At 29.1% G+C, this 268,245-nt stretch overlaps 1 protein-coding gene across 2 annotated transcripts; it reads left to right on the top strand.

The window, feature by feature from the left end:
- The first annotated feature begins 43,354 nt into the window (after positions 1-43,354).
- On the top strand, positions 43,355-248,490 carry LOC121128035 (uncharacterized). 2 transcript variants are annotated; one of them, XM_071892814.1, is made up of 7 exons: positions 43,355-43,627; positions 121,567-121,681; positions 201,301-201,612; positions 214,493-215,335; positions 216,971-217,554; positions 234,181-234,486; positions 247,447-248,490. In XM_071892814.1, exons 2-7 carry the CDS (start codon positions 121,588-121,590, stop codon positions 248,122-248,124), a joined length of 2,817 nt encoding a protein of 938 aa, XP_071748915.1. In that variant the 5' UTR covers positions 43,355-43,627; positions 121,567-121,587; the 3' UTR covers positions 248,125-248,490. The 2 variants fall into 2 exon arrangements, with proteins under 2 accessions (XP_071748915.1, XP_040579541.1); XM_040723607.2 differs by lacking the exon at positions 43,355-43,627 and adding an exon at positions 109,700-109,809.
- The last annotated feature ends 19,755 nt before the right edge of the window (positions 248,491-268,245 follow it).

The following is a 268,245-nucleotide window of genomic DNA, read 5'->3' as shown; positions in this document are numbered from 1 at the left end:
TATATTCAAATTGAAACCAACAGTAGGATTGAAAGGTATTTCAAATTGCTCACTAAAGCAAATGTAATTTTAGATTCTTTAAAACTAATTCATGGATCTGTATATTTTGAAATATTATCGAATATGAAGTTTTATAGTTAAATATGTGGCAATTTTGCATACTGGCCTTGTGAGGTTTGAAAATGTTTAGTTGGTTATACTTTTTTTAAAGTCAAATTAAATGTTTAAAGTTATAATAATGGTTTAACATTGTAAAAGGCACATATTGATGTATAGTTTTGTTATTTTATTATTATTGGAAGTTGTATATATACATAATATATATTTATACACATATACTTTAAAGTTATTTTTTTTTTTAAATTATTGTTTTTCGATACAAAACTATTGAGAGATAGATTGAACATAGGGAAATATCTCCTCTCCTTACATTAGAGGGTACTGAAATGACAACATTCCAAAATTGGGTACTACAGAATATTTTTTATTTTATTTTTATAAACAACAAAATATCTTTCAATCCTGCTTTTATTTAAAAAATCTGTAAATTAAATCGAAAAATATCCTTGCTATTTCTTTAAAATTATCAAGTTAATCGAGATACAGGATTTTTATAAAATTTAATATTGTAGAATATAAATATATATTTGAACAATATTTTTATAACATTTATTCAATTTAGTATGAGTATTTTTATTTTAAAGATGTTGCAAGTAAATAAATATTCTCTTTTGGTACCGCGTATTACATGCATATATTTTGATTTATTTCTTTATTTTAAACCACTCAAATCTCGTTTTTTTATACCAAGTGTCTAATATCTTGTTAGCCAATATACTTCAAATCAATAACACTGAGAATTTTTTGAGGAGTTATCTTCTATATTATTAAAACAAAGTTTTCTGTTGGTCGACTCCCAATTACTCCGAATACTAAAAGTAGTTAAAAATATAACATGCATCTATTTGAAATAAATTACATAGTTCTTAATATTTTCTTCTTTTGCATTTAGAAATGCATTTAATCACTTTTTTTATGTATAAAAACATCGAAAATTCACATGGTAATCCAAACAATTTGAAGAATGTTCAGGAGGAGAGAAGCTTAGATGGCATGACTTTTCATTTGATTAGGGTCAAATACCTATGATGAGAAAAAAATAAAACAAATCCAACTCCATATCTAGTAAGAACATAGACTGAATTTACTCTGATGTCGATGCTCAATTCTACACCTTTAACTACACAAAAAATCCTTAGTCTCTTGATCATTTACAGCGATGAAAATCCTGTGTACTTTTTAGCTGGACCGTTTTTTAGGAGTCGGTAGTCTGAAGAATGAATTTTCTTTTCCTTACCAGCTGTCATTATTATTCAATTCCTGAGCAGTGAACATCCTTTCCTAAATAGATTCAAATATTTTCAAAACCTGATTGAACATTCACGTGTGCTCATAAATGACGGGGAGTAGTTCCGAGGAAATTGTTGCAGAGTTATAATTATAAGTAATTTTTAGAATGAGAGTAGAATTGGGATCGACATCGGAGAAAATTCTAGAAAATGTCCTTGTATATATACTTTTCTCCTTCTTTCCTTGTCACAATTGGTTATAGCGGATCTAATGAAACGTCATCAGCATTATTTTTTCTCTCCTCCAAAATATTTTTCAAATTGTCAGGGCTACCATATTGATTTTCTATTTCTTTTTTTTTTTAACATGTCCATTCTACACTGGATTTTCATCATTAGTCATTCATGAGCACTCCCGCATAATATTTAAATATCCTCTTCTCGAAAATAAAATAATTGGCATATTAGCCAACAAGATCCTTCCCTGGCTTCAAGATACATCTTCAACCAAGTGTACAAGATTGGTGAAAAACAAATTTCAAGGCCTTTTGGGAAAAGTAATATGTGGCCTCCTAGCAACACTGACTAGAATTCTTTGATTTTTCTATGTGCTCCATCCTTCAGGCCAGGCCTTGTACCTAGCAACCACCACAAAAGACACTCTGAAGTATGTTCTCTTTTCAGGAACGTGCCAATATCTACTAAGAACTGTCCGTGCTGTCTTTTTCCAAGTGCCTCTTTGTCTCCGCCAAAAGGGTGGCTATTTCAAACATATATTTTTTAAAATTAATTTATATTACAATTTGATAGTTTTCACAAAAATTTATGCTAATTAATAAATTTATTTTAAATTTGTAAGCTAAAACAAATCTTCCTGAACTTATTCCTTATCCTATACAATGTACTTTGTAAAAAAAAAAAATTCGATTACAAAAAAAAATCAACCAATAGGTTATATTGCACTTTTCTTTTTTTTTTTTTATTCAAAAAGCAATTATCAAAAGATCATTATAATATTTCAATATTTTGGTACTTTGTGTTCGAAGGGTACAGAAAAATAAAATTGATCTTGTTATTTTTTATACTTTCAAATTATGATCTTCCATCACCATTGTAATAAACTTTCTCATATAATATAGGGTCATTTGGTAATTCTGATCAATTTGTAATTTAGCTATAATTTCTGCTTTATTAGAATAGGAATATCATGAATAATATTATATTTGAGGGAGAAACTTAGGAGCATAATTTAAAGTCTCACATACATACAAATGGGACAGTTAGAAACTCAATTTACTCATTAATCATCCCAATTATTGCATAGCTCATTAAAAAAAAAAAAAAAAAAAAAAAAAAAAAAAAAAAACATATGGGCGAGAAATAATACACATTGGACGAATTTTTGTGGCACATTCTCTTCTCTAAAATAGTTTAAATGGATAAGTCCATGGGGGTCAAGTCTAGGGTGGAGGAGAACCACATTTTTTTGGCCAAAACTTCACCAAATTGTCATGGCACCATTTTTGTGTCACATTTGAGGTGTGAGTATTGCCCTGCATAACGATGTGCCCATGCTCTCTGTTAAGCCAAGGTAAGATTTTCCCTACATTCTCCGTATTCAGCCCTTGAATGGACTTTTACCCCAGCCGTTATCACGACCAAAAGGGGCATTTTGTCACAATCCAAGACCCCACCAAAAAACATGTCGATTAAAGGCTCTCCGGAGACAACTAGAGACGTACGGTCATTTTGTATGTTGTAGGCTGTCTCCACGGTAAATTTTCTTGTCCATCCATATTACTAAGGGTCGTGTGCCAGAGCACACAATTTTCTTTTTTTCCGAATTTTGTCTGTCATTACGCAATTAATAGTCTTAGAGACTTGAAATTTTCGCTATACACGTGGGAATGTTTACAAAATCAACTAATATAAACAAAAAATGGGTAGTTACACTTTATAAGAGTTACCCTGTAGAACATTTTTGACCCATATCAGTGCCTATTATTTTTTACTTGAATTGATGTAATCAATCAAAAGAAAGAAGTACCAATTCAATGGAAATATGATTCAAAAAATACATTTTGAAGTCAGTTATTTGATCTTTAAAATACTCCATTTACCTTTTCATCATTATAGAGATGGAAAACTAACATATTGGGATAACAGTTAATCATTTTCTTCCCGTAGCATGGTTTTTTATGGCTTATATGATATATGAACAAATGTAAACGTTTGGTGTTTATTATAACATTTACGAGTAATTTAAGTAAACATTGTACATACAATCTACATCTAACCCTAACTATTTTTCATATATGTGTGATTCCATGTGTATGATAGGACGATAACGTGACGCTTTGAAAAGCAAAGAGAACAACTCATTTTTATCACTTCATCAATGTATTTTGTTATAATAATGCTGCTTTTTTATAAGATTAAGATAAGAGTCATAGTTGAACTCATTCAAAACTTAAGAAATAATATGTATTGAGTATGTTTGTGCATATCTAAACCTCCTTTTCTAGAGTAAAAACTTTAAGGTAAATGTCATAAACCTTATGTTCTACCTATATTCATAAATCAAAGTTTTTTTGGATGGAGGAATTGGTAGCGTAAAGTCATTTTTGAAGAGATAACAATGTTGCATAGAGCGGGTACGTCATATTAAAAAAAAGAAAAGCGGAGTAAATAAAAAAAATATTAAATATGACGAGTGTTTGTAGCTAAAGCTCACCCAGTGAGCTTTATGGTTTTAAATGTTAAGCATTTTTGTGTTGTTGGGAACCTGAATTTTTTTTATTTTTTAATTTTCTCAACCTGCTATTATAATTCTTTCATTCTTGGGGAGAGAATGTCTAATTATTGAGTAATTACGTGTGACTGTGTTTATGAAAACTGTAGTGTCACACTAAGGATTTCTTGAGGAGTTATCTTCTACGAGGGTCATTTGAAAAGTCCTTGCAAAGTACGAGAGATGGCACTACTGGTGCGCATTCACATTATTTTTAGTTTGTAACTATTTAGAAATAGACTGATCTGGCTGAAAGTTGTTCTGTGTTCTTCCAAGAGATGCTACTAACTACACATAGCCTCGCTTCGCGCTAGTAGTGACATTTCTCAGACTTAGCACGGACTTTTCAAACGACCCTCGTATATTAATAATTGTAAATGTATGTTATTAAAGCAAAGTTAAGAACATTTTGAAATTAAAAAAAAAAAACAAAAACAGTTGACAAATAAATAAGTATCTATATTGCAACGTTTTTTTATCGGCCTTTATTAGGATACATTACTTATGTAATTAAAAATTATCAAAAAATATTAAAAACAAAAACAAGGAAATCACATCAAATTGTATATCATAATGAAACACATCAGGTAGAAAGTTAAAATCAATATTAAATTAAAATTTCAAATTAAATGAAATTTAAAGTACTCGAGTACAAAGTTAAAATAGGAATTATTCAGTTTAAATCATTTTCTTTTATATTCCTTAGCTTATATAAAATATACTGTGCTTTGGTGATCATGGCGTCAATTTTAGTGTTTTTACTGGTTGTCAAAAGTCGATCCCTTTGTTAAATCGTCGACGTAGCATAAACTCTTTCAGTTGGAACTGATTCAAATTGAAACCTTAGATCTATATGGTAAAGTTCATTATTAAATGTCAATTTATCTGTTTACCTTCCTTCTTACTAAAAACATTAATATTAACGTCTTAAATTGTATTTTTTGAACTTCAATTATATTTTGCTTATCTTTGATTAAACCAGAGTACCCTAAGAGAGACACATTTATTTCATATTTATATAAAGATACCCACTAGTGTGTTGTTTACAGTAAAGTGTAACTTTGCGTTATAATACATACTCATGTGTCAGTCCAAAAAGTAGTCTATCATTGATGAGAGAATCAATAGTTTTTTTTTGTTCATCAAGGTAAATAAAAAAAATATTATTTAATTTAATTTCAATTAATTCTTTAATCCACATTTTTAGTCTTTGGTTTTGTATATGGTAGGAGCAAAATATTTTTTTAGCAATGGTTTATTTTTTAACATTTTTCAATTTTATACATTTAGGTGCTTGCCTATATGTGCTTGCCAACAATATCAAACTAAAATGTCGCACTTCACATAATTTTTGTTTGAGTGATAGAATGAGGAGCTAACCCATCTGGGTAGATGGGCTAGCTAAAAAATGTGAAGACGTCACATATAATTATTTTAATTACCTCCACCAACGAAGTTGAAGGGAGCTTATGTTTTTGCCCTTGTTTTATTTTTGTTTGTTAGTCACCAGGATTACGAGTTACAAATCGATTTTGATCCGACTTGATATGATCACAGTAACAAGCCATTAAATTTTGAGGGATCAAGTTAACATGAAACGTAAAAAATCATAATCGACCATATTTTGAAAGAAATTGAGATATATAACTCAATTTGATTTTGGGCAAAGTTTTTTTTTCTAGTTCATACTTAGTTTTAAGATTGACAATTTCAAAACTCAGACATGAAAGAAATGATGTCATTGAAAGGGTATTTTTTTTATGAAGTAATGACTCTATAAGTACCACTCCAATATCCATTTAGTATCGCACCTTATTAATGGCGTCTGTTCCTCTCTACCAGAGGAGCACTGGTATAGTGAAGCACACTCACAGGTACATTTAAATCAACATTGGGATAGTCTAAAAGAAATGCGATTTATGTTCTGTTGCATTAATTAGCGTTGTGTCGATCCTTATTTATTCAGTCCGATCCAGTCTTAGGACTATCGGTCTTTAGGACCAGTTCATAAGACTGTCATTCCTAGGGAACGGTCCTTAACTTTCGGTCTTTTGATTTTTTTTTTATAAATGTAGGTGGTTTATTATGCAAAATAATATATATGATATATAAATTAAAAGCATTGAAAATATTTTGCAAAAAATATTCATATTTTGATTTTAATCAATATAATACGAACATATCATATTTTTACTTAGTCATATAATTTATTCAATTATATAAAAGAATGATTAAATAAAGGAAAACACTCTCAATGACGTGACAAGGGATCGATTTTACCTTTTTAAGGACCAACAATAGGAACAGACCACGGTCCTTAATAAGGTCCCATTTAACACTACATAAAACTATAAGATTAATGAAATGGTTAGGAAATTTACTTTTCAAATATTTATAAAATAAGTTTTATGAATTCATAAAAGTGTCCGCTCATAAAGTAGAGTACCCCTTACGACCGGTCTTTTTTTAACCGATTGAAAATTTTGCAACCATTATCAAACTTATTTTGATTGATTCCACTGAATATTGGTATCTTCATTCACCCAACCTCTTATAAAATAACGCTTGTGTTGAATACATATTTTTTTTTTCGGAGTATATGAAAGAGACAAAAGAGTAAATAAATTGACTAACTATTTCACCATTGGATATATCTCTGTTTGTATATAGTGACCGCAGAACACAGTTCATTTACTCATAAAATAATAAAAGATAATTCCTTAAGCACACAATATTAAAACAAATAAATAATGAGACATGTGATTATGATTAGTTCATTGCATTGCACATGGTGCAAATGCATTCTTTGTTGGTTGTAGATATATTTATATAGAGTGTATGCACACTATATATGTCATTAATTTTGGTCAATGAATTGATTATATTGATGTTGTCTATTTTTATAGCCCTACAGACTACAATTGAGTCGTATAAAGCTATAAACGAAGTGGCAAAAGAAGACCCACTGGATCAATATTTCTCCAAATATAGTTGGTTACGCGATAACTTTTTTGTTGTGAGCGGCGTCGATTACACTATGCAATAACAATTATTTTTTATTGCGTATTTATTAAATATTCTACATACTAAGTGCCTTCAAAAAGGAATATGACTTTTTAAATTTGCAGGATAGGTACATTTGGTACGTTCAAGTTTTTGATCTGAGTACACTCGCCACGAACATATAGTTACTATTTCAGCTATATAATAGGTTTAGTGTGTATGAGAAAGGATAACAGTATTTGGCGTGTTTGTCGATTTTTTGCTATTGAAAAAACATGGATCAAAGAATTTGCATCAATTTTTTTGTAAAAAATGAAATTAAGTGCTCCAAAGCACTTAAAATGTTGACAATGGCATACGATGAATCTGTTCTGAGTAAAAAAAAAAATGTTTACAAGTGATACAAAATCTTCCAAGATGCCTCAGAAGATGCCAATGACAATCCTAGCTCTGGACGCTCAAGCTCGTCAATAACAGATGAAAACTTTGAAGTAGTGAATAAAATTGTTTTTGAAAACCGTTGAATCACTATCAGAAAAGTTTATGCGTGTTATAATTTTTTTTCGAATGTTTTGGATGTGAGACAAGTGTCAGCAAAGTTTGTTCCGGAACATTTGATTTTGACTAAAATAATTTTTGCATTTTTTGGACAAAAACAACACCAAAATTATGCATTAACCACCATATTCACCGGATTTGTTCCCTTATGACTTTTTCTTGTTCCGAAAACTGAAGAAACCTATGAAAAGACGGAGATTCACAACAATTGAGGAAATAAAGACTGCATCGCTGGAAGAGCTCAAGGCTATACCGAAAAGTGATTGTGATAATTGTTACGAGGATGGGGAAAAACGTTGGCACAAGTGTATCTGAGGAGATTACTTGAAAGGGAAAACTTAAACTGAACAAATAAATATTTTCAATAAAAAAAAATACCGAGTCCATTAATTTTTCAAGACACTTTGTATAAGAAAATTACAAGTTATACTGAAAAAATAAATCAAAATTTGCCTTTTTGAGTTGTAGTATAAAGTTTATTTAGTTTTAGATTTTATAAAATATAATTGAAAAAAATATTAGATTCTAAATAAGATGGTATGATCAAACACATTTTAGGAATTGTAATCAAGGTAACATTATAAATTATTAATATTTCATATGTTTTAATCTTTTTATCAATTGATTTTATGTTTTAAGCTTACTTCTCATCTATATAGTTCTTTCACATTTCAACTTTGTCTCTGAATTGAAATTATACATACTCTAAAAACGCTCTCAAAAAGAATATTTTAAAGGGTAAACCCATCCCGTTTTAATTTTTTATGGTCATTTTTGTATTGTACGGTATAAATTACAATAATAAATGTGGGTTATAGCCAGTGAGCGTTCCAATGTCTGAATTTTGCTGCATAGCGTTATAAATCATAATTGAATATTACTCTAATGGGTGGCTCATTCAAACACACGCAAGCTGTGTTTTAAAACTAATTAAAACGCTGCTGTGACTGGTACCTACTACTGATGTAGTCCTCTATCAGGGCGTCCCAGTGGTGACTGACAATGGCTTTGAGAGACTCGTTGTTTGAATGCCAGACACTGCAAGGCTTCCAATCGACGTGCACTCAAAAGGTTTTGTCGAGGGGGCTGACTTCAGGGGTACAAGGGGGCGAAAGTATCACAAAATAGTTCAGAAGATCTCAAAAAACTCCTTCCAAAAGAGATTTGCTACGGAAGAGATGGGTTTATCTCATTGCTGATGTCCCAATTTTCCTCTTCACTCTCAAAAGGCTCTTTTCACCCACGTTTTTGATGGCTCTCTGGATAGTCACGTGTGAAAATCCTATATCTCATACATGGGCTCTCATAGACTTGAGGAGATTGGCCTGGTTTTGTTTTACTCATCCGGGTCAGTTTGGCCTTTTTGACAGAGCCATTATTCTTATCCAACGTTTTGGACTTGTTGATGGTGTAGATAGTGGTCCTAAACACACTCCGAAATATTCATTAATTTAAATAACTCAACTTTAATTATTTATTTTATTAGCAACTGGGCTGATTTCAATGGACCATCTGGTATACTCGTACAGTAAAAAGAGTAATCTCCACGTTTGTCTTTATAAAATTTACTGCCAACTTTGTCACTACTGGATAATTTACGATAGCTAAACCATTTTTCTTATAAAGTTACAAGTGCCCTTCTTCCTCTACAACGTTTTGGAATTGCTTGTAGTGTAGACAGTGGTCCTATAGACACCCAACTGCTTGGAATACGTGAATGGAAATTCGTTGCTCACGTTCAAGTGTCATTTTCTCGACTTGTACGTAAGGTAGAGCGCTTAGGTTTGTTTCATTTTGTAATTAATTGCTTATTCTTTAATATATCGAAATATCAATAAACTTTAATCACTCGACCTTTATTAATTGTTGAAATAGTAAGTGTTCAGATTTCAATGCACCACCCAGTACTTGATAATATAGATTTAATTCGAGTTCCATTGATGAATGATCAATATACTAATAAGAATTGATAATATTGTGATGAAACCATCCCCCCCCCAAAAAAAAGTTATACATTTTTGTAATTACTAAACTTTGACTACTTAAATCCGTACGATAACAATTAAATTTGCTTAATGTTTTAAGCTAGATATTTGACCTTTAAACTTTTGACATGCTAAATAAATAATAAATAAAAATAGTTGAATATTTAGTCCAACTTTATTTCTTTATAATGTGTCTTCATAACTTTCATAAAAAATAGAAAGAAAAAAACAAAGGCAATTTTTTTTGAAAATGGGACAATTTTTCATTTCATAGCTGCTAGTTGTTTACTGCTTAATAACAGTTAATTCATTTTTAACTAATCAATGTTCAGTACAGTGGGGGAGTGGCATTAGTTTAACGGGGAAAGCTATACATAAATTGTACCCTCTCTATGCTACAGACTTACATAAGCTTATGGTATTTTTTTCGAGAGTTTTAGATCTTGTATTTAAAAAAGAAAAATAAATTTCTAGTCACCTTTCCACTAAACGGCTCTTAAAGGCTTCCATTCAGAAGGTATATTGTATGGCCCGTGGTGATCGATTATCTTTCATTTTTTTTTCAATCTAAGAAAATTAAATATTCAATATTTTTGTTTGCAAAAAAAAAAAAAAAAAAAAAAACAAAAAAAAAAAAAAAAAAAAAAAAAAACTTTTATCATTGCTGAATTATTTGATATTAATATATAAGCAATGACGATATTGCATCTGAATCACACAAATCTAACATTTTTTCTGACACTTTGAAACTTTGCAACGTTTTAACTGGAAGATATACCGGATAACGTGGAGGCTTTGTCGCCTCTTAAGCTTTTGCTAGCTCTTCTTCTAAAAATAGATGGAGAGTAGGTCTTGGTCTAAGTGTTTCAAGCTTGATAAGGCTCTAATGTGTAGTATTTTAGTAGAATTATAAATAATGCAAAAATACATTTTTTCAGCTTGCATAAGCTTGAACAGCAGAATCACTACTGACCTGTTAAATATGTAAAGGATTTAAAGTTCAAATATTTACGGATTATATTCGAGATTAATAATAAGAAAAAGGAGAGGTGATCAAATTGGAGACATTGTCGACTTTGGTGCCCAAGTCAAATTTAAAATTATGATCCTTTTTTCCCAGGATTTTAAAAGGACCCAAGAAGATTGAAGAAAGAAATTTTCTGATTGGCTTATTTGCAAAAAACGTTGTCAGCCTTGCTCAGACGATTGTCAAACGTTTCTCTCTGAGTTACTCGTGGGGGAACGTGATCCACCTTCTCCATCGTCTCGAAGAAGCACCCCACATGGGCATCTGTCATTCCTAAAAATCTCTGTAAACCGTCTTTCGATTTTGCAGATGAAATTCTTGCAATAGCTTCAACTTTCAATTTAAGAAGTTTAAAACCTTCCGGTGAAATAGAATATCCAAGGAACTCAACAGAGTCCCTGAAAAACTGGCATTTTTCAAGATCCCTTGTCTGAGAAGCAATGACTATATCATCAAGATACACAAGGACATTTTTAATTCCCCTCAAAACAGAATCGATGAGTCGTTGGAATGTCTGGACAGCGTTTTTAAGCCCAAACGACATTCTGAAGTACTCATACAACCCAAATGGCGTAATGATAGCTGTTTTACTAATGGAGTCTTCACTCATGGGTATTTGATTGTAAGCTCTGTTCAAGTACATTTTACTAAAAAATTTAATCCCTCTTAGGTTGGCCGCGAAATCCCATAAATTTGGATGAGGATATCGATCTAGATACGCCATGTTATTTGATTGACGATAGTCACCACACATTTGCCAGCCTCCTTTGGCTTTCGGTACTACATGAATCGCTGATGAAAAGTTTGAAGAAGATGGACGAATTATTCCCTTCTCCAGAAGAGCATCCATTTCTTTTTTAACAAAATTGAGTTTCACACCATCAACCTTGTAGGATTGTGCAAAACCGGCAGGGCCATTAGTTCTGATGTGATGTTCAACTCCATGAGCTGGGTAAGATTAACTGAATTTTGTAGTCTCGAAAACTTCAAGGTATTGAGATTGAACCCGCTGTGCTCCTAATAATTCTGAAATGACGGATGGCTCATTAAAATATATTTTCTTGTTGAATAGGTCAATATTAATCTTGTAGAAATGAAGAAAATCTGCCACTAAAATAGGGCGGCCTCTGGATACCATGATACATTTCCATTGGAAAGTTCCTAGATTTTCTATTTGTACCCTTAGAGTTTTAGTACCGAGAACTTCTACTGGATTCCCTCCATAACCAAAGATAGGTTGTATTTTCACAAGAATGTAGTCTTTACAATTCGTCGGGGATATAACGGATACCTGGGCATCCGTATCTTCAAGAAAATTAATTGAATGTCTATTGTCTTACAATAATAAGAAATTTGAAGGTTTATTTATTGCCTCGGTCCCATGCAACCTAGGACCATTTAATTTTTTCCAATCAATGAATTAAAATGATAATGAGGAAAAGAGCACACATTTGCATTCAATCCAAATTTTGAATGATGATTAAAGATTTTTTTAAAGTTTTGCAGATGTTAGGGACTTCGAAAAAGCTCCTCTAGTTCTCTTCTTAATCAAAGGTGCGACAGTGTGAGAAGAAGATGGATTCTCGACAGTAGAAATCGAAGTGTTTCTTACTTCCTTACCAGCTGTACACATATTTGCTAAATTCTTAGATGTAAGTGTTGATGGTGCTCTCAAATATCCCTGTTGTTCCTTTGGTACATTCCTTATTAGTGCCTCTTTAATCAAACTTTCACATAAATACTTTAGTTATTCCTAATCCAAAATAAGTTCAACCTCATCTTTGACCTCCATGCTCGAGAGCCCGGAAGTATCAACCATCATATCGACTATTCTTTTTATCCTTGCAGAAGATGATAGCCCATATCGGACTAATATAGATTTCTTCGCTCCCTTATAAGTGAGATTCTCCTCAGTAATAGGAATAATATTGAAAACCTCACCCAGTAATGCTGACGCCATAAGATTGTATTTAACTTTAGTATGATAAATCTCCCTCAATGCAAAATCAAGTTCAATTCTCTGGAACCAGTTCTCAACATCCGAAGAACAGAACCTAGGAAGGCGGAGTTCCGCAAATGGCATTGCTAAATTCACCTCTGCTGTTTTAATCGACCATGATTGTTGTGGGGAGACATAGGTGGTGAAGTAGGCTTTTGGGGAATTTTTCGAATCACGTTGTGGTCACCAATGTTCAAATATCTACTGATTATATTCTAGATTGATAATAATAAGAAAAAGAAGAAGTGATTAACTTGATCAAATCAAACTTTAAGAAATATAAACTACCGCCATTTCCTTTATCTAATTGTCCGTACACCGATATATGTTATTGTACCCAAGTGTTCAACTCCTTCTATGCCCTTGTTATACTTAGAAACGCAATCAGGAACTGTCAGGTTCACATATTCCTTTTCAAATCTTTTCTACCCACTTGCCTTAGAAAATTGAATATCTTTTAAACTGTCACCCTCTTAGTAATAAAACCTAATATTTTTCAACACACTATTTTAAAACATTTTTATTGCATGGAGTATATAGAAAAACTAAAATGTGTTATTTTAAGATTCTGTTTTCATAATTGAGTTTTAATATTTTTCATTGAGTTGATCTAAAATTTATTTGACCTTAAGATATTTCATATGAAGATAATATATCTATATTTTCTAATAAAACAATATGGCAACCCTACAGGCAAGAGGTTAACCTAATTAAAAAATGAAAGGAAATGATTAAAAATTGATCTTGAGGAACATCAAGGATAAAATTAATTCTAATTGAAATTTAACCTGTGTACTATATACTTTATACGATACTCGCCTTTTCCCGCAAGTCATAATTCTGAATTGAATAACACTCTCGTTTCAATTAACAAAGCGCCACAATTTTATAATATTAAGTAAATTACCTTGGACGACAGATTTAGAGAAATTTATTGATAAAATATTCAATGTAGATTGAAAAATTTACCTATCACTTGTGATTGGTTAATTTGGTGACCCCTCTAGCATATTTGGAGCCCAGACTTCAAATATTAATGAAAGGGGAGGGCAAGGACTCCCAAGCATCTGTCATTGATTTAGAATACTAATGAAGAGACACTGAGTAAAAAAATCGATAGCTGATAAAATATTCATAGTAAATTCTTATATCAGGATAGTCTGAAAACTATCCGCCCACAACGTGAAGATGGGAGCATTCATAAATAAAAGCTAGTCAAATCTATTTAGCATCTGTTGACAATTACTCAACAAAGTTTCAGCCATTTTGGAGTGTAGCCTTTAATACATAGATTCAAACAATAGCAGACATAGACGCGTCAAATTTTAACACAGCAAGTCTTTATATTTCTGCTATTGTTTGAATCTATTTAAAAGTGTTATATTTATAGATGTGAATATCTTTTATTTAAAAACTCGGATTAATTGAGTCAAAAACAATAAGCGTCTTACGAACAATTATTTTTCATAAAATCATAACCAAGTACTATTTGGATGAGTCACAAAGATAGTGTGTAGTGTTACAAGGAGACCATGTTAGAAAACAAAACAACAGAAAAAATGTCCTGTATCTTTGTTTGGTAGCAAACTTTTCAGATCACCATGGTTTAACTGGAATTACGCCGTGTAAAATAATTTCTATTGAGTTCGGGCGGGTTAAACCTTTACTAAGAGTAAAAAGTAGGGAATGAAATATTTAAGTAAGTATGTACAATGGTCATAAATGTATTTGTATTTCGAAACATAAACAGCTCGAGAGATTCTTCTAATGATAAATTACAAGACTGTTGTAGTCAAGTATGTTTTTATACAATAGTCATCAATTGTAATGATAAAGGGTAGCATAATTTTACATTCTGTAAATGATGATCCACCTAAGAAAAAATTACTGTTGAATTCTTAAGACATTTTATTTCATAATGTAGTACATTAATTATACATCACAATGATTCTTATAAAAAGTTTTTAGTACTCTTAAGAAATAGAGGTTTGAATATGTTAACAATGGATATTTGCTGTTTTGATATCTAATGTTGTAATGTTTTAGTATATTATATAGAATGAGAACGTTAAACAATGAACATTATCATTTAATGAAGATGAATTCCCCGGCCTAATATCCTATTATAACTAAATACATAATTTTTAAGGATCAAGGTTATTTTTAACTTATTATTTGAATTTCACCTTAAAAAAAGAGGTTTTGTGATTCAAAAATTATTTAATTATAGAAAAAAAATGATAACAAAAATTTATTACCATACTGTGTAATACTTGTACACATATCAGTGTAAAAAATGGTTACAGGAAAGTTCACCTCCCTTTTTTCACCCCGAGGAAAGGGATCCCAAGACAAGTTCATCCCGAAGCAAGTTCAAATAAGAATAACATAAGCGAATTTGCTGCGATCGGTGGATAAGGGGAAAATAAAGTTTTTCGTTAAGGTTAGAAAATTTATGTTTTTATTTCACTTAAGAACTTCTTTACTAAAATAATGATTATATTACTGAACTAATGAATTTTTGTATTAAAGGTAGAATAAAATACTACATCGTTGCTGATTTTTTCATTAAGATATATTCCAAATATATATATGAATTTTCCTCCGGATGAACTTGTTTTGAGATGAACTTTCCTCCCAATGAATTTGCCTTGCAATGAACTTGGTTCGGGATTAACTTTCCTTGCAATGAACTTGTCTTGGGGGAACAGAGGAAGATTAACTTTCTGGGGGTGAAAAAAGCGTGGTGAAATTTCTATAGACGCTAAAAAAAACCTTAAATTTATTGCGAAAACGACTACTCTTCGAATAATTACTTATTGGTAGATAAAATTTTAAAAAAAGTACTTGGATTTTTATTAATTAGCTACTACCCGTTTTTACCTGAGTATCTGTAAACCAGAGTGTAACAGTAAAATCTGGAACTTCACATTTGTGGATTTTTCTGGGAAATATGCTAAATTGCGCAAAGTTATTTTTGTTGTAGAATATACATATAAACATTGAGCATAGTTGACAAACACCACTATGGAGTCAATAACTGAAGATTTTGAGAGGCAAAACGTATGTACAATGTTGGGACGATTTTGGTGAACAACGATATATAAAATAGAAATGCCAAAGTCTCAAAGATAACATGAATCGCCTGGAGAAGGATTGTGGATTTAAGGAGTTGGGGAAGAGTCTGGTGGAGATTAAAGAACCCAGGGGAGTTCCTCGAGTAGTGATACAAATGGGTGTCCAAAGATATTTTACCCCTAGTTATCCTTAACCTGAATCTGATGGATTGTGTCAAAGGTCAACAGAGGTCATTACACCATATAAAAGTCCCTGATCGACTCTATCGTCCTGGAATGCGATAATTAGTTTCTCGTCCCTGCACGTGGTTTAAAACCCGAATCGACGCCATTATTGAAGCCAACCGAGAGTACATTGAGTGATATATTTATTCCCAATGATTTTATCTGATGGTCATTTTTTTTTTGAGTACATCTTAAAAAATGACCATTTCATGTTTATTTAAAGTAGACAGATCAAAAGTGCTGGAGTTAGTTTTTATAATCTCAATATATATATATTATCAGGTAATGTAGAGTCTTTCCTTTTTGTTTGAGTACCAATATACAAATAATGATAGAGTAAACAAAGCAGTTCATAGTTTTTGTGACGTCAGCATTGTTTTTAAAAACTCTGCAATACATTTTTTCGATTAAGTCTCATGTAATTATAAATTATTTCTTTCTTCTGCTTTCACTCATCACTGGGCGTTGTGGAACCAATTTAAAATTAAGTGGGATCAGTCTCATGAAAATGACGTCATATATTGATGTCAACTTCAATTCCGATACCCATGCTTATCACTCACCAGTAACATAGGTGCATTACTGCTTTATTATGTACATATCAAGGTTTTTGTAATTAAGGCTACAAATTTAAAAAAAAATTATTATAAATATATTAAAATATCCAGGCAAACAAACTGTTCTACCCAAGTCCCAAGCTCAATTATCCGTGTCTACCTTCATTCCTATGTATAAAAATACATTGTGTCCTTCTATTAACAAGAAACTTTTTTTCCACATAATCTTCAAAGAAGAATTTTTTTTGGGTTGTATTGTCCCAGATCTTAATACATATTCGGTATTGTTCCAAGTTATTAAGCGTCGATAAACTTAACTTTGATAATATGACTTTCGGAGCTTCGGCTACATATACTCGTTCTTCAGCATAATTTACAGCCTTTTTTTTTGCCAGTTGGTGTAACTTTATTCAGAAACAAAATATTTTCTACAAAACCAACAGCCTAACACATCACATAAAAACAGATTTGTATTTCTAAGAAACAAGCAAAAAAATTCTTATAAAAATATAAAACTTTTCAGGTTAAAAACAATGGTACACATATTAAAAAAATCCAAACTAAAAATAAAGATAAAAACAATCAAAGAAAAAATAAAACTTACATAACATTAGCAGCATAGTCTTTAATTAACAGAAGAAACTACATTTTTTCTTTAATAACTTTGATATATAAATTAATAATGAGGATGATGTCTGTGTGGTTTAAAACTTTTTTAGTTCTTTTTGCATTGACTATTTGATGACCTTGCCTTCCCTTTTCACACAATAATGTCTTAAAAATTCATTTCTGTCAGTTATTTATCAAAAAATCTCGAGCAGTTCGTATGAGATCTTGAAACAAAGTTTTTCTTAAAAGACTGCACCTCAAAAGAGATAATTAGTAGTCTCACTCGCTTCATTGCAAAAAGGCCAATATTTGAACATCTCACAGACTATGTCAAGTATTTATTCTTTATCACTTGGATGCTGTTATATACTCCTTTGTTGATGTTTCTCCTTCTCAAAAAATCACGAAAAGAAACCACATTGGATTTTTTAAAACACCTCCTGATTTCTATTGTAGAAGCCATCGAGGCTTTCATCCTTCCATCTAAAGTAATATTATTAAAAAAAAAATAACAATGTTTTTTTTTGTTTTTTTATGACCTGCTGAGTTTAACTTAACATGCTCCTTGTTAAAAATCCGTTCTCTTGAGACAATTAATCAAACCTATTTTGTTGCATGAAATCTTATTTAATCGCACCAATTATTTAAATTGTCAACTATTGTCACTGTTATTGGTCTGTGCAAAAAGTCCAAAAAGTTGAAAGACTCCACAAAGCATCATTTTTACTAATATTATTGTAAAGTATCTCAGTTTACCAATTGAACTAGTTCAATAACACTTAGAGTATTTTTCATCCATAATAATAGCGACATAATTTAGATCTAATCAAAGTAAAGCAGAACCCATTTAAGTCATATCTTATATCACAACAAAAATATATCCGTTGGTTATGCAATCCGGCTAATCGAAATAATAATGTGTTTTCTTATAACTAATTTGGGACTTTCATAAAGTGCACTATAAACGATTATCTATATTTAGAGTTGACACCTTTACTGGATTCAGCTGTATTTATTCTTCTTACAAAAATTGGCGAATATTGTAAGAATGATGAGTTCATTCTGTGATATCTATAATAACATTATTAAGTAAAGTTTGTTCTATGGGACGGTCTTTGCATTTGATTCTGACACTTTCTAAAAATTTAGGAAAAAGTAGACGGGACGTAAAAGTTTTGAGAGGAATACATTCTTAAAGTTAGATTATATATTTATTCTAATATCTTTTAATAGGTATATATGCGAGTTCATAGAATTACTATTGATCAATCAATCAATTAATGAAGACATCCATCATAATATAGAAAGATATTAATGGAGTGTCCATTTTCGAAGAGGTTTCATTTGCATCCTCTTCAATCAGGTTATTAATAAGTAAGACTGCATTCATTGTTTCCTCTCTAATAAACATAATCAAATAGTACCCATGTAGGCATATTAACTTGTTAAATATATTCATGCTTATAATCCCTGAGAAATGCACTAAGGTACCTTTTTTTATATTCCCTCTTCATAATGAATACTCCCTTTAATTAATTAAAATATGATAATGAGTTTATATGTAGGTATATATATATATGAATATAAAAAATTGTATATAGCTATATACTTATAAAAAAGTTGCTTCAACTTTTTGCCATAAAATTTTTTTATTTCCTCATTTTCGCCCTCCCCCCCCAAATACCTTTTTCTTCTTCTTAAAACAAATCTACAAAATAGTTTATATGATACTTATATGTATATATCATCCATTATACCAAAGGATTTCCTTTCTCAAAGAAGATTCCAACTAAAGAAAAAATTTAATGATTATAACAATGAAAATATACCCATTAAATCAGATGGGTTTTGGTAGGAAGAGCGGTCCTTTTTTAATGTGCAGCTATATTCTGGTGAACATTTGTAGTCCACGAATACATTATATTTCTATAAATAATGCAGTATATTTGTGCTATTTCATCTTTTATTATCGATTAAAATCTTTCGCAAACTTCATAATTGTTTGAATTGAATTAACGAATACATCTGGATTTTAAAGGGCAAAACTAGATGCTTGAATTTACTGCCTCCTTTTTTAAATAAAAGAAAAATTTATTAATGGACAATGCATTTTAATGAATACATTTCAAGAGTACAATTTTGACAAATGTGACCTTAAAAATCATATTTTTTTTTTTTTGGGGAAACGTACTTAATAGCAGCAAAATCAACCTGAATTTGAAATTTTATTTGGAAGTGGAAGTATCCAGCATTGTTTGTAGTTATTAGGCTCGTCGAACAGATAAACTTTCTTTAGAAAGTATAGAAGATAACTACTCAAGAAATCCTCTGTGTTAGTCACCGTTTTCTTAAGCACACTCAGACGTAGTTATTCAATGCATAAATGATAGATGTTCTCTCCTCGAGAATGAAAGAAGAATAATAATAATAGCTTGAAAAAAAAATCATATGACGTAATGACTGATGAGCCAGTGATTACTTTTGTCTCTATAGCGCTACGTGGCTACACGTACTCGACACTAAATGCAAAAATCCTACGAGATTTCATTGGTATGAGTACATTACTATTTCTTAAATCAAAAATATGTGTACGAATATGATATATTTTCAAACATTAATACATCATCTTGTAATTGGTAGATGGCTCTTAAGTTGAAGCAATGCTACTTTTTAACAACTTTTTGCGACAATTATAATGATATTTTTCACAAAAAGATATGTTTTGCTTAATTCAATCAAATTGTATCAAATCACTCGATACTCAAATTGTATCTCAATTTCACAAAATGAAATTCCTAATTCCCTTAATTGAACATTTGTTTTTTTTAGATAGAAGGGAGCAAGAGGTGATGTTATTATAAATACACTGTTGTGAAATATTGATTATGTTAATTTGATTTATAAAATACAGTCTTTTTGAAGTAGCTCTGAGCATAATCAAAAAATGTATGATCAATTTAGGGAAAAAGATTACAAGAAGAAGAAAGTTAAGGTGATTAAGTCACAGAGGTAGTCTTTAAACTTTGATCCCCTTGAAGGTATGTTTATGGATGTAAAAATATATTTGAGATTATTTGAAAGACGATATTAACATTATGGGGTTTGATCTATGCGAAAGAGTGGACCAAAAGTTCTGAAGAAGTGTATAAAATTAATAAGAAAGTCTAAACTGTTGGAATTTTTGCTACTGAGCGATGCACCTTTATCATTTACCACCTTCATTGTGAAGAACTTTTTGTTTTATTTAATAGCATATTGATTTTAAATATAACCTCAATGAGACTCAATTATTGCTTCAATTCCATAAACGGCCACAGATGAGCGATTTTACAGTCAAATTATGGTTTTCACTTTAGCAAATCTTTTATACATACGCAGTTTTAAATAAAAAAAAACCTTTTATTATCTGGCCATGCTTTCAATTTTTCTCCATGTTGTAGTTTTTCAAGGAATATACACTTTATGAAAAAAATTCATAATCTCAAAACTTACCCGATATGAACCAACTGCACCAATTTAAAATTTTTGAATGACAAAAGATCAGACAATTAAAGTATTCCCACATAATTGATTCTAGAGTTATTCGTGTTCAATTTTTTTTTTTTAATTTCAAATTCGAAAAACAATATTTGAGGAGTTATCGTATTTCCCCATATTAACAACTGACTAAAAATGAAACAAACGGAAAACAATATTTGAGGAGTTATCGTATTTCCCCATATTAACAACTGACTAAAAATGAAACAAACGGAAACTTATTTTGTTAGTCACCTGAAACTTTGCATGAACAGAAAAACTCACCACTATTCACTCTTACGGGATCTGGTTGAGGTCAAAGTTTGTTACAATTGTAGAGTACAACCCTGTGCAATATTTAGTTACATTTTCTTTACTTAAAAAATACTTTAAACTTACACAATAACTTAAAATTACGGAAAACATTAAAAATACAAATGATCCAAAACTTGATTTGACACGAACAAATTAATTCTATTTATAATCGTAATTACCGTGTAAAATACTATTAGAATAAATTATAAGTATTCTTTATACCATTGCACGGATAATGGACTTCTTCAGAGCCTCCACAGACAAATGCTACTTGGTACAGACCTCACGCCTGACCCTCCCTAGATATATAAGCAAATGGGTTCAGGTCCGGGTGGTTTGCAGGTCCAACCTCCGTTGCTCAAAAGTGGAGACAATTTGTGACAAGACATCCTACACTTTTTTAGCCTATCGGGTCGGTGCATTGTGTTGTTGGAACGTGTAATTTCTTCCTTGGGCTACTCCATTCATCCCGGTAATGTAAATTAAAAGGGGGAAAACAGAACCAGTACATTGGCGAGCTGGATCTGCACGAGGTCGCCCAGGCATACCAAAGCTTCCTGTACTATGTGGGTGTGGTTATCAAGAAAGGCAGATATCATTATAAATAATTGAATGCCATTAAATCTAGTTTTCAAATAATATAATAAATATGATTTTAGCCCATCTATTTCGTACGTTATAAGCCTTCAAAGATTTTCCCAATTTATCTGGACCAGCCTGTACATAGTAAGTGTACAATTTTTAAGCCTTTCAAAATAATATTCTGTCTCTCATTGTAAAAATTTACTATCACAAATTTATAGGTTATTTGCAACTTTGCAAATGAGGAAACTTACAAAATATTTAATGAGAGTTTATACACTTGCACGGACACTTTGTCAGAAACCTTTTCGCCATAAAATACTTTGCCAAATGGAAAAGGTTACTGAATTACCACTTTGACGCAGAAAATAATAAATATACCAATCATGTAATTATGATTCCTATTCATGTTACTCTAATTTTAAATCATACTCATTCTGGTATCAATATTAAAATCCAAAGTAAGTGCTAAATGACAAGTTTATACGTATATTTCACGACAAAGAAAAAAATATTACTTTATTACTTTTCGATACTTTTTCGAATAAAAATGTCGTTAAGGTTAACTTACAAGGAGTAATTTTTGGTTTGGGGGTAGAGGAGCTGTTTGAGTGATTGATGGTGTTGTCTTATATATAAGACAAGTTTCATTCTTGCTTTTTTGTACACAGGACTATTTTGTTTGGGAGGAGCTCATATATTTGGGTCATACATTACCGGCAGACCATTTAAAAAAAAGTCCTCTCCCAACGAATGTATTCCATTACTATTTTAAATACATGAGATACCCAGATTCTCCAAAGTTCGGGAATACCGATCAGCACTAAAAAGGAGTCATATCTAAATTCGTAATGCTACTGAAAAATATAGGATTGGAAAAATGTATTCGAACTTGCAATGAAGGAAACATTAATGATCTAACAGAAGAACCCAAACAATAACAACAAAATCTGTTCAATTACACTAGTAATGTAACATATAACAAGTTTGTCATACACAACACTTGTTAGTTAGTGTCTATATAAATAAGTATGTAGATACATACTATAACAAGGTATTAATTCTCTAATTGAGATTGAATTAAATGTTTTAAATGTGTTTTATGTACAATGAAGGTACGTACAAAGATACAAAAATATGATTTATTCTCTGTTACTTTTTACTGCATTGGATTAGTTGCACCTGTGCTTCTCATTTACACTTTGAATAGAGTGTTGATTATATTGATTGAAGTTGTTTGGATGGATGTTTGTTATTGATGATCAAGATTTCCTCTTTTGGAGGGATAATTTGAGTAGGGGATGAGGAAGGAGGGATTAAGAGGATTAATACTATTTGGTTAGGGCATAAAATAATTATATAAAATACTGATGTTCCAGAGAAAAAAATGCATACTCATGATACGTTGATGTATCCTACATGAGACGGCCCTAATACAAACGGTGATAAGATTTTAGGGTGCACCCCATCCACATCGCAGAAATTCCTTAAGATTTTTGCTTTTTGGTCGTAGATTGTTAGCTTATACATTTAAATACTTCTTTTAAATATATAGGCATTACATAGTAAGTTGCTATTTTTTCTCATCTCTAATTATGGCGCCTCTAAATGTATATTTTGGCATGTTAAAAAGAAGAAACAAAAATCAACATGGTAAACCTGACAATTTGAATAATTTTTTGGAGGAGAGCAGATTAGCTGTCATAACGTTTCATTATATTAACTACAATTAGTTTTGACGAGGGAAGAGGGAAACAAACAAAGGCATTCGCACAAATTACTCCAATGTTGTTCCTCAATGTGACTGAGTCCAAAAGTACTTACAATCCGTCTTTTACCAGCATGCACAAATCTTCAATCAGGTTTCAAAAATAATTGTAGTAGAATAGGAAGTTTACTACTCTATAATTAAATTATAATAAAAATAGCTCAGAATAAAAAAAATTATTTTTCTGTTTGCAAGCTCCAAAAAACGGAAGAGCTAAAAAAAAACCCAATTTTCCTTACTAAATATGTCTATACAGCCTAGGCTACATAATTTTGTCTTTATTTTCAGTAGGATATATAAATTAATAAAGATCACTAAAAGAGATCTAAGAAAAGGCTATTTCATCTCACTTTTTTTTCTGTATTGCGTTCCATTTTTTTGGAACTATTCTAGGTACATAGCATTAAGGAGTCTTTATATTTTGTTGTCAAAAACATGTTTTTCTTTTCAAAAGCGAACAAAAGTCAGAAAATTATTCAAATTTAATCCTTTTCTACAATAAGAGACAGAAAAAGCATAAACCAACGACTTTGTCATAAAAGTGTATTGACAATTTATTATTTAGTAGTAACGATAGGATCACGTTTTAGGATGATATCGTTAGATTGGGAAAATCAACCTCCAGAAGCCTAATAAGAACCAAAAGTTGACAAAACATACATATAGGTTATTGATGTTGTGAGGAATACAATTGCATTATGCATTCACGAATTTACTAATTCCATTAGTAAATATGTTTTTCAAAAAACAATTAATTTGAATATTTTTTTTTCTTAAGACTTTATTAATTCAGAGAAGTTACATATAATATATAAATATTCTAGTTTAAAGTTAATTCCCTAAACCTATGTCAGATGTGTTGAAAAATTACTATATATGACGTTAGTAATCAATTTATTTTCAACAATACGTTCCTTCTATAAAATTGGACAATAAACAATGTATAAAACAAAGCCACAAAATAGCTACAAATTTCATAAAAAAGAATGAGTAGAATTTTTAATCCTCTTCTCCCATGTTTTAGGTAGATTCAAACAATCTAAATGTCCATCGCAGATTTTATCCGTCTGTTCTTCAGACTTGGAGGGGAAATTCATTCATAAGTGCCACGGAAATTTAGTGAGATGGATGATTGTTGCTCTTTTCAGTGGGAAGAAAAACTTTCCCCTATTGAAGAAATAATTATGTTCAAGATTACCATGATTATATTTTTGGGTAACGCTGTCCATACCAACTTTTTTGGGTCTATAAGGTTTTAAAGAAAAACTTGTTATTACTATTCTGACACACAATGCCAATAGTAGAAGTGATAAAAAGACTGGTACCCCTTTCCAAATGATCCTCTGGACAGCGGGCCAAAGATGACAAAATTCCTCAATTTTGTCATTAATAAAATCATTTCCTGGCATTAACCAATTTTAGGCAGGATGGGGTGAAATAGATGCACCCCACTCAGTTTCTTGAAAGGTCAATTATAATCTTTCGATAAATTTTCTGAATAATTATAGAGAACAAAGACAAACCTCCTCCTAACTGACTTTTGGGTCTTTTTAAAAAACCTATGTAGCTTCAATGAAAAAGCTCATTGAGCCAGCAGTTTGTTCGTCAATGACCTTATTGGCTAACCATGGAATAGACGTTGTCTTATAAAGAGTAGCAGAAAAAATTTGGTAATTAAAAAGGTCAATTCTTTTTTGAAGATTAAATTTCTCCCATTTGTGAATCGAAGAATTAATAAAAAAGTTTAGACAGTCCAGTTTGTATACGAGGCTCCTTTACTTTCCCACTTAATTCCTAATATATAGCCACTTGTTTTATAGAGCAATCAGCTATTCTAAGTCCTCCTTCAAAGGGATCTCATTTGCCCAAAGGAAGAATAACTGTCTTTTTCTTGTTAATCTTCAAACCAGACCTTTTTTCAGTTTTTTTGATGTAGTTCATTAAAACTTCAATCCTCTTTGTTAATTGGATTTCTGACTTTGCCTACAATATTAAAGTGATATCATCAGCATATATATTAATAATATGTTTTGACGTTCCAAAATTCACTCCAAAACCCCCAAACTTCTTTCTTATGGTATCCCCAAGATCTTTAATCCCTGCAGTGAAAAGTAGCGGAGCTGAAGAATACCCTTGATAAAAACATTTTTTTAAACTATTGAGTCACTTTCCAAATCACCTTATGCAATAACCAACGTACCATTGAATAGAAGAGCTCTAATTACGTTGAAAAATCTTCTAGGAAAGAGTTTATTTATTGCTCTCAAAATATGTCCATGTAAAATGGTATCAAAGGCCGTACAGAAGTCAATTGCAATAATTGCACCGTATCTCCCCTTATTTTGTATACTCTCAATTCCAGTTTGAATATTTCTTGATATATCAGAAATCCTCTTCCCCTTCAGGAATCCTTTCTCTTCCAGACCGAGCTTATTATTTAAAATTGGCTCCTTTTTTGCTGCAAGAATAGCAGAAAGGATTCTATAGCTTTCATTAAGAACAGTAATTGGTCTCCAGTTATTGACATCCGTAGGCGAACCTTTCTTGGGAATCAAGGCTATCCTGCCCTTCGTCAACGACTTTGTAAGATGCCCATGTGATCCCATAACATATTAATTAATATAGGAACCAATAATATTTAAATTAAATAACTACTCAATTTACAACCTTTATTTTGTAATGTAAAGTTTATTTTCTTTATGGTCATAGTTATACGTAACTATGTATTATACCATTGAAAAATAAATTGGTTTTCTTTAATATATCGACATTTCCAAGGGGTTTGAATAAAGAATTCAACATATATACGAGTATATTTAGGTACTTTTGTATTATTATTTTCTAAGGTAATCATTAGGGATGTGAAAACTGTTGAAACCCTCCTGAGCATACATTTAAAAATAACTTCCATATCCTTAGTAATTATACAATGGTTCTCAAGATTGAAATTAACTGAAGCAAATGACAAATATAGAGCGACATAGTTTACTGGACAAGGCACTCTGTATAAACTATTATCTTGAACTCAATGTTACCCGGCGTTGCTCAGACCAAGGAGAAAACGGGAAATCACATTGACAATGTTCAATATTATTTATTTTTAATGCTTAGACAGGGGAAAATTATAATATATGTTTGCGTCAAAAAAAGTGTCTAGATGAGAGGTTCATCTTTTATTTTTGTAAAAAAATAGCCCAATTGAAATTCACGAATACTGTATGTCCAAAATGTATCGTTTTGGGGCATTTCTTTTTAAAAATTGAAAGTTGACGATTGATAAAAGAAAAAAGAAAAGTAGAAAAATATGAAAAATTGCATAACAGCAATATTCACTCATTTATTTTTTTCCAGAACTTTTGTAATTTTGAATTAATTTAGAAAATTTTACCATTCGTAAAATTGTATAAATTATGAGACGCCAGTCACTTAATTGTTTATAATCCCTTATCTAGTCTCCTTGAGCTCAAAATTTTTGTTTTGTTTTTTAGTATAGAATAAGCCCCCTTATATTACCCCCCCAAAAAATTGGCACACCTGTTTTAGTAGAACCAGATTCAAAAGAGGCTCTCATCCAAAATTTCAGCCTCTTAAATTCAACGGCGTGGACACACACACCCACGAACGTTATTTTGTATATATACATTGATTATCATGCTATTATATAGATCAAAATAATATGAAATGGCAGTATAATAAAAAAAGAAACCGAAAATTAACATGGTCACCTTGACAATTTGAAGTATGTTTGGGAGGAGAGCAGCTTAGCTGTCATGACGTTGTATTATATATCTGAGAGCAGTTATCAGTTGAAATAAATAAACACAAATTTTACGTATGATACTGGATGTAGGCGGGAATTACAACGATGTCAATTCTCCATTGATCTCCGAGTCCAACCAGGACTTACACTTATAACTCCTCAACAAATCCTCATAGTTATTCTTCATCTCTCACAAACTAGTGATTACTTCATACATATTGTTCCTTCTTCAAGAATGAAAGAATAGTGATTACCGCATTGGCGGAAAAATTATCGTCAGATTGCAATAAAAAAAGAGCCTGATCTTCAATTTCATATTTTTTTAACTTATATATATTTATAAATATATACATAAAAGAAAACTTCGAGGTCCCATACGTTAATTTTTATACTATAATGGGCATTATACTTAATCAGTGCATTCCATATGATCAATGAAAGGCAATTTTACACATTACTCAAGTCAAGTTGTTCAATTACATTATAATAATATGTAATGGTAAATTTCCTCAAATATCCATATTAATATTTGATGTAAATACAATGTATGTATGTACATACAAATAAAAAATAATTGATGATTCAATTATATTTTTCAATTACAGAAAAAGACTTATAAAGGAAGTATATTAAACTCTTAACGAAGGATATTTATGCCAAGTATCTGAGCATAGAAGAGAAATTGATCCATCTTCCAAATCGGTTACAATGTACTTTTTTAAGATGTAATTGGCATGTACTAATATGGTAGGCATATGTGTACATAACTATATGAAAAATGTTATAAAAATACGAAAGCCACTTACGTAACATTACTTTTCCTAAAAATAAAATTTTATTATCTTTTTTTCTAAGTTAATGACATCATACTTTGTAACGAAATACATAAATACATGATGATATCAAAATAATAATATTTAGAAAAAAAAAAAAATATTTTCTCAAACCAATAACCTCTATTCGACTAAGTAGTTGTGAGAACTTTCTGACTTTTTGAAATATTTTTTTTTTTTTTGAAAATCAACCATGATCAAAATTTAATGATATTTTTTTATATCAAGCAATTTTGAATTCTTGGTAAGAAATTGATATTTAAAAAGACTAAATTACTGAAAGATTATTTTTGTAGATACTTATGAAAAAATGAATTTTGCTCTCCATAATCGATTTCTAAATTCAAATGTGTAATTCTTCAAAAACATCGTAGAATACGTTTGTAATACTGGACTATCATACCTAAGTAATTTAAACTTTTGTTTCGTAAATCATCCATTGATTACACAAGTCAAACAAATTCTATTTAAAAAAGTCTTATTAATTCCTTTCTAATTCATGTATTACTTGACATGCAAATAACGAATTTGTAATTACTTGTCATAAGTTTTTCATAACTGTAAAAAGGTATAAAAATACTCAAATTATCAAAAATCATATTTGATAAAAAACAAAACCAATTACATATTCATAATTAGTGCGTCAAGTACTACTGGAGTTAGATAAAAAAATATTTTTTGTTGATCTGTGATATAATTTTCAACAGAAATGTTTATTTATACAGGGAGCTACAAAAATTATTTTATTATAATGGGTGGCAACGACACTGTAGAAAAAATAGCGGGGTGTACGTGTTTTCATTTTAGTGACAAGATTCTCAAGTGTTTTTTTTTTTTTTCTTAAATACAGTCAATTACTTTTATGCGTTAGAGTAGTGAAGAACGTAGGTTTGCCGTCGAAAATAAATATTGCCAAAAAAATGGTTTGACATAATATTTTTCGAAATCAAATTAATTTCAATTTAGCTTTTGAACTTTTATTTGTACGATACCTGAAAATCAATTAATTTTTGCAATACCTAATTTACAATACACCATTTTTTCAATTCATTCTCAGAATTTGAAATTTGCAAGTTATTTAAACAGTAATAAGTCCACAGTGTTACACAATTCTAAATTAGTATGCTATGTTCAAATTTGGTAATTGGACCAACAGTTTTTAGACATTCGTTGAATTAACAACTAATAATTACATAATCCACAAATCATCCATAACTAAGTATAAAAGAAGATATGTTGCAAATTAAATTTCTATTTTTTTATAAAATAACTACTCTTTTCAAATTTATTATTGAAAATTTATGAAAATATAAACAAAAAAAAAAAAAAAAACACAGTGTATTAATATACTAAAGTTTGTTTTATTAAGCAATTATTAAGTGCATCAAGTATTCATATGATTTTTAAAATTTTAACTTTAAAACTTTTCTTATTTATACTTTCCTATTTTGTTGCTTCTTGGAAAAAAGAAGTTATGTTGTCGCACCTTGTATATTTTTGATTTCCCCAAGAAGTCTTGTATCCAAAAAAAAAAAACAACGAAAATAAGATAGTCTGGTGTATTGAAATCTGGAAACTTACTAATTCAATAATTGATTAAGTTTCAGTGATTGAAATTAATTTATATTCCGATATGTTAAAGCATAAGCAATTAGTTATAAAAATACAAAACAAATAGGAGCTTTCTAGTTTACGTACAAGTTGAGAAAGTTACACTTGAATGTGATTGATGAATTTCCATTCACGCACTCCAAGCAGTTGGGCATCTTCACGACCACCGTCTACGCCATCAGCAAGTCCGAAACGTTGGAGAGGAAAAAGGGCTAATCCAAAAATGTCAAACTGGATCTAGAGGAGTTAAAGAAAACAGCCCAGGCCTATCCCCCTCAAGCCCATGAGGGCCCATGTAAGAGATCTGGGGATTTCACACCAGACTGTTCAAAGAACCATAAAAAAAGTGGGCGGAAAGAGCCTTGTGATAGCAAAAAGGCTACCAGCAATGAAAGAAACCTATATCTTTCATTGCGCAAGACTTTTTTAAATGTGCCTCTTTTAGGTCATTTTGAACTCTTTTTAAATTAAGTGTTTGCCTCTAGTTTTCAGGGGCAGTCTTTTAACAAATTTATATACATCTTTTGAGCACTTCAAATTTGTAACACCATTACCCAAATATATTTATATGCTAATCAAATTTATAAACACAAGATTGATCAAAAACATACTTAGGAGTTGAAATGAACCAGAGATATGTTAAAACTTTCTCAATTACATTTAACAGAAACAAAATTATATGTACAATTTATGTAAAAGAAGGAGTTCCCATTTTTAATATTGTTTAAGACATTTCAACATAGATATGTTAAGCTATCTGTTAAGCACCTAAAAGCAGATTGAGTGATAAGAAAAAAATTATGGAATATATATTTCAACGGGACAACAGGCAAGTTATAAGAACTCTGGTTTTGATGAATTTTAAATTTTAGACTCTTTTTAAATTCGATATATTTAATTACTTTTAGAGCGTAGGCTTAATGGAAAAACAAACTGCATAGAACATGACTTATATTTATATTTGGCTCCTATATTAAAAATTGATAGAAGGATTAACTAATTAAATTAATTCGTCAATAAATTTAATATATTATATGTACATATTACAGTTTTTAATATAATTTAATGTAATTAAAACGAGTTTTTTAATTCTTCGTCAGGTCTGCGAGAATTATAGATTATATTTTTTGAGGAGGATGCCAAATTGAACATGAATATTTCATTAATCCTTAGTTATTTTCCTTGCAAGCTTTAACGTGAATAGTTTCCTGGGGTTACTAAACACACAAACACAAATTATTTTAGTGAAAAAAAATGTGATAGAGCCTATTCCATATCCATTTATGTATATTGCTGAACAATTTCAGTATTTCTATTTTTATCTCATCTATTTTTTGAGTTAAAATGTTTCTTATAATACCCAACAAGTATTAAGTATTAAATTTCAACATTAACATTCAATGCCAATTTCAATTTAATGCTTACATTTTTTAGATAAAATATCGATCCGAAAGAGGTAGAGCTATAAATGGTTGATAATAACTATAGAATAATGATCATTAATTTTTGTTGAAGGAGGATCAAAAAAGTTTGGTAGAAAGGAAATACACATGTTTTCAAACACTCCAGTAAAATAACAAAAGGAATAAATACACTTTAAAGTACTCGAATCTCGTTTAGTTTTCCTTTTAAATTTGAATTTAAACTATGCATACATACATTTGAAGGAATGAGTCAATCCTTTAAAAAAAAACGCCAAAAATATGATTATTTAATCCTTTAGGGATAAATAAATTCCCTTTTTTTTTTAGTTTAATATGGGTTCACTCAATGAAATAAATAATTATTCGATTTAAAATAAATATTCCTTTTTTAGATAATCTAATTCAGTAGCCATATTGGTTGATTCTGAGGATTTGAAAATGTAAAAACCTCGATCTTATCTTCGTGACATATAATTTCTTTAAAGAGATTTAAAGAATTCACCCCGTTAATTCAATCTAAAGACTAACTTATGGAAGTTATGGAGTTATGTTCTTGCCTAATATTTGTACATGGATTACACAAGAAAATATATCTTTCTTCATGCTATACATTAGTCGTCATAAGATTTTTTATTTTCTATTTTACTGCATAGATACTTACTATCTTGAATGTACAATGAACATACCATGAACATATTAGATAATAATATACAATTTTTATGTTTTATATCATTCTTGAAATTTGTGAAAATTTAGATTTTAATTCTTATAAGAATGCTAGATCGTTGTATTGTCCCTGTATGTAAAACTGGTTATCTGGGTTATTCACAACTGAAAATTTATTATTTTCATATACAAAGAGATATAAATAGATAAAAACCATCAAATAAGTTAATTCCGATTAGACTTATCCTTCATGTACTAAGAAACCTCTAATGCAGAATTCGTTAAAACATGTAATATGGGTGGCCTTTCTATATAATCAGAAATGTTGTATATAGTTAGTAGCATTATTTGAATTTAATTTCCATAAAGTCATAGGAAAAAAATATCATCCAAAAATTAACTATAAATTCAGGAAGCAATCAATCTATTTGCTTCTACTATTATTCAGTAAATGGAGATGAAATTCTTTACAAATATACTGAATGGTACATTAAAATGTGACCACATTTAATTTTAAATTTCAACAAGATTTAATTTATTAACAATGTAACAAAATTGATGTTATAAATAGATATGTGTCTGATCTCACTTTATCATTCCTGTAGCCGTCCTTAAGAGCAATGATGGCTTCCAGGCGGCGGTGAATAGCTTGCCACCCACTATGGATGTAGTCCTCTTTCTTGGCGTTCCTTAGCTAGCTAACAGTGGCTTTGAGGGCCTCGTTTTTTTGGATGACGGACTCTGTAGGAGGGGAGGGGGCAAAAGTGGCAAAAAATAGTTCAAAAGGCACATTCAAAAGAGTTTTGCAACGGAGGAAATGGGCTTCTTTCATTATTGGTGTTAAAAGTGGCGTCAGACCCTCATCCCGCTCTTTCCACCACTTTTTGATAGCTCTCTGGACAGTTAGGTATGAAACCCCGAGATCTCTTGCATGGTCTCTCATGGACTTGAGGGGATTGGTCTGGGCTGTTTTTTTTAACTCTTCTGGTTTCAGTTTGGCCTTTTTGACATAGTGCTTCTTCCTCTCCCACGTTTCCGACTTGCTGACAGCATAGACTTGGAGTCCAGGAATGGAAATTTGTCAATCACATTTAAATGTCATTTTCTCGACATTTATGTAAGCTAGAAAGATTAGGTTTGTCTTGTTTTGTAAATAATTTTTTTATAATTTAATATATCGAAATATTAATTAATATCAATCATGATCACCATCATTAATATTATTGAATTAGTAAGTGCTCAGATTTCAATGGATCACCCAGAAATATCATATTTGGTAATAGTTTACGTATCAAAGCAAATATCATTGCTGGTAAAAAGTTCTCTAGCTACCTAGCTAGGAATATAACTGTAGGAGAACTCGTGGTTGTAGATAAATTTGTGCTATTTTAATTTTGGCAGTGGTAAGATATGGAGCATTCGAGTTGAAAATCCCTAGGGTTATCGAAAGTGCTTGGGACTGGACCTCTGATATCATACATCAAACGCATCAAGACATTTTTGGACTTTGTAGAAGATACTCAAACTTTTTAGAAACAGGAAAGAAAAAAAAAAAAACGATCTAGTGGTTGGTTTAAAAGCAAATTTGCTATTAAAACTATATTTGTATTTTATTGATTTTAGATGGCAATGTTTTTAATTTAGATATATGAATATTTTATGTGTGTAGGCCTTAATCCAGTGAAGAAATTTTAAAGTATAGTGTTTAGTTATATTTTTGTAAATGCATCTTCAGCAGAAATGTTTAGAGTATCCTAATTTTTATAAACTATTTGCTCTGTAAATAAAGGTTTAAAAAAATAAATATTGATGTAATGAAATAATTATTGTTAATATTTTCCCAGTTTTCTTCATTCATTTATATTTGTTACAAATAATTATCGACCTTATTATTGATCTTACTGTTCCAAAAATTTTCAAAATGTTTTAGTTATGACAGCTAATGTATATGTTTTATTTTTCTGTTCCGTCTCTTTTTAGTGAATCCTGTTGGATTGTGATAATAAAAAAATATATTGCTAGAAGAATTGTTTTTACTGAAACTAACTTTAAGCAACTAAAACAAAAGAGTTATTATATATACATACGCCCCGCAGGTAGCAACACGAGATTTAAAATACGGTAAGATAAATATAAGGAAAAGTGGATAAATAAACTCTAACCATATATACACAGATCCGAATGGACATAATCATAATAATACTAACATATCCCATAGACTTTAAACGTCTCTAAAAGACAAAAAAGTATCTCTTACCCACCTTAATTTCGTAAGAATGATTATGTTGTCATCGTTTCGGCACTTGATTTATATCATAGGAAATATATAAATATGATTTTACTTTTTAAACTCCTTGAATCATATAATGCCATATACTAACAACTGACCAAGTCGAAATAATTAAACAAAATTTATCCTTTGATACTTGATAATCTTAAGTGTATTTTTTCTCAAACTTTGGGGTGTTTGTGTTTCCCTCATACAGCATTTGAACATATTTGCCAAACATTCCTTCATTCTTAAGAAAAGAACATTTTTGAATCCTGTTTCTTATTAACGATAACTAATTATTATTGTTTCTAAATTTTTTATTTATATAAAACATTATGAATCTTGTCTTTTTTTTTAATAATAATAATTATAAATCATTTGGATTTTTAAAATAAGGAATGTTTGATCTTGCTTATAGTAAAGGAATATATTTTTTGCGATGGAGTTGTTTCTCGTTTCTCCTATGGGAGATTTTTCTAAGTTTTGAGAAGTATACTTTAAGAAATTCTATTATGAAATTCGTTAAAATATCTTCCATTCCAAGTTTTCAAGTCAATTTCTAATCATCTTTTAAATATTATGGAAGTATTTGCATATTTATAAAAAACAATAAAAGTGATTTCAACCCACCTATTTCATAATAAATTCACTAATTTCAACTGTCAAATAAAACTAAATCAAATGTTTATGTATAAAATCATAGTTCTCCTCCACTTTTTCGTATTTTGTTATATTAATGGTCCTGGAATACTTTTATTTGTTTAAATATTTCATTAGCATAATTTTGTAATATCAAGACTTAATTATATTAATTAGCATAATTTAGAAAATAAACACAAATGTAAAAAAGTTAAAATTCCCTTGAAAAGACTCCAAAACAAACAAACAATTATTTTTTCATTTTTCTGGTGCCTTTATATTTATAATAATGATTCTCACTTTTGTCATTTCTCCTTTATTTTAACCTACTAATGAATCATAAACCTTCCTCCAAAAAATGCTAATATTTTCATAGATAAATCAGATTTCCTCAAGTAATTTTTGTAAATGCATCTATTCAATTTGAATTGTACCAATACTCCGGAATTTATATTTCAGTGTTAAGATTCAAATTTGCTCTTCTCCATTAAACAATAATAAAGGATATTAAAATTATATCCTTTCCAGACAAATATCAAATAATGTATGTAGATATCACCAAAATATGCAAATTCATTATTTTTAATGGGACAAACTTCACTACAATACAAATGAATATATAGATTTGATTCATAACAACAATTTTTTGTACAGAATAATTAATGTATCTATTTTATTCAATCCTTTTTTTTTGGTTGGGTTTTTTTATTGAAACAGGATACATCAACATAAACTAGATATAGACCAATTCTTCTGTCCTTTTATAATGTCTTCTCTATTAAAAGTTCTATAAAATGATAGAATTGCAAGAAAAAATCTATAAATAATTTACAAAAACATTAAAAATTTAAAAGTTATATTTACAAAAATATTAATATTTTTGTAAAAATTATATAACAAATATATCAGACATAGTAAAACCACAGGGATGTATGTAACTTTTTGACTCTAAGGAAGACAGGTAGGACTCTGTTCCACATTTACAAACTTAATAACAAATAGTACATACGCAATCATCAATTATATTCCTATGTATGTACATATACATACTTTGATTTCCTGAATGACAAACTCTCTGGCTTGAGGAGCCAACTCTAAAGAAAGAAACCATGAGGTATTGACTAGTGAGAACGTCTTTGTTATCAATAAAGTAATGGCATGAACATCATGATGATGATGATAGTGTATGTAGAGCCATAGTTGGAGCAATAACCATTTATCATTTATTTCCCATGAAATTGCCGATTTGTTTCCAAATCCGTGAGAATTTTATTTTTCAATATGTAATTGTATAAAGTTGTGTTCCATGAAGGTTGAGCAAAGTTCTTTACGATGTGAATAGCCATGAATTAATTATAGATCGATGTTATATGCATGTTTATTTGAATAGTACTTATAAATAAGTAAATACTAAGATCTAATAAACAGGGATATGATCATAGATTTATAAATGAGATTGCGAGAAGTGATAACCCCAAGATATTTTTGTTTGTATATAAAAAAAGTATGCTATTACAATCAAGTTCTTAATTTTTTATCCATTTCGTCATTAAATATAATTGTAAATATCAGTAGTTTTGTGTCAGTTATTTATTAGTGCTTTTAATATTGATTGGTTAAACTCGAATCAATGTTAATTTTGTGCATTTTGACAAGACGTAATGTATTTGTCAGCGAATGTTTGTTGCAGGATAATTACGATACGAAGATTAAATGAAACAATTGTTTGAATGTTTTGTTTAATTAAAGAAATCTTTTATTTTTCTTGACGAAATAAAAGCAAAATTTTATGTGACAAAAACAGATAGGAGATCCTATGTTACGAAATACAACGAAACGATGCAAAATTTACAATGACTTGAATAATTTCTTATTCAGTTGATAACAAGTTTCTAGAATGAAATGAAGAATTATTATATAGTTTGTAAAAATTGACCAACTGATTTTGAGTTTGTGATAGTTGGTATCATTTTTTTTCGAATTCCTCCTTTTTCGGGCTCAACGATCAATTTGACATATTTTGAAGTTATGCTCCATCTACGGTGGTCAAAATATCCATGCTAAAATGAATAATATATCTTGTTCAAAAATTACAACTTTATAGGTCGTTATAACTTTACTATTGTTTTCCTTCAAGAGTTGAAATGGTCTTGCTTCAGATTTAGAAATACAAACACTCCCATAATCAGACCTATATCCATAAAAGGGTATTCTAAAGCACCGTAAATTGGATTTTTCTATGTGGGCTGAATAGCTTGGGAGGACTCTAAAAAAAAGCTAAATGAACATTTTGTTTTTACAAATAACTAGAAATTAGATTTTATAGAATTGACAATTTCTTTAATATTTTCATCATTATTACAATCCTCAGGAGTCATAGGTCTGGGATGCACATTTATATCCAGGGTTGATCTTATCTAGTGGTACACATTTTATTATTTTCAATTTTTCAGAAGTAAAATTTAAACCAGAGTTTAGGTGAGCACATATATTTGACAAAATCATCTGAAAATAGTACTTGGCACAACTTTTATTCCATATTTCAGCCCTCAACTTTAATAATTGCCTCAATACGAGGCCTAAATCCCTTTCAGACCTTGACTATGTATTAAGACTCGAGCTTGGCCCACTCCTTTTTGATGGAAGCCTCAAGAGACTGGACACTCATGTGAGGAGTAACAAAGACTCTTTCTTCCAGTCACGCCTATATATATTATTTCAAGGGTTTTGTGTCTGGAAAGGAGGGTGGTCACATGTTGAGGTCCCAAAAGTCCGAAAAGGTGTCTTAACAGCGTGATGACATGGAGCTCCGTCTGGAGTGAAAACAAAGTTGTCCTGAACTTTTCTCTACCCCAATGTAACACTTTCTTATCTAGAAGTTCGATGAAAGCATCTGCACTGAGCCACTCCTCCCTCTCCGCAAAAATGGGAGGAAAGACTTATGAAAATAATAAAATGTGTACTACCACATAATATCAACCCTGTTTATAGGACTGTTAGAATTCGGACACAAACAAGAGGTTTTTGAAGATTAAATTTAAGTTATATTTATTTTGTAATTTTAGTTGGAAGAACGCCTCCATATCATACGGAGTTCTTCGAGTAATATTGGAGAATTTGTATTGGTAATGCATATGTACAGAGTAAATCGGCAAATCCAATATCAGCTACTCGTAAATTTTAAATGATTTTTGCATCATTTGCTTGACCGTAAAAGTTAATGTTCTCTGAAAAAAATAAAATCAAACTGCCTGCCAAAAGTATATCATCAACTACCCATTGACCTCAATACATTTGTATAATATATATTAAAATAGACATAAGGTTTTGGCTAAGCAAACCCCAATGATTTTTCATGCTTTATAGGTTATATATACATACATACACTTGTATAAATTTATTTTTTCCTTAAAAATCCGCTAGAAGGCATTTATATTGACTTTTTTTTCTTGCTCTCTCTGTCATGAAATATATTATATGTTTCCTTGAGGCAAAGTTATATTTGTGCACAGTGCTCTATATGTATCTATTTTATATGAATGTTCAGTAGTCAAAAAACTTTTTTTTTTATAAGAAATGTTTTTCTTTTACCTCATTGGCACTCTTACCAATTTCAAAAATTTTATTCCAGGTAATAAATGTGTAATATACATATACGTACGAATTTTTCTTGCATCTTCCTTTGCATGCTTGAATTGTAATAACTCCACGAATAATTGCAGCCTTGCATAAAATTATATCTGCATACATATTTATTTATATATGTACAAATAATTATGCTTGTAGATGCGTAGAAATAGAAGGAAATTATAAAATACTTCATTGGGTATTCACGAGTATATATGACTTTCAGGCAATAAAAAGGATAGAAAGTGAAGCTATGACGTGAGATATACATAAATATTATATATATCTGGCGGCCCGTGATTACATATTTTATAATTGCTGAGATGTGCAGAGTTTGTACAGTGTTTCCCAATCCTCTTACTAAGGCTACCTCCTTCAATTTTGCAAAATCACTACTTGAAATGTAAAAAAGTCAAAATTATGACAAGTGTAAGTAAACAAAAATATTATTTATTTATAGCACGAGGGGAAAATTAGAGGAGGGAATTTTATACAAATGAATTGAAGCCAATAATCGATATATCTTTTAACGCAAAATTCAAAACTAATATTACTTTTTCTCTTATTGGTCGAATTCTGAAATATCTGGGATTAAAGCAATTTGAGACTATTATTTTTCAGAGTCATTTGTACCTTTAAGACAATCCCCAAATTAAAAGTACGATCATCAAAACTGTTGTAAAAGTGTTTTTTATGATTATAAAAGTATTTTTATAGATCCTGTATCTGGTTTTAAACTTGATATATTTCTTTTTTTACAGTAAAAAATTATGAAAAACGATACTTTTCTTTAGATTCTTACGACTTATTCGTCATTCATAGTGCTAAGGAATATCAGAGCTTATATATAAAAAATACTCCATGTTTAAATGATAAAAAGATTTATTTCAAAATTATGTATCTCCAAGAATTTATGTTTAATTTTGTATTTATTAAGTGATCCCATTTTTATGTGGGTGTACTACCAAATAAGCAACATTATCATAATATGCTTACAATTTCATGACGTCATGCACTGCAATAAGTAATATTATAATACACACTTTGTACAAATGCAAATAAGATATTAAATAATTATTATCTTTATTTAAAATATTAAAATTTGCTTCTCATTTTGAATAGACCTCTTCATTGTTTCGACTCTGGTATCTCATTCCCAAGGAAGGAGTCCACTCTACTCTCTTATGTTATGAAGTTAGGTAGTTTTTATCGGATAAATTTTCATCCCGTCGTCCTCGTAGAATTCGGAATCCGAACATCTCTTGAAGTGGAGGATTATGTTAGAAATATCCTCCTTTGATTCCCTGTAACTCTTGGAAAATATAGAAGTATACTTCTTTCGGTCTTAAGGGTTGAAGAATGATCTTAAATTATAGTAACTGTTAAATTAGAAGCACATCTAAATATCAAATTTGTCTCCTTTAGAATGATTAAATTATTTAAATATATTAGTTATATGATAATAACTTCAAATTTTTCTAGTGCCTATTTCTAATTATTATATTTTATTTTATGTTTCACATCCAGAGCATTATATCTGAATATGAAAGTGAAGGGATCCTGTCATAGTTTCAACTCTTGAATATATTCATTGTTATGTATTGATGGATAGATTCTTACACAAGGAAGGAATCTACTCTACTCTTGTATGAAGCTTGGTTCGTTTGGTTCTCTTCTTAGGATATAGTTTCATCCCATCATCATCCCTGTATATATCAGAAATCGATCACCTTTTGCGGAGGATAAAATATATGGGATCTCTTCTTTTTTTCTAATTCATAAAGAACATGAAAGTAATTTCGTCTTTAATTAATGAAGCTCGATCTAAGAAAATGAAAAGCATAGCTAATTTTAAAATTAGTATCAAAGTTTACTAAAATGTTTTGGGTGTTATTTTTAATATATTTAAATTTTAAGACAATTTATTAAGAGATTTGTTATAGGGGTTGGTTTTGTTGATCATCATTTGTACTGTAACATAACTATTTGAAAAAATTATCTCAAATAAATACAGTATATATATATATGTCCTGCCGGTATGTAAAAATGAATGAAATATAAAATTAACGTGGTCATCGTGATATACTAAGTTTAAATCCACAATTCCATAAAAATTGGTAATTATATTATGTTGGCAAATTAATATTTTCGATCAGTCTTATTATGCAAAAAATCTTGTGAGGTTAATTTTCTTTATGTCATATTTTTTTTTAATAATAAAAAATTATTAGCGTAAGTGATCTACTCATCAGTTTGTATAGAATTGAAATACCAAATTCTAAGCCATAAGAAGAGTAAAGGACATAAGTATCTAATGATATCAAAATTACCAAGCTATAAAAAAGTTACGTTATGTCAATTAGCAAACTAAATGTAGCAAATTTCCCTTCATTGAACAAAAAAAGTGAAAAATAAAGCAGTCAATATGTTACAAATAAGATTCTACATTTCTATAATTAAGCAAAACTACTATCGATCACTAAAATAAAAATTACAAGAAATACAAAAGACAATGACGACAAAAATTGTCTTTAAATTCCTTTTGATACAAGATTAGCTCACAAGTTTTTTTTTGCATTTCCATGAAAAGCTGAAAGATAACATACTATTCTTATTTGAAAAATTATGTAAAAAATCACTATTATAAATCCTATTAATGCCAAAAAAATATTCTCGAACAGTCTGAAGAAGAAAATAATAATGTTCAAGACAGGGAGACAAAAATAACATATACCTTTATACCAAAAAACACTTTGTGAAGCTATCTTCACATACCTAGAATTAGAAGAAAAATAAAAACACAGAAAATAATGATAGTTTGACGCTTCAAGTAAAGTTAGGAGTTTAACTTCTCAACAGGGCACGATAAAGAATTAATCACTACAAAAACATCTATATTGGTGAAATAACTCTGAAACTTAAAAAAATCAAATACCTGGAGCTCTTCACAATGCTCGGTGGATTGCAAAAAAATTTGCGCAAAATTAGGGGTATAAGATATTTTTGTAGAAAGATTTAATTTTCTGAGTTGCTATTAATTTTTAAATTTTTATTACAAATATGTTTTTTTTTATATGTAAAACTGTTATTTTTGAAATTGTTTTCCAAAAACATCTAATTTTTATGAACAGTTCTGGATTTTTAAGATTTTTTTCCAAAAAAAATTTTTTATTTCAAATATTTTCCAAATATATTTTTGTGTCAATAGCTGAAGATTTTTGGAATTGTCTTTCAATTTTTTTTTCCAACATTCATGGATTTTTGAAATTGTTTTCCAAATTTTTTTTTGTTTTTCAACATTTATGGATTTTTGAACTTTTTTTTCAATGAATTTCATTTTTGACATTTTTTCTGTAGAAGTGTAATTTTTTCTAAGCAGCTGTGGATTTTGGAAAAAATATTTAAAATAATAATTTTTTTTTTGTCAAAAACCATAGCTGTTCAGAAAAAAATGATTTTTTTTGGAAAAAAATGTAAAAAATCCAATCTTTTTGGGGAAAAATATGTTTTGTGAACAGCTTTGGATATTTGAATTTTTTTCCTAGAAATATTTATTTTTTCTTCAAATAGCTTTAGATTCTTGATTTTTTTAAAAAATGTAGTATTAGAAATATAATTTTTGAATTTTTTTCCGAAAGATTAATTTTTTGTGAAGAGATATGGATTTTTTTGACCTCTACATTAACATATATATATTAAAAGTTATTTTTTAACTCTGATCATCGGCAATGTTTTGTGTAATTGTTTTCATGTTATTTTTTTATTTTTCAAGAGCAAATATTATGACTCCAACAAAATAAACATTAAGGCAAACTGATGTTCATACATCTATAATTCATATTGTTATAATTAATTATTTCCACAATAAATATTTATATTGACCCATTTCTCATTATTATTCATCATGGCTTGCTGACATTTATATTGACGTTCCATAGACAGATTCATCCCTTGAAAAAACATATTTGAGGTATTTACTTGTGTTGAGTTTCTGTTTGAAATCCTAGACTGGTCATAGTCCGTCGTGCTTTTTAGTGGACCAAATTAATTCCGTCTTTTGAAGAAGATTCGTCTCAAAGAAATATTCAGTATGGAATCGTTCCATTTAAAGTCTGGTTTCTATCAATTCTAGTTGTAAATGGTTGATGACGTCATCTATGCTTCAAAATTATGAACATGTGCACAATGACGTCATATGAATCTAAATCTGTTGCATAAACTGAATTCGTACAACTCGTAAATAGGACTGGAGACTGAGCGCGAGGAAAGGGTTTGGAGTGAGACAAATGTTATATTGATGAAATGATTTTTTTTAAATCAGCTGCCTTGTATATAATGATTTTGAAGGATATAATATGAAGTGTTGTTTCTGCTTTAGAAATGATATCTTCTACATTTTAAATAGACTGAATTTTCTTTGCTATTGTGCAAACAATATTATATTAATTATATTGTATAAACGTAGGCAGCAAACTACATATATATTCTTTGTGAGAGGGCTCCCCCCCCCGCTCCCTATAATAACTATAACATTATATAAATAGTTAAATTCAGTCCAGCAAAACACCTGGTTATCACAACAATGATATTGGTAAAAAATGATCAAAAAGATAAAAAAAAAGCACACGCATGAACTGTTTTCTTTTTCTTTAAATCTTAAAACAGCTATTTATCCATACTTTTTGCTCAACTTTAATCATAAGTCAGGATCGGAATATAATCGCTTTATATCTTGAGACTAAGCCAGTCGGTTCACGACTTGAAAACGAATAAATTTTGTTCTAAACTCTATGATCCCATTAATTACCGAAAAATGGGTCCAAATCGCAGAGGAAAAAAATAATTTTAGAACTATAGGGAGTAAGAATTGGGGCCTTTAATCGAGTTTCTACACTATTACGTACATAGTTACTACTTCGGTTTGTTTTTCTAAATCTTCATAATTTTTCCTCAAATATAATTTTAAATAATAGTAAATTTTATAAATATACATTATGTTCAATACCTACTATATTATTCTTTTTAAGAAAAAGTATAATATGAAAGGAAGAAGAAAAAGGAGCGAGATCCCTTAATGATCGCACTCGCGGTACATAAGCACGCCCGCTACCAATAATAGAAGCGTAAGTTTTTTTTTCCCACTTTTATTAAAATATTCGTTAGTCTTTAGCTGTCCGCTAAGGGGTAAGCAGCTCCATAAGTCGTGGGTCCTTATATCTAATTATATATTAATTTTAAGTCAATACTAATACCAAAAGTGTATTTAAATATTCTTCATCTTGTGTTTTTATAATTATTTATTCAATAAAAAAGTGTGAAACCATATTATGCATGTCAAGATTGTGCTTTGATTTAATTTAAAAATCAAATAAAATTAAATTATAGAAATATAAGTATATAAAATTACTTAGAAGAAAATAAAAACAATTATAAGGTAAGAAGCACTTAGTTTTGAAAGCTTTTTTTATTAAAAGAGTTCATTATAGAATAATTGACTTATAAAGAAGCATACAAAAAAAATTACGAATTAAATTTTTTGTAAATGTAGTTGTACTCAGAAAATATGAAAATACATTTGAATATGTGATTCTTAAGATTTTATGTAGACTGGTGGTTCTCAACCTTTGTGGGTATTTTAATTGTTACTGTCAAAATGAGGTATATCGTTAACTATTTTTTTTATAAGTATTCATCATTTTTATTAGTGACCGGCACTTATTTTTTTGGGTGTCCGGAATTTTTTTTAATGAAAATAAGGTCCATGAGTAGTAAAAAGAGGTTGAAAATGATTGTTTTATGTAAATTAGTATTATAATGAGTATTGCTTTTGCTATAAACTATTGTCGAAAAAAAATCTCAATTTTTTTCCGCATTAATATTTTTTTTAAACTCATGAGCAACAATAATTTGAGTAAGTCGTTATAAAAAGCACCCCTATTTGTCATTCAGTATTGTGTAGCTTTGAAAAAACATAATAAATATCAGCTGTTGATTCATATATATGTACAAATACATCCCACTCTCTATTAAATTTATCTAGTCATTCATTTTTATGTAATTTATTTGTGTTGCCTTGATTTTAATGAGATTTACTTAATTTGTATTTTCTAAGAAAACTTCCTCATAACTTTATTATGCTGACTACAAATTACACATATGTATAACAACATCTAACAATGTATAAGAGGGAATTTGGCATAGAGTAAAAATGGATGCCATGCTCATTGCTTAACTCACTTACATCTATTACCAACCTACAAGCATAATGACTTACTTACCTACATATTATAGCCAGTCAGAAACGAGTATGGAATGTGCATAACTGAATAAATAACTCGGGGAAACTTTTGAAGTACTATGTATTGTGAATCATAAATCTTCACCCTCAACTTTTGTACATATGTATTAACAGTCTCGTCTATAAATCAATTAATTTATTGTCAATAGAAATTGTCAATTGTACATACTTATAATGATAAGTATGTACAATATATTATGTATACTTGGAGAGGAAAGAAAGAATGATGCCTATTTGTATATGCTGTAATGTCTACAATATCATACAACATGAAGACATCAACACTTTGTACAAACAATATTTTTATTTCTTTTTAATATCATAATTGTATTATACACATTCACATTAGTGTTGGCTTTTAGCCTCAAAATAATAGACGGATCTGGTACCATTATAATTTTAACTAATGGTCTAGACCTGTTTTATTATAAAATTCGATTTACAAGCAGGGCCTTTATTATTATTACTTTTTTTTTTGGACAGAACTTTCATAATTCCGAGAGAATGTTTTTTTATCTTATCTTCTTTCAGAATTATTTTTTGATATTTTAAATTTATGATACAAAAGTTAACTTTTTTAGCAAAATACATTTATTTTTTCACTAAAACCTTTTCCTTTCGACAAGATTTTAGCCAAAGTAATATTGTGTCGTTCCTTATTTATTCAGTCTAGTCCTGTTCAATCTTAGGGCTGGTCTTATCAGTAATTACGACCGTCATTCTTTAATACTGTCAGTACTAGAACTGATTAAATTAAGTTATGTGACGTCAACTTTATTAGTTGATAGGACAGATATGCTGTACTTGACCTACTGGACCGAGACTGAATTGTACGACACTGCAGTCTCCAGTTCTAAATATGGACCGATACTTATAGCACACTTCTATAACCCCGTAGTTACAGACCTGTCTAAAAGAATATCTCTTGATTCGGTCAAACGTCATTTTTTTGTTAGAAATTTGATGGAAAAAATTACGTTTCTTTTAAAAAAGAAACGTAATTTTTTCATTTGTGATAATTTTTTATGGAAAAAATCATTCAAGACCGAATGGAAAACAAACTTGGTCTCTGACCGAGTCTCAATATTATTATTTACATACATACATAAAAACTACTAAGTAAGGAGGGACATGGGGAAAAAGTTCTTGAACACCAAACAAATATGTCTTCTCATTTTGTAATCAAATCATACTCAATTTTATTCACTGTCTATTAATAACAACTGAGGAGGTTTTTTTTTAAAAATGAATCGAAGCAAAATGAACTTCTCATTTAAAGGGCCCTATTTACAAGGGCAATAAATCATTTTCTCCCCTTTTCTTCTCCTCTTACATTTGTTATGTTATATGTTTGTTTACTTGCTGTGGCCAGAACCTAAAGGCAAAATGTTACTCGTTTTGAAGTGATACAATTTAATACAACCATGGTATTTTTTTCTTTTTCCCATACCATTTGAACACGTATATTTTCGTTTTCTTGTTCAGCCCTATAAATTACAAGAGGGTAGAAATTATATTTGCGAAAATAATAGATACCTATGTATGTATCAGCTCTCTGTTTCGCCATAAATCATAACCAAAGCAATGAAAGGAAAAAAATCCCAACTTTTTCATTGCTTTTATATATTTTTTTATTCATAGTAACATGACTTTAGGTTCTAAGTACCACTTTTGTGGCGTAAATGTGTTATTTTATTTCATATATAGGCCACAATTTATGTTTCTGTAGTTATACACACTGATTAGGATGTTTAGAAAGAAAGAAAAAAATACATTTTGCCAAATTTTGTATTATATTTTATTTCTATGGAAATAATTCCCCAAGCTATAAGTACTACTGATATAAATCTCTCCTCAGGAAAAAAAAACAAAAAAATCTGAGTGAAGGGATTTAGCAAACGAGGATTTCTAGTTAGGTGTATATATATATGTTTCCGGTCCAGGCTCACATCCCCTTCTCATAGAAAAATAATGATTTTGAAGGATATCATTAGTATTTATAAGTATATGCGGATTTAACTGATCAAAATAATATTTTCGTTGTAAAAGTTCAGTCCTCGCACTAAATAGATTTCTAAGAAACACACAGAGTTAGGACCCAAAACTTGCAGTTGCATTTAATTATTATTCTATCCCCTTTCATTATAACTAAGAGTTTTCAACCAAACTACAGATCAAACAAAAATAAACACCTATTTTTCCTACAATGTCTCCAAGTGTAAGAATATCGGAGCAACAATAAAAAAAGGCAACGCGTGTGCGATCTCTTCTGTGCCAGTGTCATTGCAGAGAAGGCATTCGGACTGCCTTCAACATCAAGAAGTCCAGTACAGTCCCATGGAGCCAAGAAGAACCAAAACTTCTGCAACAAAAATATGGCTCAATCTGGCTGCCTCCATGGGGCCTTCTTCCAACCCTGACCCCCGGAATTTGAAGTTTAGGTCGTCCTATAAAAGAATGACTGCCGCACCTCTAATCCAAATTTGGATTCTCCCCGATATGCCATGATGACACGACTTTCACTGTCAAGGACTACAAACTTGTTCAGCAGCGTACAGATGCAGTTATTGTTTGTACATATTAAAAAAATATATATAGCTAAATATAATATTTAAATATATCCCAATTGGGTTTGAAATGGTCTTTTCTTCATTCCATAAAAATCAAATTTTTGGTAATTAAGTCATGCTACTGCAATTTGAGAAGAAATGATTTTTTTTTTTGCAAGAAGACCATGTTTCTGAAATTCAAATTAAAAAAAGAAAAGTAATAACAAGTCACCTTTTACGCTAAAAATGACCCTGGGTTCAGTACAAACCTTTAAGTATATTTTTATTTATGTATCTATTATTTCTTTATCACACCATAAATTATTTTTGCAGACAAATATGTACATTGGTATTTGTGACAGGATTTTTTTTTGCTTTGTATATTTTGCATGGTCTGTCGTATTAAGTAATAAAGTGACAAATGAAGGGGATTTTTTTCTCCCAAAAAACAAAAAAAAGATTTGTAACCCACTATAATAACCACCCATGGATATTAATACATTCATTAAGTGTCTTTAATAAATGACTTTATTCCAACCCTATCGTCATATTCAAAGGGAATGATGCTATCGTGTCCATATAAGGAACTCAGTCATAAATAATCGTCTTTTATAGTTCTCTTTATAGAGTTTCTCACATAGAGAATAATATGAATTAAATTAGTACTTACCATAATGTAATGGTTAGGTATGTACATATGAATGTTCAATAACCTTTAATCACTGAGAACTCAAGAACTCAAAAATTTATATTGCACGAATGCTCGTAAAATAGAAGCTTAGTATAAATATACAAACTTTTGTTTTGGGTATATGTATTCATATATTTTATGTATGGATGGTCTTACCTTCCTAGTCCTTCATGGATAGTATCTAAATACTATATATACACATAATACTTAGTCTATGTAGATTATCTCTATGATCTTCCACGTGTGAAAATATGCGTAATTTTCAGGTTGCTATTAAACTTTGACTTGCAAATTATTCGGACTCCTTTTATTTAAAAGGAATATAATAATAGTTTGTATTGTTAGGAGTATGTGATGTGTTTTTTTTTTTTTTTTTTTTTTTTTTTGGTGTAAAGACGAGTAACTTACCCTCGTCACCTATAAGATCGACTCATAAGCTGTTGTTGATAGTCTTTGCTAAAGAGACTATAAGGAAAAGAGGCGTCATATATATCCATCAATAATGTTTTTTCTTATTTCTAATTATGATTCGTCTAGAATTCTGTTTATGCGCTTTTTCATCTCTTGCGCACTTCATTGTTATATCATGTCCTTTGACAAAGATTCAACTAAAGTAATTTAATAGAAGTCAAAGTTTTGGGAACGGGTTATGTATTTTTCTTTAGAATAAACCAGCGATAAACTATTCATTTAAACCATAGTTCATAGTATCTGAATCCTAATTATGTTCTAAAAAATTATAATGATTATTTTAAAACAAAAATAAATAATCCTAATCATGTATTAAGGGTATTTACACTCAATATTTTTATATATCGATGTCACGTGAATCCTGAACATAATTTATATACGTAGTTTTAGTTTACTTTTTATTTCAACCATATTGTCTTATGTTTCCTACGTTAGACGTTAATTTTGTTGTGCATTATTTTTTTCGATGTACATCATTTGCACTGTAGCATAACACGGGAAAATTTTATTTGCGTTCGAATTTTGTTCATTGATTTTCATAAAGGATGCTTATACTTTGAAATATGTATGATTTCTAGAAGAATATTTTTTTGCGATGCAATTCCCTTTAGTATAAAGTCCCAATAAATTCCGGGATAACAGTATCCCGGAATATATCCCCTAATAGGCACATTTAGTAATAAAGCCTTATATATATTTATCGTCATTTTTCTTTGGTTTTATGATACATGATGCATACATATGTTATTTATGTGCTATCATAATCATTATTGGATTAGCAGGTGCGTGTCAAATTTACACCTTACATATGTACATATATCTGTGAACAGGGGGGTTCTTCGTTTTTTCTGCTTTTACACTACCTGCTCTTTTTTCCTTTGGTAAACGATATCCTGTACATAGGTGAGTAAGAGTACATAATATGTGTAAATCATTCTCTACAATGGTAGGCGCATTGTATAAATGTACTTACATTGATTAGAAATAATTAAAACAAAGGTTTTTTATCAGATTTCCATATACGATAAATGAATATAATACACCTATGTACTAGGGCAAGACTCATAGTAATAATTATTTGAGGGATGAGTACTAATGACCTGTTCAACTGTTCAATCATTGAAAACCGAGTTAAAGTTTGCACATAAAAGATCAAATCTAGCCACTCTGACCATTTTCATAACTTTCATAATCACAATAGCAATGCAGCTCATTTCCCATGATTTTGAAAAGTTGAATCCTAAAATTTATAAGCACTGAATTCATTGTTGCATCCAGTCTGGATTTAGTTCCACGTTTACAGGGGGTCATTTGTAAATATTACCGCCCCTACACTACATAATTCTGTAAAGTTTTATTTTTCAATTTGCCGTCCATAAAATATGCCACCCCTTAAAATATTCAACGTTAAGGGGAATAACAGAGTCCTCCTACCACAATGAATGATATCTATATAGTGTTATGGAGCAAAAAAACGTTTTATTACTGATCGATTTGATTGCTCATTTCTGTTATAAAAGGCAAGTTTTTAAGTTATTTTTTTGTAAATAAGTGATCAAATAATTTTCGTAAAACTTTATATACATATATATATATATAGTACATATAAACGTGATTAAAGATGTCTTAGCTAATAGTCTGATTGGTGTGGTCAATAATAAGCACTAGGACTAAAAGAGGATAGGGAACTTTCAAAAAGAGGATACGTCTGGATATTTAATAAATGTAATATTTCGCCCCTAACATGTAATTTAGGTAGCCATATACATGTGCATATGGTTTCAACAAATATGTAAATTAATTCATAACCAAATTAACTTCACAATTTCGTTCTAAATGAATTTACATGAGTGTTCTAACCATATTTAAAAAAAAAAAAGGTGGGGGGTAAAAGTTTCCCCGAAATCAAAAAAAAATCAACAACTTATTTTCTCCTTTATATATTTAATGTATGTACTTTTTATTCAATTAGTTAATGGTTTTTTCCAGAATATGACATAAGTTGTGTTATATATTGTTTAATGTTTTAATATATAAATGTATAATTATAAAAAAAAGGAGAAAATTCTGTCGATTGCACAAGATGTGTGTCCACTATGTAACATATAATTACATAGCCCCCCCTCCTTTTCTACATCATAAGTACGCCCTTGCTTTTTGTACTCCTCTAAAGTCATCATCATTATTAAGGAAATTAAAGAAAAGTTGTTTTTTTGGACGTAATTAAAGATGGAAATAAGAAAAAAAATATTTTTCATCTTTAAATTAAAAAAAGAAGATGTAAAACCCCCAACACCTACGTTTAGAGTTATCTCTCTCTGATGACATCTTTTTATATAATTTATATCATACCCACTACCCTATTACGTATAAAAGTATTGCTTTACAGTGTTTTTACACCTATACGAAATTCCCGGGAAATCCTGCATTTAATAATTTCATATTATAAGTTTCATTTTGTTGATCACTTACTATTCGATTTTTTTTTCCTGGTCATATCAGGTTACAAAATTAAAAAATGCAAGACTTACGTACTATTTGTAATCGCTAAAACAACAAAATGTCTATGCCAATTTTGGTACAGATTCTAGTAAAAATTCCCGATTTCGATGTGTCTCTGAGTCTACATCTGATTCCAACTATTTTACATCTTATCTTATTTTTACTTACCTGTAGCAATTACTGGATGTATCCTAATACGTGCACTTGTAAGTCGACCCATGCACTATAAGCGAGTCTAAAGGGCCAACTGGTACCGTACATTGATCATACACGTTTAGCAACGTTAGATACAGTCCCAGATAAGAGACATCTTTGAAAATCTTATTGCATTAAAATAACAGTTTTTGTATGTTACAGTGTGTGTGTTTAGGTTCGGTTTGTTTTTTCTCAGCTTTCGAGCATTTTTTGATGATGAATTATTTATGACGAAATCTAATGAAACTATAAGATACAAATATTTCCCTGTATTTTGACGTAAATATTTTTAATTTTTTTTATCACTTAGGAAAGTCATAAAAAATATTACATATAAGTTTAGATATAAAATTGAAAATTATATTTAATTTTTCCGATTCCAAAAAAAGTAACCCATTCTCATAATCCGATTAAACCTGCGATAAGGGTAAAAATGAAGAATAGGAGAGTTAATAATAATATTTAATATTTACAAACCCCATATTTACTGTGATCCCGTAATTTAAAAAAAAATAACCCGGGATGGGGCGCCAAAGAAATTCTGGAAAAAGAGATCCTATTGCCGATTATGTAGCATACATGTCCGAGGTACGCAATATCTTTAAAATTACATATCTAAATGAAGACTAATTATCTTTAATTTAAAAAAAAAAAAACTGCTAATGAAAAAATATGACAAAATTATGGGTATAATTAAGATTGTCTTTTTTTCTTAACACTTTAATATGTATGTGATTAAAATGGTACTTGGATAACTTAAAGGCTTGTTATTTTAGTTATATGATACTGGCGTGTGTATAATATCCAAGTCGTTTTAATGCTTATCGTGTGTATATGGTTTAATTCAGTTAGACATATTTGTAAATGAAGTTTTGATGATATCAAGTGTGTGTCTCAAATCGCTAGGAAAACGTCATACTAAGGTTTATGGTGAAATAAATAAACTAATCAATTGCCAACATCTTTTGTTCAGAGTATCTTTGGCCACTTTTTTAGTCAATTTACTTCCACATTCAGAGACAGATAAAATAACACCTTATCGTTTGAAAACGATTAAATTACGGTCTCAACTAAAATATCAATCTTAATGTTTATAAAAAGTCATTTAAATAAAACTTTACATGATCTAACAAGTTGGTCTGAATCACGGCACAAATCATCAAACGTGAGTTTATTAAGATCTAATTTCATAAGCAAAGGCTTATTTTTATCAATTCATGTACATATTCCAGGTCTTGCAAAAACATTAGCCTCATGTTCTGGGACTTTACAGTTTTTAACTAGGGTTACACTTTCTACTCAACGGTCTACCTAAAAATATAAGCCGATATATTGAGTGGCTGAGGATGAGAGGAGACTTTTACCTGTGTAGATAGACAAATGCTCGCCTGTTCCTTCTTAAACAAAAATTTCTGACTTCTAGACTTCCAAAACTTAAAAATTGCCTGTCCAAAGGGCTATTAGTGATTTTGAAATTTTGAGAGCCCAGTATTTACACCCGAGGGAGCAATATCTTTTAATTAAGGACAACTCGTTAGATGATGTGTGGGTTCCTTTAGGACCAAACTAAAAAAAATGGTCTCGGACCAAGTCTCAGCACTACATACATTCTACATAATGAGGTTGAAACGGATGAGGGGCTTAATCATCAAAAAAAAAAAAAATAATAATAGACCAATCAATTATTATGCATAATAATAAATTGAACAACTACTTAGAACTAAAGCCTTCAGGCCTTCACTATGTATATTTAAAGAACAAAACAAAATACTATTATTATTACTTTCGATTCCTCCCTCCTGCAATCACACATGAGTATGTAATATGTAGATATAAAAACCATCATGAAATATCACTGGAAATGATGGATGAACCTCGAAAATGTCTGGTCCATCTACTCCCTCTTTCAGCTTCTAATCATTACATACATATTAATATGTACGAACGCATCTACATTAATTCAAGTGTAAACAAGATTCTAAGATATCTTTTTATTATTCAGGGTTTTGAGAGAAAGAAAATTGTTGACAGATTTTTATCATGTCCTTGAAAGCTTTATTTATAATAAATATATATATATTTAAAAAAATAAATAAATAAGCTAAGCACCCACCATCAACCAACGACCCAACCAACACCATTAAAATACATATATATTATCAACAAACCGTCATCAAAAAAGCAAAATGTATTTTTTTAATCTATCCACCTTGTCATTGGGAAATCCAATTAACAATTGATGATGATTATTTGTCCCTTGTCATCAGGTTTTGTTTTAAAGAATTAATAATTATACATAATAACAAAAAAGATCAAATCGGAGTAAAATAAAAAATAAAAAACAAACAACCATAGTTTTTTTCCTTTCGTATTCATGAACTTCAATTAAATCCATACACCAAACCATTCCTGTCATTCCATCCCGTAAAAGAATACAAATATGGTGATTAAATCCATTATTATTTATAAATATGAATGTGATGCTTATATGATTTTGAATCCTGTACTGACTACTCTAAAAAAAATCCTTCTTATTTATTAACTGAGCAACGTATATGGGTTCTTTTGTACCTAATCTATAAATGCAATATATTTTCAAAAGCACCCGCAATAAGGGATTTTAATCAATGTTTAAACAAGGCAAATGCACAAATAGTTTGCTGAGTAATGCTCAAGATTTGCTAATTGTTATCTTTTTTTTTTAAAGTTCATTTATATTTACAGAATTATCACTATTTACCATTATGTTTAATGTATGCCGTTTTTCGTTTTTTTGACGTGCAAGTCCTTTCAAAACCATTAGTGATGACTTTGTATTTGGTACAGTAATTTTTTATGTTGTTCTATGGAAAATTTGTAGGTAAAAACAACATCACATGGGAAAGGCATTGCATTGGAATTTCTGTGTTTTTTCCCTTCTTCCTCTTCTTATGTACATGTCTATCTCCCCTTCGATGATTGATGATGATAAAATTGGATATGTCTTGAATTTTTCTTCATTCCAGACGATTATGAAAACAGGACGACGTAATAAAAGACCATAACAAAAATAAGGAAACCTCGAAAACGCAAAAGAGGTCATTTGATGATAGATTTCACATGAACCTCCTTTTTCTCCACTTAGTCCTATATAAACCATATTTGATATGGTTTATATATATTGGTTTGTAATATATACTAACGACACTTTATTCGGAGAGTTTCTAAGAGCACTTGCCAAGAAAATAATCCTTCACTCAAAAAAAGAAGCACTGATTGCTCACAAAAAAAGAGAAGTTCTTTTTGCTGTATATATGTTATGTATTAATTCTATATTGAATTTATACATTTTTATAAAGACAAAAACATATGTATATATCTATATTAGTGATGTACCAGTTCAGTCTTGTTCTGTTCAAGTTCATTCATGCATATCAGTCATAAAACGTATAAAGTTTGGTCCTTCATGATGTCACTTAACTTTATTTCTTCTTTTTTTGATCAGTTCAAGTAGTGAGAGTCCGAAGGTCATAAGGACTGATAGTCCGATCCTTAGACGGGTTTGGACCGAATGAATAAGAAGTGAGACAACACCATATGAAGTTAAATACGAAATGATAAAAAATAACAGTATAAAGTCAGATACATTTTCGGAGTTACAATTAACGTACACTTGAGTGTAGAGAATATCGAATGATCCATATAATAAGAAATAATTAAATATGAACTTCAAACCATATTCCAATTATTCGAAATATATTTTTTAGCAACTTTGAGGTTAATAGTCAAAAGGTAGTCTGTTTGATTCTAAGATTTATTTTCCTGGATTTACTAAATTTTGTTATTGTTTTTAAGGTCCCAAACTTTTCGAGCTAATTTACTATAACTTTAATTACGGAGGATTACGGGGTATGCAAAAAAATCAAAACAAAACAACAACCCAAAACTCAAGACGGTAACCCTGTCATGACATTTCACCAGATCAGCTAAAATCAGCTATGTCAATGAAGGAAGGGGAGAAGGAAATAAACAAGGATTTTGGCAGGAATTACTTTGATGTGGATCATTAATTCTATTCGAATTCCTACTAGGACTTGCAATTATAACTCCGCAATAAATCCTCAAGGTTATTCTCCGTCTTGATTTTGAATATAATTGAATGCAGTCGGAAAATGAGTTCACTACTCAGGAGTTAAGTAATAATGACAACTGTCCAGGAAAAGAAAACTCATTAGTCATATTACCAATTCCAAAAAGTGGGCCAGCTAAAAATGCACAGTGTTTAACTGACAAACAATTATATCCTTGCACGCGCTCATTTTCACTTATCTATATACTATATACAAGTGTCCTTAAATAAATCTTATTTTTGATGATTGAATTACATAAATACATGTACGCACATATATAGAAATATATGTATAATTATAAAGCTCCTTTTTTGCTTCAATTAGTTAATTGAGCGTGTGGAATTATAATGATAATAATAAAAATAATAATTTGTAACTGTCATAATAGAAAATGAAACGGTTTTTCTTCTGCTGTGCTGTTAGGAGCCATAACTGCTAATTTTGATTCCATCCATCACTGCTGTGTTGTGTTATATATTATTTACATTTAAGTACGTACGTAATGATTAATCCGATTAAATAGCCATATATCAAAAAGCAAAAAAAGACAACTACCATATAACTGTTGTGTAATTGGTCAAATGATGATGCTTTTGAGAAATGGTCAAAGTGTGTCTTAGGCTTCTTACGGAGTAAAAATGATTAATGTGTTGAGAATAACTTGTGTATAGGTTCATCTATGAATAATGTAATGTAAAAAAAAAAGGACCGTTGCACCTATACCAAAAAAAAAAAAAAAAATATTGACCTCAACATAACATTTTTTCAACGTAATTTTATGAAAAATATACAACATAAAATTTATATTATGATTTTATGACCTCTTGGTTTTTTAGTTTGGTTAAAATACTTTCCCATATACTTTTTGACTCTTTTTTTTATGATTTCTATATACTAAATAGTCTTTGGAGTACAAGTTTTTTGTTATTGGAAACCTGAACCATATTAAGCCGTTGTTTTTATTATTGAGGAGATACAATTAATGTATTGTGTAACTAAGCTTGAGTGTGCTCATACAAAATTGAGAGTGCCACTGAGGATTTGTTGGGAAGTTATCTTCTATATTAATAAAACAAAGTTTGTGTGTTTGTCGACGCTTAATTACTCAAATGTACATAATTAAAGATGACAATTGGATAGTTTAAAAAAGAAAAGAAAACAGCTGCTACTCCTTATCCACAGTAGAACTGTCACTGCCACCCAATAAGTAAGGGTTGCAAAACTTCAGGAAAGGGTGTGTGCAACCATTTTCTACAATAATAAAAGATGTAGAAAATTCAGACTATGGTGTAACTGAAAATCCATGACCCATAGACAGAATGAACCCAAAGTCCCCATTTGAGAAGTGGTCAATATATAATTGTAGTACCTATTGCACTCCTAGCTGACGCTCTCCTAAAGTATTGAGTGCTCAAATAGAGGTTGAGGGGATGCAACGTTATTTATAGCATAATATGTAGGCTAAGGCTAAATAAATGATATTGACTCAATTCAAATTGCTTTGTCACAAGTCAATTGTTATGACGTTCAAGTGGAATGAAACATGCTTGTGCCTTGTTTAATAATACATATTCTATGTAATACGCAATCATAATGTTCCTTTAATCTTTTAAAACTAAAGCATGGAAAAAAGTAGAAAAGCACATAGCTACTTAGTTATAGCAAATAAATAAATTAGGGAAAAAGAGTTTCTTTATCATCAGAAAGAAAGAAATAAAGAAAAAGTTTGTTGGCAAAATAATGTGGAATTATATTTATTTGAGGTAGAAGGAGGGAACAAATAAATACATAGAATGCATTTAAAAAGAAAAATATTTAAAAAATACATGTATATATAAATATATATTAGTTATGTTGTATTGGGGAGGGGGATAGGTCACGTATTCCCTTTTCCCCTCTCATCACAAATAAATTAATAAATATACACAAAAGCCTACTAGTATTGTAGAAATTATGTGTTTCTTATGATACTTGTATGTTTAAATTTATCTTAATTTTATTTAATTCAAATAGGGAGAGAGAGAGCAAACGTTCTTACCTTTATTGTATCCTGTAACCTCTCATTCGAAAAAAAAATATGAAAAAAGGCCAAAATCACTTGGGCATTCTATAACACTCCTCTTATACTTCAAGATGATTATCGATAATTTAAATAAATACTATACAATTAAGTTATAAATCTACAATAAATTAAATAAATTTGTCATATATACAACTAAACATAAGTGTCATAAATACATAGCTATTAATTAACTAAAAACGCACTAATATAAATATAATGTCTCATGATGTAAATCCAGTATGTTTTTTAGCTATGCCGTTAAATTTTAATTACTTTTAATTATTAATGGCATAAAGAAGGAATTTTCTTTTCCTTAGGGGTTGTCATTATTATTTAATTCTTAAGTAGTGAACATCCTATCCTAAAAAGATTCAATTATATTCCAAACCTGTTTGAACATTCGTGTGTGGTCATGAAAGAATTAGCGTAACCCTGAGGCTTTGTAAATTGGGGATCCACATTGGAGTAATTCTAGCAAGTGTCCTTGTTTATATCCTTTGTTACTTCCTCTCTTGTCACAGCTGATTGTAGCGATCTAATGAAACGTCATGAGCATAATTATTTCTCTCATCCCAAACAATATTCAAATGGTTCAGGGGTACCATACTGATTTTCCATTTCTTTTTTTTAACATGCCAATTCTACACTGGATTTTCATCATTAATAATATTCAAGGGTGAAGGATGACTCTTCTTTTCTCTTTCCAAATAATATGTGTTCTCCCTCTTCTCTTTCCATCAGCTGACAACAGGGATACCTCCAAATCACAGTATCATCTTTCTTCAGGCTTAAGCCTCTTCTGCCCTATTATGTAATTACTATTCAATTATTGTTGAAAATTGTTCATTATATAACAAGAGATAGCTTAACTCAACCAATTAACGCTCAAAACATTGATCAGGAGTAAAGAAGCATTTTTGTGGTCGACAGGTAACTACGTGTCCTGTACACTAAGGGTATTTTTTTTTGGGGAAGGGGGAGTATTACCAATGACTCATAATATATATAACACCAGTATGTAAAAAAAAAAAAAATAGATGGTCACCCTGATAATTTGAATAATGTTTGGGAGGAGAGTAGCGTAAGTGTTAATGACGTTTCATTAGTTCAGCTACGATAAGCTGTGAGTAAAATGAAATTAACACAAATCCCACTTCGAGCTCAACAAAGACTTAACCTTATGACTCCTGAGCAAACCTTCATGTTATTCTTTATCTTTCATGAACACAAACACTTGTTATTACTTCATAGTTAGATGTTCTCTCATCAAGAATTAAATAATAATCCCAACAGCTTTAAAAAATAAAAATAAACATTACTCAGATTACCAACTAGAAAAAGTCGTTCCTGCTTTCTAAGATATGTTTTAATTACGTCTTTTTATATCCACCTCATAGTTCTTTATAACTTTTGCCGAAGGTGCTCATTTTAATATAAATTTAACAAGTGTATTTTTCAATGTAAATTTAATCATTTTAAAGGCTTATTTTTAATGGACTATTTCATTTTTTTTGTTTTTTCGTAATTTACAATTAGTTTCCTCCCGTTCAAAAATGGAGAAAAAGTTTTGAGACATAAAAAGTTACTGGTTTATCGTTGGTCTTCTAATTTCAATTTTATAAAAAATAGAGTAATTTCTTCAGTCACAAAACCAAGTATGAAAATCTCATTTTACAAATAGTCTTAAAAATAACAATTGTCTTATAAACAAGTCTTATCAACAATATAAGGTTTGAATTCTTTTTTATTCTATTAAAGATAAAGAAGCCAACTTTTGATCTTTTTTGTTTAATCAAGGGCGTTCCAGGGATTATTTAAATATTTTTTTTTGGCGACTTGAAAAAAAATCCAAGAATTAAAATTTTTTATTTTTTTTTACCATAACATTTTCAGAAAAGTATTTGGTAAATTAAATTTTTTTCAAAAAAATTCAAAAATCTAAAGTTATTCTAAAAAAATTAAATTTTCTGGAAATAAATAGCAAAAATCCAGAGATATTAAAACAAAAATTCAAAAAAGAAAATATTGCGGGAAAAAATTGCAAAAAAACATAAGTGCACATTTAAAATTATTATACATTTTTGCAAAAAATTAATCTATTTTCATGTGGATTATTGATTTTTTTTTCATTTTCAAAAGTTGGCTCAAACCTATGAAAAGGTTAAAAACTCAAGCTATTCAAATAAAAAATTGTCAAAAACCAAATTTGATACGAAAAAACAAATTATCAATAGAACCGTAGTGAGATTATCCAGTACTATTATAATTGAATATGGAATTTTTTGTTGTTGACTTATGAAATTACTCTTTTATAAAAAAAATCTGGATAGTAACATAATATATGGCGGTAAACCTTTCTAAATGAAGTAATTTCAAATTTGCATTTCAAAAATTCCCCATTTGTATTTGTTTGTCTATTGTAACATATAATCCTAAGCGACTTATAACTTCAAATATGCGATAATGCCTATTATTCAAACCCAGATGAAATACAACGGAATCTTTTGTCCTCATCGTCTCAGAGTAGTAAAAACATGGACAGATGGGCGTTCGTTCTCTGACAAGGTGTAAAAATACTCTTTAGCAATATGTATGTTCATACATACATAAAAACACAAAACATCATGTTTATTTAATTTATGAAATCATAACAAATTAGAATAGGGACTGACATACATAGATGGGGAGGAGGAGATCCAGGGAATGAAATGCATATATGTATATGTAGATATATATTTTGTAGAGGGTTGATGATTATCTCTTATAAATAACTAGTATTAAGTACTACTGAAGATTTCTCTCAGTGATAACTACATAATATGAGCATACAGATTCATGGGAGTGTTTGTCTTTTTTTATCATATGAGAGGATAATATTCAATAAACAAAAGACGCAATTTGATACTCTGCACCTTTGTTTTCTTTTTGCAGTAAATGCCTAAATAAATAAAAGTTATAAATAAATATATACAACCTGAAGGCATGTTAGAGCAATGATGAAAAAAAGGAAGAATAATTTTTTAAGGGGTCTTAAAGAAGGGGAAAGCCTTTTGTGAAACAAAGGGTGTTCTTCGATTTCTTATTTTTGCCAACCGCCCCTTACGATCCAATAGTGAAGAATGTGTATATAAATGGCTACACCCCGAATTACATGTGTGCTGCTATATATTTATAGCCCATATAATGAATTCTATTACCATATATTACCTCCTATCTTTTTGTTTCCATTTTGTAAAATTTTAAAGTGCCTTAATTGATATGTTCAGTGTTCACCTACCTATCTACTGGGTGCACAATTGAAATCTGGATATTTTGAATCTGGAATTTTGACAAATTTAATTGAAGGAGCTAGAGGAGCTACATTAACTAAACTTTGGGAAGATGTTGGCAAATATAATTGACATTTTTATGTTCAATGTAGCCTCCCATTAACTTTGATAATGGTCTTGATACGCAGCTGGAAGCTATGACAGCAGGTAATAATGAAATTGAAGCTGATGGAGTCCCAATGCTCGTCAACAGAAGTTTTGAGATTCGGTACCCTTATCCAGAAGTCCCTGACCTCGACTTGCTTGTTGTCACATTGTTTACGGCCAGAATGGAATTTTGGTCTCCAAAAAGGACTGTGTACCCTTTGTTGTGTGTGGCTGTCTACTATCCAGATGACAATACCATCCATTGTAATTAGTCTACCTGCTTGCCTAAGTCAAGTTTAAGATTTCTATTGATGTGTGTTTTGAGCAGAGCAGAGTAGCAATTTCGACTCTTTGGTCTCTTATTGAGGCCATTTTTCGAATAATTGTATTTTTTAAAAGGGTATGTCTATACACACAGTCTGTCAGCTGATGCAAGAAATTATTTATTCGTCTCATGTGTTTTTTTATTCCCCTTTATAGTATGCACCCCGTACCTATACATCTGTAAAAGAGGGCTCTAATTAAAAACACATAGCATAGATAGGACTTGAGCCCAATTCCTTTAAAAGAATGTGACCCTCCGGTAACTCAACTCCATTTATGTTAGTGAAACCTTACATAAATATGTACATATTACATAGTAATAGCATGAGCGTGCCTCTGCAAAAGCCTTACTACTTAAATAACTTTTTCCCCGTTTTGTGCCTATGATTTATTTCTTTTAAGCTATTATAATAATTTATGATTTTTGCTCTTTGTTTGTCGAGTAAGGACATCCATGTATTCATTTGCATACGTATGATGAGAAGAAACAAGGGAGCTTTAGTCCTCATTGACCTAAAATCGAGTGTGTACTTATTGTATATTTGTTTCAATGACTTGTAAAAAAGAGATACACTTTTTATCATAATTCAAGTATGTATACATACATATAAGTTGGCATATATTGATTTATATTTGCCCTTATATTTGAGTTAGGAAAATTAATAAAATTTGTAAAATGTTATTTAGGAGAGTGAATTGATAAAATTTTAAAGAACACTCTAGTGCTCTCTTCTTCTTCCTCGTCTCAATTTTTTTTTTTCAAAACATTATGTATTTTTATGCATGTGCGGAAAACTGCCCTGGAGAAAATTGCCCGTGGAATATTGCTCTGGAGAAAATTGCCATGGAGGAAAATTGCCCGTATTTTGTTCAAACTTCATGATGAATAATAACACATTATAAATTCGCTTAATATTATTTATGACAAATATCTAAACATATGTATATATTCGTTCCATCCCCCAAGGGAGTACCTTCACGTGTGAATAATACTATTGCAATATCAAAGGAGGGGGGAATAAATAGCTTAGGGCCTTTTAAAATATGGTAGAATACTGAATGAATATTGGATGAATTGGTGGTTATTTTTACAGGATTTAGGGGTACACCCCAAGTACCCTGTGCAACCCGAGAGCTTGGAACTATTTTTTTAGTATTAGAGGGGTTCCATGGATGTATTAAATGAATTTACAGTAGCTTTTAGCATTCCTACAGTTCCCTTGAACCAATCCGAGGGCGGAGGGTACTCAACCATATTTTGAAAGGCCCTAAGCTATTTATTCTCTCCCCCTTATTATCTATCATCTCAATTCATTTTTTTTAGAAGATTGGATTAAATTTAAAGAATTTCAAGGAAATTGTATTGCGATAATATTACTCACACTTGAAGGTTAGGGATGTAACGAACGTAACGAAAATGAGATATTTGTCATAAATAATATGATGCGAATTTATAATGTGTTATTATTCATCGTGAAGTTTGAACAAAATACGAGCAATTTTCCTAACTGGCAATTTTCTGCAGGGCAGTTTTCCTACTACCATTTTTATGATTTATAAATACATATCTCATCAATGACAGTAATAAAGCTCTTTAATTTTCTCCAAACTTGTACAAACAATTAGGTATTACTCATAACTACCTAATAACCGTATAATTTTAATATATCAAAATGAAATGATACTATCAATGAATAGTTGACAATTAGAATGACCCTTGTTTTAATTAAGTACTTTATTTTAATATACGAAGAAATTTAAACTTTGCTCTTACAACTAGTAAAATGTACAGACATCGCAACTTGTACAAAACATATATATGTATAAGTCCATCTGTAGAAGTATTCTAAAACCACTGTAGACTCTTCATTTGTATCTTTCTTCAGAGCAAGCCAATAAAACAACGCCTTTAGATTGTGGATTTACCTGTGAGCAGGTCTATGGTAAAGATAAATTGTTCAATTTTTTAAATATTATAAATTTGTTTTAATTTGGATCTTATAAAAAAAAATGGTAACGAGCCATATTCTTTATGCTAAATGGAATGAGTCCAAAAAATACGATACTGTCTCTACGTAATGTTTACCCTTACAATCAACAATGTTTCTCATTTTTACATAACTTCATATTAGAAACTTCAGCGCCCGTATAGCAAATCGTTGCTAATTTATGTGAGCCAAATGGTGTCAAGTCTAACAGAAAGAAGTGAAATAAAGAAAGATAAATATTAGGAAGAAATATATATTCCTTTAGCTAAAAACAATTATTACTGTATTTAAAAATTAGGACAAAGGAATAACATTCCTGTAATTTTTTTTTCAGAATTCACTATAATGTCATGAATAATTATTATAAGTTTCTCTAATATCAAATCTATAAATTATGCCAAATTCTTGAGGATCCTCACAACCTTTTTCGTCGCAAAACCTTTTTGGGTTGATAAGGGCAAAGTCAATGGTAGAGCATTTGCTCCCACAAGCTCTGCTACTGGTCATGCGTCGTATGAATATTGCTAAAGATATATTTTTCGTTTAGCCCATGATGGTATATGAAATACCCCCCTGGGTTCTATATAAATACAATGATGAGGACATAAAAAGAGATACAAAAGCTATCTTGGGTATTGTATTTATATTTTTGTAAAGAAGAACAATGAAGTCATGAGTCTCACGTGTTGACTCTATTAGGAGGTGTCTATCTATGAAATTTGCCTTGAAACTTAAGAAGAGCAAGGGAGAAGCTCTGCTTTTATTTTTGTATACATACGCGTACACAAAGATTAAAATCTATCGATGTTGTAGAAACATGAGGAAATAAAGCAAAACAAACATTTATCCAAGTCACAAAAAATGAAAATAAATAAAAGCTGTGAGCAAAACATATGCTTTGAAATTATGAAATATATATTATTGAAAAACTAAAACTAAACAAAAGCGATATTATAATTTGTGTATATATATAGGAACATCAATGAGAATACTTTATGATTGAAAAAACCCTCTTTCTCTCTCTCTATATATATGTAAATATATACATATCATGTTTATAGCAGGCCTACTCAAACAATATATGTGTGTACATTGTACCATCATATCTAGGTATATATATATACCAACATATCAGCTCATTGGCAGTTAGAGAATAACCGATAATTGTAATTTATAATCCTGATATTTTTTAATTCAAAAAGTTGGCAATATTAAAAAAAGAAAAAATCTATTTTTTTGAAGTTACTTATTAGTACAAACCCAGACATGGCTGGAGCTGCTATTTTAAAATTTAACTTTCTTCTTTAACCCTTACTAATCTTTTTTTTGATCCTGGCAATCAATTTAAATTAAAGTATGTGACACAATTTTTGAATATTATAGCTTTCATTATTTCTTAAAAGTTACTTGATCATTTATTCTGTAAACACTTTTTTAATATATAACATAAAACTCTTTTGTACTATGAATCAATACCTTTAAAATTATTAAGGTAAAAAATTATATGAAGTCTTAACACTTTAGTAAATGAGATTCTTTGCTATGGTTATAAGAAACGGTTAATGTGGGCATAATTAAACTTTTGTGTGGTTATTTTTAATGGATTTTGAAGGGTTGGTTTGATATGAGTCTCAAAAATCTACATTAGTCAGATCCTAATAAATAATCAGAGTGTGAACACAAAACTTGCAGTATCCATTAATTACGTTTTTATGCCCGTTATTTCTGACTGTGAGGTTTCATTGCACAACAAGAAACAGCTGAAACAAAAAGTAAAAAAGCTTTGTTTTTATCCCATACTTCAATGTGAAAAAATGTCAGAGCAACAATTTCAAAAAGCAACGTGTGTGCGATCTCCTCCATGTTTGTGTCAGTGCCAAGAAGGCTAATGAAACATCTGACATCTCCAACTGGACTGTATACAGCATCAATAAGTCAATTACAGTCCTATTAAGTCTCATCCAGCCAAGAATAGTCAAAACTTTTGAAGCAACAATATAGCTTAATTTTGGCCTGTGTTCATTTGACCCTCCTCCAGGCCTCAACTAAAATCCCTGGACTTTCCAGCTTGATAGAATTAGAGAAAAATGTCTACCGCACCTTCATGCCAAATTTGGTTTTGATCCAAGCTTCCATTATGTGGTACGCCATTTAGACTTTCTTCATTGTCAAGTCATGCCAATCTATTTGCCGGAGTTCGTTCGAGGGTTTTATTGTGAAGGGGACATGCTGAAAAAAAAAAGTATAGAAAAATATAGTATTTAAGCATGTCACAAATTGAGTTACATAAAAAAAGACTTGCAGGGTTCCTCCTTATACCGCCGGTCTTGTGAATTTACCATCAGTCAAAAATAGTACCATACATATAGGTACTTAACGATTCAATAATTATGATAATTTTGCTCCACTTACAAAAACATGAAGGAAAAAGGAAGACCTACAAATGATCTCTATATACATACATACAATGTACAAACCATTACTAATTATGATAAATCCTTGGGTAAGGTTGCGTGCCTCTTTACACTAAGAAAACTGACATCCCCTTAAGCCAGCTTTTTTTTTTATATTGATGAAAGAAAAATGATACTTAGTCTAATTGGCTTTTAAGGAAATTAAGTTCCGTATTGGATCCTACATATTCTGTGTTTTTCTTTTATGTTTGTATTATATATTATATGAAAATTTGACAAATTGACTTATTTAAAAGGATGTACCATGCACACATACATAGTAGATAGAAGAATGTTTGGTATGTAGAATGTAAATATATTGTGTATTAAAGGTGGATTGTTGTATCAACCATGGAGCAAGAATAAGAAAGGGGGAGATAAATCTGTCTTTTTTTTTCTCCATCAAAAAACAACAACCTCTTGGATTTCACTTATAATATAAACATTTATTTACATATCTTTTTATTGCGTACAGAACGAAATCAAAAATATTATGTATGTACTTGAGAAGAAACATTTATTTAGAAGAAGAGGAAGGGAAAAAAGGGAGACCAAGAATAAAGAAGAATTATCTTATTCTAGGTATTATTATACGGTTGTAGCTACAACTTCAATTGTAAGCTACCTTTATATCCACTCATAGTATGCTTTTTGTACTATTATCAACTTACCCTAAGCAATATGATCATCACAATATCTTTGATGTCTGAGTTAAATTTCTTTTTCTTGGGGTAACTTCTCTTTGTCCTTGGGACATGAGGAGATGTATCACTACATACACTTATTTCTAAGGATTGAGGAAGTTTTTATATATTTTAATGCCTTGAATTATTTTTTTGTCTGATAAAAAGCTCTACCCATGAATATAACCTCAAAGAACAATGATGTAATAAACATTCTGCTTCTTTTGACTAAATCGTGGGGGAGGGTGTTAAGGTTTATCTAGGATCCATTACGGAAAATATTTTTGCGAAACGGACACTTTACCAAAACAATTCTTTCATATTAATCAACCAAAGTTTCTCTGTAGGAGTGTTTGAATGAAAATAAGGTATTTTTAATCCAAGAAATAAGATGTAATCGTGGTGTTGAAATTTAGCAGTCGTTTCATATGTAGCATCAAGTGGGAAACGACTAATGTTCATATTTTTTATCTAAGAAATTGTATATGTAGTTTTATTAATAAAACATGGCAGACGTTTTGAATGTAAAATTGAGCGTGTATGCAGGGAGCACGATTTTTTCTTATATAAATTGATAAAACCAAGCTAGTGAGCGCTCTAAAGACCAAAATACACATTGGCTCTTTAATTTTTTCCCATTAAAATTCCTATTATTATTCTTTCATTCTCTAGGAGAGAACTCATATGAACTGATATAAGTATTGAGTATTTACTAGTGATTCTGCTCATGAAAAACAGAGAGTAGCACTGAGAATTTCTCGAGGAGCTATATTCTATATTTTTTAAAAGACAAATTTGTCGTTTTTCAGATGCCTAATTACTCCGAGCAACCCTGCATTTTAACAATTGTTATACATATGTTTTATAAAGGTTCATGCTGCAATAATATATAAGTATGATTCTTATTCACATTGTTCCAATTTAAAAAAAAAAACACAATTTTTAATTATTTGAGCAAATTAGAATGATCATCTATAATAACCGTTGTAACCCAAATTATGAGAATTACGGCTTTACTTCGCTAACAAAAAATATTTCAGCTATCGATGTTAAGCTTCATTGGGCGAATATTTTTCGTATTGCTTTTTGGAGGGACCTGTGCTTCTTGTATAGTATATTTTTCATGTCCAGTGACAAACACATCTTGTGAATTATCGATTCAGAGACAGTAGTTTATGAATAAACCCTAAATTATTGAAATTCGTAGCAAAAAATTAAATATTTGAAATAGGTGTACCATAAATAGGAATACTTCAGTATTTCTTAAATATTTAAAAAGTCTCTCAAAATGTTAGGAAATGACATAAAAGTATACATTTAACTAAATAAAAACTTTTGTATGACCTTTTCCCTACAAAAAAGAAGTATAGAATTGTGCAAGCTCTGCTTTTGGTTTTCACACAGTTCTTCCTATCGAATATCACTCATAATCCAATGTATTACTTTATATACATCTTATAAAAGAAATGTTTCCATACTTTGCGTATAGGAGTTATGTACTCGTGTGTACAGTTCATCTCATCATCGGAATGGGCAGAGTTATTAAATAGTAGTAACCCAAGGCGAGTCGAATTCGTTCTCTTCATTTGGAGGTACATACATACATAAATATTATGTACTTTTTAATGGGTCCTTTTATGTGTCAGTATGTATGTTCGTAAGCATGATATACACTTTTCCCTCAATCTTCTACCTTTTTATTACACCCGGTTCTATTCCTTACCTATGTAGTTTCTGTGTTTTCTACTAGATTAATTATTTTTGATGAAGAAAAAAAAAATCTCTCAAATTATTATTAATTGTTCTGATCCGATAATATTTTTGATAAAATGATTTTTTAATAATAATAATAATGAAATTTGAAGGGCGGGAAGTAACGTCTTAAAGAAAAATATACCTATAATAATATAATATCTTGTGTGTATCTCAACAATAGGTATGTACATTCCGATTCCCTGCCTAAATCATCATCCACTAATGATTAAGACGATTTTAATCGTCTTAACAATTTATTAATCTCCACGATGGATCTTAATTTGTTTTCTCGTGAATCTGTTTATAAGCAGTGGCATATGTTGTTATTTGTGTCACGAATTCTGGAGGATTTGTTCTCCGGGTTTTGTCTAATTCTACTGAAAGCTTTGATCCAATGGCAAAAAAATACCATGTGATCAATATTTTTCAAAATATAGCTGACTACACAACAACTTTTTTCTACATTAAAAGCATTGAGAGTACCATGGAAAATTACTATATTTAAGTAACTATGCATGCATTTCCTCTTTAATAGAATTTACAAAGGAAATTTTGCAAAGGAAAGAAAAAGTCATATACTGCATAAAAAGAAAAAAGAAAAAAAAGATAAAGTAACTACATTAATGGTATTTAAAAAGCGACATCTGGTGGGAAGAACATTGAACATATGCCAGGATATCTTCTCACACTAACAGGCGTGTTTCACCGTTTTTTTTATAGCTTTGGATATATAAGATTGATGAAAAACAAAAAAGATATCAAAATTGGAATAATCAATCGTGAGTGTTTTCGTCCTTAAACCCTCAGAATAATATAAATATTGCCATTGCACAGTAATCTTTATTTTAAATCGAAATATTATTCACGTTAAAATTTTGTTATCTTTTTCGTTTATTTAAAAGGGAAAATTTAAGAAATAAAAAGTAGATGCTCTGTGCGCATAGAACAATACAATGTGACATACTTACATTATACAAGTCAACATCATATAATGAAGAAAACTTTTAAAGTCGTATTTGACCATTTAAGATATTTTTATATCTAAAAAAATATATTTCTCTTTGATTTGAAGCGTTGTTATGTGAAACTAATTCACTGTATATAAAAGCTCTACACTGTCAAGGAAACTTCATTAGTTTAACGTACAATACTTCCATGCAGCAGTGGTCCAATATATCGTAATAAAAAAATCAAAATGTGTTCTATGAAGGCCCTCTTCAAATTGCAAAGATGTAAAAACCATTTTATGGTTTAAACTCAATATAGTTATAGGCATATATCTTTTTAAAAGAAGAAACGAAGGATGATAAAAGCAATCAAAATTTGTTTTCTAAGAAAAAAAAAAAGAAAAAAAAAAGAAAACGTTATGATCAATTTCTTCAATAAAAAAAATGACGCTAATACGTGGGGGTCTTTAATGACTTTTAAAACTTCATTAAGAGAATGTTTTTTTTTGTTCCTTTGGAAATGAAAAGATTCCCTGAGGTCGAAACGAGTTTACCTTCTTTTTTATAATTATCTACATGTGTACATACATTGTAGATAACCACGAATTGACAGTCCATCTCTCTCTCTCCATGTTCGATATCCTCTCTGTAATTATCCTCTGTGTATGTATGTACTTATTTTGAGGTTGTATATGCACACCACATATCAACAACAGACAAGGAGTTATTTACTGAGTGATGGACCCCTTTGAATCTAAAATAAACACGCCATGTTGCGTTTATTTTTTTATTTGTGGGTTTGTTTTTATTTAGGTATTTATACCTTTGTACATCATATGTACTCCATGAACTCCTCTATAGTCTACAAACTCAGAAAAAACTCTCTTTCTTCCAAAGTCCCTTAAATCCTTCAATATATCTGTCAATCTTTCGGAGCTACATAATACTATTCATTCGATTTTCTATTGAATAGGTATTGTTACTTTTCAAGATGATTGTTTATTGAAACGCTTCTATTATTTCCCTATTCAAAGCGGAACGTCTTATTTGCTTCAATAGCCTCTTCAATAGTCGTTTTAAACCATGAGGACTCTAAACGTTTTGACATTTTGTCCTATCCATAAAAATATATGTATATATTATCATTACAAATCCCCGAAAGTCTGTTTAAAGATAAATAAAAAAACTTTACTTTCTTATACCATTCACCAGACATAGTCGATCTTATCGAGTGGTACACATTTTATTTTTTTTCAATTTTTCTAAAATAAAATTTAAACGAGAAGTTTTGTGAGGACATTTATTTAACAAACTAGTCTGAAAATAGTGCATAGCACAAATTTTATTCAATATACTGAGCCCTCAGCACTAATAATTCCCTCGAATACGAGGCGTCAATCCCTTGCAAACATTGAATAGCTAGTCAGACTCAAGCTTGGTACACTTCCTCTTGATAGAAGACTCCAGAGACTAGATACTTCTTTGAGGAGTAGCACACACCCTCTCCCCCAGACGCACCTAGATAGAGTAATACAATGTATTCGTATTTGGAGAGGAGGGCAGTAACTCGTTGAGGTTCTAAAAGAACGGAAAGATGTCTTTCAGGAAGGCTTTTGTTGTATCGGTGCGATGACACGGACTTCCGTCTTGAGTGAAAACAAATTTGTCCCCGAACTTTTCTTTGGCCAGAGGTTTGCTCGAATTTTTATTGGTCTTGAGAAAATTTAGAATTTTCTTTGCTATTTCGAACTGTCTCAGCTTTCTCTGTTCTGAGACAAGATGTTGTGTTATTCGTCTCCGTGATATTAGACCAATGTCAGTCAGGATTGACAATTATAAAAATTTTACCTCTAGATCAATCTTGTATAGAGTCAGATAGTCAATGTAATAGATTTTCACTGATTTCAACATCTAAAATACATTGTATTCTTTTATGAATTAAATATTTTGCAGCCCAAAGTTTTGAAATAATTTTGTTATGTGTTTAGTAATGACCGAGGGTGGGAACTTGAACGCAAAATATATTTTAAACTAATCTTATACTTGACACTATGACCCTATATTATAATTATTGAGCCAAAATGAGCTCAAAATATATCTGAGAACTGGACAAAAATATACATGGACTTGGTATTGGTAAGCAAATACTTGAGACTCGACTTGGACTTGCAACATAAGGACTTTTCCCCACCTTTTGTAATTAACAACAACAGGTTGTTCATGTGAAAGGACATCAAAACTTTATAGAATGCGTGTTTGCTTATGAAACATCATTAACATAGAGTCTCACGCACGCATACCCAAAGGCCGTGACCCATTTGCTAATCCAACCCATGAATCTAATTTCATATTAATATTTAATTAATCTGTAATACTTTCTTTTCTCTTAATACTACCTCAATCTACATATAACTACAAGCATAACATAGGTATGCATGTAGGTACTTTTTTTTACTATATACATCGGTCCTCCTTTAGCTGCTTATTTATCTACATATATGTGCATAAATTATGCTTGTATGAGCAGTCGACTCTATTAATAAGTATAAATATATTTATGTGAAATATATGGTGTATCTAAAAAGCAAATAACTGCTAATTATATGCATATTCACTGTATAGTAAGAGAAATAAAAAAAACTCCCAGAAAACTCTCTTGGTAGAAATCATAATATACAAACAACCATATACATAGATTCATTATTCATAATGGAGAAAGAAATATCAAGTTTATGCATGGAAATTTACTAAGTTTCTATAATGATTAGTTTTGTTTTTCTTCATCATCTTGAGGGAAATTAATTATATTTTTCTTAGAGTTTAGGAGAGGAAAAAAGCATGCAAACAAATAGACAAATATTGTATAAATGTATTAAACCGAATGTTTACATACAGGGAGCACGACAAAAAATGGCAGCTAAGCAATGAAATATTGAACCTCTTACAACGTTTTGATTATAAAAAGCTCAATAAAAGAGATTCCTGCATCAATCACAGCTTCAAGATGGTGTCAGAAACAATGTCAGGCATTGATATTTTTTTCACTCAAATATGAGGTCCACTCCCTCGTGATGGTTGCTTTATACAAGTTGAGGTCGGTTTGGGGGATTTGTATTGTACTTATTCTCAAGAATACCACTAATAAAAATAGTCAAACGGATTCAAATTTGTACAGTGGACACCAAAATTCTTTTTAATCCAAAACTTCAACTTTTTTGCTCTTTTCCTTCTTTTAGTCTCTGGGGGTCTGTAAAAAGTTGATGTTACTTTCTAATGTATGAATTATAGTCCATGCTCTTCAAAGATCTTGGAATGGCGTCCTGTTAGACGTTCATCTCACAAGAGTATGTCTGATTGAAATTTTGGATTTTACACAGATCCAGGTCAATATTTTGTTTAAATCCTTCCTTTTTTGGCCGAAATCATGGTCCGCCACTTCTGCGCGTATTGTATAAAAATAGCGTAAATACACTTTTTCCAACCCATCATTAAACAAGAGAGATGAAATAGAATCTCATTCTGACCATTTCATATGTTCAATGCTTCAACATTCAACAAATATTGCATTCACATATTGTAAAGATTCTCAAATATCTCTTAAGAGAATCAAATTACAGCGGGTTTTTGAGAGCAATGTTCTTCAAATGATTCAACTTTTATATATGTACATACATAAGAGCCTATATTTATCCTTGTATATATTATATTTTATAGACTTGTATTTAGAAAAACAATCTCTCGTTTTTGTGATAATTTTTTTTTGTGGTTAAGCTATGGTCTGTTTTGTTGTAGAATATTGAAAAACTAGCACTTTCAACATGGAAGAAGGGGCATTTTTATGTCAAAACTGTCCATTAAATTAGTGGTCTATTTACTTGATCCAAAAGAAGTGGAAAATTGTTTGCACTTGAATCCATTTCTGATATCTTATTTTTTTTTTGAATAAGACTGACTATATTGTTTTAAGTAGATCAGTATCTATACAATAATAAAATTATGGTAATTTGCCCATAGTTTTTTATTGGGATGGTACAAGGCGTTTAAAAATGGTCCATTCTGAATTCCCTTAATTTTTCATCCTTAAAATGTAAATTTAGTTTCAAAACTGTTATTAATAAAGTTTTTTGATGACATTTAGCCAAAAAGGCCATAGTGTAGTAAAAAAAAAGAAGAAGTTTACCTCAAAAATAGGACATATTAAATTGTATATATAGGTCCTAGAAATATGTGTTTCCCCATATTTCAAAACAACTCTTTTTTTTGGAAAATACATTTGTAGCACCCATCAATATTCATTGTCTAGAAAAAAACCAATCAATTCATTTATCAGATGGGCGTTGCTGCTTGTACCATGTACTTATATCATTATTATTTTCTTTACTTCTTATAACATTGAGGTCCCCTGATCTACAAAATGTCTACAAAGATACATAAAATAATTGGGGAAAGTAAGAGAAAAGTGGATTCATCAGGCCATATTTCTGGACATTTTCAAAAAATACGTAGCAACAATATAAACATTTTATATACACAAAAAAAGTTTTCTAGTACTAAAGTCTATCATTTTCTCTCTAAGAGTTGCAAATAACTCTGTATGTCATAATGTGCAAGTCTATACTCATATATGAATAGTTTTTTTTTTTTTTAAAAGAGAGTATTTTTAGATGATGCATTTCTGGTGATGGTGATGCAGAGTGAACTCCATTCATTCCTTCGTTTGTTCATTAATAAATCGTAAAAGTTACCTTCTTCATTGTACCTATAAGAAATGCAAGCTGAAAAAAGTTTTTATATTCTCCAATAAGTTTTCTTTTTTGTGTATGTATATAAATGTACTTTCATAGTTCGTGTGGGGATGAGGGACATTGATTATAAATGATTATTGCCCTTTACCTACCTATGACATGACTTTACTCAATAAACAATTTTTATCTATATATTATGTATACAACACAAAATAAATCAAATCTATAAATAGAATTTAACATTCTGGTAAGTAAATACAGTAACAAAAAGAGTAATAAGATTCTCATGATGATGAAAAAAAACCCGATCCAATGATCAATTAATCATTTAGCCCTTCAAAGAAATAAAGGCACTCTTACATATATATATATATATATGTACGAGTATATAAGCATACGCATTCACAGATAGACAAAGAGAAAGACAAAAAAACCCTCAAGGAGATGTATTAAAAGTTCAAGTCAAATGTTATGACTTGTACATAAATATATTATATATGTATGTATATTCAATAAGCCCTTACAATAGACACACACATAGACAGAGTCATAATCCTTCTTTATGACTCTCTTAGAGCGTTTATTCCTTTAAAAAAGTAACATAAATAGAGATTAACGTAATGTTTTATTATTTTGTCGTTATTAATTCATTCAATGAGATCTTTATTTATATCACTCATATTTATGGGGTTGTGACTTTGATCAACTTGTGACATAAATGTATGTGATAAATGACTTGAATATATACTTAGATTTTAAATGAACCCAAATTTCATTAAAATATTTCGATTAATGAGGTGTTTATATTCAATTTTCTACGATGGGTTGATATATCCAAAATTGTGACTTAAAGTTTCGAACTGTAGGCCATGACAGTTCTTTGGATGGAGGAAGTAAGGCAAAATATCAACTTTGCCAGGAGGGATATCTATTCATTTATTATCTGAGGGTGAGCTCTCTTTTCTGACCTTTGAAAACACTTAGTTTAGAGACTTGATTGGCTTTATATGGCTTTATTTAGCTCCGATATAGTATTTGTTATTTACATTCCTATCTATTAATTATGAACATGAATTTTTGTTACTTCAAGTACCATTTGCAACACATTTGAAATATCATTTAGAATTAGAATTTATCAATCGAAATAGAATATCCCTAGTTATTTGAAGAATACGATTGAAATTCAAATTTAAAAATGCTTGCATTGTATTGACAAGTCATTTTCTCTATCTATGAAACTTGAGCTTGCTCAAATGTATTGTTTGACTTATTATATCTATGCACTTGATTTTATATAATGTTTCAAAAAATATACAACTTTGTATAAATTCGATCTGCTAACAGCTGCAATGAGGCCTCAATGCTTGTATAAATATAAATGTATATGACTTTTATATATCAAATTGATGTTGAGCTAAGTTTTATTGTAAAGTCCTTTATTTTAGTGTTAGAACCTCACCCTTAATCTTTGACCATTACAAATCTACAAAATGCTTAATTTTCCTTGCAATTGACTTAAAAAGTGAAGAAAAAACATTAAAGAGAGGATTAAAAGCCCATTTGCAGTCCTACAAGACGATTTGACCACACATACAAAAAAAAACACCTCTAATTTATAGTGGTATACCAATGATAATCTCTTCTTCTTTTCTTCCTCAAAGACTAATAATGTACTATTATTGTTATTACTACTACTTCAACCATTGGTTATTTGACAAAAAATAAAGAAAAAGTCATCGACATTTTTCTCATCGTTTTCATTCCTGATAACATTATTATGATTATTTTCTTGAAATGGGCGACCATATACTTTTATGAGACCTCAAAAAAAGGAAAAAAATACATGAAGGTCATTATCTATTTTTCTTGGTCTTTCATCATCAAACTTCAGTTGTCGTTGTCATAAATGTATATGGATAATATCTTCTCTTTCTCCTTCTTCAAAACCATTTCCAGCTCCCCCCTCCTCTTTATATATGATCATTATGTAGTTTAATAAAAAAAAAAGAAGAGATTTATTCCCTTTGGGGTTCACTTCACTTTTTTTCCTTTATTTATTGCGAATTCAATTTTTATTATTATTGGTTATAGATAATTATCTATTTAAGGATACTGCCCTATTATTATAGAACAATTACATTGACGTCACAGATTGTATCGTAGACCAAAGTAATATCATGTTGTAGGTATATATATATATCTATTATATTAAATAGACAAATGAAAAAAAAAATCACTTAGGAAATGTTATCAAATGGTTTTAAGAATTATTCAAAAAAACTAACAAATTAATATGGATTGTTTGATGTAGAAGAATAGTCATTATCTATCCAATTAAAACCTGATAAGATATCAAATTATAAACACTTACACACGAATTTCTGTGGAAAAGTTCAAATTTTCATTTGATATAAACTTTGCCTTCAGCTTGGATTTTTGACATTTCATTATGTTTTTCCGTCACAATTATTATTTAATATCTTATTGAGATATCCCAAGATACTGGCACAATGGATCTGAAGATAGGTCGTGCCGGACAATTATAGACAATATTTCTATGTGCAATGAAACTTTTTCAGAACAGATTTTATTTTTGATAAGTAAAAAAAAAGAAGCTTTTTAGTCGAGCTGATCCTGAATCTGTAACTAGTTTTTTTCATATAAATCTGGTTTTCAGAATATTTATTTTGAATTTTTTCAATTTTTTAAAAACATAAAGTAACTTATTTACACTTTAAATAAGTTCTTTTGGCGTGAAAACAATTGAAAAACTGGGGTGATTCTTCTTCTTCAAACAAAATCCTTAAAATAGGGTGTTTAATTTGCATTTTCTTCAGGTTATATCATTATCTAAAAATATTTTAAACTGATCAGCATCAAATTTTGAAAAAAAAACAAAGAATAACGAACTTTTATGTAGGTTACTGATTTTGTATATTAAATAATTCACTGAAACCTATAAAAAGTTCAAAAATTAAAATAAAAAAAATATCAAATAACAGATTTTATACGAAAAAATTAATTAAAGATTTGTAATCAGTTTTTTAATTGCTTTCAGAATTGAAAAGATTTTTCAAAAAAGTAAAATTTGATTTTTGAAATTGTTAATTTAATTAGTAACACTTTATGAGAAAAGATGGATTCACAACTTGTTAAAAAAATTTATGACTTTTTTTCTTCTTTTAGTTAGATGTTTAACGATTTCTTATTATCGAATACCTCCAATGTTTGACAGTACGTCACAAAAGAGGACAATCAATATAAGTGAGGTTGTATTGAATGGCCCTTGTCCAACTTGGATATAAAAATACTCTTAAGAATATAAAAAAGTATATGGAGGAAAAATTGTTAAAATCTGTGGCATAAATGGCTTCATTATTAGAATGTATAGTGATGTAATAAAATTTATTTTTACATATTAGAATCTTATATATAATAATATAAACATAGGAATATCAATTTTGGATAAATAATAAAGTTTCAATTTATTTTGTTTGTTAGTTCGATTTGACATACAAAGTGAAGTAACTATTTGCTTTAATCTGAATAAAAAATGGATTATATTTCTATTATAATTTGGTTGTTTATGCTCCAAAGATGGCCGATATCAAATATCCTCACATCATCTGAAAATATTTAGTACAAAATACTCTTTTAAATAAGGAATAAAATGTGTCAAATACCAAAATTTGAAATATATTATTACTTACATATATGTACATAACTTATCAATAAAAAATCATCATTACATCTTTGAATCCATTTAAGATGAGAAAAGAAAGAAAAAGGTCCGAAATGAGCAATTACTTCATTTTTTTCCAACTGATTGACTATTCTATATTTAATAGTGAAGATATTTAAAGGTTAACGGTGATTAATACAAATGCAGCAAATCAACGCCTACGTCACTAATAATAAGGATTAAGAGTTGAGAATTGATAGTTGACAAGAATACACAGGGTTGCTTGACGTTTTAGGGACAGTGTTGTTGTTGGCTATATATAAAAAGTGGGGATCTAAAATTTGCAGTAGCATGACCAAATTATGATTTGATAATTTTTATGAAATCAAGAAATAACAACTCAAAACAATTATATATATCGTAAAATACTATATTTAGGGATATTTTTTATTCAGTATGTCCCCCTTCACAAATAATAACAATATCGACCAACAGATTGGCAGCTTTTAACGATGATTTCGTGTCCATTGCGTACCACGCTGTCATGATAGCAGCTAGGAACGAATCCAAATTTGAAGGAGAGGTGCGCCAGACATTGTTGTTCAATACACTGCAAACTGTGAAGTCTAGGGGATTGAGCCCTGGGCTAGAGGAGGCCCACATAGAGGTATCCCAGAAGACAGAAATATTGTTGCTGAAGTAGTTTTGATTATTTCTTGCTCTATGGGACTCTTATAGACTTTTTGATATTGTAGAAGGTCTAGATGGAGATGCCAAAGGTCTCTGTGGTCTTCTCGGCACTAACATCGTTGCAGAGAAGACCACACACACACGTAGGTTTTTTGTTGTTACCTCGGCATATTGACACTTTCAGAAGTTGGTCTAAAAAACACCTTGTTTATTTTTGTTTCATCTGTCGTTTAATTGCATAATGAAATCCCAGATTTAAAAATGACAGCATAAAATAATAAATAAATGCTACTGCAAGTTTGGGGTGCCCACTCTGTACATTTAAAACACAGACCCTACACAATTTAAAAGTTTGTTTTCTGTCAAACTCTAAGCCATTGGAGAAATGTGTTTTAGACTTCTTGCCGTATAGTTCTACATAATCAAATGTACATACATATCCTATAATATATTATTGTTATTATCTAAAGAAAAAGAAAAACGTACATTTTTTTTTCTAACTGAAAAAAATAATTTTTTAAAACACGTACAATATTATGTATGTAATATATTTTTTTCTTTATTAAATATTCTTATTTCTCACTGAAAATTATAATATACATATGTATTTATATTATGTTTGTCTGTAGAGGTACATTAAGTATTTTCCCTCTGAGTGAATGGTTTCCGCTTCTCCCGTTGCTATTTATGTGTGTGGACTAGTAATGAGTCGATTAATCGGAATTGGAGAATTGGGTGTTTTTGTGGAATCGGCATCGTGAAAATAATGTTTAATTTGCGATTCCGATTCCAATATTTATTAGTTTTCCAAGGAATGAAAAAAATATATTAAATATATTCGTCAAGATGTAAATAACAACCATTTGAATTGTTACTTTAGTCTTATAATTTTATAAATATTGTAATAAAATAATTTATGATACAAAATACCCGAAAACTGGGAAGAAACAAATTGAAAATTAACTAAACTTGAACAAAAGGGTTTTAAGTGCATGCAGTCGGAGAATATATTGTTATTGTAGGGTAATAAGTTTAGTTAAGGGATCTAGGAAAGCTCACCTTTGGAAAGTTTGCCATGGGATTGCTCCCCCTGGGAAAAAGCTCGCCGGGCAGAGGATTCGCCTCCTTTATTTGTTGTAAATATTATTAACATTACATAAAGGAAGATGATTTATTTTATCGATTGCAATTCTTTGTAATTTAAAGCAAAATAGTTTTTTAAAATATTAAAGAATCGGCATCGGGAATTTTTACTATAATGGGATCGGAATTGGCTATGACATTTTTCTTGGAATCATGCCATCCCCTGTTTTACAATGTAGGTATCTAAGGAATATAACTTTCTCTTAAATAATTTTCAAATTCTCTTTTTTTACTGGTGCTGTCATGATACCAATATTTTTCTACAGGTACCTAATTGTGTTTTGACATTTTATATTTTTTGACACGCTTCAATTACACTTATAAGAGTGTTGGTAAGTTTATTTTTTTAAATACCAGAATTTGAAGACTTAAAAAAACAAAACAGAAGGAAAAAAGGAGGAGAAATAAATTATTTTAACCATTGTAGCTTTATATTTAGAATATATCAGAGACAGATTGATGATTGCGTCACTTTCTGATATATATCATTAAGTCATTTACCAATTATTGTTCCATGAGATAGTTGTTGGACCAGATATGGACGTGTTCTTAATAATTACAACAGTGCCGTACGTCAAAGTTTCGGAACCGATACAATCCTAATTAAAAAATATATATTTGATAGAAAATCTTTATTACATTTATTAACCAATCTAGATGAATCTTACATCGTTGCAATTATTTGTAAAATGTTTTTTCAAAAAAAAAAAAAAAAAAAAAAAAAAAAAAAAAAGCTTAAGAAAAAAATTGAAAACAAATTTTATACTTTTTGTTTTTCTATATAAAAGAGGCTAGCCCAGCTAACAAAATTCGGGTATGCATAGCATTGCACATTTCTTGCAAAAAAATATTCAAGTTTTTATTATATTACAATAAAATATGAGCAATAAAATATTTACTTAATTATTTCATTTATTCTATTAATAATGTAACATAATAATTATATAAAAAAACCCACCCTTAATTACGTCAAAAGAGATCAATAAATCTTTTTTTTAGGACTGACAAGTAGACTGGACTGCGTTCCTTGGTCTTAAATAAAGACCAGCTAACGACTAAATATAGATGACTCTGATTCATGCAGCTTTCAACCTTTTGTTATTACATAGATATACAAATAACACTATCCATCAAAATTGGACTTTTGGCATGCACAAAAACATCATTTTTCTCAACTAAGTTCAGTTTGATCCCTGATTCCAAATATGGCCTAATTTTTCTCCCATAGCCTCGTGGCTTTCAGAAAAAGGACATAATTTTTTTCTTAATTTGGCTATTTTTAAGGTTCGATACTGTTTTAAGCTCTCGGTGTTGAATATAGGGATAAATTATGTTAGTATATTTTAAAGCCGAACGTGAAAAAAATTTACAAAGATTTTTAAAATGTCTGCATCATACTTTTAACTCTAGTTATCTTTGTTTAAAGTGGAAAATAGGTCCTTTTTTCTCAAGGAAACGAGGCGTTGAGAGAAAAAAATAAGGTCATATTTGGAATCATTAAACTTAGCATATACTGTTTTTGTATCATTTTGTTGTTGAACAGTGTAATTTATATATAATGGAAAAATATATTTATTCCATTGAAGCATTCTTATAGACAGTTTTGGTGTACGAGAACTTTCCTGAAATACTGCTCGTAATCCAAGGTATTATCGTTAAATATTTCAAGGGCAATAAGGATGGAGTGAGGTTGAGTTGGACTGTAATTTATGTTTCCATGCCTCGTTATTATCATTTTTTTATTATTTTCATTCTCTTGCTATCTGTTTTAGATTGCTCATAAAATCCAGAAAAACTATCTTCACCATGAATCATACTCTTGTAAAATAAAAATCAAGGGGAAAAATGAACATTTTCCCTTCTCAATTGATTGGTTTTTCTCTCTATTATATATATATATACTTTTTTTGCATTACTTCATTATAACATATCTATCTATTATGTCTTTATTTTTAAGGTACAACCCCTTATTTGAGATCTTTCCTAGTATTTATGGTAATTAAAATACCTATTTTCAACTAAAAGTTGATGAAGATTTTGAAGAATAGTATAATAAAAACTCTCAAAGATAGAAGTAAAAAGAGGTGGAGAAGATTTATAAACATGTTTCTCACTTTAAAAAACCTGTAAAAAAAACTATTTTTATAATATTTAAATTAAACCAAATGCTCTATTTTTTTATGTAGTTATAGGAGGGGCATATGATGTATATGGTTGGTTAACGCTAACCATCCCAAGGTTACTTAAGTTACATATGTAGAATCGAATGAAGATTCTACAACTTCTTAGCAGAAAAAAATATCTACGGTCCGTTTTGTTCAACTTGCTGGTATATATCGAAAAATCGCCAACCTTTACTGAAACATATTCTGTGACCATATAGTAAAGGTTTTTGAGTGTATTATTCTTGGGTTGATTGCTTCTTCTACCCACAGTAAGGTTCTTCCAATACTTTACCACTTAAAAACATGGTGTTGATTTTTTTTCTCGTCATGATCTCTCTGTTTTTTTTTCCTTTCCACTGAACCAATTCCTATAATGATAATTTTTTTATCTTTTATTTAATTAATGACTTATGCACACTTCCAAATTATCGGATATCACATTTCAAAGGCTCACATTCAATGGTTTTAAAATGGTAGAGGTAAACAAATCAATGGTTAATTAATTTTATTTAAAATGTATAAAAATTTTTTAAGACGAATGATGATTATAATTAACTTCTTATATCTCATGAACAGCTGATTTGAACGACCTAAGCCTTGTCAAACATTATGTTCTCATGAATAATAGCTTCTAAATCAAAATGTGTTATGACCAGTTGACGTTCATTTGTTGAATTTTATTGGGTATAACCCAGCTGTCAACTTGAGCGCTTTAATCGCATGAGAAATATTTTTGATATTAAATGCTTGTGGACATGATAAACGTTGCAATATTCTATTGAGAAGCTTAAGTAAATATTTTTCCTAACCAATTTGCTCACATGGAATAATGCTTGATAAATAAGTAATTGTATTATCTCCGGCTTCTTGTTCCTTGAGATAAATGCAACAAAATTGTAGTTTCTTCCCTTTAAAATCACCTTCTTTTAAATTAAAAATAAAGTTTATATATATACATATATTTTCGTATTTGACTAAATAAATAAATTCTCTATTTTTGACCTTTGATCTTTCTTCTTCTTTTCCCTTTTTTAATCATTATCATAATGAATTTATTCAGATTATATTTACATATTATGTAGATTCATTGTTTATTGTTTGTTTTCCCTCTTTGAAGGATAGGTAAACAGGTAGGAAATCCTTCAGTTCTTTTGAATTTGAATGGTGGTTCATTTGAGAAATGAAAGGAAATCATAAATAAATAATAAGTATCCCTCATTCAATCCATTGCATAAATTTCTCCTCTCTATACCTATATTTGTTGGTATAGCCAAATTAAAAGTTGACTCTATTTGTAAAGGTTATGTTCCTTGAATAATGATAATGATATAAGTAACCTTCAAGTCATTGCCAAAAAGGGAATGAATGTTCATCTTGGCGTTATTAGTACTATAATACATAATTGTAGCAACTAAGGTCTTAGACCTTCTGCCTCTCTCTCTCTAATTACGCTTTAATTATTACATATATGTATATTGTATGTAGGTAAATTGGTAAATTAGTTCTATGTATGTCTTCGAGCATGTTCCAAGAATCCTTTTTTCCGGTTTTTCCCTTTCTTCTTTTTTCATATTGAATTTAATAGTTTTAATCACTGAAATAACTTTTTATTTACTCTAATATTAAGCATGTGGTACTTTTGTGTGATATATTCAACCTCAATTTAAGGAAAAGTTTAGCTAAATATCCAATTTTTCAATATCACCTTTTGATGAAAGATAATCTAATGGCTTTGTCCTAAGTTGTTCAAATGGCCTCTATTGGATTAAAAATTACAACAGAAATTTGCAAATAACTTAAGTTGCTGTATTGGTACAATGAAACTCTACATAGCATTTAAAGTTAAATCTGGATAAAGGAAACTGCTATTTTTTATAAAAAAAGTTGAAGGATTTTTCTTAAAGAAAAATGATAATGAAAAACCACGATTTTGGATACTATTATAAATAATTAATTTTAAAGTTCCCTATTTTGAGACAAACAGTTTTTGATTAGATCCTCTTTTTGAAAGACTATCGAACGATTTGTACTTATAAAAAGGAAACATTGTTATGATAACTTTTTAGTCTCATGAACTTATATGAATTTAATACCACAAAAGGGAAGAAAAAGTTTAGTGTATGTATATTTTTTTCTTTGTGTTTCTTCTATGCGAAGTATTTTATATATTTTAAAATTATTATCTAAGATAACGTGGACTATAAATGTATTTTCTTATATCCGTATTTGGCTATGTAGAATTGGTTTTAGGAACTTTTCAAAGGGGATATTCTGGTCAAAAAATCTCATTGTATTAATGAATAATTTATGGTTGATTCATCTATCAAATATCCAATAGCTGCAACATTATGATCAGGAGTACAATACAATCTTAATTGTATCTCTCAATCTATCCTCCAAGAATTAAAAGGCTTAAAATAATTTGGTACATGTTAGCTAGTTACGTCACTCTTTCTTGCAGATGAACTATTTAATAGGAGGGATATTTTCTCTTTTTAACAAGATTTAATTCAATTTCTATAAATGAACGTTATGAAACAAATTAATAAAAGAGAGATTAACAAAAAGTTCCGTGTATATTTTCTTGTTAGTAAGATATAACAAATCCTGATCTAAACTATTATTGAGTGAGGTTACCCTTATGATTAGTTATATTTGTTGAAAAAAGAAATAAATTCCTCTTGCGTTTTCTGTTGAATAAGTGAACGCTTCTAATTACATACAATTTGGGTAGATAAAGGTGAAAGAAAGCAATTTGATTTTGAACAGTTACTCATCTTACTTTTTCAACACTTAAATATGCACAAACCTATGTATATATGTTATAAAAATATTAAAAACAAAAAAACAGAAACGTGATTTTGTTACATCACGAATCCATCATTTTTGTCAAAAAATCCTACAAAAATGGATGGATATTGTCAATAGCGTGAGGGGAAAGAAGATCTGTAGCCTCTGATGTAATCTGGGAGAGAGATATATATGTATATAGTTTAAAAAATAAATAAAAGTACATAAAGTCATGACAGGAAACGATCTTTAGCTCACAAATTACTTTTCTTTCATCTCCCTAACAAGAAAAATAAAAACCAGAGACTTGACAAAAATCAATTATGATTTAAGATTGTGAAAATACTATAATCATAATCATCGTCATCTAAAAAAAAGAAGTTGTGTGTCATAAGGTTTTTTTCAAGTGGAGTCAACACAGCAAAAAAAAAAAAAAAAAAAATGGAGAAAAAAAAATTTAAAAACAAATAAACTTTTATTTTTATTTACCCGTGATTTTCTTTATTTTTTTCAAGCTTGTTTTTTGAATGATGAAATTTATTTTGAAGTATTTTGATGAAGAGAAGAAAAAGTACTGGTTTGATTGAAATGAAAAAATAAATAAATGAGTAAACAAACAGTACAATATTCATGCAGCCATACCTATGTATATGAAAAGTTAAATTTCAAACTTTAGATTATATTTGATAAAACAGCGGAGAGATTATTATAAGTATTATTAATAAAATAATATGTAAATTAATATTCATATTATGAGAAATGAAGAAAAGAAACTTTTTTTTTTCATCTTTTTGACTCGTTCCTCATCTTTTTATTTTTAAAACAAAGAACAGATTGAATATAGGTTTTTTTTTATTTGCATTTAAAGTTAGTTTATAAATAAATAAAAAACCCTTATATGTTAAATATTGTTTAACAGCAATTCTAAGACAAGCTGAGTAATGGGTATTGATATAAATATTTAGTGTCGTATTTGAGTCAAAATTTTCGTATTTGGGTGAGTTTTTCAGTTCATTTTGAGTTAAGCTTACGTTAGGACAATATATCGATTTCTGAGTTCGAACTTTCTAATTATTGTTTTCCCTTTTATATTTATGAACTCTTCTGTTAACAAGAAATAAATGTCTAGAGTATTTTTAGGGTGCCCTTTTTAGTGATACTAAAAAAAATTTCTATCGAATGTTTTGATTTGTTTCAATTATAATTTGAGTTCAAGTAAAGCCAAATTTTTCCAATAAATATTTTGGTGCGAGTTCAATAAATTTATAACAAAAAATGTTGGCTTTAGTAAATTCAAGTTATTTAATTCCAATAATACTCGAATCTGACACTATATATAAGTATTACAAGTGGCCCTAGGTTTTGTTATCGAAATATTCACTAGATATACTAAGTACAATTAATTATAAAATCATAAAAATGTATGGAAAAAAAATTATTTTTATTTAATCTCTATATGGGAATTAAGTGGCCCAAAGTCTTTATAGGATATCCATAATTGTTGACTTTTTTTTGATTGGCATAGGGAAATTATTAAGATGAGATGTGGAATAACAATTATACAGGAGCGCTCAACATATTTTTCCATTTTGGGATAATATTGACAAGGAGTCGATATTCTGTTCCACCTAAAACGATTCTTTTTGAAAAAGTCTTCTTGCGTGGAAAAATCTGACTATTCTGTTTACGCATTGATGTGTAAATAGTGTAAACGGGAATTTTCAATATATAATGTTTACTTATTTTAACAAATTTACCTTCTAAAACAGCCTGATCTACAAAAAATCAAGATTTAAGACTTTTCAAAAAATGAATAAATCTATAGTTATTTTATTGACTAAAATTGTGTTAATTTTAAAAGTTACTTATTTTTTTCAAAAGGAAATTTCAAAAGATACATCAAGATTCTATAAAAGTATCGATTTAAAAATGATACAGAGTGGACTCAGACTTTGTTAAATTTATTTTCCAGTTTGGTCGTTCATGATTCCTTCTAGATACATACAGGGAGCGGGGATCAGATTGTCGCCTACTTTAAACCTTGATAACTTGAAGACGACATTATCAAATAAAAAACCGGTTACCAAATAGGAAAGCTATTATCGTCAGCTGACGATACATAGCTCAGTTAGCATCATGCCGTCATCATATGAGGAGATGAAGAGCTATTAGTGGAGCGAGGAGCTTTCGAGGTCCGCCGTAGTCATGGCATTGGTTAATAATGGGGGTGAAACCTCCAATTCAACGATTGCTTCAACCTTAGGAGTGAATTTACGGACTGTTCATCGTATCCGTAAGAAGCTAGAGGACACCTGGGATGTTGATGCCACCATAAAGAGGGCCCCCAAGGAGGAGGGCGCCGACAGGAAGGTCAGGGACACCAACTTTGTTGACAAGGTGAAAAAGATGGTCGAGGATGACCCTACCAGGTAAATGAAGGCCGGAGACAGGCATTGGGTGTGCCAACAGGACTCAACACCCTGCCATGTGTCCAAAATTTCCATGCAGTGGTTAACCGAGAACTGTTATGACGTCGTAACCAAGGATTTGTGGCCTCCTAACTCTCCCAAACTTAATTCTTTGGACTATTTTGTCTGGGGCTATGTCGAGAGACATACCAACAGACATCCCCATAGCACCAAGGCCAGCCTGATGGACTCCATCAAGGAGGTATTCGGCAATATGGACAATGAGATGGTCAGAAGAGCCTGCAGCCGGTTCAGAGGTCGTATTGAGGCCGTTATTGATGCCAACGGTGATTATATCGAATGAATGGCTACTCTATACCTATATGCTTGTCATTGTTTTGATTTTCAATAAAAAAGTTAAAAAATGGATATTTTGTGTTGTTTTTTGTAGAGAAATATTTTGGCGACAATTTGACCCCCCTCCCTTTATTTATACTAATATTGCTGTCAATGGACCAATGTTTAATCCTTTACAAACTGCTTGCCGTTATTTAATTAGCCTCAGACTAGAAACAAAATGTGTATATCTTTGTTTATTTTAAATAGCCCGACTCGATTTCAAACCCAAATGATTTATTTAAAACTTCATATAAATCCTTCTATGCGGTTTTCTCTAATGTGAAATCACATTTGACGCCGTCAACAGTTCGTACAATTATCCTTTTTATTTGTTAGACTGATCTAAGGATCAGTCAAGTTACTAAGGTCAAAAAGAAATTTAGGGTCAAGGATCAATCTATCAATTCTATAATGAGTTGCAACACGAATTCCTATACTTTTGATAATTTATCATTGGCCTCACTCATATATTGTGGAGAGTTTATTAACTAAGGTTCCATAAATAAATAATATGTCAATCAATCACTGATTGAAAGAAAAACTCCAGCAGAGAATGTTTTGTTGAGTCACTTATTACATTAAAATACATTCATTTAAAAACAAGCTTTTAACATCTGATATGAACGACACAAAGAGTAAAATTATATTACATACATACTTTAAAGCCATATATGGATCAAAGCCGAATATACACATACCTATAGGTATATAAAACAACCCTTTAATTAATTAATAATGAAATAAAAAAATCATTTATATACTGGGCCCTTTGTACTCGTTTTGACGACATCAAACGAAGGGCAAAGAGTAGTTGGAATCAATGTCCTTATATATAATTATTCATTTTTGTAAGCCCCCCCTCCCTTTTTTAAGGAGGGGGTGATCAACTATGATTTTAATCTATTTACGAGAGTTGCTCTGTACAGTTTTCATATATGTATGATGATTTGAACGACGTCTATACCCTGTTTCATATATATAACAACCAACTATGGATATGAATAAAAAGAGAAGGGAACAATGGAGTATGTAATACTCTTTCAACCATTGTTTGGTTGATGGTTCAAAATAATAATAATAATAGAACTAACAATAAGAATAAGAATCATATTTTGCTTCTCTGTTACAGCTCACCATTTATTTATTTATCCTTTTAAAACAACATTAATTCAAATCCCTTAAATATATGATGTTGAATATAAATATCGAATAAAAATAACAGCAGATTTTAACAATTTATTCTAGGAATAACTCTTTTTGATGCTTCTAACAAAGTATTGAATTTCCTTCTGTACAAAAATCATTTATTTTCATACCATGTCCATGCTTTTACAGCCATACTTTATAATTATTATATGTACATAGGAACACATATGTATAACTAAGTATTCTCTTTGAGAAAAAGTTGCTTATTTGAGTTTGTATGTACTTAAATTACATTTATGTCCCCTGTGATTTGGAAAGCTTTTAATTTTTACTCATTTAAGTTAAATCTGTATTTTTTATTGTGTGTTTGTTATATTTCCCATTTTTTTATTTTTTGTATAAATACTATGAAGGAGCAAGGAAAAAACCTCATATGAAAGTATGCAATATCTGCATTTATACCCCCTTGGGACGGTGAAAATGCAGTGAGACGCTTATTGACAATAAACACATAAATATTTATATAGCAAAGCTATTACAATAAGCTTTGCTTTCATTTTTTTTATACATGCATAATGTCTTTGCAGCAATTGTAAAAACATATAACTATTTAAACAACTTTTAATTATAATATTATTTCCTCATTTACAGGTAATGTTTTTTCTGTTATAAATATATTTTTTAAAGAAAATAAAATGTGCGCTATGAATGCTGGTAAGGGTATGTATACAGTATAATAATAATAATAACAATATCCACGTCACGGATTTCCTTAAAAACAAAAATAGAAATATCATTAACTTTTATTTTACTTTAAAGATTCATGACTTGAGTAAACATTTCATTTCAAGGATATCATATTTAATCTTCGTAACATTGTACAATATATATTCTTGTAATATTTATATACGAACAATCCATTTGTATGTGTATAGTGTATATGTTAGTGTCCCGGTACAAAAATAGACATCGGGATTTAGTTACTTTTTCAAACGAAATAACGCTTAACAAAAATACCATTAAAAGCAATTCACATCCACTTACAGGATCAGTTCACAGTATCTTTGTTTGCTTATATTTAATACATTCGATGACTTTTTTTTTTATAAAAACCATTTTTATGCTTGGTTGGTTTATAAAGGGTAGTTTTTTTTGTAGTAAGGGGAAGCTCAGACATTTTTGGGATTACATTATCGGCTGGTCAACTTTTTTTATGATGTAGTGCCGTTGTAAGTACCGGTTGAGTATATGTAGTGCTCTTCTAAACGCTTCAGTACCCCTGTACTTCTATATTACCCATTTGGATCGTTCTTTTTTAACTTTTTTCAAATTTCGATTTCGGCTAGCTCAAAAAAATTGTGATAAAAAAGAAAATAACATAAGAATTTTTTTTTTGCCGTACAATGCCATCTTTAGATAGCACATCTCTTTCTAAGTTTGAAATGACAAAAAAGTTCCTTATTTATTCAATAAATATTAAAATAACGCCTCAATCACTTTTTTGACTCAATGTATTGTGATAAACATTATTATAACCTATAAAAAAAATATATATAATTTTTTTTCCATAGCTACCCCATGTTGTTAAAAGTTAGCATAACACAAGAAAATTTTGATATTTTGGTCATCAAATGTAAAATTATGCTTCGTGCTGTAATCGGATTATCAAATTTTACTAAATTTTTTTTTCGTTTTTTGTTCTATAGGAGCATAAAAAAAACCCACTTCTTTTAACTTAAAAAATGTTCACCAAAATTATCTTATGTAAGTGAACTAAAATGTCATCTTAGTCTTTTAAGTAAAGAGTTTTTATTTTTCTTAATAATTTGATCAAATTGTGCGATCTAAAGACAATGCAATTTTGTATAGGTTATTTTTATACCATATCACACCTGTTCCGTACTAGCTATAATCGAAATTTGAAAAAAGTTGTAAAACTAACTACCCTAGTACTCATGTCTGGTAAAACAATGTATCCGCAAAAGTTTCAATTTTTACCTTTCCCCAAATGAGTCACTTTTTCTTTTAAAATATGACACTCATATATTTCATTTTTAAAATGTCTAACTACAAATTTCAATAACGACTAGTCTTTTTCACATGTAGATAACTTTTTTTCTCGCATCAATTGTTTTTTTTAGTTTTTAATTTTAAATAAAAGATACATTACTTACCACGGACATCGTTAAATAGATTTATTCCCAAATAATTACTAACGACAAATGCATCTAAATACAAATGGCGCAGGACACATTCTAAGTATGTACAGCTTATATAAGAAGAAGTATCTATGACTTAAGTGAAATGAAATGACGAAACCAAATGACTTCCATATATCTAGACTTCCATGCCTGAGCCATCCCTAGACCTCTCCGATATAAGAATAATTACAATTTGACATTCAACTCATTAAAAATAAAGGATACATTCGCATTCTTATACTTACCTTTTTGACTCTGATGTAAAAATTGATCAAAATAAAATACAATGTTTTTGCCAGACAAGAACGGTATTGTAATGGTACATGAAACAAAACTAATATATATGGTATAGTTCGTATAATTGTATAGTTTTTGTTCATGTAATTAATAATTAGATTTTGTAGAGCATGCAATGTTTAAGTAATAACATGTAAATGCATTTTAAATTAAAAAAAAAAAACAATAACAATGAATTCTATAAGTGAAGGATTTATTTTATCAATAAATTTTGTATTGCTGAATCCGGGATGAATTTATGAGTCTTTCTTGAATTAAGAAAAAGGAACAGTAGCCAATCTACTTTTGTATTAGAGTAGTGATACTTTTCTCTTTCCATGAGTTTTTGCTCAAATTTTATACCATGAATCTATTAAAAGAAGACTGGAAACAGTTGCAAATTTTGGGGTTTGACTCCATTATCCAGAGTTGGATTGAAGCCATAACTTAACACAACATATGTCAACTATTATTTAAATCTATTTATAGATTATATTAATCAGTAGTTTTTCTACAAATTTTGGTTGAATGTAATTTGTATGGGTATAACTGCCCCCGTAGCCGGTTGCAACAATTTAAAAAAACTCAGACATTAAGAAAATTAGACTAACCACTATTTTTTAGAGATAAATTACTAGGCCTTTCTCTCTTCGTTTTAATGTACTGTTGTAATGTAAATTCTGTTGTTGTAACTTTTTTTCATGTTTGAGAAGAAGAATTGTTGCAAATGTCATAGATCTCTCTTACGTATTTTTTACAATACTCATATAAGGCTTGATACGAACAAATAACAAAATCCCAAATAAGTATATATAGAGAAACATCCATTCCTTCAGCTAATAAATATTCAATTTTTTGGTAGTATGGAAATAGTAGAAATACACTATTTTGCAGTTGCTATCGATATTTAGTCAAACGGATGAAATAAAGGAGTAGATAAATATGATTTTTTTTCTTGATCTTGGTATATAGAAATTAATTTAACCAATCATTTATACTGTTGCATAATTGAATTAAGTAATCAAATTCATGTTCCTATTTACGCCACAAGTGAATAATAGAGTGCTAATTTTTAATCTTTCATTCATTATATTTAATCTTGGTAGTATTAATGACTATGGCGTGTCATTGAATCAATCGCTAGTTATGTAATGTAATTATTTACAGTCCTCTTCAAATCTGACGTCATTGTAAAATTATCAATGATATAAACATATATATTTTTTTGTAGACAAATGTTATAAATTGAAAATTTTAGTACTGAAATACTATTTTACTTTACTCATTTGACAAAGTATCGTTAGCAATTGTTAACCCCATAACTAGAGGCCCATTTACCAGAAAATAGTAGACTACACAAGCTTTTTTGAAAAACATACCTCCAACTACCTCAGAATTACGCCTGCTTTCAACAGAAAAATGGAGTAATTTATAATTGTGTCGTTCCATATGATGCTGGATAGTCTTGGGCTTCGTCAAATAACTATAATTTAACTTCACTTAGTACATGGTAAATATACTCCTACTGTGCTCCTGGCTTTATAATTATTTATGTTTAATTTCGAGCAATATATATAATGCAATGCCAGAGTGCATCATTTCGAATGTGAGACAGAGGTTTAAAAAAGATTCCATTTATTTATCTCTTGTTGTCAATTTTCCGGTAACTCTTTCTTGGGATCAAGAGTTGCTTTTTATTTTGAACATCATTCAATAACGTTTATTTATTGAAAAAGTCATGAACACATTCATAAATATGTCCTGCGACACTTGCAGAAACTTTAAAACATTGTTGATAGTTGAGTGTAGTGTTGTATCGTTTCTTGTTTAGGATTGAATTCTGCAGTACTATCCAGTTGGGTTCAATTCAATCCTGCATATCAACCCTAAAACTTATTAAATTGGGTCATTTAATGACATCATTCATTTTTTTTTATCAGTGGGGTCCTAAAAACAAACACTTTTTAAGGACCAGTCTCAAGGGCTGATGGGACTGATCCTAAGACTGAAATGGAATATACCGAATAAATAAGGACAAACACAGCACTGGTTGAGGGGCTATCAGTTCGTATGATAGTTGAATACCTGACTGTTGTTTAAGAGAGAATGAGTTATCAAATATCCAATAGTCTATAAATAGTTGCTATGACCTAAACTCCAAAATAGATACATTCTACAGTTGAAATTTGAATTGCTCCTTCTGATCAAATTGTGATTGAAAGATTTTTTTATCTCACATTGATAGTTAATTATTATGAGACAAAATATGACCTGCAGAAACAATTTTTAGTAGAAACATTATTTTTGAGTGTCTCAACAAAAGGTTTGTTTATTTTTACGCTGCGTCGCTATGGAAAGAAAATCATTTCCGTTACACACATAGATATGTTTAGCAGCAGAATGATAACTGAATGTACACACATGTACACATAGATGTATGTATTGAAGGAGTGGAGGGGGGTCTTGGGATTGAATATACACCAATAAGAAGAATAAAGAAAAAACCCTGGGAAACATAAACAGTTGTGTTATAGAACATGATCAACTTTTTGAATTTTCTTTATAACATGTATATGAGGTTATAAAGCGAGTCGCTCTTGTTCTCTTTAAATTGATGATGTTCAGAGCGAATAATGTTCTCATGGGAGTTGATATTATGTAAAAAAAAAAAAAAAAAAAAAATAAGGCAGTCTTCTTTTAAGGGTACATCTTTAAAAAGTCATCTTTCCATTCAACATTTTCATAAGTTCTTTTCCATGTTACTGTTCTTCTTTTATGATAAATATATATTTACATCAAATACCATTTATATATCCTAACTATAAATATATGTAATAAAGTAGTTATCATGCCATAAAAAAATGAATCGAACTTTACTGTATTGATCAATAGATATAGTCATATCCATAGGCTTTACCATATGTGCACCTACATAACAATATAACCCATATTTATAAACGGACAAGAGAAACGTGTACTGTTACAATAATAAAGGGTTAAGGGGTGAATTTAAGAGAAATATAGAATTCCATGGGGGAAAATGGTTTTTATATACAATATATAATAAAACATTGCAACCCCACACCAATATCTGCCGTTACTGTGTACAATTATTTGCTATTATTTCTATAGCAAAAAAAGAAAAAGAAGAGAGTATTTGAATTTTTCTTTTCATTTCTTTTGTGATTCCTTTGAACATATTGAGAACATAATTGTATCTCATAAAATATGATGAGAGTAGAAAATGGATTTTATACCCGAATTTTCAATGACACTAATATTTTATCATCTGTTTTTTATACTAACTTTCACCATTTTTATTTTATGTTATTTAATATGTAAATATATATGCATAAATGATGGATGCCGAGCCTTAGAAAAAAAAATATCCGAACCATGTATTTACAAGTGAGTGATGGTTATTGATATTCATTATTATTTGATCATTTGACATAATTTGTCAGGAAAAAATCAACGTGGGTAGATTGTTTTGGTTTATTTTTTTGAGGAGGCACCCATTGGGAGTATAAAACGCATTCAGCATAAATTATGGACATCTCAAATTTTTGAACAGATGTTTTGTCAGAATATACTATTATATACATACATAAAACCATATTTTTGCAGATTCTTTTATAGTTATTTTTTTACCTTGTAAGTATGTAGATATTTTACAATAAAATTTATATACGTCATTGAAAGAGAGATATGGATCTAGTAGGGCACTTCAATCTATTAATTAAGAAGAAAATATAATAAAAAAAACCCAACAACAATAACCATCTCTCTACACTAGCTATTCAAATGTTCATTGCATTCAATTTAGAGGGGAAGAAATCAATGATGCTCATATTATAATGATATTAAATACTCAATTAATGAGGAGAGAGAGAGAAAAAAACTAGGAAGTCCCCTCTCTCAGAAGACTCCACCAACTTAATGACATTGAATGCTTCTATTACGAAATTTTATTTATGATTGTTTCCGTCAATTAATGATTTTTTTCTTCTCTTCATCTCTTTGCAACCCTGGGTGAGTCATTCTCCTTCCTGCAACGTTTGTTTCTTATTATTTAATGAAGGAAACGTTGGTTGGTAGTTGTTTGGGTGAATCCCTTCCTCACTCCCATATTACTCAAAATAATTACATTTCGAGTAATGAAATCATCTGATACAGCTGACTTAGGTTTGACCATAAAATATGAAATCAAGGCTTTTTGACCATTTGATTAAGATTATTCAATATTTTCTGGAAATTTGTCCATTTTATTTAATAAATATGTATATAAATTAATAAATAATTTATTAATAATAAATTTAATTTAGAGCTTTTTTGTATCAGTCCTTGATGCTGAACTTAAAATTAGTCCAGTCTCACGACCCAAATTTTAAAGTCCTTGTTATTTTTTACAAGAAAATGTTCCAATATTAAAACTATCTCTATATGGCATCTTTTTCACTAATATTATAGTTATCTTTTAAAGCCATTATTATTTTTTTAAGCATATTTATAATTCCAATAAATATAGACGATGAGGTCAGTAAGGAAAAGTTATTCTATGGTACTGGCTTTTACTTTTGATTCGAACGCGTCCTTCAAATATAGGACAGGACATACATACTCTGAATCTACTAATTTAGTAATATTGCGTATTGAGCCATGTACATAAACAAGATCTTATTCGTAATTTATCCTTTTTAGGTTAACTGACAAGTATCAAATTTCAACATAGCTACAAATTTAACTTTTTCGCCTACTTATCTTTAATTATACGTACTTCGTTTAAATATTTGATACAGACATACATATTTATTGCGTACATGTTAGCCTAGAAAACCATTTGCATAAATTTAAATATGCAAATGGTCATTTCTTGTTTGTAGTAAATATGTAGAACAGCAATTAGTATGTAATTATCAAAATGGGTTGTCACTTTGAATTTCATATAAAATATAGCAGGTTAAAATCCATATATATAGCTTTGCTTTCATACTCTTGAGTTATATTAATCTCAGATTAAACTTAAAAAGTTCTACTTAAGAAGGGAATTTTTTAATTTTGTTATTTTAATAACGATAATTTTTAAATATACAAATCAGGGTTCTTTTAAAGGATAAAAAGACTTTTCCCAATACATTTTAATTGAGAATCAATGTTACGTGCGACAATTATTTGGCTATAAAGTCAATTCTAGTCACTTCATTATTATGCTATTACTAGTTTTTTGACATTACAGAGTGAAAAAACCAACATTTCAACTCAGTTCGTCAAAAACGATCGTTATTATTCAATTATAAATTGTAACTTTGAATTTACCCGAATATGTTATCTTTTTACTTATTGTTCGGGCATCTAGGAGGTTGTTATAAATTATATGAAATGTCCAGTTGTCTGTAGGAAAAACTATAAACTTAAAATAAAAAGTTATGGATGATTTAGTTCTAAATATTTAAAAAAAATTAACAAACTACAATGTACTAATTTAAAATATAAGCACCCCCCTTCTCAAACCGACATTGATCGGAACACACCCACTTTTTTGTAAATCATAATATGGCAACCTTATTTTAGCTAATGGACTATCAATTGACTATTTTGTCAATTAGTTAGTTTTTTTATCAGGTCTTGACGATCATGCTCTTCTGACGTAATATATATATTAGGTTAAGTAAAAAATTATGATTGTTTTTCACTAGATGTCTTTATAAGTTATATCTCATGATTGATACATTGCATAAAAACAACTAAAGATACGTTTAAAGGTTAAGCTTACACTGAAAAAAAGTTTATTGACAGTTTTGTTTTTAGTGATGTCAGTTTTTTTGTTACAACTTTCCAAAATGGAAGTAAAAAAAAGAGAAAATTCGATACATTGTTCAGTATCACTACGACCGAGATGAAAAGGCCGAGCAGGCGGCGCGGAAAAAATGTGCTGTTTAGGGACTGTTAAGGATCGTTTTTACCCTCCTCCCTATGATGTTTTGTCATCTAGCTATAAAGTCCATTCTGACCCAATATGATTGCTGTTAATTCATGATGAGTTCTTTATGACGTCATGGTACTAAGAGACGTCAATTCATTCCCTCCAAACGGATCCAAACATTTTCTCAGGGTAGGCGACATTTTAAATAAAAATCATCTCACATATTCACCAACTGCTCGCTCATTAGTGAATAAAAAAATTATATAATATTGTTTGATTCACAAAGGGGTGGCAGCTTCTTCCTTCCTCATTAATTAAGACTGCCCCCCTCTGCCTTTTCGTCGTCCTCCCCTCCCGTCACATCTTCATATCAATTTCTCACGATTAATACTATGTATATGTTAAAAAATCAAGACAATAGATCTAAAAAGAAAGCGAAAAAATATTTCAATCATTCAAGGCTACCCCAAAGCAACTCAAATAAATCTACTTCTTCTTACTTCCAAATTTAAATGAGTTTCTAATAGTAATCATAATAAAAGGATATGATAATTATGCGTATTTATCTACACATATTTATGCATAGTACCAAGAAAGAGTTTTGTTTCTGACGTCATGTAAAAATGGCTGTGAATTATGTGGAGAATTATTCTAATTTGCTCTTGAGTGTGAACGGTTGAACCTGCATATGTATGTTCATAATATTTCCTCATCTTTATGATAATTACATATACAATACATAGCTACAGGTATTTATATACATACATATGTATGGTTAATATAAGTATGTAGTGTATATTCACAAAGGTACTCCCAGAAATAAACAAAAGTCATTTGTTTAAGAGGTGATTATAATTCTCATTTCGTTGAGTGGCATGATAAATCTTTATTCGTACATACATCATAATCATATTAATATTTCAAAGAAATACAAGAATAAGAAAATGCCTCATACCTACAAAGGAAATAATCCTGGGCAATACAAAAATACCATACATTGATTACAAGAAAACTCCGTGGCAAACTATAATTCATACATAATGCTCTCCAATCAAAAATATTGATTTCCTCTTAAAATAATAATTTTAATACCGTGCTTATTATGATCAAGCAGAATGTTTAATATAAGTTAACTGGTATGATCCTGCAATCATTTAAAGCATACATGCAGCAGTGATCAGGGTGGGATTATTTGAGCTTTTTTTTCTTATTTTGAACATTCTGTCAATCTTTTAGCTGAATACATCCCCTGGGATAATTAAAATTAGAAACTGGGACTTCTACTTCAAAACACTCGTAATTCTAAATATTATTGTATCTACAACATTATTTTAGATTAGACCCAAAAATCGAAAGGGATCAATCACACTTTCTACACAAACAGATTTACTAAATATGCCCTACGTATTATTTACTAGATCATGCTATAATCTAATATATTGACTGCATAAACCTGCTATGTAAAAAAAGTATATGTCTGATCAGACTCGATTACTGTTTGAAGAAAAATCTAAAAAGTCCAACTGGACTCTTTTATAAGCCAAAAGTATTTTTATTGGAGTGGATAATCATTAGTACTTATATGTCATTAAAGATACCTTAAGGAAAGACGTGACATGCCCTTGAAATAATAATGAAATAAAAAAACATGTACCTTACATTGAATCATTCATATACACTCTCAATCAAAAAATGAATTAAGATGGGATATTACAGGTTGGCTGAACAGTTTATTGGCTAAAAAAGTGAAGATAGTTTTTTTTGTGCAATACTCGATTTAGTTATTTGTGAAGGCGATAAAACGATTAAAGCGTTCATTTATTTTTTTGATGACATTTTTACTTAACGATTTCTCTTTATTCTCAAAACAGGCCTCAGTTTTGGTGGTTACCTCTAATTTTTTTTCCCAGTGAGCATTTTTTGAGGTTAACAAATAGGAAGAAGCCACATGGGGGGGGGGCAAAATTGGAGAATACGCTAGATTGGGAAGCAATTTGAAGTATAACATCTTTGTGTTTTCGTCGGTAGCTGCGTACATCATCTTTGACACTCATTTTTTCACGCTTAAATTTAGCAAACCATTTTTCCACCGAATATTTGTAGTGTGTGAGTAGAATAGACAGTAATAGTATCTGCAAAAATCCCATCTCTAACAATAACTCAAGTCAAAGATGTTCATAGTGCGAGTAAACAAATATTTAATTTTCAGTAGTCAAAGTGATAATTTTTTAACATTGATAAATATGTTTGTTTCTTCTTTCCTTTGATCAGATCTAAAGTAAAAAGCTACTTTCAGATACAATTAAATTCATCCTTTTAGCTGCTGCCTTAAGTACTGAATCCAATGAGCGCTCATAGACATCCACACAAAAAAATAACATCACATTATCTATTCCACATATGTGAAATCATTATAATCTATTGGTTAATTACTTAATGACCCCTAGAGATTTATTTATGTCATGATTTTCATTTTCCGAGTTAATTACACTCTTTCGTTTTCTTCTTCTCCGTTCCTTGCTCCATTAAGGCTTATTCACGATCTTTTATTTATTTTTTAAATAGGAAGACATAAATGAAAAATAAATTATAATATAACTATGAAGGTATACCATAATACCATTTATAAATTAAATCTTTGAGAATCAATATTGTTAATATTCTATAGGATGGATATTCGAAGGTAGGAAGAGACAGAGGATAATAAATATGCTTACTAACCATGAAAAATGCTCCTTTGCGCCATCAAGCCTTGTTGTTATATAGGTATATATATATGTTGAGGATAAAAGAAGGAAGAAAATGATAATTAAAAATGAATTAATCTTAATGAACGTTCAAAATAAAGAGAGAAAAAGACTGATTAAAATCTCTTCGTACGTACCAAATAAATATCCTTCGACTCCCCCCACCTTTTCTTTATTTTCACAATATATTTATAAAAGAACAAATAGTTGATTAATAATACATATATATTTATAAGAAACTACTAATGATTTGTGTATTGTGAAACTATATTCATTAAGCAGCCTTTGACGAACAATGAAAAAAATAATATTGAATCATATGTATTTATTTTTATACTATATAAATTTCTCAATATCTATTTATTTTTCTGTTAAAATAAATATATACTATTTTTTTCATAATAAAACAAACAAACCATTACATCACGAAATTTTATGTTATTCATATGTATTATTGCATCTAACATCACTTTGGGTGGAGTGATAAATATTGTACATGGGTATATATTATTTTTTTTTAAAACTTCTTTTTGCATATGATTTAATTATACATGAACAGACAAAATATAAATAAATGGTCAAATATGACTAATGCAAGGCTCAATTCTCCCTCCCTTTCACCCATGACTAAAAGTAACGCCCTATTTGACCATATGTTTTAATAATATGCTGAAAATTCTATTTAAAAATCTATGTTCATTAAGTACTATAATTATTATTAAAAAATTAATATGACATGGAAATTACAGAAATCATATAAATTAGTGAAGAGAGTCGTTGATAACTATTTAGAGCGCTTTTGATACATTCAAAGAATGTCTTGGGAAAAGAGAGTAAAATAGTCACACAAATAAAATAAAAAGAAGTAAAACCATAATGTAATCAAGTGATAAAATTCTGCGTTTAATTTAAAGGGAGACGGGGCGAAATAAAGAGGTGTAGCTGGAATAAAGAAATGTACTTTATTCTCTAAGAAAATCTAAAATAATTTTAAAAATATTCTTTTTTAACATTAGAAGAGCCAATCTGATTATTTTGACCATTTTAAAAACGGAAGATTCAATAACTTAATTAAATATCTACAAAAATACATTAATGCTGGTACATTATCTTTCCTAAAAATGTTTTTACGTATATTTAAACACATTTTCAGCAAATTTGCACAAAAATTTGAAAAATATTTACAGTTATTATCTTACACTCATCAGGTAAAATGTAAATTGAGTGTTCCACATATTTAAATTGATTTTGGGCTACTCTTAAAATGATTAATTACTTGCTAACCCTTTTAAAATAATAGGAAATAGTGATGAATGAGATTAAATTATCGTTTGATAATAATACAGATTAGAAAAAGTCGTTGTTTGAAAGATGGAGGTAATTTTGGTTCAAAATGACTACCTATGATGGTTCTAGTATGTTGAAAAACAGGGCCTTTAAAAAATGAAATATTATTTTCCCCTTTTTAAAAAAATAATTCAAATTCTCTCGTCTATATGGTCTGTCCATAAGTGAGAACACTTTTTTCTCCGCAGTATGTTATTGTCATTATCAATATCCTAATTCGTTCTTCCTTGGAAAGTTGAAACTCTCTAGTAATAAACTATTTTGTGAATATTTAAGATTAAGGTGATTATGGTATATTAGCATGTAGGCCCCTACGCAAGGAGACTCAGAATTAAAAAGATGTGAATATGTGTGAGTGAAATTATAATTAATCATAATATATAAATTATTAAAGAGATGATGAATGTAATATTGAGGGAATATTGAATTATAAAATAAGCCAAGGTCGTCATATTCTACATAAATGAGAGTAACGATGGACTAAAATCTTCAAACTCACGCTTGAGTGTTGAAAGGTTTTCTTTCATGCATGGTAACAAAAATATTTTTCCACCATGAAACCTTTTTTCTGAACCAAAATAGGGGTTTGTAGAAATATGTTGATCCTAATTTTGGAACAAAGCCTGCACTATGGTACAGTAACCAATATAGGATCCCATAAGTGTGACAAATGGTTCCTTCATGTTGTAATGATTTTTTAAGATACATTTTATACTATAATGTATATATATGTTTTATTCTAAGGACAAATTTTCTTTTTACACATCGGTACATATCTTTTTGTGTGCGTATGAGTAAATGAAGACCTCGTTTAAGATGGAAAAAAATGATTTTTTTCTTTGCATTTTTATTAATTTGTCTTTATTTATTCACACAATTCTAATTTTTTACTACTTAATTTGGATTATTAATACACTGAGGCTGTATAAATTTTTATTATTATTAAAGTATGCATTTCATCAAATATCATATAATTGATTATCTTTGGCTTAATTTAATTGGATAGGAGTTCTAATATATGTATTGTTGTGTCCGTCCTTATTTTGGACTGAAGAGTGCAGTCCCGATCAGTTCAGTCTCAGTACGGTCCAGTAAAGTCCTACATATCAGTTTTAAAACTGAAACAGTTAAATCCTTGACGAAATCACTTAACTTTCTTTTCTTTTTTAATCAGTTCCAGTACTAATAGCCCAAAGGACTGACGGTCTTAAGGATAAGTGCTAAGACTGGACTGGAGCAAATAGATAAGGTACTGAGCTCTGACAGTTGGATAGTTTATAATGAGGAAAGATTTTAAATAAAAAATTTAGACAATCAATTAAATTGATGTAGATTTAATCATATAATGTAAAATACTAGTCCGTTGACCTTTAGCCCATCAATTAGGTATTTTATTTGTCAGGATCTAAAGTTTTGGGATCAAATAAAAAAATACACCATTGTCTTAATTTATCACTCCCCTGGATTCAAGGAAGACCTAGAAAGAAGGAAATAAAATAAAAAACTCATACTCAAATGGTTCATATTGAGTAATACCATAACATATGAATTTAATTTGCGCCTAGACGAAATCCGTAAGTCCAAGCCATTTATGACACAGGAAATAACTTAAAAAAAATGAAGTGGGTATTGCGTTCCGTTGCTGTATCTCAACTAGCTCATATTTAAAAAACAAACAAAAACACCCTTGCATGTTGAGGCACTCGTACATCAAGATGTTACAGCTTACGAAATTGTATTATAAAATATCTTTAGGAAAAAGTAATTTCGTATTTCCTGCCTCTTATTGTTCATTATCGGTTACATCAAATCATACAACAAGGAATTGTAAAGGTGTAAGTGTATACTACAAACGCTTTTTTGACAGTAATGTGTTTGACTGCTTCTGTCGTGAATTATTACGCGTCAAAGAGAAAGTCTCAAAGGAAGTAATTCACTATATTTCAAATTTTACTACCTGAAAGGGAAAAACGCGTCGAGGGCGACCAAGAAAATTTTCGATGTATAAGGGAGCGATACTGTTTAGGTTCGTATAGCATAAAGAGTGGTTCGAGCGATTTTTTTTGCTAAATTTTACCACTGTGAACAACTCAACCGTTTGAAGCTGGCAATCGAACAGAAGTGGCCAGTAATTGTGAGAAAGAGAGAACAAGACATCATAAATACAATGCTAGACCGCTCACATCCTTGGATGACCTGCCAGAAGCTCTGAGAGCTCGGATGGCAAGTTCTTATCTATCCACCCTACAGTCCAGACCTGGCACCAAGTAACAACAATCTGATCCTGTTTGTGACTTAGTCCTTTGGATGCATAAATTCTCCCTCTACAGAGGCCTTTGAAAATGATGTATCTAAGTTTTTCGTCAATAAGGATCAGGGCTTCTACGAGAGGGGCACGTTGAAGTTGGATTCTCGTTGGCAACAAGTTATAAAACAGAACGGGGCATACTTGGTTACAATCGGATGATTTTAACACTTCTTATACAGAATTGAAATAAATATAAAAATACAAAATTACTTTTTCACCAACTTAATATATATGTAGCAGTTATGAAAAGCAAAATTAAAATTGACTTTTTCCCCCTAGTTTGTATTATCATCATTGTGTGTAGAGATGCTATTTTCCGCATATACTTGTCTTTATTTTTTCTCACATAATCAAAAATGATAAAATTTACACCCTACTAAATAATCTGATATTACGATAAGAATGGGGAGGAAAAGTAAGTAAGTGAGAGAAGGAGAGTTGAATTTGGGTTATCGATCCCTTTTTTCTGTCTTAGATGCATAATTTTAGATAAGTTTTTTCCTTCCCCCCAGAGAATGGAATGAAAAACGATAAAAAAAAACAAAAAAAAATTTTTTATTTATTTTTTATTATATTTATCATTTCTTTATATTTCTCTCTCTCTGATAGGTTTTTTTTTTTTGTGTATGTATGTGTTTTCTTAATATGTAAATAAGTACATATTATATAAAATTTACTCATCATAATTTCATTTTGAACCATGTCTTCTTTTTTCCTCCTCAACATATTATGTAGAATACATATATTTATATACGTAAGTAAATATATATATTTGTATAGCTGAAAAAATGTAAAAAAATTGTAAATATAAATATATATAAAAAAAGCTGTCAGATTCTATGTATATTGTATATAAAACGAATCTTCATTAATCAGAAATGTATTTTCCATCTCTTTATTTCTCTCTCTCACCTAACCTCTTGACATAACAATCTAACTACGGAGCTAATTAATTGTGAAGTACATATACATATGCTCTGTGAATTGTTTTTGGAAGTGGAGAGAGCAATGACGACTTTTTGTGCTATAAAATTTCTAGAAGGAGGCCATCTATCCAATCAAAGTCTGACTACATCTCAAATTTGAAATAGTTCGAGGAATTTAAATTTGAGTCAAAAAATTCAAATTACTCATTGGCATCATTTTTTTTGTGATATATACTGGGCGGCCCTTTGAAATCCGAACACTTGTTAATTCAATAATTTATGAAAGTTGAGTGATTAAAATTAATTAATATTTCCATATATTTAAACATAAACAATTAGTTACAAAACAAATTAATGACGAATTTCCATTCGTGCACTCCAAGCAGTTTGTCGTCTCCAGAACCACCGTCTACGCCGTCAGTAAGTCCAAAACGTTGGAGAGGAAGAAGGGCTTTGTCAATAAATCCAAACAGGACCCAGAGGAGTTAAATAAAAGATAGCCAGTGTCAATCCTCTCAAGACCTTGAGGCCCATGTAAGATATCTCGGGGTTTCACTCCAAACTGTTCAGAGAACTATCAAAAATTGGGTGGATAGAACCTTGTGAGGGCGAAGAGGCCACTTTTGATATCACCACTGAAATAAACCCCATCTCCTCCATTGCAAGACTCTTTTGAATGAGTCTTTTGTATTAAAACCTAAAAAAATTATTCGAAGTTTTGAGAAAAAAAATAACATTTGGATATTAAAAAATACTGAGTTAGCCAACTCCTTGAAGAAAAATCATCGTCACAGTCCTGAAAGCTCCCGCATTTTGTTCTTTGTCACAAGTCTTGACCATGGTAAAACTGGAACTGTCTTGACTATGCCTGAATTCGAAGCTTTCTAGTAAAACCAAATGAGCAATAGATTATTAATTGTAATCTAGTTGATGCATAAGAACACTCTTTTCTACTGTTTACTATATATATATAGTAAATATATATTGTATAATCTTAAAAAATTGGTTAGTAAGGGTTTAATTGAAAAAAGAGCCGTTTCGATATAAAGAAACATTTTGATCTAATCTTAGTCACACAATCGCGAGAAAAACTCAAAATGTGTCTTTGTCTCAAGCCTCGTTTACAGGAAAATCAGCACGCCTGTTCCTGATATCGAAATATTGAAGTAACTCAAAATATTTATGAATATTTGCATTTAACAGAACCTACCTAAATATGTTATATCATTACCTTTTCCACAATGACGCACATTTATATTTCTATACATTGAGGTGTCGGTACCAGGGAGGCCAAAGAAAATATAATCTTACTTTTCCCTATCTCCCTTCACCTCTAAAGAAATTCAAACACCTCTGACATATTAAATGTACAATATATGATGTGTACAAAGGACCAACGTGTTTTGTTGTTATTTTCTTTCCTTCCAACCCTCTACCACACTCCATATGAACGATATGAGAGGCACCCAAGGAGTCCTTTCCAGACAGCGGTGTACGTTCAACCATATGATGATGATATTTCAAAATGTGACACCCTACGTACATATATACGAGTACACACACACAAAAGTACGTAACCGTGTCCATGATGATAATTATTATTACTACAGGAACTCAGCCTAATAAATAATAATATATATTTTTTTGAAACAGCATGAGATTTTCTCTATTCAGTTACAGTAAGTATTTATGTAGAACTGTACGTACCAGATGCAAGGGTTGAAACTATTGTTGCTATTGAAATTAACAAAAAGAAGAATAATACTTTTTAACAAATCATTCCCATAATTAAAAACGAAAAACTTATAATATGAAACAGCATCAAGGGGTAACCACAATATTTGTATTTGAGTTACTCTTTTTTTTTTGTGTGTGTCCATTAGGAGTGTACAAATATGTATTTTGTATATACAAATAAATATTGATGACCACTGATGGAAATCCCCTATGATTGAAAGTACTTTTGATGGGCCATCAATAATAGCTCTCTTGACACATTTTATATAATATATAAATATTTTGACTACTCTTATGACATTAAATATATCCTAAGACAATGAATCAAGAATAGAATAAATGTTTCTTTATATATTTATGTATACTATACTGTGTATTATAAGAGAATGATTAAATGATGTCCATTAGGGAAGGATGAAAGAATGACGACCACCCTGATTTTAGGCCCCTTCTTATCACACTCAGCACTACATAGACATCACTAAACAGTTAAGTATTTAAGAAGAGGGGTTTACTTCAACTTTTTACTCTATATTCTACGAGTTTTATAACATTCAGTTCCATAACAACTAAATTTATAAAGGAGTGGTTCCGAAACTTTTCATCACATCAGAGCCCAAGTCCTTTTTTAATTTCCTACAGTTATTCAAATATGTTTTATCACGTGCTTGGACACTTTGCCAGAAAAATAAAATAAAAATTTTATGATACATTCTGCAAAAAGATGTAATTATGACTCCCATTGATATTACACAATTTTAAAATATAAAATGTTTGATTAAGTATTGATTAACTAATAATTGATTCATATCGTTATGAGGATGCTTCAACAGTTGGATCGAATCGCTATTTGAATTAAAATCCTGGCATGACAACCGTCCAATCAAGAAATTAGAAAAAAAAAAAAAATTAAAACAGTCAATCAATGATTAATATTCAATAGGGTATGCGAATGTATTAATCATTCGGATTGAATGTGTTGGAGCTCTCATGTACCTGATCAAGTCCTGATTGACACTACTCTATCCTGAGTTTGTCTCTACCTACGTATAATCATCATTAAATATATGAATTATTTTGGTTCGGCAATCTGATCATCCCTCAAAGTGTCTGTTGTACAAACTGTCTATTCGGCAAAGTGTCTGTTTGGAAAAGTTTGTTAGAACTGCTCCATAGTATTTTTTATTTATGTAATCTCACGCAAATTCCTTGATGATACAACGCGGAACAAGGAGTTAAAGGAACTACAGAACTGAGAACCACTTCTCTAAAATGTATACGTATTTAATTTTACCTCTTTATTAAATTACTCAATTTATATATAACTCTCTTTAAATACATTTATTTACTGGGAAGACAGGGTAAGGCTATAGCCTCCACATCTTTTTTATAGACCTGTATTTACATTATTATACTGCAATATTATATACCAATATTAAATGTATGTATATATGTAAGAGCAAAGGAGTAAAGAAAAAATATATTTAGTTTAACAGTATCTTCTGCATTAAGAAAAGAAGCTATTGTTTTTCGAATAACTTTTTTAGAATTGATAAAATAATTGGAATATTTTTTTGTCAAACATAATGAATCTTACCACTGTTTCTTTCTTTGAAAAGGACATAAAACTTTTAAAAAACCACAATACGAAGTACATATACTCTCACAATTCAATTTAGATAAGAAATTTGCTCTTTGGTCTTATCTACCTCTCTTTCTCTCTAAAAACCCTACATACTTTAGTCTAATAAAAACCCATTTATCCTTATCCCATTATGACAATGTATAGTATGACCTTTTATGGGGTTTGTCATTGGGTGTATACAAAGTAAAAAAGGGGGAAAATCAATTAACGCGACAACTTTTAAGTCATTTTTTTTTTTTTTGCATTTTATGTATGTATACAAAATGTGTAGCGTATACACGCTGTCAAACATGATTAATGATTAAGAAAGTTGCAAGAAAGAGGGGGGGGGGAAAGAAGAAAGCGACCCCTGTTATGAAGGGAAGTCATTAATAATTTTTGTTCCCCCTAAATTAACCATCACCTTTGTCTCAAAACATATATTTACGTATAAGATATCCGATAACCAATATTATATAGGGCCTATGTATTTTAGTGAATATATATTTATGTTTTTATAAATAGGGAATGGAGAGGCTTCCGTTTCCTTTTATATACACATGTAATATCATAACATACTCCGGGAATAATCTTTATATATCTTTGAACTTCTTTTGTAAAATCCTAAGCCCATAAAAAAGATTAAGAAAAAAAGAGACAAAAATATGATTGATAGTTTGAAGCAATGCCATTTTGTAATATGATGTACGGTTTAAAAAAAAATAGGAATGACAATTATATTTTTATAATTAAAGTGCTCTTAATACTTTCATTTGTATAAAATAAATTGCTCAATATGAGTTTGGGATTTCAATAATATTATTTGTTATTCTTATAGTAAAAAGATAGCATTTGTTTTATATAACTTTTTTTTTTTAAATATTCATTACTTTAATTGAATTTTTGGAATCAAATTAACAATACATCAGTTTTAATGAGATTAAGTGTATTTTATAAAATAATAGGTACAATATCACATTTTTGTCGATACTGTTGTACCGAGTGGTCCATTAAAATCTGAACATTTTGAATTTTAGACTTCAACAAGATATAATTTATTAATTAACTATAAAATTTCAAAAAAATAATATTTGAAATAGATGTGTTCCTGAGCGCCCTTAATAATCAATGTAGCCGCCTTTAGCTTCCTGGGCCGTTTTTTTAAATGCATCTGAGTCCAATTAGACCTTTATACTTTAAAATATCAATATATGAATGAATTACTCAACCTTCCTTAATAATTGATTTAGTAAGTGTTCCGATTTCAATGGACCACCTAGTCTGGTTCAGTCCTTGTATAGAAAATAAAATAATCTCAGAAATCAAAAGGAAAAACAAAGGAACGACTTTTGATTAAAATAGTTTATTTAGTTTATTAATCCTGGATTAAAAATTGCTAAATATATGAATAGATCCTAATCAATGTATTATCAACATAAATAAATGATTGCAAATAATCTGATTTTATGTTTCATGAGCACATTTATAATCATTTGCGATTAGATGTAGACTCCAAGGAATCATAAGTATTTTTTTAAAGTCTCAGGGTGTATAATATCCTAGTTTACTAACAAAGAGTTAAATACACAATCTTATTTTTTTCTTATACAAATTAATTTTGAATATTCCTTTTTTTTTGCTCTGAAAATTTGGATTTTTGTTTTTATTTTATTGAATTATATTAGACAATATTAAGGAGCGGACCTGGGTAATTGCCTTCTATACCTTTCTTCTAAAATGGACATTAATTTGGGATCTCCTATGCTAAGGAAATTTAAAAATTACACCTCTTGCTGACACTCCCTTTCTTCACTGTTTTGTATCGAAGCATGATTATAAGGATTGTGAAATGTTGGATTTTTAATTTCTCATCGTCTTCACATCTTTCACGCCTCATCAATTATGACGTAAATACTATTGAAGAAGCGATTAGAATCTTTTACAGAATATGTGTATCATTTGACAAATTATGCATCCTTTTTCTATCTACCACTTGCGACCTTTGTATGTATATAAAAAAGAAAAAGTTAATTAGGTATTTATAAGTATTCGTGATTTTTCTTTCTTTTGCTCCGCATCTTTTTTTTTTTTTTGCCTTAAATAGATAATTACTTTATTGTTTTTTTTTTTAAATAAGAACATTTTCATGCATGGGCCATTAGCTCAAAACAGTATTTTGTAATTTCGTACATATATAGTTGACTTTTTAAATGATACGACATTTTTTTATATACAAGGGATGTATTTAGTAACTTTTTTTTACAGACGTGGGTACATGTATAAAATACCGATATACCAACACATATTTGGTAAATATATATATATTTTACCAAAAAAAAATTTTACGACTTAAAGTTATTCGGAAGGAAAATTACTTTGACCCTATAAATAAGACTCCGGTTAAATTTTTTATTGCGTCATTTTTTTTATTTATCAGTAAAGTTATCATAATTTTGTCGTCTCTACATATAAAAGACTCTAATTCATGAGAACACAGAACCTTTTACCTCTTTGTGAATATTTATTGTAAATGTATGTATAGTTAACGTATATACATTCAACCATCATTTGGCAAAAATATCTACCTTTTATGATTGCTAATTGCGTTTATATTGTTATTTATTAATGTGGGTTTCAGCATTTATGGTATAATGGTATAATTTCATCAGTCTGTCCATTGTTGTGTTCTTTGTTTCAAGGCTGTATTTCATAATTTACGCCCAATTCATTAAATGTTTTTATGTGTGTATTTTAGGAAATAACTGCATATGATTTAGCATTTCTTTAAAAATATATACCTTTCTATTTTTTAGTGACTGGAAAGGAACTTCATTTTAGAATTTATATCTCAAGATCCTATTTTTGTTAACATCTACCAGAGATTTCCAAAGAAATTGTGGATTTAATTATTCAAAAGTATGTGTAAGCTTCCTTTAAAGAATTCATTATATGAAAGTTAAATTTGTATTGAAAGTGAAGTTTTAGCAATATATATACTACGGTGCAAATCATGGGATATGCATACAAAAAAAAAGATCCTTAAAGAAGCACCTATAACAAACCAACAAATGAAGATTTAAGATATCATATAGGGAATATACATATGTAGATTAGGAAAGTTTCTTTATTAGGATTTATAGGGGCTTTATTCCTGCAACAAATTTCCGAGAAACAATAATTTTCAATAATTTTGCATTTAATTATATCCTAATATCAACCTTCTTTATGGAATTCATTAAATGCATATTTTATTATGACCTTATACCTAATGTTTGAAATATGGATTAACTTTGGATACTTCATAAATAAATGTTTCCACTTAAAATTTAAAATCTGTTACTCAAATTTCACAGTATCTATTATTTATTGAGTACATACATTTACCAGAATCCCAAAGTTTCAAAACAGTTTTTTCCTTAAATATATATTAGAAAGAACACTGTCCTGGGAAGTAAAAAGACTGAATCTACCTATTCAAAAAAAAAATGTTTGATAATAATAAATGATTACTTATTTGTTATCATATCGTCAGCATTAAAACTTTCAAATTGCCAAAATTTTTTCTGCTTGCTTACTAACTTAAATATGCATACACTAATAAATGATGAGACTCTATTAATCTAATGAGGAAGGATCCATTAGAGTGTAGATACACAGAGAGAGAGACAAGGACAGAAAGAAAGAAAATGGCTTTAATGCCTACTATAATAACATTGCTATTATCTTTTCAAAGTGTCGTTTAGATAATGGATCCGTTTTCCTTTTTGCAAAAGAAGAAAAATAATTATAATTAAATAAATGGGGTTGGACTCAAAATAGAGATGCACGCAACCTTAGTGAATGTACATTGTGCTTACAGAAATCGTACCTTTTTTGGTAACAAAATTTAATTCAACTTCATCAAGAACAACATGCACATTGTATCTGGAATATTTTTTATTATAATTATATCTCATAATATCAGCAATCATATCTTAAAATTCCCTACTTCTCGTCAACCATTCCCTCCAGTCTGAGCCTTAAGGCTTTGTACTCCTTGATGGTGTAGTCATTGAATATAGTAATGGAATCCTTTTGGGAATCAACATTGCGTTGATGACTTTGAAGGTCTTGCTCTCCACGAAGCCCCATATTCCATAGTCAAGTGATATGGAACCTGGTAATGTTTTCCTTTAAATAGGCTTGAATTGCTGAGTTTTGTTCCCTTGGGGTAGTTGGCATCTAACCAAGGTATAACAAGCTCTTTCATCACCTTTTGGTACTCCTTTGCTGCCATCCTGAGGCAATTTCAAGGGCCAAACCTGGTCAGAAAGTCATCAATGACAATCTTGTTGTGCTTGTCACTTTTATTTCTTCCTCAATAGGCTCTCACGGATATTAATGAGCCTCCTGACCTTACGAAAAATGCTTAACAGAGCAATTTACAATGTCTGTAAACTCCTTTTGATATTGATGGGCTTAGAGAAGATCTATAATCTGCTGCCTTTTTGCTGCCTTCGTTGTCCTTGTTTGTTGACTTATCACAACCAGAGTATAAAAGCTGATAAATTGTGAAACAACTTTTATCTAATAATCTGACATGGATTACAAATAATAATGACTTCTTGGAGCTCTAATTCGTGTGTACAACTTAGTTACTCACAGTACATATGTAGATTAATAGCATTTCCGTAATTTGGGAATTACCTTTATTCTAAAGAAAAGAAAAGAAGAAATGGAATGGTTTTTCTTTCTATAAAAACCAAGTCAATTAAGATTGAATGGTGGGGGGTCGTAGGTCTACTTTTGGAACTACTCAAGTCAATGGGTTTATCTGCATTAATTTACCTACTACATATACTCATATATATAGGTACAGCATTAAAGAATAAAATAATGGTTATACATAATATAAAAATGATGAAAAAACAGCTAGAGAGAGAATTTCATAGCGGTAGGTATAATTGCACCTATGTAGGTAGCTATATGTATATCTGATAAATTGTTAAAGCAGACTTTTTGTTGTTATTGTCTCACTCCCCATACTTGACTACTTATAATTATTTTCCATTTTGACCTTCTATCATCTATTCATAAGGTTGTATATTGTTCTACGTAATTATAGAAAATCAAATAATAGCTTTCTGGCATAGTACAACGCAAGGTAATTTTAGCGAAAAACAACACAATATATACTCGAAGTAAAATCAATATGAAATTTACATTTTACCTTTCACAAATTTTTTTAAAATAATAATTTATCCACAACATAGTCACTTTTGAGGGCTTGGAGCTTGTTGTGTCGGTCGTACCATCTTGGTTGTTTGGTGCAAACAAGAGCATTGCTCAAGTGAAAAGCAAATCTATTCTGAAACAAGTGGGGTCATTTTTGCATACATTTAAAAAAAAATTTGTATAGAGTGTCCAGGTTGTAGTCCCTGTTGACCTTGTAGAAGTCAACGGACTAGGATTAGGATAATGTTCCTCTTCACAACAAGATTGTTCCTTCTAGTCATTTTAAATATCTTGAGAGGTTAAGTAGTTAAAGATAGTGCTATTCTGCAAAGTTATGTAACCATTTTGATACAATGGGTATAATTTCTTATATCACAAAACCATAAATTTTACTTAGAAATAGAGGAAAATATAAAATTTTTATTTTTATTTCACTATATACGTATTGTTTTTTGATACGTTGGTCAAGCAATATTGTACTTGATATGTAACCTATCAACACAAGTGCTAAATTGAATAATTTTTCTTAAAATTTAGACTATGAATCCACTTAGAGTAGCAAAAAATAACAACTACAATGAGGAAATTAGAAATGGATAAATTTGGTTTGAAAGACCATATCGGGGACAAACTAGATTTTGTCAATATAACAATGATACTTAACTTTAATGAACTCTTTTGAGTATCCAAAATGATCCCAGAAATATTAATAAACAGGCTATTATTGATCAAAATATGTCTACAAAATATTGGGATATATATATATGTATATGATTTAAAAAGAAATATTGCGTATTTCCTCTTTTTCTTGATTTTTGCTCAAGATTGTTTTTATGTTAACTCCCCATATATATGTATGTACTCGTATGTACCTATATATATTAATATATCCTTAATTCTTTCGTATTCGTAATAGTATATACATACCTATTTATGGTTATATTTGGGTCATAAAAGTCATTATGAATAGAGTCGTGAGTCTATGGACTCCAAGTTCTTAATGTCTCTTTATTTTATATATTTATTTATACACTGAATGTGTATGTGGAATAAATATGACTGCTTTAATTCTTTTTTTTTCTCTAGTCTTTATTATACTTTGTCTTGGTTTCCTATTCGATTAGTACAATTATTATTATAAACAAAAGATATGTTTTAAAGATGTGAAAAAGTCGTAAAAAATAATATCGTTTTTACTTATCTATTTGTACGAGTATAAACAAACAATTTATGCTCTTTCTACACATCTATGTATGAGCTACATACATAATACATATAATAGAAAAAAATGCATTATAAGTAATAAATATTCTTGCGGATTCTTTAGCGAATTAAATCGAGAAAAATAATATATACATCTATATTTTTGAATAGATTTTCTTCGTTCCCTGTATGTACATTATAGACCCTGCCTGCTGAATACATTATAATAAAGTTGTTCGATTTATGTATATTTAAAAAATCACTTCATTTTTGCGGATTCTATTAATATATATATATAATATATTTACCTCAGGTATAATCAATAAATCAAAGCTTTTATTCCAAAATAATAAATATTATATAACTTTCTCCCTCTCTTCTCTTTACGTAGGGTTTTTAAATATTACTAGTATGTCAAAGAGCTGGCAGAAAAGTAAATATACATAAACAGACTGGGAATTTAAAACCCCGAAAATTTAAGGAAAATATATTTTACAATTTATTTCTTAAAATTAATTCATATCTGCCACTAAATCGAAAACAGAAGCCCACAAGGAGTCAACAGAGTTATACACACGTTTCTTGGACTCTCTGTTCAAGATGCTCTACGCATAGTAGTCTAAAGGGTTCAGATCCGACGAGGTCGGAGGCCACATGTCCATTCCTTTCAGTCATATATTCCTGTTCTTATCCCAAAAAGATTATGGGTCTTCCTTGAAGGTGCTTGTGACCCATCAGACTCTTTTAAAGCCTTGACAACTTCTTAAACAATTGGTTTGGGTAGGTTTGTAAACTCAATAATCTCCTTGGCTTACACCCGGCACTGAGGCTCCCATTAACAGATGTAAGGTGTTTCTATTTGTAGGACAAATAAAGAATTTTGTATTTCTTCTTATTACGATTTGTCAGCTAAATAGAATGAGCACACCTTCATAGCCTTAGATCTCAGTGTTATCAAGATGTTGAGGTCTAAACTGGTTCAGGATTTAAAATCCCCACCCTTTATTTAAAGAGATGGACCCAAAAAGGGCAGTAGCATGACTAAATGACAAAAAACGTAATAAAATCAAGAAAAGACAACTTAAAATCAATTTGTGATATGTTTTAAAATTACATTTAGCTATACTTGACATAATATGTCCTCCTTCACGAACAATAACACGCCGGCAATTTGATTGCAGCTATTGAAGATTAAGGCCGTTTCCATAGCGCAATACATCTCGTAGTGAATCCAAATTTGGATCAAAGGTGCAGCAGACAACTTTTTCCAAGACGGCTCATATTGAAAAGTTTAAGGGGTTGAGGTCAGAGTGGGAGGAGGGCTAAATGGAGGGAGACTGCAAGTCACCCATTTTTTTTATGGATAACTTTTTATTCTTCTTGGCTGTATGGGACTATCATGGACTTCTTGATATTCGAGGGGGTCTGGATGAAGATGACAACGGTCGCGTCCTTTTCAACACTAACAGTGTGCGGAGGAAATCGCACCCCCGTTGCCTTTTTTTTTTACTGCTCCGACATTTTTACACTTACAGACATGAAATAATCACAAAAATATTTTAGTTTTGATTCAGCTGTCGTTTAGATTTGTTATGAAACTTTATAATTAAAAATAACATCCCACTGCAACTTTTGGGTCCCCACTCTATATATCACTGTGTATGTATTGTATATTCATAATTTAGGATACAGCTTTCCGTTTTTAGTTTATCAATCGTTTAACATGAATATTATGTTTCTATGCCTATAGAGAATCAAGTAAGCAACATTATGTAGTTTCTATGTACATATTTCCTTCTTTGCTAAAATAACAATAAATTCAAGTTGTTTAAAATGATTTAAAATGTTATACATTTTGAGACAATATTTTTTATATGTACATATAAATGTCATATTCTGTACTTTTTACCTACCTAAGTATGTAGAATGTACATTCATGGATATGTAGACCACCAGAGTAAAATAATTTAAACATAACTCTCATTTCAAAAAATAATAAAAAATTGTGTTTTATTATTTATTCTTGTGGAACTTACTTTCATAGTTTTTCACCCTTCTTTTAAGGCGTTAAATGAGAGTCTTAAGTAGATATACTAATAATTCCTACCTCTTAAAGGAAACTTGATACTCACAACAGCAACAAAAAAGTGTGCTTCTTTACAAATGATAATAACAAAAATGTTATTATTACAAACGTACATAGGAAGGGTGGGGTGAGTTGAGCTGAGGGAGGGTGAAAGACCTACATACCTCAAAATATGACACTTTCTTAATGGGCTTATAAATCAATTTAAAAAAAAAAGTATATTGTATTTAGAGTGTATTTACATATCTAAATAAAAATACATTTAGGCTAGGGTTTTTCATTTCCGGGATTTCTTTAAATTTCCCAATCCTAGGAAAATTTTGGATGTGATTGTAAATATTTAATATTGTAAAATTTATTAATTTTTTGAATGAAAGTGCATTAACTTTTAGTTAGTCTAACAACGATATATTTATGAAAAATTCAAAAATTTGTATATATTTACTACGTTAGAAGGTGCAGCTATAATTTAATATCCAATAAATATATTACAAGGAAGAAGCTTATATTATTAAATATTCAAATATGAATATTTTGTTATTGGAAATTCTTCCCAAGCATAAATTTGTGATAAATTCCATTGGACAATTTCTAATTTAGCCCATTAGAAAACTCATGTAGAATTGATTTTTGATTATGATTATATGGATTTTTTTATAAAGTTGTCTCTAAGGTTGTAGAAAATCATTCCTGTTGAAAGTGATACTAAATTGACGTAACATTACTTTTTTATACCTAATTATCCATAATAAATTTAATGGCTATTGCAAAGTAAATTAAATATTAAATAAATACCTGTAAATCACAAAACCAGTAGTAAATGTTGTTGTAAACCTTTGTTTCTTGCTTGAATTTTTTATTTTATTCTTAAAAATGGAAATGATTTTCCCCCCGTAAAAATGAGTGCAAACAATAGTTTCTGATAACATTACATTTTATTTTTAGAATTAAGAGTTTGCAATATTTTTTTGGTATTTTATTCTATATAATATTTTGTCGAAAAAAGTATTTTTTTAAACATTGATTTACATGTACTTGATAATTATAAATGAAAAAATAACGAAATTAAATGATTTTTATAAAATTAAAAAAAACTATTTTAAATCAATAGTTTAATAAGCCATCAAAAATATGAAACTATTCAACCTAAAAAATGAATTACCGCAAATACTTTTTCTATTATTTCATTATAAAAAATTATTATCTCTATTTGTTGTTTAAAGTATAATATTTATTTTATAAATAAACATTTTATTATAAACTTACTTTACTCTATCAATAACTATAACATCTTCCTTAAGTGAAGAATGACTATTGTACATTTTACTGTATTAGAAAAACTGGATTTGAAATTATAAAAATTAAAATCATATAAACAAAAAATAATAGTTTGAATGAGTTACTAAAACAAATTTTCCGTCTTTTATATAACATTTTTATTACTTCTATTATTCTCTGGGCGTCAAAAGTAGAGTTGCCTGGATAACAAATAATATATCAATTTCTTAGTCCGAAATATTAGTTGCATTTACTCAAGGATTTTTTTTTGTTCATAATTAAAATACAGGGATATTTGTAATATGTCGCTGTGTATTTTCTTTTTTCTCATGGAATGTATCTTTAAATGAATAGTCAAATATTTTTTGTTTGTTCATATATCAATGTCCATAAGTATATAAAAAAATATGAGTAATATTCGAAAACCTTGAAGGAGGTGGAGGTAGGGAAAGAGGCAGAGAGATCCAGCATACATAGATATGAATATATTTATACAAGAATTGATAAGTTTGAGCACGGAATGTTAAATGTGTGTTGAGAAGAATAATAATTAATTATTAAAGAGTCTTACTTCTTTTTTTATACTTAGAAAATCATTCTGGAATCACTGTCTTTATATGGGAGGACATTCCTCAGCCGTATTTCCTATTCTCTTTTTTCCCTTATTTTTAACAATCCTTTATCATATTCAAATCTATGATGGGTTTTCTTACGCCCATCTCTGGGTGTAACTTCTTCATACAATTTCTTATAGGTACACACACTTTACACCGTTCATCAATTTATGTGCTCGTTTCTTCTCCCTCTACTTTATTACTATTTCCATTATTACAAAGAAAAAACAAAGTTTCAAATTGGTTTGGATTATCTATATAGTATACTTTTCCCCTTATAAGGAGGTGTGATAATAGCACCATGATGAGTCGATCCATGTGTTGGTGCAAAATACGAAAAAAAGAAGTTCTTTTCCTCTTGAAAAAATTCAACCCTCCCCTTCTGAAAATAACCCTTACTTCGTTAATTACTTTACTGATTTCCATATATTTCTTTTTCAAGGCCTTTTTACTCATGGTTCTTTAAGTTTGTTGGCATAAAAATAAATAATAAATATAAAAATCCCTTCCCCACCTTTATGGGAAATGAAAACTTCGTGTGTTTGGACCTTTTTATACGTGTTTTTATCTTCCTCATCTCTTTGACTACACACATGGTAAATGATTTCTATGATTTTTATTAAATATACCCTTTACCACCCAAGAATGGTTTGTTTTAGTCTTCTTCTCTTCCAACTTTTATATTTCCAGGACCACTCTTTTATACAAAAAAAGATGTCTGTAATTAATCTAGAATAAAAAATCTTTTAATTAATACTAATTGAATTCTATGACATATTTCTTGCAACAAAAAGATGAGCAGTTTTTGTGCTAGTTTCGCCGTAAAACATGAAATACATCAGCTATTTTAAAAGATTGACTAAATTAATTAAACCACTAATCAATTATTCAGAATATTGAACAAATTGAAATGGGGCACTTGATGTCCCACATTCGCGAACAAAGTTTTACAATCAATCTTAGATATTTTTGTATCAACATACTATGTATGTTCACAATTATGTGAGGCTGTTCTTGAGGTTATTGCAAAAGGCTTCGATGCCTTTTTTTAACATAAACGGTCTTGATATTTTATTTCAGCGATGGCGTATTTTAAATTTTTATGTAGTTTAATCAGTAGTTATTTTTGTCTAAGCTGAAAGGTATTCCTATATACTCAAAAATAACAAAAACAAATCAATACGCTAAAAAATAGAAATACTAGAAAGCTTAACTTAAAATTAAAATACAATGATTAATGGTATAAAATAAAAAAAAGATAAAACGAAGCTATTAATCAATTTTATTTAAAATATAAAATTATAGCAAACTAAATAATGTACAAAAGTGTGTTTTTGTGATAATTCTTTCCATTTTTTTGATTAGTTGAGAATGATAAAAAATTATATCGGTTCAGAGGTTCTTCAAAAAGTTATATTTTATATCATAACATGGATTATTTCTAATTCTAATTTTTTTTTTTCAATTTCAGCAATTCTAATATCTCGAATGAGATTCCAAATAGAACATATTTGCAAATCAAATAGATTTGTTGAAGGTCTGACGATTGGGCTGTATAGTTTGAAGAATATTCTTACATTATTGCAAACACATAATGAATTTATACTTTTTGACGCTAAGAGAAAATGTATTCAGAACATAAAGGACAAAACCTTATTATTTATTATTATTTCTTACACTAAAAAATATGCATTTAATTCAAACTGAAAGAGTTACAAGTATTTATCCTCTGTGATTTTAAGAGATAAATACTAATAACCATTTTTTTGAAATGAAATACCCATGTTCTTATTTTTTTTCTTTTTCAAGGGTACGTATATCTTGAATTAATACATACTTTTATATTGAATGTTTGTTTATCTTCATATATGTAGGAATTCATAGATATATTCAATATTCCGTTGACGTCCACATAACTCTTACTTTGTCTCTATAAGAACGGACGATAATTATGAGCATTTTCAAACAATACGAACAAAAATAATCTTCCAAACATTCTTATGTTGATAACTTATAGTTTCTAAAGTTAAAGATTTTAATTAAAACCTCTTTATATCAGTTATTATACATCTAGGAAGGTTGTTTTAAAAATATTTTAAATTTCCGATATTCATTTTGTGTTTATGACCATGAGGTTAACAGAACTGGAGAATGTTTAAAAAAGAAAACGTGAGTCCCATTTTCTCTGCCCACAAGTGCTAGTATGGATTATCTGAAATGCGCCATCATCAACGAGTGGGACAATCTTTCATTTATTGTTCTTGTCAATAAAACCATATACCTAAAAGTTTTATTCATGTTTGAAGCCTTAAAATATTCTCAATAGAGAAGTAAAAAGTATTTATTAAGACTTCTATTAAAAAATAATAAGATTCATATTTCCATACAAAATATTGGAATATGAATTTTATGTATATACTCATATTATAAAATTTTTATGCACAATCTCAAAACAAAAAGTTTTGCAAGGCTTCTTCTTAAATTTAATAGTTTTTTGTATACAATACTAAAATCAAATTTTACATGTTGCATCTATTAACGTCATTTGAACAATTTTGATGCGTGAGGTTTTTTATTTTTGCAAGAAATAAACTTTGAGGTTCCTTTAATAATGTTGTGGTTTTAACTTATTAAAAAAATAAAAAATAAATGTCAAACCTTAATTTGCATTTTATTTTATTTTTCCGTCGTTACATAAATATTATTTATTTAAAATTCGTTTGATATAATTATTTAAATAAAATTACTCTAAAACTATTTTACAGAACAAAATATTTATTTAAAAAATAAGTTATATCTTGTTTATTTATATATATATTTTTTTGGAAGAGTAAAAAAATAACTATGAATTAGTTATAAGTATATATATATATGTATATATTTGTACCATTTTTTAGCTTATCCTCTTTTTTTTTTTTTTTTTTTTGAGTTGACAAAATGATGAGTGAATTTTCTTTTTCTAACCTTATATCGTCATTATTTAATTCCTTTGGAGAGTGATCTTCATTTTCTTCTACATTCAATTATATTCAAAGCCTGATTGAACAATTGGGTGCACACATTAAAGACAAAGAGTAAACCTGAGAACTTGTTGCGTAGTTATAATTGTAAGTCCTTGTTGGACTCGTAGTAAAATTGATGATTAACATCGTAGTAATTATTGTTTATTTTCTAGTTTATTTAATTATCCACCGCCTCGTTACAGATGCCTGTAGCTGATATAATAAAATGTAATGACAGCTAAGCTGCTCTCTTTCAAAAAATTCTTCAAATTGTTGATTCTCTGTCTTTTTTTAAAAAACATGTCCAAAATGCTATCGTTTAGTATCACTGCTGATGGGTAATGAGCATGGGGGTTTCAACAAGGAGAGGGCATTCGCTTCTCACTTTTTGAAAGACAATAACAATGAAAAGTCGAGGGATTATGTTGCCATCAATATTATGATGCCATTTTTATGGTACAGCTCCACTTTTGAATTGGTCACAGAGATACTTGTGATGAATGAGAGTGCTGGAAGGAATCAATTTATAATTATATGTAACGTAATTGATCATAAGCATTTCTTGCTCATTTTTCAAGATATATGAGGACGTCAAACAAAATAGAAACTACTTTTCTTGCTCAGTCATCCCTCTGGTAAATGTATACTTATACGAAAGAGAAGGATTCAATATTATCCTTCAATAGATTATGACAAGTTTATCGGGTAAAAATGCTTACTCGCCAATAAATAAGGATCCGAATGCTATTTTAAGTTTTACCTCCAGAGTAACCATTTTTGAGAGTAACATATGTATATTTTTTTATTGAAGTTCCTAACAGGTATTAATTAGATATATCCCTTATACCTATGTACGTGCCCATATATACTCAATCAAATTTGGTTAAATAATTAAAGTCACAAATATAAAAAGCTTATATTTATGTATCCAATATTTTCTCATTTTTAAAAGTGTGGAATTCTTTGACTCATATTCAAATGACTACGCTCACTTAACCTCACACTTTCTCCCTTTTTTTCAATATTACATTTTTCCCTTTTGCATTTATTTTACATTTTTTTTAATACGGATTTTAAATTAGATTTGACATGATTTGATAAACATGATAATGTTTTGAGAAAGGAAATTTAATATATATTTATTTTCATGTTTTCTATTATTGAATTATAAGGTAATGAATTTCTTGGTACGCCTTTTTCCTTTGTTTTGTTCTTGATATTAATATCTTTAATACATATATGTTATGTTTACTGAAATTTTGTCTCCCTATTGCAGATTGAATACTACTCAAAAACCATGGATGCATTAAAGAAGAAAAGAAAGCGAAAAACACTGTTTTTTCTTCTCCTTATATCTCATCTTGTATTCCTAACAGAGTCATCAAAATCAGGTGAGGAACAAAGTATATAGATATATACAAATTTGATGTAAGGCAACATAATGTAGAATTGTAAAAAAATCAATGATAAAAGTAATCTTTGACCTAAAATATTGTAAACAAGGGTAGCAAAAATTACCAAAAGTAGATCTTTTTCAAATCAAGTGAATTCATTTTTCATTACAAATATTTTTCTCAATCCATTCATTTTCACGAATTTTTGCTTCAGAGCCATTAACTTTGATATTTTCCATATAACGTTGTACGTATCATATTTGTGAAATGATTGACTCAAAAACTTTATGTTTGAAATAAAAAAATATAAATAAATTGTAATTGAAAAAGAAAGTTTTTAAATTTCCCCACTCAAGAATTTCAATTCAAGTGTTGAAAACATAACACCTTTAATAAAAAATTAAAAAACCACTATTTTTCCAAAAATTAGAAGTCTAATTTTAGAGATGTTTTATAGAACAAATCATTCATTTTTTTAATAAACATAGGCAGAAATAGTCATTTATTTTAAATACAAAAATTGTCAATTTCTACGCAAAACTCAAATTCAAAAAATCGAATATCATTGATTTTAACCAATATAAAAAACAATACAAATATGTGTTCTTAAAAATGAAAATATACTATAATTTTAGAAAACCAGAAAGTTTTTAAAACACCTTAACCTAGTCGGTATTAAATATAATAATTGTTGACATCTTTTTAAGGAATAAAAGAGCACAATGACAAGGTGCGAGCAAGATATATGGTACCACTGAATTAAGACCCTTGTCAGTACCAGCTTCCTAATATATGAGATTGGGGGGGGATGAATTACTACTATAATGAGTAGAATCTCCTATATTTAAAATAGCATTTGTGGAGGGTAAATATTGTAATTATAACTATATCAATATTTATGTATTTTATTATTCATTTTTAAAATAATTTAAAAAAAACCAAAAAAAAAACCGACAACCGTTAATACTTACCTAAGAAGGAAAAGTTAACACTTAGATGAACTATTAAATAATGAACAAAAGAGAAGAAAGAGCACACGCGACAATCGTATTTCCCTTTCTAAATACGGCTATTTCCTTACAAAAATGACAACTCTATAAATACGTTAAATGATTTCATATATATACTTGTATTCGCTAATTATATTTGTTATTTTAGCATTAAAAACCCTAGATAAAATTTGTATTTTGGTTGCTGCAAAAATGTGATATTAAAAATGTAAAAATAAAGTTTTTGATTTATTAAAATATATCAGCTCAAAATATTTTGTTGTTTATTGTAGGATATTTGTTAAATCTGTTTGTTCAACACTAGAGTTGTTGATGTTTCTGCGGAAAATCACGTAAAATATTATATATTTTTTTTATAATCTTAGCTTTTGTGAAAGTTTGAAGGAATACAAAAATATGGTATAGTACCAAAAAAATGTATATATATCAAGTAAAGAGTCTTGCAAGAACAGTGAGATAAAGAGAAAAAGTGAAAAATAAAACAAAACTTTTTCTGTTAATGATAAAATAAAAGGAGAAGAATAAAAAATAGTTTTTTGTTTTTTTGATGAAGAATCCCTAATTTCCTCTCTTCTTCCTCAAGTAGTATCTTATTCCCTACTTCTTGATGGAATTACAACAGGTACATACTTAGATATCATATAGTATATAAAGACATGACATCTTTTTCATTTTATTTTATAATACGTATGTATGTACAAACATTGATGTTCCTTATTGCCTTTATGAAGTCACGTATTCCTCTTGTACAAAGAAAATGTACTTTATTTCCTCACAGAATGTAATTTATTATTATATCTAAATAATAAATATTTATATAGAGTGTATTAAAAATCTACAAAACAACAAAACACAACCTCGTACAAATGAAAACTATAAACAATTAGAACCAGACCTGCAGCAAAGGACATAATACATTAATGTCCTACAATAAAGCAAGAATTCTGCTTAAATATCAGGAAATATATTTTATTTGTACATACAAGATTATGAAAGGGATATAAGTTATTTAGTTGTTGTTATTCCTATATGCTCTTTTAATGATATACATCTCTATGTACCTACAAACACACATTATAATGATGATCAGCAATGGTTGCATTGGATGGGCAATTTGTATGCATAGATCATAATTATTACATATATTTTATGCCAGAGTACAAGTGTTTTTTTTTTTTTTTGATGAAATATTTAAGAGGGGTATTTTCAAAATTTTAAGTCTCGCATGCCATTTTCGCCATTGTAACATCAAGTCATTTGGTGGGGGGAGGTATTAGATCTAAAATTTATCAACACGGTAATATAATTACTTAAATAAATAATAGGTTAGGTTTATTATATATATATATAAATCTAGTGTAAGAAATAAAATCTTAGACTTGACTTTAAATCAACCTGCATCATTTTAAAATACTAGGGTACCTTGTGAACATCAAGAACTTTTCCAGTTAATGAACAATAAAGAACACACTTTCAAAATTTAACAGTAGTCAGCATGGAGGCGAAAAGGCAAAGGGTGTCTGATTTGCTCCACGCCCAAGTGAGTGTCAACAAGATCATGAAGGTCGTAGCGTGCACCTGGAATTTGGTTTGCAAGATTTATTATTTGATGGCTTCAGGTCAGAGCCTTGAGAGGATCCTCGGCAGCGGTAGACGCTGAAAATTGGGATAATAAAAGACGGGGACCCTGCCATCACCAGAAGTCCAACCAAGTCGATGAGGCAGCATTCCAGGACTATCAATACCAGTGATTGGATTTTGAGGATGTATGTGCTGGACTTTTCTAAGAGCTCTTATATTCATGACATTGGCAACTGCTTTCAACAGTACAAAGACCAACTGGGTCAAGATAGACCATAAATTGATGACTTGGTTAAAGCGTATCTGTCGGCTTGTCTACCCTCCTTCAAATACTGTTCCTCTCTTGACTATGTCATTTAAGGTGTAGTCTAGAAGATTATCTGTGATAATCCTCACCAAAACTTGGATAACCTTAAGACCTAAGTCTAGCAGCAGTTGGCTGCCATATCCAAAGCCTTCATCAAGAAGTGCTTTGACCCCTTTAATCCCAGGTTGGATGGTAACAGCAAAAGTAAATAACTTTGAAAATTAGAGGTAGAATCTAACCAATAAAAGAACATTAAAAAAAATTGAAGGATGTATAAATAAAGAAGTCTGTGGTAAAGCCCCAATGCTCCACTCATTTACATTCTTGTAAAAGTTTACCCTATTTGTTCGTTATCAAATGGTCCAGAATTTTATATTGCACACTGTATGTATGAATTTATATGTTGAGGGTCTTCAGAAACACTTTGTCGGGGGGTGTAAAGTCCCCTCAAAAAGGGCTAGCAATGTTACTGTTAGTGTACCTTTAGTGATAAAAAAATGTCATTTCTGGGTCAAAATTGGCTATTTTATGACATTTTGTATCTAATATCCTGATAATTAGAAATTAGGAGGAACAAAATGTTGCATAGCTGTTAGAAGATCATGTAAAAACTATGGTACACCTCGTAATTATCTATATTACTTTTGAAAGACGTTTAAAGGTCCTAATCTTCAAATGTTATTTTCCTTATTATTTTTTATTAATTGCTTTTAAGACTATAATAATACGATATTTGGTCCATTTTTAACAAAAATGAGATGGCCCAAAAAGGTCTAATAGGGCACATTTTTATACAAAAATGAATGTAGACTTTTTAAAATGGCGTGAAGATTATAAAATTTTACGGCTTTTTTGTGATGCCCACCAGAAGAAAAATAATCTAGAAAAATAAGAAAAAACTTAATATTAAAAATTGTACACCCTTACATACTACAAATATTTATAATAAAACTTTTTGCATAGAAAAATAACTATGTGTTCAATGTAATTTTTTAGCACGACTTGCTACAAAAATTTTAGAGTAGTGACAATTTTTTTTTCTCTGAAATTTAACATTTTACCACGAAAATTACTTACCACACTTTTAAAGGTCGTCTGTCGCAATATTTGTTATCCCATTTAAAAAAATATTTATATTATTTATGAAAAAAAGACTTACCCAGACCGTGTGCCGTGGCTCACTAGAACACTCTCAATAAAAGGGTAGTGCGTAGTTAAGCTTTCACTTTAGTTTATCATTAATCGATGAAGACTAAATATTGTATACTATTTACTAACTAAACACAATTTTTTTTTAGTATACTTATAAAAAAAAATTATTCTAAACTATTACCCAAAATTATCATTCTATTAAGTAAACATACTTGATACATCAAATAAATATTAAAAGAATGTCATTTGAAGTATATATTTTGCTACTAAATCATATAAAATTGGTAAAATATATACATATTTATAGGCGTCAGTAAAAATAATATTTGTATTAAGTAATTTATTTGTAGTATAAAAATTTTAAAATAAATAAATATAGGAAACAAGTTATAACTAATGTTATTATTGGTGTGTCCGAGGGTATTAAAGAGTTTGAGAAGCAAGGATACTGCTGGTCTATTAATAAGAACTCTGAACGACTCAAAAGTGCATTTGTAAAATACGAAAGACAAAATCGTCAAGGGGTGAGTAAACGTTTTTGAATAATAAAAAATGAAGAGGAAATTTGATAAAGTGAAAGCCATGATATTTGAGTTAGTTGTTCATACGTTCATTGTATATACATATAATGTTAGGGATCCATATCTTCAACCAACCCTCTTTTACCCTTCTTCTTTCAAACTAAATGATCCGTAGAACCAAACGTATTGTATAACTCCTTATCAAGGATTTTATCAACTTCTTCTTCCTCTCCTTTATGTTTTCATTGATATCATTTTAACATACATGTATAGAAATGAATGAAAAATTTATTTTGTGTGCTATAACGTACACAATTTTATCTATTCTGGTGTTTAATAAGGCGGTGAAAGCTTTTATTTTTATTTTTTGTATGTACATATGTATAATATGTAGATTTACTCCGTCTTCAACCATTTGATGCCGTTATCATGAGTAAAATAGTTTTATAATTGAATTAAATTAGACATTAAATGATGGCATTTTTAGGTTGAGTAATGTTCTAAAAAAGTTGTACTATAAAAATGTTTGCATGTAATCTAGGATAAATAATAATTCCGGGGAAATAAATGTTTTCCCCCTAATTTTTTTTGTTAAATACAGGAGGGCCTCCTGTTACAAATGATGTCTTTACCACTAATGAATATCTATTTACAACAATTCTAAACTGCGATGTCTACGCAAGCTGCAAGTTCTTTGTATTAAAATTCCTTATTGAATTACAACATTGATCATTCTCATTACGAATTATTAATTCCTGTTATAATTTCATTTTTATTCATTGAAGCTACATGGTTATTATGCTTATGTTGTGAAATATATGTGGGTATTTGAACTTATCTTTTCATAATTTTCGTCACAATAGTTAAAAGTTTCTTTATTAGTACATCATGGAAAATTCAATTATTGCACTATTATCTTCCCAAGTACTGTAAATTTATAATTGAAAACTATTCATCTCATTTTTGGGTTGCAACTTGTACATTTTCATTACACAATCTACAACTTGTTCAAAATTGTAACTTGAACAGAATATACAGGGCGAGGACTCAAAAATTAGAAACTTCTTCGAGGCTGTCTAGCCTCAGTTCTAAAAATATGACAAATTTTTAATAGTTGGCGCCATTCAAAAGGACTGATAAAAATCTATAATTTGATGTTTATTTCGTTTTTATGTGAACAAAAATTTTCCCTTAGTAGCCAGAAGACCACCATGGGGCCAACAACAGAAGATGTCAAAGATGTAATATCATTTCACAGGCAGAGCGCGATTTAATGATTATTTGTGTGAATAACGATTTGGATATTAGAAATGCTGAAAACTCAAAGGTGAGTGGGATTGAGAGGAAAAAGGGTTTTAGGGTTGAGGATGGCCCTGGTAGAGACCAAGGATTGGCTCCAGGAGCACTTCTACAACTGGGTGTCCAAGGATATTTGACTTACTAGCTCCACCAACCTGAATCTGATAGATTATTTTATTTGGATCTACCTCGAGTCAAGGTTAAGCAGAGACCTTTGCACAACCATGAAGTCCTTGATCGACTCCATCGTCTTGGAATGCAAGAATTTAGATTGGACTCTATTTTCCAGGCCCTAAGTGGGGTTCACAACCCATATCGTAGCGTTATAGATGAGAATGGATACTACAATGAGAAAAATACATTCGTAGTGATTGTATCTGCAACTCATTTTTTTTTTTTTTTTGAATAAAGCTTTCAAAAACATACATTTTATGCTAATTGAAAGTAAATAGATCAAAATCCCTTTATTTCGTTTTTATGTGAACAAAAATGTCCAAGCAACCAACAAAATGGAAGAAGGTGTGCAATCTCCTCTTTGCACAAGTCGACAAGTAGACGCTGTTTCTGAACAGGAAAAATGAGCTCATTTTTCAGGAATCTTGAGGACCAGATCTCCAGATCAGGTCCTGGTCCTTGGCGTCGTGGTGTCTGAGAGCAGCAAGATGCCTCCCTACTTCTTTAAGGCCAACGAGAAAGTAAATACAGACGGTTACTACGTCGTCCTAAAGTATTATGCCTTGCCATAGTTGAAAAACTCGTTCCCAGGGACAAACTATGTGTTTATCAAAGAAAGTGCCCCGGCACACACCTCTAAAAAGGTCCAACATCTCTGCAGGGAGAACATGGCTGCCTTTTGGTCGGCATACTTCTGGCCTTCGTCTTCCCCCGACGTGACCCCTCCCCGATTTTGCTGTTTAGTGTGTATTGGAGGGCAAGACAAATAAGACTTTTCACCTGAGTATCGAAGTCCTGAAGGCCGTGATCACAGAGGAAATGAAACAGCTGTAAATATTTTGTCTATTTTTTCCCCTTTATTAGTGCTCTAAACGTTGATTGGCTGTACTCAAATATTATTAATACATAGTCCAAACAATTGGTAAGGGTTGGACCTACTATCAATTTTTCGTACATTTTCTTTTTCTTTTCGTAGTAAAAGTTCGGAAATATTATAAAGATGATGCTAAAATATACATATTTATATATTAGATGAATTTCAAAGTAATCAGAAATGTCTTATTTACCTTTGCGATGCCTATCTATAATAACTACACTAGTACTCTACTCCCTTCTTTCTGTATATCAACCTATTTCTTGTCCCTCCTTACAAATTATACTTTCAGACATATATATCCATGGTGATTTAAGACCAAAAACCGTGTCGATATTTTTATTTTTTGTAATTCATATATACATATGTATATACTTATATATATATTATTAGAAAGCTATTACACGGGGAATGAAATACTTGAATGGTAAACTGCACACTACCCTTCTTTTATGTTGATTTGTATAGAATATGCCCCACCTCCCCCCTACATATTTTATGTATGTACATACATACTTATTTTAGAAACTCTTTCGTTTATGAAGTAAGGCTCTAAAAAACTGAAGAAGGGTTCAAGGGAATTTGGGTCAGTTACATTTGTATAATAGTGTGTAGTAATGAGAGGCTATTTCTTACATTCATTTTTTGAATGGCTGTATTTGATATATTTTTTTTTCCTTTTACCAAAGCTTTAACAGTTTTTTTTAAAAATTTATTTATGTCTACGTCCTAACTTATGTAAATGTTAAGCTTGAACCCTCTTGAATTGGTTTTTCATTATTTAAAAAAAACATCCCTCGTTATATTATCCCTCAAAAATAATTATTTAAATGTATGTATTTCCTAAATACTCTAATACTCTTTTACTTCTTATTTTGGATTCAGGGATAAGACAATTGACTCATATCCATTGGAAAGATTTAAATATTGTTTTTTTTTTAACATAGATATATTCAATTTTGATTGATTACACTATGCAACAGATTTTTGGTCCACCAATTAAAACTACAAATTTATTTTTATTATTTAAGCCATTGAACACATACACAAAAAATACCTTTGAACTCATAAAAAAAATAACGTTGTCAGTAGAAAATTTTCGATTCTAAGACAAATTTTTACATGAAAGGCTATGTATACATGTTAGATGAAAGTGATAAACTAAATCTATTTAAAAAAATATTGCAGTATAAGAAAGTTGAATGATTGATTATGTAATCTTGATTAAATTCCAATAAAAGGTGCTTCATCGTACAAAAATCTAGTAAAATGAAGGATTTTATTTGGCAGCTACTATTTTTTCCAATTACAATTTTATATTGTAGCAAAAACAAAACAAAAATAAACCTTAAATTACAACTGAAACAGATTTGCAGACAAAAAAAGGTGGATTTGGATTTATTTTTGAGGTAAATCTTTAATATATAAGCGCTGTAAGGTTGTGTAGAAAAATTTACAGGATTTAATATTAAACTACATGATTAGATGACTAATTCTGTAATGAATACTAATCAAATTCATTGGGTGTGATGCATATTTAAATTGGGCTTAATCTTCTTCTCTTTACAATATTAATTACATAAATTATTTAAATAATTGACTTAATTAATGAGCAATTTTTTATGCACATAGACTAGTTTATTGGAAAAAGTTATTCAATGAACATTCGATACTAATACATTATTTTTCTATGATGTAATCATTCTAAAAGTCAGCCATATTAGAGACATAAAAAACCAAATTTGATATGATCGTACATCCTTGCTCTTCATCAATACTTTTCAGTCTTTATTCCATTTATCAACGTTATATCAAAAAGAAGAAGAAAAAGACTCCCAATTATATGATAGCTAGCCTATCAAGTTATTCTACATTTGATATTACTCTGTATTGTTGTCTATATTGTATCTTGCAATGTTTCCATGAAAAAAAAAAACATAAATAAGTCGCAATGTATGCCAATTATTTAATTATTATTAATTTTTTTTTTGTAGAATTGTCCAGAGCTGAACAAGAGATAATTCCAATTTAACCAGTCGTAGCTTAGAAAACGGTCAAGGTGGAAAAGTGGCAGAAAAGTTTACAGCTGATAGCAAAATAGACTGTTTATTTTTGTTTAAATAAGCTAACCCCCTAAGATATAGTTACAATTTACTAACAAATAATTTGTTTTGAACAAACCAATGCTATAGGAATACTAATATGGTATATACAAATCGACAGGTGACAAACAAAAAAAAGTGTTGTCAATGTTCGAGGTATTCTATTTTGACAACATTTTCCTCCCAACTGGGTGTCACTTTTGGTTTATTAATCATTTTCTACGCTTTAAGTCATACATGTGTAGAGACTCAGAACCAAACAAAACCTTTCCTACCTAATATAATATTTATTAGATGTGTTCATAATTTATTTATATATACGTGTAAATATACATACATATGTGTATTTATCTAAATTAAGAGTCTCATACATCAATGTTTGTAAGAATAAAAGTGTCAAGACACTCAGTGTCCTGTTTCTTCATCTGGATATATGTAATAAAGATATTACAACCATTTTGCTATTTTTTTTCAAAATGTATGTACTCTACAGTTTCGTATGTTTTTTTAAAACATTTCTTTTGTATGTGTGTGAGATCTGTCAAGGGAATTTCTGATATAGCGTAGATTGAACTTATTTTCATTTTTTATTTGTTTTGTTGTTGTTATCCTTTTTTTTTGTCGGTTTTTCTGCTCTTTGGTATCTCATACCTATATATTTATTTATAGAAAACCATTTGTTTATATAGATATATTGGTATAAATATACATATATATAAAGTAAATTGTGTAGAAAGTCTTAATATAAATGACTAGTTTGATTGTCAAACTACAAATGTGAACATATATAAATACATTTGTCAGGGAAATACAAAAAAGAACCTATCGATTGCAGAAGTAATGGGACTTATATTCAATACTTAAAACTTGATTTGGACTATAGTCCATATTTAGAAGACTTGTTACTTGACTTGAGCTATTAATATTTCATATTAATGATTCAGACTCGAAACTTGACGTGATTCAATTTTTAACAAATTTTCTCACAAACGGAGCACTCAGGAAACTGTATTTTCCAGAAAATCAGTGTTTATATATCCGGTCATTCCTTTGCATAGAAATAAATTTACAAATTTTGAATTAAAGATATTTCCTCTGTCCAGTAAATTAACTATAGTACTATAACTAGTGTTGTGTTAGTCCTTATGTAGGACTGAAAGCTGCAGTTCCGTCTAATTCAGTATCAGTTTGGTCAAGTTTAGTCCTAAAACTTATAAATCTTTGTCATTAATGGCTTCCCTCAACTTTATTTCTTCTTTTTTATTCGTTTTAGTACCTACAGTACATTAGGACCTACAATAGGAGGATACTTCATTTAGTGAGTAAAACAAAGATACACAATTTTTAAATAAGATAGAGCGCGGAAGAAAGATAGGGATGGCTTCAAAGCAATAGTCTAAGAAATAGTCTATAGAATGTTGGACTCTTGCTTATTTTGGTTCAAGTATAGAATGTTTAACAACTTACTATCCTTAGGTAGTGTATATGTAGAGCACCAGTAGAGAGAGCATGTTTCTTTAGTAAACAACCATTAAAGACAAACAAACATTTTTTGTTCGAGTGTACTCATAAAGTTAGTATAATTGACTAATTAAATAAATTGTTTTTTCAAAGTTTAAATTGAGGTTTTGGGGAGAAATACTCTCATCTTTTCAATTTTATCTTGGAATACAAAGTATTCTTTTGAAGTCCCCTTTACAGAGAAGAAACTTAATATTAGTCCGAATAAGTAGCAAAATATTAACACTACATAACATTTGATAGTGACTATTATTTTTGATTTATTATAACTAATTTATATGGAACTCTAGAAAAGCCTTAGACTCAAATCAACATATTTTATTATTGTAGAGTTGAAATCAGCTCAAAAGAAATCTGAGGACTCGATAAATAAGTTTAAAGAAGAGGGCTTATGAGAAAAGACTTGAAAATGGAATCTATAGACTTTACTTGGACTTTCAATATAGTGACTTTCTCCAACCTCTGAATTATATAGTTCGTATATACTTTGGTTACATATATAATAATTATTACTCATTTGTAAAATATATGTAATAGGGAGTCGAATGAAACAGAAGGGAATTTGACTGCACCCCTCTTAGAAAAGCAACTAACAACATCTTTGATACGCCCATAAAAGGAAATTAAGAACCAAATACAATTTTTCTATGTATAACAGAGTTACTATTGAATAACTTCTAATTGAATATTGAATCTCTCTCTTTTTTCATTTGTGTATGTGTTATTTCCAATGTCCCCCTTTTCGTTCCTCATTTTCTTCAACTGCCCCCCTCCCTTATTTCCTTGTCGACTGAATCGATAATGAGTCATCCTATACGTACATAGGGGTATCAATTGTTATACACTTCTGCAATTAAATAGTAATCGAATTTGGAGGAAAAAATATTTAGCCTGGATCTATTTTTTCTTTCCATTGATAATGAAGTAAAATGCAAATTCGGAAATGTACATATTTAAATAAAATATTTAATTTATTTTTTATACATGCTCCCTGATGATTTATTTGGCCTCTTTTTGGATATTGAACATGTTTATGGATATCTTGATATAGGAAGAAAAAAAGGGGTTGACGCATGTCGGATACGCAGTTATTATTCTCTTTACGGGTATGAATGGAACATCACAATAAAAACTAAATGATGCAAAGAGCGACAAAAAAGTTGACACGCTCCATTCTTTCCGTTTCGTCTTCCCCGTTTTTTTTGTTTGTTTTTTAAAGAAGAGATCAGTTGTTTTAAAGCCTCTATTTCCGCTGTTTATTTTATATTTTTACATGCAGTGCCTAATAATATGATTTTTTTGTATTCCATGACCTTTACAAAGATCGGGGTGTCTTATATACATGCCTTTGTAATTTCCCGACTTTGAAAAGTCTTAACTTCGCTTGTTTGTTTCCACAAGGGTTTTGACGTCATGGTACATGCCCATATATATGTAGATTACACTACAAAGAGAATCCATGTTAATATAGTTAGGAGGGAGGTGGGAGGGACTAAGACCCCTTCTGGATAAACAAATTAAATACAAAGATAGATGCAAGGCAGTATCGCATGTATATATCTGTAGGTATAAATATCCGTTATTTGAAAGATTTCATTAAGATAATCGTGAAGTGCACTGTTTCTTCAAATAATATATAAAAACAATAAATGGTTGTCTGTCTATAAATGGATCAAGAAAATTGATAAAAACTATAATTACGCCAAAATAGAAATGATTTTTTTACCTTTCTACAATTTACCTTTTCAAAAAATGCATTTCAATGATACTTTAAAGCTACTTATCCAATAATAATGATGTTAAAAGCCGTATAGAGAATCATGTGACTGGTTTTTATAAAAATAATGTCTCTTTGAATGCCAAACGCTCTTTTTTGTTGATCCACACATTCAAAAGCTGCAATTATATTAATTCCTTTTTTTTTCTATCCTAAATTCAGTTAATTTTTTTATTAAAGGAATACATTTCAGTTCATCGACAAAATGATTATTATTGTCATTATAAATAATGATCCATTCATTTTTATTGTGTATTGGAGAGAAGAGAAAGCATTGTAACGTATCTAGTACGTTTTCCGCACTTTTAAAGATAAAATAATTAAAATTATTTTACTTGATAGATTAGTGTTTGGGTATTGGTCTGGAAGTCCTATACGAGTATTATACTCTTACAATTTGAACTATTTCGGCCCAACCTCGGTCTGGACCGGTCTTGTAACAAAACTTGATAAAAAAAGAATTGGATTTGATGCTGTTCCACGTAATATTTTCTATAAAAAGAACTTAGATAGAAAAAAATTGAAATTTCTCATTTTAAAGAAAAATACTAAAAGAAATATTGGTGCAGATTGGTCTAGAAAAAAATGGGGAAAATTTTGTTTTAAACCGAGTCTCAGCACTACATTCGAGATGTATACATAAATATGCTCTAATTCAATAGATGAACACTCATTATAGTAAATTCGAAATCCCATCATTTTGTTTACAGTGGGTAGAAGGAAATGTGAAATCGTTTTCTGCACTTTTATAGAGAATAACATAAATAATAATATTGGGTTAAATGATGTATAGTTAAACTTATAATTAACATCTAAGGGACCCATCCATGGATATAAGGATATTAATCAATTATGTAGAATATAAGCTGTTGAGAGAAAGGATTTGCACATGGCCCACACGTTACCCGCACATTTATTATTAATATTTATTAAATAATTTTTTATATTCTTGTGTATGCCTATTGAAAAAAATAATAAACTCTATGAATAAGTGACAGACTAATTCGTTTTTTTTTTTGATGAGTGTCAAATTTTACTACCCTATAAGTAAAAGGGATATACATACAATTAATCGTTCATCGCTCTTCAGCAAACATACACATATATACATAGAAACAGATGCATTTAAATAGTGGTGCTTCAAATTTCTAGATTTCTCTGGCTATATAATGACGAAATTGGACAATGCTTTCTTCATGAAATATATCTACATATAAACGTTCACTTAGTAGCCAGCAGCACGCCATGGGGCCAACAACAGAAGATGTCAAAGATGTAATATCATTTCAGAGGCAGAGCGCGATTTAATGATTATTTGTGTGAATAATACATATTGTTGGATATTAGAAATGCTGAAAACTCAAAGGTGAGTGGGATTGAAAGGAAAAAGGGTTGTTGGGTTGAGGATGGCCCTGGTAGAGACCAAGGACTGGCTCCAGGAGCACTTCTACAACTGGGTGTCCAAGGATATTTGACTTACTAGCTCCACCAACCTGAATCTGATAGATTATTTTATTTGGATCTACCTCGAGTCAAGGTTAAGCAGAGACCTTTGCACAACCATGAAGTCCTTGATCGACTCCATCGTCTTGGAATGCAAGAATTTAGATTGGACTCTATTTTCCAGGCCCTAAGTGGGGTTCACAACCCATATTGTAGCCGTTATAGATGAGAATGGATACTACAATGAGAAAAATACATTCGTAGTGATTGTATCTGCTGCTCATTTTTTGTTTTTTTGAATAAAGCTTTAAAAAACATACATTTTATGCTAATTGAAAGTAAATAGATCAAAAGCCCTGGATTTTGTTGTTACAGACTGTGTAAAACTTTATGCATAGGCATAAAACGAATTATACATTTGTAATAAATAACAAAGTTATAATATAATAATATATCCATAAGTATATATAGATGCTTATTTTCCTGTAAAAAGTACTTCTTCTCTCTTTGGGACAATCTCTCTGTGTATTTATTTACATATATGCATGTGAAATTAGATTTTTTTTTGTCTAATAAAATTGAATTTAAATCTGGTGGAAGAAAGCCTTTCTTGCATCTCAAAAAAAAAAAAAAATGTAGAAAATATCTTTCAATTTTCTACTAAATTACTTTTAAATCTTTTCATTATTTATATAAAAACAAAAGTTTAATAGTGATTGTAAAAAAATACTATTTAATAGGGGAATTTCGTTTGACAAAATATTAATTCACTTACGCTTATAACACATTATGCACACAACAAAGGGAGCAAGAAACACATTAGTTGAATTAATATGTAGCTCATATATTATGGGGATCTTGTATAACTATAAGAAACAAAATGATGAATAGAGCGTGTTTATTGGTTTCCTATACCACTATTTTTTTGTTCATCCCCCCCTTTCTCTCACTGTTTAGGATATTATATGTTATGCTAATACGCAGCAAAGCATTCCATCTTTATAAATATGTATTTTTTTACTCTTTCTTAGGAACACGAAAGAGGTGAAAATAAATCTTTTTTTATTTTATTTTGTTGCTATTATTTTTTAACATTTATTATTAAAAGGAATTCCATTTCTTTTTACTTTCATATACATATGTACATAACTAGGTACATGACGTATATATGTACCAACAATTTACCAATGTTGCTCTTCATTTGACTTAACATTCAAGTATTCAAATAAATATGTTTTTCTCCCCTATTTCCTGTAATGACAGTTGATTTGTTTATCCTTTATTCCTATATATCATTGATTTTTGTAACCGTCTTTCCTCTAAATAGATTAATTAATCTCTACCAAAAGGACATTTTTTTCCGTCATAAATATTGTTTTTGAGCCATTTCTATTTAGTATTATATAGACAAAATTTTGATCCAAAATTGACCGCAGGATTTACAGCATACAACCAATAAGAACCAAAACCTCTCAAGCAAAAGTATTGCTGACTTCTGACCTGCCTCCAGATAATCAATTATCTATCCTGTTAGTGTCGAAAAGGTAGTAGGAACCATTTGCATCTCCATGCAGACTACCTGCCATGTCAAAAAGTCCCATACAGCTAAGAAGCACCAAAACTTCTCACGCCAAATACGGCTGACTTCAAACCTGCATCCATGTGAGCTTCTTCCAGCCCTTACCACAATCCCTTTGACTTTGCAGGGTCTTGGAAAAGAATGTCTACCACAACTCTCATCCAAATTTACATTCACTCCAAGCTGCTATCATGACAGCGTGGTACGCCATGGACACGACTTTTATCGTCAAGAGCTGCCAATCTCTTCCCTGAGCTGTCGATGCTGTTATTGTATGTGAAAGAGGACGACATACTGAATAAAGAAAATCACTAAGTATACTAATAAATTTCCAGTTACCAATTTGTATATCGATATTTAAAATACAAGTTAGTCTTTTGAACTCATTTTAAAAAAAATGATTACTCCGTTTTTCGTATGACTCTAAGCTGGCCAAGATATGGGTACTTTATCTATCATTTGAAGGATACACAATTTAAATAACGTAATGACAAACCCATTATTTGTTATTATATAATTCTGTAGTTCATTTACTTAATCAGCAACGATAAATTTTACAAAAAATACTCCTGTAAGAGCTATGTACTAAATTTAGTGCATGAGTCATATCAAATAGACTAAATAAATGTATATAATATATGTTTATGTGTCCATTAGACTCTGATGGTATTATATGTGTAGTAAATTATCTGGTATTTAAGGGGTTGATGACAAGGTTTCTTAAATCGTGGGGTGCAAGTCGAGAAGTTTGAGATGAACTGGTTTAATAGGGAGTTGGGATATAATGCGATTCCCTCTAACATATGTGGATACAATTTACAGAGAGAGCATTCATGTATAAATCATTTCATAATTACTAATGGAATCTTGAGTTATGTTCGTTACTTAAGGTTAAGAAGCTATGTAAATGAGTAGATTTAGTCCTTAAAATTGGGACTCTGAATCATTTTGAATGTGTACTACTTGACTTAGGAATTCAGTATATATGAGCTAGCAAAGGGTTATCCGGCGTTGCTTGGAACAAGAAGGGCTGGGAAATCACATTGACAATGGTCAATAATATTCCTTCTTTAATGTTTAGATTCCCTTCCGTGCAGGCGGGTATTATCATATAAGTACGTATTATTTGAAAATGACAGATATTTCAATTTAACATCAATTTTTATGTTTTATATTGATATTCAAACGAATCTCGCAACAAATTTCTAGAAAATTTATTTATTTACGAATACAATATTTAATTAAAAATCCATTTTCTTGCCCCTCAAAAAACAAATCTCCAATTTTTACCGATATCTTGTTTTGCTCACCTTTTTTTTAATCCTGCATGAATTTAGAAAACTTCCTTTTTCGTAAAGTTGTTTTTGAGACACCAGCTATTTTTTAATTTAAAACTCAACCCTCTATCTTAAATACATAATAAGCATATTTTTAATACATTTAAATGAAATGACATTATCAATTAATAGTGGGTCAATAGAATAATCAAGTTTTTAATTAAATGATGGAATATTGCGTATGTGCAATAATCGTAGTTTTTATTTTAAATATTTGAAGGACTGGATCCTTATTTTTTCAAATCATAGAAGCAACATTGCTTTTCAAAAGATAAAAATTCTAGTGACACTTGAAATTAACAACAATAGAGCCAGATTAATATAGAACAGGGCCTTATCCATTAAGAAATGAGAATGAAATATCTTTCTTTCACCCTTTGAATGTCCTAACCACGAAAGAAGAAGAAGAAAGTTCATTTATCTAATGTTTTGAGCCCTTTATTATTTTGATTATTTATGGTTTTTTATACTATGTACACACAAGAAAAGCGGAGATTATGAATCGGTAAAGAAGAAAAACGAGGTGATCATCTAATCCGAGAGTCCTTTTCACTCCCTTCCTTTCGTTGATATATAAAGCTCACCACAACACTCACCGATTCAAAAGCAAACAATGAAAGACTTCCTCAGTGTTAGAGAGACAGAGTGCGAAAGAAAGAGAGAGAATAGATAAGGAGGACTAAAATGAAATATGGAATTCTATTTGTGTACTTTGCTGGACTAAAGAGCTACGAACAAAATAAAAAATCTCAACGCATGTATGTAGAACACAAAGAAACAAAGGAACTTTTTTGTTTCTGTCTTCTTCATCTTTCATAATAAGAAAAAAAAAAAAATAACAATAATAAAAACCAGAGAAAAAAAAAGTGTAAGTAACATTGACTGCTGTATATAGTATAAATATATATACAATACACACATTATTATTGATAAATTATCTCGGGAACCCAACGTTTCTACAATTAATATAATACGTACATATGTATTGTACATCATCAAATAGTATTACATATTATTATACAGCTTGTATCTAAATTAATAACATTTATTTTTTGGAGATTGTTTCTCCATGTCGTCATCTGTTCTTTTCTTTATATAGTATGTACAATGTACATTAGACTCTTCTGTTTTTGAGCTAATATTTTCCCTTTCTGCTGAACAAAAACAAACTTTGTTAAATTTTTGGTGTAGTACAAATTAGACATGAGCTAATATATTGGTCAAAATTTCTAATATCTGCATCGTATTAATATTGGAGAAAATTCTGGGGAATTTTGTTATTTGCTCCGATATTTTAAATGAAGAGGGAATGTTGGGGGGGGGATGTTGTTCAATTTTCGTAGCGAGACTGAACCTTAGATGAATGAATGCATCCACATGTTATGACTTCTACACTTCAAAAGAGAGTGCGGCACAATATTTGCCTCTCATGTCATTACATTAGGTACTAAATTCAAAATAAACATTAATTACCATGGCTTGTCAAGTTTGTCTTCCATAAAAATCGAACTCATTTTTATAAATTGTCATCTCGATAACATTACTCAATTGGATCTGATTGATAAATTTGTACTTTAGAACTTAAATGAAAATATCGGGTTAGAAAATATTTTTTTAAATTAATGGATCTCAAAATGTTTTGATATAAGCCCATGTTTACTACAAATCCTTAAGGATATATTCGACTCGGCAAATGAATAAAAGCAAAGTGCATAATTTTTTCCTATTCAGTCAAAGAAAAAAATACTAAATAATTTAAAAAGTACTGTTTTGACTCATAGTCCTTTATTTAGAACTGTACAAAAGGTCTAATAATGCCCAATCACGACCTCAAAATCATATTTGTTCAAATTCAAATGTCTTCTACCACGCAAAGAATATCCTGAGAGGCTCTCAAACTTTGTCAAAGTCTATGTTTTGATTGTCCCTAGCAGAATAGGTCTTTGTCTCAAGAAGGGGATGGGGTAAACAACCAAACACAGAATACCCTAATGTATATACATATATAATCAGTTCCTAGAGTCCTCAATAGTTCCAAATGGCTCTAAAAATTAACTTTTTTTATGATTACTTTACATTAATTAATTGAATGTATAAAAAATGTCTCAGTTCTTGGTCGTCTTTTTGTACGGTGTTCTAATAAGATCATTGTCCTACTATTTTTTTTTGTCGTCTTAAACTCTTTTTTTTTTTTGGGGGGATGAAGGGGGGAGAGTAAAATAAAATGTAAAGACATGACATTTATTGTCCTTATTTGAATTGAAGAAGGGGAGTAGAAAAAAAGAAATGTAAGGTTTTTTTTCTTTTTCATTTCATTAATACCAAAAGGAAATGAAAATCTACTGAAATGTCCTTCCTTGCTAAACTTTTATTATCTTCTTCTATCTTGTACATATGTATGAATGTTGGAATGAAAGTCCATGTCTTTATATATTTGATGATGAGGATCTTTTTGTGCTTATGGAAATGAATATTTCTTGATTCAAATCATATGTAAATATGTAGTTACGATTGCATATCTAGATACGTGGGCACTCTAAAGCCTCGAAATAATTTCCATTGCGCTCATAAAGGACTCACCTCTACTCGTCAAATTTAATCAAGGCTGTCATGGTGACCATAAAGTCTTAGAAACTTAAAAAAGGAAGTTTCAAGGTACATCTACAAATATTTATTACTCAAAATAGAGTAATACACAATGGAACTATGGGGACTGCATATTTCATAAAGCAAAATTGTATAGTAACGAGTGTTCCATTTGATCGAATTTTTGTTTTCTATTTTTTAAGTACATTCGAATCTCGATTTAAGGGATTTTTTCGTCAGGGGAAATAAGTCCCTTAAATCGAAACAATAAAAATAGTGTTGAAAGATAAAATAAATCTTATAATCACTAAAAGTACTAATGTTGATAAAACAACAATGTTTATACATCTTGCTCAAATATAGCGACTAAAGTTGATATTTCTCTTTTTGAAACACCGACTAGCAAACTAAATATTAACATAATCATCAATATATATCATAAAAACTTATAAACAAATAAATTCCAATAGTTACTAAAGTTGATGAATATACAAATGAAGAAACAAGGGTCTGGCTATTGCAGCGGAAAACCAAAATCTAAAAGGTAACTTAGTCTTTTTGGAAAAAAAAAAAATATATATATATTTATATATTATAACAATAAACCCTAAGATAATGAAATCGTTATTCCCCTTATAAATTTGTTGTCTTACATTTACCATCAACAAATTTATATTAAAACAAACATCCTTCCATCCCCTAATTGGCTTATTATTTAAATTAATCATACAACATTAGAAGAACTACTGTTATTATGGCAACAAACTAATAAATCCTGGTCAGAATTTGTGGAACTCATCAGAGTTTTGTGCCTATTTGACTACAAATAGTGAGACTTTGTTAATTGACTGGGGTTAGTTGAGGGATATATAAGCATAGAATGCATTGCTATTAAATATCCCTCCAATATAATTCGTATGGAAATGGAAAATCCCTTAAATCGATGCTTTTTATAAAGTAATATTTTTGAAAGCGTTATAAAATCCTTTAAATCAATATTCTACTGTATCATGATATTTATATTTCGCTTTCCCCTATTTAAAAAAATTTCGACTGCGTCTAGAGTCATACATTTTTATAAACAGGGGTTTTCGAACCTTTTATCCTTTCTTTAAAGAAATCGAGTTGTTTCAAACTTCTTGGCCATATTAGTCTGAAGACTGAATTAAGCAGATTTGATCTATTATATTAATATACATATGTCGTTAATCTTTATAATAAAAATATGCTGATATACTTGTGGGATAAATATTTGTCATAACGTTATGTACACTTAATTGTGGTTGGACATGTTCAAATACATCTTTAGTTGTGGACTCTTGCAATTTTTTATTTTTATTTTTCTATATAATTAACAAAAGTAGGTGTAAATATCATTGAAACAAACACTTGTTGAAGATTGAGGGTTTTATAGATTTCAAATTCAAACAATCCAATATATATCTAAACACAATTAACCCAGAAACTTATAAACTTTTGTCTTACAAACATGATTAAAGAGAAGTTAAATGAAGTGGTCTTTTTGAATTCAAAACTCATATTTAATTAGATCTATTTGCATTAGAAGCACACACAGTAAAAGAAGAAGCAAAGGATAATAAAAGAGGGTTAATATACATATAAAGTATTGGCGGTCAAACGACAATATTTGGCACAGACTTACATATTACATACAATATAATAAAAAGTGTGTCTTAGATGGGGAAAAACACGAAAACATACCCATACATAAAAAACAATCTGTACCAAAGAACAAAATACATTTAATGTAATGATTGATCATAAGACTGCGGCAAAAATAAATAAATAATATTAATACATTATCACACTTGAGCTCTGTTGCTTCGTCCACTACAAAATATAAATGTGTTATCACTTTACTGCAATGCTTGTTTCCCAAAAATAAATTTGATTTTATATATATATTTTATAAAAAGCACCACTCCCATAAAAATATTTCATTAAATGGTCATTCATTACGTCGTTTCTATATCATTATATTAGTTATTTCTACGAGGAAGGGAAACGCATTTTCTTCTCCCTTCTTTATATTAATTGAAAGGTGACACATACCTCTTAATGAGGGGGGTCACATTCCTTCCCTTCATTCATTCGTCCTAAAATAAATAATAAAAAAATGAGTAAGAAAGAACAAAAACTACAAAACCTCAATTTTTTCCTTTAAATAAAAAAAGTAACAAGGAAATAAATTTGTGGGAGTGAAAGCCCATGAGACTTTTGAGGACTAAAGAAAGGCTGTCAATTAGAGGGTCGTCTGTGGTCATATACATTTATCTACTCTATAAAGTTAAGTATCTAAATGGAAGCGAAAACATGTTTTTTCCCCTCTTTTAACAAAATTTCAATTGTTTAACGAATTAAAATTATAATTTTCTTTGCCTTTTCTAAAATGAGATAATTCTACTATATATGTAGTTCGTCAAAAACTTAAGACTTTTACATCTTTATTCCCCTATTTTTTAATTGAATATTTTATTTTTATTATTATTTTGTAATATGTATGGTATTGTTACAACTATGCAAGGAAAAATAAAACATAGTTATTTTGGGGAAGAAAAAAATTCTTTATAGAAAAATGAGAACGTCTTCTGATATTTCATATATATATTTTTTTTTTGTTTCATAACTTTTGAAACAAAAGGGTGCAGTATGTGAAAGAAATAAAACAGTTTTTTGTGTATCATCATCCCCTAATTTGTATAATATATATTTTGTTCTTTCGAATAAATAATTAATTTTTAGTAATAATTTTTTGTACATACATACATTGAAAGTTTTAATTAGAGTTTTTTTAAATTCAAATTTCTATAATTTTTTATTTAAAAAAGGAGGGGATTTATCTAAATAAAAACATAGAAATATTTTACTTTTTTTATATAAAAAAAAATTTATTTATTTGAAGGTCATTTGGCCATATATACATATAAAGCCACTAAATCCCATGTTCCGAACCTAGCCTACAAAACAACAACACAACTAAAAAAAAGTATATATATATATATTGTATAATCCATTTTCATAGGAGATTTAAACATTTCCCTAATGTTTTTCAAGTTTTATTTTATTTTTCTTAAAATATATTGACACTATGAAAAAGAAAACACCACAAAATCTCTGAGCCAAAAAGTATTAAAAAATAAATCTAATGTAAAACTTGGCAAATATTTTTCAATGTTGCTTATTTTTGTGTGACTATAGATAGGTTATTAGATTTTTTTTTTAAATAGTTGTGTATACACGTGTCTTAAGCCTACCTACAAAATAAATAATATATTTTTTTTAAAACTGTGAAAATAAAAAATTAACTACTTTTGGAAAAAAATCTAACATATAATAAAATGTTTGATGGATTATGATAAATGTATCTAAAACAAATAAATGGATGACGTCATATATCAACCATGATGATAATTGAATTACTTACTTATTCTTTTCCTCTTTAGACATATTCCGTTTATTTCGTTATTTTTTGGCAGAGAATGAGTGTGTTGCTTATGACTTTTTGATGTTTATTCTTTCTTTTTGGAATATGTCTATTTTTTTAAACGAGGAAGGAGGGAGGGGAGCATTAACCCGTCAAAAGCATACCATTCATCCCCCTTTTACCCAATAATAATGATCGTTTAAATAAAATAAAAATACAGTGGTATATAAAATTGAATTTTTTCTTATTTTTTGCTTTAATCCAATTTTTTTCTTCATATTTCAACCAACCAACAATGCAAAAAGGGAGAGAAAAGGGGGGGGGGGATAACACATTGTCAAACCCATGATGACGTAATTCAATTTATATTTCTACTACTCAATGTGTATACATTATTTATTGTGGCTGTCATTTTCTTATTCCTCCGCCTTCTTCTACCCAATTGAAACCACCATTGTTCTCCTTATAATATATATAGAATAAAGGACAGCACATCTGTGTATTCCCTTTATCAACTATCGAATTTCAGCCGCATAAAACCATCCAACAAAACACATTTTTATACAAGTCCTCTGAGAGGTTTTGAGGCTCTCTTTCTTCTGCTAGATGATGGATCTATTAATTAACACTCTACCACCCTCAAAACTTTCAAAATGAACGTCGATGATAACCTAATATATCATCAAGTTTTTTTTTAGAGAGAGAAGGGGAAATTTCTTCACTCACTTTATTTACTGTTTTTATCATACAATTCAAACATGCGCCTACGTATTTTCTACATACGAAAATCCCCAGAGATATTAAGACGAAAGAAGAAGAAAATAGGGAACGTCTCACAGTTATTTATTCCTATTATTTTTCAGAGAAAAATGGAATTCATTGTTTCTTCTACAAAAATTTATTTATCTAAAATAAACTATAAGGTGGAGTACATATGTACATTCCAATGACACACGGTGACACTTCCGTTTGTCTGATCCCCTATATTATATATATAAAAAGATGGATTAAATACAAAGAGACAGATAATTTATGGGATGTCCAAGATATCAAAATATACATACTCGTGTGTCTATAAAGTAAAGAAAATATTTAAATTATGACATTTATTGAATTACATTAGGGTATGCTTACAGAACTTGTACGATTTAAGAAACTTCATAAACGGGATACCAACCATTGAAAAAGTTACTTGAACCTCCAGTACGGATACTTAAATATACTTCCAATACATTATGTGTCACATACTTTTTACTCCATCTTCCATTTAAATTCTTAATTTATCAAATACTTTTGTGTCCTTTTTTTTTAAGGATGGTACTTCATCCCATTGTGCGAGATGAAATTACTGACTTTTTGATAACGAACAAATAAGATAAACGTTTCCAAGGATGAAAAGAACAACACCATTGAGGCTATCTTTCAATATTTTAAATGATTTCTTTTGGCTGCTACTTTGGCCCTCATTTTTACCCTATATTCCTCAACGGAGGTCGTCCAATCATCAGTGTTGGATATCAACGCCTCTCTTCTGGACTACACCCCAAATGGCATAGTCGAGGGGGTAACAACCTGGGGAAGAGGGTGTCCAAAACTAACTTTATGCTTTAATCAAGTCAACAATTACGGCCTCTCCTGATCCTATTGGATTTAGTTTCTGTTGAAAGCTGTTGCCGATGTCGTTGAACATAAAAGGCAAACTATTGAGAGCCGTAACATGCAGACTAATTTATGTTGATCCCATTGTTCATGTCCTTCGAAACCACTGCCAGGTACCCCTTATGGTTCTGACCTGAGTCCACCATGTTTTTAATCTTGTAAAGAAGACCCTTGGAGCACCCTACGAACTTCATGATTCCCTCAACACTCACTTGGGCGTGGAGCAAATCAGACGACCTTGCATTTTCGCCTTTAGACTAACAACTGTTAATTTTTGAAAGTTTTTTGTCTATTGTGTATAAACCGGAATAGTTCCTACTTTTATCAAGGCAACATTGTATTTTAAAATATTCACCTTGACGTAATCTAGATTGGTTGAAGTCAAGTACACGATTTTACTTCGCCCACTTAGTTCCTGAGTTATAGACAAATTCTTGAATTAACGTTTGAGGTTTCAAAGATTGTTTTTAAGCCTTCTTATTATTTATTTACTCCAACGATGAATGTGAAAAAAGGACATGTAAGAAAACTGAGATATGTTTTATATTGTATGGAATATCTATAAATTTTTTTTGATAATAGTTTTCTAATTGAGTTATTATAACTGCACAGTTTACAAAATCTTATATTATTTTTACCAAGTCTATCCACTAATGTTTAGAGATGGACATTTTCTAGATCAGGAGGAGAAAGCAGGATTGAAAAATATGGTACTCCTAAAGTAATAGCCTTGTTAATATCAGACGCCTTTTAAATGATTTAGGTCCAATAAACGTAATAACTGCTATAGAGAGGAGAAAATTAAACATTTAAAATAAATTTTAGAGTAACGACAATATTTTAAAATTGTATTAATATTTGTAATTTTTTTTAATTACACCAAAAATAGGTGGGAATTAATCATTAAGGGGGATATGTTAATACTCCTACAATCTATTAAAAATAACAATAACATCAAGTGTTTTGCCTTTATTATCTTAAAACAGTTATTTGTTTCTAGGTTTTGCCCATAACTAGTTATGTTTATAGTGTCATATGAAATAACTATTAAGGACACATATAGTCTACATTTTATGTTAGATAGAAAGGCATTCCCTCCCCCCTGAAAGTATTTGCGTTAAAAATTAAAAGGAAGAAATCGAAGGGCCTAATAAATATAGAAGTAATGTTCTTCAAGTATAATGTGCATTTTTTTGTCCAAATATGGCTAAAATGAATATGATATTTAATGTACAATATCTTTTATCTTATGGCCAAAATTGGACAACTACTAAAAAAAAAAAGAACATATCGAAGGCAATACCTCATCTATAATACAACTTTTACGTGTAACTATTAAAATAGAAAGGTCTATTATAGTAAGATAAATTAGAACTATGTATAATATTTTATTCTATTGGAATTTTCTTTTGAACTACATTTATTGTGAATTGTATGTAAATTTTTTTCTTGTTTTACAGGTATGTAACTATATACATAAGTATAAATTATGTTTGGCAATATTATTTGTCTATGACCACATATCTACATAGATGGAAAGGTAAGTTGTTTACCAATGTATATTATAGGCAATGTGGATAAATGCATTCTTTTCTACAAAAAATATTTTGATGGCATTAGAGATATATGAATTAAAAAATTTATATAATAATTTTATCTATATGTCTTTTAAAAAAATAACCCCAGAAATAGATTGTAAATTACTTTTATGACTAACTTTAGAGTAAAGAATATTTTAGCAACCTATGTAACTAATTTATGACAACTTACATTTGCTGTACTGTATTTTTACTCTATATATGTAAATATATATATTTGAAATTGTGATACGGAAAATCCTTAGGATTTAAAGTAAAGGAGAAAAATATAATCTTAAAAATGTTTCCCAGTACATTAATACCATCAGTCATAAGTTGCATCCATTTCCAAGAAGCAATCTCGGCCTTACGTAGTCGAATTCACCAATCACACTCATGGGTTAACTAACCCATTTCATGAATCAAATCAAATTCCCGCTTTAATTTATTGCATGAGTAAATAATACAATTCAATACTTTAACATTGTGTGTAATACAATCTTAATAACTTTGATTGGGGCTAAGACAATAGTAGTATGCATCATCTCAACTCATCCTGATTTGATCTTTACATTGTAAAAAAAAAAAAAAAAAAAAAAAAAAACAATAAAAAATTATATGATTTTTATTATTATTTACTTATGTTTCAATGGACGTCATTAGCAAATAAACAATGTAATATTTGGAATAATAAAAAGATCCATTAATAAAATTTAACAAATAAATGCAGTTTTGAGTTTTGTTGGACTCAATTAAAAATGTTCCAGAGTCTTATAATTTCAAAAATATACATATGATATGGTCTAATCTTTTTAATATATATACTCTTTGTTTAATATGAAACGAGCATTGGAGAGAAATTGATAGACACTAAAAATCCTATTTCCCTAACCGTTATCAAATATATGTGGTCTATGAGTTATACTTAGTATTAATTTTTTTTTACGTAAATTACCCTTACCACGTCTCCTTACACTTTATTTAATTACATTAGTCATTAGAACTATAAATTATATATATATATATATGGATGGTTTCAAAATAAAATTGATCAATTTAATATTGTATATTTATTATATATATGTAATAACTGTAGCAAATTATAACTTTATAGTGTGCCACAGAATACTTATCAATGAGTATATTTAAAAAGAAAGTTAAAAATTGCCATATGAATATATCAGCATCCATGAAAGATCCAATTATTAAATTATCCTCATCACAAATACTCTAAATTCTTCATCTCACATTTGAGTTGCAACTAATACGATTTGTTTATATATGTTACTACTTCTACACAACATATATATATGTTATATAATATGTATTTAAAGATAAATGATTAATTAAGAAAAAAACAGCGTGTGGTCATGAGGTCACATTTGTGATCATGAAAATGTCGTTAAATAAGTTGGGCTACTTTAAAAAATAAAAATAAAACTTTTATCATAGGGAACAGAAAAATAATGATATATGTTTTCAAACTTCATATACCAGAGACACAATTTCCAGCTGTTCCCTACCTAGTATCATCATCATCTCACATAACTAGTTCTATATATAAGTAGTAATAGAGAAGGAGGAGAGGGGTTGAAAAAAGAAAAAAAAAAAAAAAAGATGGATAGATAGAAATAAAGAAAGAAGGAAATCCTAATCTTGAATGAAACTAAAAAGCAGTCAAAAGATCTTATCGGAAGAGATTTGTTGCTTCTAATAAGTAATGATTACCATTCTTCTTAGTCTTTCTAAGAGTATATAGATAAAAAGATACTGACATAAAGGAATGTCATCCCTACATATTTTGTTATGTCAAATACATCAATTTGGTACCCCAATTTTGACGTCCCGTTCTAAATCTTTAGAACACGTTCGAATCGGACCCAAATGCTGTTCCGTAAATAAATGTTTTGACATCATCATCAATCATTTTAATTACACCTAAATTAATAATAATGGCAAACTATTTTCGTCCCTAATAGATACTTATTTACATCCATTAGTGAACTGGGATATTATACCAGATGTTCCGTTGAAATCTGAAGTCTTACTAGCTCAATAATTAATGAGTGATGAAAATTAATTCATAATTCGACATATTAAAGCATAAACAATTAGTTACAAAAGACAACTTGAGCCCTCTAGCTTACGTACAAGTCGAGAAAATGACACTTGAACATGATCGACGAATTTCCATTCCCGCACTCCAAGTAGTTGGACGTCTCCAGAATCACCTTCTACGCCGCCAGCAAGTCCAAAACGTTTAAGAGGAAGAAGGGATGTGTCAAGAAGAAAAAAATGGACTTGGTGGAGTGAAAGAAAAGAGCCCAGACCAATCTACTAATTCCATGAGGGACCAAACAAAAGATTTTGGGGTTTCACACCAGACTGTCTAGAGAGATATAACAAGTGTGTGGAAAGGGCCTTGTGAGGTTGGAGATATCTCTTTTGACACCAGCAATGAAAATAACCCATATCTTTCGTTGCAAGTCTATTTTAATTTATTTTGAAGTCTTTTTTTGACACTTTTGCACCCCCTCAACAGCCCTCCTGCCATTCCCCTCTATTAAAACTTTCGGGTGTATGCCGAGTGGAAGTACTGCATTTTACGTTATCCAAACACGGTGACCCTCATAGACACTGTTAGCCAGCACCCGGACGTCATGACAGAGGTTTAAATCTGCAGTGGGTGCCATGCCGCCCGCCTGGAAGGCATCATTGCCGATAATGGCGTCTACATTCATTATAAAAGAGCTCAGATACACATCTACTGATAGTATGGTTAATCAATAAATTATATCTTTTAGGAGTTAAAATTGAAAGAGTTCGAATTTTAATGAACCACTTGGTGCAACCCAAGGTCTATGAAAATGCTTCATAGGCCTTTTAATCCACATTTTACCAGCTATGTTTTGAGTACGCTCTTAAAACATTCAATTACAATATATGAAATTCTTTATATTTATATCCTGCCTTGCTTAGGATGTATCATGAAGAAATTTTAGTCGCAAAGTTTTGAAGATATCGTTCCTTGGTTTCCCTTTGATTTTGCTTTTTTTTCAATTTGAGGACAAATGCATCCAACCGTAGCTACAAAAATGTAATTTTATGGCTATTATTTTATATAATACTCGCAACCTCATCCAAAATGATGGATACTAATTTGATTCCCAAAATTTACATAAAGTACAGAATATTTACTAAAAATTTAATGTCTTTACTATATAAATAACAAATTATATCTTGTTTAAATTCCAAACTCATCTTGTTCATATTATTTTAAAATAATTATTAATTTTTTATCTATGTCTTACACAAGTACTTTCAGCTATACATTTTTTGATATTTATGTATACAAAATAGAAAAAATAGTTTAAAAAATGTTTCTAATGACGTAATTACTGGAATTATTTAACTGTTTATCATGTAATTATATATTTTTTAATGTTGGGGTTTCTTTTTATCACTAACCGTGTTATAACAAGGACTCCTTCAAAAGTTTTACTCTGATTATTTAATCGATAAACTGAGGTACTTAATTAAAATATTATTAATAAAAATTATGCCTTCTATGGGTTTTTTTAATATTTGAGACTTTTCAAGGACCCATCACAAGAATGGAATGTGGCACAAAACTGTTTTTATGTACCATATTAAGGGCTGATACATCCCCTAGATATGTGAGTCTCTATTTCTAAAATTCACTCTTCAAAATAAATCAGAAAAGTAATAAAATCGAATTGTTAATTCATTTTTTTTTTCAATTACTCAAATCCCCTTCATCAATTTGATTCCCCCATTTGTATTATTATATATGTATTTGACGTGTATAATTTTTCTAGGATTGCTTCTATGCATATATCATGATTTATATGCCATATATATCCAATTCAATTGATGTTTGCTAGGCATTTTTTATGCCTTCGTCTACTTTTATTTCTCTCTTGCTTATTTGGGTGAATCAAATATAATATCTAATGGCAGTAATAAGAAATAGATAAATGGACTTGATAATAATATTAAATATTTTTCTATTTCTTATCCGAGTCATTACGAATTTCCTTTATCTCATTTCATATTAGATTACATATTTTTTTCGTCTTCTGTGTTACTATTTGGCGAAATCGTTTCTTTTTATATAAATTGTGTAGAGTGTTTTACCAACTGGCAGAAAATTTGATCTTGAGAAAGCTATTATGAGCTATTTGTTAAAAAATATTTATTTATATAGTAAAGACATTAAATTTTTAGTAAATATTCTGTACTTTTTGTAAATTTTGGGAATCAAATTAGTATCTATCATTTTGGATGAGGTTGCGAGTATTATATAAAATAATAGCCATAAAATATAACATATCGACATATTAAATTAATTAAAATAATGCCCTATTCATAGTTATAAAATGCATTGTTTTTTCGAAGTTGGACAAATTTATAATTAAAATAAGCTTCCATCCGTATTCCAAATCATTAGTTTTGTAGGTTCTTTAAGCTTAACTCATATGAAACATTTTATCAAAGTTGGGCACTCATTTCACATATGTAGATCCTTTGTATAATAATTATTCAACTATAGTAGGGCTTCTTAAACTCTGCAGCACACCTCATTAGGTAGGTAAAAAGTAACCCCAGGTGGAGGTATTTTTAAAAGAAGTATATCTTATGTATTCAAAATATTGACAATTCTCTATAAAATAGAAAGTACGATATGCTCAAATGCGATTTGGATGTGGACACAATTCAAAAAGCTTGAACAGCACTGAGCTATGACCATGCAAAAAATAAGATCTATGTACAATTTCAATAGTGAATAAACTCATGAAAAAAAAGTTAGTTTTTAAAATTTCCTTAAATACTTCAAAAAAAAAAAATAAAAGAAGAAACATTTTGCCTAAATTTTATCTCTGAAAATAAAAAACGATGAGGAAAAAAGAAAATTATGTGAATTTTTTCATCTCATGCGTAAAGTTTTTTTATTTTACTTTGCTATTTTATCGGACGTCTTATTTAAGAGAATACAAAAAGATCTATTATTTACACAAATGTGCTCATAATGTACATATTTAATGGGAAGAGGGGGGAAGGAGAAAGAAGAGGTTAGTGAGTTAGCCAATAGATTTCTGACTTAACAAATGTATATAGATAATATGTGCACATATTTTCAACAACCGTGAGTTTAGATAAGGAATTTACTAACATATATTTGAGTGAAATATTCTCTTTTTTTAATTATGGGAATTTTGTTCCTTATTTTCTCTCTCTCTCGAGAGAGAGAGAAATGAAAATTTCTTATAAGATTGTTTTCTCTATATATACATATGTATGTATGACTATTAGTCACTTCATACCCAGTATAATGAGTATCTTACATGCCAGCATGATTCTCTCTTTCTTTCTTATCAAGTCCCTTTTTATGAAATTAATTTCCTTTAATTGTATTTAACACTTGGTCTTTATCTCTTTATCTTTCATCCTTTAATTTGTACTTCATTTCATTGCATTCATAAAATCGAAATAAAATAATTATAATTATTTTTTTTAAATTGTGATTATATGAAAAATCCCTTTTTCGAGACGGAAAGAGAGTTCATATCTCTTTAAGGCACTGTATCAGTATGTAAAGATGTGAAAAAGGTCGAAATCCGAAAGAGATTATTAACTATATCTGTTGATAGAGATATCAACATAGTTCCTTACCAGCTGATAATGCTTGAATTCTCAAAATTTGGGTATTATATTATAAGTGTATAAATATATTGCCTCATAAGGGGTCCCCATTTATTACTATTTTTAAGAACAATTAAAACTCGTGTTAAATGAAATCCGCATTGTATGGGGACTTTTTAGTAGTAAACCCCCTAAAATTATTTTTCATTGACCACTTTTTACTATTTTTTCATAGTTTTGATTATGGGTAGGGCAATAAATACATTTTTATGCATAATAAATTATTTAAAATTAAACTTGTAGAATAATGTGCTTGATTTTTAATCGGGTAATTTGAATACTGCAAAATACAAATAATCGGAAGCTTAATTACATTTATTAAAGCAACCTTTTTAATACAAGTTTGTATTAAATGTAATCACTGAAAGTTTCCTCCTTTTGCAAAAGTATAGACATGTATTATATGAATATATAGCCATAGTATGAACAAACTCATCAAAAACTACAAAAATCTATGTTCACCTCAAAATATAGTTCTTAAAATCTATTACCATTATATATATGTATAAATATTTATATAAAACACGCGATATGAAAGATTACCAAACATTGGAAATATACCCTCACCGAGATTTTTACTTTTTTCACATATCTACCAGTAAGTTAGAACAAATTAGCGTTCCACAATGAACTGGTACCTTTTATGGTACTGGAATATTAACATATTTAGATCAATACTATGATAAATTGCATTTCGCTTTGGATAATTAAAAAGTGAATACTACTTATAGTAGGTCTGTTATAGGAAGTTTCTCTGTTGTCATTTCAATTAGCAGTCTACAAGTCTTGTTTATCCCTGCATGCTCTTTAAAAAAGCTTACCGAAAATCAAAAAGTTAATCATATAATTAATTTAATATCATTAAACAAAGCTTATCGGAAATGCCCTGCCTTTACCGGAGTTTTGGTTATAATTTATAGATGAGCATCTATATAATTTAGTAGAATCCACAAAAATAGATTTTTATACTTAAAAGATAACTTTTAATTTATAAAAAAAATCTTTAGTTTGTATACGATTTAATAATTTTATTCTGAACTATTCGACTTCATATAAAACAGAAAATAAAGATTGTAAATTTTTTTAAATAACTATAGCTGCATGTTTTTATTCATCTTTGCACACTTTTTTTGAAAGGAGATTAAAAAGTTTCAAAGAAGAAAAAAAATATAATCTCCTTGTAGAAAAAGCTTGCAAAGATAGATACCCACCATGCAGTGAGAATAAATCTTTGAATTTTACTGTTTCATGGCCTTGAACGTGAAAAAAATGTTACCAGAACTGTTTTTGGAGCCTTAAAAATATATGAATATGAAATATGAAAAATTTCATCAAATCCAATAATTGGTAAATAATTGATACCTAGACAGACCCAACAACCACACAAACAGAGACATTCGTATTTAATTTATAGATAGATCAAAAGCGCCGGATTTTGTTGGTTTTACCCTGTACAATGTACATACACGTAACTAATTGACATAAAAGCTCTGTAATAGGATATGAATGTAGACTTATGTACATAAATTACATACGTACCTATATATTGGACCCTATCTTTAAATAAATGACAAAAGGAAGGTGTTTAATGAAAGAACTGGTGTTTATTTCCCTATTCTATTATTTATATCATAAAGTTTATGTGACGTTTTAAAGTTTTTATTTTTTTTTGTGAGGAGGGATCGAATTTTTTTTATTTATGTATGTAGAGAGTAGATATATTATTATTATTATATATAGATGTATAAAGTAGGGATAATTACATGAATTGGTTGTATATAATGGGATATATGGTAGGTCCTGGTTCCATTGGATACATTTATCTATAAACTCTTTTATTAGTTATTGGTTCGAGTAAGGGTATTAAGTCTTCTTCTTTTCTGAAGTGGCCATTTATATGGTTTTGCTTTTTTTATCTTTTTAGTCAAGTCTCTTGTAGTAACATACTTGAAATAGCAAAATATTTTGGAAAATTCTGCTTGTTACTCTGATATACATACGTACAGAATGGGGCCTAAAACTTGCGATAGCATCCCTAAATTACAAAAAAAAGTGAGTTTGAGGGGATCAATAAAGAACACGTAACAAGTTATAACAGCCTCGACACTCCGGCGAACAGATTGTCAGCTTTTGACAATGATGTCCGTGTCCTTTGTGTACCACGCTGTCATGACGGGAGCTTGGACCGAATCCAAATTTGGATGAGAGGTGCGGCGTACATTCTTCTTCAAGACCTTCCAAAACTGAAAGTCCAGGGGGATGATGTTAGGGCCGGAGAACGACATTATGGAGGCAGCCAGAAGTCACCTGAATTGTTTCGGCATAAATTTTGTTTCTTCTAGGCTGTATGGGCTGTAATGGACTCCTTGATGTTGTAAGCAGTACAAATGGAAATATCAACTGTTTCTGTAGACAACTTGGTACTGACTGCCGCGTGGAGGAAATTGCACACTCTTTTAGGTTTTTTGTTGTTCCGACATTTTTACATATATAGACATGAGATAAAAACAAAACTTGGTTATTTTTACTTCTGCGATCGTTTGGTTAAATAATGAAACATTGCAATTAAAAATAAAAGGTATAAAATCATATTTAAATGCTATTGCAAGTTAGAGTCCCTACTCTGTAAATTCTAAAGTTACCAAAGACCAATCCTTTTAAATTTTGGGATCCAGGGAAATTGTACGATCAAATGATAAATATGGTGTGATTAAGTTAATTTATTTTATATTTTTTGAAGAAAAATAAATTTTAAACTAGTTCTACTAATTTATTTGTAAAAGATCCCAAATATGTTTCTATTTTCTTTGTAAGAAGTTAAGATATATTAAATATTCATTTTATCGTTGGTTAAAGGTGCTTCGTTCGTATCATTTTATATCAATGTACATAACCCATCATTTGCAGGCATTGATCGTTAAAAAATTATATCAAGTGAATTTTTATTATATGTTCAACTTTTATTGAATGAATTGCATAAAGGAAGCAAATATTATGATATAGTTAAATCTACTTTTCCTTGGTAATTCCTCTTCGGTGTAAAACCCAAACAGATATCGAGACTAATTTCTTTTAATTTATGGATGGATATAAACTGGGGGAGGGGGGTTAAATATGTTATTAATTCATCTTTGCACTAATCGGAGCATACATAATATGTCGTATATTAAGATTTAAAGAGTCATATTTTATGTCTTTCTTGAATTAAATATAAGATTTTGGTATGAACTTATATGTATTAAGTGATTATTTTAGGCGTCAAAGTTTGTTATCCTTCCTATTGAATTTTTATAATTTATTAGCCGTTACCTTGTGACAGGCTCCCTTTAATTGGGTCAAATTTATTGCTTCTTGTTTTGGCTCAGAGTTCAAGTCCCTTATCATTTTGTTATTATTATAATAAGGATTGGATGTTCCAATTTAATTATTATAATGATAACATAAATGACAATAAAAGTGTCACAGGTGCGTTTAATTTAACAATGGGAGGAGAATCTCCCTTCGACACTCAACTTTATTTGAGCCATAAAACAAAGGTTGATGATATATGTAGAGATACCTTTTTATTTTTGTCGTCGTCCCTATTTATCAGTTTATTGCTTTATTTCACAAGGTGTGGAACAACACAAAAATGGAGAGATCAAAGCCTCTATGGGCTTAATCCTAACATCTTCTTCCATACATATATACAACATTGGCGCAGGAAAGTATATGACGCTTAGAATAAAAAAGATACATAGAATTTAATCATACTTTATTAATATATTTTTATACTATTCAATAGGGATACTTTGGTAGCTATTCAAACCATTCATTTAGATATAATAGCTCATATATTGGAGTTTTGAGCGTTAAAACAATTAATGTATTTGAAAGTTCTTGTTATAAGAATTATTTAATAGTTTCGACATGAAAATTATCAGACCTTGACATTTTTCTTCTGCCCCGTGAATATTTAATCGACCAATAACGTTCACTTGGTTAATGCCTATTCAGAATACTCTATTCTTATAAAGTTAGAATCCTTCCCTGTTTTTTAGAACGTAAATGTTTAGTCGTACATTTTTGATTTTTAAGTTAATTATATTTGCAACTTTTCAAATAAACAATGCATTTGTAATACAGGGAGGTTGTAAATAAGAAAACTGCATTTTATTTCTTTTCAATGCCTCCATGAAGTTTTGGGTCAAAAAATTGTCAAATCGAGGATTCCAAAACTCATTTGTCAAAAATGATACGTATGACGTTATAAATAGTAAATTTTCTTTTTCTAAGCTGTTATCATCATTATTTAATTCCTGAGGGTTGAACTTCCTTTTCTACTACATACAACATATTTGTTGTAGACTTATAATTTTTTGTCCTTGTTGGACTCATAGTAGAATAGAGTATCGACATCGGAGTCATTCTTTTTTATTTCATTCTCTTTTTCGTCATACCTGCTTGTAACTGATTTAATGAAACTTGTAGATACTTAAGCTGCTTTCTTTCACAATATTATTCATATTGACAGAGTTACAATGTTGATTTTTGGTTTTTTATTTGAACAAGCCCAAATCCTTACGATTAACATAACTGTCTATGAAGGTCGGAAAAAAGTTTTTTCTCACAAATAGACTGATGATTCATCCGGTCTCTGTAGCCGTCTTTATGAACTAATTGATTAGTATTTGGTGCTTTCTTTCCATATAAACACTCCACTTAAAAATCTGTTTGATACTCTTATATTCATTTCCTGATTTTTAAACTAGTTGAAGAGGTCTCAGATTAAAAATTGCATACATCATTTCTGTTCAATTTAATTCCTGATTTTCTGTGTGTCGAGTTATATTATATTGCATGTATGCCTTGGTTTTACGTTGAACTATTACATACATTATTATCAAAATACCACAATATTGGACTTGAGTAATGTGTATTCTCATTTTATTGTATTCATTTTTGAGCCATTGAAAAACCAACGCAACTGAAAGAAAAAAATGTGCACTAGACGAGAGGCTTACTAACTTATATACTCTTACAAAAACAGCATATAACTGGTTGAATAATATGTAATTTGTCATTTTTGTATAGAAAATATAAACTCGTTTAACATCCTTATCTACAAAATTTTGCATCCGTATAGTTTTAAAACACCTCCAGTGAAGAACGTTTCGGAAAAATTCATAATGGAGATGGTTAAGACGTCAAAAAATAAAAAAAAAAAACTCGAAAAATGACATAGTCATAAAAACAATAGAGCCCTAACTGAAAGGCTATGGTGGAGGTGTTATAGGGAAAGGAATGTTATTTGAGTGAATCAATATTTTTCATTAACATAAATATAAATTATTTTATTGATACATTTATAGTGATGTATCTTAAAACCTCTCAAAATATTGTAATTTATGCTAATAGTCTTTTTTTTTTTTTATTCTTTTGTTTCAAGTAAGAAAAAAATATATAATAAGAGGTCTCTATTGATGTAGGACCATCTATAACTTACATATATATATATATACATATATTATTACTTTCTTCAACCAAAAAAGTCGATGAATATTCCATGTGCTTTTTGGTAATACCTTGCGGTTCGGAACATAAATAGCGAGAGAGAGAGAGAGTATAATTTGCATTTAAATATATATAATTAAATATTTCATCAAATTTGAAATTATGTAAATGATGTAAAAATAAATTAGCATGGCAACATTTGAAACAAATTGTAAAATAATATACAGCAAAATACACATTTACGGTGAGGGAGAAGGGGTCTTGTTGGCTCACTTTTTGGCATACTACTAAGCTTGGAGAAAGGATTTTCAGATTTTTTTTTCTTCTGTAAAGTCCAAAACAATATCCAGCATTTGAAGGCAATTTCATAATCTAACATTTGAGTTTCAAAAGACAATTAATTAAGATGAAAAAAACAAATCATAACACTCTGAGGCAATAAAATAAGAAAATATGTCACAGATTAGGATTGGGTGCATTCCCCACCCTCAAAGAGCCGTTGCTGATACAAAACCAATAAATGTACGCCATACAAAAGTGTTGAAAGACAACTCGTAGAAACTGTAAGAAATCGAAAACAACCAACTTGCCCCCCCCCTCCCGGTTTCCTTGTCTACCTTAATATAATACAAGCATCCATATATTCATGCATGTGTATTAAAAATGAAATAGTTTCTTAAATAAGGTATTAATAACAACAACAAAAATATTACTCCTTTCAAAGGTCGTTAAAGCAATATGAAAAAAAATCGAAAAAGAAGAAAAAGAAAAATTGAAGCACAGATGGTTAAAACGGCTTGAAAATGTGCTGGTTTTTTTTCTTCCTTTTATTCTAATATATTTCAGAGAAATATAAAGATATTACTTTTCATAATAGAATAGTGTTGTTTTTTTAGTATGGAAATTCATAAAGTTATGATTTAATTATATTATTAATAGTAATGTAATTATAATAAAATCATTTTATTGGAAAATCACCAGAAGTTAAAAAACCTTCTGAAATTATACGCCTTTTTATAAATGTATACATACATATCAAGAACCCCATCTGCACTTTCCGAATAACGATGTAAAGCAATGAATCCCTAATATTGTTAGTATGTCTCACATCACCTCTATAAATGTATGTGTGTGTATATATTTTTGCATGCTTTTTGACGCACGTATAACGTCGAAAGAAATTGAAAAAAAGTTAGAGGAATTGAAGCATCTGCTGCTCTTAGTAGCACGGATTGGGAAATATTAATAATTTATCATTATTGCTCCGACTTTTATACATACATTCATATATTGATTCCCTGCTTCTTACATGATGTGGACATGAATGGAATAGAGACTCATAATTAATTTTGTTCCGTCATCGTGTGATTGAGGAAATGAGGATATTGTTGAAAATAAGAAAAGACAGTGAAAATGCTGGATTTATAGCATTCGTTTTGTTGTTATGTTCGACAGTTGGGAGAGGATCATCAATTATACATATGGCTGACTCGATCATTGTTTAATTCATTTATAACATCTTTATAATATTTTATTATAAAGATCTCTTGGGACTTGAATCTCATTGATTGAATGTATGAAATAAATAAAGGAGTTACGAAATGGAAAGTGTCAGTTACTTTGTTATATATGAACGTCTATGAATAGTGATTGTCTCAAAATATTGTCAAACTTCACCTTTAGAAACACTAAATCTTTGAGTCAGGAGTTACTTCAATTGATGTATAATTGTGATAGGATAATCGATTTGTTTTCATCTCCAGGACTACATAAGTCAATTTTTTTTATCGCTAATCATGAATCTGTGACTAGTTTTTTTGTGTCAAATCTGGTTTTCAAAAATTTTCAATTATAATTTGATTATCCTTGTGCACTTTGGAGTCAACTTTTGTAAATTAAAGAAACCAATAATTCACATAAAAATTAGTTTAGTTTATTCAGATTTTAATTATTTTTTATATTTTATATGTAGTAAATCAATTCTACTAAAATGGAGTTGAATGGTTTAAAACAATCATAATTTAAAGGGTGTCTTTTAAAAAAATAATGTCTCGAACTTTTTAATTGTTTACGGCATATGAAAATGTTTGAAGTATAAATAATTCAGTTCCAAAAATACATTTGGCTTTAGAAGGTCTAATTCAACTGCAATATTAATTGAATTTTATTTTATTATGGAAAAAATCCTTAAAAGGGTAATTAAAAAAATATATTGTTAACGTAATTATAATTGCACTTATAAATTTCCTTTTTTATAGTGTATAATATGATTTCGGGGAATTTTAAAAATTTCAACGCTTCACCTAAAAAATATTTGCTTAAATAAATAAATTTAATTAGTATTGAAGCTCTAAAGTATGTTTGTTTTTTACCTTTAAATTTCATTTTATTTTTGAATTGGAGGAGCACATATAAAATAAAAATACATATTTAACATTAGTAAAAAAATATAGGACTAATAAATCCTTTTTTTTTTTTTTTTGCTAAATTATTGATTTATTTTTCATTGTCAATAGTTGCCATAAGGGAAAATACAAAAAAAAAAAAGAAAAAAATTGAAAATTCTCAGAAACCAGATATGATATGAAAAAACTAATTATAGATTCGTTATAAACACGTCAGAAAGTCCTAAGATTGAATGTGGAATTAAAAAGATTTTTTAAAAACAAAAATTTAGGTCATTTGTGTTATTAGATAATTACCCTTTTTATCATGATCAATTTTGACTTATATAATAAGGTCAAATTGTTTATGTTTTGTAGAAGATATGTGTTGTTTTTAATAATAATACGTGTCATTGATGATTTCATATTATAAAGATGACATTTTAAAGAGATCTTCTAAAAATCGTTTCAATATAATATGTTTAACAGTAAAATGATTTCATTGAATGCTTTGGGTTAAGGTTATGTAAATGATAAAAGATGTTTCCTGGAACTACTCCAGACAGAGACTCTTTTATTTCATGCACATATATATATATATAATGATGATACACGATAATGTGACGTTTACACCCTTAAGTACATGCCATTGAATCATGATCTTATTGATAAAAGAACGCAAGGGATTTATCTGAGTGAATGTCCAAACAATGTATAATGTAATCATAAATGTTTGTCTCCCCTAAAACAAAGTTACCGTACCTTGTAATTCGAACCAAAGCTATAAACCAATTGCCAAAATAAAGACTCTATGATCAATTATTCCCCAAATATAGTGGACTACGCTTTGGGTGTTAAGTAAGCTTGAATATGACTCTCTAAATAACTAGAAAACATCCCCGAACTCACCCTTTTAATTAAATCAACAAACATCATGGAGGTAAAATGATAAGGTAAAATAATCTATACTAGTATCTCAAAGGCGAAACCTTGCAGAAACATCGAGTTAATTCAGTTGTTCATATGCAAAAAAATAATAAAACATTTACAGATCACTGAAAAGTTAATTAGTTGTCAAAAATCATAAGCAAAACGAAAACTGTTAATGCTTGAACTTACATAATTCAATATTGATCAGCATTTAAATTGGCATGTAGTATGCACATAGATTGATATTCACATATTTACATAGAATTTAGATATTTGTCATGAAAAATTTCACTTGTCAGCGGAACGAAAAGTGATAGGGGACGCCAGGAAGAATTCAGAAAAAACTGCTAAGAATTGTAAACATATTGCGTGTTTGATTATAATAAAATATACATTTATCCACAAATATTCATAAACGGAACGTGCAGAAAGAGTCATTATTATTTTTGTTATTGGTGGTATATGTGTCCAAAAGAATGAAAAGAACACAGACATTCAAGCTGTTACTGGACATTTCCCCTTGTATGTATTCCACGAAGATGAACAAATTAGGAAAGGAAATTGAGACATAAAGACTGACGGGGTGGGGGTGGACCTCCTCCCATTCAGTTCTACAGTCTGCCACATCTATGATGTGGCGGTGAGCAAAAAACAAACTAATCCTTCACACGAAAAACGAGAGGTGCTCTCATTAACTAAAAGTTTCAAAGTACATATAAATGTAATTCTATATACATACATTAAACATACTAATGATTTGATATCCAAAAATATAATTTATTTTATTTTTAGTTACAAGATTAATGTTTTTAAAAGCAATGAAAAATTATTACTTTTTAACTCCTCTCATTCGTAAGGATATAAATGTACATACATACATACACATATAACTATAACTAGAAAATTAAAGTCTTCTATGGTATTACAAGGCAGAAGATTTTTTGACGATATATATATATATATGTAAGTAATATATATATATAGTACATTCATACATATATATGGCAATGATTAATTACTCTAATATACATAAATATTTTTATAGATGAGACAAGCAATGTTTCCGATATTATTTATATATTATGTAAAACCAACATAATTACAAATAAATCATGTCATAATAAAAACAACTAAAAATGACAAATAAAATTTGTGAAATAGATTACATTTAAAAAATAATATTTCATAGTATCACACCGTGTCCACTCATTTGAGTAGGCTTTTTTGGTGTGCATCATTCCAGTAGAGTTTTTTTTTCTTCATGGAAATCATTTCAACATGTTTCTTTTAGAATCCATTTAAGTGTATTTGCATCTTAAATGCTGTAATTCCGGTCAGATCTAAATATCACGGTGAGCTATATTTTCATTTAGAAAACAATTTCAAGCAGACCAAATATAATTGTACTAGACACTACAAACTATCCTAAATTAATACAAATTCACAAATTAATGAATGCAGCATTCTATATACGGATCGAATTTTTTTTTAATCAAAAGTAACTAAATAATATGGGACAATATCATCACTAATAAATTGAATAACATCAGTGATCTTAAATAGCCCATAACAACAAAAATGTCGACATGTGGATTCATAAGTACAGAGTCTTCAGATGATAAATTTTTTATTTACTTTCATCGGAAAAATGTATGCTCCTTGTACACGGTACTCTTCATCAAGAGCTGCCAATATGTTTGCTGGAGTGTCTAGGCTGTTATTCCTTGGTAAACATTGATAGAAAAAAAATATATAGATACATATAGTAGAGTTGTCTTTTCTTGACTCTATGAAATTAACGTTTTTCGTTATTTAGTCATTTAGTGCAAGTTTTAAGCCCCACTCTCCCTATATATATATATATTTATGATAATCATCAAAAAGAAGGAAAATTTTGCTCGTGCTTAACAGAGCCAAGCACAAAAGAAGCTGCTTGAAAATAAGCTGTGCTGAAAACAGCCCCAAAAAGAATAACGCAGAAATAAATGCCCGCATATGGTACATATATACCATAGCTTTTAATTGCTAATAAATATGAACATAAATAGGTAAATAGACATTTTTTATGAAGGCACTCTTATGACTGATGTATGTGTCTTTGATGTTCCTGGTAACAATAGTTAATGAGGGAAGGAGGGAGGGGGGACAAATAATACCAAACGCTAAATAAAATGGGGTTATATTAAAGAGCTATTACATTATTTGCTAATTGTTATTAAGAGGTTTTCCCATGTGTAAATACACTTTCGGTTTGTACTCGTATCTAAGGATGCTGCAGATGTGTGTGACTTGTTGGCATAGATCATTAGGGTAATGTAGCTAATTTTTTCTATTAATTGTAAGCAAGATGTAGGGAACTAACAAAGAGATATATTATATATATTTGTATGTGAGTAACATACATAAATGGAAAAGTAATAAAGGAGAAAAATATTTTCTTAAATAACTTTATGTCATTCTTATTTCATTACACACAAAATTCAGCTGTGTTAGATAAACTTTCAAAAAACACCAAGGAAATGATAAATATGAGACTATACTTTCTTTAGGAGTTCCTAAATTATTGATTTGATGATCTGCCTTGTGTCCAATTGGCTTCCAAGGGGGACTATGAATAATTCTAATAGAGCAATTTTAGACCGATCACATATTACATGGTAGACCAAATATTGAGACAAACAGTTAATGCATTTATTAAATAAAATGACCTAATTTTCTTATAAATATTTAATAAACTTGATTTAATGTCTTAAAAAATAAATACCTGTATAGAACATAAGTTGATGTAAGTGTAAAATAGTGATACAACGCTGGAAAACTCAGTCTTTTTAATAAACAAGTATTAAGGCTTCTGATCTTTATATACCTTCGGACTAGTTCACTTCTGATGAAGCACACAGCTATTTTTCGTTTCGGAGCACCACCTCCTTTTTTATAACTCTCAAGTCAATTAAAAAAAGAGAGATATGGAGGGAACTTTTAGGCCGGGCGAAAACTCACCAGAAGAACTAAAAACCCAACAGTTGGATAGATTAGGTCTTTTGAGGTCCGACATCGATTAAAAAAACTTTTCAAAAATAATTTTACTTCTTCTATGCCAAAATGTATCCATTACAAAATTGCTACTTTACAATACATTTACACTAATAATTCGAATGATCAAGATGAGAGTGTAAATTGGATGTTTTGTATCAAAAAACTAGAAACGTCAGTACACAATCTGAACAGATGTGCTAAGATTGATCCTTTAACACGAATGTACGAACAAAAAGTACATTGATAATTAACAAGCTAGGACATCAAAATAAAAAAAAAGATTGGCCACGGATCCGAATCTTCTCATGATAGAGGTCATAGGAAATTATTTATTTAAGCAAATGCAGCAGGAAACCTATTCTAATAAATTTCGTTAAAGAACCCTACTTTTTGGCTAAAATCGTCGACAATGGTCGTTAACTCGGACATTAAAATGTTTGAATTATCATTATATAACAGGCCTTACTGCACGGAGAAATGTAGGAAAAACAAGGGGGGTATAGTTTTGTGTATCAATTATAATAAGTATGATCAAACCTTAAATTATAAGAGGTGGGGTGGGAGAAAGAAGAAAAAGGAAATAAAAAAGATTTTTAGTGTCGTTTTGTTATGTTTTTCTATTTACTTAGATTTTGCAATTAGCTCCCAAATACAATTCAAGTCCAAATTGATTAGCCCTAAGACAAACTTGACCTGTGCAATAGTAAAAACTAATTTATTGATCACAAAATGAACTATTAATGTAAAATAAGTTATTTTGATACATATTATCGTCTGAGATCTATGTAATAAATATATATACATTTTTGATATACCATTTGAGCCCATATGTTTGTCAGTCCTATCATCACATCCAAATACACTACAAGAGTTCATCATTTTCCAGGGTTTTATTCTTTTAATATCTGGTTATTTATCTCTCCAAGAAGGGTAACTTCCACAATGATGACGTCATGTGAAAACTCTCTTTCCTTATTAATTTAACTTATCTTTATTATCTAAGCATCGAATAGGTTAAACAAAAAATGTCTCAAATAAGAACTAAAGAGTATTAATTGAAGAATAAAGATCCGTAGGGCACATAAGGGATAATATTATAGTTTACTTTTTATTTATTCCTCATATATGTAGAATGTAATCAAATGAACTTTCACTAACTCTATGAATGATTTCGCAGAAATCATTTCTAAATATGTTAATAGATATAGTTTAAATTAATCGTTGGAACCATTTTAAAAGACATTGAATATACCTATACTTATATTACCTACCTATTACAGTCATAAATGTAATTATTACCGTTGGAATACAAAGGAAAACCACAGCGGTTAATGGTTACTTTTATTGTATTTTATACTTATACTTATTATCATGACTTTACCTGAAGCCCTTTTTTTTTTACTTGTAAAAAAAATATTTATTTATTCATTATTGTGTAAAAAGATGATTTTTAACAAAAAGAATTGAAAAGTAGTTAAAAGCTTTTGCTTGAATTAAAAATATATATAGAACAATATTTTTTTTCTTCTACAAGTGTGAGAATTCATGATATTTTTCTGCATTGTCCACTTAAATATCCAGTACTTCCTTTTAATTCACTTAATTGTTCATTGATTTTTAATAGAACTGGTATGCATTAGTGGTAGTACCGATGAAAATACATGGAACATAATGATTGGACTAAAAAAACTTTTTTTTGTAGATCTAAGATATGGCGGCTGAGCTCCAGTCGATCAAATCTTCAGTAAAAAACCGACATGCGATATCTTTTTTTGTGGATGCGACGGAATCAGATCCTTGAAACATACTATGTTTGATTTGAACGCAAAAATATACATGGATTGTTCCAAGTGCAGAGTCTTTTATATTTGTATCTCTTAATATGACGTTAGCATTGTTCTTTCTTGTTTACATTTAAATATGTGTTTATATAATTTATAAACAAACTTTCATGGTAATCTTTGAACGGCATTTTTATAACTATTTATAATAAAAACCAGTGCATAATCTTACTCATCATAGAAAGTTCCGCGAAACAATAGAAAGAAAACAATATATGTTGTACTTTATTTCAAATAATTGTCATAACCTAATTAAAACACTTCTTCGAAGGATTGATGAAATATGTGGACGGTGTTCCCCTTTTAGTCAGGCTGGGGGTAGCCTACATTTTGTCTGTAAGAATATGTCTTTTGTAGAAGTGGCATGACTTCCTCCTCAAGTCAGTGTTTATGACGCTTATCGCGTTATCGGAGTCACAGGAAATGACTTCAAGGAAGGTTTCAGGCATCCTAGGAATCTGGGAGTCCGTTTTTTATCACTACGGGACTTGTGGGTTTTTTTCTTATATGCCTCTCCTCCTTTTAACGATTTTAAACGTTGTAGACTGTGCCCTTCAAATACCCAAGCATATTCTTGATGTACGCTGGGCTGTGTACCGCACAAGCCAATTCGACGATGCTGTTCCTCCTTATTGTTCAGGATGCAGTTAAAGATGATCCGAATTTATTTAAACGATACTCTTTGGTTATACGAAGTATTACTAATTGAAACATCTTTTTACGATTCTTTTTATTCTTTAACCGGAATTTAATTAATCTGAAACTTATTATTTACTTTCTCTTTCTTTCTGTAAAAGGAAGTTTCTAATGGTTGCTTTTTTCAGTAAAGTGTGCATTTGTTCGTAATGTGTTCCATAGAACTAAACGCATTGAAATTGAAAAATGACCCTCCGGAGTGTGACATAATTTTTTTTTCTCTCTCTCTCCTTCATACAATAGCCATACATTATTCATTGACGCAAAGTGTAAATGGGACCCTAACGGTCCCGCCTCCCTTCATATTAATTTAAGTCATGTATTGTTAACATCATAATAATCTGGGAATCATGAGTATTAATGGGGAATTAAGATATACATATATTAGAGATATGGATCCCTCTAGGAGCCATAATTTGAACAAATATAAAACTTTAATTCCATACATTTGTTTGTGTATTATTGTCATTTGTGTTTCTATTCTTTTTTTATGTTAGCTTAATACGATTTGGCAAGAAACGTTTTTATTTATTTTTTATATCTAATGTATATACCTGCAAATCTTAAAAAAGAAAGAAATTGCGTTTTGGCAATGTGGGTTGAAACAATTAAGACATACTTGGGAAATAATAATAGAGGTAATTTTTTATACCTAGTATTCTTACCACCTAAATTGATAAATTGATATTTGCAATCACTAGAAATATACTTTTATTTTATGTACGAGCTAAACTGTCTTTAAATGATGCAGTTAAAGTGTTCAAAAAATAGACGAACATAGATGTCTTTATACATATGTATGGAATTATCTATAAGCAATAAATTATGTCTATAAAAACATTGCAGAAAATCCTTGGATTTGGTTATGCTTCATTGAGTTGAACTTATTTTTGTTGTTATTGGGTATAATAGTAAAAAACTAAAGAAAAATATATTTAAGCCATATGATGAATATGAAAAGAGAGGGAAATATTACGTACTATTATATATACATGGTTGATGAGTGTAACCTCGAGATATGAACATCCTTTTAGAAAGATTGACATATGTAGATTAATTCAGGCTGGCTTTTTAAATTGTATCTTGATTTTATATGACAAATATTACAACTAGTATAAATATTGACGTTTCAATTGGCATCATAACAAAAGTTTCTGTTGTTTCAATGTTAACAAAGTTTGTTCAACATTTCCTAGCCTCAAATAGACGAGAGAAGTGATATGGACGATGAAAGATTATGAAATGAAGCCATAATGTTACACAAACATTGGATTCGATACGGTGTAATAATCCACTAAAAGGTATACTTTGTCTTTTTGAAGCCCAGTGACCGGCTATGGTTCCGTTAAAGTTTCTCAAACGAATCTTTTTGCAGTTAATAGAATGAAATGCCTACTCTTACCACTTTAAAAGTGCAATCCCTCTCTAAAAATGAATTTAAAAAACTTTTGAAACAAAATCCAACCTTCTTCGATTTTTAAACCCGTCTCAACTAATCTTGTTACAAAATCCGTGAAGAATTTGTACGGAGATCATCACAAAACATTTGGTTAAGGCTGTCGAGATCAAAAGGAGTCCATTTTACAAAAACTTTGTATAGTATGTTTTGCAAACTTCAACATTCAAAATTTGTTGGTAATCTTTGTCAATTGGTTCATTTAAATTTGACTATTTTCAATTTCAATTAATTAAATATTTACAAAATAGATTTAAGACCAAAACTTTGTTTGATATCTTCATTGGCAGGATTGTTGTCCTTTTCTATTGTGCAACTAAAATGATTCACGCATTCTACCATGTAATTAGAATAGTTATATTATTTAGAATAAGGAACGTCATATAATTATATATAATTCGAGTACAATAGCTCTCCTCACTAATTGGACTATCTGAATACATATGTTTATACAATATATTGAGTAAGGGGGATACAAAATCAACCAACCAACTCTCAGGGGTTGTTGATTAAGTGCTCCATTTGATTCTTGATACAATTACAAAGAGATGGCGAGTTATAGTGAATGCCTAATTATAAAATATTACTTCGGAATACATATGATTCGCTTATCAGGTCATGGGCGGATCTTTGTGTTCTTTTGCCCCATATAAGGTATTTCGCCTATCTCCTATCACTTATGTTTTCAATTCTGAAAATGTATTTCATAAATTTTAGAAGTGAGATATTGATTCGTCCAATTTCCTGTTAAAAAATATTTACTAAAAGTACTCTATTTAATCGATCAGTCCGTGTTAACATATATTGGTTGAGGACTTATAAAATTAAAAATCCTCTTCGAGGCCGTCTAGCCTCAGTTCTAAAAGTCTGACAATTTTGTAATTGGTGTCATTCGAAAGAACTAAAAAATACAATTTGATTTTGCTTTTGTTTTTTGTGCGATTAAAATGAATGAGCAAAACGGCATAGGGTGTGTGTTTTCCTCCGCTAGTTAGTCGATCTCCAAAAAGGCTTCTCACATGAATGTGTATGCCCTAATGGCCGTAATCATGGAGGACTGGTTTTTTTCGTCAGCTGTGTTTCTGTTCGTCCCGTATTGAAGCCATCATTCATAATGGAGGGAAAAACATGGAAAAAAAAGTGTAGAAAATTTTAGAATTACCAACTTTTGATTCAAAAGTTTGCACTAAAACTATGTAGAAGTGAACATGCCCTTTAAATTTTCTAATTTTTGAGTCCTTACTCTGTACTCATCTTTAGATTTTCCATTTCATAATCCTTGCAGTAAAATACGCCATACATGTACAAAAAAATATAACATTAGTCCGTCACACTGACATTTTTGAAGACACGGGTATATTTGCAGAACCAATTACACTTTTCAGCAAAACTCTGGTCTTGGATCTCCCAATGCCTAAAACTCCCATTGAGTATTTTTAATTCAGCCATAAATCACTAAAATGACCACTAAAACCATGAACCATAATAATTTTGGTCCTTAGAGTTATTTTTTAAATCACGTTTTTTAGTAAAGTTACGATCAAGAGTCATATTTTGAGGTAGTATAACTATACCAATAAATACTTAAACAAATAAGAATTGATAAAAAAACATTCCAACTTTAAGTTGTCTAATCATACAAAAAAATGTACCATCATATTTTAAGGCTAATATATTTTTTTAAATGGTTCATATTATATCCAAAACGAAAGACCTTATACTACAACTTAAAAAGAATTACCATAAAAAAAAGATTCAATTTTGATTAATTGATTGATTGCTTGAATTAAGCAGTTGTAAAAAAATATGCACAAATATTAGCTTTCAAATATGATCATTCATTTTACTTGATTTTGTTATAACTATACACATTTTGTTGAAACTTTTTTCAAAATAACTTACTGAATAGTTTATCTTTCAGATATTGAAAAGTTTTTAATCGATTTTTAATACTTTTAATTTTCATCTATATACTTCGAAATATGGCTATAAATCGAAATTATACTACAAATAGATGATTTAAAAAAAGGTTTGAAATACCAAACCTACTGGGATTGAAAATTTTTAGTGTCACTTTAGTGTTCTACGGCTTAAATACAAATAATAAATGTGGATTTTAGTCGGCAGGCGAAAGTACTGTTGCAAATTGCTATCAGAGGTATTTTTTTTATTAATCCATTGAAAAATATATAATGGTATTTTGCCAGTATTTTGCCAGAAGTTAGTAGCATAAGTTGATTAGATACTCTCAACAACGAAACTTTGATAATTTTCCTTTTGTTTATGTCAAATCCATGCCCTTAGAAACGTATGTTGATGTCTTCTGTATAATTAAAATATAACTATGTAATACTTTTGGCATTTATCACACTTCAAATGAAAATAAGTTATAATATTCATTCAAAAATAATTCTTTGATTTGTCTGCCCGAGCATCTGATGTTGTTATTTGTTCATGCCAACACATTCAAATTCGAGGAGTTCATACACAACGATCCTATCTACATAGTACCATTATTCAAAAATACTTCCTTCTCCCTCTCTTCACTTCCTTTAACTGTGGCATCTCCATAATTGCTTTGAGTAAAGACGCAACAAGATACACGATATATCAAACCAAGTTAAACAAAGGACCCAAATAGCATTATGATAATTAACTCATTGCTTTGTTATTGCTTTTTTTATTGTAGGTATGTGTCTATAGTTCGTTGAAAAAAGATTGATCACTATTCTCACAAATTAAAAGGTAGTTTACAAACAATATACTTAAAAGAAGAAGAAGTGGTTTTAGATGTGATAACTTTTTCCCAACTTATTCACGTTCTACTAAGCACAAACGAAAAGAAAAATTATTTGCAAACTTTATGGCTGTTGTTTTTCTATATTTTGCTTAGCCTCTCAACAAAATTGATTTTTTTCTGAAGACTCATCGAGTAAGAAAGAGTAATTATTAAAAAAATAAATAAGGAAAAATCGGTTTTATGTCCGACAAGTATGGGATTTGATTTATTTTTGAAAATATAATTATTATGTATTATACTTCTAAGAGTACACATCAACATTTCTTTAATTAAATAGTAATTATTATTATTGAGGTCATGTTATTTATTATTTGTTAGAGAGAAAATTGTTTAATGGCTGTTCTTAACAACTTGGTTATTTCATTTGAAAATTTTGATACAATAACTCAAAAATAATCATTCTTCTTTCTGTTCGATATTTTACTAATATAATTTAATTTTGTAGTATTGTAAAATATTCCATAGCTCGATTTGATAAATTTTTGTATCAAAGTGACTCGAAGTCTAATTCATGATTTGGCATTTCGACATTTCCATATAAATTTTTTATTATAATGGCGGGCCAGTAACTTTGTTAACTAGAGTTGATCTAGTAAAGCCATTGATAGTTAATGAACAACGAAAAATTCCTTCATTGTTGGATTCCCATTTGTCATATCTTATTAACTTTCCAATTTTTAAATCAACTCTTCCATATGATGCAACTTTCGCTATCTTTCAGGGATTTAAAATACCAATGATATGTATAATTATATTTATAACTCAATGTTTCACTTTAATCTTGTCAAACAAGTCAGCTTATGTTATATTTAAAGTGGTATATTTACTCAAATTTATATCAAATACGTTACTTTGTTGAAACATTTGAGCAATTTTTTCACAGTTTTATTCAAACTAACTGTAAGCTTGTTCGAGAGAAAAAAAAATTTCAACATTCGAAGATTATGCATTTATATTTTGACTGATGTACCATTCACTTTTTTATTTAGAAAATAATATGCGAGCCGTACAAAAATGCATCAATTCATGAATATAGTCCCATTTATATTTAATCTAAAGTTTCGTTAAAAAAGTTAGGCATTCTTTATTTGGTTTACATAAAATGCACAGCATTCCTATTTAAATAAAACCAAAACAATGGTGTAAAAAAAGTACATATATAAACATTATAGGTATATTTATTGCTCCGGAGATGAAATGATGACAATTGATTAGTGTGAAATCTGTATTATTTATTCACTTACTCCTAAAAGGTCAATCCAACGCACTTTATAGAGGAAATGGATGAAAGAAGCATTCCATCTTGTTATAACTAGACAACTTGGTTTTTAGCATAACATGGCAATAATATTTAAAAAAAGTTATTTTCTATCAGTGTTTGCTTAAAACCACTTTTTGGTCACGAATTATGTTCGTAGTCCAAAAACTTCATACATTGATTTACTTTAGTTTTTGAATAAGCACTAAATTATAAATACATAGTATATGCATTCACGTCCATATATTGATAGAGACTAATTATATTTACCTATGAAAAATCATAACCTTCTGCATTATATTCAAATTTAATTGACCTATACATTCATTCATAATTAAATGATATTACAAGCAAATCTTCAAAAAAACTTATAAAAAAAAATCAACAGATTGATGCTGTCAGTTGCTGCCTTTGTTCTTTCTATAAAGTATTATTAATGCACAAATTTAGATCTTTAATGTACATACCCACACAAACACCAAAGATATGAAATTGATTTTCCTTTCTTTCAAAAGATGATTTGCAAACATCAAAACATCTTTGTATTGTTATAATATGTATTTTACATATAATTATAAATTAGATTAGCATCTTTCCAAAACAAATACTATTACCAAAATATTATTTGTTTATATAAACATATTTTGATGTTTGAGTATCACCTGATTTTTTTTTGAGAAGATACATACATCTACCTAAAAATAATTATGTTAGTAAAAAAAATAGAAAATACTAGATAATTTAGTAACATTGAAAACTAATTGTATACCCTTAAACAAAATAACCTAATATTAAACACTAAAGAAGATGAACTCTAGAAACTTCTACCGGAACCTAAAGAAACAAAATTAAAAATAGTCAATTTAAAAAAAAATTGTTGGAAGAAAAAGTCCAGCACAACAAGGTATTATAGTAATTATATTAAAATATTTATAAATAATTACATAGAAGAACAACACATTCAGATGGGCACCCATTTCACCCAAGAAATAATACAGTAGGCATGATATCTTCGAATGTGTATATTTTGATATTTAAAAAAAAGGCTGATACAAAAGTGGTTTAAAATTTAGAAACTAATGAATTTTACAATAAGGTATTGTTGATGCTTCTTTCAGTTATTAAAAAAATTTGAATTTTAGATTTGTGGTTTTCAAACTAATACTTATTACACTGCTGTACTTTTTTCGTATGAATTTTATTTGTATTAAATTCGATTTTTAACATATGTAATTTGTCTTTCATAAAACAATGCCTTTAATCAATTTTTTTTTTTTGAAAACCCGGACTCTCCGGACGCAATAAAAAAAGAAGAAACGTCAGAGGGGAAAAAACGGTTAATCATCCTATTATATACAAAAAAGTCACATTTTTTATGAGATGTTACGACATTTGAACCGATCTCACAAATTCAGGATTTGTCAATTACCAAACTAATGAAAGGCATTTTAACTTCATTTTTTGTAAATCTATTTTATCATTCAATTCATAGTCGTTAAGAGTTTTTTTCTAGTTTTTTAAAGATTAATTAAGGAAAGATGATAGTTATGTGAAGAGTATTTGAAACTCATAAATATGTTACAAAAGTACAATATGTCTCATTACCGCTTTAGCAATTTTGGAAGCAACAATAACTTATGGAATTTTTGTTATTCATTTAAAATAATAAATTAGGAGATACTTTGTTGACTCAAGAGCTTGAATAATTTGTTTTAGTGGTTCTTTTATGTCCATAACAATTAATTTCTTTTTTAATTGTCTGAGATACGGAAGAAAGTCTTTGTGGAATTATTTTGTGTTATTTTTTGTTTAAAATATTTACTGTGGACTGTGTGGGCATTTCCAGGAGCACCAAGTACAGAACCAAAAATCTAAAAGATATGTGGGAAGGTAAAAGTATCCTTAATTAGCCATGGAGTTATTGAAAGTGAGGTAAAAACCATTTCTTCAGTCTGAGGAAATAGTAATATGTACAGCATCCAATACAAAAATAGTTTAATAAAACATGATATAAAATTAATGTTAACAAATTTATTAACTTATTTGCGTAAAAAAAAGGAAAAATATGAAACATAAGTAAATTATACTTTAATAATAGGTGAATACAGCTTAGAATTAACTTAAAAAGTATTTAAATCATGAATTTATTAGATAATTATTTGAAATTGGAATTTATTACTGCATCAATAACATTTTAATCATCCTGATTCAACCTTTGTGTTTGTCACTCTTCTTTAAATAATCTAATGATTGTGCTTGAGTTCTCATAGATTAATTTATTTAATGAAAGCTGTAACATAATATGGTCAGAATCATTGTAAATTAGGATTTGGGGGCTCATAGTATGTCCATGTGTTTATTTAATATAGAAAAACAAATATACTCTTAAGAGATAGACCCTAAATATCCTTTAATTTATTTCTCAAATAACTGTCCAAAAATAAAACAAAATAATAAAAAAAGATTACACTCAAAGGAATAAGGTCAGGGTGAGAGGAACATTAAAATAATTAAATTGAAAGAAAATTTTGTACAAAAAATTGACCACAAGAAAATAAACTTTATTGCTAGAAAGAAAAAGATTAGTTCTAATTGCTTGCTTGCTTGCCGACGTACCTAAGAGAAGTTAGAAATGCTCTACTTTTCCTCCCTTTCTTAATCGCAACAAATTAACTTAAATGTCATAGCTTAAAGCAATATGAGAATGTAGTAGCTGTGGTAGTGTTGTTGGCACACAATCTCTTAATAATTGTATGTCATGACTTTTCCTGAAAAAAATTAAATTTTTCCTTTTGCTTTAGAAATTATTATCCATTAATAAAGTACATAAATATATTATTTACTCTAAATATAATATGTTACCTTGAAAAAACTAATACAACACTTTATGGATCCTCATTTATTTTTATGATTTCACATACATAAATTCATATAAGAGCCAAAGAAAGAGAGAGAAACAAATGGAGTTAGTCCCCTGTGCTACTAAGTTCAAATAAGTATTTAACTAAGTGACGAGTAGAAATTAAACTTTTTGACTTTTACATCTCGCGACTTTTAATTTGATTATCGCTATGAATTTATAATTTACTTTGCAACTAAGAAGAAGAAAAAAAAACTACATAGAAACTAATGCCAGACAAAAAATAAAAATAATTAATTTAATTAGTATTATTATTTCATCGAATCAACAGTTTAGTTTGATTCCATGCTGCGGAATTATTTAGAAATAAGATTTTTAATTAAGATAGTACTAGTCATATTATTTATTCTTAATTAAAGCTCTACGGATATGGATTTTTCGGGGACTGGTACTAATATGGATTATTTGTGGGGAGGGGTGGTAGGATAAAAAGCAAATAAACGATTAATCAGTTTTATATTTCTATAAATAAATCCTTATCAATGAATTCAAAATAAGTATACAATAGCCCAAAATAAATGGGCACTACAGGTACACAGTATAGTTTTGCACATCATCATAAAATCAGATCTTCAACGTAGATTTTGAGACACTATGTACTATAGTTTTTTAGCTAATAAATCTGACATTGTGGACTCAGTCGTATTTCATTATAGGATATGTATTAAGATTTTTTTCAATTTTGGTTTGTTACAAAAAAAAATTTAAAAAAAAAAAATCGACATTTGGATTTCTGAAGATTGACTTTTTATTTTTAAGTGTTTGACAATTTTCAAAAACCGTTAAATTTAAAAAAAAATTTATTAACAATGAAAGAGGTTAAAAAATGTCGGTATTTTACAACATTTTACATTTGAAAATCATTTTTTTAAATTGATTTGTTTTTTAATTTTAAATAAATAAAATTTAGTTTTTGGAAAATAAAGTACTCGTAATAATTGACCTATTACCGATTAACTGACCAGATAATTGGCCTATTTAATCAAGCCGCCAATTTATCGATCATACCCTACTCTTGCTAATGATATACTCGATCCAATGTGCTTTCTCGATGAATGAATATGTATTTGGATCCCATTAAGAAAATGAAATTGATTTTTTTTCTTCGTCTCTGTGTACTTCTCTTCTTAATGTTTTTTGAGCGGGGTTGGGGAGGCTGTAAAGAAATCATTTATTAAAAAATAAATAATATCAGAAGGAAAGAAAAGGATGTTATTTTCCCCTTATTATTTGACTACATACAACATAACCATTTATATAAGAGGATTAAACAAGTGTTTAAGGATCGACACCCCTCTTTCTCCGTTATTATTGCTATACTCCTTCCTTTATCATCAACTTTGAATCCCTCCCAATGGAATTCAACATACAAAGAATGAGGAAAGAGTCATTTAGCGCTTACAGTGTGTGACACCGAGGAAGGATTCAACAATAGAGACATTGGGATGAATTAACATAAGCTAACAAGGATTTGTATTTTTTTTTAACTGCAATATATATATTTAACAGATGGTCAAGTAGGAAGTGCGTACTCAGTGAACTTGGTGTAAAATAACTTTTACATCTGCTTAGTATATTACATACATACATAAATAAATATATCTCTGAATGAAATTTGGATCCACAGGGGGTAAATATTCATATTCATTTTTTTTTTTTCAAAACTCGTTTGTCACCTTTCTTTTCCTTTTTCTATCTCTTAGACAGACGCATTTAATTATCGAAAAAATATAAGTAGGATACAAACAAAATCCTTGAAGGATATAACCTACAATCCATGTATAATTACAATTTTATCGCCCCCCAAAAAAAAAAAAAAAAGTGGCTGTATAAAATTGCAATTCCTTTTCAAATACCAAAGATCACCATTCATGATGGCCATAAGCATCTTTATAATAATTAAAAACTGAATGCAGTGTTTTGAATAGTTTTGGCTATGAGAAAAAATGGGATATTAATATGGTAAAAGAAACAGTTTTAAAATGTAGTTAAAAATGAAGAAACTTCAAAACATAAATATAAATAACTGACAATATATATGACAAATAAATTAAGGATGATGTTGTAGAGCTATTTAGAAGCATTGGTGATTTTGATGGTGCAAAATAGTTTTTTTTCATTTTTGAATAGTTCTATTATAAAAGCTTTGCTTTAGGAAATTGAAATTTGCGCCCCTAACACATTTTAAAGTAGTTAAAAAATCATTCGAAAAGGTTTTTTTTAGTCTAATAGATTGACTTAATGACTACAAATGGGGAGAAAAATTACATTGGTATGATTAGTAAAGGTTGTAAATATGATGTTTTTATTAAATTATGTTTACTTTTTCTTAAATTGTTGTAATAGAATTATCCCTCATTAAATGAAGCATTAAATAATTCCAACGTAATTTTGTTGTAACTTTAGTAAAAAATACATGCATAATAAAATTTTACTCCTAGTATATGCATATATAATTATATTGTTCTCCCTGCACTAATGAAATTTTCGATTTAAAATGTATTCCTCCCTAGATTTCCTTCCCAAAAATTAACCTGATGTTAATTCAATAGTACTATAAGTATAGCTACCGCCTTCTTTTTGCATTTAAGAAATGTTATGTTCTTATTTATGCCCCACAGTTTAAAAAAACCACATCCCTGATGGTTCAAATTGGTTGATTCTACAACACATATTTTAAATTTCCTTTCTCAATAATCAACTATATTGGCAGAGTTACAAATAATTATAATATTTATTAGAGTTTGATTGTTTATGTTTGTAATAGGTTGAAAGTCTTTCTGTCCGAAGAGAGTAAGAGAGGACAATCAGGAAGCCTATGTATGAATACATTGCTCTGAAGAGCATTTATAAAGTCCTCCGACACCTAATAATATCACCAATGCTAAAAAAAGGAATGAAAGAGGCTGGATAGTGTTGTAGTTCGAATAAGTAGTCTACCTCATTCCTTGATCTTAATTTGCTTGACTATTTACTATGGAGCATCAACTAGAAGAAGTGCAATTCTATTCCTCATCCAAATTATAATGATCTCAAAGAGAACATTAACTATGATTGGGACAAGGTTCCACAAAGAAGTATGAAGAAGACATCTATAAGTTTTCGTCTGTGTATCGAAACAGAGAATTACTTTACATCATTGTCAATAAGTTATATAAATTTATGAAGTAAAAAATCTGAAATATCATAGATTTGTATACATATAGATTTTTTTATGAACGATTACGCACCCTTTGTATACATATAGTATAATGGTATCCTGTTAACTCTAACAATATACTTTGTAAGCTGTTGATTTATTTTGTCTTGGCTCATATTAGTATTTGGAATATAGATCTACTCTGCTCGAGTTATATTTTTTCATTTGGTCAACAAATTCTTACAAATAAGGAACCCATATTTCTACAATCAGGGAATGATTTCTTATTGTCCAATTACCTTATTATTTCAAATCTTTTTCCATTCATTTTTTAAAATAAAGAAACTATCAGTCCATTTCTGAGTTTTCCTTCAGTTCTTTAGTTTTAAAATCCTTAACTCCATTACCCAATTGAAATATATCAATAAAGTCACTCCCTGGTCGATTTATTGCTCAGAAATTTAATGACCTTTTTTAACAAAAATATAATATGATATAATTAATGTTTTTTTTTATCGAAATAAATTAGTGGATGGCTTTTTATAAAGACCTCAATCTTTTTCATTTAAGAACCACTATTCTTGTAGAATATTTCGTTACTGAACTTCTAAGAGACATTAATACATGACATAACAAATGAATACGGGTTGTGCACAATTAATATAAATACGTAATGATTTCATCGTAATTATTTTATCTATATACTTATGTATGTAGTAGGTAAGTCGTATAAATATAACTGCCTGCTAAATGTAGCATGTCCTTAACTGTTTGTCGTTACTCTCTCTTTCTCTCAGATGATTGTGGATAAACTCATAGAAATGACCATTATTTCCAAGTCATTTGATCGATATACCATACATACGGATATACGTATTAATACCATAATTTACTATCTCTTCAATAAATATATGGCCCTGTTTTGATCATTATATTTATTTTTATTAAAGCTCTCTACAACTTTTTACTCGTAGAGTTCTTCCTCGATAGGTTTTTTCTACAATACATATTTGCTTAATCATCCCCCCACCCATTCTACTTTTTTCTTCTTTCAAAAACAGTTATACTTAAGTCTTATTCAAATATTTATTATGTATATAGAATTAATTATTTTTATTTATAGTGAAATTGTTGTTTACTTAGAACTTAAAATATTTTATGCAAAGATATATATATATAAACATACCTTGAAGTACTGTTAATTGGAATAATTATTTTACGTGTGTAAGGCTTTTAGAACTAATCGAAGAGTTTTTTACTTAATAGCAAAGTTACATTTATCTGATAGTTTTGAGTGTGACCCCCTCCCCCCAAATAATACACAAACAACTCAAGGTTTTTTTCAATAATGTAGACCGAGCAACAGGGAAAGCCAGTCTTCATAAAGATACTTAACCAGCCTTGAGTAAAAATATAACATTTGATATACAAGGCTCGAAGATGAAATTATCTCTAATATTTACAAAAAAAAAATGCTTAAAATCTGTCATTAGTATTAATCTTATATTAAATAAAAAACTAAGTAATTGAAGGAAAGTTATCCTGAGACTTACTCGGTTTAATTGCCGTCAGTCTCGATACGGCCTTTGAAGGGGGACTAGGCTTTGATGATGAGGTCTTGGGGCAAAGTGCAAAGCGTTACTTGATGGCAGGCACTATAAAGCCTCAGTTGTGTGGGGGCATCTATTATTGTGGGCCTCAATGCAGCCCCAAACAAAATAATCAATCAGGCTAAGATTGCGACTGCTTGGCAGTCAAGATCTGTCTGGTGTGCACATTGTAAGACTGGCATTTGAAATTGTCGTTAATACATGCTTAAACTGTCTTATCAATAACTTAAAGCTCATTTTCAATTGAAACGAAAGACCTCGTCGGGGAGTGTCCAATGATGGTGTACACCTTTCTATGAACTCCACATCCCTGACCTTTATGGAGTCCTCCATGGGATCTTTGAATCCTCCAGTTTGTTCCTGATTGTTTGGATGTAATGCATTGTCAGCCTAAATGTCAGGCTTGCTGATTTGTTCTTCATTATTAATTAGACACATAACAACAGTGTATCTCCGTTCCTCCTTTGTGAACTAAATCTCCGGGTGCTCCGGGTATAGTTCTATCGTTGTGACAAAATTAGATTGAATGATTTTTTTTTCTGTGTGTTACGCACAGTTGAAAAAAAAATGAAATGATGACGACATTTGGTTCCTGGACTACTCAAAGGGGGCACAGCTCTAATCTTCGAGCCCTATATTGATTGTATACACACTCAATTTCGTAATAAAAGAGTTTGAAGATCCTTGTTTTAGATACTATAAAATTCATTCGAAAATTCTTTTGGTCATAAACAAAATTGCACAAGGAATATTTCTCGATATCTATCAATCATTAAAAAAAGTTTGCTCGTTGTAGGTTGTATTATGATTTTTTCTCTCGGGATCCGTTTTCCTGTTTTACATCTACAAGAAATCCAACTTATAATTATTTTATAATATAAGTTTCATTTAGCTAAATATAATCCACCAAAAATTAGCTTGCTCATGTCCTATTATTTAATTATTTTTTACTTTGAGTACGATTGGGTTAAAAAATTATTTAGAAAAAACACCAACTATATCTAAAAAGACCAACAGTCCACTATCATCGATAATGATAAAAATTATCAACAGTAGAAATCATTAAAATATGGGAATGAATATGTTTAAAAAAAAAAAATTCTTCTAGACATTTAAATACTTAATAATAATTTTTTTTTGGCTGAAAATAATTTTACCATGTAGATTTTGGATTTTTTTTTTTTCCAATTACTTATAAATAATGACATATTTAACATGTTTTTGGATGCAAAATCATAATAATATCTAAAATGTAAAAAAAGTTGCAATTTGATACATTTTCGTTGAATACAATAATGCGTTTTTTTTAGGATTGCATATTTGCAACAAAAATAATTTAAGGGTTAAAATATACAAATAAATACTTATATTTCAGAGTATTAATTAAGAGGTTCTTGTCCAATAGTAAAATTTATTTTCAGGGAGGTGATTATATCATTGCATTTATCCGAATAATGAGCATTTATTATTTTAAGAAAATACTTTAAATAAAAGGGACTGTTTTTTGTAATTTGTAATGAGTAATACAATTATAAATGCATTCAAATTCTAAATTTGGAGTTTTTAATTTAACATATGTACTACAGTAATCTTTTAAAATTGATTAGAAGATGACAAACTGTTTTTTGTTAGAAATGTTTCTTTGTGCCAGAAGAAGTTTTCAAAAAATTAATTTATGTATATTTCTATATAAAATCAAGTCGTAGATTTATATAATTATTTATAATCTAAAAATTCTACCCGTACATCATTAGAATTTTGTACATTGATGACAAAAAATACATGTTTTTGTCTTGAATGACTATAATTTATTTTAAAATCTTAAAGCGAGTCCGTTTCTGGGATGTCTAATCTCTGCAAAGCTATTATAAACCCATTTTTTAATCTTCATATTGGGATAATATGCATACCAAAACGAAAGTTAGTTCTTTTAAGGACTCAACTTCTTTCTATTGGTTAAAAAAAAGATGTCAATCAATGAAAATACTTGAATTCATTTTATTTCTTCTAAGTTTTTATTCAGAATATGTACATCATAATGTAGTTTATTCATTTTTAAATTATTTGTAGGACCATGGAAGCGTTGCCCAACTTTCATTTGTATTGTATCTTGAAACTTTCTCTCACATAAATTAATTTGAAAATGACAGAAATTAGTTGGTAGTTTGCTATTTCTTCCAAGCTAGGGAGTATTCCCTAACTTACTTGTGGATTATTATCCACGATATTGTTGTTTAGTATACCATTACAATAGTGAATCCGAGGTACGGACGCATTAAAGGTGTATTATTCTAAGTTGGTACTTACGGTACTTTCTTTGCCATTTTGCCATAAATCATGTATGTAAATAAAATAATATGCCGTTATAAAAATAAAAAAGAATATGGTAACCCTGAGAATTGGAATTATGTTTGGGAGAAGAGCGCTATAGCTGCCATGATGTTTCATTAAAATGCTTGCTAGCAGCTATGCGACTATGGAAATAAACACAAACCCAACTCTGTACCTAGCAATAATATAGGTAGGAATTACTATGATTCCGATCTTTAATTCGACTCCGAGTCTAACAAGGACTTACACTTATAACTTCACAACAAATCCTCGGTGCTACTCTTAGTCTTTCGCGCTCCAGTTATTACTTGATGCTTATTGTTCTGAGAGAATAATAACAGATTTGGTAAAGAAATCAACACCTTTAGGTTGCAACTACAAAAATACTTTTATTATCATATTTTTTTTCATCTTTGCCTATGAAATTCCCTTTCTCTCCTCTAACAAAGTTTTCCAATAAATGCTACAATTAAATCTCTAAGTTATCTCCCCTTAATCAAAAATATTCGGCGGACAGCCATTTCATTCATATGAATTATTAACTGAAAATATTGAAACTATAAAAATACCGATACATATTTTGGTAATAAATCCCGTAGATAAATATTGGTATCACTAATTCATTGCCGATAAAGATCTAATTTTAGTTCAAACAAATAAATATTGTTACAAAGAACACTAAAAAAGGAAAAATAGTACAACATTTGATATTAGAAAATTAAAAAAAAAATTTATATTAGCTTTGTATAAATATGCAAAATTCATAGTCAATATCTTATATTTTTTAACCAATTTAATAATAATTAATGTTAACGTAGACTATATGTAAAATTCAATTAAGGCTTTATAGTGAATGAAAAAAGAATTATGGAATGATTTTTATTGTAGAACATGAGAACTCGATAAAATCATCAGTTATAGACTGTACTTAGATATATGTTTAGTGCATTAAATATACTCAATCATATTTGTTTATCTATCTGCATTAAATATTATAATAAAACAATGATTTTCTATATATATATAAAATACACAATTTCTGCATGTATAATGTGGATTTATTAAAAACATAGCATCCCCAAATGCATCCTCTTTGAGATTATTCAAGCAATATAGTCCACAAATTTATTTATAAATATAAGAGCTATTTTCTTCACTAATGCTACTATATTTTTACAGAAAAATGTTTCGTTTATCTAAAAATTATGAATAATAAAAAGAGAGGAAAAGATGATAAAACTCCATTAGAGTAATTGAAACAGAGCCTTTGTGCATTTTTTTTATATTTCTATGCAATGCTTCCTTTTAGCAAACTATTGTTTATCCTTTTCTAACATACCTTCATCTTAATAGTATTATATCTGTTGCCATATTCAAAGTATAGTAAATATACTTATTTATACTCATACTCGTATAATATCCTTCAAAAAACAACAATAAAATACGACACTATCAAGGTCATACCGATTATGTAACCAAATATAAAAATAGCAATGCTTTAATCTTTTTCTTTTTTATATATCAATTATTTTTTCAGGGTTTGATTGTGACGACTTTTTTTATTATATTTTAATAGGCGATTTTAAATTTATATATTTATATACAATTTTTATTTTCTATATGTAAAAAAAAAAGAATGGTCAGTCGGTCATTTACTTTCTAACTGACTTATTTAATCTTTTATTTTCTTCAAACAAAAGGTAATCTCATACTTAAATAAGTATATTAATTAACAAAAATTGCAATAGGATGAAGGAGTGAAAAGAAAAGTCATTAGAGAAAAAAACAAGGTAGAGGGAAAATAAAAGTTTTTGATAATGATAAGAGGTGCTATAACATTAATTATGGCTTATTTGAGGAAATTATATATATTTGAGGGTAAGCTTCTAACAAGAGTGTGCTTCATTGATCAAAGAATCAATAAATTAAAGGCTAAGAAATTTATTGATTTGTTGAACATCAATGGGCTCTTTCCCACTCATTTTCAGGTGATTTATTCAGAATATATTTTTATATAATTATCGACAATTTACATGGTTAGGTAAATGACATCATATATTGTCTTCATTAAAAGTCAAAAGTACGGCTGATTTTTCAAATTTACATATAAATTTGTAATAAATGATATTGAAAAGCAATTGTGAGTAAAAATCTTAAGGGTGTAATTCTTTTGGGATATTACTTCCCGATGTGATGAAATGTCTTTTTATAAAACGTAACCGGACATAGGTCAAAGAAGCTTTTCTGATAAGTATTCTAGGGCTTAATTAAAAAAAATATAAGTTTCCTATGTTTCAAAACATATCTTTATATAACGTAACTATATCCGTAGGAAGCATCTTCGATAACCAGCAGCCTAGCCAGTTTTATTGATCAATGGGGCCAATAATCAATTTCGTTCAATGCATTTAATTTCTGTTGTGTAATTCCTTATGTATTCAGTCTAGTCCATTCCAGTCTTAGGACTGGTCATACCTATAAGTCTTTGACACTGGTCCTGAAGTGCATCCTTTCTTAGGGCTGACAGTACTAGAATTGATTTAAAAAAAGAAATAAAGTTGAGTAACGTCATCAAGGACCAAACTTCATAAGTTTTCGGCCTGATGTGCAGGACTTAAATGAAATGGATAGGACTGCAGTCTTTATTCATAAATGTGTACTAACACAACACTATATTTTATCGTTCATTTGGTCATATAGAAGGAGGGAAAGGGGGGGGGGGTAATGAGTCCTTACAATCCTTCCCCCCCCCTTCCTATAAGGCTAAAAGGGTATTCCGATGATAAAAGTTCCCAATAAAGAATCTTATTTCTTACCCTTTATTATTTCTAACATATACATTACTAAGCTAAGAGATAGTTTTTTTAAAGAAATACAGTTGATTTTTTAGTTTATCATGTAAATCATTTAACAATACTTTAACATTAAAATAACGTCAAAATAATTAAACATTATCATTAAATTGTTATAATGAAGAATTAATCATGATATTTTGATCATTACCTATAAATCATACAAGTAATTATTGTCCCAGAGTCTTCTGTATTACATTTGTAGAAAGCACAAATTGGCTATTGGATAGAAAATTTGGTTAGTATTTAGTAGCGTATAGAATAATTGGTGAAATAATCTATGCGACCTATTTATAATTTAAGATAGAACAATACTTCCACTACTTTATGAAAAATTAGAAAGTTCAGTGAGTGATTTAACTTCGTTCAAGTTTTAATAAAATTTGCTAGTTTATTGCCCATTTCATCCCCCCCAACTTTGATTTTGGAATGTTACATGGATTTATAAAGTGTCAAGTGACATAATGTGAATAAAATTTTTATTTCATTGTAGGTCATTTAAAAATATATAGCCAGAAGCACATAAATGAAAATAAAAATAAAATTACGCATTTATTTCTTTTGAAATTATGAAAAATATATTTTTCTAATGGGAAACTTTATCAAAATATTTTATAATTAATTCATATAAAAGTAGTTTATAAATAATAAGAATATTAATTTCCACAAAGTAAAAACAAAATGATTCATATGATAATCTATCTCTTCTAAAAAAAGTGGTATGATACTTTTCTATGCATATAATTCTCTCAAAGCTTTTTTAAAGTATATATACAAGTTTGTATGTATTTGAAAAACTTTTTTTAATATGTAAAAAAACTATATACAAAATAATAAATATATAAATTGGATTCTGTTATTTTGACAAAGTTTTATAATTATCTTTCAAATTGTTGAAACTCTATTACCTGAAGTGTAACATAGATGGCGCATTAATATTTATACAGATAACACATGAATTTGAAAATATGTTGTATAGAATTAGAGGTCATTAGTAACTTTACAGATATGGATGCTTTGTTACATATTATTCATTCTTTTCTTGTTGTTTTTTAAAGGTGTGAATTGATATATTTAAATGGGTTAAAAGAGAAAAAGCAAGACGAAAGGGAAGGGGAGAAACGGAGGGTTGCCAGCGCCTGTCTTTCAATAGCAAAAATGAATTGACATCATTATCTTTTAAGTTAAAAATTATTAATCCTGCTTTTTTTTTTTTGTATGTGTGCTAAGAACCGCGCATTTTTTACATTATAACTTCCTAAAAAATGTTATACAAATGTATATCTTTTACATATGTTTGTTAGTAACATTTCGTTTTATACTTATATTAAACTTTTTCATTTATGAAAATCAGTGCTTTCATCTGTTTTAAAGGACAAAAATGAATGGGAAAATAAGATCAAAACCCTAAGAAAGTTGACCTATTTAATCTATAAATATATATAATAAATATAAATAACATTAAAAAACTTTTTTTCTATGCCACATAATTTTAGAGAGGTTGCATATTTTTTTTACTTTTCATTCAAATAATTTTGATTTGTTATCACACTACATATTCCATTAGATTAGCTATTATTTTATACTCTTTTCTACTAAAATTTAGTACAGAATCTGAAGCTTAAAAAACAAGCTTTTTTTTATTTCTTAGGGCCATTCCGATCAATAGTGAAGCCTTGTCAAATATTTTTTTCGATCTATTGCGGTTGATAACTTATATATAAATTATATCTCAAAAACTATCATTCACTTGACATAATTTAAAATTAATTAAATGCTAATATTCAAATTTTTCTTTGTGGTTTTCATTATTTTATATAAAATCATGGTTCAAAAATATAATTAAGTAATTGAATTGTGTTCACAAATCTTCACAGGGTATCAATTTTTATAATAAAAAATTATCTCAATAATATTTTTACAAATAAGTAATAGCATATTTCGAAAGACATACTAAATTCTTGTATGTTTAATACACAAAAAAGATTACAAATATTTTTACTTAATGTGGAAATTAAAATTTAAGCATTTGGTAACACTTTTTTATCACTGGATAATTCTAAAATAATTGTCTGTTTGAAATTGATTCGCAAAGTATTTATTCATTTATTATTTTTAAAGTATAAATAATAGTATAATAAAGTTTCTTATTTGTATGTTCTATGTACGTTTTGGACACCTTTTTCAAATATTTTTTTGCCGAACGGACACTTTGCGGAAAAAAATATTAGATAAATTTGATGATAATATATAATTAAATATTATTTAATTATGATTCAATTCATATTACTCCAATTTTAATTGATAAATTGTTTAATTATTTACCAGGAATTGCATTCGTAAGGTGTTTATTGTAAATCACAACGTTGTCCCACTTACAGAAAAATATACTATGTGGTTTGTTGCCAGCTATGAACCTCAGAATATATTTCGTGTGGCTTTTCTCATGGACGTGTACTCCTTATTTAGTAGGAGTTTCTCGTCCAATGACAAACACATCTTGAGAGATATCTAGTCAGAGAGGATATTTAATTAATTATCCTATAAACTTTGCAATTCATGGCGAATGATTAAACATTTCATTTTAAATAATTGGAATCACGTGGAAAGGAATCATAGTTTCAGTATGTATTGCAAAATCATCCATTCTATTTTAATTTTTTCAGCAAAGTGTCCGTTCGGCAAAAGGATCGTGCACAATCCATCTGCCCAAGACATAAAGCTTTTAATTATTTAGTTTAAAAAACTGTAAAACGAGGTGATTAATGTTAATATAAGAGTCTTATTTTTTGTATTGAAATAGATAATAGCAAAAAATATATAATAATAATTTTAAAGTAGTTTAATGCTCATTTCATTGCATGCTTGTACATATATACGTACATTCTTTTTGGCATGACATTTTAAGATTATTTCACAATAAGTAGATTTTTTTCTATATTTCTTATGCTCCACCAGTATAAGAATAAAACATCCTTTGTAAGATAACTGCATTTGTATGTTCCAACCCCATAATTTGCATGCTTCTTAATTGATTTCCTTTGTGTATCTTTACCATCATCATTAATTACATACAGTGTTGCCTTAATTTAAGTATTGAAAGAAGAAAATTAAATTAAGCAGTGCTTCTCCTCTTGATGCCATTTTGAGTTATTCTCTCTGTCTATATGAATATGTATTTAAAAGATTTATACAGACACTCAATTAATATAATTTTAAAACATTTTTGCAAGTATTAAATTTTTTCTATTAAAAAAATGATATTTATTTTCCATTACTTTTAAATAAAAAATAATTCGTGCTCATTGAAGGAAGAAAATTAGGAAGATTCTTTTTTTTCCACACAACCATTATCTTATTTTTTTAATAACAAGTTATAATAAAAATTGTGGATAAAAATTTGTAAAACTTTTTGATAAACTCTTTAGGAAATAATAATTGAATAATTAAATTAGAATTTTGCAGGAAATGACCATTAATAGTAATGAACAGATCTTGCTTTTTTTATTTGACTATTAACTCAGCTTTAAATATCGTTATTATATTTAAACACTGATAACACATACATCAAAATACACCTATACAGGGTTTTCACGATAAATTAGAACTACTTTAAACTTCATCCAGATCCATAATGTGGAAATTTGGGGTTAAATCATACTAATATAAAAGGTTGCAGGAACAATACACTATAACTTCCACCACTATTGTTTTGACAACAAACAATAGTCATCATGGAGCAAGCAAGGAGAGACGCCATCCTCGAATTGGCTCGCGGGGGACACTAGCCCTCTGCTATCTACAAGCTTCTTAACTACCCCAAGACCACGGTGTACCGGGTCTTCAATGCCTGGGAGGTTGAGGGAAAGGTCTACCGCAAGGCCCACAACATGAGAAGTGACCGTATCCGCACTCCCCGCTTCATTGAAGGCCTCCGGAAGTCCATCAAGGCTTCACCGGGGACTTTCTTGTCCAGGTTGGCCAAGAACCGTGGAGTGAACAAGCAGCTGGTCTCCCAGGTTGCAAATAAGGACCTCGGGTACAGGTCATACCGAATGGCCAAACAACACATCCTCACGGCATAAGGCCACCAGGCTCACCAACGGTAAGCGTCTCCTCAATGACCTGAAGAGCCATGGAGGAAAAATCATCTTCTTCTCTGACGAGAAGAACTGGACAGAAGCTACAATGTCCAGAATGACAGGTGGCTTGCCAAGGAGAGAGAAGAGGTCCCAGCGGCCTTCCCCACAAAGTTCCCGCCTCCTTGATGACCCTGGGTGGCATCTGCAGCACCGGTGAGGTGATGCGTTCTTTCTTCTTCCATCCCAAGGAAAGGGTTAACGCGATAAGGTACTGCGAAGTCATGCTGGAGTTCGTCATCCCCTGGATGAAGGATACGGCTGCTGAGAGGGAGTTCATATTCCAACAAGACTCAGCACCCGCACAAATCGCCATGAGGACCACTAGTCTCTTCAACTCCCACGACATCACTTTCTGGGATCGCAACACCTGGCCCTCCAACTCATCCGTCCTCAATCCGTGTGATTACTACTTGTAGGGGAAGTTGTAGAGGAAGTTGTACAAGGTCAGCCACAAGAGCATCGTGGCCCTGAAGGGCTCCATTACGAGGGAGTGGAATGCTGTCGATTCCGTGGAAGTCATCAGGGCATGCAAATCCTTTAGGGGCAGGATGGAGAAGATGGTAGTTGCTGAGGGAGGGCATGTTGAATAAATTTATTGTTTAATATCATGTGTAACTTTTTCTTATTAACAAATACACTCCAAATTCCATTTTTATCAAGCAGGTTGAATTTTAAGATAGTTCCAATTTATCGTGGACACCCTGTATTTAAACTTTCATATTAATTTTGCTCATGCCTATAGGCTCTAACCTTGATATAATATATATATTTTTACATCAATGTTATCAAATTTTGTGTCCTATACATGTCCACTTTAATATCTACATACAAATGTATGTCTATATTCATATCAATGAACAAGTCAGGCACATACAAGTTGGAACAAAGAGTTGTCTATTCGTTATTTTGTGATAGAAATACTGAAGGTAGGTAAATCCTAAAAATGTAACGTAGGCCACCATGTAAATATTTCTATAAAAACACTATACAACAGCATATATGTCCGTCGGCAAGAACCTATATGTATTATTATTATTTTAGCCTAGAACACAAAAATGATCATTAAAACCTGAAACGGCTATAAAAAAAAGTCTTGAAAGCCTTTTTTAAAACTTTTTAGAGTATAATTTCGATTCAGAGTCATATTTTAAAATGAAACAACTGTAAAGATGAAAATTTTATAATTAAGATTTGATTAAAACATTCCTGGATTGAAATTATAATTTATTATATAATTAATATTGAATTTATTTCAAAATGTGTCTAATTATATCAGAATCAAGTAGATACAAGTATAATAAAAAAAAATATTGTTAGCTAATTTGTTTATAATGCTTTATCACATAACTAAAACTAAAGAATAAATTTTGAATCTGTTATCCCCTTCAAAATATTTGCTTATTTAAAAAAAAAAGATCGATTTTGATTGATTTTTTCAGTTTAACTTTTAATTTTCTTATAGAATATTTAAAAAATAAGCCGTATAAGGTTGCGTGAAAAAATACTTTCAAATTAAACATAATTAAATCAATTATTTGGCTTCTTGTAATAAGTATTATATTTTAGAGGGAAGGACATTACTTCCAATTTAAATATGTTTCCTATTCAATGCAGTTGATTAGTATGAATTACAAATTAAGGCATCTAATAGATTTATATATGATTAATTTCGAAACTTTTCCTTCAATATTTTTTATTGCTTATTTATTGAATATCCCATATAAAAATTAAAAGTTAAACTGAAAAAAATCACTTTTTTTTCTTTTTTTACAGCAAATATTTTATTATTTCTTTAGTTTTAGCTTTAATAAAAAGCAATTGATAAAAACATGTAAAAAAATTCGACTTTTAATAATGACTTTATTTTACTTGAGTTTTGTATAATTTGCCACATTTTGTAGGAATTGTATAAAGATAACATAATAAATCATTTATTTTTCTAATATTTAATAGTTTTTACTAATTATTACTACATTTAATTTAAAATTATATAGTTATTTCAAATAGAAGTTTATGTATTAATCGTAACTATACTCTATAAATGTGTTCTTATAAAAGCTTTAAAATTTAAAACTATTCCAATTGAAGGTTTTAATTATTATTTTTGTGATATTACAATTTTAATTATGGGTTTATCAGGCGGGTGTTCCAAGACCTGAATTATGTTGCATAGTGCAATTAATAGTTATTAATATTTAGACTATATTGAAATACAAAAGTACCCCTCAATATTCACATTAATTGAGTCCAAGGATAAACAAGACTGTTCTCTTCCTATTGATGATATAATACAAAAATATATAAATTAAAAATCATAGAATAATGAAAGCAGCACTGATCGAGCCTGGAATAACCGTAGTATTCTTTTAATCATATAAATTTATCCATTTATCGTTCGTAATTAAAATGTATGTTATATTTTAATAAGACGTAATAAGATCCCGAAAAAATGATTACATTATAACCATTATATAAAAAATGAACTTAGGTATTCAAACCTCAAAAAGAACCACATATTAAATTTTAATATAGCCCCTCTTTCTTTTACCGAAAGATTTTATATTAAATTATTAGAAGTTAAGAGCACTTTATTTTTAACAAATAAACAAAATGCTTAAAAATAAAAATAAAAACTCATAAGATTATATTTGTTTAAGTCCAAGAAGCTTTAAGGTTATCAAAACCAAAAGTACTTTTTTAAAGATTGAAATAGCCAAAAATGGCATAAGAGACTTCAAACTATGCAAAAGTCAATTTTCTATTATTTCAAGCAGAAAACGAGACAATTTACAACCCAGAGATAGTTTTTGAAGGAAATGTTAAAAGGTACGAAAAAAACTTCATCCTGTGTATCTTCATCTATAGGTATTTATTGATGGCAGCTATTACATAAATGGAAAGGATTTGCAATGCACAAAGGTCAAACTGTTAAATGACTAAAAAATATATTTTTTCATTATAGTAAATTTTGAGTAAGATTGGATGCCTTTAAAAGCTAACAAGCAAAATAAATTGCATATTTCTTACCTATTTGAATGAATAAATGATATCATATATGTTGTATACAAGTTGCAACTTGTATAAGCTAATTGTACTTCTTGCTATTTTTTCGTCTTAAAATGCATGATTTAATTAAAATATTTTATGAATAATATAACTCCGGGGATTTCAACCTTATAATGTGCTACAACTACTTATATTTTGGTAATTTCTAATAAAAACCCAAAAACTAAACTATGAATATATTGATTATCCATGGAATGTTCGATAATTGCATGATCCATATCCGAAGTACTGTAAATCCTTCAAAATTATTCATCTAATTTTTTGTTTACAGCTTGTACAAATTGCATGTACAAGTTGCAACTTTTACAATATCACAACTTGCACACAACTTATATACAAATAACATAACTTCTACTTCATATTTCTTTTGAAACACGATGAGGGAAAAAAGATTATTCACTGAGAGTAATTGGAATTGACAGGTTTTATTTGATTTAAATTTCCATCAATTGTTTTGTTGAATTCTTCAATTTACAAACCAATAAACAAGGATAAATAACTTTTCAAAGATGAATAGATACTTGACCCCGTACTTGGATGACTACATAATTTGAAAAAATATTTAATTAAGGAATGCTAATATTCAATTATATGCCTCATTCTTATAAATACGAAAGAGATTAGAATATTATAGAAAGTTTAACCCAACTCTACCCCCCTCCTCCCTTTAAATAAGTTAAAAATTATGCAAAAAACATATGCTTCATTTATTATTATTATTTTACAATTTGAATCCGAATGAAAGAATATTGACTAATATAGAAGGAGAGGCTGAGAGAGATAATCTTCATACATATAAGTAGTCGTATAAAATTAGTATGTAACCTATTTTTTTTTTATCCCGTTCTCCCTCTCTCTTTCTCTATAAATCTACGTATATCAACCAAAACTGTCGTCTTCTTTTTTTTAAAAGTCAAATCATGAACATAATCTTATACATTTTTTTTTCTATTAACTTTTTTTTGTTCCCACATCTCTCTCTAAACCTCACATCATAAAAATACATGTTTTAAAATATTTGTATAAAAAAAATATGTTTGTAATCAAATACGTGATGGCATTTTTTATTTTTTTTTGTCATTCAAGAGTAAAAGAGACGGGGGAATTTAGTTTATGAACATTCTATGAAGAAACACTATGTACAGATGCTTTTGTTTTTCTTCATGAATCATAATCAATGTCTTAGATTGGAGATATATAATGAATACTTAAGTGTGTTTGTACATAAATATCTCAAATTACAACCAGAAGATACGTCACAAAAGTACTTGTGAACCAAAAAAGACTAAAAGTTTGCTATTGTTAAATAAATATACAATCTATTAAATGAAGATGATCATATCTTTATACATTCACATCATTGCTTTATTTTACAATATATAACTTATCACATTTTGATAAAAATACTAATTTATTTATCTTTAAGGCTTGAGAAGTAATAGTTGGATTGAGCTACTGCTAGTTTTGTGTCAATTATATTGTATAACAAATTTGATTCAAATCCGTTTCCTCGTAAAAATTTCTCATAGTATTACCCTTATTTGGACTAATATTTTTTCTTAAACTGAATATTTCTTAGATCTGTGCCAAGAGTTTATTTTTGTAGTGATTGCAGGATTATAAGTCTCTTCTATGCATTGCACAACATTCAAGATTATGCCTATAACCTTTTATACATACATAACATCTTTATTTTAAATACAATGCAGCATAGGTTGGTCATTTTAGATCAAAACAAAGACACTTGCTAAAAATTAATCATAATATGCCTTGTTTTCATATAAATTAAAAACTTACAATTGTTGTCTAAAATACATATTTTAACAAGTGTATCACTAATTGAGGTATTACTAAATAGATTTGAATAGTTTTTAACAAGTATATACTTAGATTTTAATTATAAAAAGTGTTCATGGACACTTTGCCAAACAGACACTTAGACAAAAAAGAAAAGTATATATTTGATGATGATTCATGCTTAAATACGATGTAATTAGGATTCCTATTTATGATACACCAATTTTAAAAATAAAATTTTAATTATTTGCCACGAGTTACTATAAATAGTTTTGTCATTTAATTATGAGGAAGCTTAAACAGTTCGGTCAAACCGCTAATGGAACAGTTGTAACAAAAATCCTGACAACAGCTTAGTAAATATATTAGAAAGAAAAACATTGTTAAAATAATAGAACTAGTAAAAAAATATTCAACTCCTTCAGATTTTCAATCATGCAACATTTGTTAAATATTCACAAACGCTCAAAGGAGATAATGCTATAACTGCAGATATCAGGGTTGAACAAACTTTTCGCTAAAAAGGCCACATGAAAAAAAAAAAAATGAAAATGGTAAGCAACCGCATTTAGAAAATCACATTTTAAAGAATGTATTAATTAAAATATTTAATATGTAAAAATACCAAAATAGTGTATTCATAGAAAAAATACAATTGATTTTTCAAATGCTCCTCTCAAGCCAACCACAAATTCAATGTTTGTTAGTCATCAGTAAATTTTGTACTATTAGTTTTCCAAACGTCGATTACTTGTAAAGAAATTTTCAATAGCAAATAATATAAGCTTTGAACAATTGAAGAAATAAAGAATAGTTCTATAGTAGGAGGTGTATATTTTTTACAAGTCCATTTTCTTTTTTCTTTTGAATGAAAGATTGAGATATATGTACAATAAAAAGCGTAATAATTATTTACATGTCAAACTATTTAAATGTTAGAAGCTTCATTTGAATCAGATTTACTACATTTAATAGAAGATTTGGACGAACTAAGAGCAACTTGCAGTTTCTTTATCTCTGATCTATGCAAATGTATTTTGAAGACATTAGAAATAATAAAGGAATATTATAAAAAGAATAAAAATATTTTCTTGAAAGAAACAATAGAATCAAACCAATACCACCTCTATAATTTGTTTTGTGAAATATGTACTTAGGGGGGTACGAAAACCCCGGAGGGATTTTTCAAAATATGTTCAAATGTGCCTAAGATTTGTGTTTCCCTATTTTTTATAAGAGGAAGATTCTTTTTTTTTTGGTTCCTTCTGCTTCATATCTTGAATAATACATTGATTAATATTTAATATTTGTCTTATGATTAAAAAAACTATATCTTATTGATATATACATAATATACACACACATAGTCTACAATGTTGTATTAAGGAGGAATAAGGGGAAATGAAGACATGAAAAAATAATAAGACAGGGTTGATTCTATGAAGCGTAATTTCATTATATGTATGTATTTTGTAGGGATACATTTGACACCAATACAATGTGTGCTACAAGGGGGAAGGTGGTAAAAATAGAAGATCATATTTTCCCTTTCAAATCTATTATTATGACTAGTTGAAGGAATCGAATTCAATTATCTATTTATTTATTTGTATGTATCTATCTACATCATTTTTCTACATATATGTACATAGTTCGACAAATACACAGAGGGTTTGAAAATTCCTGTTTCTACTATTATTTATTTATAGCTCAATTATTAAATGTATTAAAAACTAACTTATGTATAATATGAGTTCGTGTATTATAATTTCATTGCATCACATTTAATAAAAAATCCATAATTTATGCCCTCATATGAAGTCATTTTAACTAGCACAAACCTGTTAAACAAGGGTAAAGTATATTTTAAAGTAATACAATATTCAATATAGCTTATTAAATCTCTGGAACTTCTATATTTACCAATAAATTTACATAGATTTAGGATTGAAGATATTTAGAAAGCAACATCTAAATTTTGATTAAGTTTTTTGTTGACAAATATAGATTATAACTATAGAATACTAGCAGAACTGTTTGTATTTTGTTGCCCATGTTAAGGCCTTAAAACAATTCAGATCAAATATAGCCTCAACCAAAAATTGCTTGAATTTTGTCCATATTTCGCTTCGTATAAAAAAATTCATTATATATTTTGGTATCTAACATTCCATTCGGTGTGATTGGGATCTAAAAAACAGGTTGGTTTTTTTAAACTTATAATCAAACACTTATGGTTTACTTGTAAAACAAAGTATAATCCCCCCCCCAAAAAAAAAAAAAAGATATATATATATATATAATATTTTGCTATTTTAAGTATAAAAAAATTAAAGCAAATATTATTTGAGGAGATTACCAAGGGCGCAGGTAGGTATTTGCTAGGCAAATTTCAGGCTGATTGGTATTCCTGTATGCAATATAACCCCCAAATAACGAAACTGTGATATATAATTTGCTTAGTTTTTTTTATTTGTGCAGTTGCATACTGAAATACTTGCTGGTGCATTGTTTACAAAATAGAAATAATATCTGAGGTTTTTCAATGTTCAGCAAAATGATTGAGATACAAATTATCTTTGGTTGATCAATACATTAACTTTTCTTCGCTTTTTTCATTTAATTGTGGCGAGGGTTAAAAAGTTGTGGGGCGTACCAGTGCGCACAAGAGAACAGTTTAATAACCACTTATAAGATTTTTCATTTTTATTGTTGTATTTATACATAAACATTTTTTTTCAATATGGCAACATTTTATATTTCGTAATGGACCGAAATAGCTAATTTCGTGGAGAAAAATATGTCGTATCAAGAAAATTGGGGGCTGAGGATAATATATATTACGGATTTTTGGAAGATTCTTTTATTCTTTTAGACTAAAATAATTTTTGAGGAGGTTCTGTATGGTCAGAGTTACTGAAGATGACAATGGAGGAGACGACTGGACAAAACTTCGATAAATGAAACGCAAAGGTTCATTAAAGTTAGTCCAAATCACAAAGGACATGGATATCTTTTGGTATGAAAAGGATAGCATTAATAGTGAAACTTAAAAAAAAAGTTTTATCATTAATGAAGAGGCAAGAACCGGTGGATGGGATTGTAATACTAACTACGTGACGAATTCATCATTTACAAGGGGACTAGATTTTTTGGGAGAAATTTTTAAAGAAAACTGCTTTTTTGCGTTTATTGAAGAATTGGAAAAGGGAAAATTTTGCCAAAAATAGATTTTAATAAGAGGACATTTGGCCCCTCAATGGTTTTTTTTTAATTATTTAAAAAGAACAAAACAATTCGAGAATTACTGATTACAGAAAGCTATAACAGACACTTCGAAAGATTGAACGACTAGAAGTAAAATCTAAGCCAAAAGATTTGTTGAGGACCCTCCAGAATGTAGGGTTTGATTTTTCCTTATATTGATTAAAATATTGAGTTACTACGAGCACTCTTCCTTTTGTTAGTACCTAGAAACAGTCCATGGAAGAAAGGATTTGGTTCTTTTGTTGGAGCAATATAGATATATTTAATGACTTGTTATGTGAGTGTAAAACAATGAATAACATATGGGATCACTTGACCTGGGATTTTTTGCAAAGTTCAACTTGATTGTAATACCAAAATATATATGTTATATATGCTCTTGGGTCTGAAAAAATAAATTTTATTTAAAGCAGTATTCAGCATTTAATTTAAATTAAGATTTACAGGAGCCCCCTGTGTCCCTGTTTGTGAAGTCGTATATTTAATTTGATTAAAGTTTGTATTGAAAAGAGTGTGTGAACTAGAAATATAACAAGCTAAAAAAACGAAGTTTGTATTGTAAAGGTATTGTAATTATGTTGTAATATAGTTGTACTGTTTTTACAAAAAAAAATAATAGTAAAAAAACTTTGAACGAAAAAATATGTGTTTTTTTAATTAAGCCAGAGACTTTTCAGCCCATGAGTTATGTAATGCACATTAATTAAAGTCTTATATTATATAATGAAATTAAAAGTTGGTAATTAGACTTAACATTAAGTAAATAATGTACTAAATAAAGTAGAATGTATATGATTTGTTGAATAGTGGGAGCATTGCCACACATGTTCACAAAAAGGTTTGTGCTGGTTGAATATTTGACTATTTTATGTATATATATATTTTTTTGGGTACATTTTTATATTTTGATTGAAAATGATTTTTTTCTTCATTTTCGATTATCATATTTTAATTGTTTTTAAAAAGTTTGAAAGGATATAGTATAGTCAATTAAGGCAATGGTAAAAAAATTATCCAAAAATATTTTTTTTAAATATATATTTTTGAGAGACAAAAGTAGCTTTATAAAATAAAAATCATTTACTTTCTATCTAATGTTATATTAGGAGCTAGATGAATATTTATTGAATTACAATATTTACAAGTATAAATCAATCTTATTTGGTATAACTAAATAAAATAATTCTATATTCATATTATTATTTCGTTAATGCTTGATCTTAAGTATCTTCTTCTAAAAAAAATTAAAATCATGTCCGCCATTTGGAATTATAGATCCACCTAATAACTGATTTGCATAAAAATATAAAATAAATCTTCAGTTCTATACATTGTTTTGAATGCCCACTCTCACACATAGTTACTCAATAAATCGATGTTATTTCCTCAAGAATAATAAGGACAGCTCGAAAGAAAGAATAGTAAAAATGACGTAATGATTTATGAGCTAGAGATTACTTTAGTCTTTATAGCGCTACCTGCCAGAGTCTTAGCTACACATACTATATGGAAACCACTTGCAATATTTAAATAACAATAAGTCATTGCTTAAATCAAAAAAATATAGGATGTACATCAGAGAGCAAGATATATAGTGCACCGTGTATACGTGTTCAATGCTACAATGTAAAATGCTTAATTGATTTAATTCATATGATTACATTATAATGTTTTTCTGAGACCAAAAATATGAATATCATATACGTCAGGGTGCACTATATGCAATGTCCCCTGTATACATACTCGATGCTACACGCAAAACGTCTACGAGTTTTTATGAATATGACTACATTCTTATATCTTAGATCGTAAATAACTGTTTTCATTCAAATATGGATTCAAAAAAAGTTGTCAATTATGAAATAATGTATGCAATCATTTTTGGAAGCTATATGTGGCAAATATATAAGCTGGAGTTGAAACTTTAAAAGGCATTAGTATACATTCAGACGTCCATAAAAAATGTTGATAATTGTTATTTTATATATCTCTTTGTGTGTTCTTTATATGTATACGCTTGTCACTTCTTTTTCTAATACATCTTATAATTTCCTTATTTGTGAGCATATTCATTTGTAAATGGATTTCAAGGCTAGTTTTTTATAGAAAAAAGAATATACAATATATATCCATAGCTAATTACAATGAATATAATATAATGATAATTATGTATACATTTATGAGCAAAAAGCTACCTATATCTACATTGTACATATATTTATGTGTTACCTTGAATTTAACATACTTTTTCATAATATTCAATCCTAAAATCAATATATTTTTGAGAGAATAACAAATCCTCACGCCTCATTTGTGTGTGTAAATATGAATAAAAACAAATGCAAGACGGATTTAAGAAAGAAACATAAGCAGAGTCCAAACGACAGTTATTAATTATTTCTTGTACTCTTAAGAAAACGCATGTTTTTTTTTGTTTTTTTTATTTAAAGAAAACAAAATATTTTGTGAAATGTATTCTTCACACTTCATCAATATCTACTTATAATAAAGATCAGATTTTTTTTTCTCTGCTGTTGTTAAATTGTGTGGAGATGGATTGGAAGGGGGCGGGGGTGAATAAATGACCTCAACAGACTTTTTCTTGAAAGAAGGAATAAGTAGCTTTTACTCAATGTGGAAGATAATCAGATGTATCTTTATGAAAGAAATAGTAAAAAGGAAAAACGCTATCAAATGGAAAGTTGCAGGCAAAAGAGAAGATTAATGACACTTAAAAAAAAGGAGGGGGGGAATAAACAAAGAATCTATGTATTGATAATGATGATTCTCTTGTACGTACATTATATGACAAGAATGCATACATACATATGTACATAGATATAAAATTGACCTATTTGCAACCCCTTATTATCTCAAAATAAAAAAGTAAAGACATCATTTTAACCTATTTATCCTTTCTTTCTTTCTAGACTTTGATGGATCAGAAGACCGAACAACCTTTGCCTGTGATGGAAGCCCCCTTCTCCTCTCCTGTTCTGAGGGTGTTATACAAATCACTCGTGCCAACTATGGTCGTTTCTCCATTGCTATTTGTAATGAGGAGGGTCGTACAGACTGGTCTGTCAACTGCTTCACTCCACGTAGTAGTGCCGTACTCTCGGAGACATGTAATAACTTAAAGGCATGCCAAGTAAATGCAAGTGATTTTGACTTTGGAGCGAATCCCTGTCCGGAGACACGGAGATATTTGGAGGCACACTACAACTGTGTTCCTGCATCAAGTGAGTAATAGTTTATAGTCAATGGTAATAGATAATGACTACACCCTTCCTTTTGTGAATTGGGTTTTCTATGTACCTCAAACTTTATTTAACTTTTTCTTCTTCCGTTTAAACTATATTTTATCGAACAAACTTTTATTTATGGTTATGAAACGTCAGACAGAATAATTGCAATTTGTTTGCCGATGAAATAATGTATTTTTACGAGTTATTCGTATATTTTACAATTTATAATCAAGCTTTGCTAATTTAGTTATTTTTTTTACTTACAAGTATTATAGTAGTTATTTTTCCCTTTTAATATAAACTACTACTTTATATACAATACACAAGACCATCAAAATGATGAATTGTAATTTAGTATCTTAAAAATGAATATTTAACCCAATAATACTAACGAGCCCTTACATTTGAATTTTAGTGTTAATACTTTGATACGTTTTCCTTTTTTAACTTCAATATGGGTAATAAAAAATAAATTGTCAACTCTAGACCCTTATGGAAACGTACTGGTCGCGTATTTAAAAGTAGGCGCTAGAATGAGTCCTGTAAACAAATAAAGTATATTTTTCTTGATTTTCTATTAAAAAATGAAATAACTTGGCATTATTTGTAGTTAATTGAACATTTACATCGGAACTATATTAATAATATAAATTTTTCCCGTATGATATGCTAAAAAACACTGCGGGCGAAGGCCTATGTCACACACTTTAGAGCGAAAATAGGTTATATATATATTTACTTCTTTCAAATAAAAACATACAAACGTCATCTAGTTACATATACTAAGATAATGTTTCCATTCAGCATAGCGCAAATCACCTTTAGTGATATAATCTAGAGATGTGCTAACTAATGATTGGTCTGGGGCTGTCATGATCATGAAGCAATGTCCTCAATGAAAAACTGCTCCTGATGAATTCAACTTGTGACATTGGGGCCTTGGCATTTATCGTTCTTCAAGATCTAAATTCTTTAGTAAAAGCGTCAGCCCTCTACTAATTGAACGTTCAAGAACCAGTTATGTAATGAAATTATCCTGCCTTTGTTATGAATGTGATTATACAATTAGCTGCAGTATTATCTAGAATGTCAACACCACTCATATTTCCTTTGCATTTAGGACATGATGTTGAGAACGGCTTGCGTTATTATTTTTGTAAAGATCAACGTATCCAAAAGGCTCAGAATTAATGGAGTTAGATCAATTGTTGACTTATTCAGAGTCTTTCCAAACAGTTATACACAAATCATTGTCAATAAATACTGTTTGAATACATCCTTTGGCCATCTTAGATTACTTTGAAGATCCAGATTATTCAGCATCATTCTTCTCATTGTTTCGACTACTTATATATCCCAAATAGTCCGTTAGATCTAACAAGGTTAAAATATTATCTCATACTATCTTGTGATCAGCATTTAGCTAAAACATGCTGATTCTGGATGTTGTAATCATATACATAGTCTTTCATAAATGTTGTCAATTAAAAACAATTGAATAAAATTATCTGTGGGGTGGAAATTAACCCAAAATAAAATACTTCGATGATAGGGAGAATTTTTTTTTATAAAAATGATTATTTATAAAAATAAAAAAGTACTCATATCTTCTACATGGTACTTTAAAGTGTATAACAAGTTCAAACTTGAATTTAGACCTCTATTGTTGTGTAATTTTTATAATTTAGATAACAATGTTAGATAATTTAGCTATATAAAGTAGATGTTTAAATTTCAAATTCCACTCTATCAAGTATCACTGCTCATATTCACTTCTGAAGTACTTTTGTTTACAATTAAACCATTCGGTATAGAACTATCTTCGTACTACAATTATAAATAATAATGGTTGAAGAATATCTAGCAACAAATAATGCTCTTCAATACTTGATAATTTTTATAAAGGTTAATAAGCACGGATGCTAATTTGAACAAAGAAAGAAAGAAGAGAATTACTGCAATATTTTTTATAAAGAACAAGGAAATTAGGATCACAGTTCATTCAACAAAAGTAGTATAAATATCAAAAAACAAAGACAGACACTATGGAAAAATCAAAAAATTATATCTTAATGGTATTTGTGACCAAGTTGACTTGAAATAAATACTCTTAATCACGAATGGCTTTATGCTTTTTCCTATATCATCATTTTTAATTAAAAATAGTTAACACAAATCATTTCATATCACTATTAATGAAATATCAATTAGTTGGGGAAAAGCATATTAAATAAGAGCCTGGAATTGTAAATTGAGAAATAACATGTCACATAGTAGATAAACGACAAGAAATTATCATTTTTCCAAGGAACACCTTTAAAGGATTCTTCCAAGAAATGATTATAAATAATTTTTTGGAACTCGCAATAATATGTCTAGGTTGTACTACAACCCGTGGGAGTAAATTTATGTTACCCTTTCCAATGCACCACACTTGGAGTTTGTCGAAAGTGTTTTATAGTTTAAAAAATTGGTATTTAAAGTAATTCTAAAGAGTAACAATGATATTTGATAGTATAAATCTCTTAACCTACAGCCTTAGATGCTCCATTTAATTATTGGAATTTGATGAAACCCTAAATAATTATATTGAGATTAATAATGCAATTTCAAAAATGGCATCTCATAAACTTTATAAGAATTAATGGTGTTTATCTGAAGAGCTTGTTGCTTTGACTCTATTTAATAATCAAGTCAGCTTAGAATCCAAAAAGAAAGTATTTTTTTAAATTAAAAAAAAAAAAAAAAAAGACCAAAATGCAAAGGAACACTTTTTTTATACAAAATTAGAAGACTTTGCCACAAACAATACAATCAATATCATTTAGATGCTAAAACTTCCAAAAGAGTTTTTCAAAGTCGATCCAAAATTATAGCCTATGTTTTTAATGCAATCAATGATCAAGCAGAACGAAACGAGGAGTGACACTCAAAAGAAAATAATGGATTATTAACAACTGACGAATTCCAGCTTCAATTCTTATGACAAGTCGTTGAAGAGCATCAAAAGATGTACCCGAACTCGAACAAAATATGAATCTTGGCTAACTTAGTATTTCAGACATATTACTCAGAAAAAAAAAGATAATCGTTTATTAATATATTATGTACGTATACTGTATAATAACGATTTATATGCTAGAAATTATTATTTTTATCATATCTTATCTTAAAAAAGTTATAAACTGATAAAATATGTATCTCACAAAACAAAAGAAAAAATATTAATGATTATTGAGTATTAAATATTTTTTTTATAAATTATCAATTTATAAAGCCCTTGAGCTACCTCAAAAGAAAACTCAATTTGACATACAATTTATCAATTGTATTTTTTTAATCAAAAAGGACTCATTGTAACTCTAAGACCTCAATAATTCAACAAAATGAAAATATTAAGTGAAAAATCTTCATGTTGTTTTAGTGAAAAAAAGGGAAAATATACAAACATTGCAAGCAACACGTTATATATGATTAGTTTTCTCTTCAACTATTTTGAATTGTAATTCACTTTTTGTATTTTTTTTCTCAGAACAACATAAATAATTCTTCTAGTTAATTATGTCATCTTGAAAATAAATGAAAAAAAGAAGCTATATTGTGAATTGTTTTTATGATATCCGAGATAGAAACCACTTTTTTTTATGAAAAAATTGGAAATTTTCAAAACCTTGAGGTTTTTGAGCTACCTCTAAACATTCTTCTATTTTGATCAAACATTGCCAGTTGTATTTTTATATTAAAATGAACGGATTTTGACCTGACAAAAAAAAAAAAAAAACGGCTTAGTGTATCATGTAACAAAGTTGATTTAGTTTTTTGGAGTTCACGTACTACGTTGAAAAATAATGTTGACTAAAGAAGGGTGTTAATGTATTTATTTATGTTGTAGAGTAGGTTATTCTAAAAATCAAAAGTAATTTTGCAAAGATTCACTTGCCAATTTTTTTCCTATTTAATCTCAGCTACTCAAATATAACAAAAATGTATCTAAAACAAAGATAACATGTGCCGACAAGAGCTTAAATTCAATTCGATGACTTGATAGTAGGGTGGAGAGGGAAATTTGCAAAATAATACTTATCATAAATGTATTTTAACTAGTTTTATTATTAGTAAATAGATGCATGTCTATTGTGTAAAAGTTTGGTCCGTTTAATTGGAATTGTCTCTAACTAATTCAGTATAAAACGTGTTTCAACTTTCTCAAGTTTATTCTATTCTATGTAAAGTGATGAGGTTTTTATTTCATATATTAGGACTAATTTTAATCAATAACACAATAAATTAATGTTATTGGATATATTTCTTTGAGTGTTTTTATTTAACAGTCAGGATATATCTTCAGATGTTCATGAATGCAACGTAGTAGAAATTGTTTTTTTCTCTCATCCCTGTAATTAAACCATGAAAGTCTTTTGTCAACTTAACTGCTTTCTCAGCCGTATCATTAACTTCTCTAAGCATTGACAATTTTTTTTCGGGCTCCAATATACTATATAAACTCTACAATGTGTCAAGAGTATATAGGAAAATATTTTATGTAATACATGTAAAATATGCAAACTGAGCTAATAATTAAATGTTTATATAAACGCAATTGTTATCTTTTGCTTTCTTACTTTGCATCGCTAATCGTGTGATTAAATTCATGGTGATTATATAAGTACTTAAATTTATGTGTGGTAAAAGATAGTTAATATTGCTAAGTGAAAATAATTAGGTATAAGCATTTTTTACTCTTTTCCATCATTGAAAAAAAAACCTGTTATACTAACCGACTGTTAACTTTTTTAAGCCATTTCCATATATCTGCATTTAAAAGAAACAAAAAATCACTAAATTTATCAATGAACCCATTTCCACAGACATCAAAAACAAATATATCTATTCCTACGACTTTCCATAGATTGAAAACCATTCATTTTTTTTATTTAAATACTCTAGATTAATCCTTTCATAAGTCGCATAACACATACGAGGATGATTGTTCCTTATCTATGGATCATATTTTGAATTATTTTTATATACTATGAATTTTAAAAAAGCAGCTACCAATTATAGTCATATAAGTTTTAAGGTCAGAAAAAACAAATCGATTGGGATCCAGTGTATCTAGCTAAAAATCCCTACATTTCCCTACGCATACATTACGTCATAAATTCGTTTGTTTATTGATGACGTAGAAAAAAAAATTGGCTCATTATTTAAATTACGCCCGCACGTATATAAACAGAACCTGTAATATTTTCATGTCGGAATATTTAAATTATATTGTTAAATACCACGGAATTCTAAGTAAATGGAAGACTTATTTTTCGGAAAAAAGAAAAAAATACTGTCCTTAAGTGCTATGTGGGTGCTATATTTTGGTTATGAAACTTATTCCACGAATCTCTTTATATCACTTCATTCTTTTCTCCAGGACAAATATTCCAAAAGTTCCTGGCTACGAGTTATTCTTAGAGACAAAGTACCTTTTGATTATTCAGGGTTTTACTCAGTCATATTTCAGCATGTTGATTTGTCTGTGAGAGTATTGACCAATGAAGGGATTTCGAAAATACAAGATACAGCCACAGGGGATTGAAGAACAAACTTCAATAACATTATTTGGTGCTTGTTGTTGTTCATAGCAAATATTTCAAACTATACCTCCCTTGAGGCACGGAAAAGTCAAAAATACGCTTCTAAGCCGCTACATCTTCTAGGATATCAAGTGAAAATAAAGCCATCATTCAAACAGAGCAATATTTTGTCCTAAAGGACTGTGTAATTGATTTCAATAAGTATTGTTCAAATTGTTAATTAAACGCTTCCAAGTAACATTCCTTCAATAATAAAACTGAAGACTTACTTTAATTTTACCACCTGCTGGAATTATCTCTAGAATTCATTCCATTTTTTTACGTCAATGTTAAAAGGAATTTGTTTGTTGTATCATAAGAGCTTCAAAGTAAGCCTCATGCTTATCCATGACATTATGACCGAAAAAAGAACACGAAAATTTACCGAGAAGATATTTCTAGTCCCAATGAAATAATATATATCATGGAAGAGGAAGAGTAGCATGAAGAAGTTACTTTTACTGGAATTTCCATTGTGTTCGTCGTTTTGTCTATGTAGCCAAATCGAGAATTAATATATTCAGGATTTTCAATGAAATATGTAGCTTAGAATAAAGGAAGATAATTGCCTCGGTTCCTCATTGGGTCTATTATTAGATTATTCTCGCTCTATATAGAAATTCATCAGTATAAGAGGATTCCATAAAAAACCTTGAGCGACTGATATATTTTTAAAATGATGATCTGAGAGATTGAAAGTCACAATATCGGGAATTTATAGTAAAATGTATATCTACATTGAATGATCCAGCCGTTAAAGGAGATGAGCGCTAATGAATGAGACAAAGATCTTGCTCCGAAAGGTCGAGGTCCCTGAACATCCTAGGATATTAAAATGAGAAGATATTGATTCATTGAAACAATGGGTGGATAAAAAGATCCATAATAAGAATATTCTGTCAAACTTATTGATATAAATCACTGATAAACCAAAACTACTAAGCCGCTCGATTCAAACTCTTGTTGAATATAGTTATGTTATGATGAATGAAGTATGTTTACCCGATGAGATTGGGTGAGAATTCACATTCCTAGCTATTAAAGAAAAAGTCAAGAGTAGGGGAATTATTTTCCTTCAATAATATAATTTATCCTTACGATAAATTAAATTCTCTACAAGTGGCAGCATTGGTCTCAGGCCATAAATAGATAATATGCACAGAAGCAGTTGAAGGATGTCATTTGTAGATTTTGGATATGAATATCTTGAAGAAAAGTCTAACCTTCTTTTTTATAAACTGCAAAGGTTTCTTGACTACATAAACTACTTATTTATTGAACGAATTTGAAACTGGACACATTTTTGTCATTGTCGTTCCACAAAATTGTTCTAATTTTATTTTATTTAGTTATATTTGCAAAGGCTACTTATGTTCAGAAAATTTTTTTATTTTGGAAAAGAGAAAGCTCTCGAAAATAGAACATTGTAATATCCAGATTTTGGAATTACAAACATAGATTGTAGAAAACAATATTCCCTTTTTTTGATAATTTCGTTTTATGAACAAGTATGCAATGCGGTTAGCTAGAGAGAAAGTACCAGAGATTTTAGAATCCCCTTACATGACTGCACAATAAATTCAAAGGTATAAAATTCTTATATTCTGAAGTACACAATATCAGTTTATAGAATTATTTCACTGGATAAGAAGTAAAGTGTATTCTCTGCAAATTTTATCGAATTTGAATACAAAATATGAAATAACAAAAATTATTATATATATGAGTTTTATTTTATTGTTTTAGTAGATATAAATTTTGCTGTTCCTTTTAAAAATTTAACATGAATATTGTTTTAGTCTCTGTCATTCCTTCTGTACTAAAATAAGCTTCTCTGTGTGAAGCTATTAGAAAAAAGTACCCATTGCACGTATAAGCCCTTCATATTATGACAAGAAGGATTTTTAATGTTTGAGGATATCATTCCTTATTCAGTCTTTAAAAAAATTGTAAAAAGTGAATATCATAGTGTGACTAAACTTATATCAGGTTGCCAATGCTTTTAGCTCTACAAAACAATTAAGAGAGTTGCATACATTCACTCAATCTCTCTTTCAACAATGATGTTATGGTATTTGTAGATTAAACACACTTCTGCAAAATATTCATGTAAAATATGCATACATATTGGCTTTTGATTTATTTCTCCCAGTCTCCTTATCACACCAGTCATTTTTTCTCATTCTCCCTCTATAGAAAATATTAGAGTGAAACAACTCATAAGTATAGAGAGAGATAGAAACACATGTAAACAGGGCTGCTTGTAACTTAAGCATACGCACACATCTCCAGTCATTGGATATTATCATCTTTTTAGGAGGAAGAGATATCATTTACAAAGGAAACGAGGATATAAAAACTTTTATATTTTCATATGTAAAACAAAAGCAAAAAATAAGTTTTTTTCATCGTTCCGTACGTATCTGTGTAGACAAGAGACTCGTATACTATTATGGGAATATTTTGATGATAAGAGAAGAAAATCAAATCCAAATAGAATGCAGATATGAATTACAGACTTTTGATTAATAGTATAGCGCATTCCGATTGGTTTTTGAAATTATATACCCTACATATAACATACATATGCAGATATTATCAGAAACAAGTTTAACAAAATAGTAATTTATTTAATTTATAGTTTATTGTATGATCCTTTCCAATCTGAACATTAAATTAACTAGGATAATAATCATGTATCTTAAATATTTAATTAGCACCTCAATGGATTTGAAACATGTTGTGAGCAAGGCACACTCCTTTGTTGATAAAAATATCATTGTATCAAATCAGATTTATTCTCAGTTTAATATTTTAATGGGTATATTCATAATGTAATACATACAATTATTATATATAATGTCAAAAATATAATTGTCAAAAATAATCTCTTTATTAAAATATAAAAATAATATGTACTTGATCTCATTTTGATTGCTTATAAATAAATAAAGTTGTAGGAGTGTTTGTCTCTCGCAATGAAAAGTCAATGAAAAAAAGTGTTCATTTACTTACGTAGATATGTTTATAAAAGCAATGTAAATAGTCTTAAATACACATAGAAAGACATAATATGAAATTGTTTGTTTAACCTCTTTTTAATGTGCGTGAGGTTATGTTTCATGTCGTGGTAAAAGTCAATTTATAGTGTATCTCTCTTCCTATGATTCCTCAAAAACTAAACACTGAGGAGTAAGAAAGTATATTCTCCATTCCCCCCCCCCTCTCTTTTGTTTATGATACAAGAGTGGCAATAACGATATAAATTTATGAGATTTTTGGTTTATGGAAAAGCTATCAAAGGAGAAAATTATATGTACTTTTTTGTTGCAATTTATGTAGATTAGCTAATAATTAGTTCACATATGTACTCTTAGTATATGCAATCGTTCATACCGAGTCGTTCAAAAGTTCGGAGACTAAAATGAAAGCATTCAATAATGAAAAATAATTTTGTATAATTATAACACTCAAAACAATTATATAAATATAATTAATAATAATGGTATTAATGATAATTGATCTTGAATAAGACGACTATGGATAGCAATAACCACTTCCAGACGGCGGCTTAATTTGCTGCAGTTGCTTTTGAATTAGGCTTAGGACATGGTAGCCCACTGCTTATGTACCGAGTATTTTAAGGCATCCACATCTGCAGGTCTAGGACTCTATATTCCACCAGCTACTATAATTCAAAGAATTGAGATCTATAGATTGGAGATGCCAAAAGTTCCCGAACAAGACTGGAACTGAGCTGATATTTGTCTTTTTCACCATCTTCACTCTCTGGAGTGTTACTTCTTGGACTTTAAAATATTGACGTCAGTGGCCATATCTGGCATGGAAAGAACTGTCTGCTCTTTAAAGGTAATGACTACAGCTTTTATAGTCCATTTTCTTGGACGACCACTCATAGGGGTTCTCCTTGGGGAAATTGCAGCGGTAAGTCTGTATATGTGGGATATAGTGTTTGAGCTATCAATACACGATGTTACATGCTCTAGTCTGGTTAAATTAAAAAATTATCAACAAAGTTATTCAATGCATAAACCTTCTCAAGTCAAGAACCTACACACATTGAGCTCAATAGAATAAAATATCCCGAGTGTATTGCCCATTGAGCTACTTCTCTCCATGTTGACAATCCTAAAATTATTCTGTATAAATTGCTTGGTTATTAAAGTGATGCTTAGTTTCATTATTTATGGGTTTTGTAATATTAATACAGCCAATTATTTAGTTAGAGCCTTAATTATATATAAAAAATACATTCTAATAATAATAATTAATGAGAGTTAATATTTGTGCAGAAGAGCTCTTAAATCATAGTTTCCAATTTTGTAACAATTCTAAGTTTTGAAAAATAGACATGACTAGATGCTATTCTTTAATCTATATTTCGTCTCTCGAAAAAACCAAATTGATATATTTGCAATTCCATGCTAATAAACTGTTGGTCCAATTTAATAGTGGGAAAATTTATAGTTTTATAAGACTTAATTGGAATTCAACAAATACAATAGTGTAAAAATTTACACATTAACAAAAAAAAATCACAATTATTCATTCAAATGATTCACAAATCTATCATTATTATTTTTTTATTTATTTTTAAATTGTCCGCACATCTTTAAAGAAAGAACATTTATATTTTTATCGATAGAATGATCCTCAATTCAAATTCAACGGAAATTGATTTATTTTTTGTCAATTTTCTATTTGAATTTTCTTTTTTATTTCTACATATCTCCTTCCTTGTTTCTTTTTTATTCTACTTCTTTCTAGGCCTTCCTTGTGTGAGTATGCTTGTATACATATACATAATATGTATATGCATAAATATATTCACGTTATAGAATACAAGAATGATATTTGTATATAACAGCAAAACAGAAGAAGAAAAAAGTAATGTCAAGTACGATAAAAGCTTATCTTCAAAACTTTTTCATATAAGGCCTATAAAGAAAAAGGAAGAATATGCGTACATACATACAGAAAAATAATAAAAACTTTTGCATCTTTTGTTATATCCCAAAAGGGGCAGGGGAAGAAGAGCTAAGAAACTTTTCTTCTTCTTTTATTTTAAGATCTACATGTGATAAATAAATTATAAATTTTATTGAAAAATATTTACTCTTTATAAATTGTTTGGGTTGAGGTTCAAGCTACAATGACATAGCACTCCTCGAGCCGTTCTCCAAAAAAAATTCCTAAAGCAATCATATATATGTATTTATATAAAAGTTAAGAAGGGAAAAATATATTTGATAGCCCTCTTAGATTTTGAATTTGTTTTCTTGATTAAATGAGACAATGTGATTATTTACCCTCAGATATATATCTCAATATGAGTATATATTACATATAAAAAGGAATACAGCCTTTTATTAATATTATTAATTAATAAATTATATCTTGTTGAAGTTTAAAATTGAAAGTGTTCAGATTTGAATAGACCACTCGGTATTTGTCAAACCTTAATGTTAATGAATAAGTTTGTTTTATATTCTTTCAATTTAATAAGCATTATTATTTTATACTGGGAACTTGTTGAACAAAAATAATTACGAAAAGTTTTAATGTGTTGCAACTGTCTACTAACTTTTTAATAGTTGGTAAAAGAAAAGAAACTCTGCGTGAAGATTGCTAATGGGATACTATCTGAGACTTATGCAGAGTTCTTATTAATTTTTGTGCTACATCTCATGGATGTAGTACTACACTTTGGATCATTATAGATTTATACTCATGTTATGTTAAAGATAAGTTATTCCTGCCGCATTTGTACTTATGTATATAACTCAAATTATCTTTTTATTTACTTTTTGATTGAATAACAACAACAGAATAAAAAGTAGAGCAAGAAAGGGAATAAACAAACGACCAGTAAAAATCAAAAATACTTATTTATTTCCCTGTCTCTCTTATTTTTACCTACATCATTATTTTTAATATTAGGATTTTTTGTATTATAGTTATCATTTTGTTGTGTCCATGGAACACAATACGTAGATACATATATATATATATATATATAACTGAAAACAAAACTGGAATGGGGTAACAGGGAATAGAATTATTAATAATGTTAAGGAAAAAACAATTTTCTTATTGTTTGTTGTGAAGAAAGATGAGAAGAAGAAAAAAGTATAAAAGTAGGGATAGTTGTTCGATGTGAATATAAGAAAAAAAAAGATACAAAAATCTTAAATTTTTTCTGATGTTTATTTTTGACAAACTTTCAAAAAAATGTGATATTCAAAATGAGAATTATTCCTTGGTGAGAAAATAGGGTACAATGACAATTTACCATATACCAAATGTTTAAAAATGGGTATTGGCGTTTTTTTAAGCAAATTCTTTCTAAAATGCAATAGTCAAGCCTAAAACATTTGACCATAGACTCAATTTTAGACTATGACAATAATCAGTAGGGGTGCTCGAAAAATCTTGTTATATCATTAAAATAAAAATTTAAGCGGCTTCGGATGGATTTTTATGGTAATGTTACGTTCGAACTTTTTGCTATGTTAGGTTGAGAAGTGGGGTTGCTGATATAGTTTGTATTTTTATAAACTCTACAACATAAAACATATGTATTAGTCAAAATCTAATTCATTCACATTAGAGTGGATTTGGAATTATGACAATTCACCGAAGTGAAGTTAACAAATAAGGTTTTAATTATATATTTTTTTTCGATTCCTTTCTAAAAGGTATTATACTTAAAGCTTGACAATTCACCGTAGAGTGAATTTGACTCTGTACCTAACAGGTCCATATGCATATAAATAGCAATAGTCAAATCATTGCTATTATATTTCACTATATACATATGCTTATGTATATACTACATAATAAATACATATGTATATAATAGAAACAAGCTTTAGATGTATTAACTGCAGAGCTTTCGTTATCTTTCTTTTCTTTTTTCTTTTGCTTTTCTTTTTTACAGGGGCGTTGATAAATTAACATAGTTACTATGAATATTTAATTCGAATTTAGATTATCATTTAAGATATGCTCTTGCTCTATAACTTATAAGAAATGAATGCTGTTACTTTATGTTCATAACATATTGTATAGATATTTTGCCCTTGAAAAAATTAGTTGATTCAAAAGAATTCCTTATTTTGTTAGAATATTTATTAATTGCTAACCAAAGGGGACTGCTTTTTTACACTAATTGTCAACACAAAAGAAAATTTTGTCAAATATATCGTTGTTTATTCTTTTTTTAGATAAGGATCTTCCACCTTGGATGACTGCTCAGAGCAACCAGAACACAAAGAATAATCAAAAGACCATGAGACGGGTTCCAATTACTGCTGCACCCACAACAACCACTACCACAACGACTACTACAACCACTACTACCACAACATCTACAACAACAACCTCCCCAAGACCCGCATTACCCTTCACTCCAGGATCTCCCTTCACATATTCCTCTTTACCACACAACCCTCACGAATCCCCCTCCTCCACATTTCGTTCCGTCTCTGCAGCTCCTATATTCTATGTAGAGTCATCTTCTTCCTTCGATGCCTTAGATGCCCACTCCCTGTGTCACCCACGCAATCAGCGCGGACTTCAATGGCCTCAGACTCGGAGTGGCACTGAAGCAGCGCTCCGATGTCCAAACAACCTTGTGAGTACGGCTAAATGGTCTTGTGAATCGGGAACATGGGTCGGAAACTGGCCGGATTTGTCAGAGTGTGAGTCTGAGTGGTTGCGTAAATTACGAAAGAGTCAGGGTGAAATGAGTGAGTCCGGAGGGCTCCTTACTCAAAAGCTCTTAAGAAGAGTCAATTCATCTCCTCTTTATGGAGGGGATATAATAGGGATCCTTAGAATGGTTCGATCTTTGAAAGAGAGACAATTTCGACGAAGTGGGATTCGATTGATGGACATTGTCGAGACGCTGAGTGCACTTCTAGATACCCGTTCTGTCCCAGCATGGAAGGATTTGAGTGAGTCTGTTCAAGAGAATACAGTAAAGGAGTTAATGAGTCTAATGGAGGATCTGGGTGGAAGTAGTGGATTCCGAAGAAAAGATTTGATAATACAAACAGATAACATAGGTATGTATAGTTTCTAAACTAATTTCATTCCTGCCATTTCCATCTTGGTACAATGTATGTATTGTACAAGAACATAATATATTTTTAATTTATTCAAAATGAGTGAGCAGATGCGCCCCAATAAGTTTTACGTTTTATTATGACTCTTCTTCTAATTCTCTACAAAGAGAGGCCTGTATAATTTTACTATCCTTTACTTCCTAAAATACATATATCTACCTACATTAAAGTACATTCATATAATGTACAGTAGCTGTTAATTTAACAGAACAATTAAAGTTTTTTTCTTACATTACTCTATGTATTATATATATATATATATTTATGAACGTAATTACTTTCCTATATATATGTAGGAACATTCAAAGTCCAATATTATTAATGATAACCTTTGCACATATTTATTTTCTTACTGAATATAACTTAGAAAATGACAACATAGTTCGCTCAAACTCTTGTTCTTCAATCAAAACATTGATTCAGAGATAATGCAATTTAATAGACAATCCAGTCTTAATTATTTTCTATGACTCATTTTGGAAGAGGCCTCCATGGAATTGAGTAAGTGTGATAATATAATAAGTGAAATTCATGGAACAAATTTGATTTCATTGCCCAGACAGTTAAAAATTGATTTTATGTACATGAAACTAGTTTAATATATTTCCTCTTATATAAAATACTTGTTTTATTGAGACTTAAAAAGGATGTTAACAAAATTTGTTTCTCTTCTATGATTATGCATGACCTACATTATTATTATCTTGCTGGAAGGCCTATTTGATAGTAATACTAGAAATATATACAATATATACATATTTACAACTCTCAACAACAATAAAAAAATTAAATAATATTTATATCAAATTTAATTCTCAAAGTGCAAGACGTTGAACCCCTTTCCTTCAAGGATAATAGATTGAACATCAATTATTTTCTTAATATTTTAATAAATACACCCATTCAATGCTTATTATTGAACAATTCTATATATTTATAAAATTGGGAAAAAGTGCGGTTTTCATTCTTTTAACAAGGGTTTGTTTATCATGGTTTGAAAAATAAAAATAAAGTTATAATCAGAGATCCCAATTCTCAAAAAGTTTTTTATTGATTGTTCAAATGGGATATTAAAACAACTTAAATCAAGGAAATTGAATATTAACTGCCTTGTATGTATGTATTCTTTAGAGTTTGTATAATAAAACTTTAGATATACATATCCATAAAAATAAGTATAAAAATAAAGTTTTTTCTCAGATGAAGTAACGTCCATAAATTTGGTTATTGAAAGAAAAGAAAATAACAAGTTGGAAATGGATGAAAAGCGTTTACTGATTTTTATAGATGTTTAAATATGAAAAGAAAAGAATGTTTGTTGGCCTGTCTAAGAATTATTTGTTGTTATAATCCTTGCTTAATTTGCATATCTACATTGTATATAAATTGACCCCCCTAATATATAATATAAATTCATTGCTCTTCTCAGTAGCAAGGCAAAAATAAATTACTTAATTAAATAAATTGACAATTTATTTGCAATTTCATTATTGTACTTAGATTCAATTAAAACTCATTTTTCTTCATGACTATATTTAAAAATATAAACTAATTTTTTCCCTCTTTCCCATGAAGATCTTATAGTAAAAGGAGGGAGCAGTCAATTCTCACACAACCAACAAATCCACACAGATTACCTATACTTCAACGCATCATCCCCAACAGTTGGAGTACGTCCACTAGATCTCCTAAATCGCCGAAAAACTCTTCGATCCCTTGTTCTCGTCACGTTCCGCAACATTCACTTTCTTCTTCATCCTCAAATGTCTTCAGTGCTCAATAGTATATCACTTTATGAAGATGGCTCCAAAGTCAATTATGAAGGCGGCTCTGTCAAAGTTATCTTTAAAGGACAATACTCAGGGACATGTGGAATTTGGGACCATGTGGAATGGAGCAGTGGTTCTTGTTCGGAAAAGGTGATAGGTTCCGATTTGGAATGTGTTTGTGGAGTATATAGTCGAGTTGGAGTGTTTTCTAAACGGGTTTCATCCCCATCCATGATGGATAATCCAGAAGTGAAACGAGGACAGGGGACTGGTGAGGAGGATGGACCATCACAGGTGACTTTTATTGTTGTTGTTGTCGTGACGAGTATCATCTCCGTGGCGTCTCTTCTCTCCTTCACTCTCATCATCATCTACTGCCGACGTGTGAAGGTAAGTGTCATGATCAACTCATTGATGAAGAGAAAAAGGCTCAAGTCTAATTTTTTTCAATTTAGTAATACATATAAAGTTGGTTTGAATATAATTTCCTCTCAAAGCATGGACTTTAGTAGTACTTAAACCAAAGTATCAATCTGTTTAGAAAATAGGTGGTACACTAGACTGATCTTTCTCTAACTTTTTTTTTTGAAAATTTTGAGCTTTCATAGACTAAAAATATACATTTGTGTAAAAACGATGTCTGAAATTTTTCAAACAATTTTGATAAAGTTTAAGATGTTGTTTTTTCGGAATGTTTTTCTTCTTTTGATATTTTCCAACCACAATCAGATATGAATATTGTATTTTGTATATTTTTTTTACAAAAGTAAATTATCTTTATAAAATATTATTATTACGGTGTTAATTTATTAGTTTCATTGATTTTAAACGGAATAGGAGTGAAGCATATTGTTTTTTACCTACTCGTATTACTCAGAGCGCATCAACTATCATTATATTTTTTATAATGAAACTGCAATATTGACATATTATTAAGGTAAAAAAAATAATATATTATAAGGGGGAATTTGATCTTTGTTGTTTTATTAGCTCCTTTTGTTAAAGAAAGTCATCGAATTTCTTTCAAAAATTCAAAAAATTGATAAATTTAAATATTATTAAAGTAATAGGGGTGTTGTTAATGTTTGGACAATTTCTAACAGTTTTCTGTACTTAATTTCCTTTTTTTAAATTTGAAAATCTAATTCCATGACCCTGGGCTACTTCTAATAAATCCTGTTTGTACTCTTCATCATTTGTAATTAAGGAGTTGAATTCTTGTATGAGACCAACTACCCTTTTAACGGAATTATTAACACTTGTTAAGTTGTTAATGATGGAACAAGCTGCGTTACATAAGGAAACTATTATTTATGAATAAAGTTCAGAATGTTTTTAGGAACAAATTTTGCTAAGGCTAGTTTCCCAATATTTTTTAAATCAACTAATTATATTCTGTTTTGAATATGTCATTGATTAATGGACCCTTCCGAGTGTATAATTACTTCGGCCATAGTTCGTTTTTCTCAAAATTATACTTATAGGTAAAAAAATACCGGGGTTATATTTTGATCGTTTAAATATCAAAGGCTCCTGGATTTTTTTTTGTTCCAGCTTCTGGAATTTATGGTTGTTTATTTTCAAAAATTTCACTCTTAACAGAAATTCAAGATCATAGGGAGGAGAAGATATAAAACATAAAGAGATGTTAACCGTGCTCTGATACATATTTTCAAAATTAAAATAGAAATATTACGAATTTTTGTTATTTGATTAGGAGTGAGTTATAATTAAAAATGTAGAATGCCTTACTCACCCAACGAGCATAGTTCTTGTGGAATAAAGTGTATACCTCGAGGAGGATTACTTCCAAGGAAAATGATTACAAATTCTAACAACTCAATTTTAATCAGTTTTTAATTGAACAAATTGAGGTTTTATTTAAATAAAGCCAATTATGTAATCCTTTAGATCATATCTAGATGATGTACCCATACAAATGGAGAAAACACTTGCTAAAACCTATTCAAATACATGATGCCGATATGATAAGTATAGAAGATTTTTTACCAATTTTGACTCAAGCAATGCACATTCAGAAGTTGACTAATGCCGAATCTAGATAAATTGCAGATACGTGATCGGCCTTTTATTTTTGTTCTGTAAGATCTATTAACAATTTGCATCTCAATGTAGAATTAAAGGAGATTTAGGACAAAATGTCTCTCAAGTTGTTGTATATAATCTTTATCTCATGTATGCATTATAACCGTATGGATGATCTGCTTATGTTGAAGTCTTTAACTTTGTTTCCAATACTTTTAACAGTTGATGTAAGTTAAAAAGTTGCATTTCAATCAGATCTATTTGGTCAATCTATCGATCAAGTCCAAATGCAGGACTTAAAATACTTTTTACTTGTCTGTTTTTTGATGTACAATGTATTTTATAATCATTATCTTAATTTTCCAATGTACTTTCTTTGTCATTATTATGCTAAACAATTAATTCTTTACTTGAGTCCATGTTATTTGTAGCTTTTAGGATTTTCGTATCTTTCATTTCCCCTGTTTTCGTTACTTTTTTGGAATAGGCTTGATCTTCTACGCTTATACACCCTCGACTTCCGTTCTCTCTCTGTACCACAAAAAAGTTTCTAACTTCTGGATTTTTGATGAAAATGAGTGCATTTTTTGTCCAATGTTGAATAAATCTTCTAGTTTACTCTGAAATGTATTTATATCTTATTGATGAGTTTTAGATATTTGTGTATGTTTTTTAAGCTTCTTCCCCTCACAATGAAGCTTTTATATTTCCATAAAGACATGGTATTTTGGATAAACAGGAATTTTAGCTTTATTCCAAAAATATATAACATCACATATATCTTTTGAGCAAAATTACGTATGATTTTTTTCCATGTTACATGATCATACAAAAAAAATAACAAGCAAAACCTGTTTTCCTTATGATAAGTTTGCACCAGTTTTCTTGGTATCCAAGTAACCATTAATCTTTGGTTTGACTCCTTCTCGATTATGCCATTATCCAGCGTTCATTGTTTAAAATTAAAAGTTATAAATTCTTTAAGTTATAATACAACAATTTAAATAAGAAGTAGTTCCAAGATTAACAGGATAATATGGTAAATTTCTCTTAGAATCAATGACTTATTTATTTTTTCATAATTCAATATCAACTTCAAATGAAGTATCAATGTCCTTCTCTTAATATCGTATAGTTTTTATCCTTACGTATTTGTTCCTTTAATTAAAAAAAAAAAAGATGATAATTCAAAGTATGAATAACAGGATAAAAAAATATCCTTCACTCTTATTCTGTTTGAAATCAAATAAATTAATTTCAGAGCAAAAAAAATAGTAATATATTTTAAAGTTGTGTTAAAGTAATTATAAAATAAGTTTAATTGTATCTGTTTGTGGTTGGACGATAATAAAAGAATAAGACAATTTTTTTTTTTTAAATGTCAATTTTCAAAACTTTAAGGGTGTTGGGCGACCTGGATAATTTTTTTTAAATTGTTCAAAATTTGTCAGTCCTTGTTTTTTACTCAAATGCATATTTTTCTTTATGGGAACTCAACATTTCCAAAAAAAATAAGAAATGGCCCAATCCATGGTAAATCTAAATAATTTTGTATCCCTAGTAATTATAAGGGTGTCCTCTTCTTTGGAAATCTAACTTTGTTGATAGATACGAATATACATGAAGTAACTGAACACATAAGATGAATACAAAGTTTTAAAATTGTTTAATGTAATTGAGTTAATAAAAATTTAAATATGGCACAATGGAAGAAAAAAAACCTCTAAATTATGAAATTTACTGTATGAAATCAGTTCTCTAAAAAATAAAAATTGTCTTGAATTTTCACTAGGTATAAAAGTTTCCATAGTATACCATAAAGATAACCCATCTTCATTTTTATATCAAGTTCTCATTTCCCTCCGTGCAAAATCCTATTGTTTAATTACGACTCTACGGAAATGAGCTAAATTTCCGTTTTAAAACGACTATATTCAAATATGTATTTGCATCTTATTTTCTCTTAATAAAAAATAACTCTAGATATATGCATATTATGCTTGTCATTTAAGAGGATTATACTTATAGAAGTCATATTAACGGATGAAAAGCCGGTAATATCGTAGAATATTGTAATTTTGATAAATTTATAAGATTAGTCATGAAAATATTGTGTATTTTGGGCATGATAAAAAGATAAGAAAATATCAAAAATCAAAAAGGTACCCCTGACAATTTGGAAAATATTTTGGAGGAGAGCAGCTTAACTCTCATGACGTTTTATTATATAATAAACAATCAGCTATAACAAAGGGAAAGAATGAAATAAACAAGAATATTGACTAGAGTTTATCTGATGTCTATACTCAATTATAAATAGGGTCCAACAAGGACTTAAAATTAAAACTATCCAACAAATCCTCAATTTTAATCTCCTTCTTTAACGAGCACACACGAATGATCAATCAGGTATTGAAACTATTTGAATGTAGTAGTGGAAAGAATGTTCACTACTCAGGAATTAAATAAGAGGAAGAAGATAATGTTTGTGTTCACATAAGTCACTATCTAGGCTTTGATAGTTTATTTCTATTAGGGCAGTTGTGCTTGTGATTACTTGAAGTTTTTATATTTGTAAAGTTATGTGCTTTTTTGAATTATTTTGGTGTTTCAACAACGATCGTGTATGGTTTTTTTGTGGAAGAAATAATAGAGAAGCTATTCCAGAGCATCATTTAAGTGATATTTTCTAGTCTTCTTCCTTCTTTTTTTATTATTTTCTCATCGTGTTTCGCCCAGAGTAGGTTTGTTCTTCTTCCAACCTTTTAATTTATTCTAAACAACCAAAAATTATTATTAAAGAATCTTCAAGTGGGGCTTATCCTGCATCCAATGATCTTAATACGTTTAAGAAAGATCTTGCTTGGAAAACCTTGAAAATTAAGATTATAATCAATTAAAAACCGATTGAGAGCAATCACTCTCCTAAACAGCAAACTTATATAGAAGTAGAAAATATGATCTTTGGAGGACTGAAACGGAACCATTCAGTTCTTTAGAGTATTCACAACTGTCCAGGCTTTTGAAATATTATCGTTATAGTCCTTTTTAAGGAGCAATAATGAAAAAAAAAAAATCAAAAAAACAACAACACACAGATGAAAATTGAGCTGATATCAAAGGAAGGAATTGTGAGGAGCCTAAAAGCTTAACGTAAAGGTGTTACATTCATTCACCTCATTAAAATGTCAATAAAGGATAAATTAATTCTATTTTTGTGAAATAAGGAACGATTGGGAACAAAGCAAAAACAAATGTCTTCCACAATGGAAAATTAAAGGATCTCAGGAATGGGAACTTCGTTTTGAGTTTAGTCCTGAAGAGTAAGATGCCGATTTTTCTTCCCACAAAGATTTAGAAGACACGAAAAAGTTATCTTGGTCAGCCTGTAACATGTTTCAAAAAGCTGTCCAAATAGCAAGATAAAATGCTCATAATTCGTCAAATAATTCGATAAGGAAATATTTCAAGAGGAAAAAAGCAAATATATAGTTGAAGTTAGGGTAATACATTAAGATTATAATTGTGGACTTTCAAAGACTAAATGAATAGAAACAGGATATGTCTCAAAGGATGGAGAAAACCAAGAAAGAAGTCACTTACAAGGAAAGGATGACAAAGTCTTAGAAGAGGAATTGTTTGCAACAGAAATACAGACAAATAATAATGGATCTACTAAAATAGGAAAAATATATTGATTTTGAACGAAGTTTATGCGTTGAAAGAGGTACCTAATAAATAAATATGTCAAGTACAGAATACGTTTAATAGACAAAAAGGAGATCATTGATAATGTTTTGCAAAAGCGTTGAAGAGATCATAGATTTTTTGAAGCTGATACTCAGAATACGTATAGAATATCTGATATTACAGAGGCATAGAGTAAGCGTAAGAAAGAGTGCAAGCTCAATATTCAAAGAAGAATCCTGCATTTCAGAAACCTAAATTTCAAAACTTGTGTAAAGAGGATTGTTTTGGAAGATAATGTTATAGACAAACCAGCGATATTTTGGACTATTTCCACACCCTATTTCAGAATATTATTAGTGCTCAAAAAGGCAATTTTCTTTAAAAACAGAAATCATATGAAATGTATTCAAATCACACAGTATTTTGTATTATGTCAAAAATAGCTTTAAAATTATTAAAGCAACAGGATATGATGGTTTACGATAAAAATTATTTACCATCAAACATTTTTTCGGCAATACAGAGAATCGGAGCTGTCTAGAATGCCTGGCTATACGTAATTCTTTTTTGACTATCCATTACTTTCTGAAATACCCTGTCTCGTCATTTTGTTTACGGTATATTTTGTCTGGCGCTTTTTAGAAGAGCTAAAAACAACATTCTTCCTACACCATGGCATATAAAAATGTTATATTCCAGGGATTTTAAGAGTAACTTTACTAAGATTTTTGAAAACTGTAGATATTTTTTTTATCTCACCTAAGGAAAATAAAATTCATTCTTCAGATTAATAATTTCAAAAAACAGTATCGCTAAAAAACAATTTATTTCAGTTTATATTAGAAGGGGGGCAATTTTTATATAAAATGCTGAAGCTCATACATTATCGCTGTCATGCCCGGATTTTAGTTGAATGATGTCATTAATAAAGATAATTCCTTAGATTTATAAGTGGATACCAGTGCCGTGAGTATATTTATTGAATGGTGATATACAAGATATATATACATTTAAATATATACGTCTTGAAAAAAGAAGAATGATTCTTTTAAAAAAAAGAGGATAAAAATTGTCAAATAAGACAACGAAAAGAGGACAATTAGAATGGCTTTTATGTATGTCAGATTTATTTATTGATAGAAGTGGGGGAGGGGGGAACCATTTTGTCTTTATGTATGTACATATACTTATATTTGAGAAGGGTTATTTATTATTGTTTCAAAATTTAATGTATGTTTATTTTTTTATTTTATACAAGAAGTAATTGAAAGTTAATGGATAATATAAATTTATTTCTGCTCACTACAATAAACAGAAGGGTTTTTTTTTGATAAAATATAATTTATTATTTTATGTGAATCTGTTGATTCCTTTATAACTCAACCTCGTAGGATATTAAAATATCATTTATTCACTATAACAATATGATACTGCTTCTTATCATAGATGATGGATGATCCGAGTATCAAAATAAAATACAGTTGGATTGATTAATACTTTATTTATATAGTAGTGCTGACTTTGCACTATGTATATAATAACAGCAGCATCGAATATGAAAGAAAAAAGAAAAAAAGAACAAATATCTATTATTCATGAAAGAGCTTGAATAATTCACTCGTTTTATCAGTTTGTAAAAAAGAAAAAAAATAAGTTAATCCACTTCATTATGATTCATGCATTGAGAGAATGAATATAAAAACTGCATGGAGAAATGAATGAACAAAAAAAACTTTAAAAATTCAATTTTGATAATATTTATATTTTCTCCAATCATTTGACTTGGATTTTGTACTATTGTCTTGCTTTTGTAAAGGCTTCATATGAAGTGGTATGGATTTAAGATACAAAGCTGGGCTTATCCAGTGGTACACATTTTATTATTTTCAATTTTTCACGAATAAAATTAAAAAGAGAGGCTCTGTGGGGACATTTATTTAATGAAATCATCTGAAAATAATACTTAGTTGTGCAATGACACAGAGTCCGTCTTGAGTGAAAACAAAGTTGTCCCTAACTTTTCTAGGGCCAAAGTAGCATCCTCTTATTCACAAATTAGCAAAACTTTGCCAGATTTTTTTTGGGCTGTGAGAAAATTAAGAATCTTCCTTTTTCGTTTTTCAACCTTCTCGGCTTGCTCTGTTTAGATATATGTAAGATGTAGGGCTGTCCTCCACAATGATTATGCACCAATGTCATTCAAGATTGAAAATAATAAAATCTTAACCCCTGGATAAGATCAATTCTGTATTTATCATACATTGTGTACTTTAAATAATAGAGATAAAAGGACAATTTCTTGGGAAAGTAAATATTTATGTAAAGTAGGGAAGATGTGGAAGGTGTGATACAAGTTTTTTTTCTGGAAACATTTATTACTAGAAAAAGTGACAAAATTAGTTCTAAAGATCTATAATTGAATGACCATTCATATATAGAAATATTAAATCTATTCATTTCTACATGAAATATTAAATCTATTCATTCCTACATGAAAAATTAATAGAAAAGTTGTTTGTCTGCTATGAAACTATTATTTTATAAGTTTATATTTTTGTTCTGTAATATAATTGACAATTTTTATAATAATGTGTATAAATTCATTTGAACTTGAGTACTGATTTTTTTCTAGTTTTTCTCATCAAAGCCAACTAAAAGCAAAGAAAATATAAGTAATTTTATTAAGATCGATACGAAAGGGATAGTTGAAACAAATAAATCAACAGCCCCTTATCTGTGTGGGTCGATAGTAATAATATATGCAAAAACATAAGTTCTTTACGATCCTACATCTATATCAAAATATAAAATTTAACGACTGACTTTATAATTTAAACATGTTGTTAAGAAAAAAATTGTTCAAAAATGTGCTTTTCAATCGAAAGGAGAAGATATATTATACTTTGTTTCTCCACCCTACTAATATTTTCATTAACATATGTACTAAACATATTTTTTCCAACCATCTCTATATTTTAAAAAATATGAATTTCATGCTCAAATGCAAATTGGAAAAAAAAGCACTGAAGTTATGTTTCTTTTCATTTACTTGGCTTTAAGTAAGAATAAACAGAAGTTGTTGTTTTTTTGTGCAAAAACCCGTCTCCCTAACTTAAATTTCATAATTTATAATATAAATAATATAACTTACTTGTAGTTCTAAATGAGCCATTTCTCTATACTTTTGATAATATGTATTAGGGTAATTTTTCACAATTATATGATAACATTTTGACAATTTTTTACTTTTTTTGTATATACAAAAGATTTGATCTCATCTCAAAATGATTTCACATGATAATTAAAATTCTATAGTCCGTTCTAAGAATACTTTTGATGAAAACTTTTATTTATCATTTGTCTTCATAATGAGAAGAAAAAATAGTTATATAATGTCATTGTCATGCAGCAAAGGACTTTATAGTCCAATTTTTATTTATTTTTTTGTAATTGTATGTTTTAATAATAATAAAAACAAAGTACAACTCTAAAAAAGCAATAACTTTCCTGTTCGTGCTTTCTCGTGGTTCTTTGTTATTGTTGTTTTGTTGTAAAAACTTTTAAATAGAGAAGTTTCTTAGAAGCAGTTATATATTTTTGATGAAGATTTGGGAAATATTTATTTCAAGTTAAAAAAACATATCATTTCCATTTACTCCAACATTTTCAACACTCTACTGAAGCTTCGGTTATATGCAGGTAATTTATACAAATATGAATGAACACGTTATCATGAGTGTAATAAGTTTTATGAAAAAGTACGAATCTAAAAACCAAATGACTTTATTATATAGAAAACTCATACAGATAACCAAAATTTTAATATTTCTTTTTTTTATTAGATTTATTTTTAACATCATGAAATGACAGACAAAAACCAAACATTGTAGTGCAAAATATTGAAATGTTATTTGTGCAATTTTTATCTTCAAGGAAAAATAAAGTTAAGAGTTACAATAGTATTTACTTTATTTTTCTATTACAAGATTCCTTTCTGACAAAATAATGTGGCAATGTATTTTATTAAACATTTTATAAAATTGTCTTTGTAAACTATGAAGTTGTGTGAAAATTTTGTTGACAGTCTTATAATTTATGATAAATACAATTTTTTATTGTTCAAACTATTCAAACTAAATTAATTTAACAAAAATCATGAGCTAATCAGTATGTACAATCAAGTGTCATGTATCTCAGTTTCTTTTTTGCCAATGTTAGAAATATTTCAAATTAAATTTAATGTTAGCCTTAATTTTCCGATGCAAGAGCATATTAAAATAATTGTTTAAAAAAAATTAAATTTGCAGCCGAACCTCCGCTCCCCCAAAAATACAAAAGAAATTTGTATTACAGGGTCCATGAGATTGAATATGAAACCGTGTTTAAAAAGTTTTAGAATATACATACATGATGCAAAAGACTATATAACCTACATACGCTGGAATCAAATAATTAAAGAAAAACATTTTGTAATGAAATGAAGTAATAATTGTATATTTATTAATCATATTGTATAAGAAAACCCCAAGATTTGATACATTTTCTAATCTAAAACCTAAGAATCCAAGATGATACAGTACAACCCAATACAGGGGGAGGGGAACCACCAAGCTTTGGCAGCTCTGCTAGTACCTTACTATTGGCCTAATACTATGAAACAAATAAACCACTATCTTTTATTATTTAAAAAAATCAATTTGAGTTTGGTTAACTTTACAAAAGTTGGTCATTGAGACATACTGAGGCTTAGTAAAAAGTTCTACAAAATATGTATCATCACTTATTTCAGAAACACATTTCAACCAGAAAGTTAAATATGATTTACGAGTCTAAGTTGATTTCCAAGCGAGACAATGTGCCATAGTAGTACATCTAATAGCAACATCGAAATGAGTATGTATAGAAAGGATGTTTTACAATCGACTAATAGTCTCATATTCGGAGCTGTTATTTCCCCTACTTAAAACTAATCCTCTGTTGGGATATTTATTTTTCTCAAGTGTCTTTAAGAGTTTATGTTTACCTGTTTAGCAACTTAGAGGTTTTTTAAGGCTTCCATGTAGAATATTAATCAAATACAGTTTTGATGGACTAAGTATTTTTTCTTTCTTACATATTTGTTTTTTTAAGAAGAGAAAGAGGGAAAGCAAAAAAGAAAAAGTATTTCTTAAGTTTCCGTCTTAATCAGATTGAATACTAATCATGTTTTTGTTTTTTCTCCTTTCTGTAGTCTTCATTTTATTGTTTTAGCTTCTTTTTTTATAGGAATGAAAACAAAACAACAACAGGAAAAAACTGTCAAATAATCAATTTAAAAATAAGTAATTTATAGGTTATACTTATTCAACCATGTATAGCGGTATGGTTAAAGTATTACAATAATTGAATTCTGGTTTAGTGAAATTTCAAATCAATTTGTTGTGGTACTGAAATATAAAGCTTAACAATCAAATAGATTTTTTTAAGGGAAATATGATATAAAAGAAAATTATTATTATAAATAATCAAAATCAGAGTTTTAGCATTGATTTTCCTAGTCAAAGAAAATTATATTTACAAGAATGGTTAAGATTTTGAAGCCTATCTTGCAAAAATGAATGAATATTATTTGGAACTAAGGACGTGTTCAACTGTTACGAAAAAGTTTTTCTAAGATAAAATAAAAAATTTCCTCCTCTTTTTCAATAAATTTCATAAGTGTTGTGTCAACATAAAAACAATCCTTAACAAAAATCAAGAAAGGTAATATTACCAGTTTATCTTTTTACTTCATATACCTTTACATACAACCAGATATTTCATAGACATATTTGAGTAAAAAAGAAAGGCTTTGCTTTCCACATTTGTGGGATGAGCTAATCAGCCCAAGAATTGTTGTTATAGTTTAGAACATTTATTTGGTCCCAAAATGGCATTAAAAATATATCCATTTTTCATTCTTTTATCTTAAAGAGCAATTAAGACTATTAAAGTGCAATTTGCAACACCTCCAAGGGGTAAATTATATTATTGGTTGATAGAAATTGACGCTAATTCGTATAAGAATACAATTGTAATCCGAACTCATTTTTGAGAAAAATAATTCTAGTTTCATTTACGGTTGACTTATATTAGATTAAAAATATTTTTTGAATACTTTACAGGAGTAAAAATATAAATGCATGCTTCAGATACCCTTTTCAGGATTCGTCTGATAATCAACTCATCTTACTAACGAGATATGAGTTTAGGACACTCCTATTTTGGCTCACTCTATCTGCGGTTTATTCTTAATGATAATTCCCAATATAATATTCAAGAATGATGTAGATACAAAAAGTTTAATGATTTCCTGAAAATAAAAAAACTTTATGTAACGCAGTGTTTCTCAAACTGTGGGTTACACTTCATAAGAGGTATACAGCAAATCAATGAAGATTGCAAAAACTAAACTTAATTGTTCATAAAGTTTAAAAAAAAATATGACCAAAAATTGTTTTTCTTAAAAAAAAACCAATATGTTTCTAAAATATAAGGGAGGAGTGATAAGTCGATAAATAGTTTGAGAAACACTTTTTTATTGTACGTATGTGAAATTACTTTTGTAAAGTTTTGATAAAATTAAGTTTTTTTGACATTGAGTCATTTGTAATTTTATAAAGCACTCCAAGATCCCCACAAAAATATACAAAAGTATTTTTATCGAAAAAGTTAAATTTCTACATTTAACTAATATAACCTTAAACTTCATTTAACACACATCCATATTTCAGTATTATCCTAATTTTCTTAAAAGCCATCTGTTATAGGCTAATTACTATTTTTATTTCAAATATTGATTATATAATAAATATCACTTATAAATTATATGACTTTACTGGGACGTTGAAATGGTATCACGAAGCGTATAAGGCCGATAGATTTTCCATATTTGCAGTAATAGCGTTTATGACATCTTGGTACATATTTTGCTTTATGATACATACATACAGTGACGAACCCTCAGATGTCGAATTTCAAATTGAATGTAACCACTTTCAAATCCTGTTCAATAATAATAGTTCATGAAACAAAGGTCATTTTTTTTCATTATAATTATAAAAGTGTCTGATATCCTCTCTCTAGGAGTTCCCTATTATAAAATTTCTAGGATATTAATCCATACTCTTCCTTTTCACGCATCTATGGATTTTTAATCAAGATTTTTACTATTTGTTTATTTGTATTTATATAATTATAAACCCCATGAATAATATCACGCCTCTCTTCAATAAAGTTTTAAAAAATAGGATTAATAGAACATGGCATGAGACGCGTAATATATATACAAAACTTCTTAGTCAACAAATGTATTTCTCTCTAACCATTTTTTATTTTATTTAAACCTCTTTTTTAAGTTACTTTTTTTAGTTAGAAGTGATGTTTTTTCTGTTTCAATTATATGTTATGTTAAATAAATGTATGTTTGCAGAAGATAAAAGAGACGTTTGAATATGTAAAACTACTTAGTACATTTAAAAAGTGGAAAACAATGAAGGGAAGGAGGGGAATTTAATTCTTTTTTTTTGTAGAAAAAGTCGTCAAGGACTTATTTTTGGGTTCTTATTGGAAGATGTGGTTATGCTTTAAAATAACACAAGGATTTTAATTTTCTTTCAAAAATTTTAGTATACATTTCCATTTCAAACCAACTTAGTTGCTTCTATATAAAAAATTTTTGTTTATGAAACACTTAAAATAATAAATTATGGAACTCAGACAAAAGTAATTCTTCTAGAGTAGCAAAAAAGTTTTCTTTCAGTATAGAAAATTAAATAAATATCTGCTCTATACTAGTCTTTCAAAAAATGATTATTAGTACTTTAATAACTTAATTCTATTTAATGGAAAATAAAATTTAAATACAAAGAACACTAAAATATAGCCTCAATTACAATAATGGCTTAATTCAAGCAATAACCACTTATGTACTAAACCTATATTTTTGATTTTTCCTAATTTTAGGCAGTCTTTTAGTAAAATTCGGTCCTTAATTGATGGGGGTTTTTTCCTGTTTTTTTTTTGTTGTTTTTTTGATAATATAGCTTTTTTTAATGTATGACCTTTTTGGAAAACAAAATTGATGTCAATGAAAGTTTACATTCGAATCCGTCTAGAAAAATTAATTAAGACCGTAACAGAAAAAATAGAATCTCATGACTCATAGAGTCAGTCTTTTTAACGCCCGAAATAGAAGGTTTTTGATGCACACAAAATGATCTTTTAATAAAAAAGAAATAGAAGACTGATCTGTAGTAGCTACTTCAAGTGATGGTTAATCCCAGAATGCATACGATATTTAGTGCAATTTAATTGTTATAAATAGTAATATATCTAACTAGTATGTATGTATTGGTGTTAAAACGACCCCAAAGGTCTGCAAAAAGAAATTAATAACTCCTTCAAAGCGTAATGTAGTTATAATTTATGAACGTTTTAACACTGTGAATCAATTCATTGCATCAATCAAAGTAACCCTACGTAAAAGTTATATTTTTATCAACATCTAGTTTTAAAGATAATTATTTTCGAAAAAGCCTCTGACTAAAATACAACTTTGATAATATAATATGTCATATTATACCCTTATTGTCTTTAGAAGAAATACATATTATATATATGAACGTTCACAGAGATAAAATCTATTTAATTTTCTGAAAATACTTTAACGAATACAATTTATAAATAAATCAATTTCTGTCTATTATTAAATCATTTTTTTTCTAACTCTTCTCTACATAATATACGTTTATTTCTGCTGAGTCTCAAAATATATTAAGGAGTATATTAAATTAGAATTTATTTAGATAATAGTACTTAACATACAAAATTTCATATAAGATAAGTAGATTTTCATTTATTTTTTTAAAGGGGAAAACAGGTGTGTTTAAAAAGGAGTTGATTATGTGTAGGTAAGCATACATACATTAAAGAGCCAATCAACTATGTTTGGGTTTTCTTCATTTATTTTAGTCTCAGTGAAATCATTTTAATTATTCAAATATATTCAAGTGTAAGTAATTGTTGAATCAAACAGCTGTAGGCTTATATATTTAAAAAGAAATGTTTCCACAATTAGTCTTTTGGGAAAATAACTAGTATAATTTATAGACTAACAAGTATAAATAATCTTACTTATTCGTTCAGGTTGGGAGTGTACGCTAAACCCACGGTTCGGGGCTTCACAGTACACAATTCTATAGCGTATAAAAGTAAAACGTTGTTGTTTTTCATAAAACTGATGTAGTTTTACCAATTTAATTGATATTTTTTCTTTTATAGTTTATGTTCTGTAGTTATAAATTATTTCTAAATACATATAACTTCTCTAAAACAAAGGTTGATATAAAATAAACACGGGTTATATCATACTATAATTATTGATTTTATAATTATTTTATGATCAAAAATGTATACATTTTCCGGTGATAAACAAAACTGATGTTTTGTCAAAATATCACCGGCTGTAAAAAAAAAAAATATATTTACAATATAGAAATGTACCCGTAGTTACATGGTATTGTAAAGCTAACTTGGGCACATTCGGAAATTTATTTAAACTATCTCTCCAACATACCAATGGGGTTTCCTCAACTGGGATGCATGTTATCATTTTTTAAGTATTTATTTCTGTATCCATTTCTTTTGGACAATGTCATATTTCTTTTGGCTCAGATTCTTTTTTACCATATACTTATTTAAGGTACAATATATTTTTATTCGTATAATATAGAATCGATTTCGTAATAAATAATAATCACCGCAATTTATCCGGTTAATTTTTTATATGTATAATATATAAGCAAAATTAAGAATGATTAAAAAAACAAATTTTTTAATGTAAAATTACTTTATATGTGATCATATATGAATATATATATATATGTACTGCACCGAGGGTAAAACGTACCAAACCAAACTGTGGTACAACCCAGTACCGTACCGGCCCTATAGTTTATACTTATATATACATAAAATGTAGGGTGTTCTCTTAAGACAAAAGTGTACATGGGTTGACCTCTTAGTAAAAATAAAAACACTAATGACAAGAGAAAAGTACTTTAAGTAAAAAAATACAATATCCATTACTCTGGAGTTATCTCAAATATCTCAACAAAAAAGAAAAGATCCTTGTGCCTTTAATAAATGAGCCTCTTCGGGAATATTATATCTACCTTAAAAAAAATCTGAGAGATTAGTTTATGTTCAGTATGCAACGTATGTCATTATTTCGTTTCGTGAATGTAGGAACAATAAGGTCAGTGTTTCCTCACACGTCAGTAAAAAAACTCCAACAATGCTTTTTTGGTAAGGACTGTAATATTTAGTATTTGAGTAAGCTGTAACAAATAATAAACCAAACAATGACACGAAGAAATTTGAAAAGATGGATTACAAAGTTCCCTTACTGACATTTGAATTTCTCCCTTACTGACATTTGAATTTCTCCCTTACTGACATTTGAATTTCTCCCTTCTTCTGATTCATTTTAAGGAAATTAAAATCCCTTCAAGCATAAAGAGAAATGAAATGGTGAGGTCATGGAGCCCTTGGGCTATATCATTATAATGATTAGAGTATTTAATATGTACGATAAAGAAAGACAAATAAAAAGCGCATTTGCGTTCATGATATCCTTGATGAAAGGGAGTTAAATATCTCATTTCATTAATATTTAAATACTTGATTTGGAAAATGTTGAGCAGATATTTATAGCAGTGTTTGCATCTCTTTCTATATTTCTTGAGGGGAATATTATGTATATTTTGATGAAGAGTATTCCATTTGTGAAGGAATCGGGAGTGGGTATTACATACATGTATTCTTAGATATTCGAAAATATGTATATAGTATATAAGAGTTAGTTAGGTTTCTTTGCGTCATTAAAATAAACTCAAGAAGGGTAAGGGAATTTGATGGATCATCGACCTAGTTATTTAGAACATAACATATAGTTGTTTTTAACACTTTGTATGTATTCTCCACTACACAGTGTGGTTTTTTTAAAGAAATTGTAGATTTTTTTAATGAAAATGGGACAATACATAGTTGTTAGAACCTGACTAACGGCTTTTTTAATTCAATTATATTCATGCTCTATTAATGAAAGCATATATTGACTTAGTTAATAAAGCAAAATTAGTTACACCTTTTTGAAAACGAAGGATAATTCTTTATATATAAATTTAAAAAAAAAATAATATATATTTTATCCTCCTAATTCATTAATCCTTTTCTTCATGTGTTCATTTTCCTTCATAGATTCAAGATAAATGGGATCGTTCCTGGTACTGCCGTAAGCGTGAAACAGATCTCTCTGATACCAATACGGCATCCACTTCTGCTCCTCCACTTGGCTCACATCATCAACTTATTCATGATGGCTATAGTCGTCCCTTTTTTGGAGGAGGTGGAGGGACAGATATAATGGGCTCCACACTGAATCGTACATCTGATGGACTCAGCACCGGTGTCTCTCTACACTATCCAACAAGTGTCTCTCATTCTAAAAAGTCCCATAAAGGAGGTTATCAGGAGCTTTGCATTAATCCACAGTATGGAAGTCAAGTAAGTATTTTTTCCAATTTATTTTCTTTATGTGTCATTTTTTTAATAATACAACTTCTTTAGCCTCAAATGACTAACATCTGAAAATGGCTCTAATGCTTTCTAAATCTTTAGCAATATTGTTATTATTATTTTACATCTATGAAGGAATATATCATGGATATGAATGTACACTGTGCATTCATATCCATGTTTAAATGTACATTTCCTTCAAGAAATAAATTAATGTTTCTCATTTTCTACTACTAATGTACGTATACTAAATATGTGTATACATAGTATACACTAAGATCATTATTAAACGCTTTAAAACATCCGTTTGCATGACTCTCTCTATATATACATTTAACTGTATTTATTTATATATGTAGGTATATACTTTGAAATTATGGCACAGCTTTTTTTATGGGATATTAAAAAAGCTTTCTTGTATGTATTACTAGAATAAATTAATTAGATATGAAACATAATTCCTTATAAATTATGTACATTTTCTTGAATCAAAGTGACCAATTCAATACTTTTTTCAGCATTAGGTTATTTTGCCCCTGATCCTTTTTCTTTCTCTCTTCCTGATGCCACTGCTCACATGAGCTTTCATGATAATTACCTTTGTATTTTTTTAACTGCTAAACTAAGTAACATACATAAATCTATTATTTGACAAAAATACCTCAACAATTGAGTAAAATGATAAATAGACAATTACCACTATAATTTCAGTCCTTTTTGCAAGAAAAATTGCTGAGAGATGTAATGCATTGTGTATATTTGGAGCTTTATTTACTTTTCCAATCTTCCAAAAGGTATTTACTATTTGCTTAGTTATGTTTTCAGTTACTATGGGAAAAGATACCGGGTGCTACTAAAAATATTTACACTTCGTATTTGCTACATAAATCCAATTTTTGTGAATGCATTAAAATTCTTCCGGTCAAATACTTAAAAAAATGAAAAAAAAAAAAAAAAAAAATCTTCCGATGTGTCTTAGAAGCCAAGAAAATGCCATTTGAACGGTACCAATGCATTTTTGTCCGTACATTTTTGGACGTTGGCAAGAGACTAACGGAGAGAAGTTTTTACCATGGGCATAGCCCAACTACCCAGGCATGAACGTGGTGTCCAAGGAGAATGTTGCGAATGAACACACGTCAAAAAGGCCCAGAAGTGGTTGGAGGACAAATTGCCTTTCTGGCAAAAGAAAATATGGTACCCTATTCACCAGATGCCAACCCATTAGACTTTAATTTTTGGGTGCATGTTGAGTACGAGGCCTGCACCGCCCTTCACCTAAATATCAACAACCTCAAGGACACCGACAACCAACATTAGGATGTCATGTCCAAGGACAACATCTGCAATGGGTGCAAGGCTTTCCGTGGCTGCTTGGAAGCGATCATTGCTGCCAAAGGGGCTACATCAATAATTAGGGTAGCCAAGACATCATATTAGTTATTTTAATTTGATTGATATACCCTATTACAACTGTTTGCTGAAATACATTTTAATAAATTTCTGAATTGTAACTGTACATATTTTTTTGCTGCACTCGGTACAATCCTCACGTTTCTCACATGAAGAAAAACAATAAAATCTATACAGCTATCAGTAACAAAGATACTTAATGAAATTATATATTTAAAAGCATTTGAACGACATTAAGTGATTGAATTTTTGATCTCATAATTTACACTATCAGTACAAATTATCATCATAATTATTCATATTCTGGTTAATTTTTGTAACAAAACTAGTAGTTTTATTTCAAGATTGTTCATGAGTTAAATGTGAAGAATATTTTAATTTCTTGGGTATTTGATTAAAGGATGAGCACAAAATAATACGCACACATTTATTTATACCCTTAATACTCTTTAATAGTCAATAGCATGCTTTTGTTTTTATAACTGTTATTAGACGATTATACGTGTCTAAAAGCTTCCTGCATGTCTCTTGGGGAATGTTAGCCCACTTTTCCTTGGCAAGACCTCAAGCAGGGTTAGGCTGGTTGGTTTTCTAACCATCATTCTGCTCTTCAAGTTTTGCAAAAAGTTCATAATTGGACTTATGTCAGGACTTTGACTTGGCCATTCTTGGACATTGACAATCATTGTCCATGAACCATTTCATTTTCATATAAGGGTATGAATAATTTATAAAATTAATATATTTCATTTGTCTTTGCAACAGAAACAATAGACTTTTTCGCTAGGTTTGGATAAGTGCAAATTGATCAGTTGTAAGACAATGAACTGAACGTACATTTTGTCTAAAAATAATATAAATTTAGATATTATATTAGGTGAGTAAGCAGTTTGGAAAATTGTATGTGGTAGTAGCATAAATGTATAAAGTACTGCATTTAACGGTTAAGACCATGTTAATATCAAACGTGCTAGCTTTGCAGGACTAAAGAAAAAAAAGATTGTACTGCTTAAGTGTTTTTATAGTTAGGCACACCATGTTGCACACAAAAAATTAATAAACACTTTGACAAAACTTATGTATTAGCTGTTTATCTTTCATTGAGCCAGTGCTTGTGAAAGCTTTTTTAAATTTGTTCCTCTTTTAATGTTAGAATTTAATTGCAGTTCTTCTCAGAGGAAAAACTAAATTAATCTAATTTTTTTTCCAAGATATTATAATGCCGATTTAGTTGTATCGTTAATAAATTTGGCAGTGGATCGGTGGAAACAGTAACCTTATTGATGTGAATAACTTCAAGCAGTGTAGTACATACTTTATATGTTTAATCATTTATTACAGCACATTTTTTGTATTCATTCTTCCATCATCATCATCATTTTGATTCAATGGACCAAAAATAAGGAGATATTTTCTTTCTCATGCTCAGTGATTATCTATAGACATCATTTTTATATATTTTTATCATACATATATATTATGATAAATATTTCATTTAAAAATTCAACATTTTGTACGTATGTACATACATTATATTTAATGCTTTCTATATAATAAAAATACCAAGAATGAAAAAAAAGTTACATCCAAAGAAGTGAATAAGAAAATAAAAATAATTTATCTCTGGAATGTTCAAAATAAATATTACAAATATTTTTAAAAATCTTTGCCGTTTATTGATATATGTTACCAAAGATAGTAAATAAATGGGTAATGATTACTTTACATCTCTCAAATTTTATGATAGGTATAGATGATACGATTAGTCATTCGTCTTTCACTTCCATACCCCTCTCATTATAAACAAAATTTTGACATATCTCTTACTTTCTTAATATTTATGTACATAATTATAGTTGTAAATCTAAAGCCAACATGGTAAACATCACATTTTGAAAAATGTAAGGAAATAGAGAAGCTTAGCTGACCTGGCGTTTTACTAGATCAGCTACTGGATGTAATGGAATTCTGCGAATGTTGTTTTAGGAAACTAAATTATGGTACACCTAGTGATCAGAAATTCCCTTGTGGTCTTCTCACGAACTTCCGGCTCCCCCCGAGAGCATTCGGTTTGATGTTGCAGGATTGTCTTGAATGAAAGATAGAACCCCCTTGATCTCGGCTTTTGTTCTTGGTCTCTATGATCTCTTTTTATCTCTGAAACTTGTGTTCCCCTTCCTCCACATATCCCTTTCCTTATACACGTTCTTGATAACTGAACCTCCCAGCAATGTCTTTGAGCTTTTCACTCACCTATACCCGCTCTTCCGTTTGTGTGCAAAGAGCCTCTATTTTCAATCGTTTCAGCTAATCACTTGCAATTTTTGCTTAGATCAAGCTGGAGTAAAAAAAAATCAGGAGCAAAAAATTGAAGTAAAGTTACATAACATCTGTAAAAATTTCAAGTCAGAATCTTTACACAAACCAAGCAATGTGTCTTCATATTCACATCTACGGAGTTGTCACGTACCAAGTAGAAGCCACTATGACGGAAGCTGAGAAAAGAAGGAAAAAAACAAAAAAATAAGCAAAAATTACGTCAATGTTGATCCTCAATCCTATTAATAGTCCAACAAGGGCTTACACTTATAACTCTTCAACAAATCTTCAGTGATACTCTACATAATTTATATGCACACACTCTTTTGAAAATTTTATAACGATCATAATTTTTTAAATGCTTGAGAAGAGAAGATCTCACAGCTTTATAAAATATAACACTTTTCCTATAACCAAAGTAAAAAAAAAAAGAACCAAAAAAGTAGCACACCAAATAGTGCTTAGAATTTACAGCTATATACATAATTATCAAAATTCCATTAATTTGTGCACTCTCTATCATAAAATATCTCCAGATTTATTTTTTCTACATAAGAAAAACAATAATAATCATAGATAGATACATCCCCTAAAAAGAAAGGCACAAGTCCATGGGGAGGGATAGAAACCAAATAACGAAGGTTCTATATCATTTTGTAGTGTATTTATGATTTAATGACAGTTTATGTTTGTAATTAAATATATTTTACATGCCATATAGTATAGTTTTTAGAGTGATTAATTTATTGCATGGATTTTTAAAAACGTCATATTGATTTAAAAAAACTACAACAAAAGTTATTAGTAAGTAAAAATATAATTCTCTCGTTTTTTAGAGTGTTAATTCTTCTCAGTATTAATTTATAAATAACATATATATATATATTGTATATATATACACACCACGAGAAGAGTTAATAAATCATTTGTATATATATATATAAAAGAGAATTATAAAATGTTATATAATAGAAAGCAAGTAACTTAAAAAATGATGTAAACGTCTTACTGGCCATTTCTCTTGCCTTTCCTCATTTCGTCTTTAATATTTCAATAATGTTAATATTAATAAAGTATATATTTATTTTTACACTGAAATAAATAAACGATAATTTGTATTTTGAAACTAATAATTTATATATAATATAATATGCATGTATTTTGAATAACATTATTTTTATCCCAAAAGAAACGCATAATTTATTTCCACTAAGAAATCAAACATCTTCTTCTTTTATAAAGTCTATAAAGCCTTTTTATGTCGCTTCAGGATGTTTGTTGTTGCCATCTTGGAAACCTAAACAAATTTTTTTAATAAAAAAATCAAACCATTTCCATTAAGATAAATGAAAATGGTGATTGAGCGACATAGTTTGAAAAATGTTATTTTACTGTCAATGTCTGTAAATTCCATATCAAATCACTCCTACAGAAGGAAGAGTATATTTATCTATTTAAATGTACAAATGTTTTCCCAAAAACTGTTGAGTAGATAATTCATTGAATTCGGACTAATGGTGTGATTTATCAAAATCTTAATTTTATTTACATTTTGTTTATGTTACATTTTTTTATATTTTCATTTAAAAGGGTATGGTCGTTGAAAACTTTTTTTTTTTTACAATAAAAATGAGGAAATTATTTTTATAATTCATAGTATTATTCCTTACTCTATGAATTTTTTACTCTAAAGCTTTAAAAAATAGTTTTAGGATTCTAATTTTATAAAGCTAAAATAAAAAATAATAAATCAATATCCTGAAAAATGTGTGGTCAAAAACAAAAAAACATGGTTTACATTGTATTCAAAACAAAAATTATATCATAATTTTGTAAGATAACTAATAGCTTTTAATTATGTATAATACTTTCATATCCCAAATTTTTGTTTACCATATCTTTCTAATCAAATATTTATCAAAATGCTAATGTCTTCATCTTTAAGACCTCACAACTCAGATTTAGATTGAGTTAATGATCCATAAATTCTTTTCTATGCTGATCAATAATACTACAAACAAAATTAAGTTCAAATTCTTTTTTTTTTTTTTTTTTCGTGAAAGTTTCTTATGTATCAACTCACATATCCGTTTATATTGACTTCAATATTCTAGGTCAAAAGGATTGGTGATAGTATTGAAATGTTTATTTATTCATAATTAGTGCAACTACTACTTAGACCAATAGGGGAAAAAAGAAAAATAGTGAACTACTAGTCTATCAAAATTAGACTAACAAATAAAAGGGCTTAATAAAATATTTCATATAAAAGTCTATCACCATACTGCCTATTCGGACTGTATTTAAAATGTGTCATTGTAAAATTATGTACTTATTAGTCATTTTCAAAGTTTAGCCATCCAAATGACTATTACAAGTAAATTGATACTATATTTATTTTTAATTACAACTTTACTTTTCTCTTCCGTAATAGATAAAAAAAAATTATTTATTTATATATAGGGATATTCAATACATATCAATTATACCTAATTCAACTATTCCTATTTTTCTTTGGCATAGTATTGAATATTAGTATTTTTATTTTATTTTGAATCTCATTTGATGAATTTTCATCATTTTTTTATAATATCAACTATTAGCCCTCAATATGGAATCACCTTCAACTATGATGCAATTCATGATGTGAACCATAGAATTTTAGCACACGTAAATTTTATACCCACATGAGAAGACTTTAAAATGAGTAATCTGTTGAAGAAAATGAAAAAAAGAGTCAACATCATATGTTGTTCATTCCATCATGCGAAGAAATAAAGACAAGAAGATACGCTACGGGATAATTCCCTGTGTGTCTTCTATTCATAACTTTTTAACAATATGATATAGATTAAAATATGCAGATCTATATTTTTTTGCTGTTGAAAGTGGATAAGTTTTTTGGAAAAGGATGTTGCTAGAGGTGGTACATAATATGAAAAGGATACAAATGCTACATTTAAGTAGAAATATGTACACATCTTCCCTCATTAAAAATTAGTATTCATCAAGAAGATTATGGCAAGAATGGAAAAAGCTACGTACATTCATTTTGCAAAAGCAGTTACATATAAAGATATCACGTGATGATGAATAACAAAGAAAGAAAGAGATAATAATAAAATAACAACAACAAAAGCATGAAATCCCAAGGCAGTTTCTTTATCTTCTTACAACATGATTCATTTATTTATTTTTATATAAGACGAAAATAGAATTACATACATATGTCTGAGTGAGTGTAGTTATATCTACCTATTTATGATTTAATAGAATTTTTCATTGCGGCTACCTAATTGAATGTTAAATATTTATTTCTCTATTTTTTTTTTAATCTTCTAGTACTTTTATTATAGATACAATACACCAATCTGGCTTTCTTTTGTTATAATAAGTGAAAATCATTGTGAGGTTTCACTCTAAAGTTTTTTGTTTTTTTAAATACAGTAAGGCTCCAATGTTGGAGTAATGAGGAAATAAATATTACCAAAAAATGATTTGATATATTATTTCTATAAAGTTAAACTAATTTAAATTTACCTCCTGAGTTAATATTGGTGCGATTTATAAGAAATTAGTTAAGTTCTTCAATTAATAATATTATATATATATATAGACGATTTTGTAATTCATTTTCGTAATTTTAAATTTTGTAAAAAAAATTAAGACCTTTACAGAATCGGCAAAACTTATATTTTAATCAACTAATCCTCCACAACTATTAAATAAGATATCATGTGAATTAAATTGTGCATTTTTTTCGCAAATAATATTATCATCAAGACTTGCTTCCGTTTCTGAAGTGGAATCGAGGCCGTTATTGACGCCAAAGGCAATTATATTGAATAATTATAATATTTTCTATTCAGCTTTCATTTGACATTGTTTTTTTAAAATTATAATCGGATGATTAATTCAAGAGAAAATCATTTATTTTAAATCGTTTTGGTTGTTAAATGGAGGACGCACCCACTATATCTATGATTCTATAACTGGTAGATTGGTTAAAAGGATTGATTTTTATATTTTGAAATATTATGTACCTACAGAACCTGCCAATATTCTCCATATCTAGAGCCCTCATGGTTTTCAATCAAAAGATATCTGTGTACATACTTAAATGCATTTATTAACATATACATTCTTTTAAATTATGCACAAATGTGTATCCATATTTTTTTACTTATCTTCTATGTAACTGTATTACATTCTTATAAAATTGAATTATTTCTCCATCAAAAACCTTCTCTGTATGTTTCATTCCTTTTTCATCTTTATAATTCAATTTCCTAATACTTTTATGATGATAATGAGTATACACATATGTATTTAGGTACCAACTGACATGTTTATGCTTATGTTTATAATAAAGTCATTCTTATGTTTTTTCATTAATGACAATCTACTTTTTGGTCGATTTTTTTGTGATGAGTTTTTCAAATTCAATCTTTTTCAACTTTATACTTCTCGTTAAAATTAATTATTATTCTTTGATCCAATAAAAAGTTATTCAATCTCCCTTTTACCAAAAAAATAGGGAATAGATGATGAAACAATTTTCTTTATTACTCTTTTTTGTCATCTATAAGTTGTTGACTTATCATTTAACTATATATTTGTTTACAACTTTTGCTTTTGCATTATGTATCCATGATAACTTTTAACTAAAAAAGTTAAAATAATAAAAAAATAAACTTTTATTCATCAATAAATAATAAAAAAAAAGAAATAAATTTGCATTGAGCAAGTGTTATTTTATTTTTCTTTTCGTCTCGTTTTTTCACATTTAGTTTCGTCTTTATTTCGTCATTATCAAAAACAAATTTTTTTATAAAGACAAAACAATTATTTAATTATTTTTTTTTCAGAAATAAATAAATTTTTATTAATAACTTATTATCTAACAACACAAAATAATCAAACAAGGAAAAAAAATCTAAAGAACATTAATTAAAAATAAATTTTGTAAATTATATTTCCTATTTTCATTACTTAAAAATATAAGAAATTGCTTAAATTGATCAAAAAAGGAAAGGGAAAAAAGTGCATTATTTGTGAGCATATAACATTCTTTGAATAGCTCTAAAGAAAGAGGCTTAAACAGCATTCCATGTGGGGTTTTAAGTAGTAATTCTGGGTATTTAATTTTCTGTTAGAGTAAAACGAGATAATATACACCATCAAATTTATAAAACTGCTTCTTATTCCCTTGAATCTACATTTTATCGCAAAACTTTTCAGTATGCTCAAGAAACTATCTGACTATATTATCTATCTTGATAACGCCTTTTTTAGGATTTATTTGTATATTTAGTTATTATTAATGCAGGCTTAGAGAATTTAATTAACCCTTTCTCCCATAACGTTCTTCAGTAGCAACACATGAGAAAATAGTCTCTCTTATCAAATAAATATCTAAAAATGATAACTTGCAAGAATTATTGGGTTAACATGAAATAATAATAGAAATACAGGAGTTTACCAGTTTTACGATTGTTTTAATTATTTCAGTTTCAAAAATCTTTTTATAATTCTGTCTAGGAAATTGTCAGTAAATTATTTATTACTATATTTATAATAAAAATTGGGTTGTATGAAATGAAAGTTTTGGTAGCATTCTTAATTAGTAATAAATGCACCTCGAACATAAATTTCATATATCATTAGTGTTTTATATACATTCTAATATTTTGAATTATATTTTCTTTGAGTGTGTTTCTTAGACTGAAAACATTACAAATAAAATTAATAGAAAATATCATATTTCACCTCTTTCCAATTCATGCGAGAAAGGATTAACTGTTTTGCTCATAAGTCTTTCATTTATTTTTCCTTTCGAATCATGGGATTTGTCTTCTTTTCAACGTAAGCACTGAGCCGTACAAGGGTAGCTACAAAAACAATATTTTAGCTACTATTTCAGATAATACATCCATCATGCAACCTCATCAATATAGATGGATACTAATTTGATTCCCAAAATCGGCATAAAGAAAAAAAATGTCCCGAAATTTTGATCAAGAAATCAAGTAAGAAAAAAATATAGTTTCAAAAAAGTATTCAGTAAAAAAGTTGTTTTAATTCCATTTTCTTTTTCATTAATAAGTATTTTCTTATAAAAAAAAAAGAAGGAAGAAAACAACGAGTAGTCGTAACATGAAGTATTATTCTGCATATGCAATTTAATAACTTTGTTTTTATGTATTTGTATTCTTATATATATATATTACATATGGAGTTATTTTAGCTATATTTTTTTTTTTTAGATTGCCAAATACATAAGTGCTTTTTTCTCTATCATTCTTCCCTAAAGAAAAAAATAAGAAAAGCAACCCAAAAATGGTTTATTTTATTTGAAGTTATTATCATTATATTTAATGTACAACCAAATACTTGGTTTATTGTGTTGTTTTTATTTGGCTTGCCATTATTAGAGGCACTTTTATATAACATATAAAGTAAAAAAATGTATCCTTTGTCTTATACGAGTTTTGGGGATAACATTTTTTTTAGACTACGTATTTCATTTTATAGCAATTTTTAATTACATTTTATAGCCTTTAAAAACATATTCTAGTTCGGATATATAGGACATCTTGTCATATATGTGATTACCAAACATAAACTAAATTAAAAATGAAAAGGAACAGATTTTTTATTTTTTTATTAAATGGCATTTATATATTGAAATATAAAATTTGTCCCTAAATATTAATCAAATTTCAAAATAAGCAGTAAGTATATAATTGGAATGTATTCTTAACATTAGATCCCTTAGTGAAACATTTGGCTTTAAATGTTTCTGATGTATCAAAAGGTTAATTTCTATTAATGAGAATTTTTTCATGATTAGGTAATAATAGCTCTAATCATCAAAACTATTTTGTACCCGTAAATATCAATTACCAGGTGGCCCCTTGAAATTTGAACTTACTAGTTTTATAACTAATGAGCATTGATATCATGAAATTAATTCATAATTTGATATATTAAAGTATAAACAATTATTTATAAAAAAACTTGAGCTCTTTATATTATGTTCAAGTCATGAAAATGATACTTGAACGTGATGGACGAATTTCATTTCGTGCACTCCAAGCAGTTGGACGTCTTCAGAACCACCGCCTACGGCGTCAGTAAGTACAAAACGTTGATCTGAAAAAAAGAATTGATCTGTCAAAAAGGCCAAACTGGACCCGGAAGAGTTTAAGAAAAAAGCCTATACCAATCCCCTCAAGTCCATGAGGGCATTTGCAAGAGATTTCGGATATTCATACCTGACTGTCCAGAGAGCAACCAAAAAAGTGGTTATAAAGAGCCTTGTGGGGGTGAAAATGCGACTTTTGACTCCAGTAATGAAAGAAACCAATCTCTTTTGTTGCAAGATTTTTTTGAATGAGTCTCTTGAGTTCTTTTGAACTCTTGTTTGACATTAATAACCCTTGAGACAGCCAAGACACACATCTGTTTATTCTATTAATTTTGTTAAATTTTATTTTTGATTAATAAATTAAATCGTGTTGAAGTTTAAATTTCAAAGGTTTCAGATTTTAATGGACCACTCGGTAAAATGCTAAAAATACTTGTGAGACTATGAGACATCGAAAAAAAAAATCCTTATTTCAAAACAAAATTTTTGTTAATAATACAGCATAATTTGTTATTATATGATTAAAACATAATTTTCTATGTAATATTCATTACTTTATGAAAATGTTGGAAATTAAAATTAGTACGCATCCGTTTCTGATGAGATTACGTGCATTATATAAAAAAATAGACCTTACAATATTATAATTATATAGTTACTATTATTATATGTCTCCGTTCTCACATTGAAAATTAAGAATCTAAGAAATCAAAATGAAAAATAAAGAACCGACCTCTGAGCAAAATAGTTAATAAAATTCACTCAGCCTTGATTATGAATTCCTATATACATGAATAAATTCTAGAGAAGCTGTTATCAAGATAAATAAAGAATTATATAAAATCAGAATAAATTTTTCATGAGAATACCAAAATTATTTGAGATAAAATGTAAATTAAAATGAATAAGAAGCAATTTTATCAATCTCGGGGTGTATAATATCCCATTTCAATATCAGAAGGTTAATAATTATTTAAAAATTGTTCACAGCGGAACAAGAGCTAATTTTAATTTAACCAATAAATGTTCAGAAACTGATAAAGGGGTTATTTATAAAAAAAAATCGACAGTTGACTAGAAGATATATAGTAATTTAGTATGTTAGTGAGGTAGCTCAATGTGAGGGCACTTAATTTGATGAAAAGACAATTGCTTCCTTTCTATTCCTTCCTCATATAGTTAATCTTTCTTCATAGTTTGTCCTTGGCGGTGCTGCTCGTAAAAAATTGTATTGCCTTGCAAAGAAATTTATCAATTGCATCAATGTACCTTGGTTTCTCTTTTCAAATAATCACAAATAGCAATAGAGAAAGAGGAAGGAGGGGAGGGGGGATCTGACATTGATTCAAATAAGTTTTCCTATATTTATTTTGACATTAATAGAAAGAAAGAATGGTTATGAGACATTAATATATTTATTTCCCTTTTAAGATCTACAATGTATATATTAGATTTTAGCATATTGTTCATAAAAGAATAAACATTTATAAGATTTATTTCTTTTTATGATTATGAAAAGTTATTTATTGCAATATATCAAATGTACATATACACATATGAACAAACAAATACCATTCGAATTTGACCAGTAGTCATGCGTATAACAAATTAAGTGCAAGTTATTGTTGTAATAAGAACATGTCCTTTATCACATAACTCATTACTTTACTCCTAGCGTATTCTTATGTAATTGATTATGGGATATTTTTCAAACATTATATTTAATCAAATTTATGAAAAGTTTTCGAATTTTTATTAAAAATATTTTTATGAAAACTTATTTATTCGGCATTTTAAACGCATTTGCAAAAACTTATCTCCAATTGATTAAATTATAAATATAATATATATTTATAAAAACTATTTTTGATTATTTTGCAAATTGAATTGGGTTCTTTCTTATTTTCTCTTTTCTTAAGTATAACATACATATGTTTGTTTGTTTTATTTTATATTATTATTGGATGTAAAGTTGAGAATACAAACATACTACTTATGAATGTATATATACATATATTTTTGCTAAGTAAATACCCTTGCCTTATTCTTTGCTTTTCTTTTTACAGACACTCTTGGGGCCCCCTTCAAGTGGGCATCCTCTGAAATCATCAGAATGGACATCCCATGCAACCCATTCACGACGTTCAGACTTCTCTGGAAAACGGCTCAACTCAGAAGAACTCGTCTTTTGCGGTCCTCCCAACACCCGACCTGGGAGACCAGGACGATCTGGCTACATCCATCCCTCATCAACTTCCTCTTCCTCTGGAGGCGGTGGAGGAAACCAACATATTTACATGGAAGTTGATCCTCGCTATGATGTGGACTCCGGGTTTACAGAAGAGTCTTCGTATGACAACAACTGTCAACAACATCGACGCATCCCTCGACTCCTTCCGCATTCCACTTCGGACGAGTTGATTTGTGATGAAGTCCTTTCCTCTCCTCGCGAGTCTTCCTCCAGATCTTCTCAATCCGATGATAATGAAGGGGCTCTTGAGGTAGAGGGGGAAGAGGGCTTCGATGTTCCTTTACGTTGCTCCATGAAACGAAATCCTTCATCTGTGAGACGAAGAGGTGGGGTAGTAGGCGGAGGAAAACCACGGTGTAATGAAGCCTATCTCCTTAGTTGGCAAATGAATAATTCTAAAAAGCCCTTGCGACCTCATGAAAAGGTCTACAAAGACAATGAGGGAACTCAGGATGAAAGAGATGTCTTTACAATCACGGGACTCAATCATTAAACTATATCGAGGGGAAAAAACAGTTTAGTCATTTTGTACACTTATTCAAGTAGCTTTTATCTCTCTTTGTGGTGACTATGGCTCATAACTTTTACTTACTTTCTTTCATTATTTTTTTGTTATTAGAGTTTTCTTCCACTTTTTGACTATAAATCAAACTGGTCTATACTTAAATATACCTAAAAATGTGTACAACAATAAAATGAATTATTCAAACAGTTTTATAAATATTAATAAAATTATCATATACTTACATACATTTATTTAGTAACTATAAGATATGTTTTATTCTTCAAGTTTGTGTTGTTTTTGTTATTATTATTATTGAATATTTATAGTAAAATAATAAAAAGAAATACATAACAATGTTCATTTATTTATTTGGGTTGATATTTATGTTAGATATTAGAGTGGAAATAATTTTTTGAATCTTTAAAATAATGATTGGCAAGGGTTGATAATGAAATTTTTAGAAGGATACACATTTACTCTAGAAAAAATGGAGTATTTTTGAAATATTATAAAAATACTAAACACTACAGACATAACTTATCTTAACAAAATTGCTATCAAAATTACTCAAAAAATTTGTAGAAAAATCATGTATCTTCAACAATGAATGCAATTGAATGAATTGTAGCTTTCTGCTTTGACATATACGAGTATATGTCAAAATTTGCAAGTTTGTTTATTTTTAACTTAAAGAACCAAAACGTGCACACCTTGATTACTTTTATCTTAGTAATTTTCTTTATGTTGGTGGCTTTTTTCATGATTTTTATCTTGGTTCCTTTTTCATAAATTTTACGTTGGTATCCTTTTTATGACCTATATTTTGAGGTATATGTCATTATAGCAAAAAAAAAATTATTATAACCAAAGTTTGCTAAGAAAAATTAATATGAGTTATATATTATAAAGAAATGGCCTCTGAAAACTACTGAAGTTGTAGCCAGTAATGTGCACAATAATATTTAGTAATCTCAGGATTTAAGAAAAATAGACATATAGTTAACACTCTCTCAGATTACGATATTTTAGTAGCTATACTTCTATGCATAATATTCGAAACATAAGAGTTGATAAAAATTGTGTAATAGTTTTAAAATACTGAGGAAGAAAAAATAACTATAATAAAAACAATCATTAAAATCCAATATATGAACAGATGAAAGGTTGAGTTTGCATATTATTAATAGTATTTCCCTCCCTACGCTTATTGAATATAATAAATATACATATACTAATTAATGAAGAACTTATCCAATATTTTATCCAACGAATACTGAAGAAATACATAAATAACGACATTCATTAAGCGAAAGACAAATAAGGGAGGGGGAAAATATAAACCAATAGATCCGGCTAGAAATCTGATAGGCCAGCTACCACACGACTGAACACAGCCAAGAATAAAAGATCACCCCAGTTCTCACAACTAATTATATAGAAACACTATAATTTAAAACGGTTGAAGCACCCAAAATTGTCTATCAACAAAATCATCGAGTCATGACGTCTTTATTATTCAGCTGAAAATCCGGGTGAAATAAAAAATAAATATAACTTTCATAATGTTTGCGTCTGCTTTTAGGGGAGCCCGAGTTGTCGGTGGGATAGTCACAAACCAATTTTCTTTCTTTAGCTCTATTCCAAGTGCATCTAAAATTTTCTTTTCCACGATTTCCCTTAGAAGTATCGCTGCATTATTAAAAAAAAATGGAAGAATTGTAATTCGTGCAATCCTTTGCAAAAAGAGCATATCCTATCGATTTCATCTTTTCTTTTTTTACCTTTTTGTGAAGACTGTTAAAGTTGCAGGACGATATGGTAGCCACCTCTGTCTTGAACCGGTGAATTATTTTTCATGCGCCGGTCTCTATCCCACTTTCTCGATCCCCATATCCGTTCTATAAAGCTTTTGGAGTTGTTTGGAAACTAATGAATTGGAAGATTAGATAATTTAATTTTTACTAGCTTCTTTCGATCGTATTGTAAATTAAGAGCCTCCAACGCAATATAAAACGGGATTTGTGGATTCATAGTTCATCTATTTTTTTTACACCAATATAACATATTAATGATTATTGTGGAGAAAATACAACATATACAATCAATAATGTACACACATAAAATAATTAAATTCCGTTAAAACAAATAAAAACCACACAAGGAAAAATGAATATTTGAAAATACAGTTCATAGATTTGAGGTTTTGTCGATTTATAAAAATGTTCCGACGAATTAATTATTAAATTTTAAAATATCATTGATATTATTTATGCCCAAATTCCTTCGTATTTCCATAGATAAGTGTATTTTTACCACTGTATTTCCTTGAAGTGGACTACTTGCTCCCATTATCTTCCAATATATGTTCATGATCTTCTTTTTTGGTACCAAGCTATTCCATGGGGTTTGATTAGTTGTGCACACGAAGATATTTTATTTTATTTGTCGTATGGAAATGATACAATAAAAAATTTAAAGAAGACAAGAGTGAATTTATTTACCCTAAGGAAACAATTCCCAAATGCTTGATTTGCTTATCTCGACTATTAAATTGGTCATTAAAATTTACAAGCTCATTTTCACCGAACAGTGGAAGAGACTAGCCAACAAAAAAGAATTACAAGAAGATAAAAGCCCTTTCCAGCAAGACTCATACTTAAGTAAAGATGGAAAAAGCTCTTCTAGCCCAGTGTAAGTCTTTCCTCAAAATAGTGGTGCGTTTTGTTCATAAAATGATTTCTTATTCGTTTAGCTCAGAAATCCGGACACAACCTTGATCTTCTAAGCTGGAAATATTTTAGGAGCTTCTACTGTATTTCAGTATTATAAAGACCAACCCCAAGCCCCTAACTAGAGTATGAAGCCTTTCTTCCGTTATTTAAGTTTAAGACCTTTATGTTTCAGGTTGGAAGCTTGACTCCTAGATGTAAGTGGCAAATTAATTTTTGGATTTAAATTATGATATACATTATTCTTAAATTTACCAATTTAAAATCCCCATCCCGTAGACGTAAAACCTTGCTTTGCATGTAATACATCAGTCCATTAACGTTTATTTGTTTCAGAATTTGTTTTTTTCGTATGTGTATTTATTTGTTTGTTGCTCCTTGCATAAAAAGGCAAAACTTGTTGATTTTGTTTGTTGTCCTTAAAAGAACAATAATAAAAAGAAAAAGAAGAAAAAAAGTGTAACCTTTGTTCATGTTTGCTTTTTTATATATAGTGCTAATATTGGTTTATTATTATCCCTGTGGACACCTTTTTTTAAAGAATAAAAAAACAATATTATTTCTTTTTTTTAAAGGTGTTGATAGGTTCAAAGAAACGTGAAACAAAAATAGCAGAGAGTAATAACTCAACCATTTGTATGTAGGTAAAGGAATCAAATTGAACATAAGCTATAAAGAAGAAAATTAATGGGCATAATAAGAGAGACCCTTTCTTAGGATTACAATCTTTTTTTTCTTTTCTTTTTTGTAAATAAATTACTTTATTCTGAATTAACTATAAATAATAAGGAAAAGATTCCTTTTTATCTTAATAATAGCAACATACTTCAATAACTTACACAGAAATTAACGAAATTAAAATAATGAAAAACAGCTCACATTATATATAATCATTGAATATGTGTTTCCCAAAAGAAATCCGTAATAAAAAGTAAATAATATAAAATATGTACTTTTTTCTTCTTCCTGCCCCCACCCCCCTCTCCCTTTCAAGAAGGATCACAAACAAGTAAATCTTCTATTAAAAATTTTTAGAGATAGAGAAGAAGACAAAACCAACAACCCTCCTTGGGTGGACGCTATTTGTCAACAATGTGATTTAAAAAATATTATACCGCTAGTAGTGTGCTTTCACCTGGAAGGAGACTGTGATATTAATTAAGTTGGACATGCAGCTTCGGATTCCGAGTGGAATAATTCCATTCGTATGCTTCACTACATAGAGTACTTCCTTTACCTTAAAAACAATTTTCTCCATTTTGAGACACAACTCATATGATCGAGACGTAACGATTGGCCAATCCATCTGTATGAGTATCACTCCGTACCATACCCCCCACGACCACTCTTTTCATTTCTTTTTCTTGGTCTTCTCTGAACTAGAGTGGCAGGGTGTTTCACAGTAAGGCCGTTGCAAAAGGCTTCTTTTATTAATTTACTAGAAACAGTTTCTACTGGAATATATACCGGAGTTGGAGGACTCGGACGCTTTTTGGATCCCGAACAGGGTTTTGGGCCTTAGTTAAAGTATGAAATTCCTCAAATGATATTATTTGAGTGCAGCAGACCTACAAACGCTATCCCATGGTTTTGAAATACTCATCATGACCTGCAAAGATCCGTTCATTAATTAAGGTTGTATTTAGTAGTAAGCGGAAATACAACCTTAAAAAAAAGTGAAGGCTTTTCTCCAAAATAAATAAAAGAAAATTGACTTATTGGATGCTTCAAGTGGATATTTCATTTTTTTACTTTGGAGAGAACAGAGTTAGTCGATACTAAACTTCGTTTCCAGAAGCCAATATATTTGTTTGGTAAAAAATAAACAAGGAACTCACAAAAAAATAACCTTTGTAATAGTTTTTACAAAGAATTATTTTTATAGAAAACAAAAGAACCCCCCTTCCCTGTATTAGGTAAGTTAATACAACTGTTGTGCACGTGTAGCAGAAATAATTCAACAATACTTGAAAATAGTTGGGAGTATCTGTACAATTGAAAATGAAACTATTACATGAACCAAAAATATTTTTTAAGATATTATATAGACTTAAAGCTTGAATAAGTAACAGTCAACAGATAATAAATGTAACATACAAAACCTAATATAATAGAAAAAATGACAGCTACAAAAAAGAAAAAAAATAGAAAAATATTTTATTTTTCTTATTTTCACTGAACATGTATCAATTCAGCCTAACCAGTGGGTATCAACTATCCTCCCGTAAACTATTTTACTCCTTCTACGAATATATTTACTGAATACTCGTATATAACCAATTAACAAATATTTAACTATTAATTTAACACCAAAAGATTTTATTTTCATGTAATAAAAGTTAAAGTGATGATTAAATTTCAGAAGAGAAAAATTCAAAATGAGTATTTAATATTTTAGTGAATCGCAGAAAGAAATTAATATTATTAATAATGATATATGATTATTTTGCGCAAGTCCTTAAAACAAAAAACAAGTAAAAACTTGAAGGAAAATAAAACCCCATTTTTTTCCTAAAGACATAGTAGAACATTTTAAAATACATTTCATTTCTATCCAATTTCTATATGAGAAATCATTTAATTTTGCAGTAATGAACTTTTGAGATTACATTTAATTTATAATATTCTATCTTTATGTATTTACATTCTTGAATTTGTACATCATAGATAGATATCCTGGAATTCGGACTTTGGGATCTTCAATAACTATATATAAAAAGTGTTTATATACTTTACTTTAAACTACTTGTATATAGATCATAAAATAATGTCTCCTTTCTAATTGATTTAAAACGAAGTATCTGCTGACTTTAAGTATGAATATAGAAAGTAATTGATAATTATTATTTGTTATGCTTCCCTCTTAATTACCCTTACATTTACGTTATTTAATCAAATTTAAAAACAAGTGAATTAATGTATTTTATTATGAAAACGATAATAAGGTCTTAAGAACTCAAATAATTGACATAATTAGTCATAAGAAGCTTAGTACATGAGTAAGATAATGAAAACTAAATCTTTTATCTTACTGACTTTACATTTACTTGAATTTGAGCCCATTTTCTTTGTAAAATGACAAATATATGCCGTCACTGAGGCATTCTTCAAAATTATTGTGTTCTATAAAGCAATAAACATAAGAATTGCTTAATATAAAAGCAAAATGAACACTGTAATGTTGGGTTCAAGTGAATACAAAAGTAACGATAATTTAAAATCATGACTTGGAGGATGAAGATGTTCTGAATGATATTGACTCATTTCGAATTCAGTTAATTGAACCTTTTCAAAAAGAGCCTTCGGATCCTATCATTGATGATATTTCTTCTTCTAATAAGTTCAATACTGGTTACTTTTCTTGTGATATTTTGTAAGAAAATTAATCTTTATTGGGTATTGTACCTTCTTTATTACTCGAGATTTGTTCTTATTGAAAAAAATATAATTTAATGGTTTCATCAATATAGCCAATGTGTTGCTAAAAAAAATTAAATTCTGTCAAAGAATTGGAAGTTTTGATTTGAAAAAAACTTGATGAATTCAATGAAGCAAAGAAATAGGGATTATGAATGATGAAAGATATTTCACTGAATTCCCATCGTAGATAAATATTTTGGTGGATAGAAGGCTGCTCATGGTTTATTCACAATCTCTTAATGATTTGAGATGCACTGAGTAGTGTAGGATCAGTCTAATGACTCAATTCCAGATAAGTACTTTTTCCCCTTTTAGGTCTTTTTTATAATTGCTGCTGTCTGAAGAAAATAATGAATGATAGAAATAACTTAGCTCTAACATAGTTAAACACCATCTACTTTAAACTTAAAGTATTTCATCTCTTTGAAAGATAATGATTGTTCCCGGACTGATTAGACTTTAGCCTTTGCAGATTTTCAACCGATACTATACTATTGATGAACATGAGGAAAGTGAGGATTATCTAAGCATTGCATTCCGAAGAATGCTTCAACATGGCTAAAAGGATAAGGAAACAAACGTAAAAGAACAATTATTTCATCTTGTATTGAAACCACAGTATATGATAAAATATTTCGAAATATATACTTTATATATATTTTATTTTGTAACGTGTCAACTTTTTAAGACATGGATATAATTAGTATTAATGGACATTATTTGAAACAGAATGAAAAGAAATTAAAATTGCTGGTCAATGTCGATGACTTGATTTTTGACATTTTGAACAAGCAAAATTAGCTTTTTTTATCACAAAATTATTCACAAGCCCTATAAATTGAATACAAGAGATCCCTTTTATTTTAATTCGAAAGAACTTAGAAATACATTCAGTATATGTTAACAAGTCAAGTTGGCGAGTTCCTTTATATCTACACTTATATTTAAGTTAATAATTTATTATAAACTCTATTTCCGATGATATAGGACTAATTCAAACATATAGCCGTTTACCAAAGTCCACACTTCTAACTTAAAACATTTTTTTTCCTATTATACGTGATCCATATAAAGGGGGATTCAATACGAGCGGTTTTTGGATTATAAAAATAAAACATTATATTATATTATGTCAAAACTTTATTAACTTTATGAACTGAAAAAACAGCCCTTTACAATTATTTTTAGAAAATAATCCCTTTCACATGTGGGCGGCAACTGGCCTTTAAATGGTCCATTCTTTCGCGCCAATTTTCGATGACGCGTTCTAGCACTGTGACCAGAATCTCACTAATAACTTTGTTAAACTATTGTTTTCAATTGATGTAATGAATGCTCTGGATACAATTCGTAGCCATTGAGCCAGTAATGTGCCTCATCACTGAACAAAATTTGGCGCGGAAAAAACTGATTTTCTTGGATACGTTCAAGAGCCCATTCACTGAGCACACGACACAAACGAAGGTCTGGCGGCTTCAATTCTTACACGAGCTGTATTTTGTATGCCTTTAAACCCAAATCTTTCTTCAAAACACGCCAGGTTGTTGCATACGACAAGCCAAGTTGTTGAGAGCGGTGGCGAATCGATTCTTCGCGATCTTCGGCTACACTCTTGGTTGTACGTGGCCTACCAGACGACGGGGCATCCCAACAAGTTGCTGTCCCTTCAAATTTTTCTATTATTCTGTGAATTGTGGATTCTGAAGGTCGATTATGTGGACCATAAGTGGGGCGTAATTTGCGAAAAACTTATTTCACAGAACGCTGATTTTCATAGTAAAATTGAACAACTTGTACACGTTGTTGTGGCGTATATCTTTCCATGAAAAATTGTAAAACAATACTGAGTACAAATGACGTATTAATTTGACAGAACTCACACGCGCCTGTCAAAAAGTTCCTACTGGAAAAAACCGCTCGTTTTGAATCACCCTTTATAATTATATCTTCATATAAGGAAAGTCTTGATTAAATCTCATCGATAATGTATCTCATTTAAAACTCATTTAATTGATGTTTATTTAAATGCTAATAGATAGAAAACAGGAGATTCAAAATATATATATTTCTTCTCGCGTGAGAAGGATTTAATTATTTTAATGCCCCATATCAATTCCATTTAAGTAATAGGAATGAATACCTCGAAAAAGAACTTTAAAAAATCCGGGAGGATTGATGTACTGTTATTACTACTTTCTACTGCAACTACTCGAAATATCTTTACTCATTTCCTTCAGTACAATTTATAATGTATGTATATGAGACCTTACACCATCAGCAGGGAATGACTTCATTTCCGTTATCTTTACATAAACTATCTATTCAAAAAAGGGATTTTATTTTTTTCTTTATGATGTAGATTTTGATTGTCAATAAAAGGCATAATGAAATAGAAGACTGTACTAATACATCAGGATTCCGTTTTATTTAAAGTAATCAAGCAAATGGAAATTCAATAACTAAAAGATTTAGATTCATATAGGTGTATACTTCAATAATTCAATTAAATAAAAGAGAGCTTGAAATGGATTTTACGGAAAACCCACAATTTAATACAATTGCATGTCGATTATTGAAAGAATGAAACAATATTCAAATGATTTTTGGAATAAAAAGGATGTTCAAAGATCAGTGAGACTAAAATTGACTCTCTGACTTCAATACTTTTATATATTCATAGTTGTTTTTTCTAAATATGCCCGGAGTGGAGGAGATAGTACAAAATATATGGAACTGCAGAATCACGAAGGGTAATTGGCTAGTGTCAACGGCGTCAAGTCAACCATAAAAATTAAAAATAGAAGCCTTAATAGCAAACATACTGTCGGTCATGTACGCGGCAAAGACAAATAAAAAGCCAACACCTCAAGGGATGGAGACGATGGTGAAAAGATCAATATTTAAAAAAAATAGTTTTGCTCTAAATGTGATACTAGTTTAAAAAAATCGCCAATTATTACATTTAGAAAAATATATTTCAATATTTGATGGACATATTGTGGTCAATTATAAGTTTTTTATTCAAATTTTTGGGATAAATAATAATTTTAAATATAGTTTCAAACCTTAATTTATGAGCCTGATTTGTCTTCAATTTGGTCTTTTAAATAAAACCTATCTATTAATAATCCCTTCATTGTTACATTTGAATTTTGTTATTTATGTGTTTGTTGTTCCTCCAAACGAATAATTAGAAAATGTACTTACAGAAATTAATTATATTTAATTAAAAAAATCAAATGAAACGCACACTCTATTTTGAGAAAAGTTATTCTGGATTGCTGTTGTGTTGATGAAACACATATAATCAAAATTTTAAATAAATCCTTATGGTATTATTATGTAATTGAATTTGTTTGCATTACTAGGCATTATTTGTCCGTCTTGTAATTAAAATTGCCAACAATTGGTACAAACTGTTTTTTTCATTGATATAGAACTCTTATTTAACATATGTTTACCACATTTGAACATAATTTGAACCATTCTCTAAGTACCGTAACTGTAATCAGGTTCAAAAGGATTTTAATTTTATTTTATTTTATTTTAATGATAGTAAGTACTGTTGAAGAGTTCTCTACCATAGTTATTACAAACTTATTTAAGCCAATAACCTCAAACCTTTTTATTACGTTTATTTAGAAATTACACCGTTTTGTATGATAAATATCGAGAAAAAAAATTGCATCATTACTTTCTTTTCTTTTTTTAAGTTTCTTTCTACACCTTTGTCCCATTGGGTTGTAATGTTTATTTTCTTTGGAATAAAAAGTATGATTGGTTATTGTTATATTGTGAAATATAACAAATGGGATAAAAAGTCCCGGGCTTAACAGAGAAAAAACGCTTGTTTTTTGTTCAAAATTTGTTTTTTTAAATTATTATTTATTTGCTTTATGGAACAAAGTCTCAATAACACTTTTTGAAATTGTTTTTGGTTCATTGTTTTGGATATAACAAAAGAAGCGTCACACTTTGCACAATAACTTACAAACTCAAGAACAAATTGTCACAAAATTTTGACATGCATTTTAAAGAATGTTACTAACTGAAAATGAGGAGAATTACAAAAAAAATAGCCCTATCTATGCTTGAAACCTGGGCTTTTTCAGTACGTGTTACGTAATATTGTTAAAAATTGTCAAAACAAGTCAAAAAGATTTTTTTTGTTACTCTACAGACCTCAAAAAACAAAAATGTAACGTGAAAAGATCGTTTTTTATATTTTCCGAGGTTAGAACTAATGGGTTTAACACATTGATATATTTCTTATTATAACTAACATATTAGTTAAATGTATTTTATACAACACTATTTGTTTATTAAATCAATTTAAATACATCACAAGTACTTTTTAAAGATGATTGCAAAAATGAGATTCTAATTAAAGATTATTAAAAAATTGATTATTTTGGGAAAAATCAAATTAATTATACTAATCAGATGATATATATTTATTAATTTATGATATACATAGATATGTCAAAAAAAAGTACCTAATACCTATTTTGACTAACTGAGAGAAAAATATTAACGTACATTCCGTTTTTTACATATGATACTACTTATGATGACTTAAAAAACTATTCAAACTCACAATTAATTTAATTGAAAGTATGGAATTACAAGGTACATAAATAAAATCTTATGCTTAGATATCTTTAATTATAAGATATTAAAATAATCTTTAAAACTTATTCATGAGATATTTTAAGGAAGACATTGACCTAAATTTTATCTTTACTTTTCTGTTTAGTGTAGAATTTTGTACAAAAATTCTAGTGTTTTTTGTTTGCTTGCTTACTTGTCAACAATGTATATGTACATTACTCTCTCGACAATTATTTATCATTTTGCCTTCATTAGTATGAGAGTCATGCTGAATCTATTAACTCATTGTATTTTCACACTTCAAAAAACTTTTTGCCTAACTCTTTTATGCTAAGTCATTTTTAATTTTTTTTTCCTACTGGTATATATGTAGTTGGAGCAAAGAAAACTGTTCCAGATATTTTGGTAATGTGTATGCTCTTAAAAATATTTTTCTTTGAGAATATCACTTGGAATTAATTTCATGATAAGGTGACATTATTTTTTTTTTTTTTTTGAATTAACCAAACAAAAAAAAAAAATACACACACACCTTTAAAGTTGTTAATTATATGTTAAATCTCTTTGTTTTCTGTAAATCAATTTATATTGCTTAAAAAGTGTGTCAAGAAGGTATTATTAATAAAAAATAGTGAAATAAATTAATAGACTGATTATTTAAAATAAATTTTGAAAGTTTTATAGAGAGGCATTAAATACATTGGTTAAGAGCCAAGATTGTTTAACTTTAAGTGTAATATTTATATATTTTCCCGTATTATTAAAGTTCCATAAATATACTCATTTTTTATTGTGAATGGATACACTTTACTGGAGAGAAAATCGTAGAATCCATTTAAGAAAACTTGAACTTCAATTATTTTAGTCAATATAGAATTAATATTAACATAACTTTAGATCAGTAGGTCTTTATCATAGGGAATTTAGATCTTGTTTAGCAATAGAAAACTCTGCATATCAATGAAGAAAAAACTGTCTGTTTAAAACAAAGGAAATTCAATTCCTAATCTAAACAAAGCTACAAAGAAGGGAGGTGGGTCTATATTTAGATTTGTTAACATTTTTGGGGTTCTAAATTTTTTTAAACTTTTTTATAGACTTTAGATTGGAAGTATATTTTTCATTTCTATTTAATGAAGGATAGAAGGTTAATCTGATTATATAAAGTGGTACATAAAAGATATATCCAGAATCATCCGAAAAAAAAATATCTTTCACTGTTTTGAGTACTTCTCAATAGTTCATATGGCTTACAAATTAATAGCCTAAAAAAATGAATATTTAGAGAAGATAAGTATTTCAAAAAAACTGTTTATAATAGATTAAATGATTTTTAGACTAATTAAATAGCACACTTTAATAACTGATGCATTAAGTCTAAACAACAACTTTCTTATAGTTTGATCTAAATAAAAGGTGTTAACTTTATTATTTGTTCTGTTTTTAACTGGAAGTATTTACACCTTTTTTGTTAAGCAATAAATATTAAAGATTCAGTTAAAGCCTTATACAAAAGTTCAGTGAATTTTTATTGATCTGGTCTGAAAATTATTTATATTTGAAACTGATAAGAATGTGTGTAGATATGTTGGTAAAATAAAGGAACCAAAAGTTACTAAAATAAAATCACTTAGTAAAGATGGTTATTTAGATATGAGATCATTCTCAAAAAGTAACAATGAACAGATTTGAACTGTATCATCACTTTGTTACTGTCTTGTGGTCCTTGAAAATGTTTAAAAACGTGATTATTTTCTTGTTCACCGCGTATTTATGTTCCATATTTATTGTAAATTGAAAGTTAATACATAGTTTTAATTTTTTTGTGGTTCATTCGTGTTATTATCGACTGTTAGTATTTTGGCTAGTTCTCATAGTGGTTCTGTGAAAAGCAAACTAAGTATTGCAATTTAAGTGACATTGGTTGATAAAATTAAAAGAAAAAGAAGGATGAGAAGAGAAAAATATACTTCGTTTAAAGACTTCATGACCAGAGATGACCACATCTAATCTGGTAAGAAATCATTTTTTTTTTAATTCACAAAATAATATTTACAATGTAAAAAGTTTCTCAAATATAATAAATATACATACACCCCAAATATGGAATATTTTGGGAGTAAAAACCACTTTTTAAATTGTGAATAGTATTACTTTCTGCGTTAGGGTGTTGAAAAGTTTTGGCAACCTGCACCACATTCCGACCTCGTGTAGAGGCTGTAATAGAGGCTAGAGGCGGCCATATTGAATAATTCTTGCCAAAATTGATTGTTAAAAGTTTTTACAAGGAAACTTTTTATTACTTACTTTTTTAATAAAAAGTTATTCAGGTTTTGGTTTTGCTTCTTGATCACGGAAAATATATCCTTCCACTCTGGAGAAAAAAAGTGGGTGAATGTTGTTATTTATAATAATTGACAACCTAATAGGTAAGAAAGAAGAAAATTCTTGTTAAGATGTGATTTTAAAGGTTTTTTAAATCAATTTCATCCCACCAATGACAAAATAAATCTCAGTGTCAACAAATGAATTTTTAAGTTGTATAGTTTTTTCACATAATGTAGATAATGTAAGTTTTTTTCAATCAAATTCATCAAATACAAAAATATTATAATTTTAAGAAATGTATTGAATGTATCTACAAGAAAAGTTCAATTCAATCAATTGAGTCCGAAGAATGAAGAAACAAAGTATCACTCCTCTCCATTGGATAATTTTATAACAATCAATTTTTCTTACAAAATAGAATCAATAAATTAATTCCTTAAACCCTGACTACTACATAATAGAAGTGCAAAAAAACTATGTATTTTGTCATATTGCATTTTTTTTTTTTTTTTTTTTTGTACAAATAGATGTTATATATTTTTTTCCATTAAGATTGATCAGTTCCCAGGGAATTTTCTTTCAGCAGGATTGTGAAAGCCCAATTTTTTAAATACATGATTCCGGTATAAGATAGTAAATAATAGGGACCGTAGCATTTGAACAATTAGTTTATATTTTACAAGAATAATCTTTGTTAAGCTAGTCGTGAAACATTACCAAAATTAATTCAAGTTTCCAACGTTACAAGGTAAAGCTATAATGAAAGATTCATTTGTAGTGTTGTTTCATTCCTTATTTATTCGGTCTAGTCCATTCCATTATTGGGACAAACCGTAAGACTATCTGTCTGTTAGTACTGGAACTGACTAAAAAAATAAATCATAAAGTTGATTGGCGTCATGAAATGACCAAACTTTATAAGTTTTATGACTGATATGGAGGACTGAACTGGACAGGACCGAGGATGAATAGGACAGAACTGCAGTCTTCAGTTCTAAATAAAGACTGGCATAACACTATTCATTTATAGGTATGTTTTATATGCTTCATAGAGCATGACTTTTTTGCATGCACAGAATACATAATTTGTATTCTGGCATAAATCGTTAAATACTTCCTTTCAAATGAATTTTCATTATGTCGAATATTATGAAATACATGTTTAACAAATGCAAGATTTATAAGGAAATATTTTTAGCAGAGTTTCTAGTAGAAGTATATCCACAAGAAATACCTGTAAAGCAACACCCATGCATATCAAATTGTAAGAAAAAATTAGGAAAAAGAGGATACATCGAATAACATGGCCAGAGTATGTAATCATTCAAGCATTTACGAGGCATTATGTAGATAAATATACAAAATACATATGTATATATCATTTTTTCATTATACACGTTCTAAAAAATTATTTCAAAGCAGAAGACAGATAAATATCATTTTACATTATGAAGATTTTAATATGTTAAATCTTAAATATAATTCAGAAAGTCAGGAACACATACTTACATGTAAAAGTCATCATATCATCTGACAAAAAATGAAATTGAATAAAAAAACCTACCTTTGTATGTACATCTCCTTCGTTCCTTTATTCAGAAATGTTGCTTTTAGAATATGTAACAATATTTGTATGTATGTACTGAGAAATTTAAATTGTTGAAGGGTAGGAAGCACGTGTTCATACTCGTATTTCTCTAATATATTTACAGTAGAGGAAACAAGTTTTTGATCCCTTGCTGATTTTATCAGTTTACCCAAAATAAAAATTTATGTGGGTTTGAGGTCTGGCGGCTAGCTCAAGTCATCCCATGACTTAAATTAGTTTTTTTAGTCACTTTTTTTCTGTTATCAGTGCTCTGTCCTGAGAGAAAGATATTTTCGCGCAGGATTTCCTGGAGGATGGACCTCTCCTCGATGCTGCGAAGTTGTCATTTTCCCTTTAGCAGAGAAACACCCCAAAACAACCTATTATTAAAGTTGTCGACTGTTGTTCTATTGTCAGAGGAGAAACTTACAAAAGGGATCAAATGTCTATTGTCTCTGCTGTAGGTATATCTACGGCAGCACTAGGGGTTTTCTCACAGAATCCGGTTTCCTTTGAATTTCTCATGTTTTACTCTTTTGGAAAATTCTGCATTTAATTATAGTAAAATCGGTATATAAAGAAAATAGACTTATAGTCAACGTTATCCCAGATACCAATATTTTAATTTACAAAATACTTCGCATAGAAGAAATATGTAGAAAAAAACCCGCACAAAGTCAACTTTTTTTCCCTTTTTTTTTGGTATCAACTGAATAGAAATTCCCATAAGGATAAATTAAAGTACAAATTTTAAGCTGGCACCAACATTTTTATTGTATATGTCTTCTTAAATACATTTTACATTGTTTTTCAATCAATAACCATACATATCATGAGTACTCCTCGAAAAACATTTTATGAATGATAAGGTACAAATCCTCAAGGATCCAATTAAACACTGCCTCGAAATATGAAGTTCTAAAAATTAGTTATTTACATAAATTGTGTTTTTTTCATATACTTCAGATAGAGGAAAAATCTGGATTTACTAAACTTTTTTATGTCAGATATATTAATTTTCTTTATACGGATTTGACTGTATATACAACCCACAGTTCTATCAAAATTTGCCTCATCACTTTCTATTGAAGTTTTTTTTTGTTGTTGTTGTGGCAATGGACTTCAACATATGAGACCTGCAGGCTGTAAAAAAACTCGTAACACTCTTAATGATAATAATACACATAAAGAAAATGAGAATTGACAATATATGTATGTATATACGAGTAAAACAAGTTTCAAATTTTTTATTTCAACTTAAAAAATAAATAGAAACAGCTTAATTTCAGAGCCTTTATTATTTACTAACTGGATCCCGTAATTTAAAAATGGATTTTACAGGAACCCCAAAATGAAATGTATCTTATATCAAATAAACAAACTCATGCCTCATGAAGGAGAAAGATTATTCCCATTAAGTTACCGAAAGGTGTGTGAGTAAAATGGATTAGGTAACATACATAGTATGTAATAAGCTACAAAGCAAAAAAAAAAAAATATATATAATAATGTATAGAAGCCAAAAAGTATCTTTTTCTTTGAAAAGAACAAAACTTTTCTATATGTGTGTGTGTGTTTCTAGATTTAGTTTTTGCCTTTGTTTATTTCACGAAGTGAAGAGGTATAAAAATATATATGTAAGATTTGAGTAGGTCTAATTTATATATAGGTTTACACTATACACATAAAATATGGACTGTTGGATTAAATACCACTTATCGGGTGGACCATTGAAATCGTATCACTTACCAATTCAATAATTACTTAAGGTTGAATATTTGAAATTAATTTATATTTCGATATATTAAAGTATAAACAATTAGTTAAAAAAAAAAAAAAAAGAATCTGTGCTCTTTAGCTTACGTGCATGTCGAGAAAATGTATTTCTATTAACACACTCCAAACAAATGGGCGTCTCCGAGGCCAACGTCTACGACGTCAGCAAGTCCAAAACGTTTGAGAAGAAAAAGAGCGCTGTTAAACAAAACAACCCAGTTCAATCCCCTCAAGACCACGAGGGCCCATAGAAGAGATCTTGGTTGTTTTACCCCAGACTGTCTACAGAGCAACAAAAAAAGTAAGTAAAACACCACTTTGGACACAAGTAATGAAAGAAACCTATCTCCTCCATTGCAAGACCCTATTGAGTACTTTTTAACTCTTTTTTGACAGTTTTTTCCCGCCCTACCACTGTGATGCTACATCCTTGACTACATGTTTGGGGTACATGCCGAAGGAAAGGCCAGCAGTGTCCATCCTCCAAACACAGAGGTCCTCAAATCCCCTGTCACTATGGCAGAGGAATATCTGCAATGGTGTCAGGCCTTCTGCCGCTCCCTCGAAGTCGTCATTTCTGCTAAGGACAGTTATATTCATGCTTAAGAGAGCTCAGACATACATCTATTTATAATATTAATTTTATTGAAATTATATTGTTAATTAACATATAATGTCTTGTTGAAGTTTAAAATTCAAAGTGTTCAGATTTTCACGGAGCCATTCGGTATAATTATTTGAATTAAAATTATGGGGAAAAGGAATATCTTCAAAAATTGATGACATCATCCTTATTTTTTATGATAGTTATATATATATTATTGCAACAGCAAAATATCCCTTTGCATAAAAAAAGATCAAACGATGAATGCACAATATAGCACTGTGCTTTTATAAAGCAAATTAAAATCTTTAAAAACGTTGTTTAACCAAAATGACAAAGCACGTAGAGTAGGGTAATCACTCTGCCCCAATCTCTTTTGATATCTCTGGCCGTTTGCATAGTCTTGAAGTTTGATAAACTGAGGCTAAATCAAGAATTTCATAAAAACTAGCAAATATCAAGCGTTGGCACATTCTTATTTTTAATCAGTGGTATTTCGGATTTATTTTTCTTTGTTTTCTCTTAATCATTTTTTTTTAGCCCTAAACTACGTGCCAAGGTCAAAAACATCGTGGAATGGTTAAATATGGAGCTTCAGGCTTCTGGCCTTATGATGTTCTTAAAATCCCAGCGTTGTTGAGTCTGCCGTAAGTAATAATGTTTCAATTACAGCCTTCACAGAAATAACGTCAGCATTGATCAAAGTAAGCAACACTGACCTAATAAAATGTACAACTGACTTTGTCAAGTGTTGCTATTAAAACAATTAAGTTGCATATGTGGTATTTCACAGATATATTGGTTCCATTAGATAATTTTATTGAGTCAATCGATGAAGTGATAAAAATGAGGATTACGAGAAAAGTTCTCGAAATAGAAAACTCATTGAAAAGCTTTAACAGACATGGAACTTCGTTTGGAAAACCAAAACTACCTATAGAAAATACGACTGATTTGTCAGAATTCATTGAGCCAAATAGTTGAGCATTATTTCGAATATAAAATAACAGTTCTGATTTTTAAAGACACCTGTATCTAAATAGAAATGAAAAAGTAGTTATGTTAATATAAAATCAATCGTGTAAAATCTATATATTGTATATGATGCCGCAGAGACGGGAGTGAAGCCTTGCAATTACAATATAGGCTAATCAAAAAACAAGTAAAACTTTGAATACATGCTAGAAGTAGCCGAGAATTGTTGTGGTCGCATACCAAACAAGGGAAAAAATGAATCGAATAACAAAAGATACCCATCTTAGGGTATCTAACTCTATCTGATTAAAATCTAAATTGAAAGAAAATATAAATTATTCAGATTTGTTAAACAATATATGCACGAGTGTTTTAGTAAAATTTCGTGTAAAGTTCGAGATATGTTACTACTGGCATGTATCGAGGTTAAGTTTAGTTAGTTGTATCTGTTGGAAGAAAGTTGGGCCCATTTCCTTCTGTTTGGCATTCGTTTGAATCGCGGATTTGGCCGGAAAGATTAAGGTGACTGTCTTTTCGATTCGCAAGGAATAATCCTCATCGACTATTTGGAAAAGGGTAAAATGTTACAGGTGCCTATTATTCATCGTTATTGGACTGTTTGAAACTATACAAATTATCGTCGTTACAAAGATTTTTATTATGTAACAAGCCTCTTAGTGCATAAGTTCATTTTTCGAAAAATTCCAACCGAATATTAGGATAAAATGTGCTTTTGAGAATAACTGGATGCATTAAAAAAATGTATTTTTTTCTTATCCATAAGAAAACAAGAAAATCCCATGGGTTTGGTTATCCCATTAATAAGCCCTATGATAAAATGTTTCAGCAATATTCATCTACACAATATTTTTTACAAAATAAAAATACAAACGGAGGTATTTGCACAGCGACGTTAAGTTCAAGTTCGAGGGTATGTATTTGTAAAGGCAGAATAGCAAGACTAGGTGAATTTTTAAAAATTTACTGTACTTTTTATAATGCATATTATAAATTGTGTATTTCATAATTAATTGTAATTTTCATCAGAAACGGTTAAAATTACTTATTGTTAAACATTATTTGTAGTATTATATGTATAAATTTATTGGTTAGCAGTTATAATAGGTTTATAGTAAGAACGAATCAATTATTTATCCAGTAGATGGCTTTAGAATGTCCATTTTGTGTTGTAAAGTTTAAATGGTTTACGCTAGATGTCAATAGAAAGATAATATTTCATAATTAAAAAAACTGAGACAGTTTTGGTCTTGTTTAACTCAGTATTGTTTAAACATACGTCAATGTCGGATACCAGCAGATTTTTATTTAATTTTTATAAAGACGAAAACACAGTCTAGGTGGCTGAAAATGTGAGCAGTGTTCCGATACTGTTGAGTCAATAATGCGTAATTTTTGTTTCCTCAATTCCGTTCCTGCAATTTTGTTATTAGAGATGCACCATACCTTCGGAGGCCAATTGTCCAAAATGTGAATAAAATAATGAAAATCGTCGAGTCGTACCGTCATGTAAGCACTGTTTTCATTGTTAAGGAGACAAACATTTATGTAAAAATTATTTAAAAAATCCGTTGAAAATAATGGATTTCTTTTTACTACAATTATTATCACATAAAAATACATCATAAAAAGTTATTATTAATATATCCAAAATAAAAATTGTTAAATAAAACGGCTTGTTAAATAAGATACTATGAGAGATATATATTACAACTTGTGTAAAATCCTAGCATTTCACACACATTATTTACAATACATATAGACATATAAATATACGTACGTACAAAAACTCTCGACGTGTGCAAGATTAATGTATACTTAAACAATATTCATTATTATATAAGTTAAAAGATATCAATCAGTATTTTTATAAATACAATTATTTTACATATTCTTAATTTAAAATAGCTTCAGTTGACTCTCTAAGTGGATGCTAAGAAAGGGCTTAATAATAGAAAATAAATGGATACACAAGTATACTATTGATTTGGATCTTTGGCTAGGATATTAAATTTATGTACGTATACAAGAGATAGTTATTATATAAACAATCTAGCTTG

The sequence above is a fragment of the Lepeophtheirus salmonis genome, chromosome 13 (genome assembly GCF_016086655.4).
Source record: "Lepeophtheirus salmonis chromosome 13, UVic_Lsal_1.4, whole genome shotgun sequence".
In the NCBI taxonomy this organism is placed as follows: Eukaryota; Metazoa; Arthropoda; class Copepoda; order Siphonostomatoida; family Caligidae; genus Lepeophtheirus; species Lepeophtheirus salmonis.
Note: the sequence above shows the minus strand (reverse complement) of the source record. Positions and strands in the feature narration are given on the sequence as shown.

What these genes read in the sequence shown, in the direction of transcription:
- LOC121128035 (XM_071892814.1), top strand. Translation starts at nt 121,588, where the DNA reads ATGGATGCATTAAAGAAGAAAAGAAAGCGAAAAACACTGTTTTTTCTT. An exon ending in CAACTGTGTTCCTGCATCAA is followed by an intron (nt 201,613 to 214,492) that starts GTGAGTAATAGT and finishes TTCTTTTTTTAG; the next exon opens with ATAAGGATCTTCCACCTTGG. An exon ending in TCTACTGCCGACGTGTGAAG is followed by an intron (nt 217,555 to 234,180) that starts GTAAGTGTCATG and finishes TTTCCTTCATAG; the next exon opens with ATTCAAGATAAATGGGATCG.